The 288,358-nt window shown below is 43.1% G+C and overlaps 4 protein-coding genes and 1 long non-coding RNA gene across 6 annotated transcripts in view; 3 read left to right on the forward strand and 2 right to left on the reverse strand.

Moving 5' to 3' along the window:
- Window positions 1–8,194: 8,194 nt before the first annotated feature.
- On the reverse strand, window positions 8,195–132,131 carry LOC117525767 (potassium channel subfamily K member 2-like). 2 transcript variants are annotated; one of them, XM_034187709.1, is made up of 9 exons: window positions 132,023–132,131; window positions 54,430–54,536; window positions 54,133–54,245; window positions 52,846–52,936; window positions 46,427–46,544; window positions 41,432–41,592; window positions 20,078–20,264; window positions 19,847–19,986; window positions 8,195–8,831 (listed from the first exon to the last, which is right to left on the reverse strand). In XM_034187709.1, coding segments are annotated over exons 1-9 (1,263 nt in total). In that variant the 5' UTR covers window positions 132,024–132,131; the 3' UTR covers window positions 8,195–8,486. The 2 variants fall into 2 exon arrangements, with proteins under 2 accessions (XP_034043600.1, XP_034043608.1); XM_034187717.1 differs by lacking the exons at window positions 54,133–54,245; window positions 54,430–54,536 and having other exon boundaries at window positions 132,023–132,128.
- On the forward strand, window positions 68,673–92,187 carry LOC117525782. Its single transcript, XR_004565142.1, has 3 exons — window positions 68,673–68,684; window positions 86,229–86,231; window positions 92,054–92,187. It is a non-coding gene; the product is annotated as an uncharacterized LOC117525782 (long non-coding RNA).
- A 45,472-nt stretch (window positions 132,132–177,603) lies between the features above and the next one.
- Window positions 177,604–209,562, forward strand: cgref1 (cell growth regulator with EF-hand domain 1). The gene is made up of 7 exons (XM_034187731.1): window positions 177,604–177,853; window positions 187,238–187,343; window positions 191,206–191,280; window positions 200,907–200,980; window positions 201,502–201,626; window positions 201,749–201,850; window positions 209,042–209,562. The coding sequence occupies exons 1-7, from the start codon at window positions 177,844–177,846 to the stop codon at window positions 209,327–209,329; spliced, it is 780 nt and encodes a 259-aa protein (XP_034043622.1). The 5' UTR covers window positions 177,604–177,843; the 3' UTR covers window positions 209,330–209,562.
- A 50,917-nt stretch (window positions 209,563–260,479) lies between these two features.
- efcab2 (EF-hand calcium binding domain 2) lies at window positions 260,480–272,364 on the forward strand. The gene is made up of 7 exons (XM_034187746.1): window positions 260,480–260,555; window positions 265,941–266,025; window positions 266,474–266,546; window positions 267,263–267,339; window positions 271,751–271,793; window positions 271,984–272,050; window positions 272,187–272,364. The coding sequence occupies exons 1-7, from the start codon at window positions 260,534–260,536 to the stop codon at window positions 272,303–272,305; spliced, it is 486 nt and encodes a 161-aa protein (XP_034043637.1). The 5' UTR covers window positions 260,480–260,533; the 3' UTR covers window positions 272,306–272,364.
- A 2,867-nt stretch (window positions 272,365–275,231) lies between these two features.
- The window catches only part of LOC117525801 (ADP-dependent glucokinase-like), a 61,092-nt gene continuing 47,965 nt past the window's right edge, over window positions 275,232–288,358 (reverse strand). Inside the window, exon 7 of the mRNA XM_034187736.1 lies at window positions 275,232–278,433. Coding sequence (XP_034043627.1) covers window positions 277,861–278,433 — 573 coding nt within the window. The 3' untranslated portion in view covers window positions 275,232–277,860. The remainder of the gene's footprint in view (window positions 278,434–288,358) is intronic.

Consider the following 288,358-nt stretch of genomic DNA (forward strand, 5'->3'; position numbering starts at 1 on the left):
AACGAATTAATTATAACGATCAACGAACGAGGTCGGACACATAAGAAATTATTAATAGTGACTCACCAGTATTTCACAGATCGGGCCTCTGCATCCTGGCGCTGCACCTTTTCCCACTCACATCTCGCTGCAGCAGGTGTTTGTTTCCGTGTGACAAACACAGTTATGAGTAGTTGTTGGTGCTCTTTTCTCTTCTGGGCAACAAGATTCTTATAAACAGATTCACAGAACACTGTAAAAAAAAAAAAAAGGCATGCAAAATTGGACTAAATACTCCGCGAGACTCCGAGGCCACGACAGGTGAACGGTGTTATAGCGAGGGACCACTGTATTCTCTTTTCACATGTCAATAATTCTTGACATGTGGATATTTGCTCACTCAATTAATAAGACACGCCTAATCTGTCAGATTTCTTTATTTTTTAAATGTATTTCTGTATTTATTTTATTGTGACAACCGAATGGAGATGACAAAACCTGGTTGCAGCACAGGCAAAATAAGGGAATGATGAAACTACAGTTGTTATTATCAATTTCATAGTCTAAAACGATCACACCACATGAAGTTAAGCTCAGCGCTGCTCTGGCTCCAGGCTTGAAGTCTGGAGAAAAAGGCGAGCAGCGCTTTCTTTGCAGTCAGCGCTGTGGCCACGGATCGTGCTCCATAACAATCCCGCAAAGGCGGGATTTGTATTGATTACTATGTAGTATAATCAGGAAAGTGTTATTTATGTAACATATGCATTGATTTGTATGATGGCACTGTTTATCATGTTGATCATCTTCATTTTTATGTGGATTCCAGCGCTGGTTCATTTTGGTGTATAATTTACGCCACCTCTCGACCTGGTGTATATTTTCAGCGCAGCGTACGCCAACAACCACATTGATAAATGCCAAGTAGCGCAGCCGTTTTGGCGTACACCCCATATACACTCAAATATCGCCGTACGCAACGTTGATACATGAGGCCCAGTATCACTGCTCACTGCCAGATTGTTGATTTTGTGTCACTTTCCAGCCCTGTTCCTCGCTCTGTTTTTGCCTGTATGTATTTTGACTCCGCCTTGTTTTTTGACCTTGATTTTGCCTTGCCTCTGATAGCCCTTACACCGTGATTTTTGACCTGTGCCTGTTTACTGCACTACATCTCAGCCTCTCGCCTTTTTGCCTCACTGCTGGACCACCCGTGTACAGAACCCCTGCCTGTTATTAAACCATTTGAACTTTATCAGTCTTGTGAGCTTGCATTTGTTTCCATTCTGTTTGTGCCTCGCCTGATATTTCCCAGTGTTTTCCGCTATCTTGGATTATTCTCTTTCAAGAGCGCAGCCAGCTGATTTCACCGTCCATCTCTACTCTCATTGGCTGACTTCCCAGCATCCCTCTTGCAAGTTGGGGGAAGCCGTCACTATGGTTGCTATCACAGACTGCACGGATCGCTACTGAATATAGTTAAAGGCCATCTGCTTGTTTGACTTTTTCCCTTCAGGTGAAGCATTTATTATTTTTTCCAGACAATGTAAATTTTTATCGTATTGGCAATGTTATATTATGAATCCCCTATTTAAAAGTTAATAAATAAAATTATAGCATCATCAAAGATAATTCTTTATCAGTTAACCCTCTGGGGCCGACGCCGTCGTATACAATGTGTTGTGTGGGCCGCCAGAAGAGGAGGTACTGCTGGCCCACCACCAGAGGGCGCCCTGCCTGAAGTGCGGGCTTCAGGCACGAGAGGGCGCTGCCGCCACGGACACAGCTGGGGGTGACAGCTGTCACTCATTATCTCTTGACAGCTGTCACCCATCTACACTTCATCATCCCACTCCATAAAGACCGGACGTCATCTCCACCTCGTTGCCGAGATATCGTCTACCTTAGGAGGTACTTTGTTCTCAGCCATTATTTTGTCTACCACAGACAGTGTTTGCTTGTGATATTTTTGCAGTCGGTTTTGTGAGTGCTTGCAGCTGGAGGCTGGGTTTGGACTGACATCTTCACTCCAAACTTTTGATAAGTACACATACTACTGCACGTGCCAGCTTTTCTGTATGAGAGGTGGAGGTGGAATTTCCACCATTGTTTGTACTGGGTGTTCACACACCCACATCTGATTGTCTCTGCTCCTCGCCAGCAGTACCGGATCCGACACGCGGAGACGGTGGCCACCTGGGGTGTTCGGGATTTGGCGGCTCCAGTATTCTCCAGGTTCGGTGGCGGAGGAAATCGTGTGGTTCCGGTTCTTCTCAGGACAGACGTCCTCTATCCTCGAGCCTGCCCACACGTCACCCTTGTTAATTGGTTATTGTACACATTCTGTAATCTGCTGTGTTTGGTTGTGCTTTTCACAACAGTAAAGTGTTCATATTTGACTCTTTCATTGTCCGTTCATTTACGCCCCCTATTGTGGGTCCGTGTCACTACACTTTCACAACACAATGGCTAAGACCAAGCTTTACTAAATTATAAATAACTTTTGAATGATATGAGATAGAAACTTACCTTTTTTTTTGCTGAAAGGTTAACTCCATGGACTTTCGAGCCAGCCATCAGCCATCCTTGTACTCCTCATAGAAGCTGTGTGATGATGTGCACAATGTGAGTGTCCAATCGGAATTGGTTCACCATCACATGGTTTTCCAAAATCCAATCGTAGGGCAGATTTACCTCACATGAAAAGCTAAAGATAGTTTTCAGGAGTGATATGTTACTAGTTGGCCCGTTTGAATAGCCCCCTGGGTGCTCCAAAGAGTACATACTATTAGTACATACTCAGTGTGCCCTGTGCCATTACGCACAGCGATCAATGAAAGCAGGAGCAGACGGAGAGCCTCTGATGACAGTCTCACATGCTCAAACAGAGTGTGTAACTATCAGGATTGCTCCACTAGTTTGCATGTGAATGTTACTGGATAACTCTGTTGCTTTCTCTGCGTAAAGCACTGTTTACCATATCAATGGACAACAAAATGCACAGACCATTTTGTATATATTGTTCAAAATGTGCATTTGTGTTTATTGTTTGAACCTTTTTGTTGTACAGTCTTTCACACAAGAGCTCAAATTACCTTTATAAAATGTCACAACAGTTGTTTATTATAGTTTGCTGTGTGTTTTGAATAAATGTTTGTGGAAAATTATTTTTGCTTTATTTTTTCCTTGCCTATTTTTGATTGTTAACCTTTATTACACTTATAAAACACAACAAAAACATATATATTCTGAAAGCACAGGTTGTCCTAAAAAAAAAGAGACATAAAACTTGATTGTGGGATGCAGTGAGAGCTGTTAACAGCAATAATAAAACATTTATGCCAGGCGAGTGAACTGTCCAAAAAATGCCCTCAGACCCCAGAGGGTTAAAGCTTAAAAAAAAAAAAGAAAAAAAAAAGGCAGCATTACAAGACTATCCTTTGGCACAAATGTGTCAGGAAGGTTTAATTCTTGGCAAAGAAGTAACCTGAAAGTCAAGTTTAATATATTTGTATCTTATAAGACTATATACTCTGTGTGTGTAGTCTGTATTTTTACTGAAGCTAATGAGAATTATTTTTTTTCTTTGGTGAATGGGGCAGTGCAGTCTTGTTTGAACCCCTGTGTGATATTGTGGTATCTGTCCACTTCCAGGGGCAGACTGCCATTGCAAAACATAAACAAAGCATCACTTCACATGGAAAAATGGTATACCCATTTTTCCATGTGAAGTGATGCTTTTTGTGAAGTGATGCTTTTTTTCCATGTGAAGTGATGCTTTTTTTTTTCGTTTTGTTTTTGGCTGCAATCACGATGCAGTTACGAAAAGTGCAGGTTTCGTTTCCCAGTGGAGAAGGGATGACAAGGCAAATAGACTGTCAGTAAGTTTTAGCCTACACACCTTGATAGAGTAGCTGCGTTCTCTCGCCTGCACAACCGCCTTGACATGTTTGAACGCCGATGTCACCACTGAATGGTCCCCCAAAAAATCGTCCCGCCCTGCCTTCACTGCGCATGCGTCATTTCTGAGTGTCAGCCGCGGTTCACGGATTATCACCACGTTTCTGCTTAAAAGTGACTTGACGATTTAAGAGGTTTTACTTTGTCATCTGATGGTTAATAGTCACATTATTCCCTTTGATCGCTTTGGGTGTGGAGAGTCAGACTCAGAGAGTCAGTCTCAGATGCATGCGCAGTGAGGGCAGGGCAGATGAATTTTTAGAGGGGACAGTTTGGTCCACGACACCGGGTCATAAACAAACCGCAACACATGTCCACTTTCCACTATAATGTCACTTTTTTCTTTGCATTTTCACTTTGTTTGCTGTGTAATTTCCCAAAACTCAGAGAAAGTGCCATGTTTCTGATGGGGACATATGAGGGCTGTCCCTGGATGTAGGGTTAATATATCATATTTTAACCCTTTAGTGCCCACCCTCAAATGAGACTGCACTGCCCAGTTTCCCCACAACTACAGTGCGGGTCAAAGTGAAACTCTTTTGTCTAACTTCCAGTGCAGCCCTGAATGCAGCACTGCTCTTCACCAACTCACACTTTCAGCTGCAAATAAAAGCTAAAGTACACACATTAAATTAAAAAACCTGCACAGTCACAAAGCTCCATATGATGGATTTCTTCTCCAAAAGGCATTTCAAGCATCAGGAAGTTATTTTAAAGCACAATGAACTGGAACCAGTGTCACCCAGCAACATCAGGTAAAAGTGCTTTTCAACCATTTTTCTTTATAATGGTCGAGAAAATGGCTAGTATTAATGTAACATGTATCATAAACTCTGAACATGTCAATATTTTGAGCTCAAATATTAAACTGACCAGTGTAAGCCTTCAAATAGCCTACAGTATATGTTGCTAGTCATGCTAACTTCCAACTTCCTGAATTCGAATCACAATAAAAGCTTTGTTCCGTTATCCTTCAAATTCTACTAATTTTAATGTTGGCAGCGTTGTTTTTCTGGAATCTGTAAAACAGAGTTTAACACATGAAGAAATGCTGTACTATGTGTAATTTTATTTATTAATTTATTTGTGCATGATAAACGAGTAATATTAATCGAACATTTTGCTTTAGAAGCTGGAGCTTCGTTGCAGTAATCCTGCACTGTGTGTGATGATGCATTTATTATAATACTGGATCGCTCATTGGCCCACACACACTCCGTACAAACCACTGAAGCAAACCGGCGGCCATCTTACCACTCGCAAGTTATGCAGCCCGCACATAGCTTATTAGAACATCCACAATTTGGAGTAATAACTGAGCTGATTCTCTTTTTCTTATTTTGGTCTCCAGATAATGTAACCTTCATCTTAATCTATGTCTGCCATGATTAGCTGTTTCATTTATTTCCTCTTTCTTTTAGTACTTTGACACATTCTCCCCTTCTACTCTCAATTATGCAGATCTCACTGGGACAAATACTCCATTCTAAAAATTAGGATTCTTTGATCAAAGTTTATACACATTTTGTGTAATCATCAGCAAGCTTATATACGAGTGTGTGTGTGTGTGTATATATATATATATATATATATATATATACACACAACCCCTGGCAAAAATTATGGAATCACCGGCCTCGGAGGATGTTCATTCAGTTGTTTAATTTTGTAGAAAAAAAGCAGATCAGACATGACACAAAACTAAAGTCATTTCAAATGGCAACTTTCTGTCTTTAAGAAACACTGTAAGAAATCAGGAACAAAAATTGTGGCAGTCAGTAACGGTTACTTTTTTAGACCAAGCAGAGGGAAAAAAATATGGAATCACTCAATTCTGAGGAAAAAATTATGGAATCATGAAAAACAAAAGAACGCTCCAACACATCACTAGTATTTTGTTGCACCACCTCTGGCTTTTATAACAGCTTGCAGTCTCTGAGGCATGGACGTAATGAGTGACAAACAGTACTCTTCATCAATCTGGCTCCAACCTTCTCTGATTGCTGTTGCCAGATCAGCTCTGCAGGTTGGAGCCTTGTCATGGACCATTTTTTTCAACTTCCACCAAAGATTTTCAATTGGATTAAGATCCAGACTATTTGCAGGTCATGACATTGACCCTATGTGTCTTTTTGCAAGGAATGTTTTCACAGTTTTTGCTCTATGGCAAGATGCATTATCATCTTGAAAAATGATTTCATCATCCCCAAACATCCTTTCAATTGATGGGATAAGAAAACTGTCCAAAATATCAACGTAAACTTGTGCATTTATTGATGATGTAATGACAGCCATCTCCCCAGTGCCTTTACCTGACATGCAGCCCCATATTATCAATGACTGTGGAAATTTACATGTTCTCTTCAGGCAGTCATCTTTATAAATCTCATTGGAACGGCACCAAACAAAAGTTCCAGCATCATCACCTTGCCCAGTGCAGATTCGAGATTCATCACTGAATATGACTTTCATCCAGTCATCCACAGTCCACGATTGCTTTTCCTTAGCCCATTGTAACCTTGTTTTTTTCTGTTTAGGTGTTAATGATGGCTTTCATTTAGCTTTTCTGTATGTAAATTTCCTTTAGGCGGTTTCTTACAGTTCGGTCACAGACGTTCGTTCCTCATTTGTTTTGTTGTGCATTTTCAATTTTTGAGACATATTGCTTTAAGTTTTCTGTCTTGACGCTTTGATGTCTTCCTTGGTCTACCAGTATGTTTGCCTTTAACAACCTTCCCATGTTGTTTGTATTTGGTCCAGAGTTTAGACACAGCTGACTGTGAACAACCAACATCTTTTGCAACATTGCGTGATTTACCCTCTTTTAAGAGTTTGATAATCCTCTCCTTTGTTTCAATTGACATCTCTCATGTTGGAGCCATGATTCATGTGAGTCCACTTGGTGCAACAGCTCTCTAAGGTGTGATCACTCCTTTTTAGATGCAGACTAACGAGCAGATCTGATTTGATGCAGGTGTTAGTTTTGGGGATGAAAATTTACAGGGTGATTCCATAATTTATTCCTCAGAATTCAGTGAGTCCATATTTTTTTCCCTCTGCTTGGTCTAAAAAAGTAACCGTTACTGACTGCTACAATTATTTTTCCTGATTTCTTATAGTGTTTGTTAAAGCCAGGAAGTTGCCATTTGAAATGACTTTAGTTTTGTGTCATGTCTGTGATCTGCTTTTTTCTACAAAATTAAACAACTGAATAAACATCCTCCGAGGCCGGTGATTCCATAATTATTGCCAGGGGTTGTATATAGTTGCACTGAAAGAATAAAACACCACTTAATTAGCTACAGGAGAGGTGGTTAGTTCATGCAACCCAAAACTCAACATGTGGCTACACACAAGCCATGCCACCTATTAATATCATTATTATCTATGCCTATGCTGGAATAAGGGATAGAACTCTTCAAATTATTGTTCATTACTTTCCATTTCAATCATACTCACAGTTGAAATGTTCATCCACAGCCTTTGAACTGGCAATTTGCGCATTTTATAGCTGCACATGAAGGCATTTTTTTTAAACAAAATCACAAAGAATAAAGTTGCATGCACCTGATTAAAGATAGAAAAGAGCTTTCAGGAGCGGCACATGCGAGTGGTAATATGGCGGCCGATTTGCTTCAAAAATATTGGCCAATGAGCTATCCAGTATTATATAGAGATCAGTGGTCTGAAGGTGATGGAGCATTTGAGATAGAGGTTCAAGTATTGTGAATCTGATTTATTATAGCAGTGCAGGCTTAAATATACTGTTGGTGTAGTAGGAATACATCTGCTTAAGTTTTATTTATTTACTTTTAAAAACAGGGATGTTCAAAACAAAAACAAATTTTGCCAAACGTCAAAAAATATTTGGCCTGTGCTGAATAGAAACTTTTAAATGTTTTAGCAGATCGGGATAGTGGGGTGAATCCAGGGAATTGTTCTGATGGAGTTAATTTTCACAACACATCACATGAACTGAAGCTGGAAAAGAACCATAACTGTCAGCGTCAGTTTGCAAACAAGGTTTATCTGTAAGCTGTTGGTATGAAACCTGTTTGGAGTGCTTCACAGAGAAGCTTTTTCAGATACATTCATCAAATACTACATGTTGGGAATTTAAATTTTACTCTTCAGTAGGCAACATGTTTTTTTTTCTGATCATTGGAATCAGAAAGGTAAGAAAATGTTGGCTGTCAAACAACCAGTTCAAAAAAAAAAAAAAAAAAAAAAAAAAAAAAAAAAAAAAAAGCAAGGCACAACAGTGCTCACCCAAACAAAACTAGGTTCTTGAGCTTCAGTTTACATTTCGGCATTAGCATGAGACAGCGAGACGCGTGTCTCTGATTGTCAAACATCCACCGGCATGTTCCTGAGCAAATCTCTGACCTCTCTGTGTGGAGACGTATACTGTATATCTAAAAAACAAAACTTGATTTGTTCAGAAAAACTATCACAAACCTCAGTCGTTTCCATTGTGGCATCATTGGATTTCTCTTGGCAAAAGGAAACACTTTAAAAAAACTCTCGAAACAGATTTGGCTGCTGTTTCTCTACTTGATGGGCTCTATGGTTGACATGTCTCTTGTCTCTGGGTCTGGACTGTTCAGGAATAAACCACCGTTCCTAGTCAGAGGTGTGGTCAAGGCCTGCAGCTCGGCGTCCTTCTCATTCTTCTCCCTGTCCTGCTCGTTGTTGAAATTGACAGACACAGTCCTCTTGGGCAGAGTGAGTTCAGGGGGAGGACTGAACCCCAGCTCAGAGGACAGTTTGCGTTTGATAGACGCAGCACGCTGGAATTTATCATAGATCTCCACGCTAACACGTCGGCGTGTTTCTTTGAACTCTGCAGACACATTGGCCGTCCATTCTGCAGCATGTGCACGGATCTCGCCCACCTGTGAGGACACAGATGCGGCAGTGAAGGAGACGACACAGAAGAGAACACATGCCGAAGTGTCCCGGTGATCACAGGTTTGTCCCTGAAATAGTCACTGGCTGCTGTTACCAAAATAAATGTATTCTAATGGGAAAAACATCATTAAAAGAAATAATGAAATGACATATGGAAAAGCAAACAGTTTCCAGTGCTTCTGCATCTGGAAACTATAAACATTAATTGGATTTATTTACTTTGTTGCTGGGTTTTTTTTAATTCTCTCTCTTCCCCTCTGAAGTGTTGGACCTGTGAATTCTTAAACCACCAAACTGACTTCTCTCATATGATTTGGAATTTTCTATATCTGGCTTGCAAATCTTTTTTACATGCTCCCTAAAATGTAGTTCACTTTATAGTACTCCTTTGATTTTTGTGGGAAATTTGCAAAATCATCTGACATTACAACAGACATTATGAAATCAATGCCTAACTCAGGAACTGGTCAAAATTACCACGCTGTGTGGGAGAAACCACACCTTGGAAACAAAATATCACTCTTCTAAAATTAAAAGAAAGCTTGACCTGCAACTGGTTTCCAATTCTATGAAATTTTACCTTGGTAAAAATTTTAAATGTCAAAGTCCTGTTAGAAGTGGCTTTTCATAAGCTAAATTAGATGTAATCAAATGTCAGGAGTATGTATTTAGTTCATGCACTTGAATCAAAGTTTTTGTGGTGTTGTCCTGTTTTGTTTTTTCAGTTTCTGAATTCTTTTTCAGATAATTTTCACAGAAAATTGGTTATCTCTGCTATGCACAATTTGCCATTGCTTTTTGGCACTTGCTTTCTTACTGATAACTGGAAGACAGACAAACAGGCATAAAACTGGAACCTCCTCCAATTTTGGTGGTGTAGTTTCCATTGATTGAGACACTTTTGGTTGAGATATAATGCAACATGTCCACCAAATGGGCTACAAATCCATAATCCCAATCAGATCTGGATCAAACTTTGTCAGGTGATAGAGTGCCAGTCTGAACCTCAATTTCAAATACGAGAGTAATTGGGACATGTTTAAGATATAATGTAAAATATGTGTTAAATGGTATTTTCAGTGGTAAATTTAAATGGCTACAAAATCTCCAATCTGGATCAGATCGGGATCAAACTTTGCCAGTTGGTAAAGGATACCATCCCACATAAGGCTTCAAATATAAAAGAAATTTGATCTTTTTTGACAGTTATGAACTTTTGAAAATTCGTTCAATGTTAAGGGCCCCTTCACACACTTGGCTGTCCATCCCGCATGTCCCCCACCCCCACGCCACATGTGTAGGGGGGGGTGACACGCGCACACTTGCGAGACACATGCACCACGTGTGTTGCTTTTTGCAACGCCACACTTGTGGGGCACTTAGACAACTTTCACATCCAGCTCCAGAGTGATCGTCTGCTGCCTGTTTTCGTGCTGACAGCGTGAATGGCCACACATTTTCTAAGTGTCAAGTGAGCCGTGTTGGATGTTTGTGTGTGTCAGCTGGAATCTGGCAGACACCTGCCGCGAGAGGGATCGAATGGGCTGTCACAGGGCACACTGTCTTTCAGCCCCTGGTGAGTGCAAATAGTTGTAGCGACAGCTGTATAAGGCGTTGGAGGCAGCTCTGATTTTACACGAATTGCATATGTTTCCTGCTTCAGCCACATTTGTACTATGTGTGAAGGGGCCCTAAAAATAGGGATGTTTCCTGACTTTGACATTGAATCAGTTCTTGCCTATCAGGATATGAATCTTCAGTAAAAGTTTTATAAGGATATATGAAAAATTGTGGGCTTCAGGCTGTTCACAAACAAACAGGGCTGAAAACAAAACCTCCACACAGTGCACAACAACATTACACCTGTCTGTTGCCATTTTTCGATTTTTGGCCTACCTCTGCTCAGCTTTGATGGACTCTGATAACTCAAAAAATATATATATTTTTTAATGAATATAGCCAAAACAGGCACTTCTTCCTTCTCTTTTAACATACGGGGGCTGTCAATAAAGTAACGGTCCTTTTTATTTTTTTCAAAAACTATATGGATTTCATTCATATGTTTTTACGTCAGACACGCTTGAACCCTCGTGCGCATGCGTGAGTTTTTCCACGCCTGTCGGTGACGTCATTCGCCTGTGAGCACTTCTTGTGGGAGGAGTCGTCCAGCCCCTCGTCGGAATTCCTTTGTCTGAGAAGTTGCTGAGAGACTGGCGCGTTGTTTGATCAAAATTTTTTCTAAACCTGTGAGACACATCGAAGTGGACACGGTTCGAAAAATTAACCTGGTTTTCAGTGAAAATTTTAACGGCTGATGAGAGATTTTGAGGTGATTCTGTCGCTTTAAGGACTTTTCACGGTGCGAGACGTCGCTCAGCGCTCTCAGCCGCCGTCGTCAGCCTGTTCAAGCTGAAAACCTCCACATTTCAGGCTCTATTGATCCAGGACGTCGTGAGAGAACAGAGAAGTTTCAGAAGAAGTCGGTTTCAGCATTTTATCCGGATATTCCACTGTTAAAGGAGATTTTTTTTAATGAAAGACGTGCGGACGGGCCCGCGCGTCGGGACGCAGCCGACGCGACGCTCCGCCACAGGAAAAACACCTCTGTTGAAAGCCTTAAGGACAAGTTGGAACATGTCCTGCTGTTAAACAATTTCTCATATACTCACTCCACTGAAAGCCATCAAAAGCCGCCTGGATTTTACAAATGGTTATCAACACGGAGGTGTTTTTCCTGTGCCGCCGCACCGCGTCGGCTGCGTCCCGACGCGCGGACCCGTCCGCACGTCTTTCATTAAAAAAATCTCCTTTAACAGTGGAATATCCGGATAAAATGCTGAAATCGATTTCTTCTGAAACTTCTCTGTTCTCTCACCACGTCCTGGATCAATAGAGCCTGAAATGTGGAGGTTTTCAGCTTGAACAGGCTGACGACGGCGGCTGAGAGCGCTGAGCGACGTCTCGCACCGTGGGAAGTCCTTAAAGCGACAGAATCACCTCAAAATCTCTCATCAGCCGTTAAAATTTTCACTGAAAACCAGCTTAATTTTTCGAACCGTGTCCACTTCGATGTGTCTCACAGGTTTAGAAAAAATTTTGATCAAACAACGCGCCAGTCTCTCAGCAACTTCTCAGACAAAGGAATTCCGACGAGGGGCTGGACGACTCCTCCCACAAGGAGTGCTCACAGGCGAATGACGTCACCGACAGGCGTGGAAAAACTCACACATGCGCACGAGGGTTCAAGCATGTCTGACATAAAAACATATGATTGAAATCCATATAGTTTTTGAAAAAAATAAAAAGGACCGTTGCTTTATTGACAGACCTCGTATGTCTTGTTTTGTAGTTACATGGAGCCTGAAATGAGTTTGTCATTTTCTTTCACTTCCAAAGCCTCGTTCTTGTGGTCACTAAGGTCAAAGCTATTTCTTAACAAAGGCTAGGCAATTTTACCACATGACAGATATTATGGCTTCCAGCATAGTGTGAGCAGATTTTATGGTTTTATTGTTAACATATAAAAATATTAAATAAAATATTAAATGTGATCATATCTCACAGACTTTCTGAAGTTTATTTATTTTGCCTTCCCGTGCTCTGCACTCTCAGGCTGTACGTTTACTTTGTGTCTCATAAGTGTGGAAAAATTCAGCAGGCTACAGGGTTTTGTTTATCATGCTCCTTTGTTTGTGGATTATATGCTGCAGAGTCTTTTAAATCTTTAAAATGCATTACCCACATCTGTATATATAAACCTGTTCAGGTTTCTGTGGCCATAGTTATCTCAGCTATTACACACTCCAGGCAGCTCAAATTTTGCATGCAGGCTGCTTATTTGCTCCCATCAACAGTCCACATACTTGCATTGCAAAATATCAAACACTTCAAGCCTCACAGAATTTCACCATTTTGAACCTTTCTGAGCAACAAACTCCTCAAATTTGTTGACAGATAGAACAAATGATACAGGGTCATTCACCAAAGTTATAGCAAATAATTTCATGTACTTTTGACAAAATTAGCCTTTTTTTGTATCAGATTTAATCCCAAATTGTTGAGAATGATTATCCATGATGGTAAAACCCCTCGTTGTTATGATGCGAAAGCGAGGCTGGGGTCATGTGGATTTGTTTACAGTCTGTTGCCAAAGGGAATTCCACCAGAAACCAAAGGGTTAAAGTCAGGATCACTATGTCTGATAGATTATACTAAGGTAAGTTCTTTGATTCTCTGTCCACACCAGAAATTTTCCTGTTGCATGCCACTGATTTGACTTGACTTTATTTCTTTTGGAAAATGCAGAGGGTGTTGGGCTATTTGCCCTGAACATGCTGATTGGTCAAGCCGGAACACTCTGTGATTGGTTGAGCCTGATAATGTCACCGTCTGTGGGACCCACGTGACCCACTTTAACAGGGACCCACTTTAGCGAGCAGGACATCTGCAAACACGCAATGATGTTGCGTTACGTGTCAGTGATACTTTTGCATCATTTAAAGAGTGAAATGAAGGCAGATGCAGTTATTCCTCTTCATTGCAGCATGATTCAAACTGAGACGTCTGGACATGTACCTCCACAGGAACATTTAAGTTTATTGAGGAAAAAAAAGAACCTTATTATTTTCGTACTAGCTAAAAAAATACTCTTCATGACAGAACAGTCAATACCTTAGCTTTTTGAAGTCCATGTAAATACTAAAATAAACAAGATAATTTGCATTAAAACCACTGTTAACATGAATACACTTCAGTCATTTCCATTCTAGAATGAAATGGATGCAGATGCAGCTAGTACCAGTCCTGACTGCAATGTGCGAGCCGAGCAGTCTGAACCTACTATACGTCCACAGGAACTGGTAGATTTATTGGAAAATAAAAACATTTTGGTTCTTGCTGGAAAATAGCTCTCTATTATGTATGTGTGATTAACCTGGTTAAATAAAGGTTCAAATAAAAATAATAAAAACAAAAATTAAATATTATAGTTATTTGGTATTTTAAAGGAACTGTCCATTGATAGATTATTTTTTGAATAATATATTTTTTTATTTTAAAAATTATAAATCACTGACATTATTTCTTGTTTCATATCAGTGGTCCTCTAGTGGTCTGTAAATGAGTCAATGCTGAATCGGCTGTCTGGAAACGTATTGCTAGGAGTGGATAACATAAAAGATATCTCACACATAGCATTTGCATGTTGTAATGAGATGTCGTTGTGTCAGCCAGTATTTTAGTTCACAAGGATGGTTACATCTACTTGCTTGTGGAAAGGAGTTGCGGAACACTGGAATGATGTGTCCAGTTTGCAGTGAACATCTTGAGGGTTACACTGGTTACACTTCAGCTGTGCTGGAATTACAAGAACACCAAAGGCAAAGAAATGGTTTTGTGGCAGTTGCTATATTAACATTTGAATGACGTGATGAGGATTTTCTTATAAAAGAAGACCTGAAAGTTCACCTACAATTTGACAGAAGGTACATCTGAGATGTAAGCCTAGATTTGGTGTTTTGGTGAAAGAAAACGCTTCTCTATACCACTTCATCATGAAGCTGTATAACTGGGGATACAAAATGCAAACATGCACTATGCACAATTTCTCCAATCACAGTCAGAGAAGCCTTTAACTTCTTCTGGGTTGTCTGGGTGTCTTGGTTGCTTTCCTCACTCTTCTCCTTCTTGCACCGTCACTCGGTTTTTGAGAACTGTCTACTCCACACAGATTTACCATAGAGTGCCATACTGTTTGTACAACCCCTGGCAATAATTATGGAATCACCGGCCTCGGAGGATGTTCATTCAGTTGTTTAATTTTGTCGAAAAAAAGCAGATCACAGACGTGACACAAAATTAAAGTCATTTCAAATGGCAACTTTCTGGCTTTAAGAAACACTATAAGAAATCAGGAAAAAAAAATTGTGGCAGTCAGTAACGGTTACTTTTTTAGACCAAGTAGAGGGTAAAAAAATATGGACTCACTCAATTCTGAGGAATAAATTATGTAATCTGCATCTAAAAAGGAGTGATCACACCTTGGAGAGCTGTTGCACCAAGTGGACTGACATGAATCATGGCTCCAACACGAGAGATGTCAATTGAAACAAAGGAGAGGATTATCAAAATCTTAAAAGAGGGTAAATCATCACACAGTGGTGCAAAAGATGTTGGTTGTTCACAGTCAGCTGTGTCTAAACTCTGGACCAAATACAAACAACATGGGAAGGTTGTTAAAGGCAAACATACTGGTAGACCAAGGAAGACATCAAAGCGTCAAAACAGAAAACTTAAAGCAATATGTCTCAAAAATCGAAAATGCACAACAAAACAAATGAGGAACGAATGGGAGGAAACTGGAGTCAACGTCTGTGACCGAACTGTAAGAAACCGCCTAAAGGAAATGGGGTTTACATACAGAAAAGCTAAATGAAAGCCATCATTAACACCTAAACAGAAAAAAACAAGGTTACAATGGGCTAAGGAAAAGCAATCGTGGACTGTGCACTGTTTCTTTCTCTTTTTGCTCTGTATGCACCACTCTGCATTTAATCATTAGTGATCGATCTCTGCTCCCCTCCACAGCATGTCTTTTTCCTGGTTCTCTCCCTCAGCCCCAACCAGTCCCAGCAGAAGACTGCCCCTCCCTGAGCCTGGTTCTGCTGGAGGTTTCTTCCTGTTAAAAGGGAGTTTTTCCTTCCCATTGTTGCCAAGTGCTTGCTCACAGGGGGTCGTTTTGACCGTTGGGGTTTTTCCGTAATTATTGTATGGCCTTGCCTTACAATATAAAGCACCTTGAGGCAACTGTTTGTTGTGATTTGGCGCTATATAAAAAACAAATTGATTGATTGATTGACTGTGGATGACTGGATGAAAGTCATATTCAGTGATGAATCTCGAATCTGCATTGGGCAAGGTGATGATGGTGGAACTTTTGTTTGGTGCCGTTCCAGTGAGATTTATAAAGATGACTGCCTGAAGAGAACATGTAAATTTCCACAGTCATTGATGATATGGGGCTGCATGCCAGGTAAAGGCACTGGGGAGATGGCTGTCATTACATCAATAAATGCACAAGTTTACGTTGATATTTTGGACACTTTTCTTATCCCATCAATTGAAAGGATGTTTGGGGATGATGAAATCATTTCTCAAAATGATAATGCATCTTGCCATAGAGCAAAAACTGTGAAAACATTCCTTGCAAAAAGACACATAGGGTCAATGTCATGGCCTGCAAATAGTCCGGATCTTAATCCAATTGAAAATCTTTGGTGGAAGTTGAAGAAAATGGTCCATGACAAGGCTCCAACCTGCAAAGCTGATCTGGCAACAGCAATCAGAGAAAGTTGGAGCCAGATTGATGAAGAGTACTGTTTGTCACTCATTACGTCCATGCCTCAGAGACTGCAAGCTGTTATAAAAGCCAGAGGTGGTGCAACAAAATACTAGTGATGTGTTGGAATGTTCTTTTGTTTTTCATGATTCCATAATTTTTTCCTCAGAATTGAGTGATTCCATATTTTTTTCCCTCTGCTTGGTCTAAAAAAGTAACCGTTACTGACTGCCACGATTTTTTTTCCTGATTTCTTATAGTGTTTCTTAAAGCCAGAAAGTTGCCATTTGAAATGACTTTAGTTTTGTCATGTCTGTGATCTGCTTTTTTTCTACAAAATTAAACAACTGAATGAACATCCTCCGAGGCCGGTGATTCCATAATTTTTGCCAAGGGTTGTATTTCTTCATAATTCATGTAAATAAAGTCTAAGACATATTCAGTGACTTGGAACTGTTCAAGTGTCCATTCTCTGAATTGTCTGAAGAAAACTGGCAATAAAACTGATTTGCAGGTATTATACCAAAGCATTCCATTACCTATGCATTTATTTTTTTTAGTTAAATTAACTTATTGTGTTTTACAATGCACCATGTGAAGCATGATAATCTGCTCTGTATTTTTTTTTATAAACCTGTTTGTCATTCCTGCACCAGTCTGTATTTCCACTCATTTGTTTACTGCTGATAATTTTGCATGAAGCTTGTACTGCGAGTCTTTAATGAAAAAAAAAAAAAAACAACAAACCTTTCTTCAGTCATTTCTATGATAAGGAATTAAATTAGTTTTGCTGTAAACAGCAAATATAACTTAGCGCTAAACATTATTCCCGGGACAACACACTATAAGTCTACTATCCATTAATGACGTCATCGTGCTCAAGCAATCACAGCATGAAATTCTGGTCACGTGGTGTAACCCACGTGGCCTCTGGCACATGACTGGAATTTCACGCTGTGATTGGTTGAGCGCGATGATGTCATCATGTGACCCACTTTCATTGCGCTCAACCAATCACAGCGTGTTCAGGACAAATAGCCAAAGTAAAGCCCCGTTTACACATAGACGGTTTTGTCGGTGGGTAGTAGGTAGACCGAAGTTCCGGTTGTTTTCGCAGTGGAAAGGGGCGGAGCATTTCGCCGCCGTTTTGACCACCGTACTAGCTGCAAATACGCGGATAAAACGCTGCTAAATCCGCCGAATAAAGTGGCGTTTTGATGCCGTAGCATCCGGCACACGTCAGGCAACGGGGGTTAATACCCAGTTCTATCCTTTACAAACACAGGTTAAGACGCGCGTGAGAACGGCGGTGTTCTGCTGCCGCCAATAATGCCCTGTGTACCGCTGGTTTTATCCAGGCAAATCCTGCGTTACTTCAGGAACTTTTGCATATAGGCACCGCCCCCAGAGTATAATAGGCTGAAGCAGCAGGAATACATGCCTCTGTCACTGCAGGGGGAGGGAGATCATCCTCAGCCTTTTCTTCTCCTTCCTTTTCCCCCTCCTCAAAGTGTTGCTCTGTCTCCACCACAGGCCTCCCCTCTGCTTCTGAACCAGACCTCTTGGTAAGTCCTTGGCGCTGCCAATTTTCTTTTAGGAGGCATACTGGAGCTTCTCTGCAAAAATATCTGGAGCTGGCCGCAAGTGAGAGGCCTGCATGCAGCGCGCTAGCCTTTTTATACTGACCGGCACCTATCGGCCGTTTGGAACGCCGTTAACCGGAAGGTGGCATTTAGAACGGCGTACTGTCCGCTAGCACCGCCGTTTTGTCTGCCTCTGTCGCCGGTTAAAACGCCCTTGAGGACGCCGATGTGGGCTCTATCACTGTTTTACACGCCGTTGATTAAGGATACAACGCCGGCCGCCAATTACGACGGTGTAAACTGCGGCACTACAGGAAGGGGCAGGATGAAACGGAGATTAAAAAGTATCGAAGGGGCAGGATGAAACGGAGATTAAAAAGTATCAAACGCCGTTGTTCGTGTTGTCTCCGTCATCACGCGAATTCTCCGGGAGCGCTCCCGGAATTATTCGACATGTTGAATAATTTTTTCGACGATTCCCGTTAAAGCCGGAACTAAGCCACGCCCCCTAGTGCCGGTGTTAACAATGGCGTTTGATCCTTAAGATGGCCAAAAACTCTTCCTTGACGCTTCCGGGAGCTCTGACCGTCTATGTGTAAACGGGGCTTAAGTCCTCTTCCTGCCTCAGACGAATATAATCTGCCTTTGTAAAATGCTTAGACCAGTGTCATGGTGCTTCACTTCAGCAATAAACAAACAAAAATAAACAAAAGTTATTGAAAACATAGGCCAATGACACGGTATATTCACTGCTACAGTCACTCACTGTTTTAAAATTATGCCACATTTTAAATTGCAAACAATATTCTCCCAAACCTATACACTATACTGTCCACTCACATAACCGCACTAGATGCCCCCATTTATTTTTTTATGATTCATCCCATTTTAATTTTATAGGCTAATGATTGATGCAAACAAAAGACAATAAGATCAGTGATTGAGTAGTTGTGACTTTGATGCAGTGACTGATGTCCTATTATTAGGTAGGACTTATGATTTCCTTTAAAGAGTGTTCCAATATTAAAACGTGTCCAATTTTACATGTTGCACCCCAAAATAATCAAAATTATTTTTCTACCAATTCTAAAAGCTCCCTCCTTTTTCTATGTATTGTATAAGCCATGCAATATATGTTACATGTGCTTGAAAAAAAAAAAAAATTGACTTTAATTTCTGACCAAAGTGACATGGAAATGTACATTAATAGGAAAATCAAAGGAAAGTTTGCAGAGTGTTAAAAAGGAGGAAAATGTTATCAGTTCAAGAAAGGGGAAAAACTGGCAAAACAAAGGGAAAGAATGAAAAACTCATTCAAAAAAACTGGTGAAGATAAGAGAAAGGGCATTCAAGCTGAGGAAAGAAAAAGGGCATCCAAGAAGTGCCAGACAGAGCTGCTGACACCCTTTGTGTGATTGAAAATGTAACAAAAAATATTGTGTGTATGAAGAGGCTTTAATGTGGTAATATTAGTTGTCTCTCTTTTTAATAGGTATGTTCAGTAGCAGCATTTACCATCACATAGTGATGGATAGTCAACACGCTAGTTTAATTATAAATATCCACAATGTATTTTGTTATTTTATTGCATTTTAATTTTCTTGGCCATGTATTATGGGTGGATTCCTTACTAATGGTCATGATTTTTTAATTTTATTATTCATAATATTTTATGTATCTTTATGATTATGCTTTAATGCGTTATTTCTTGTCTTGTGTTTTGTATTTTTTGTTGTCATGCACTAGGTAGCAGTTGTTTAGAAAGCACTATACAAATAAAAATATCCTGATGTGGACATGATTAATAATTGCCTAAAATATCTTTATCAACTCTCTCTCTCTGCTGCTGATTGTGACACGGTGTCGATCTCTTGCTGTTCAGATGTAGTTCTGTGTCTCTGGAGAGACTCACGGTAATGGGTGACTGTGGACGGCAGACAGCTGATTGGATTATGAAACAGTCATATCATTGAAATGAAATTAAGTAGAGGGCAAAAGTTGATGCAGAGACGTAGCACTGCAACCAAGTGTACTGAGAAAAACTATTTTAAAAGGAGAATTAAAAACAACAGCCTCCTACCTCCTCTTTTGTCCTCTTGGAAATTACTCTCAGCCAGTCTCCTATCATGCTGAGGATGGCAGCAAAGTAGGCCAGGCCAACCAGAATCCAGAACCATACAACTGGTTTATAGTAGTCCAAATAGTCTATTTCTGAACCACCTAGACACACAGACAGGTTTTGGGAGATTTTAACAGGATCCAAATCCACCCAGCACCTGATTAGTCAACCAGTGACTCGCTGTGTTTGTACCTGCTACAAAGTCGCCAAATCCAATGGTCGTCAGTGTGATGACCACAAAGTAGAGAGACTCCAGGGCAGACCATCCCTCAATATGTTTGAAGATGGCAGCTGGGAGCGCCACAAACAGTAGACAACCAAACAACACAAAGAGCAGCGTGGAGATGACACGAATCTTAGTCTGACTGATGTCCCACTGCTGCAGGTGACAGAGAGCCAGAGGACAATAAGCACAAAATGACCTTTACACTATCTACAACCCCAAAGCTGAAAAAGTTGGGACGGTATGGGAAATGCACTTAAAAACAAACAAACAAAAAATAAAACCAAACCAACAGTGATTCTTACATTTATTTTGATTTCTATTTTATTGCAGACAGTACGAACCCAAGATATGTCTTATTTTTCAATCATTCCTGGTTGGGACAGGGGTAATTTAGTGTTCGTAATAAGATTAAAAACAAAAACATAATTAAACAAGCTTATTTCAAACATGACTAATTGTGATTTGGTACAAAAGCAATATCTATGAAAGGCTGAGTCTTTTAATGTCTAAAAATGGGAAGAGGATCTCCAGTTTGTCAACAAATGTGAGAAAATGATTGTGATGTTTTAAAAACAATGTTCCTCAAAGAAAGATTGGAAGGGATTTTATCCCTCTACAGTACAACATATAATTAAAGGATTCTGTAGTAATTTCAGTACGTAAGGGGCAAGGGTGCAAGTCTAAGCTGAACAACTGTGATTACCGAGCCCTCAGATGGCACTGCATCAAGAACTGCCATTCATCAGTAGTTAAGCAATAGAAGCTAAGATGCCTCACTCTTTCACTGTTTTGTTTGCTGCTGTCCTGCTTCTGCTGTTTTCCACCTACCGAGATGTGCCTGCTCTACTGGTATATGATCCCCAAGCTCTCTTCAAAATTAAAGCTTCATCTGAGACTTTATTGCTGTTTGATCGCTCACTGTTTCATCGGCAGACATTTCCTCCTGTGCTGGTGGATATTCATGATCACCTGCGCTGAATGATCTGTCTTTCTCCGAAGGGGGCCCCGTCAGGGGCAACACTCTGCCGGCACAGAACATCAACACCGGCTATCTTTATCAGGCGTGGCACAAACTGTATGGACACAACTGCAAACTCACATGACTGAGAGTAAAAAAAAAAAAAAGGGGGTTTAATTGGTTTAACAGGCAGGTGGTCAGTACACATGTGGTCCAGCAAGGTGGCAGAGGTAGCAGACAGACGAGAGACTGAGGCGTAGTCAAAAAACAGGCACAGGTCAAAATGCAGTGTTAGGGTTATCAGAGGCAAGACTAACTCGAGGTCAAAAACATGCAAGGTCAAAATACAGATAAGCTGGACAAAACTACGCATGGGACAGAGGCTGGAAAGTGACACAAAGTCGACAATCTGGCAATGAGCTGTGAGACTGTGAGGGTTAAATAACTGTTGGTATGATTAGTGAAACAAGATGCAGGTGTCAGTGAAAGTTCTGGAAGGTGGCGTGGCTAGTGAACAAACATAAGCAAGGGGCAAGATAGTGAAGGCAGGAAAACAGAGTGGAGTGATGAAAGAGACAAAGACGTGAACAGGTGCAAGAGCGGAGGTGGATGAAAACACAGAGCAAAAAGAGTAATAGTGAGAGACAAAGACACAAGGGCTGGTGCATGGGCAGTCAAATAAAAAGGGCAACAACTGAGAACAAAGATAAATTAGAAACCAAGGACAGAATGCAGAACAACTATGGCCGGCAACAAACTAAGCATGAACATATGAACTGAAAACACAAATGAGAAGAGCAAACTAAATTACTGATAAATAGAGAATAAACAAACCCGGTGACTACAGAATAATGCAATTAACAAAAGATAACTGATAAACAGAAAATGCAATAAACAACAAATGGAACATAATCAGATAAGAAATGCTTGAAGATAAATGATAACCAAAACTGTGACTAAATTATAATACCAACAATGTGATAAAAGAATTAACCTGAAAGTAAATCCACATAAGAGAAAGCAAACAATAAATAACACAGCAAACAATATACGTGGCAGGCACATGCTACGCCAAAACTAAATGAAACAAGACAAAACATAACTAAAGCATGACCATGGCAACCCGATATAAATAAAACACAGAAGATTCAGAACATGAACCCATCATGGGCAGGAACATGACAATCTTGTCTTCTTTCCCAAAGAAAGCAGATTAGAAGACGGGGAAAACGTGCCGGTGTGCTTGTCAGACTTGAGGCTTACCTTTTAGCCTCTTTGACTGATCTACACCTTGGATTTAATCTTTCTGCCCAGTATTTAAACTGGCAGTGGAGCCATTCCATTTTCCCAGAGCAGTCGCCCCTGCTCGTACCGGTGGCTGGACCTTCCACTCCCGTTGTGCTGTCAGCCTCAGGCTGTTGTCCAGGCTGCAGCGTTCACCATGGTAACCTCCGCCAGCTGACATGCGCTGCATCATCAGCTGATTCAGAGCAAAACTTGAGCATGGCCCTGCTAAACAGTCAGTGGCGAATAAAATTTTCCTTTGAAATGACTTCTTTACCTCCCACAAACTGGATACTATGTGTGACGGAAATGCGGATCCATGCTGGTGACTATATGCCATTTTCTGAACTCCTTCCTCCCGATTGTTCGTTCTTTTTCTCACCCCGCTCCACAGGCGGTGGTGGCGGTGTAGCCCGTGTTTAAATCTGAACTTCAGTGCCTTTTGTCCCAGCCTGTGACAAGCTACTGCAACTTTGAGCTGCAGCTTTCTGAACTGAACCTGTCATTTCCTGTCCTTTGCGTCATTGTATATCGTCCACCAAAATACAACAAGGACTTTTTAAATGACTTTGCAGACTTTCTGAGACTGTGGTGAAATATGACCATATTTTAATTTCTGGTGATTTTAATATACAACCCCTGGCAAAAATTATGGAATCACCGGCCTCAGAGGATGTTCATTCAGTTGTTTAATTTTGTAGTAAAAAAGCAGATCACAGACATGACACAAAACTAAAGTCATTTCAAATGGCAACTTTCTGGCTTTAAGAAACACTATAAGAAATCAAGAAAAAAATATTATGGCAGTCAGTAACAGTTACTTTTTTAGACCAAGCAGAGGAAAAAAAAATGGAATCACTCAATTCTGAGGAAAAAATTATGGAATCACCCTGTAAATTTTCATCCCCAAAACTAACACCTGCATCAAATCAGATCTGCTCGTTGACATTGACCCTGTGCCATGACATTGACCCTACGTGTCTTCTTGCAAGGAATGTTTTCGCAGTTTTTGCTCTATGGCAAGATGCATTATCATCTTGAAAAATGATTTCATCATCCCCAAACATCCTTTCAATTGTCCAAAATATCAACGTAAACTTGTGCATTTATTGATGATGTAATGACAGCCATCTCCCCAGTGCCTTTACCTGACATGCAGCCCCATATCATCAATGACTGTGGAAATTTACATGTTCTCTTCAGGCAGTCATCTTTATAAATCTCATTGGAACGGCACCAACAAAAGTTCCAGCATCATCACCTTGCCCAATGCAGATTCGAGATTCATCACTGAATATGACTTTCATCCAGTCATCCACAGTCCACGATTGCTTTTCCTTAGCCCATTGTAACCTTGTTTTTTTTCTGTTTAGGTGTTAATGATGCCTTTCGTTTAGCTTTTCTGTATGTAAATCCCATTTCCATTAGGCAGATTCTTACAGTTCGGTCACAGACGTTGACTCCAGTTTCCTCCCATTCGTTCATTTGTTTTGTTGTGCATTTCTCGATTTTTGAGACATATTGCTTTAAGTTTTCTGTCTTGACGCTTTGATGTCTTCCTTGGTCTACCAGTATGTTTGCCTTTAACAACCTTCTCATGTTGTTTGTACTTTCAGCTTTCAGGCTCCTCTCCTGTGGAACCAGCTCCCAATTCAGATCAGGGAGACAGACACCCTCTCTACTTTTAAGATTAGGCTTAAAACTTTCCTTTTTGCTAAAGCTTATAGTTAGGGCTGGATCAGGTGACCCTGAACCATCCCTTAGTTATGCTGCTATAGACGTAGACTGCTGGGGGGTTCCCATGATGCAGTTTCTTTCTCTTTTTGCTCTGTATGCACCACTCTGCATTTAATCATTAGTGATCGATCTCTGCTCCCCTCCACAGCATGTCTGGTTCTGCTGGAGGTTTCTTCCTGTTAAAAGGGAGTTTTTCCTTCCCACTGTAGCCAAGTGCTTGCTCACAGGGGGTCGTTTTGACCGTTGGGGTTTTACATAATTATTGTATGGCCTTACCTTACAGTATAAAGCGCCTTGGGGCAACTGTTTGTTGTGATTTGGCGCTATATAAAAAAATTGATTGATTGATTGATTTGGTCCAGAGTTTAGACACAGCTGACTGTGAACAACCAACATCTTTTGCAGCATTGCATGATGATTTACTCTCTTTTAAGAGTTTGATAATCCTCTCCTTTGTTTCAACTGACATATCTCGTGTTGGAGCCATGATTCATGTCAGTCCACTTGGTGCAACAGCTCTCCAAGGTGTGTTCACTCCTTTTTAGATGCAGACTAACGAGCAGATCTGATTTGATGCAGGTGTTAGTTTTGGGGATGAAAATTTACAGGGTGATTCCATAATTTTTTCCTCAGAATTGAGTGATTCCATATTTTTTTCCTCTGCTTGGTCTAAAAAAGTAACCATTACTGACTGCCACAATCTTTTTCTTGATTTCTTGTAGTGTTTCTTAAAGCCAGAAAGTTGCCATTTGAAATGACTTTAGTTTTGTGTCATGTCTGTGATCTGCTTTTTTTCTACAAAATTAAACAACTGAACGAACATTCTCCGAGGCCGGTGATTCCATAATTTTTGCCAGGGGTTGTACATGTTTGTTGTGAATCCTGACCTCTGGTCAAGGATTTGTTAAACCTCTTTGATGCCATTGATTTTACTCATGGCTCGACTCATAAAAAGGGGCATATTTTAGATCTTGTGTTGTCTTATGGTTTGTCTGTCTCTATTAATGAAATCTGTGCACATATATGTACATCTGATCATCTACCTTTGTTGTTCACTTTGACACTTCCGTGTTTGGCGGATGAACCACTTGTCCCTGAGTGCCACCGGTGCACTGTTAACCCTTTGACTGTCACACAGTTTTTCACTATTTTTAATTATTCTTTTTTTGTGTACAGTTGATGGAAAATGTGCTCTCAGTGCTGATGACATTCTATCTGTTTTAACACCACATGCACAGAGATCTTGGACTCTGTCACTCCTCTTAGGCCTGAATCAACGTGGACCCTCAGAAGCGGATGTAGATGCGCTGAGAGAAAATGGAAAAAAGATAATCTTGTTGCATTTCAACAAATTCCTCATGGCTGTCTGTCTGATTACTAAAGCTGCCAAAACAGCCTATTTCTTCACTTTAGTCACCAATAATAGCCATAAGCCTCAGGTCTTGTTCAATGTTTTGAACTCTCTTATAAATCCTAGTGATGTCTTCCCTCTTGTGCCAATGCCGGCTCTTTGTAGTAATTTTTTACAAAATTTTTTATGACAAAAGTATGTGCCTTTAGACCAGCTCACTCTGGTGTTAGGCCTATCACGGACCCTGATCTTTCTCTGTGCTCTGCTACCCTCGGCCAGTTCAAGCTTTTGTCCTTCTCCCAACTTTCTAGTTAACAATCTGCGTCCTACAAATTGTTCTTTAGACATCATTCCTCCTCGCCTCCCCAGAGAATTTTTTCATTCAGTGGGAGCTAGTATTGTGTTGCTGATCAACACCAGCCTTAGCTCAGGCTGTGTGCCTTTAGCCTTTAACCCTCTAGAGTCAGTCGACGCGGATACACCTTGAAGTCACATGACCGAATTAAGCCGTCCTCCCACCGAATTCCCCACATTTTCAGTTCCAGTATGAATGTTTGTTGAAAGTGCAGACTTCAACATATCGATCAGTTTAAAAATTTTGTTGACTTGAATAATGATTAATAATTTTTGGAAAGCTTTTAACTGATTTGTTATGGCAATGTGTGTGGAGCAGTTTTCTGTGCTGCGCTCCTCCAATACACACGTGAACGAGACTTCTCTCCCTCTGTTCTCTGCCTGCAGAAATTACAAGGGGAAAGAAAACATGACTGTCCCTTTATTATTTCGTGTTAAACGCATGTTATAAACCAAAATTGATCATAAACCCACATATTTGGTTGTGGAGGCGCCGCATTCAGTGCGCACATGTGTACATCTTTCCTCATTCTTCTTCTGCTGCCAGGGGGAACAGTATTCTCCTTTATCATTGGTGGAAAAACATGATGTAAACCAATCAAATCCACAGATTCCACATGGATTGATCAGTGACACCACATGGGGTTATTGTTGAGGAAAAAACAAGCCACCAGAGACAAACGCTGCCTCTAAGTGGGCAGCAACAGGAATGACAAAGTATTAGATCATTCTAAAGAGAATGCATGTTCAATACAAGTCAGAGAATTCTTGTTTTGGACAGGAATCTTTTCTGTGTGGCACAAATATAATTTTTGTGGCATGTTATTGCATGTAATAGTTGCACAAAAATATATGAAGCATTTCCTGCATTTTAATGTAAATATTTGTATATAACTTTGTTTTGCTACATGTTTACTTTTTTGAAATTTACAATTTATATTTGCATTCTAAGTTATAAAAATGGTTTGTTAAACATGTAATGGTTTGTTAAACAGTTAAAAAAAAAACTTATTTCCTGTTCGAATTTTATGTTTTTGTGTGACTTTAGGTTCACTGTATTAAAGGCCTGCGCGATGTGAGTGCATTGATTCATTCAGTGTGCATTGATTCAATTGATGGGTTGAATCATGATGTATCACTCACTGCCTGCTTGCATCAATTTTTTTCTGAGGCACATTGAATGCACTACAGGTGGAAGCCAGAGAGCACATTTCTATCACAACAAGCATGATGACATCAATAGCCTTTTTGCGTAACGATTCCCTTATCGATTCTTCTGTTTGGGACACCAGAGCGGCCGTTGTTTTTGATTGCATGCTGCACTAGGTCTGCTTGATGCAGCACTTCGATCCGCTGTTCGCTGGTTCTCTGCTTTGCTGGTTTTCAGAAGTGGCATGTCCGCAATTTCTTCATCAAAGCCATTTAAAGATGTCAATCGTGAGTCACCTTTGTGTGGATTAAAGTCACGAACTGGCAGTGGTGGGCACAGTTCTGCTAATCCGCTAATTAGCAGAGTTAACTCTTTGTTAGCGGATTATCTTTTTAGCTAACTTCAAAAACCATTAGCAGACCAGTTAGCTTCCGCTAAATTTAGTTTTGCTAACTTTTAGTCAACTAACATTATTTGCTGGCATAGTTATTAAAGGCGAATGGTCAAAAATGCTTGTAAACCCTAAACGCATACATGTTAGTTCCTGTCTGTTATGTGTTTTGCAGTAGTCAGGCAGCTATGAGGAGCTGAGCTCAACCCTACCCCAGCAGAAGGAACCTGGCTGCCATGCTGCTACAAAAAAGTCATTTACATTCAACATACAGTGCCCCAGACGTGTGGCAGAAGGCATCAAAAGCAAATGAGTTTTGATATTAACGTCAACTCTGTCATTTTTACAAAGTGAAAATATCACACATATCTTTTAGTTTTAAAGTAATGCGCTATTTCTGGAGGTTTGAGCATTAATACTCACAGATGCCAAATAGAATGATGGGAAAATGTGCCTCCTCATCACTGGTTGGTTGGTTTATTTATTTGTAAAAAAACAGCACACAAGTTACTGTAACATGTGTGTTGGTTTTTTGCAAATAAATCTGTATTTGTAAATATGTCATTTTTTATTTGTAAAAAAAAGGCATTTGCAAAACAGAAAATTCTGTTCAAGTGTGATTCAGCACAATGAATAGCAACCGTGTGATAGTTGGAAGCTATTCACACTGCCATCCAGTAGAAGGCAGTGGTCTGTGCATTTTGGGTCAAAATGGTGGTTATATTTACTTATGATTGGGCATAATTGACCGCTGTTATTTTAACTGTGCTTTAGAAATAAAGTTTGAGTCGAGTAGCTGATATAGCAACATGGGTAAGGGATTACTTTGGAAAATTTTTGTCAGTTGTTACAATAAGGAGTAACATCCATAAATGTTATTTAAAACTTTATTGGGCAAAAAAGAAGTCATACGTTATGGCCCCTTCACACATAACACGAAGTTGGGCAAAAGAAGCTGAAACTGGCCGTAAAAGTTTGAAAAAAAATGAATTGGCGAACTGCAAAAAATTCCAGCCACTGTCAGGAGGGACACACGGTCGGAGAGGTGTGAGTGATCTCATGGCGACTGTTTCATGAATGCTCGTGTACACAAACAGTGCAAGCATGTGAGAGGTGTGATACCACATCGTGCTCACACAGCAGCGGAAGCAATCACACGTTGGACGTATGTACATAAATCAATGAAAATGTGTAAGTACAAAATAATGAGAGAGTGCAGAACATTATAAGCGCAATGAATCATCATTGCAATCATGTTACTGGTAATGATTGTGTTCTCACTGTAAAAACACACACACAGACAAAGGGTTTTAAAAAAAGCTATGTTTACTGTTACTGTGTTGACACTATGGCACTGGTATTAATAAAGTCCTTCTTTTTAGTCTTATGATGTGTAATTGATGCCTGATGACTTGACAATCTGTGTTGGAAATGACTGAACAAATGGATTTAATTTTGCCCGGTAAAATATTTAATTCCTGTTATAAAGAGCAGACAATACAAGAATGATCCTCCGGCTGTTCCTTTTTGTACATGAACTATGGCCATGGACGTAAAGTGGAAGTAATTTACTGACATGAATGAACATACCAGCCGGCTCCGCATGTCCAGCTGTCCAGTGTGCACTGAGGCACTGGTGACCGTGCTGCAAAGGTGATAGGTGTTTTTATTTAACAATGTGTGGAGGGCCCACCAATGCACACATGATATTCTGCATGGCATGATATGTGTTCACCTGCTGTGGTCAGGTGCAGGTTTAACAGCATGCCCTTCGCCGTGTGTGCTGAGACATGGTCGGGAAGATCCAGTTTGTTTTTATTTTTCCCCATGTCGTCATCGTTTGCAGACATGCATGCAGTACCGTTGCCTTGCACATGGGTGATTTGAGCACATGTGACTTTGTTCCCCAGCTTTGCATTACGCTGACGCGGCGGCTGTGATGTGGAGTGCCGTAAGCTGCAGGAACGCAGCAATGGCCGTGGATGGTGGTCAGCTCCCTCCCTGCTTGATTTTGAATGACATCCAACCCATGATGTGATTACATGTCAACCATGGTCCCCTGACAATCACATAACTTTAGTGGGTTTGTGTGCATGTGATCATGTCAATCAATATGGACATCACCTGATTGACAAGCGACATGCCCACCTTTCCATTGCAAGCAACACACACTCCAGGCTGTGGGACAATTGAGCTGGCCACACTAATTTTTCTGGAGGCAGTCAGGCTGTCACATGACAGATGGAGTGTGGGCGTTGCGATCATGTATCATGTGACGTGCCTGTCCGGTCAGATGGTGCGCTGGTGCTGTGACACACAGCTGGGCTGGGTATTTATTTTTATCTCTGTTGTGGTGGTGTGGGATTGGGACATGCCATGGTGTTCCACAGCTGTCAGCTGCTCCATCATGGACATGACAACCATCCAGCTGTGCGTGCTACATTAACAGCGATCACACTGCACTGCACCCACCGTTCGAGCCTTCGCAACCTCAGCTGCACTTCGACTATAGGCTCTTGGTGTGGGGAGAATAACACACTCGCATGCCATTTGTGTTGGGGGACACACACCGCACACTCACTTGCATTTGTGTTGCTGGGGGGGGGGGGGGGGGGGGGGGGGTTGCAGGGGACACACATCGCACACTCGCTTGTATTTGTGTTGCTGGGGGGGGGGTTTGCAAGGGACACACATTGCACACTCGCGTGCCATTTGTGTTGCTGGGGGGGGGGGGGGGGGATTTAACAGCTCACTCACACGCCATTTGTATTTGCACAGCTCTCTAGTTTTGTGCTGGCTGTGCAAATGGCCCCGCCTTTTCTAAGTCCCCCGGGAGTGGTGTTGGATGTTCGTGGGTGGCTCTGATTTTTCATGAGTGCCATTCGAATCCTCCTACATGTGCCATTCAACCTCAATCCTGTTATGTGCAAAGGGGCCCTTGTCCAGAAGTGGCATCAACTTTTCTAGGCTCAAAGGCACCTGGATTGGACCATCACACAGGGGAAATTGTATTGTAGCTGGATGAATCAGTATTCCATCGACTACAAGTTCAAAAGTCAAGGTATATCATGGTGTGGGGTTGTGTCAGTGCCCTTGGTAAAGATAATTTCCACGTGATGACAGCATTAATGCAGAAAAATACATTGAGATTTTAGAAATTCATATGCTGCCTTCTTGATGACCTCTTTTTCAAGAACAACCATGCACTTTTCAAGAAGGCAATGCACATCCACATTCTGCACACATTATAAAGGTCTGTGGACTTAGAGGGTAAGGATACTGTACTGGCCTGCCGGTACAGTCCTGACCTGTCACCAATAGCGAATGCGTGGAGAAGTTTGAAGTGGAAAAATGCATCAAAGATGACCCTGTACTGCTGCACATCTTAAGAAGTGTTTGCAGGAGGAATTGTACAAAATAACACCTGAAATGCTTCATCACTTGGTATCATCAATGCCAAAATGTCTTAAGTTTTGTAAGAAGGAATGGCAACATTACAATGTGATAAATGCTTTAGCATCCCATTTTTTTTCTGGAATGTGTTGCAAGCCTGAATTGCAGGAATGGATATATATTAACAAATGAAATGAAGCTGACCACATAAACCATGACATATCTTGGGTTCGTTCTGTCTGTAATGAAATAAAAGTCACACATAAGAATCACTGTATTGTATTAATTAATTTAAAAAAATAATTTCTAATTTGCATTTTCCATACATCCCATACATTTCTAAATTTGGGTTGTATCTTTCCACCATGTGAAAACTTCCTATTATTTTCATGACTGATGAATCAGTCGATATATTCTTGATTTCTGAAACTGTTTTGTTTTGTCCACAGCCCAAACACATTCAATTTATTACCAGAAGTAACTGAAACTAATAAAGTAAAACTACAATAGTAAAAATATTCACATTTAAGAACCTGAAATAAAAGAATTTGAATATTAAAAATAAAAGCAATGCCACTCATAAGTTAAGTTGGTGTATGGTTTTATAGTAGAGGTGGTAATAAAGTTTAGAAATTATTTATATCGCAAACAACTGCCACTTTTAACATGGTGTACACGATCTATTTGTATATCAAAAGATTGCCCCTTCACAATTTGTATATGTTGTATTGACTCACATTTTCAAAATGATGCTTCTTCTAATCTCCCCAATACATCACCAAGAAATGGTTTCATTCAGATGAAGTTCTTAGTTATTGTGCAGAAATTAAAAGTTTACAGACAGATACCCAGACGGGCAGCAGGACAGACTGTGTGAAAACATAATGCCCCTGACCTTTGGTGAGTAGGGGCATGAAGAAAGTCTCAAAATTAATTGAATACCAAACTAGTTAGCAATTAATTTAATATTCAATTAAATAATCATTAAATTGTTGTAGCTCCATTTTGTTGTGAAAGTGTAGGAACACGGACCCACAACAGGGGGCGCAAATGAACGGACAATGGAGGAAGTCAAATAACAACACTTTACTGTTGTGAATAAGCACAACAAACACAACAGATTACAGCAATAGACAAAGAAGTCAATTCACAAAATGTGTCACGTGGGCAGGCTCGAAGATAAGAGACGTCTGTCCAAAGCAGAACCGGAACCACACGATTTCCTCCGCCACCGAACCCCGGGAATACTGGAGCCGCCAAGTCCCGAACTCCCAGGTGGCCACTGCCTCCGCGTGTCGGATCTGGTACTGCTGGCGAGGAACAAAAACAGTTAAATGTGGGTGCGTTTGCACCCAGCAACCCGTATGGCGGGAAAACCACCTCCACCTCTCGTCGGAAGAATGTCTGCTATTTAACGCACAAAAGTACAAAGTGTTAATGTCAAAAAAGACAACACAGTCGGCTGAGTACGGTACCTGCTAGGTAGAGCGATATCTCGGCAAAGAGGTGGAGATGTCGTCTTGCTGATATACCACTGCTGATCAGATGATTGGTGACAGCTGTCGTAGGTGATAAGTGACAGCTGTCCCCCCGGCTGCTCCTGTGAGGCGGCAACGCCCTCTGGTGCCTGGAGCCCGCACTCCAGACAGGGCGCCCTCTGGTGGTGGTGGGCCAGCAGTACCTCCTCTTCAGCGGCCCACACAACAGGACCCCCCCCTCAACGGGTGCCTCCTGGCGCCCGACCAGGCTTGTCCGGGTGGCGGCGGTAGAAATCGGCCAGGAGGGCCGGGTCCAGGATGAAGCTCCTCTTCACCCAGGAGCGTTCTTCGGGTCCGTACCCCTCCCAGTCCACCAAATACTGGAAGCCCCGGCCCATCCTACGGACATCCAAGAGCCAGCGCACAGTCCAAGCCGGCTCGCCATCGATGATCCGGGCAGGAGGCGGCGCCGGACCCGGAGCACAGAGGGGTGAGGTGTGATGGGGCTTTATCCGGGACACATGGAAAACAGGATGGATCCGCAGTGAGGCCGGAAGCTGAAGCCTCACTGCGGCTGGACTGATGACCTTAAGGATTCTGAAGGGACCGATGTAACGGTCCTGTAGTTTGGGGGAGTCCACTTTCAGGGGAATGTCCTTTGTGGACAACCACACCTCCTGCCCTGGCCGATACGCAGAGGTCCGCTGTCTCCTGGGCAGTCGGGAGCTTCGGGAGGGCCACGAAGTGGGCCGCCTTGGAGAATCGGTCCATTATCGTGAGGATGGTGGTGTTGCCCTGGGACGGCGGGAAGCCCATGACAAAATCCAGGCCGATGTGGGACCAGGGGCGATGAGGCACAGGCAGCAGCTGGAGCAGTCCCGATGCCCTGCGGTGGTCAGCCTTGCCCCTGGCGCAGGTGGTGCAGGCCTGGATATAATCCCGGACGTCGGCCTCCAGGGACGCCCACCAGAAGCGCTGCCGGACAACTGCCACGGTCCTACGCACCCCTGGATGACAGGAGAACTTGGAGCCGTGACAGAAGTCCAGGACTGCAGCCCTGGCCTCTGGTGGGACGTAAAGTTTGTTCTTCGGCCCAGTTCCGGGATCCGGGCTCCGTGCCGAAGAACAGTGACCAGCGGGCTTGCCTGGGGTTCAGCCGCTTGGCGGTCCTGATATACTCCAGGTTCCAGTGGTCAGTGAAAACCGTGAATGGCACGGACGTTCCCTCCAACAGATGTCTCCACTCTTCAAGAGCCTCTTTCACCGCAAGGAGTTCTCGATTGCCGACGTCATAGTTCCGTTCGGCCGGGGTCAACCTGCGGGAAAAATAGGCACACGGGTGAAGGACCTTATCGGCCTTTCCGCTCTGGGATAGCACGGCTCCTATCCCTGAGTCCGAGGCGTCCACTTCAACCACAAAGTGGCGACTAGGATCGGGCTGCACCAGAACAGGTGCAGATGAGAAGCGCCGTTTCAACTCCTTGAACGTGGCATCGCACCGATCCGACCAGGTGAAGGGGACTTTTGGAGAGGTCAGGGCTGTCAGGGGGCTAACTACCTGACTGTAGCCCTTAATGAACCTCCTGTAGAAATTTGCAAAGCCGAGGAACTGTTGCAGCTTCCTACGGCTGGTGGGTTGGGGCCAGTCTCTCACCGCCGCAACCTTGGCCGGATCAGGAGCGACGGAGTTGGGGGAGATGATAAACCCCAGGAAGGACAAAGAGGTGCGGTGAAACTCACACTTCTCGCCCTTCACAAACAGCCGGTTCTCCAATAACCGCTGCAGGACCTGACATACATGCCGGACATGAGTCTCAGGATCTGGAGAAAAGATGAGTATATCGTCTAGATATACGAAGACGAATCGGTGCAGGAAATCCCGCAAGACATCATTAACTAATGCTTGGAAAGTCGCGGGGGCGTTTGTGAGGCCGAACGGCATGATCAGGTACTCAAAGTGACCTAAGGGGGTGTTAAATGCCGTCTTCCACTCGTCTCCCTTTCGGATCCGAACCAGGTGATACGCATTTCTAAGATCTAGCTTAGTGAATATCTGGGCTCCATGCAGGGGCGTGAACACTGAATCCAACAAGGGCAACGGGTATTGATTACGAACCGTGATTTCGTTCAGCCCCCTATAATCAATGCATGGACGAAGTCCGCCGTCTTTTTTACCCACAAAAAAGAAACCTGCACCCATCGGGGAGGTGGAATTCCGGATCAACCCAGCGGCTAAAGAGTCCCGGATGTAGGTCTCCATTGATTCGCGCTCAGGTCGTGAGAGGTTGTACAGCCTGCTGGACGGGAACTCAACGCCTGGAACCAAATCAATGGCACAATCGTACGGACGGTGGGGGGGAAGGGTGAGCGCCAGATCCTTACTGAACACATCCACAAGGTCATGGTACTCCACCGGCACCGTCCCAAGATTGGGCGGGACTCTGACCTCCTCCTTAGCCTGGGAACCGGGAGGAACCGAGGAACCTAAACATACCTGATGGCAGGTCTCGCTCCACTGAACCACTACCCCGGACGGCCAATCGATCCGGGGATTGTGTTTTAACATCCAAGGGAACCCGAGAATCACACGGGAGGTGGCAGGAGTCACAAAAAACTCGATCTCCTCCCGGTGGTTCCCTGACACCACCAGAGTTACTGGTGGTGTCTTATGTGTGATTAGAGGGAGTAGGGAGCCATCTAGTGCCCGCACCTGCACAGGCGAGGTAAGCGCCACCAGAGGGAGCCCTGCCTCCCTGGCCCATCTGCTGTCTAACAGATTCCCTTCAGAGCCCGTGTCCACCAGTGCTGGGGCCTTCAGGGTTAAATCCTCATAAAGGATTGTAACTGGGAGTCGTGTGGCAATATGGGTATGTCCCACGTGAATGTTTTGGCCCACCCCTAGCCCAGTTTCTAGGGACGGGCGTTGGTGTTTAACCACTCGGGGCAGTTCCTCACTTGATGCTCTATTGAGCCACAAACAAAGCACGCTCCACGGACCAGCCTCCTCTGTCTATCTGGTGGCCTAAATGTGGCCCTGCTCGTGTCCATAGCTTCATCAGCAGGGGGAGCTGTAACCACACGGAGCGTAGAGGCCGTGGAGCGTGGGGAGGGCGGAACTCGGTCGGAACCGGAAGGGAGAGGGACGGCGCGTGCCCGGCCACACCCTTCGTCTCGTTCCCGACGGCGTTCTTCTAACCGATTGTCTAATCGTATAACAAGATCAATAAGCCCGTCTAAATCCCGCGGTTCGTCCTTGGCCACCAGGTGCTCCTTCAGGACGAACGACAGTCCGTTTACGAAGGCGGCACGGAGGGCAGTGCTATTCCAGCCGGACCTCGCAGCCGCGATGCGGAAGTCGACTGCATAAGCAGCTGCGCTCCGGCGCCCCTGTCTCATTGACAGCAGCACGGCTGAAGCGGTCTCTCCTCTATTTGGGTGATCGAACACTGTTCTGAACTCCCTCACAAACCCATCATATGTCAGAAGGAGCCGTGAATTTTGCTCCCAGAGCGCTGTAGCCCAAGCGCGTGCCTCACCGCGAAGCAGATTAATCACATAAGCTATCTTACTAGCATCAGTCGCGTACATGACGGGACGTTGTGCGAAGATGAGCGAACACTGCATAAGAAAGTCCGCGCACGTCTCCACACAACCCCCGTACGGCTCTGGAGGGCTTATGTATGCTTCAGGGGAAGGTGGGAGGGGTCGTTGAACGACCTGTGGAACGTCACTGTTGCGCACAGGATCGACAGGAGGGGGAGCCGCAGCAGCGCCCTGAGGGCGCGCTTCCACCTGCGCGGCGAGAGCCTCCACCCTGCGGTTAAGGAGGACGTTCTGCTCGGTCATTAGATCCAACCAAGCCGTAAAAGCGGTGAGGATTCGCTGCAACTCACCGATCATTCCTCCTGCAGACGCCTGTGCGCCCTGCTCTTCCATTGGCCGTTCAACAGCCGGTTGACGCCCCTCGGGGTCCATGACGTTGGCCGAGATATCCTGTTGTGAAAGTGTAGGAACACGGACCCACAACAGGGGGCGCAAATGAACGGACAATGGAGGAAGTCAAATAACAACACTTTACTGTTGTGAATAAGCACAACAAACACAACAGATTACAACAATACACAAAGAAGTCAATTCACAAAATGTGTCACGTGGGCAGGCTCGAAGATAAGAGACGTCTGTCCAAAGCAGAACCGGAACCACACGATTTCCTCCGCCACCGAACCCCGGGAATACTGGAGCCGCCAAGTCCCGAACTCCCAGGTGGCCACTGCCTCCGCGTGTCGGATCTGGTACTGCTGGCGAGGAACAAAAACAGTTAAATGTGGGTGCGTTTGCACCCAGCAACCCGTATGGCGGGAAAACCACCTCCACCTCTCGTCGGAAGAATGTCTGCTATTTAACACACAAAAGTACAAAGTGTTAATGTCAAAAAAGACAACACAGTCGGCTGAGTACGGTACCTCCTAGGTAGAGCGATATCTCGGCAAAGAGGTGGAGATGTCGTCTTGCTGATATACCACTGCTGATCAGATGATTGGTGACAGCTGTCATAGGTGATAAGTGACAGCTGTCCCCCCGGCTGCTCCTGTGAGGCGGCAGCGCCCTCTGGTGCCTGGAGCCCGCACTCCAGACAGGGTGCCCTCTGGTGGTGGTGGGCCAGCAGTACCTCCTCTTCAGCGGCCCACACAACACATTTTGCAGGAAAAGCGTGTCATTGAGCTGTGTGTAATGAAAGGGAGCATCCAGTATGAAGAGGGCAAAACAAAAAAGATTTGGCATCTTCATACGATTCTTGAAAGGGGCTTTTTTTCCAGAGATCAATCAATTTCAATCAATTTTATTTATATAGCGCCAAATCACAACAAACAGTTGCCCCAAGGCGCTTTATATTGTAAGGCAAGGCCATACAATAATTACGTAAAAACCCCAACGGTCAAAACGACCCCCTGTGAGCAAGCACTTGGCGACAGTGGGAAGGAAAAACTCCCTTTTAACAGGAAGAAACCTCCAGCAGAACCAGGCTCAGGGAGGGGCAGTCTTCTGCTGGGACTGGTTGGGGCTGAGGGAGAGAACCAGGAAAAAGACATGCTGTGGAGGGGAGCAGAGATCAGTCACTAATGATTAAATGCAGAGTGGTGCATACAGAGCAAAAAGAGAAAGAAACACTCAGTGCATCATGGGAACCCCCCAGCAGTCTAAGTCTATAGCAGCATAACTAAGGGATGGTTCAGGGTCACCTGATCCAGCCCTAACTATAAGCTTTAGCAAAAAGGAAAGTTTTAAGCCTAATCTTAAAAGTAGAGAGGGTGTCTGTCTCCCTGATCCGAATTGGGAGCTGGTTCCACAGGAGAGGAGCCTGAAAGCTGAAGGCTCTGCCTCCCATTCTACTCTTACAAACCCTAGGAACTACAAGTAAGCCTGCAGTATGAGAGCGAAGCGTTCTATTGGGGTGATATGGTACTATGAGGTCCCTAAGATAAGATGGGACCTGATTATTCAAAACCTTATAAGTAAGAAGAAGAATTTTAAATTCTATTCTAGAATTAACAGGAAGCCAATGAAGAGAGGCCAATATGGGTGAGATATGCTCTCTCCTTCTAGTCCCCGTTAGTACTCTAGCTGCAGCATTTTGAATTAACTGAAGGCTTTTCAGGGAACTTTTAGGACAACCTGATAATAATGAATTACAATAGTCCAGCCTAGAGGAAATAAATGCATGAATTAGTTTTTCAGCATCACTCTGAGACAAGACCTTTCTAATTTTAGAGATATTGCATAAATGCAAAAAAGCAGTCCTACATATTTGTTTAATATGCGCTTTGAATGACATATCCTGATCAAAAATGACTCCAAGATTTCTCACAGTATTACTAGAGGTCAGGGTAATGCCATCCAGAGTAAGGATCTGGTGAGACACCATGTTTCTAAGATTTGTGGGGCCAAGTACAATAACTTCAGTTTTATCTGAGTTTAAAAGCAGGAAATTAGAGGTCATCCATGTCTTTATGTCTGTAAGACAATCCTGCAGTTTAGCTAATTGGTGTGTGTCCTCTGGCTTCATGGATAGATAAAGCTGGGTATCATCTGCGTAACAATGAAAATTTAAGCAATGCCATCTAATAATACTGCCTAAGGGAAGCATGTATAAAGTGAATAAAATTGGTCCTAGCACAGAATCTTGTGGAACTCCATAATTAACCTTAGTCTGTGAAGAAGATTCCCCATTTACATGAACAAATTGTAATCTATTAGATAAATATGATTCAAACCACCGCAGCGCAGTGCCTTTAATACCTATGGCATGCTCTAATCTCTGTAATAAAATTTTATGGTCAACAGTATCAAAAGCAGCACTGAGGTCTAACAGAACAAGCACAGAGATGAGTCCACTGTCTGAGGCCATAAGAAGATCATTTGTAACCTTCACTAATGCTGTTTCTGTACTATGATGAATTCTAAAACCTGACTGAAACTCTTCAAATAGACCATTCCTCTGCAGATGATCAGTTAGCTGTTTTACAACTACCCTTTCAAGAATTTTTGAGAGAAAAGGAAGGTTGGAGATTGGCCTATAATTAGCTAAGATATCTGGGTCAAGTGATGGCTTTTTAAGTAATGGTTTAATTACTGCCACCTTAAAAGCCTGTGGTACATAGCCAACTAATAAAGATAGATTGATCATATTTAAGATCGAAGCATTAAATAATGGTAGGGCTTCCTTGAGCAGCCTGGTAGGAATGGGGTCTAATAGACATGTTGATGGTTTGGATGAAGTAACTAATGAAAATAACTCAGACAAAACAATCTGAGAGAAAGAGTCTAACCAAATACCGGCATCACTGAAAGCAGCCAAAGATAACGATACGTCTTTGGGATGGTTATGAGTAATTTTTTTTTCTCTAATAGTTAAAATTTTATTAGCAAAGAAAGTCATGAAGTCATTACTAGTTAAAGTTAAAGGAATACTCGGCTCAATAGAGCTCTGACTCTTTGTCAGCCTGGCTACAGTGCTGAAAAGAAACCTGGGGTTGTTCTTATTTTCTTCAATTAGTGATGAGTAGTAAAATGTCCTAGCTTTACGGAGGGCTTTTTTATAGAGCAACAGACTCTTTTTCCAGGATAAGTGAAGGTCTTCTAAATTAGTGAGACGCCATTTCCTCTCCAACTTACGGGTTATCTGCTTTAAGCTGTGAGTTTGTGAGTTATACCACGGAGTCAGGCACTTCTGATTTAAAGCTCTCTTTTTCAGAGGAGCTACAGCATCCAAAGTTGTCTTCAATGAGGATGTAAAACTATTGACGAGATACTCTATCTCACTTACAGAGTTTAGGTAGCTACTCTGCACTGTGTTGGTATATGGCATTAGAGAACATAAAGAAGGAATCATATCCTTAAACCTAGTTACAGCGCTTTCTGAAAGACTTCTAGTGTAATGAAACTTATTTCCCATTGCTGGGTAGTCCATCAGAGTAAATGTAAATGTTATTAAGAAATGATCAGACAGAAGGGAGTTTTCAGGGAATACTGTTAAGTCTTCAATTTCCATACCATAAGTCAGAACAAGATCTAAGATAAGATTAAAGTGGTGGGTGGACTCATTTACATTTTGAGCAAAGCCAATTGAGTCTAATAATAGATTAAATGCAGTGTTGAGGCTGTCATTCTCAGCATCTGTGTGGATGTTAAAATCGACCACTATAATTATCTTATCTGAACTAAGCACTAAGTCAGACAAAAGGTCTGAAAATTCACAGAGAAACTCACAGTTTCGACAACGACCAGGTGGACGATAGATAATAACAAATAAAACTGGTTTTTGGGACTTCCAATTTGGATGGACAAGACTAAGAGTCAAGCTTTCAAATGAATTAAAGCTCTGTCTGGGTTTTTGATTAATTAATAAGCTGGAATGGAAGATTGCTGCTAATCCTCCGCCTCGGCCCGTGCTACGAGCATTCTGGCAGTTAGTGTGACTCGGGGGAGTTGACTCATTTAAACTAACATATTCATCCTGCTGTAACCAGGTTTCTGTAAGGCAGAATAAATCAATATGTTGATCAATTATTATATCATTTACTAACAGGGACTTAGAAGAGAGAGACCTAATGTTTAATAGACCACATTTAACTGTTTTAGTCTGTGGTGCAGTTGAAGGTGCTATATTATTTTTTCTTTTTGAATTTTTATGCTTAAATAGATTTTTGCTGGTTATTGGTGGTCTGGGAGCAGGCACCGTCTCTACAGGGATGGGGTAATGAGGGGATGGCAGGGGGAGAGAAGCTGCAGAGAGGTGTGTAAGACTACAACTCTGCTTCCTGGTCCCAACCCTGGATAGTCACGGTTTGGAGGATTTAAGAAAATTGGCCAGATTTCTAGAAATGAGAGCTGCTCCATCCAAAGTGGGATGGATGCCGTCTCTCCTAACAAGACCAGGTTTTCCCCAGAAGCTTTGCCAATTATCTATGAAGCCCAACTCATTTTTTGGACACCACTCAGACAGCCAGCAATTCAGGGAGAACATGCGGCTAAACATGTCACTCCTGGTCCGATTGGGGAGGGGCCCAGAGAAAACTACAGAGTCTGACATTGTTTTTGCAAAGTTACACACTGATTCAATGTTAATTTTAGTGACCTCCGATTGGCATAACCGGGTGTCATTACTGCCGACGTGAATTACAATCTTACCAAATTTACGCTTAGCCTTAGCCAGCAGTTTCAAATTTCCTTCAATGTCGCCTGCTCTGGCCCCCGGAAGACAATTGACTATGGTTGCTGGTGTCGCTAACTTCACATTTCTCAAAACAGAGTCGCCAATAACCAGAGTTTGATCCTCGGCGGGTGTGTCGCCGAGTGGGGAAAAATGGTTAGAAATGTGAACGGGTTGGCGGTGTACAGGGGGCTTCTGTTTAGAATTACGCTTCCTCCTCACAGTCACCCAGTCGGCCTGCTTTCCCGGCTGCTCGGGATCTGCCAGAGGGAAACTAGGAGAGGACAGGAGATGATGAAGATAAAAGATACTGATTCATCAATACTGTTTGTCATGGCAAGAGTATGTGTGCTCGTAATGAATTCTGGTCTTACATCCCAACTGTAAGCAATGTGGTGATTGATAAAATGTTGCAAAAGTGCTGTGACCTTGAAAGAACTCAGAACCAAATGTGAGTGAATGTGAGCTACAGAGAGTTGTAGATGGTAGATTGTGTGTTTTACCCCAAACTCACCACAAACATCTTCTCCACTCTGGCAATGCCTTTACCGAAAATGGTCCCAAGCTGATCCCCAACACCGGCCAAAAGAAAACCAAAGAGAGGTATTCCAAGCAGTGCATAAATGATGCAGAAGATTCTTCCACCTTCTGTGTGAGGAGAGCTGTTCCCAAAACCTAGGCCGAAGACAGACAAATGGGTAGAAGTAAGACTCCATCAGTCATGATCACCGTTATTAATTTAAACAATGAAATTCCAATGAAATGTAAGAAAAATGCTGGATGGGGAAAGACCAAAAATGAGCTAAGATAGAGGTGCGGTATTTATGATCCAAATAAATGCTTACAGTGATTTAAAAAAAAAAAAAACAGTGAGAAACAAAGTCGAGTGAAAGAATGTGATGAAAGAATGAAAGACATCCAATGTGAGACACTGAGGAGCACGTGAAGTACATGTGCATGTGTGCAAAGTAAATCTATCACTGTGGGTGTGGAACTGTGAGCTAGTTTGATTATATCCAGGAAACAGATGTAGGATCAATGATGAAAGAAATTTACCACAGCAGTAAGTCAGATTACATAACTGAGCAAGAGGGTGTGTGTGTGTGTGTGTGTGTATATATATATATATATATATATATATATATATATATATATACACACACACACACACACACAAACTAGTACCTCTTATATTATAATGGGGGTGGGGGCTTGAACATCCAGACAAACAACAAAAATGTTATGATTAGCAGGGTCAAGATGAACCCAAAATGCAGGCAGCAATGAGGCAAGAGTTAAGTGCAAAAACTCAGGTGATTGAGTAATCCCAACAATGGCAAACAATCCCAACCAGAGACAAAATGAGGTGTGGGGAAAAGGGTCCAAAATTACACACAAACAGTCCAAACAGAGTCACTAGGAACGAATCAAAAACATTAGGAATAACATGGAAACAAATTAGGAAAAAAGGCAATCTCTGAATACACACAAACAGCAGAAACCAACGTGAAACAACTGGCAACTGAACAGGGGACAGGTGAAGTCTTAAATACCAAAAACAAACTAATAAACAGGTGTGTTTATTAACAACAGACATGTGGTAAACTAAAGGAACACAAGGTGACTAAAAGCTAAACCATAGAGATATATATGAGTACAAGAAAGTGCAGTCACACTGAGAGGTGTGCCGGCAAGCTGGTGTGGTCGCCATTGTGACACCGGGCAACTTAGTGGCCAGCGTGCACCGGCGCTCATAGAAACAGCTTGAAAATGCAGAGAGCTGCACGTAGGGAGACATTTCCTTCCATAAGTAAGTAGTTTTGGTTATTTTTGTTACTGTTTCTGACTTTTGGTCAATAAACTGGTGTATCTTGCAGTGTCATACCTGTCCAATATCATGTGTATATAGTATATTTTAATCCATTTACATTTTTTCCACAAATCTGATTGGTTAATCGTGTGAGATTTCAGACTTTATAATATCAGGATAATGGTGGCAAAATAGTCGACTGTTTCACATTTGGATGTATTACTCTGTGCCCTGACCGGTGTTCTGACGAGATGTCATTCCTGTCAAATGTCATTCCAGTTCTCCATGCGCAGTTATGCAGAGGACAAGGATAACATTCGAACGCATATATAGTTGGGACACGGAACTGTCGATTTATGCAACGAGACGCACAATTCGACAGAACACCAGCTGCGCGCTGCTAGCTGTTAGTGCTGTTAGCTGTTACCGCATTTGGCTGAGAGCGAAAGAAAGTCGTGTGCTGATGCCGCCCCCAAAATGAGTGAATTTAAGCTACCATACAATGGTATTGATGTAGATTCTGATACAGAATTACCATTTCACATTTGATGGATTTTCACATTTGATGGATCACTCCGTGCCCTGACTGCTGTTGGAGCGAAGCTGCATCTGCTCGATGGTAAGCCTCGCTGACTGAATTACCTACAGAAAAATAAACCGTGCAAACGATGGAATTGAAGTAGAATGGGAATAACCCCCTTGTCTCTGGTGATTTACGGACGTTCATGCTGGTTATATGGTTGCAAATAGAGCTTTTAAAAACGGCTATAACCAGCACGAACATCCGCAAATCATCAGACACAACAGGGTTATTCCCTAATTGCCTGCCAGTGCCTGGAATAAAACTGACTCATGATCATCCACAAAATAATTGATTATTGGTTTTTTACTGTAACCTTTGAAGGGCCTGTACCCAATCTGCAGATTTAGAAACCACCTGGAATGTCATTTTACTCAAAGCTGAATTGATTTCGTACAATACAAAAATGGATTTACCATGTGGAATTAATTTATGCGGCCTGTGTGCCCAGTCTAGATTGTGTGATATTGTGCCTTATGTCTGCAGAATTTCAAAGCTGCAACATATTGGATCTGTGTGAACTTTCAACACTAAAATAAAAAAATGACACAATGCTACAATACCCTCGGCTATATGAGCATTGTCTTCTTTATAATTTGCAGTTGTTTAATTAATTAGATCCTATTGTCTTACGTACATGTTCAGTAAAGCCCCTCTATCAATCATAACAGCATCTGCAGGAGTGTGTGCGTCTGCGTGTACATGATGTTAATTCCTTCCCTTGTACAGTGGTGTCTTAACCGTGGCACAGAGGCTGAGGAACACAAACTTTATTTCTCTTTTTAACAGAGCAGAGCTTTCTAACATTCCGTGCTGCACCATGTGTCCAGACGAGATGATCAACTGGTCCAGAGGATCACCACAGCGCAGTTCTCTCTACCCCAGACTTTAACACCTCCCCCTGTTGAGTTTATCTACCTCTCTTTACTGCGCAACTGTGCATGCACATTTCCCTGTTGCGATGATCTCCCCATCATCTAACGACAATATTTGGCTTTAAAAACAGCATGTGTACATGCAAGTCTTTACTTTTTTAAACTGAAAAGACAGATTACTGTATTTTTATGTAAAGACAAAAATGATGTGTTTTCTACTTTTTGTCGGTGGGTGAGCTTATCTCGACGGGACATGGTCACCTGTCGAGATGAACTCCACCACCAAAGAAAACCCATGTACTGTAATAAGTGTCTTTTCAATTTTAAAAAGTAAAGACTTGCATGTACACATTGTCTTTAAAGCAGAATATTGTCGTTAGAGCTCAGCTAGATGGGGGAGCTCAACTTGGCACATGTAACTGTCTATTTGCGCTACGGGGATATCAATTCGACAGGGAAGCTCATCTCCACAGAACACCACCTCACACACTTCTTCCTCTACTCCTATCAGTCCGTGGCTCATAACCTGACTCAGTGCACTACCGCCACCAACTGTTTTGTGGGGAGCATTGCAAGCAGCTGCAGACAAAACTGAAATAACAAATAAAACCACACAGACCTCCCCCAGTGCCCCACACGATAGATGGGGCATTAGGGGATCCCATAATCCCGTCTTCTTAAACAGAGGAACAGGTGACAAAAAAAAGCTGACAAAAAGCTGGTGACACTCTGCTTTTGACAAAAGCAGAAGTTAGCTTTGAGTTAGTGGATGCTAGCATGCGCACTAACATTTGCCAAATGTCTTGTAAATCATTTCAGAGGTGTTAGTTCTAAAAACAGAGTTTTCACTTTTAGAAGTATTTATTTCTTGCTAGCTTTTACATAATATGTGAGAAACGTATATAAACACATAAAGCGGTTTTGGAGAGACCAGCCACTGACGTCACGGTGCAGCTCTACTCTGAATGGCTGTCACCCCGCCACTCAAAAAAAAAAGAAAAAGAAAAAAGGAACATATTGAAACGGAATGTGACTTTTTAAACTCTGAAAATACCTTGTGCTGAGAACAGACAGAGGAACGGCTGGAAGCAAAGCCTTTGCAATACCCGATGGCCATATTTGATGGCCTTCGGTAATAAAATAATTATTTCGTAGATGATGACACATTTGCTCTCAGAATTTGGCTGATGAAAACATTCTCTCATCGCTCCCACAATCAGAAACCATTTACAGCTACAGGTGTAAATCCGTGTTGTGTGGTGGAGAATGCACTTGGAATCGTCTCAAAGGTAATTATTTATAATATATATATTGTAATGGATTGATGAGCTCTGCTGCACTGAATACAGTGCAGCTGAACTTCTCACCGCAGTTGATTCTTTGCAATTGGAACAGATTGAATGTGTGTAAACTTTCACTACTATTTCAGAATGTGTGGGTGTCAGGGTAAGTTTAATACTTTCCTTACATAATTTAATGTAAATTAATTTTATTGGCTCAATATCCAGGTCAGAATGGTATTTTAACACATATTTTGTAAGCTTTTATCCATGTGTGTTTACTAGTGTATCCGCATTGAAAATGCACATGAAACATTTTACATCTGGGCACTTTGTCAGTATTTTGCCGTGTGACAATGGCAAATCGCTCTCCATGAAGGCACATTTGCGTGACATAGGCAACATTGCAACTGCACTCTCTAGTACTCATATACATCTCTGAGCTAAACAGATATTTGAAGGTGAGTAGAAAATAAAACATAACAAAACACAACAGAGAAACTCACAAAACTAACATACAACTCCAAGTACAAAATGCAAAAACAATGGAACTCAAGTGTATCAAGTGCAACAGTGGAAAAACTGCCATTAAGACTAAAAATAAACAAGGAGGCAATTAAAACACAAACAACAACTAAACAATAATCAAAAACTAAATCAAAGAACACACACAGAAAATAAACATGGAACTTCAAAGTGACCAAAGTGCAACATGAAAAACCTAAGAACACATAATGAAGCCTAATGAGCAAAAAAAAAAACAATAACAAAAAACAAAAAAAACAAAAAAGAAAGATCAACCCGAGACAGGGGAAACATAATGACAACACAGACAGAGGACTAATCACAAAGACACAGTAGAGACAGAACCAGGACATAGACAGAGGACAAACCACAGGAGGGACCCACACGGATGACTGACAAGGGAAGACACACACTGAACAGAAAAGTCACAAATTCCTACCAATGGTTGTAATGACAGTGCCAGCAAAGAAAAAGGCGGAGCTCAAGTCCCACAGGCTGCTGTGGTTGGTCAATGTTCCTGCAGGGTTCACTCCTGAACGGATAGCAGAGACGACTTGCTGGGGGTGGGTGGATTTAAATAAAATGGCAATAAAGTAAGTATAGTGCAATATACAGAAAACATTGTGCAATTTAGACACATCTCAGAAACATGCCATTTAAATGACTGCATAGGGAAATTTAGAGTAACTTAATTATTTTTCAAATTCTGAGTGGTTCTGTTGTAGTGTTGTAGTCAAGTTCTCTCCATCTGAGGTAGTCCCAGGTCAGAGTTCAGAGTTCTCATGATTTGAGTTAAAGTTAAAACATAAGACAAGAACAGACAAGGAACTAGAGCACCACACTCGTAGAGCGCAAACCTCCGCCAACACTAGTTTCTAATTCCTAATACCTTGGGAAAAAAAAAAAAATTCAACTTCAAAGTCCTGTTTGAAGTGGCTTTTCATAAGCTGAATTAGATGTGATCAAATGTCAGGAGTATGCATTTAGTTAATGCACTTGAATCAAAGTTTTTTGTGGTGTTGTCAGGTTTTGGTTTCTGAATTCTTTTTCAGATAATTTTCACAGAACATTGGTTATTTCTGCTATGCACAATTTGTCATTGCTTTGTGGCACTTGGCTTCTGAGTGATAACTGGAAGGCAGACAAGCATAAAACTGGAACCTCCTTCCAATTTTGGTGGTGTAGGTAAATCCATAACAGAAAAATGAGAGTGTTTGAGGCACTTTTGTTTGAGATATAATGCAAAATGTACACCAAATGGGCTTTTCAATGTTAAATTCAAATGTTCACAAAATCCACAAACCTGATCAGATCCGGCTCAAACCTTGTCAGGTGATAGTGAGTGCCAGTCTGTACCTCACATACAAATAGAGTGATTGGGACATGATTAAGATATAATGTAAAATATACATTCAATGGGGTTTTCAATGTTAAATTCAAATGGCCACAAAATCTGTAATCTCAATCAGATCCAGATCAAACTCAGTCGATAAAGGATATCATCCTACATAATGCTCTCAAATATGAAAGAAATTTGATCTTTTTTGATTGTTTTTGAAAATTTGTTTAGTGTTAAAGATAGGTATTTTCCAAGATTTTTTCCTGACTTTGACCTATGAAGTCACAACTTTTGAAAGTTGAATCAGTTCTTGCCTATCAGGATATGAATCTTCAGTTAAAATGTCATAACAATATATGAAAAATTGTGGGTTCCAGGCTTGTTCACAGACAGACAAACAGCGGCGAAAACAATCTCCTCCAATGAAAATTGATTCTCCAGCCTGAATTATTGTTTATTGGAAAGAGCAACTTCTCAGAACTCCTATAAAAATACAGAGAGGTGCACAAAAAGTAGCTGCCTTCAGCAAGTGACAGTGACAGCTACTAGAGAGTGCTCTGAGGGCACATACCTCCACCAGCACTTCACACATATCTCTGTAACTATGAGACATAAATGGTAGCAGTCAGATTACACAGAAACTACAAAACCCATTTTCTTTCTACTTGGTGAAGGGGTGGGATATGTGCCAAGAAAGAAGCCATTAATTTCTGGAGTAGATGTGATCCAGGAATCCCCCACCTCCCCCAGGTTTTTTTTTAACATTACAAGACAGTTTTTTGTGTATTTCTCCAGAAATACAAGGAAAAATAGTTTCATAGGTTTTGCATAATCCTCTTAACAGGCAGTGCTGAAACATTGTCTCTTGGGCAGAGGTATCAAGAAAGAATGCTGAATAGTAACTAAAATCAGATCACACACACAAAATTGGTCAAATGTGCAAGATTCTCCTTGTCCACTTTTAGTTGTCTTTTTCTTCACCGTCAAAAACCCCATTCATACTATGTTATTGCTATGGTGACTGTTAAAAACAAAGCGGATGACTATTGTAGTAATAATAATAATAATAATAATAATAAACTTTATTATGTGGCTACGATGCTACGGGCACTCTGACTGGCTGATTTTTGGTGTGATATTTTCCCATATCAGACTGGTTACCATGACAATCGGTCCAGAACACATATCACATTTGTTACAAACCAGAAAGCTAAAAACACGATTAGAAAAACAAAGTCGGACATGAACGTACTCCATAAATATCTAAACAACATAGGAAAAAACAACAGATTGAAAGTTTACCAGCTAACGACCGGACCATCTGTTAGCAAGTTCTTCATGGAGGTGAAGCGAACAGGTCTGACTACAGCCCCTTTCACACTGGGGCCACCGTAGAGCCGCGTATTGCGGTGGACCGACTACACCAACCTATGCAGCAGTTTAAGTAGCTCTACGCCGCATTGTTTTTCTCTCCTACGCAGCAGTATGCTGAGGGGTACGCAAGGCAGACTCAAAAAATTAAACATGTTAAATTTTTACGAAAATGTTAAAAAAAATTTTAAAAATTAAACATTTAATTTTTTCAGCGTAGAGCACAGGACGCAGAAAGTATAGTTTTTAACCAGGTCTACGCGACACTCTGCTACTGTATGTAACTCTAAACAGCACTGTGCTACTGTACACCAAGTCTCCGTTCCCTGTGCATCCCGGGATGCACAGGGTGTACAGTCTGGGACATGCCAGCAGGATTAGATGTGCCTGACAACGGCGAATTTCCCTCCAATGCAATCAGACTGTCCCAAATGCTGTTTTGACACTGTGAGAATATTTAGAACACAGTCAGATTGCAGTTAGAGTCCACCTCGACTGCCTTACGATATTTTTCCACCGAGACTGTGCCTCGACTGTTTTGAACATCAGCAAAACATTCGGGCTGGTCACAGGAATTTGCCAGACTTTTTCAGTGCATGTTGATTACTGTCGGAAATTTTCAGTCGCACCTCGGCTTTGCCCAAATGGTGGATGAATTTTCATTCTGACGGCATTTGGGCTCATTCAGCCTCTAGTGTAACAGGGGAATAACAAAAAGACAGGAGGCAGAGCTGGTTGTTGCAGAGCTGAAGATGTTGCGATTCTCTTTGGGAGTGACGAGAATGGACAGGATTAGGAATGAATATGGAATTATGTTTGGAGACAAAGTCAGAGACACGAGACGGAGCTGATTTGGGCATGTTCAGAAGAGGAACTCAAGTTATATAGGGAGAAGAATGCTGAGGATGGTGCCACCAGGCAGGAGGAGAAGAGGGAAACCAAAGAAGAGGTTTATGTGCTGAGGGAGGACATGCAGGTAGTTAGTGTGACAGAGGAAGATACAGAGGACAGGGTGAGATGGAAACAGTTGATCTGCTGTGGCGACCCCTAACGGGAGCAGCCAAAAGAAGAAGTAGAAGAAGACCTGAGTATAGTCAGGGTGCCGTTGTCTAGCCTGTAGAGGTCTGTGCATCCTTCCAGGGATATGCCTCCCCAGACCATCCCTGACCCACCATCATACCACTCATCCTGAATGTGTCAGAGCTGTGATTTCATTATGCATTAATGTGATGTCTGGTTTTTCTCTGCTTAGTCTTTGTTTTACTGCTTTCTCTTTTCTGTCACTTGGGTGCTTGGTGGTGGGCGGTTGTCCTTCTGTTTTCCATGCCCTGTTGTGGATCTTTCCTGCACACCTGTTTCCTATTACCTGCTCGTCACACCTTGTACTTAAGCCTCTCTTTTCTCTTACTTCCCTGCCCATTCATTGTGCTTTACGCCTTCCTTTCATATCCCCTTTTTCTTGTATTTCTCTCGACCTGTTTTCCTCGCTCCAGTTTTTTTGCCTGCCTGCCTCTTTTTCGGACAAAGCCTTAGCTTTATGTCTTTGATACTGCTGCTGTTTTTGGTCTGCCTCCTTGTGTACCGAACCCAGTTTTGTGAACCAGTAAAACCCTTTAACTGATTCTCGTCTGAGTCTGAGTTAAGTATTTGTGTCCAGCCATTTTGTACCAAAGGATCTGATAGAATGATGTTGCAGGCAGCATAATGTCGTCCACAGCGACTCCAGACCCTTTCACATCTGTCACATGTGCTCAGGTGGATCCTGCTCTCATCAGTGAAAAGCACAGGGTGCCAATGGCGGACCTGCCAATTCTTGTGCTCTATGGCAGATGCCAATCAAGCTCCATGGTGCTGACCAGTGAGCACAGGGTCCACTACAGGATGTCGGACCCTAAGGCCACCTTCATGAAGTCTGGTTCTGATTGTTTGGTCAGAGACATTCACACCAGTGGCCTCTTGGAGGTCATTTTGTAGGACTCTGGCAGTGCTCACCCTTTTCCTCTTTGCACAAAAGAGCAGATACTGGTCCTGCTGGGTTAAGGACCTTCCATGGCTTTGTCCAGCTCTCCTAGAATAACTGCTTGTCTCCTGGAATTTCCTCCATGCTCTTGAGACTGTGGTGGGAGACACAGCAAACCTTCTGCCAATGGTACATATTAATGTACCATCCTGGAGGAGTTGGACTACCTATGCAACCTGTGTAGGGTCCAGGTACCGTACCATGCTACCAGTAGTGAAAATGACCCTAGCCAAAAGCAAAACTAGTGAAAAATCAGTCAGAAAAGATAAGGAGGGAAAAATGTCAGTGGCCTCCACTTGCAAAACCATCCCTTTTTGGGGTGTCATCTCAACAGGTATAGAGGAGGATTTTATTTCACCAACACATCAAATCTAGGTGTTATGTGTCGGACGCGGTCGGAGCACCGACCCAGCGTTTGACAGGACCCAGCATAAAATAAGCAGAGCACAGTTCAAAAGATAACAGAATTTAATAATCATAGTGAGTTTAGTGATAAACAACCAAAAATGTCCACGGTCTGGTGAAAACACGGCGCGCTCTCAGCAGCGCAAACGGTCCGGAGCCACAGCAGTTCGGACCCAGGGACTCCGCCGACACCCCCAGGTGGCCGCGACAAACCAAGTCTGTGAAGAAAGAAAACATGAGGTGAGTCCAACACTCTCCACCCAGAGAGACACAGCTCAAAGGTGCACACAATCAGCAAACACTTCCTGGCTTAAATATATATCAGCTTCTCACCCTGCAGGCACGGAACAACTCAGTTCAAATCTCCACTGCAGCAGAAGCTGATTAGACAATTAGCATAACGTGACAGCTCAATAACACAAGGTGTGAGGGACACCAAATCCACTGTCATTACTTCATAAAAGTCACCAAAACCAAATTACCTCAGGAAGTGTGCTGAAGAGCGTGAGACCTCACCCAATCCTCCTTCACAGACTGTGGCGTCAAACCTGGAGCGGTCTCTGCGTCCGTAATGGTGAGATTGTTCTCCCGACGCCGATCTCACACGTCTGCTCACAAGGTCGAGTCTCTGGCAATCACACACTGTGCATTCAAGGTTTAAGTGCAGCAATCTCTGATCAAGACAGAATACACCACAGCTGTGAGCTGTGATGACCTGCACGTGAAAAGAAGCCTCAGGTGTTCAGGGTGAGGTCCTAATACTCAGCCACTCAGTCCTGAATGCATACCACCTGGTGGGAGAAACAGAAAACAAAAACCAAGCCAGCCAAACACCCCAGCACATAACACTAGGCTTGCATCTCAGATGTACCTTCTGGCAAATTGTAGCTGAACTTTCAGGTCTTCTTTTTAATAAAACCCTCCTCTATACGGCTTCATCATGAAGCTGTATAACTGGGGATACAAAATGCAAAACATGCACTATGCACAGTTTCTCCAGTCACAGCCACAGAAGTCTATAACTTCTTCTGGGTTGTCTGGGTGTCTTGGTGTCTCTCCTCACTCTTCTCCTTCTTGCACAGTCACTTAGTTTTTGAGAACTGTCTACTCCATGCAGATTTACCATAGAGTGTCATACTGTTTGCATTTCTTCATAACTGATGTAAATAATATTTCAGCGACCATGGCCAAGGCCAAAATAATAATGGGTTACATGCAGTGTTAGCAAGATATGTGTTGCCCAGAGCTGTGAAAAATGCTGAATTAATAAATTTAATGCAGGTGAGTGCAGGAGCCTCAGATGGTCTTGCTGGTTTGGAAATGGCAGCAGAAATACAGAAAGTGATTTTGGTCTAAAAGAGACTATAAAATGACTTCCTTTGAATCTAGGTAGTTGGAGCTGTCTGTGGTACTGAAACCTTCTCTGTGTGTGAGTCACAACACGGTACATTTTCCATTTCTCGCTGCTCCACCCACACCTGCGTGAGCTCACCAGATAATTATCCCCCTCATTAGCTAAATCTGGTGTGTTTGCTCCATCAAGAACTGAGACACAAAGTCTGGACTGACTGTTGATACTGTGGGTGGAGCTGGGACACATAGAAAGTGACCACTGTCCTCTGGAGCATGACTGAAGTTCTTTTCCTTCAGCACTGAGTCACACAAAGAGTAAAATGCAGGCCTGTGATCTATTTCATAACAAACAGAAAAAGCTCAGTCCCACCTTAACCAACTCCTCCAGCTGACTTTGGTTGACACAGGAATGTCTGGACAAGAACTCCAGCTTCTGGGACAGAATAGTCATACGCTGAGTACTAGGAAAGAGAGCAAGGAGAAAGCAAGAAAGAAAAGCAGAGATGTAGGTACTGTAAGCACAAAGTGTTTCTCTAGTTTGACATATACATCTTCTTTTATGCATATTCCAAACCTCAGTTTTGCTCTGACATTAAAATAAAATCTGTATTCATAGACTCATTTGATACTGTGTGAGTAGTAAATATGTAAAATCCAGTTAGTCAGAGAGATGAAGAAAGCAGACAGGAGTACAAGCAGATGCAGTGTAAGGTGAAAAGAGAAGTGGCAAAGGCTAAGCAAAAGGCATATAGAGAGTTGTACATGAGGTTTAAACACTAAAGAAGGAGAAACAGACTTGTACTGATTGGCCAAACAGAGGGACCGAGCTGGAAAGGATGTGCAGCAGGTTAGGGTGATAAAGGATGCAGATGATAATATGCTGACATGCAAGGAGAGTGTGTTGAGAAGGTGGAGGGAATATTTTGAGGAGCTGATGAATGAAGAAAATGAGATAGAAAAGGCTGGATGATGTGGAGAAAGTAAATCAGGAAGTACAAGGGATGCCAAACTGAGCAAAACTGAAGATGCCATATGAATGGTAAACCAGAAGATCAAATTTAACATCACACTCCTTGGATAAAGAAAAGTTTGAGACATTATTTTGCAATATATACACATACCATAGCAATTTACTTGTATAGTGCTTTTCAATTACAAACATTGACTTGATGAAGTCCATTCCAATTCACTGAATTTAAGAAAACATACCCACATGGCTATTTCGTATTTGCTTGGAAAATATACAGTGCATCCAGAAAGTATTAAGAAAAGATAGTTTTTATTGTTTTTTAAACACTTGTTTGGTTTTTATTTCATTTTTCCTTTAACCTTTTTAACCATCCACACCCGCCAAGTATCCTCTCCATGTCTAGTGTTCAACTAAAGAGTTTATGCCACACACGTCACATCAAGTGTTCACTCCAACTCTTCGTACCACAACAGCTGTCTACATCACATCTGGTCTCCACGTACAGTCATGTTTTCTCAAAAACAAACAAAAGGTTTCTTCATGTGAGCATTCTTGCATTTGGGTTCAGTTTTACTGCTTAACCTTGACAGTATTGTCATGATCTAAGTGGCTTGTTGGGTTTATTATTATGATATTGCACTAAAATCAAAACTGCTTTGGACAAACAGAGAGAATCAACCAGCTTACCTCTCGTAAGGCTGTTCCAGAGACATGAAGACGGCTGCTCCTGCCACCAGGTACAGAACGACCAAAAGAAAGATGGCTGTCACTGTCTTCCATTTCATCACCGTGGAGACCACCTACAACACTTCAAGTAATCAATCAACCAGCAACCACACAGGTATCAGTGAACACAGGAAACATACACAAATTAAATTTGGTAATGATCACAATTATATTGAAAGGGCATCTCAGAAAAATGCAGGAAGATTTCTTTGTGCTGTGGAACAACAGCATATTCTGGATTGTTGTTTTCTTTCTCACCTCACTTGCCTCTTGGGGCTTCAGTGTAATTGGCTTTGTGGAGAAGGAGAGACGGGGCTTGGAGTTATGAGTGGCCGATTTAGGGTCCAATAAGTCTGGAGCTGCCACTGTCAGGGAGAATGAGAAATGACTTCTGGTGTGTAACACAGTATGTTTGCTGTCAGAGGACACATGAAGAGGTGCATGAAGACTGATAATTGCAGTAATATGTTTGTTCCTGTTCGAACATTTCTCACATATTTTTCCTGGCTTCCATCTTTCCTTGTAGCTATTCTGGAAAGAAAATGCACACTAGATGGTCACTCAATAAATTGTGTACCTCAGCCAAGACACAACCTTTAACCACATTAAACCCAACCTATATTTCAACCTGGAAACAGAATATTGCCACTAGATTTATGACTTTCACTGGATTCACACATCACAATACTGATCTCTATATACAGTAGTGTTCTGAATAATAGTAGTGCTATGTGACTAAAAAGATTAATCCAGGTTTTGAATATATTTCTTATTGTTACATGGGAAACAAGGTACCAGTAGATTCAGTAGATTCTCACAAATCAAGCTTGGCTGATGTAATCACACGTGATTCAAATCCATATGGTTTTTTAAAAAAATAATAAGGTTGGATACTTTTCTCACAGACCTCGTATATATATATATATATATATATATATATATATATATATATATATATATATATATATATATATATGTATATCTGTGTGTTCGAGGAGGCTTGGCACAGAAGGTAGATGGAAGCAAATGCGGACTCACAGATACGAAGATTGGATTATCTGGGATACTTGCAAGAGGTTCGGTATACAGGATTACAGTCAGCATGGTGGAGGCATCAGGCAGGTAACAAACTGAGGCGAGGTCCAAAACCCGAGCAGAGTTCAAACACATGGCATACAGGAGTATAAAAGGCAGAGGCTGAGTCAAAAAACGAGCAAAGTTCAGGGATACAGCAAGGTGGAGATCAGAAAACACAAGCAAAGTCAAAATGCTACTAAGCAAATAGGACCAAGGCGTATGGCTGGAATGTGAAATAAATTTGACAAACTGGCAATAAGGGACAGTGAGGGCTTAAATAATGGGCAGGGTAATCAGGGCGTGTATGTGGAACAGGTGTAGTAGTGTCTTGAGGGCGTATTAAAAGCGGTCTTCCATTCATCGCCTTGCTTTATACGAACCAAATTATATGCATTGCGGAGGTCAAGTTTTGTGAATATTTAAGCTCCTTCTAAGAGCTCAAAAGCAGACGCAATGAGTGGCAGCGGATATCGGTTCTTTACTGTAATGTCATTGAGCCCCCGGTAATCAATACATGGGCCGGAGGGATTTGTCCTTCTTTTCTACAAAAAAGAACCCCGCTCCTGCAGGTGATGATGACGGTCTAATCAAACCAGCAGCAAGAGATTCTTGAACGTACGCATTCATGGTGTTGCATTCAGGGGCCGACAGAGAAAAGAGCTACCCTTGGGGTGGGCTAGCCCCGGGGAGGAGTTCTATAGCACAATCGTATAAAAGTCAGAAGAGACGCACAGGTTGCAGATCGGCGACCCCACTCCGCTGTAGCCCACGCCAAAGTACAACCGGTCAGGTGAGTGATCACGTAAGCTATCTTCGCCCTGTCAGATGGGAACTTACATGACATGAGCTCATAGTTTAATTCACACTGAGTAATGAAAGGTGTGATGTCAGGGACTCGCATGAAAAGCGTTCAGGCAGCGACAGCAGATTGCAGCATTCAGGTTCAGGTACCGAAGCCGGTGAAGCCATTGACGGTCCTGAAGGTGGCACACTGGTGCTGCCAGTGGCTGGAACAGTAGAATCCTGATGATTTAACACAGACAGTAATTGTCCAATCAGGGTGCTCACCAATTCCATGAATGAGTTCTGACATTTAGCGAGGTCGCTAAACCGGGAAGAGAGTTCTGTGAGATGATCCTGTTGCTGTGCGAGCTGCTTACTGTGGTAATGTACCGCCAGCTGAAACAGGTTAGAGCCGGCTGTGTCCATCATTGGACAGTTTGTACTATCAGGCTGGATGGTCTGGAATTGCAGGAAACAAATGCACGGCTCAGACAAACAGCTCTGTTTTTTAGTTTTTACTATTGAGGATAGCGGTGGTCGGTACACGAGTAAGCAGTCCAGAAAAAACAGTACAAACAACATCAGGCAAACAGGTGTGGTCGAAGCAACAGGCTGGAGGTCAGATAAACACAAAGAGGCAGGCAGGACTGTGGAACGCAGCAACAGAGCTGGAATGTGGGCACAAGGCACGACAAACTGGTGGGGAACAAACACACCCAATGAGCTTAAATAACCGCAGGTGGTAATCAGCAAATCAGGAACAGGTGTGCATGGAAAGCACCAGAACTAGGGCATGGCCAAAGAGAGAGAGAGAGAAACACCCATCACCAAGATCCAAGGGGGAGAGACAAGAGAAAGAAAGACAGGCAGACCCAAGCAGAAAAACCCCAGCAAGAGAAGAAACCAACCGAACCCACTGAAATGCAAACAGAACAAAAGAACAAAATAAAACAGAACACCAAGCAAAACTCAAACCTTGACGTGTGTTAATTGTTTGTAATTGTGCTTTTGCACAAGCCCTCAATGTTAATTTCCTCATATAAATCTTCTCTCCATGCCTCCAGCTTTTTTATAGATGACTCAGAAGACTCATCTACCAGCAGGTTATATAAATTAGATATTAAACCCCTCCCTAAACAGTCCTTAATCATTACTCTTTCTACTGTAGACACATGGGGGAGCAGCAACGACTGATTTTGTTGTGTTCTAATGAAATGTCTCAATTGTAAATTCTTGTAGAAATGGCTTTGTGGTATACTATATTTATCAACAGTTTCTTCAAATGACATCAAATGTTTACTGTCAGAATGATACAAGTCTCCAATTTTCTGCAGTCTCTTTGCAACCCACATTTTAAACCCTTTGTCAAGTTTCCCGGGGAGAAAAAGGTCATTTCCACATATCGGGCTAAAGACAGAGAGAGTTGTATTGTCCTTCAGGTATATTTTAGCTTGATGCCACACATTTATCATATTTCTAACAATAGGATTTTTGTATTTTTTTAAAGTTTTTTAATTGTAGCCAAGTACAGATAACTGGGAAGAGGTATATTTAATAGATTATCTTCCATTTCCCTCCATAAGGGGGTGGTGTTCTTTGTGAAATAGAACATCAGAGTACTTAATTGTGCTGCCAAATAATACCAATATAAGTTGGGGCATTTAAGACCCCCTCTATCATATGGCAAATACAGCAGAGATAGTCACAGCCTGGGGCGTCTGTTCCATAAAAATCTACTAAAAAGCTTCTTTAGATGATTGAATAGATTGCTTGGAGGTGGCAATGGAATATTTTGAAATAAATACAATAGTTTAGGGAGAATATTCATTTTCAAAGTATTAATTTAGCCTTTTAGTGACATTGATATAGATGCTCGATGATTTTACATATCTGAGATGTTGTCTACCACTGGAATATAGTTGGTTTCAACAATATTTTCTTGACCTGGTACAATTTTAATTCCCAAATAAGTAAAGAAATCAACAACTTTAAACTGTGCAGCTTCCTCAGGTGGGTTTTTCCTTTCATTCTGGCTTAAAAACATCATTGCGGTTTTCGAATTATTTACCTTATAACCTGGGATATTTCCAAAGGCCTTTATTTGATCCAACAGACCTGGGACAGATGTTTTAATATCTAAGAAAGATAATGACATCATCCGCATACATAGCCAAATGGAATTCTTGCTGTGCTATGGTTATTCCTAAAATATTTTTATGATTCTTTATTGCAAGTGCGTTCACCACCTGCAGAGGGGGCCATGGGGGTCGGGTGCAGAGAGGATTGAGTGGCGGTCAAGGGCGGGTGGCCCGGCAGCCCGGTCCATGCTCACAGCCCCTGGCTGTTGGGACGTGGAATGTCACCTCGCTGGGGTGGAAGGAGCCTGAGCTTGTGCGGGAGGTTGAGAGATACCGACTAGAGATAGTCAGGCTCACCTCCACTCACAGCTTGTGCTCTGGTACCCAACTCCTGGAGAGGGGCTGGACGCTTCATTTTTCTGGCGTTGCCCATGGGGAGAGGTGGAGAGCTGGGGTCGCATTGCTTATTGCTCCCCAGCTCAGTCGCCATGTGTTGGAGTTTACTCCAGTGAACAAGAGGGTCGCATCCCTACGCCTTTGGGTCGGGGACAGGTCTCTCACCGTTGTCTCGGCCTACGGGCCGAGTGGCAGTGCAGAGTACCCAACCTTCTTGGAGTCCATGGGAGGAGTACTAGATAGCGCTCTGACTGGGGACTCCATTGTTCTCCTGGGGGATTTCAACGCCCACATGGGCGGGGACAGTGAGACCTGGAGGGGGATGATCGGGAAGCACGGCCTCCCCGATCTGAGCCAGAGTAGTGTTCAGTTGTTGGACTTCTGTGCTAGTCACAGTTTGTCCATCACAAACACCATGTTCGAGCACAAGGGTGTCCATAAGTGCACGTGGCACCAGGACACCCTGAGCCGGAGGTCGATGATCGACTTTGTAATCGTATCATCTGACCTTCGGCCATGTTTTGAAGGCAGGACTGCATTGTCGTTATATTAGGATGCAGTACTTAGTCTGACCACTAGGTGGCGTGGCCGTTTTAAGAGCAGAGAACAGTGCACGGAGTTATTCAGTGTTACCTGTGCATCAGAGGTGGTTGCATGTCCCCTCAGCAATAGGTTGTTTGTTATTGTGTGCGTCCTTGAGATAGGTGGGTGTCTTTATGGGTGTCATTGTTGGGTTCAGTGTGCTATGCGAATGATTTAGGTCATTCTGGGGTGTGTAATCTGTGTTTTTACTTATGTTAGCTTTAGCACTAATGCTAAGCTATTCTCCGTTTTCTCCGTGTGCCTTTTGATATTATTTTGACATAGTTTTGGGGGTTTCTGACGTGTAAGTTGATTTATGTATAGAAGTAGTAATTATGTACGTTTATGATTGTTTTGGGATGTATATGAGTGTTGTTTGTTTTATTATTAACTAACAGCCCATTAGTAGTGGAGGCTTTGAGGCCTACCCCCTTTTCAAATGGCCGTAAAGTGCCTGAACTTTATTATTATTGGGTTAGAGTTTTATTATTATATTCTTGCATTACCATTAGAATGTTTTGTGATGTTATTATATCATTTATGTACAGACTGTAATATTCTGTTTATTTCTTTGTTTACAGAACCACACACATACACATGCATATATCCTGTAACAAACTACAATAAATACAGTCAAGATTCATCCAGCTTCATCCTTGCATTCTGACTGATGCACACTCCGCGATCACACCTCTACTGAACCAGACACAGTAGTAAACCTCCATAACAAATTGTGGTCCTTCGAGCCGGATAGGTGATTACGGAGTGAAGATGGAGTACGATCCTCAGAGAGGTGGTGCCCGTCCACGGAGGCCAGTGCGGCCGCCAGGATGGATGAGAGATTATGAGGGATACACAGCGCCACCTTCAGCACAAGAGCAGCACAGAGTCAGAGAGGGATTTGCCGACCAGACGCCACTCCCTCCACACATGGGCCATTTCCAGGACACAAGTCTCACATTTCCTGGTCATAGGGGAGCACCGGTTCCACATGAGTTCATGAGCATCGTGAAGCAGCTACAGGAGGACAACAGACGTCTTCAGCTTGTTGTCACAGATATGAGGAGACAGATGGACCGTGGTGCTTCCTCCACAAGCCGGCTACAGGCACAAGCACCTAGCTTTGATGACACAGCCAATGACACGTGGCTCTCCACGCAATAAGCCATCCAGACTTCTCTCCACCAGGGGCAGAATTACTACCTGCAGCACAATGAGGCACTGAGGAGCCAGAGGATTGGCCACTGCCTTCACCTCCAGTCTCTTTTCTGAGTGACTTTCCTGATCCTCCACATGTTCAGTTTGCTCCACCCCCCCTCGGCCACCAGCCATTGCTCAAGAGCTCAGCGAGCGTCCACAGGAGTTACAGGTTCAACGTACCGCAGCTGTAGCTACCAGCCTCTCCCCTGCAGCCCACACTGTAGCCACTAGTGTGGACAATAACATCCCGTCTCCACATCTAGTGTCCACTCCCACTCTGCCCACCACCAGAGAGAAGACCTACAGAGGTCCCACACCCTCAATCCCAGAGTTCACACAAGCTGATCCCAGACAGTTTGCTCGATTGAGGCTTGCTTTAGACAACATTCTCCCATCTGACGCAACACAGAGATTTAAGTACCAGGTGTTGTGTGACCACCTCAGATTTGAAGAAGCTCTCCTGATTGCTGATTCGTACAGTAACTCTGCCAGCCCATACACAGACACCATGGCCTCTCTCATCAAGCACTTTGGCCAGCCACACCACCTGTCATTACAGAGAATAGCCGAGCTGATGGATGATCCCAATGTTCGCTCCAATGACACAGCAGGTTTCCGGAAGTTTGCACTGCGAGTCCGGGCATTAGTAGGCATGCTGGAGCAGTTTGGTCAAGATGGTCGTGTAGAGCTGCAGTGTGGATCACATGTGGCCAGACTCACTAGGAAGCTACCTCAAGAGCTACGTGCCGCCTTCCGTCGCTACCTCTATCCCCAGCATAGTGGTGTGCCCTCACTGAGACACTTTGCAGAGTGGCTGGAGTATGAGCTGGTCATTCAAGAAGGTGGAGATAGATTGGATAGAGCCGAGGAGCGCATGAGAGACAGAAGTAACTCTAAGAGAGATAAGAGAGCTACCAAGAGGTCAACTACAGTACTGCTTGGTGTCACAACAGACAACACTCCCCAAGAGACACTGGTCCCTCCCACTCCAGAGGGTCAAGACAAGCCCAGAGCATACTGCCCTTACTGCACTAACACCCTGCATTTCCTAGATCAGTGTGTCAACTTCAAGCAGCTGTCTAAGGAGCAGAAGACCAGCTGGATTAAGTCGAACAACCGCTGCTGGCGTTGTGGGCGGGGCCAACTTAAAGTGCAATGCAAGACATGCAGAGGTAAGCATCTTGAAGCCCTGCATGAAGTCAATATGAGAGCTGCCGCAGCCCCACCAGTTAACCAGAGGACTGCTGAGCTTGAACCCAAGGTGTCCACAGATGTTCTGTATCTAGATGGGAGAACAGGGTGCAACCAGGTCCTCCTTAAGATTAGCAAAGTCCTGCTGCGGAATGGTGAGCACACTCTCGAGACATTCGCTATACTTGACGACAGATCTGAGAGGACTATCCTGCTCCAAGAGGCCACCCAGAGACTACAGTTAAAGGGGACCCCTGATAGTCTCTCACTGCGCACTGTGAGACAAGGAGTGAGAACATTACATGGCGCATCAGTTAAAGTTAAGGTATCGCCAGCTAATCAGCCAAGTAAGACATTCACCATTGAACGTGCCTTCACTGCAGATGACCTAGGCTTAGCTGAGCACTCTTACCCTGTGGCAGCACTTCAGCAGAAGTATAGACATTTGCGAAAGCTACCGCTACAGTCATTCACTAATGCCCAACTACTGCTGTTAATTGGCTCTGACTGTCCACACTTAATCACACCCATCCAACCCGTGCATGCAGTTAAAACCAGGCTGGGTTGGGCACTACAAGGACCTGTCACTTCTATTCGGCAGCATAGCCAGCCTCAGCAATGCCTGTTTCTCTCCACTGCCTCCCCCCAGACAGAGCTCTTCAATCATGTGGAGAAGTTATGGCAACTTGACGTTCTGCCTTACAGAAACGAGAAGGTGGTCACGTGGTCCCTGAAAGAGAAGCACGCTATGAGTCTTTTGGAAGCCAAGACCACCCAAGTGCAAGTAAACGGTGTGAACAGATATGCCACTCCCCTTCTGCGAGTCAACAATATGCCTACACTGTCCGTGACACCAGAAGCAGTCCTCCCCAGTCTGCGCAGTACTGAGAGACGCCTCATTAAAGATCCAGAGAGAGCAGCAGCTTACAGGGCAGAGATTACTAAATTGGTGGCAGCAGGCTATGTTACAGAAGTCGGTGATGATCAGGTGAGGGCCTCTACTGAATCCTGGTTCATCCCTCACCATATGGTCACACACAATGGAAAGAACGGCATTGTGTTTAACTGCTCCTTCACTTACAAAAACCAGAATCTGAACAAGCTGCTGCTGCCCGGCCCCAATCTAGGCGCCTCCCTCCTTGGTGTCCTGCTTCGTTTTAGAGAGCATGCCATTGCCGTCACCAACGACATCAAGGGGATGTTCCACCAAGTGAGTCTGCTGCCCAAAGATCGGCCCCTGTTGCGCTTCCTCTGGCGCGACCTCCAGAGAGACACTCCCCCCAAAGTATATGAGTGGCAAGTGCTTCCATTTTGGACTACATGTTCACCATGCTGCGCCATCTACGCCCTCCAGACACATGTCCATGACCATTGTCAAGTGGGGAATGACCTGTGCTCCCCCACTGAGCAGCATTTCTATGTGGATAATTGGTTGCAGAGCTTCTCCTCCACAGACGTGGCCAAAGACACTATGGACAAGCTAAGTGAGCTGTTGAAAGATGGAGGATTTGAGCTGCGACAGTGGGCCAGCAGCAAACCAGACCTTGTCAGCCATTTCCCTAAGGAGCTGCGATCAGAGAGCAGCGAGCAATGGCTCAACCACACTGACATGGACCCTCAAGAGCTCACTTTGGGTCTCTGCTGGTTGTGCCACTCCGACACCCTGCGCTATAAGTCCAAGCACTTTGAGAGCAGCCCTCCCACCATGAGGAACATTTACAGAGTACTGGCCAGGCAATACGACCCCCTAGGGTTCCTCATCCCATTCACCACAAGAGCCAAAGTACTCGTCCAGCAGCTGTGGGACAAGAAACGTGAGTGGGACGACCCCTTGCTGCCAGGTGACCTTCTCAATTCTTGGCAACAGTGGGAAGCAGAGCTGCAAGGAATGGACAAGATCAGTCTGTCACGTTGCTATGTCAGCCCAGCCCTGGACAGTTCTGAATCCGAGAGAGGTGCACATATTTTGTGACGCCTCTCAATCAGCATATGGCAGCGTAGGATACTTATGCACAGAAAATTCTGAAGGGCATGTGGAAGTAGCATTCTTAATAGCACATTCTAGAGTGGCTCCCAAACGTCAACTATCCATGCCCCGACTAGAGCTATGTGGAGCTTTAACTGGAGCACAACTTGCCAGCGTGCTTACCAGAGAGCTCACACTCCTGCTGCACAGAGTTGTGCTGTGGATTGACTCCACGACAGTCCTGACTTGGATCCAGTCAGATTCCTGCCAGTTCAGAGTGTTCGTGGGCACTCGGCTTGCAGAGATCCAAGAGCTTACAGACAGTCATGCCTGGAGATACGTGTCTTCAACTGAGAACCCCGCAGATGACCTCACCAGAGGCAAGAACTTACAAGAGCTCACCAGTCAGTCCCGGTGGGCCTGTGGACCACCATTTCTACATGTGCCGCCACAACAATGGCCAGAACACCCAGTTCTCCTGTGTGAAGACTTCAGAGAAGAACATCGAAAGTCTACAACCTGCCTGGCCATATCCCTGAGCATTGACCCCGTGCCGGATGTCAGTCAGTTTGATAGCTTTGGTGACCTTCTGCAAGAGACAGCCAGGTGCCTTCACGGGGTGGCCGGTGCTTCTGGAGACAGCCCCTCATCAGACGATTATAAAGAGGCAGAACTTTGCATCCTCAGAGCTACCTAGAGAGATAGTTTCCCCGAAGAAATCGAGTGCCTCTCAGCAAGCAGTCGCCTTTACACACTGGCCCCTGAGTTCGACCAATCTATACAACTCCTGAGAGTAGGTGGCAGACTCAGACGCTGCCAGGGCCTGGAAGCTGATGTCAAGTACCCTGTAGTTCTGGAGCCCAAACATCCTGTTACCCGGCTACTTATCAAGCATACAGACTGCGAACTGAAACATCCAGGGGCAGAAAGAGTATTTGCAGAGCTGAGAAGGAGATTTTGGATTCTACGAGGCCGTGAAGCCATTAGGAGAGAACAACGCTCTTGTCCAGAGTGCCAGAGGTGGAGAGCCCAGCCAGTCAACCCGAAGATGGCTGACCTCCCTCTCTCCCGCCTCCGATTACAACAACCACCATTTTACTCCACTGGCATTGATTGTTTCGGCCTCATGCAGGTGAAAGTTGGACGGAGACATGAGAAGCGCTGGGGCCTGCTCTTCAAATGCTTAACAACTCGAGCTGTCCATATCGAGGTGATGTCCAGCATCAACTCTGACTCCTTTCTGATGGCCTTGAGAAGATTTGTGTTGCGCCGTGGAAAACCTGCAGACATACTTTGCGACCAGGGCACCAACTTTCGGGGCGGTGATCGAGAACTACAGGAGGCTTTCAATGCCCTGCATCCTTCTTTACAGGCCCAGCTAGCAGAATACCAGATTAAATTTCGGTACAATCCACCGAGTGCTCCCCACTTTGGCGGGTCCTGGGAGTGGGAGATCCGTTCTGTAAAGGTTGCTTTAACATCCAGCCTGGGCTCCCAAGTTGTTAGCTCTGAAGTTCTCCAAACTGTGCTGATTGAGGTTGAAGGAGTCCTCAACTCGAAACCTTTGGGATATGTATCTTCCGACCTGGCAGACCCAGACCCTGTCACCCCAAATTTGCTGCTGATGGGGCGGCTAGACCCTTCTCTTCCGCAAGTGATGTACCACGATTCGGAGTTGATCGGATGTCAACATTAGAGGACCTGCCAAGTTCTAGCAGACCGTTTTTGGACAGTTTGTGCGCCACTACCTGCCCACTCTACAGACTAGGTCCAAGTGGCAGAAGGACACATCATCTCTTCAAGTTGGTACGGTGGTAATGATAGTGGACCCTCAACTCCCCAGAGCATTGTGGCCTGTGGGACAGATCAGCAAAGTTTTTTCCAGGTGCTGATGGATTAATCCGCTCAGCCGAGATCAAAGTGAGAGACCGGACTTATGTAAGACCAGTGAGTTGCCTCATTCGACTCCCTGCGGTGCCAGAGCAAGATGGACAGTGACTCTTCATGCTTCAAACTTACTGGCACAAGTTTGGGGGCGGCTGTGATGAAGGCAGGACTGCATTGTAGTTATATTAGGATGCAGTACTTAGTCTGACCACTAGGTGGTGCAGCCGTTTTAAGAGCAGAGAACTGTGCACGGAGTTATTCAGTGTTACCTGTGCATCAGAGGTGGTTGCATGTCCCCTCAGCAATAGGTTGTGTGTTATTGTGTGCATCCTTGAGATAGGTGGGTGTCTTTATGGGTGTCATTGTTGGGTTCAGTGTGCTATGTGAATGGTTTAGGTCATTCTGGGGAGTGTAATCTGTGTTTTTACCTATGTTAGCTTTAGCGCTAATGCTAAGCTATTCTCCGTTTTCTCCGTGTGCCTTTTGATATTATTTAGACATAGTTTTGGGGGTTTCTGACGTGTAAGTTGATTTATGTATAGAAGTAGTAATTATGTACGTTTATGAGTGTTTTGGGATGTATATGAGTGTTGTTTGTTTTATTATTAACTAATAGCCCATTAGTAGTGGAGGCTTTGAGGCCTACCCCCTTTTCAAATGGCCGTAAAGTGCCTGAACTTTATTATTATTATTGGTTTAGAGTTTTATTATTATATTCTTGCATTACCAATAGAATGTTTTGTGATGTTATTACATCATTTATGCACAGATTGTAATATTCTGTTTATTTCTTTGTTTACAGAACCACACATACACATGCATATATCCTGTAACAAACTACAATAAATACAGTCAAGATTCATCCAGCTTCATCCTTGCATTCTGACCGATGCACACTCTGCGATCACACCTCTACTGAACCAGACACAGTAGTCAACCTCCATAACAGGCCACGTGTCTCGGACATTCGAGTGAAGAGAGGGGTAGAGCTGTCGACCGATCACCACCTGGTGGTGAGTTGGATCCACTGGGAGGGGAGGAAGCCGGTCAGACCTGGCAGGCCCAAATGTATCGTAAGGGTCTGCTTGGAACGACTGGCGGAACCCTCTGTCAGCGAGGTCTTCAACTCCCACCTCCAGGAGAGCTTCTCCTAGATCCCGGGGGAGGTTGGAGACATGGAGTCCGAGTGGACCATGTTCTCCACCTCCATTGTTGATGCGGCCGCTCGTAGCTGTGGTCACAAGGTCCCTGGTGCCTGTCGCGGCGGCAATCCCCGAACCCGGTGGTGGACGCCGGAAGTAAGGGATGCCGTCAAGCTGAAGAAGGAGTCCTACTTATCTTTGTTGGTAGGTGGGAACCCGGAGGCAGCTGACAGGTACCGGCAGGCCAAGCGTGCCGTAGCCCGTGTGGTCGCAGAGGCAAAAACTCGGGTCTGGGAGGAGTTCGGGGAGGCCATGGAGGAGGACTAACGGTCGGCCTCGAAGAGATTCTGGCAAACCGTCCGGCGCCTCAGGAGGTGGAAGCAGTTCTCCACCAGCACTGTTTACGGTGCGGGTGGGGAGCTGTTGACCCTGACTGGGGATGTTGTCGGGCGGTGGAAGGAATACTTCGAGGATCTCCTCAATCCCATCGTCACGTCTTCTGAAGAGGAAGCAGAGACTGGGGACTCAGAGGCGGACTCATCCATTACCCAGGCTGAAGTCACCGAGGTGGTTAGAAAGCTCCTCGGTGGCAAGGCTCCTGGGATGGATGAAATCCATCCTGAGTACCTTAAGTCTCTGGATGTTGTGGGACTGTCTTGGCTGACACGCCTCTGCAACACTGCGTGGCGATCGGGGACAGTGCCTCTGGATTGGCAGACCGGGGTGGTGGTCCCTCTCTTTAAGAAGGGGGACAGGAGGGTGTGTTCCAACTATAGGGGGATCAGACTCCTCAGCCTCCCCGGTAAGGTCTATTCCAGAGTACTGGAGAGGAGAATTCGACCGATGGTCGAACCTCGGATTCAGGAGGAGCAGTGTGGTTTTCGTCCTGGTCGCGGCACACTGGACCAGCTCTACACGCTCCATCAGGTGCTCGAGGGTTCATGGGAGTTCGCCCAACCAATCCACATGTGTTTTGTGGATCTGGAGAAGGCGTTTGACCGTGTCCCTCAGGACACCCTGTGGGGGGTGCTCCAGGAGTATGGGGTACAGGGTCCTTTGCTAAGGGCTATCCGGTCCCTGTACGACCAAAGCAGGAGCTTGGTTCGCATTGCCGGTAGTAAGTCAAACCTGTTTCCAGTGCACGTTGGCCTCCGCCAGGGCTGCCCTTTGTCACCGGTTCTGTTCATTATTTTTATGGACAGAATTTCTAGGCACAGCCAGGGTGTAGAGGGGGTCTGGTTTGGGAACCACAGAATCTCGTCTCTGGTGTTTACGGACGATGTGGTTCAGTTGGCTTCGTCAAATCAGGACCTTCAGCGTGCACTGGGGTGGTTTGCAGCCAAGTGTGAAGCGTCCGGGATGAGAATCAGCACCTCCAAATCCGAGGCCATGGTTCTCGACCAGAAAAAGGTGCTTTGCCCTCTTCAGGTCGTGGAGTGTCCTTGCCTCAAGTGGAGGAGTTTAAGTATCTCGGGGTCTTGTTCATGAGTGAGGGATGGATGGAGCGTGAGATCAATAGACGGATCGGTGCAGCATCTGCAGTGATGCGGTCGCTGTATTGGAGCGTCGTGGTGAAGAGAGAGCTGAGTAGGGGGGCAAAGCTCTCGATTTACCGATCGATCTACGTTCCGATCCTCACCTATGGTCATGAGATTTGGCTCATGACCGAAAGAACGAGATCGTGAGTACAAGCGGCCGAGATGAGTTTCCTCCGCATGGTGGCTGGGCGCTCCCTTAGAGATAGGGTGAGGAGCTCGGAGTCGAGCCGCTGCTCCTCCACATTGAAAGGAGTCAGTTGAGGTGGCTCGGGCATCTTTTCCGGATGCCCCCTGGACGCCTCGCTGGAGAGGTGTTCCGGGCACGTCCCATTGGGCGGAGGCCCCGGGGAAGACCCAGGACACGCTGGAGGGACTACATCTCTCGGCTGGCTTGGGAACGCCTTGGGGTTCCCCCGGAGGAGCCGGGGGAGGTGTGTGTGGATCGGGAGGTCTGGGCGGCTTTGCTTGAGCTGCTGCCCCCGCGACCCGACTCTGGATAAAGCGGAAGAAAATGGATGGATGGTTCTGTATAGAGCAGTCTTATCCATTTACAAAAATGTTCCTCTAAGCCAAAGCATGTAAGGATTTCAAATAAGTAGCGCCATTCCACTCTATCGAAAGCTTTTTCGGCACCCGATGACATAACAGCTGTATCAGGAGCTCCCTTTTGATTGTGGAGTATATTTAAAAGGCTTCTAATATTGTGGAAACCTTGCCTTCCCCTAATGAAGCCATTCTGTTCCCTTCCAATTATGTGGTATAATTCCTTCAATCCTTCTTGCTAAAATCTTGCATAACACCTTTACATCTGCATTTAGCAGACTAATTGGTCTCAGGTTTTCACATTCATTATTTGGTTTACCCGCCTTAGGAAGCAGGTTGATCAATGCTCCTCTCAAAGAGAGCGGCAACATGCAACAGTCAAAGGATTCCCTAAACATTTCCAAAAGTGGTGTCAGCAAGCTACCTTTAAAGTTTTTATAAATTTCTATTGGTAAACCGTCTGGCCCGGGTATTTTTCCTGCTTTTAGACTATCAATAACTGCAGCTATTTCCTCTAAGGTTATGACTTTGTCTAGATCAGTTTTAAACTGTTCTGAGACTACTGGTATATGAACTCCATCTAAAAAAGCACCTAATTCTGCTGCATCACTGTTTATCTCTGAACTGTAAAGCTTTTCGTAGAAATCTCTAAATGTTTCATTTTGTTTCAGTTGGGTCTATAATGGTCTCTCCTTGATTATTCTTTAGTGAAGTAATAAGCCTCTCGCTCTGTAACTGCTTAATGTGCCACGCCAGCACCTTCCCTGGTATTTCTCCCTGTTCATAAAAGGTTTGTTTAAGTCATAAAAGACTAGCCATTGCTCTTGATGCTGACAATTCGTTATATTGTGCTCTCAGCAGAAATAATTGGTTATGGTCTTCAGGTGAACCTGAATGGTAGTATTATTTTTCTACTCTTTTTATTTTTGTTTCCAATGCTTTGACCTTTTGAAATGTCAGCTTTGCTTTAGAGCTAGTAATGTTGATTATTTGTCCTCTTATAAAGGCTTTAAAGGCTTCCCACCTACTAGCTGAAATTTCAGTTGTATTTGTCTCAAAAAAGAATTTTATCTGGTCATCCAGGAAAGTGACAAAGCCCGGATCCTTGAGTCACTTCTGTTTAAAGCGCCATCTTGGCGGGTCTCTCACTAGTTTACAGTCCTGATATAATAAATGATTTGGAGCATGATCTGAAATTAAGATGGCGTTATAAGAACAGTCTTTTCAATTTTGTATTTTAAATTTTCTGATATCAGAAAGAAATCGATTCGTGGGTAGGAATTATGTGTACTGGAGTAGCAGGAAATTTTAATATCATTAGGATTATCTTCTCTCCATATATCAATCAGATTCATTTCTTTCATGAAATGATGACTTATTCTCCTACTTCGAGAGTGAGACTGGTCAGATCCTGTGTCTTGCCAGATCTAATGTACAATTAAAGTCACCTGCTATCACACAACTACCAGGAAGAGTAGACAAGGTAAGGAATAAATTTTGAAAGAAATTGGGTTCATCTTGATTTGGGGCATAAATATTTGCTAGAATTAACAAGCTAACTAAGCTACTAACTAAGCTAACTAGCTACCTAAGGGGAGGTGATGGTCTAGTGTTTAAGGTGTTGGGCTTGAGTCCAGAAGATCACGGGTTCAAATCCCCGCCTGACTGGAAAATCACTAAGGGTCCTTGGGCAAGGCCTTTAATCCCCTAGTTGCTTCCGGTGTGTAGTGAGTGCCTTGTATGGCAGCACCCTGACATCGGGGTGAATGTGAGGCATAATTGTAAAGTGCTTTAAGCGTCTGATGCAGATGGAAAAGCGCTATATAAATGCAGTCCATTTACCATTTACCATTTAACTGCTCGTTAAGGAGATTTCCCTGAATTATAAGATACCGATCAAATTTATCTTTAATTACCTTATTTATCTGTAAAGGAATAGATTCATAAACCAATATTGCGACACCTCTTGCTTGAGAGCTAAAAGGAGCTGAAAAAACTTTGCCTTTCCATCGCCTCCTGATTTTCAACTCATCTTTGAGCATCAAATGTGTTTCCTGAAGGAGTACTATGCCAGATTGCATTAATTTAATTCTGTTCATGACTTGTTTGACCTTCTTTAGCTTTTGTAGTCCTCTGCAGTTCCAAGAAGTAATCTTAATCTTTAATTCACTGGACATTTTAAATTATTACAAATCAGTTTCCTCAACATTACAGAACATTTATCTTCTGACAATACCCAACTCAAACTGGAACAAATATGGATGTTACAACTCACATCCATTACACAAACAGATAACACATCCCAATCAGGTTTATTCGCCTGAATTTCCTCCCCCTTAAATTTTAAGTCTTCCAGAAGGCTGATGGAGATATATATATACGAGGGCTGTCAATAAAGTTACGGTCCTTTTTATTTTTTTCAAAAACTATATGGATTTCATTCATATGTTTTTACGTCAGACATGCTTGAACCCTCGTGCGCATGCGTGAGTTTTTCCACGCCTGTCGGTGACGTCATTCGCCTGTGAGCACTCCTTGTGGGAGGAGTCGTCCAGCCCCTCGTCGGAATTCCTTTGTCTGAGAAGTTGCTGAGAGACTGGCGCGTTGTTTGATCAAAATTTTTTCTAAACCTGTGAGACACATCGAAGTGGATACGGTTCGAAAAATTAAGCTGGTTTTCAGTGAAAATTTTAACGGCTGATGAGAGATTTTGAGGTGATTCTGTCGCTTTAAGGACTTTTCACGGTGCGAGACGTCGCTCAGCGCTCTCAGGCAGCGTCATCAGCCTGTTCAAGCTGAAAACCTCCACATTTCAGGCTCTATTGATCCAGGACGTCGTGAGAGAACAGAGAAGTTTCAGAAGAAGTCGGTTTCAGCATTTTATCCGGATATTCCACTGTTAAAGGAGATTTTTTTAATGAAAGACGTGCGGACGGGTCCGCGCGTCGGGACGCAGCCGCCGCGACGCTCCGCCACAGGAAAAACACCTCTGTTGAAAGCCTTAAGGACAAGTTGGAACATGTCCTGCCTGTTAAACAATTTCTCATATACTCACTCCACTGAAAGCCATCAAAAGCCACCTGGATTTTACAAATGGTTATCAACACGGAGGTGTTTTTCCTGTGCCGCCACACCGCGTCGGCTGCGTCCCGATGCGCGGATCCGTCCGCACGTCTTTCATTAAAAAAATCTCCTTTAACAGTGGAATATCCGGATAAAATGCTGAAACCGACTTCTTCTGAAACTTCTCTGTTCTCTCACGACGTCCTGGATCAATAGAGCCTGAAATGTGGAGGTTTTCAGCTTGAACAGGCTGATGACGCCGCCTGAGAGCGCAGCGCGACGTCTCGCACCGTGAAAAGTCCTTAAAGCGACAGAATCACCTCAAAATCTCTCATCAGCTGTTAAAATTTTCACTGAAAATCAGCTTAATTTTTCGAACCGTGTCCACTTCGATGTGTCTCACAGGTTTAGAAAAAATTTTGATCAAACAACGCGCCAGTCTCTCAGCAACTTCTCAGACAAAGGAATTCCGACGAGGGGCTGGACGACTCCTCCCACAAGGAGTGCTCACAGGCGAATGACGTCACCGACAGGCATGGAAAAACTCACGCATGCGCACGAGGGTTCAAGCATGTCTGACGTAAAAACATATGAATGAAATCCATATAGTTTTTGAAAAAAATAAAAAGGACCGTTACTTTATTGACAGCCCTCGTATATATATATATATATATATATATATATATATATATATATATATAGCTACATTTTACCTCTCCACTACTGTAATTAGATAGCTATCCCTTACTTGAACAAACTTTTTTTAAAGAAGAAAACTGTATCAAGTCACAATCCAGATCTCAAAAATATTGTTTATGTTGTTTCTTTGTCCCCCAAAACAAAAACAATAACAAAGTGTATAGTACTAAATCATCCATGTTAAATTATTCCAAATACACTAAAAGTAGTACCCAAATTGACATTTCTCTCATGAAATGGAAACTGAACTAAAATCAAACTAAGATTAAATTCCCATATTCCTTTCTTAATATATCCAGTTTTCCCATGTAGATTAATTCTTCCTCAGTAGTAGTTAAAGAGGGAACTCTGTATTTATGGGTCCAATAATAATTATAATGATAAATAAATAAATAAAAGTTCCATATTAAATTAAATTAGCACTGAGGGGGCTCACCACATACAACAATTAGCGTGACCTGCTTTTTAGCAAAAACTATTTACAATTAACTTCAGATTGTTTTACCAGCTTTAGCATTTGTTTCGTAATATATCAGTCCGATCCGGTCTGCCATTTAACTTGCTTAATGAACTCTTCAGCATCACCGGGATTGTAAAAGATGTGTTATCATTCTTTGTAGGTCACCAGGAGTCGAGCAGGAGGAATCATTCCGTACCGAAGCCCCAGAGATCGGAGCTGTCTCTTTGCCTCATCAAATTCTTTCTGCTTCTTGTGCATGCTCATCGCCATATCGTGGTAAAACCTTACTGGCTGGTTCTTAAAAAGGGCTTGCCTCTTAGCCTTGGCTGCTTTCATCACAGTTTGTCTCTGTAGTTCAGAAACTTCATAATAATTGTCCTCGGAGCAGCACTAGTCTGCATTCGTGGGCCGAGTCTGTGCGCCCTCTCCACCGTGATTGCCGTGCGTAATGGTGCCAGCTCAAGCGCCTCCAATAACCAGCTCTCCAGAAAGGCGCACACGTCTTCACCCTCTGCCCCCTCAGGTAGATTAATGATCCTCACATTGGAGCGCCTAGATTGCGTCTCCAAGTTCAGAACCTTTTCCTCCAAATTTTTATTTTTATTTTTTCCAGATTGCACTTGAGCTTGCAGTGTGGTGATGTTATCTTCATTTGTTGAAATTCTGGTTTCCGCCTGTGTCACGCACACTGCACAGTCAGCAACGTCTTTCCGCACATCATCAGTTGCCGATAGTATCAAATTTGGTGGAAAATTCGGCTTTCATGTTATTAATAGCTGCCAGTATGGTTTGAGATGTGGCAGCCGGTTCCTCATTAGCTGTCGGGTTGTCCCTCTCTGATGTTGCATCTTCAGGAGTTATGTTAGCATTCGCCGCTTCTGCCATAGCTATGGTGCTAACCACAGTCTTGGAACAAGCGCCAGGTGACACAAAGTTCGACAGCTTGGATTGTAGCGTTTTGTTACGGCTTTGGCTGGCTTTTCTTTGTGACAAAGGCATTACCCTTGGCTCTTCTGGTGGTTGTAGGCATGCAGCACTCCCACAAAAAGGGCTTTTAGACAGGATTTAATTACGCAGTAGCAGAGCAAGTTAACACGCATCCGTTCAGCAAGCCGCCATAACCAGAAGTCCAATCCATCCCGGGGCTTTTGCACAATTCCAGATGGCATCTGAGAACGTCGCCTACATGACATTTTCTCCTTTATTAGCCTAAAATCATGATACGAGGTCTGTTAGAAAAGTATCGGACCTTTTTATTTTTTGCAAAAACTATATGGATTTGAATCATGTGCGCTTGCATCAGCCAAGGTTGAACCTTCGTGCGCATGCGTGAGTTTTTTCACGCCTGTCGGTTATGTCATTCGCCTGTGGGCAGGCTTTGAGTGAGCACTGGTCCACCCCTCTCATCGGATTTTCATTGTCAAGAAAATGTCTGAACAGCTGGAGCAGCGCTGCATCAAATTTTTCAAGAAACTGTGTGAGACAGCCAGGTGGAAACCATTCAGAAAATTCAGATGGCTTTCGGTGAAAATCCTATGGGCATCACACAGATTAAGGAGCATTACAACCGGATTAAAGACGGCTCACAGCAGCTGAGGGTGCGCCGCGCTTCGAGCGGCCATCGACAGGCTGAAATGACCAGATCATTTCCAAAGTGTACGCTGTGTTGATCCGGGACGTCGTGTGACTACCAGGGAAATGGCAGAAACGGTGGACATCAGCCATTTTTCGTCAGATTCCACTGTTACATGAGATTTTGTAATGAAAGAGGTGCAGAGGCATTTGCGCGTCGGGATGAAGCCGCAATGGCAGAGAACAAAAGCAAGTCTGTGTTAGAAGTCTCACGGGACATGTTGTGACATGCCCAGCTCTCCACAATTTCTCGGATACTCACTCGACTAAAAAGCCACCGAAAGCCGTCTGAATCTTCTGAATGGTGGAAGACCTAATGCCATTGCGGCTTCGTCCCGATGCGCGAATGCCTCCGCACGTCTTTCATTACAAAATCTCCTGTAACAGTGGAATCTGACAAAAAATGGCTGATGTCCACCTTTTCTGCCATTTCTCTGGTAGTCACACGATGTCCCGGATCAACACAGCCTTCACTTTGGAAATGATCTGGTCATTTCAGCCTGTCGATGGCCGCTCGAAACGCGGCGCACCCTCAGCCGCTGTGGGCCGTCTTTAATCCGGTTGTAATGCTCCTTAATCTGTGTGATGCCCATAGGATTTTCACCGAAAGCCATCTGAATTTTCCGAATGGTTTCCACATGGCTGTCTCTCAGTTTCTTGAAAAATTTGATGCAGCGCTGCTCCAGCCGTTCAGATATTTTCCTGACAATGAAAATCAGACAAGAGGGGTGGACCAATGCTCACTCAAAGCCTGCCCACAGGCGAATGACACAACCGACAGGCGTGAAAAAACTCACGCATGCACACAAAGGTTCAAGCTTGGCTGATGCAAGCGCACATGATTCAAATCCATATTGTTTTTGCAAAAAATAAAAAGGTCTGATACTTTTCTAACAGACCTCGTAGAATTAAAAATTATGCGTAAACACATTTATTTTAAGTGACAAATGAAGCTGTAGAGGAGCTACGCGTGTGCTTGGCCACCACGGATTGGGATATGTTTGAGGCTTCAACAGACAGTCTAGATGACTACACGGACACTGTGACGTCATATATTCATTTCTGTGAAGACAGCATCATCCCACAGCGTACCAGGGTGAGATATAACAATGACAAGCCCTGGTTCACACCTAAACTCCAGCAGCTCCGTCAGCAGAAATAGGTGGCTTTCAGAGAAGGAGACAGAGACAGCTATAGAGGTGCAAAGTACAGATTTAGCAAGGAGGTGGCAAAGGCTAAATCCATGTACAGTTCACGTCTGCAGCAAAGGTTCTCTGCCAACGACTCGGCCTCTGTGTGGAGGGGGTTGAAAGAGATTACCAACTACAAGCCCAAAGCACCTCGTTCTGTTGACGACCTGAAGCTGGCCAACGACCTGAACGTCTTCTATTCACGTTTTGAATACATGGACTCACACCTCCCCACCCCCCACACAACTGGATATTCAAACACTCTGGACCTCCCCCCTCTCACTGCTGCCCTCCCCACTCCCCCTGTTGCCCTCTCGGTCCAGGAGAAGGACGTGAGGAGACATTTCAAAAGGCTGAATCCACGTAAGGCCCCGGGCCCAGACTGTGTCTCTCCTGCCACTCTGAGACACTGCGCTGATGAGCTGGCCCCAGTCTTCACGGGGATCTTCAATACCTCCCTGGAGTCATGCCATGTCCCAGTCTGTTTCAAGTCCTCAATCATAGTTCCAGTCCCCAAGAAACCACGCATCACTTGACTTAATGACTACAGGCCTGTGGCTCTCACGTCTGTAGTCATGAAGACCTTCGAACGCCTGGTTTTATCCCACCTGAAGTCCATCACCGACCCCATCCTGGACCCCCTGCAGTTTGCCTACAGAGCCAACAGGTCTGTAGATGACACCATAAACCTGGCCCTGCACTCCATCCTGCAGCACCTGGACTCCCCAGGAACCTATGCTAGGATCCTGTTTGTGGACTTCAGCTCTGCATTCAACACCATCCTTCCAGCTTTGCTCCAGGACAAGCTTTCTCTGCTCCACGTGCCCAACTCCACCTGCAGGTGGATCACAGACTTCCTGACGGACCAGAGTCAGCGTGTGAGGCTGGGAAAAAATGTCTCGAACACTCAGGTTCTCAGCACAGGATCTCCACAAGGCTGTGTCCTTTCCCCTCTGCTCTTATCCCTGTACACTAACTGCTGCACCTCCAGCCACGACTCTGTAAAGCTCATCAAGTTTGCGGACGACACCACCCTCATCGGACTCATTTCGGATGGGGATGAGTCTGCCTACAGGAGGGAGGTGGACCGGCTGGTGACCTGGTGCAGCAGCAACAACTTGGAGCTCAACGCCCAGAAAACAATGGAGATGATCGTGGACTTCAGGAAAGCCACAGCCTCCCACCCTCCCTCGCCCTCACCAACAGCCCCATCACCACTGTGGACTGTCACCGCTTCCTTGGCACCACCATCACCCAGGACCTCAAGTGGGAGTCAACCATCAGCTCCCTCATCAAGAAGGCCCAGCAGAGGATGTACTTCCTGCGGCACCTGAAGAAGGCCAAGCTGCCTGTCCAGCTGATGGTGCAGTTCTACACGGCCATCATCGAGTCCATCCTCTGCTCCTCCATCACGGTGTGGTACGCCGGGGCCACAGCCAGGGACAGACACAGACTGCAGCGCATTGTGGCCTCTGCTGAGAAGGTGATCGGCTGTAGCCTTCCATCTCTCCACGACCTGCACGTCTCCAGGACTCTGGGCCGAGCAGGTCGGATCACAGCTGACCCATCTCACCCTGCACACGGTCTGTTCAAACCACTCCCCTCGGGCAGGAGGCTACGGTCCATCCGGACCAGAACCTCCCGCCATAAGAACAGTTTCTTCCCCTCTGCAGTTAGACTCATGAACACCTCATAACTCAGTCACCTTAAGCTTAACTCTGTCACTTTATCATTTTATCACGGGTCACTTTAGACAGTGTCCTTTGGTTTTTAATTGCACTCCTCCCACTGCACTGTTTTTTCTGTTTCTCTGTTTTTCTGTTGCACACAGCCTTTCATATTTCATTTTTTTTAATCTTATATTTTATCATATTTTGACACATGTTATATTTTATCTTAGCATTTTATCTCTTCTTAATGTTGCACCATTGTACCGAAGCAAATTCCTAGTCTGTGAATCCTGTTCACTGGCAATGGCAATAAACTTCTTCTGATTCTGATTCTGAAATAATCAATTACCATGTCTATTGATATGAAACATATCATGGCACTAATTATTAGGTACATTTTTCAATCAGAAATGCTTTTATGATGTATCACACAGTGTAAATTGGTAGGTGTACCAATATAATAATAATAATAATAATAATAAAAATAAAAAATAAAATAAATAAAAAAAACAATAATAAAATAAGGAGTTATTGAAAAAAATTGACACTTATTTGGTAAGTTTTTCTTTTAATTAATACACACAAGATAAATCCATATTGTCATGATCTGGACTTTTTGCGTTGTGTTTCTGTTTTGCCATGTTTAGTTTAGGTTCTAGTTTTGTTTTGTATTACACTCAACAAAAATATAAACGCAACACTTTTGGTTTTGCTCCTATTTTGTATGAGATGAACTCAAAGATCTAAAACTTTTTCCACATACACAATATCACCATTTCCCTCAAATATTGTTCACAAACCAGTCTAAATCTGTGATAGTGAGCACTTCTCCTTTGCTGAGATAATCCATCCCACCTCACAGGTGTGCCATATCAAGATGCTGATTAGACACCATGATTAGTGCACAGGTGTGCCTTAGACTGCCCACAATAAAAGGCCACTCTGAAAGGTGCAGTTTTATCACACAGCACAATGCCACAGATGTCGCAAGATTTGAGGGAGCGTTCAATTGGCATGCTGACAGCAGGAATGTCAACCAGAGCTGTTGCTCGTGTATTGAATGTTCATTTCTCTACCATAAGCCGTCTCCAAAGGCGTTTCAGAGAATTTGGCAGTACATCCAATCAGCCTCACAACCACAGACCACGTGTAACCACACCAGCCCAGGACCTCCACATCCAGCATGTTCACCCCAAGATCGTGTGAGACCAGCCACTCGGACAGCTGCTGAAACAATCGGTTTGCATAACCAAAGAATTTCTGCACAAACTGTCAGGGAAGCTCATCTGCATGCTCGTCGTCCTCATCGGGGTCTCGACCTGACTCCAGTTCGTCATCGTAACCGACTTGAGTGGGCAAATGCTCACATTCGCTGGCGTTTGGCACGTTGGAGAGGTGTTCTCTTCATGGATGAATCCCGGTTCACACTGTTCAGGGCATATGGCAGACAGCATGTGTGGCATCGTGTGGGTGAGCGGTTTTCTGATGTCAATGTTGTGGATCGAGTGGCCCATGGTGGCGGTGGGGTTATGGTATGGGCAGGCGTCTGTTATGGACGAAGAACACAGGTGCATTTTATTGATGGCATTTTGAATGCACAGAGATACCGTGACGAGATCCTGAGGCCCATTGTTGTGCCATACAACCAAGAACATCACCTCATGTTGCAGCAGGATAATGCACGGCCCCATGTTGCAAGGATCTGTACACAACTCTTGGAATTTGAAAACGTCCCAGTTCTTGCATGGCCGGCATACTCACCGGACATGTCACCCATTGAGCATGTTTGGGATGCTCTGGACCGGCGTATACGACAGCGTGTACCAGTTCCTGCCAATATCCAGCAACTTTGCACAGCCATTGAAGAGGAGTGGACCAACATTCCACAGGCCACAATTGACAACCTGATCAACTCTATGCGAAGGAGATGTGTTGCACTGCATGAGGCAAATGGTGGTCACACCAGATACTGACTGGTATCCTCCCCAATAAAACAAAACTGCACCTTTCAGAGTGGCTTTTTATTGTGAACAGTCTAAGGCACACCTGTGCACTAATCATGGTGTCTAATCAGCATCTTGATATGGCACACCTGTGAGGTGGGATGGATTATCTCAGCAAAGGAGAAGTGCTCACTATCGCAGATTTAGACTGGTTTGTGAACAATATTTGAGGGAAATGGTGATATTGTGTATGTGGAAAAAGTTTTAGATCTTTGAGTTAATCTCATACAAAATGGGAGCAAAACCAAAAGTGTTGCGTTTATATTTTTGTTGAGTGTAGTTTGGGTTTCTGTTTTAAGTGTGATTTATCTTGCTGGGGTTTTCCTGCTTGGGCTTTGTCTGTCCCTATCTCTCTTGTCCATCTTTCTTGGTGCTTGGTGGTGGGCGTCACGCTCTGTTTGGTCCACACCGTCTCTGGATCTTTCCATACACTTGTTTCTAATCTGCAGCTCATCACCTGGGTGTATTTAAGCTCCACTGGTTGCACTAGTTCAGTGTTGTATAAAGTATCGGAAAATCACACTTAAGTAAAAGTACAGATACCCATTAAAAAGACTTTGGTAGAAGTTCAAGTAACCGACTGAAATGCTACTCAAGTAAAAGTCTTAAAGTATCTAGTATTTATTGTACTTAAGTACGAGGTCTATTAGAAAAGTATCCGACCTTATTATTTTTTCAAAAACCATATGGATTTGAATCACGTGTGATTACATCAGACATGCTTGAACCCTCGTGGGCATGCGAGAGTTTTTTCACGCCTGTCGGTTACGTCATTCGCCTGTGGGCAGGCTTTGAGTGAGGAGTCGTCCACCCGCTCGTCGGTTTTTTTCATTGTTTAGGAATGGCTCAGAGACTGTTGCTTTGTTTGATAAAAATGTTTTCAAAACTGTAAGGCACAACTGAGTGGACACCATTCAATAAATTCAGCTGGTTTTCGGTAAAAATTTTAACGGCTGATGAGAGATTTTGGTCTGGTAGTGTCGCTTTAAGGACGGTCCACGGCGCCTGACGGCGATCTGCGCTTCGAGGCGGCAGCGTCTCGCCGTTTCAAGTTGAAAACTTCCACATTTCAGGCTCTGTTGACGCAGTAAGTCGTCAGAGAACAGAGAACTTTCAGAAGAAGTCAGCATGAGGAGTTTATTCGGACATTCCATTGTTAACGGTCATTTTGTAATGAAAGAACGTGCGGGCAGAGTCGCATGTCGGGCTGGACCCGACCGCGGGGGGTCGCGGCAGGAAAAACATCTCAGTTGGAAATCTTAATGGGCAAGTTGGAACATGCCCAAGCTGTTAAACAATTTCTCAGTTACTCACTTGTTGAAAGCCATTAAAAGCCACCTGAATTCTACAAATGGTTTTCAACACGGAGGTGTTTTTCCTGTCGCGGCGCACACAGATTTGCCGAGTCGTCACGGAAACGACTCGGCGAATTTGCGCGTACGTCTTTCATTAAAAAAATGTCCTTAAACAGTGGAATGTCCGCATAAATTCCTCATGCCGGCCTCTTCTGAATCTTCTCTGTTCTCTCACGATGTCCTGGGTGAATTAAGCCTTAAATTAGGATGTTTTAAGCTCGAAACAGGCCGACGACAGCGCCTGGAAGCGCTGCAGGACGTCCCGTTCCGTGGGAAGTCCTTACACCGACAGAAACACCCCATAATCTCTCATCAGCCGTTAAACTTTTCACAGAAAACCATCTTAATTTCTCGAATAGTGTCCACTCGGATATTCCTCACAGGTCCAGAAAAAATTTTGATAAAGCAACGCGCGCCGTCTCGAGCAGCGTGTGAAACAAAGGAATTCAGCCGAGAGGGCGGGACCACATCTCACTCAAGGCCTGCCCACAGGGAAATGACGTCACCGACACGCGTGAAAAAACTCACGCATGCGCACGAGGGTTCAAGCATGATTGGTGTAATCGCATGTCATTCAAATCCATATAGTTAAAAAAAAAATAAAAGGGTCGGTTTATTATCTAAGAGACCGCGTATGACAAGTAATGTACAACTACATGTACTCAAGTATTGAAAGTAAAAGTACATGTAAATGTTAATAATCAAAAACAGACTGATTTATATATATATATATATATATATATATATATATAAAAGTTTATCTAGGCTTGTAAATGACTGGTAGTATTAGTCAAAATACTGAAAATTGTGCACATCACACAAAAACACTTCAGAAACAAGGTTTCAAAACCTAAATGAGAGTAGGCTACTCACTAGGTCTTCACAGGAAACAGTTATTTATTTCTATATGTATTTATTTATTTTCATTGTTACATGGTTTTATCTTTGCTGTTGTGTTTTGTTTCATTAGGTTCTTTTTGTCTCTTTCTCTAAAATTGTATTGTAACATTATTAGTCTATTATTATTGACTATTATTGTCTATTATGTAGACTATTATTGTTGTTGCTATAATATATGAATAAAAATAAATTAAAAAAATTACAATTTGACTCTTACGACAACGAACACAAATCAACACAGACGTGCTAATGCGAACAGCTTAATGCTAACTTTAACATTGAAAACACCATAGACATGCTAACGTGTTAGCATCTGTCCCATTTTTAAGTTATAAAATACATCTATCAGCTGTTCCAGAAGACCATAACAGGTCGGTTTAACATAAAAATATTACTCACAGACATATGCTCCTCAGGGTTTTAGCGGGAAAAAATTAGGATAAAGCGAAATAAAATCCACAAATCGTAGATTGAAGCACTGCTTTGACCTGCGAATCACTGCTTTGATTGGTTCAAGGTTCAAAGCAAAGCCGCGCTGCAGAAAAGTTGATTACAGACCCGCTGCAGGGAATGTAATCAATGCAAAGAAAATATCATTTTCCTGACAAACACCCCCCAAGTGCGCAACTGCAAAAAAGCCTACCGGACATGCCTCATGACAAATCGGCCTGACTTCGTTGCAGTCACTAGTAATCAGTGGTGTCTCTGGGTGAAAACATGACTTTTTTCGTGTGTGTGTGTGTGTGTGTGTGTGTGTGTGTGTGTGTGTGTGTTTTGTAACAAGTAACAGCATGGCGCATAGAAAATGTATCGGAGTAGAAGTATGCAATTAAGGTCGGAAATGTAGTGAAGCAAAAGTGAAAGTAAGCTGAATTAAAAAAGCTCAAGTAAAGTACAAAGTCTCCCAAAATGTACTTAAGTACAGTAGTGAAGTATTTTTACTTCGTTACTATACAACACTGCACTAGTTTCCCGCCAGATTGTTGTGCCTTGTGCCTTCGCTTCCAGCTCTGTGTTGTATGTTTCCAAGTCCTGCTGTCACATTGTGTTTTGACCACCTGGCTGTTTGTACCGACCACACCTTACGCCTGATGTTTTGGATCTGTTTGCTCATCCTTGACTGCCTTGCTGTGTACCGGACCCCACCGAATCCTTCAGTAAACATTTTTTACTAACCAGAGCTACTGTGTTGAGTCCTGCAATTGTATCCAGACGTTTCTGTCTGTCAATCCTGATAGAACAATCTGGCCAACCATGGACACAGTGGACTCAAGTGCATTCCAGCTGGCGGTACGCCACTATAGCTGTCAGCTAGCACAACAAGAGGACCGTCTTACTGCACTGAGCTCCAGTATCAGCGACCTCACTATGAACTGCATTTTGAGTTAATGTCAACGTTTCTGTCTGACCGGACGAAGATAGCATTCATAATAGCTCACCTAGTGGGCATAGCGTGGGCATCGGCAGAGTGGAACAGGCAGTCTCCATCATGCAGCTCATTCCAGGCCTTCAAGTATTCCAGCACACGTCACCAGGGCACAAGGCAGCTTGTTCCCTGATGCAGCTAAAGCAAGGCAGCAGATGAGTCGCCGACTATGCCATCGACCTCCCCACCCTGGCTTGAAAGAGCGAGTGGAACCTGGCCGCATTCCAGGATGTGTTCTTTTGGGGCCTGTCTGACCAAATCCAGAACCAGCTCATCGCCATTGATCTCCCTGAAGATCTGGATGAGCTCATTGCTTTCTCCATCCTCAACGACCGCCGTTTCTCGGATCCACCTCCACGGGACGCTCGCCTTCCGGTTCAGCGTTCTGCTATGCCTCCTGCTTGACTCACCATTCCATTTCATCTCATCTCATCTCCAGCTCTCCTCGCAATTCCTCAGAGGAACCCATGCAGCTGGGTCACACTCGGCTGTCTACAGCGGAATGGCAGCACTGTAAAGACCAGGGTCTGTGTTTTTACTGTAGGCAGGCAGGGCATGTGGTCACAGATTACCAGTCCAGGGGTGCCCCCGTGCATTCTAAATCAGTACTACGGGTGAGTCAAAGCTCCATTTCTTCTGAAACTCCTCGGAACATAATCTCTGCTAAATTCATCTCTGATGCCCTCTGGTGGTGCATGCTGTGGATGGTCAAATCTCAGTCAAATCACCCACCATGCACAGTCAGTTCTGCTAATAATTTCAGAGAATCATTCTGAGACAATACGTTTTCATGTATTTGATAAGATGACTCATTCGGCAATCTTGGGGCACCCCTGGTTAAAGAAACACAGCCCACAGTTTGACTGGTCTAAGGGACAAATTAGTTCTTAATAAGTAATCCTGATCTCACCGGAGTTCCATGTGCTATCACGACTTTGCAGAGGTTTTCAGAAAGACCAAAGCTAAATCACTACCTCCACATCGAGCTTACAATTGCACCATTGAGCTACTTCCCGGTACTAGTCCTCTTCTGGGAAAGCTGATCTCCCTGTCTGCTCCTGAATGCATCTTAATGAATGATTACATGCAAGAATCATTAGAGGCAGGCTTGATTCAGCCCTCATCTTGCTGCTTATCTGTCAAAGAAATTATCTAATGCAGAACATAATTATACACATCAAAATTATACATCAAACCTGATACATATTTCATAATCTATCAATCAATCAATCAATTTTTTTTATATAGCGCCAAATCACAACAAACAGTTGCCCCAAGGCGCTTTATATTGTAAGGCAAGGCCATACAATAATTATGTAAAACCCCAACGGTCAAAACGACCCCCTGTGAGCAAGCACTTGGCTACAGTGGGAAGGAAAAACTCCCTTTTAACAGGAAGAAACCTCCAGCAGAACCAGGCTCAGGGAGGGGCAGTCTTCTGCTGGGACTGGTTGTGTTTCATCTACATGTCACATTACAAATATTTCATATAAGATCAGTGTGTAACAAATAATAAAATGTAGTACAAATGCATTGTATTTTTGTTGTTTGTTTTGTTATTTTATGGAGGTGGATTCATGCATTTTTTTGTAGGGACTTGTGCATCATGAACTCAGTTGCACATGTCATGGTATTTTACCATTTGCTGCACCAATGAGTTTTGGTCTGGCAACTTCTCTGACCAGACAATCGAGCAGTTCCTAATGAGAATGCTAAAAGCTAGTGGAGTGATAACCCATAGTAACAGACATTGACTAAATGGGTGCATGCAATGCCTCACTGTGTTCCTGTGTGGGATGCTTTGGAGAAGTTCACTGGTGTGCACACTTCTACTTCTGAACAACACAAAGACCTTCGTCCAGCCGCTCAGGTTGCAGACATGAAAGATTATGATGTCTTTTGCCAGTGGCTTGAAGCACATCCACCATTTGCAAGCTATCAGGCTGATTACTTAGTGTCTATTTCCACTGGTATTGTAGCTGACAAATCCATCAACTGTGACAGTGCCTTTCAGATTGATCAAACAGCAGCATCTAAAATAGCAGGGAAGCAGTTCACAAAGATCACTCTGCATTGCAGTGGTAAAGTGAAAACTATGGGAGACAGGATCGGTATTAACTTCGACTTCAGCTTGGGACTCCGACGAGGGCAGTCGCATCTCCTCCACTCTCCTTTAACACTGTTCTCTGCTTTAACCTTCAAGTCCCTACTTTACCAGACTGTGAATTCCTCAAATTCTATTGGATACTGGATCTATTGGACTACTATTGGATTAACCATGGAATTGATAAGCTGGTCTCTGAACGCTATTGACACCATTTATTTACAAGAAGGTCAGGACCGGGGGATCCTACCTGCCCAGATGGAACGCATCCTGCAGGCTATGTTCTCGACTCCTGGAGTTCCTGGCGTGTGGCATGCTTTGCGCCTTTCTCCTTTGAGGACGTCGAAGATTTATTCATTTTTGGTCTTATGGTAGCAAGGCTGGTACTTTTTGGCTTATGTGCTGCCCTGATCTACCGGAAAATTGGCAAGACAGCGGCATCAAGAACCATGGCCCCTTGCTTGTCCGTCATGATTAACAAGGTTGGCAAGGCAGTGCATTCTCAGACTGCGATGACTCGAACTCAGACGCAGATTGGATGACATCTTGGAGCAGATGCGTGCCTTGCAGTTGAAGTTGAAGATTTCAGAGGCCGGTGAATATTCTTAATTTAGAATTGGGAATATTCTTAATTCATAATTGCGATCTGGTTGTTCAAGTGGAACTGTTAAAAGTATTTTTCACTGCTCAAACCATAACACTACAGGCTTATCAAGCCTGAAGGTCAAATTGCCCGACTGTTTTTCCTCCAGAGGAATTTCTTCAGCCTGGGGATCATTTGGCTGCTTCTTATCTCAACTCACAAGACAATAAACTGCTTTTCACAGGACTGAAGCACGCTCCATTCTCCATCCTGGCTGAGTCTGGCAAACCTGTTGTTGTGGTCGGCACTGATACTGACTTGTCTGTTGGTTTATCTGCTGCCAGTGATGCCGGTAATGCGTTACTCTAATCCAACCACTTTTTTAGTAACGAGTAATCTAACGCGGTAATCTTTCCAAATCAGTAATCAGATTAAAGTTACTTCTCCAAGTCATTGTGCATTACTGTTATTTTTGCATTGTGGGTCGATAGCAGCATTAAACTTGGTCCGTGGGCAGGAGGTCGGGGTTCGACTGAACTGCCCACTTTAAGCAAGCTGTGAGCTTTTCATCCGCGATTTTCTACAGCAGCTCGTCCTCACCTCTTAAAGCGCGTTGACAACAGCACACTTGCACTGAGCTTTACAAAGAAATTTTTATGCTTTTTTCTCCTTTATTTAGAATTGTGAGCTGAGCCGCTCCATATCTGCTCATTAAAAACAGCTGATCTCCACGACGCGTCAACAACTAACACTATTTTCCACTCAAATGCACCTAAACTCTTTCTGAGGACCACATGATGTGAAAACGCAATAAAACTTCCTTACCTGTAAATCTGGTCATGTTTTCTGCATAAATAAATGTTATCCATTCTTTGTGCTCAAACGCCAAAGCAGGGGCGAATCCAGATGTAATGGGGGTGTGGGGCAAGGATGTGCCCCCCCCCACAACACCCCTAGATTAAAGGTCCAGTTTTGAAGCCTTTTTTTTTACTACAACTACTAATACTACTTATAATAATTATAATTTCGACAAGTAAAATGTTTAGAGAAAATTTAAATGTTAGAAAAATGTTAGAAAGAATTTAATAGTTACATTTATAAACAATGTAGGTTAGAAATTGCAAGTTTTACTGTCACAGTGCTGTCAACAGTTAAATCCGGATCCATCCGGATGCCCCCTGAAATATTTATCTCATCACATAAATCTGAAAATGCTAGATTTTTGTCTTACTGGGGAAAACTAGAATGATGTCATTGTCCTGCCTCTGTAACCTCAGTGGCTCATAATGACGGACATCATGTTGTTAACAGCAGGGGCGTGCTGGGAACATTTTTCAGCCTGGGAGTTTCATATCCAACTGGCCCACAAACCGCCAGCGCACAGGGATAAAAAGAGTTCTGCTGTGGCATTTAAATCCGGCATTTATGTGCTGACTGACTGTGAAAATTGGGTGGCTTATAATAGAAAGTAAAAGTTAGTTAAAACAAGAACGGTATTGTTAACTCACCAGTGCACCACTGTGCGATTTTTGGCCCTTTTTCAGCCGATTTTTCACTCATGCGAGAATTTTTTGGATCGCGCTGAGTTTCAGCTTCGTGCATCCTGCGTCTCACGACCACCTCCCGATGGGGAATCATATGGTCGGATGAAAATCAAACCTGTTTGATATTTTGGTCGGCCGTCGTGGCTCTTGAGGGTTCTGCGCTGTTGAAGCAGCGCAACAAGCATCTACGCGCTGATTACGTTGCGCACTGTGCATGTGCAAACACAGAAGAGAGCAAACAGTGATCTCATGTAAAGTCTTGTGTTTTTTTATTGCATTCCCTCGCAATAACTTAATATCATATTAAAGTTCATGCCTATCAGCGTGCACAGTGAGTGGAAGCAGGTGAGGGGAGACTGAACGTATATGCGCGCACACACACACACACACACACACACACACACACACACACACACACACACACACACACACACACAGCAGACAACAACAGGATTTACGACAGATGAGCACAGCTGTAAGACTCCGTATGAAATATAGTTTATTTATACAACAGTGTAAGTAGCAACACCTGTTATGAATGTTTATGTTTTCTTTTTTGTCCTCTCGTGAATCATGTTGCTGTCTGCTGTGTGTGTGCACACGTGCATATACGTTCAGTCTCCCCACCTGATTTCACTCACTGTGCGCGCTGATAGGCATGAAATAATTTTTATTTTTTAAAGAAAAAAAAAAGCTTCCGACGTGTGGTTTTTGAACGTACAATGTGACCAGTCAGATCGCATCAGAGCATCGGGCCGTACAGTGTGAGACCATGAATCGTGCGCTCTGAACTTTTAACCCCTGCGGTTTTGTCGCACAGTTTGAGCTGGAGCCAAGTACAATGATTGAAAATATCGTACAGTGTCTGCCCAGCTTAAGTCAGTGAAGTATGTAAGTAGCTGGAAGAGGTGGTACTGGACTACAAATGTTGATACGGCTGACATCCGGGCATCAACAGGCATGTAGCCTGTTATGCCCGGCCCTATTTACCATTTCCCTCTTCGCTCTGTCTTCTTGAAAAAATATCTGAGCTTTGCACACTTGGCAGCTTTTCTTAATCTATCGTGTTCAGCTCCACCTGGCTTTTTTCTGTCCATCTTTTCACTCACGGGCCACTTTGCTAGTAGCGCAAGTCCCATCTGAGCGCACAGGGCTTGATTGGACTGAACTGTAATGAACGCATAGGGGTGTTAAACGTGTAATGGTATGTCCCTACCTGGAAAAGATAACAGCGTTGCAAAAGAAGCAGTTTTAAGTTATTTTCTTGTGAATTTTCGTGATTGTAAAACATTTATAACACTTAATGTCTTCTCTTTAAGATAAAGTAGCCCAAGTGTCTTGCTGTGTAGCCTAAGTGGTCATATATGTATGCATATATTAACACCCCCTCACAACGGCCCCAGGTTAGACCAGCCCACCGTGAAAACTCCCGACTCTCCCGATTACCCAGCACGCGGTAGGTTAACAGTGTAATTTAGCAATTTTTTTTTTCTTCTTCTTGGTGGTGAGACAAAGTGCCGGCGTCCTCCATCTCAGGCTGAGAAACACACCCAGAGCAGACAGACACTGAGAGACTTCTTTAAAAAAAACCCTTAAAGGAGACCTGCATTTGAAAAAAATGCAGTCAGATTTTTTGAACAAAAAATGACTTACATTTACACATGAGATCCTTCTGAATGTAGTAAAGTAAATCTGCAAGCCCAGATCTGTCATTCAACAGAGAAATCTTCATTTGAAAATGACAAATTTACAGCTAACATTTAACCCTCCGCAAATTGTCCCTCTCATCATGGACGCTGCCGAGACGTCACGGACAAGACCCTCTCCCAGCATGCACTGCGCCGATTGTAATTTGTGGATTTACGTTAGTTTGCATCTGCACCTTTTTCTTGTCTTATATGGAAGGATCTACTTTTTTAAAAACTTCATACTGTCTTGCGGCACGTTTGGTGAGTACACATTTCTTTTATTTGTGCTTGAAAATTATTTTGGGGGACTTTTTCATACGCCTGTTTGATTGAGTGGTGTCGCAATGAAAATCTACTGTCTTTCGCCTCCGGTACCATCGCGGGATATGGAGGCGAGACCTGCAAAGAATCCCAGTCATTAAAAATATATAAACCTCTCTCAGCGTCCATGGAGCTCTGGGGCTCCGATTGCCGAGACGTGCGGTGCTGTGGATTTTGCCGCAAGAAGTCTGTCCTTGCAGCAACAGGTGTACCGGCCGCTTCGCATTAAAACAGCGAGCGTAATCTCAGGACTTGTGCCAAGTGTGCTGCAGCTCTATTCAGTAGACAGAGAGGTGATGCCGGTGTTGTGCGCTGAATCTAGCACAACACCGGCTGCAAAGCAGACACGGGCGGTGTGAGTGACCCGCGTCAGCGGTTAACGAGCTTGTTAATGAGCCCGCAGACTTAATAAGCGCAGCGGAGGCAGAGAGCGGGAGAGGAAGAACAGCGCCTGCTGTCGATGTCGTTGCTGATCTGAGCACGCAGATCTGTATCTCACATTCATTGCAGCTTACTTTTGGATGCTGAAACCAGGACGTGTATAAGTAACATTACTAACAGATAAAATCAATTTCAATGCGGGATCGGACTGAAGGCTGGAGCGCGTCGTCTTGTCCCTGACGTCATGGAAATGATACGGCTGTACAAACTGTTTTCACAGAGGGCTAAATTTTAGCTGCAAATTTGTCATTTTTAAACGAAGATTTCTCCGCTGAATTACAAATTTGGGCTTACAGAAGTGTCTTATAAATACATATCAGCTATTTCTTTCTGAAATCTGACCACATTTATTTCAATGCAGGTCTACTTTAACAAGTAACTTCCATCATAAGGAATTAACACATTCCAGACGTCATCTTCCAAAACAAAGGTGTCATGTGGAGAACAATTTTCAGTTGTGATGATGAATCCTGGCAACAGGTCTGATTAAAAAAGGCTTTATTTAATCTGTGTGCCACCTTGTAAAGTTTTAGCTTCTGTTGCTACATTGATTAGCTCCACGTGTTCATCTCCATTTTTTGAAGAAGCGTTACAGTGCTACATACAGACCTGGCATATGTGCTACAGCATTTTCAAGCAGTTTCACGGGATCTGTGAGAACAGAGATATTTCTTGAATGGAACAATTTTTGAAAATGACGAAAAAGATTGCATAGGGGAAGTTCAGTTTCATTGTGGACAAGGCCTTAACAACAAGAGATGAAATTACATTAAAATAATAAACAAGGAAATATTTTCTTGGGGGTGCTATGGGTATGAGGGGGAGCTATAATGCTCCCTAGTGCCCCCTAGCGTCACCCCTGCCTCACCATCTCATTTAGGTCCTTCACGCTTTATTTACAGTAAACGTTTCTGGCCAGCATTAGCATGGCTAAAAACCATCATCTTTAGTGTAGGGCAGTGTTTATGACCCTCTGCACTGCTTTCCTGTTTTTGGCTGTGGAGCCTGCGTACCACACACCCATACAGTATGTCAGTACACTCCCCACGAGGAGTGATAGAAAGCCAGCAGCAGCTTCGTCTCCAGGTGGTCTTCCTGATGACACGCAGGAAGTGCAGCATCTGCTGAGTCTTCTTAACCAGAGCCCTGATGTTGGAGGTCCAGGTGTGGTCTGCAGAGATGTGGGTGACCAGAAAGATGGTGGTGACAGTTTCCACCTGTTCAGTTTCCACCTGTTCAGGTGGAGGTGGTGGTCCTGTCTGTTCTTCTTGAAGTCCATGATGAATTATTTTGTCTTATGAACGTTCAGGGTCAGGTTGTTCTCCGAGCACCAGAGCGACAGTTTCTCCATCTCGGCCCTGTATGCTGTCTTGTCCCCATTGCAGAGTCCAACCACTGTGGTATCATCCAGCCCAGTCTCACATTTTTTTTCGTGCTCCCGTGACGAAATTAGTAAAATTTTCGTAACGGGTGTTTTTTAAACTCACTATTCCTAACCCTACTCCTACCCCCAACCCTAACCTTAACCATAACCTAATCTTACTCTTTCCCCCCGCCCTACCCATAGCCACCCCCGACCCCCCTGCTTCACTTTTAATTTTGTGCAGCCATCACGGAATGAATTAGAATGAATTCGTGCTGCCGTGATGAAAATGAGGCATTTTTCGTCACAATATCACGAACGTGGTGATATATATATATATATATATATATATATATATATATATATATATATATATATATATATATATATATATATATATATATATATCACGTATATTTCGTGCTGCTGAATCCTGAATCACGACTTGCCATGAGACCAGGTTGTATCATCCGCATATTTTATGATGTGGGTGGTTGGATGGGTTGAAGAGTAGTCGTAGGTGTACAGGGCGTACAGTAGAGAGCTCAGAATGCAGCCTTAAAACCCCAAAACCCTGAACTCCCATGGTGCATTGCAGCAAAATGTCCATTGTTCACTGTTGTTAGCTAATATCGCTAATTTCTCAAAAATATTAGTCCTATCAACTTTCTGTTTCTTTCATCCTTGACCCAAAATATATAAGCACACCAAACGTCCGTCTTGTATAAAGTACCTCAAAGTGATGCTTGAGTGAAAATACATGTATCTTACCATAAAATTACTCTGGTAAAAGTTAAAATCTTTAAAAATATTACTATCAAAAGCACAGCCCTTCGTTGGTTCAAGTCTTACTTGGATAACAGGACTTTTTCTGTACATCTGGGGCCTTACTCGTCTGGTTCAGCTCCTCTGACCTGTGGAGTTCACCAGGGTTCAGTCCTGGGCCCGATTTTGTTTTCTTTATACATTTTGCCTCTCGGTAATATTTTAAAAAAATATAATATTACCTTCCACTGTTTTGCAGATGACCTGCAGATTTATCTTCCCCTCAAATCAGGCAGAACCATGACTTTGCTGGCTTGTCTGCAGGATGTGAAGAATTGGCTGGCTCACATTTTTTTAAATTGAATGAAGACAAAGCCGAACTTGTTGTATTTGGCCATCCCAATTCCCCATCATCCACTGACTGTGTTCTTGGCCCCTTGGCATCTTTCTCCTAGTCTGTGGTTAAAAAAAAGAAGCTTGGAGTTCTAATAGACAGCTCATTTAAGTTGGACAAACAGATCAATTCTGTGGTTAAAGCTAGCTTTTTTCAACTGTGAGCCCTAAGCAAGGTGAAACCTTATCTCCCCTGCAAGGATTCTGAGCATGTTGTCTATACTTTTATTACGTCTCAACTTGATTACTGCAACTCTCTGTACTGTGGAATAGACCAATCCTCCCTTAGCCGCTTACAGCTTGTGCAGAATTCTGCTGCGCGCTTCCTTACGGGTACCATGCGCAGTGAACACAACACGTCTGTTCTGTCATCTCTGTACTGGCTTCCAGTCAGCTATCGCATTGATTTTAAAATCCTGTCCATTGTATTTAAATGCTTGAATCAAACCATTCAAGCTCCACCTTATCTATCTGAGCTGTCCTCTTATGCTCCCTCAAGGATGATAAGGTCCACCAAACAGCTCCTTCTCAACATGCCAAGAACATGTTTGAAAACCAGAGGAGACAGGGCCTTCTCTGTAGCTGCTCCTAAACTGTGGAGCAGCCTTCCTTTTAATATTAGATCTGCGTCTTCCTTAAATGATTTTAAGTCATTATTGAAGACCCATCTTTTTGCACAGGCCTTCAACACTTAACCAGAGTTGCACTTTTGTTTTAAACTTTTATTGTAGTTATTAGTGTTTGGATCTTGTGTTTTCTATTTTTGTATTTTTATACCCTTTTACTTTCTATCTGTGAAGCACTCTGGACAGCTTTGGTTGCTGTAAATGTGCTATATAAATAAATTTGACTTTGACTTCAGTAAAAGTCTTAAAGTATCTGATATTTACTGTACTTAAGTATTAAAAGTAAATTTCTCATCTAAAATGTACTTTAAGCATTGAGTAAAAGTAAAACCCAAAACGAGTGGAGAGTGAAATGGTGACACGAAAAGAAAGCCAGGGTGGTGTCTGGACAATCCAGAAGGGGGCCTCAGCCCCTATAAAAGGCTGGATCCGCCTCTGGTGGAGCAGTTTGTGTTGGTGACGGGATGAGTGAGCAGCAGGTGGGTGTATAGCAGTAAATAATGTTGCCATTCTTTTTCTGAAGACGCAGTCTTTTACCTGGAAGACCCATACACACTTTTCTGTTAAACAGTTGTGAAACAGAACCATCATTTACGAGGTCTGTTAGAAAAGTATCCAACCTTATTATTTTTTTCAAAAACCATATGGATTTGAATCATGTGTGATTGCGTCAGACAAGCTTGAACCTTCATGCGCATGCATGAGTTTTTTCACGCCTGTCGGTTGCATCATTCGCCTGTGGGCAGGCTTTGAGTGAGGAGTGGTCCACCCCCCTCGTGTTTTTTTTCATTGTTTAGGAATGGCTCAGAGACTGCCGCTTTGCTTGATCAAAATTTTTTCAGAAACTGTGAGGCACATCCAAGTGGACACCATTCGAGAAATTCAGATGGTTTTTGGTGAAAATTTTATGGGCTTCAAAGAGATTATGGAGTGTTACTGTTACTACTGTTAAGGATGGCCCCCAGGGGCTGATGGTGCCCCGCGCTCCGAAGCCGCCATCGACAGGCTGAACGACCATTTCTTTCTAAATGGATGGCTGTATGGATCCGTGACCATCGTGTGCAATTTCTCTGGTTATCACAAGAGCAGGACATCAACCATTTTCCGGCAGATTTCACTTTTAATAAGAGATTTTGTCATGGAAAGCCGAGCGGAGGCTTCGCGCGTCACGATGGATTCGCTGCTGGAGCGAGACAAAACCACCTCTGTTTTGGTCTCACAGGATGGCTTTGAGATGGCGTTCAGTCGGTGGTTTTTCAGTCGAGTGATTATCTGAGAAATTGTGGATGTGCCTGGACATGCCAGAACATGTCCTGTGAGGCTTCATCACAGTGTTGCTTAGCGCCATGCGGCAGAATTCCTTGCGTGGAATTCCTCCGCACGTCTGTCTCAATGTGCCGAAAAAGTGCTGATGTCCACGTCTTATCACAATTCCTGTGCTAGCCAGATGACATCCCGGATAAAACACAGCATCCAGTTTGGAAATGAACGGCACATTCCACTGTTACAGGAGTTTTTGTCATGGAAAGAGGAACAGAGGCTTAGCGCGTTGTAGAGGACTATCTCTTCCCGGTACAGCCTACTGCTGCTTTCATTTCTGCAAAGAGGCATTGCAAATCAAATTTCTTCTACTTTTATACTGTAGTAACGCGCAACGAAGATGGTTAAGGGAAATGGATCGGAGCATAAGTATATACATTTTATTGAGGAAATGTAGTGGAGTAAAAGTGAAAGTCGCCAGAAATGTAAATAATGAAGCAAAGTACAGATACGTCAAAATTCTACTTAAGTATAGTAAGGAAGCATTTCTATTTCATTGGATTACAACACCGCCAAACGGCAAATGTCAGCTCTCCCCACTTTGTCCATGATCAAAGCTATACACACACAAACACACACACAGAGGCCACTTGGCTACTATATGAGCAGTGCAGTGATGCTCACTCATGGTACACTGTGACCCAAACAGGAAGTGCCAAATTTTGAATCCACAGTGAAACAGGAAATGTCAAATGTCGTACACTTCCTGGATCGACACTTCCTGGGGTTGAAATTTAAAAATGCTCCAATCAAATTGAAAACTACACCACATTATTTGTCTGACCATAAAGATTCCAAAAAGGTATAGTTTGGACTATCTATGACTGAATGTTATGGAGTTTTGGGGTAAAAACAGCAATATGATTGATAAATGGAATAATTTTGACAGTGTTGAATGCTTGGTCTCGAAAGCAAAGGTGAAACAAGGTCAAGGTCATGCAACTTTAACTTTTGACCCCTGTACAAACTGAAACTGACCTTTGTCACCATTCTTGCTACTTTTACCTCATAACTCTGTCAAGGATTTTATATAGTTCATGCTCTTATTATCATTTATTTTCTTTAGTTTATGCTTATATTATTATTATTATTTATTTTCTTATAGTTTATGCTTATTATTTTTCCTCTTTGTGAGAAGAGGAGATTTTAGAAAGAAAGACTTGTTGACTGCATTCTTCATGAGTGAGCAAACTACACTCAACAAAAATATAAACGCAACACTTTTGGTTTTGCTCCCATTTTGTATGAGATGAACTCAAAGATCTAAAACTTTTTCCACATACACAATATCACCATTTCCCTCAAATATTGTTCACAAACCAGTCTAAATCTGTGATAGTGAACACTTCTCCTTTGCTGAGATAATCCATCCCACCTCACAGGTGTGCCATACCAAGATGCTGATTAGACACCATGATTGGTGCACAGGTGTGCCTTAGACTGCCCACAATAAAAGGCCACTCTGAAAGGTGCAGTTTTATCACACAGCACAATGCCACAGATGTCGCAAGATTTGAGAGAGTGTGCAATTGGCATGCTGACAGCAGGAATGTCAACCAGAGCTGTTGCTCGTGTATTGAATGTTCATGTCTCTACCATAAGCCATCTCCAAAGGAGTTTCAGAGAATTTGGCAGTACATCCAACCAGCCTCACAACCGCAGACTACGTGTAACCACACCAGCCCAGGACCTCCACATCCAGCATGTTCACCTCCAAGATCGTCTGAGACCAGCCACTCGGACAGCTGCTGGAACAATCGGTATGCATAACCAAAGAATTTCTGCACAAACTGTCAGAAACCATCTCAGGGAAGCTCATCTGCATGCTCGTCATCCTCATCAGGGTCTCGACCTGACTCCAGTTCGTCGTCATAACCGACTTGAGTGGGCAAATGCTCACATTCGCTGGCGTTTGGCACGTTGGAGAGGTATTCTCTTCACAGATGATGCGAAGGAGATGTGTTGCACTGCATGACACAAATGGTGGTCACACCAGATACTGACTGGTTCCCCCCCAATAAAACAAAACTGCACCTTTCAGACTGGCCTTTTATTGTGGGCAGTCTAAGGCACACCTGTGCACTAATCATGGTGTCTAATCAGCATCTTGGTATGGCACACCTGTGAGGTGGGATGGATTATCTCAACAAAGGAGAAGTGCTCACTATCACAGATTTAGACTGGTTTGTGAACAATATTTGAGGGAAATGGTGATATTGTGTATGTGGAAAAAGTTTTAGATCTTTGAGTTCATCTCATACAAAATGGGAGCAAAACCAAAAGTGTTGCGTTAATATTTTTGTTGAGTATATTTTTCATTTTATCCTGCTGTGGGAGCCGCAAGGTTCATGTCACAGGAATGGAAGGTTCCAGCAGTCACCTTGTCCCAATATCTCCCTCTTGCAGACGTGACTCATGTGTAACCTCTCCCGACTGTCCTTGTTTGTTTTTTCTCATGTTGAACTAAATAAAAGGCTGGGCCAGAGGAGGAGATTTTAGGAGAGCTTTGTAGCTGAGCACTTACAAGCTGCTTCATTGTTCGCCTCCTCTGCGCAGAGCAAAAAATATATATTTGTCTCTCTCTGACTGGTTTCTTTTCAGTGTTTGTGCCTCTCATTTCTTTAAAAACAGGGTGCAAACCCAACAACTCCATAACATTCAGTCACAGATTGTCCAACCTATACCTTTTTGGAATCTTTATGATCAAATAATGTGATGTAGTTTTCAATATGATTGGAGCATCTTTTAATTTTGACCCCTGTGTAATTCTTGAATTGACCCCTACCTGGCTGCCTATTGAAAATTCAAGTGGCCAATCAGTTTTTTTTTTTAAGAGTTCATGTCTATATTCTCTTATCTGCTGCACTATATATGAGATGTAAGATGCTGCTCCTCAGTGTTTCTCAACTGCCCTCAAAAGTATTGGAGCACTTGGTATTTCACACATTTTAATTTGTTTATTCTATTTCAAATACATTTTTTTTTTCTAAAATTATCTTCCTTAACTCAAACTGAAAGCAAATCTCTACAACTTGATATAAATGAATTAAAAATATAAAATCCAGTTTCCTGATGAAGTGGTGTAAAGGAGGGATTTCTTAAAAAGAAACCCTGAAAGTTCAGCTACAATTTGACAGAAAGTACATTTGAGATGAAAGCCAAGATGTTGTGTGGGCCGCCAGAAGAGGATGTACTGCTGGCCCACCACCAAAGGGCGCCCTGCCTGAAGTGCGGGCTTCAGGCACGAGAGGGCGCTGCCGCCACGGACACAGCCGGGAGTGACAGCTGTCACTCATTAATTCCTGACAGCTGTCACACATTCTTCATCATCGCACTCCATAAAGACCAGACATCATCTCCACCTCATCGCCGAGATATCATACTTCATTGGAGGTAATACTCTCAGCCTTTTTGTGAGATTTATAAATCTGTTATTGTGAGTGTTTGCAGGAGAACCGGTCGTTTTTGCGGAGGCTGTGCAAGACGGCGCTCCTTTTCATCTGAGACCGCTGCAACGTGTTGAGTGAGAGGTGGAGGTGGCATTCCCACCGTTGTTGTTACTGGGTGTACACACACCCACACTTGACTGTCTTTGTTCTTCGCCAGCAGTACCAGATCCGACAGTCGGGGACGGTGATCACCTGGGAATTCGGGACTTGGCGGCTCCAGTATTCACCAGGTTCTGTGGGGGCGGAAATGGTGTGGTTCCGGCTCTTCTCAGGACAGACGTCTTCTATCCTCGAGCCTGCCCACACGTCACCTTTGTAATTTGACTGTAATTATATTCTGAGATTGTCTGTATGTTCGTTGTGCAGGTTTCACAACATTAAATTGTTACCTTTTGGCTCATCTATTGACCGTTCATTTGCGCCCCCTGTTGTGGGTCCGTGTCACTACACTTTCACAACAGGATATCTCGGCCAGCGTCATGGACTCCGAGGGGCATCACCCGGCTGTTGAACGACCAATGGGAGAGCAGGGAGCGCAGGCGTCTGCAGGAGCCCTGATTGGTGAGCTACAGCACATTCTCACCGCCTTTACGGCTCGGTTGGATCAAATGACCGAGCAAAACATCCTCCTGAACCACAGGGTGGAGGCTCTCTCCGCACAGATGGCGGCGAGCGCTCAGGGCGCTGCTGCAGCTCGTCCTCCTGCCGACCCTGTGCAGAATATGAACGTTCCAGTGGTGGTTCAACAACCCCTCCCACCATCCCCTGAAGCATACATAAGCCCTCCTGAGCCGTATGGAGGTTGTGTGGAGACGTGCGCGGACTTTCTTATGCAGTGTTCGCTCGTCTTCGCACAACGTCCCGTCATGTACGCGTCAGATGCTAGTAAAATAGCTTATGTGATTGCTCTGCTTCGGGGTAAAGCACGCGCCTGGGCTACGGCGCTCTGGGAACAGAACTCACGGTTGTTATCAGCATACACTGGGTTTGTGGGGGAGTTCAGAACAGTGTTTGATCACCCTAACAGAGGAGAGACCGCTTCAACCGTGCTGCTGTCAATGAGACAGGGATGCGAGAGCGCAGCCACTTATGCAGTCAACTTCCGCATCGCGGCTGCAAGGTCCGGCTGGAATAACGTTGAGCTCCGCGCCGCCTTCATAAACGGACTGTCGTTGGTTCTGAAGGAGCAGCTGGTAGCTAAGGAGGAACCGCGGGATTTAGATGGGCTTATCGATCGCGTTATACGGTTAGACAATCGGTTGGAGGAACGCCGTCGGGAACGAGGCGAAGGACGTGACCGGATACGCGCCGCCCCTCTCCCTTCCGGGTTCGAAAAGGCGCCGCCCTCCCCACGCTCCACAGCCACAGCGCTCCGTGGGGTAACAGCTCCCCCTGCTGACGTTGTTAGGGAAACCACAGGGCCAAAATGAGGAGGCTGATCCGCGGGGAGTGTTTTCTCTGCAGCTCAAAGGAGCACATACAGAAAAACTGCCCCAAACGGCCAAAACGACAACACTCGCCCTTAGAGACTGGGCTAAGGGGGGGTCAAAACATTCAATTGAGACACACACAGATTGCCTCACGACTCCCAGTCACAATCCTGAGCGGGGATTTAACCCTTCAAGCCCCAGCACTGGTGGACACGGGGTCAGAAGGGAATCTGCTAGACAACAGATGTGCAAGGGAGGTAGGGCTCCCTCTAGTGGCGCTTCCTTCGCCATTACAGGTTCGGGCACTAGATGGCACCCTCCTCCCTTTACTCACACACAAGACACAACCAGTAACTCTGGTGGTGTCTGGAAACCATCGGGAGGAGATTGAGTTTTTTGTAACTCCTTCTACCTCCCGCGTGATTTTGGGCTTCCCATGGATGTTGAAGCACAATCCCCGGATTGACTGGCCGTCTGGGGTGGTGGTTCAGTGGAGCGAAACCTGCCATCGGGTGTGTTTAGGATCCTCGGTTCCTCCCGGGTTTACAGGCTAAGGAGGAGGTCAAAGTCCCTCCCAATCTGACGGCAGTGCCGGTTGAGTACCACGATCTTGCTGACGTCTTCAGCAAAGATCTGGCACTCACCCTTCCCCCGCACCGTCCGTACGATTGTGCCATTGATTTGGTTCCAGGCGCTGAGTTCCCGTCCAGCAGGCTGTACAACCTCTCACGACCTGAGCGCGAATCAATGGAGACCTACATCCGGGACTCATTAGCTGCCGGGCTGATCCGGAACTCCACCTCCCCAATGGGGGCAGGTTTCTTTTTTGTGGGCAAGAAAGATGGCGGACTCCGTCCATGCATTGATTACAGGGGGCTGAATGAGATTACGGTTCGCAATCGATACCCGTTGCCATTGTTGGATTCCGTGTTCACCCCCCTGCATGGAGCCAAAATCTTTACTAAGCTGGATCTTAGAAATGCGTATCACCTGGTTCGGATCCGGAAGGGAGACGAATGGAAGATGGCATTTAACACCCCGTTAGGTCACTTTGAGTACCTGGTCATGCCGTTCGGCCTCACCAACGCCCCCGCGACGTTCCAAGCCTTGGTTAACGACGTCTTGCGGGACTTCCTGCACCGATTCGTCTTCGTATATCTGGACGATATTCTCATCTTTTCTCCGGATCCTGAGACCCATGTCCAGCATGTACGTCAGGTCCTGCAGCGGTTATTAGAGAACCGACTGTTTGTGAAGGGCGAGAAGTGCGGGTTTCACCGCACGTCTTTGTCCTTCCTGGGGTTTATCATCTCCTCTAACTCCGTCGCCCCTGATCCGGCCAAGGTTGCGGCGGTGAGAGATTGGCCCCAACCAACAAGCCGTAGGAAGCTGCAACAGTTCCTCGGCTTCGCTAATTTCTATAGGAGGTTCATTAAGGGCTACAGTCAGGTAGTTAGCCCCCTGACAGCCCTGACCTCTCCAAAACTCCCCTTCACCTGGTCGGATCGGTGCGAAGCCGCGTTCAAGGAGTTGAAACGACAGTTCTCTACTGCGCCAGTTTTGGTGCAGCCCGACCCTAGCCGCCAGTTCGTGGTTGAAGTGGATGCCTCTGACTCAGGGATAGGAGCCGTGCTGTCCCAGAGCGGAGAGACTGATAATGTTCTTCACCCGTGTGCCTACTTTTCACGCAGGTTGACCCCGGCTGAACGGAACTATGACGTCGGCAATCGAGAACTCCTTGCGGTGAAAGAGGCTCTTGAGGAGTGGAGACACCTGTTGGAGGGAGCATCTGTGCCGTTCACGGTTTTCACTGACCATCGGAACCTGGAGTATATCAGGACCGCCAAGCGGCTGAACCCCAGGCAAGCCCGCTGGTCACTGTTCTTCGGGCGTTTTGACTTCCGGATCACCTATTGCCCCGGGACCAAGAACCAGAGGTCGGATGCCTTGTCCCGGGTACACGAAGGAGGTCAAAACTGCACTGTCGGATCCACCGGAGCCCATCCTGCCGGAGTCCACTATCGTGGCCACCCTCACCTGGGACGTGGAGAAGATCGTCCGGGAGGCCCTGGCACGGAGCCCGGACCCAGGTACAGGTCCGAAGAACCGTTTATACGTCCCACCAGAGGCCAGAGCTGCAGTCTTGGACTTCTGTCATGGTTCCAAGCTCTCCTGTCATCCAGGGGTGCGAAGGACCGTGGCAGTTGTCCGCCAGCGCTTCTGGTGGGCGTCTATGGAGGCCGACGTCCGGGAGTATATCCAGGCCTGCACCACCTGTGCCAGGGGCAAGGCTGACCACAGGAAGGCCCAAGGACTACTCCAACCGCTTCCTGTGCCTCATAGCCCCTGGTCCCACATCGGCCTGGATTTCGTCACGGGCCTCCCGCCGTCCCAGGGCAACACCACCATCTTCACGATAGTGGACCGATTCTCCAAGGCGGCCCACTTCGTGGCCCTCCCGAAGCTCCCAACAGCCCAGGAGACAGCAGACCTCCTGGTCCACCATGTTGTCCGTCTGCATGGGATACCCACCGACATCGTCTCAGATCGTGGTCCCCAGTTCTCCTCACACGTCTGGAGGAGCTTCTGCAGGGAACTGGGGGCCACCGGGAGCCTCTCGTCCGGGTACCATCCACAGACGAACGGACAGGCAGAGCGGGCCAACCAGGAACTGGAACGGACCCTCCGCTGCGTCACATCCGCGCACCCGACGGCCTGGAGTAACCATCTGGCCTGGATCGAGTATGCGCATAACAGCCAGGTGTCTTCCGCCACCGGCCTCTCCCCATTTGAGGTGTGTTTGGGGTATCAGCCCCCGTTGTTCCCCGTGGTGGAGGGAGAGGTCGGTGTGCCCTCGGTCCAGGCCCACCTGCGGAAGTGCCGTTGGGTGTGGCGCTCCGCCCATTCTGCCTTGTTGAAGGCGCGGACGAGGGCGAAGACCCATGCAGACCGCCGGCGATCCCCGGCCCCTGCTTACCAGCCCGGGCAGGAGGTGTGGCTGTCCACGAAGGACATCCCCCTCCAAGTGGACTCCCCCAAGTTGAAGGACCGGTACATTGGACCTTTCAAGATCCTCAAAATCCTCAGTCCTGCCGCAGTGAAGCTCCGACTCCCAGCTTCACTGCGGATCCACCCGGTTTTTCATGTGTCCAGACTCAAGCCTCACCACACCTCACCCCTCTGTGCTCCCGGTCCGGCGCCGCCTCCTGCCCGGATCATTGACGGGGAGCCGGCTTGGACAGTGCGCCGGCTCCTGGACGTCCGTCGAATGGGCCGGGGGTTCCAGTATTCGGTGGACTGGGAAGGGTATGGACCCGAAGAACGCTCCTGGGTGAAGAGGGGCTTCATCCTGGACCCGGCCCTCCTGGCCGATTTCTACCGCAGACACCCGGACAAGCCTGGTCGGGCGCCAGGAGGCGCCCGTTGATGGGGGGGTCCTGTTGTGTGGGCCGCCAGAAGAGGATGTACTGCTGGCCCACCACCAAAGGGCGCCCTGCCTGAAGTGCGGGCTTCAGGCACGAGAGGGCGCTGCCGCCACGGACACAGCCGGGAGTGACAGCTGTCACTCATTAATTCCTGACAGCTGTCACACATTCTTCATCATCGCACTCCATAAAGACCAGACGTCATCTCCACCTCATCGCCGAGATATCATACTTCATTGGAGGTAATACTCTCAGCCTTTTTGTGAGATTTATAAATCTGTTATTGTGAGTGTTTGCAGGAGAACCGGTCGTTTTTGCGGAGGCTGTGCAAGACGGCGCTCCTTTTCATCTGAGACCGCTGCAACGTGTTGAGAGAGAGGTGGAGGTGGCATTCCCACCGCTGTTGTTACTGGGTGTACACACACCCACACTTGACTGTCTTTGTTCTTCGCCAACAGTACCAGATCCGACAGTCGGGGACGGTGATCACCTGGGAATTCGGGACTTGGCGGCTCCAGTATTCACCAGGTTCTGTGGGGGCGGAAATCGTGTGGTTCCGGCTCTTCTCAGGACAGACGTCTTCTATCCTCGAGCCTGCCCACACGTCACCTTTGTAATTTGACTGTAATTATATTCTGAGATTGTCTGTATGTTCGTTGTGCACGTTTCACAACATTAAATTGTTACCTTTTGGCTCATCTATTGACCGTTCATTTGCGCCCCCTGTTGTGGGTCTGTGTCACTACACTTTCATAACACAAGATTTGATGTTTTGGTCAAAGAAACTTCTATATTTCTTCATAATTGATGTAAATAAAGTCCAAGACATATTCAGTGACTTGGAAATGTTCATGTTTCCATCCCCTGACTTGTCTGAAGAAAACTGGCAAAAAAAACCCTGATTATTATTTACTGGTTTTATCAGGCTTTAGAGATTTGCTTTCAGTTTAAGTTTGAGGAAGATAATTTTAGACATTTTTATTCTTTATATTTTTTGTATGTCTTGTCTTTGAAATGGCATAAACAAATTAAAATGTGTGAAATACCAAGTGCTCCAATACTTTTGGAGGGCACAGTATCCTAACCTTATGATGAGTGCAAAAATGAGCGTGGTATGGTTAATGTGTTTAAGAATATTCAATTTTCACTGTTGCTGCACTTTGTATAAAACCATTTTCATATCGTACTCATATGACAATATTGAGATACAATAATTTGGCCATATTGTACAGCCCTACTGTCAACTAGCTGAAAAATTTGAATATTAATTTACATCTACATTAACAAAAAATTGCTCAAAGTGGCAGGGGGTTAAGAGGGTTGTAATTGTGGGGTCAGGTGAAAGTAAGGCAAAAAAAAAAAAAAGAAAAATGCTTAAAAAGACAGGGGTCTGGGTGGGGGGGGAACACACACACACACACACACACAGCTTCTGGGGGAGCGGAGTCCCCCCCCCCCCCCCCCCAGAAGCTGAAAGGTTTTAGCCATGCTAATGCTCCCCTGAAGCATTTACTCAAAAGAAAAGTCTGAAGGACCTAAATGACATGGTGAGATGCTGAAGAGCTTTGCTCGTTCATGTCCGCAACGTATACATATTAATATAGATTTTAAAATATAAACCTGAGGAAAAAATGTGAAAAAGATGTGAAAAAGGAAATGCCATGTTGACAAAGGTAAATAAATAAGCAGTTGGACCTGGACTTTTTGTTCAATGCCCAAACCATCTTCCATTTTTTATGAATATTGGTCTGTCAGTTTGTGAGTAATCTTCCAATAAATCACACACACACACACACACACACACACACACACGGCATCGCTACTTCTGCCAAGGAGGGCATGGTTTCATCTGTGTGTGTGTGTGTGTGTGTGTGTGTGTGTGTGTGTGTGTGTGTGTGTGTGTGTGTGTGTGTGTGTGTGTGTGTGTGTGTGTGTGTCTGTGTCTGTGGTGGGTGGGGTGCTTTCTGGTGGCCAGTGGTGGGCACCAGAAAGCATTAACTTCAACAACAGATAATCAGATAACTGAAAAGTTATCTTTGATAAAAATAAAATGATAAACCACCTAAAAATGTATCGGAAGTTACAGATAAGCGACAAGTTCCAGTATTGTCTCTGGTACATTTGCAACTACTCATAAATTGAATTTGAGTTTTAACACCATGATCGCTTCTGGAAGCATCAAAAGCTACAATAGACCCAAGCAATGAGCCCACAGTTGTGTCTTTGAACATCTTGCCCCCCGCTGGAAGCTCTTGTTTATTACACAGCTTCCAGCACAGAGACAAGCTGAGAGCAGCCACAAAACACAGCTCTCTACCAATCATAACACTCGGTCAGGCGGAGGTTTTGATTTATAAATAACATTAATACCAATAGAATAACTCCATTAATGTCAATTCTGTCATTTGTACAAAGTTAAAATATAACGTATATCTTTTAATGTTGAATAATGCACTAATTCTGAGGTTTTGTAACAAACACAGACAGATCACAAAGGATTCTGGGTATTTCTGGTGATTCTGGTGCTCTGCTAAACACTGATTGGTTCAGTCATTCATTATGTAAACCAACACGTTAATGTGACGTGTGTCATGTGTTGGTCTTTACAGATAAATGTGCTTTTGTAAAATATTCCATTTTTTTATTTGTAAAAACAGGCATTTTTATGGAGCCCTGGAAGTGTCATCGAAAAATGTTTTGCATGTGGAAAGAATTTTATGATGTTTTATCTTATCATCTTTATGACCTATTTCTCACACAATATTGTCATGTGCTCTCATGAATTTGATGATGTTTTATGATGTTGTGCAAACGTTTTATTATATTGTGCAATGTGCACACGTTTTATTATATTGTAAAACGTGCACTCAATATTGTCTTGACACACAAATGTTGGCTATTCGCCCTATTGACATTTCAAATCCCACAAAACCTTGGAGAGGTTGCCGCGCTGCGAGATCTCAGTAACATTGAGAACTGCATTGAGACGCTCTGATCACGCTGCACTTTAACTGCACACAGACAACACCATTAACATCGCAACATAAAACTATTTTTATATTGTGCCTAAAACTCTTGTGAATATATTCTCTGGGTTTATAGACGTTGTTATTGTGTTTATTTTATGTAAACATGCGAGAATCACAGACTGTCTCTCCGTTATTTTCAATGGGAGCTGCTGTGAGCTACACTCACTTCCTGTTCATGTCGTTCTGGAGGAAAGTGAAGTTTGCTCTTTAACGTCTTATTGTTCTTTACAACACTGTTTGTCCTCTTTGTTCAAGACTAATATATATAATATGTCTGAAATTCGTTTTGCGTTTATTAAATTCCACGCAGATTAAACATAACAGACACAGATTATTTGTTATAATTGTTTTAGCAAGTTTTCAGGCTATCATGCAGCAGTCTCTTATTAACGTGATGAAAAGCATTAAAAAATACATTTTTGTAGTATAATATTAATTTACAAATGTCATCGTGTTGATTCTCTATATGTTGTTGACTGCAGCGACTCTCTGGCACGCAAGGGATTATGGGATACGTCAGTAGGGCGAATGAACACTACTGGCCAGTAGATGGCAGTAGAGACCTTGAAAACTTGCCAAAACAAAATTCCAGATAATCCGTGTCTGCTACATTTAAGATGCGTGGAATTTAACAAACAAAGACACAATAACGTCTGTAAGCCCAGAGAATATATTCATGAGAGTTTTAGGCACTAGAGTTTAATGCTGTTGTCCGTAGAGCCTTATCAGAGTGTTTCAAATGCATTTCTCATGTCGTGAATGTACTGAGATTACCCTATCATACCCACAATGCACTGCTGGGCACAGCATATATCCACACTAAAACCTTAAAAAGTAGCGCATTACTTTAAAACTAAAACATATATCTGATATTTTCACTTTATAAAACTTCAGACATGACATTAATTTAAATAACTTGTCCGACATTAGTTTGATTAAAAGTTGAACCATAAGTTAAAAATGTATGCCGCTGGATGACTTGGGTGATATTGCCCGAGTGTTAGTATGGGGTTAAGAGAAATTAGGTTTTTTTCCAGTTCTTCTTTGATTGCAGAGGATAGAGTGGTTTCTTCTTAAAGCAGGTCTTTTCTGTTTTTCAGAGGGTAGAACTACACATCAGCTACAAAACATTTAACAGGTAGGTGCTCAACTGATTTTAAGTTTTATAAATATTTGTAGCTGTTCAGCTTTATTTACCATGTTATCGATCTAAAAATTACCGGACAAAAAATTTATCGCAAGATAATTAATCCGATAATGGTTTTTAAAGTTATCTAAAAAGATAATCCGATAATAAAAACATTATCTTCGATAATTATCGGTTATTGGATTATCAGAACTGTGCCCACCACTGCTGGTGGGCTTGATACCATGAACATGCCCAGAATGATCCACTGCTGTGACTTTGGCCTCGGGGGCACAGTGGTACACAAACATGTGAATGCACATGTACATACATGCACATAACTCAAATTCTCACAAAACCCTTCCGTTGCAGGGCAAACTGCATTCTCATATGACTGTCACCATAATCACCTCCTCCAGTAAGCAGATTTGATGTTTATGTTGTTGTTTCTGTTTGCATTTTGTTGCTATGGTGGGTATCTTCTGTGTGTGTGTGTGTGTGTGTGTGTCTGTCTTAGTTATTCCCTCAGATTGGGGGGAATGAGGAAGCAGCAATACTTTTACAAATCTAAAAAGTGTATTCTTATTTCTTAATGGTCTGAGGCAACTGTGACGCAAATGGAAGTGATGCATACTGAAAAGGGTGACTAAATAAAGAGAAATGATTTGATTCGCCCACAAAGCACTGTGACATTAGTGTGTGTCAGCCTGATGGAAGGTAATTGTTTGTTTTGTTTTTTTTCTGCCAAGCACATTTAATTCCAGGTATTACTTTTTTTTTTTTTTTTTAAACCTTTGTCTGTGAGGTTCAGTTTTCAGCTATGTCTTTTGCTGGTAATATAAAACAATTTCTTCTTCTTTTCACTTGGAAAAATGTGGTATTTTGGGCTTTGGCTGTCCAGTCCCCCCCCCCCCCCCCCCGGAACACACACACACACACTTTTAGTTCTTCCCGTCTGTGCTGCAACACACCTGTGTGTTACGTTTACAGGTACAGGGTGAACCCTGAAGGGGGAGACCGGGACACAAGACACACTTAGACATATGCAGAAACTTACACACACAAAGTGACGCAAACCTCAAAAGATTCCTGGGAGTGAGTGGAACCACAAAATAATCAAGTATGAAAAGACAGAAAACTGGCATGGAACTCAAAGATGTAAATGAGTGCAAACAGGGAAAAACATGACTGACAGACATGGACACAGGACTGAAACACAATGACAATATAAGGGACACAGACAAAGAACAGACCACAAACACGGACAGGGGACAGATCACAACACTGTGTGTGTGTGTGTGTGTGTGTGTGTGTGTGTGTGTGTGTGTGTGTGTGTGCGCATGCGCGCGTGCTGTTTTGTAAATGGACAAGTAAAGTAATTGAGACAAAGTTAAGGTGAAGACTTTCAGTTTGAATTTGAGGGTGTTTACATCTGAGTGTTAAGCACAAGATTTACACCCTCAAGTATGAGCTCAAAAGTAGACAGTTGGCTGTTCTGTGCATGGTGACGTGTTATGTCTTCTTTTTTTTTTGTCTTTATTTTACAGATTATATTACAGATTATTAGTGTGAGGATTATTTAAAGTATGATAATTCTCTTTGGAATCTGGTCCATAGACTTAAGTAAGTCATTTGTATGTATTCGCCTGAAATGGTTTACCTTTCTGGGGTTAGGGTTAGGGTTAGGCACATGGAAATTAAAGCAGAAGGTGGAGGGGAGGTGATGAGTGGTTAAGCATTGGGGTTGAGACCAGAGGATCCTCGGTTAAAATCACAGCCTGACCAGAAAATCACTAAATGCCCTTGGGCAAGGTCCTTAATCCCCTAGTTGCTCTCGGTGTGTAGTGAGCACTTTGTACGGCAGCAGCCTCACATCAGGGTGAATGTGATTATTTGTAAAGCACTTTGAGCGTCTGATGTAGATGGAAAAGCGCTATATAAATGCAGTCCATTTACCCATGCAGTTACCATGGCCAGATACCCAAGGGATGTCTGTACAAAATTTCAGAACAATTTATTCAATAGTTTTGAGAAAGTGAGCAGAAGATTATTTTCTTTCTTTCTTTCTAACCCGTCTGAGGGGGAACAGGGGCCTTTATAATGATTCAAAGCCATTGAGACTCTTTGTTTAGGTTGACATTGATTTAAGAAATCTATATACAGAATTATAAAAAATGTTACTTAGTTTTCAGCAATAAACTGAAAATTGCAAAATATTGCTGTGGTCATATGGGGGAGGGGGGCTTAGAAAGAGCAATAACATTTGTCTGACCTGTAGGCAGCTGGCAAAAGAATTGAGAATGTCCTGATCTGATCAGATTCATTCAGTATCGTCCAACTGTAGCAGCTGCACTTGTGTTATGACTCCGCCCATTCTCTCCCCTTGCAACGCAAACTCATGATCCTCGACATGGGAGTCGGACTCTCTAACCAGAAGGCTAAAACCCAGGGCTCTGGCTTTGTGACCAGAGAATCCTTTTGAACTGTTGGGAGTGAGATTTACTAACTACATCTGCACAGCGACACCTGCTGGCCTCCGTTACACAACCAACGAGTTTTTGATTGATTGTTATTTGTTAAATTAGACTTGATTAAATTCATGTCATCAAATAAGCACGTGCATGTTGCTTCTGCATGCTTCTAAAGAGAAACAGAGACAACACTGGAGTGTCAGCGCACAGAACAAACTCATGCCTGCTGCTACACTACAGAGCCACTGTACATGTTTTTAAACCAATTTAATAATCTTAAATATGCAACAAGTCTCCTTCTGTCAGTCTCCTTCTGTTTGATGAGCGCAGAGTGGTAAAACAGGCAGCGCTCAGAGCTGGTACGAAGAGTTTCAAAAACATCTTTCACATCACTTCAATACACGCCAGCTCTGTTTCTTATTAGTGTGGTGCGATATGTAATTCCGTAGGATTTTTGTGCCAAAATTGATTTTTTTGTTGATTTGACTTGGTTAGTGGTCCAGTTAACTGAAAATAATGGGGTACAATTTTTCTGACCCCTGTAACCCCCCTCTATGGGGGTCATTCTGCCCGGGTGGCCCTCAAACAGTATAAAGCGTATCTTCCTCAATTCTAGACCAATTTTCACAATCTTACAGTCATTTTTTTAATTTGTAAGGGTGCTAAATACATAAATAATACACCCTGCATGCAATAAATCAAGCTTTGTTGCTTTTCTGTATTTTGGGGGGCTGGGTCTCCTAAGGGCCCCAAAATTAATCTATGGGGTTATGAGGGTACTCAATAATGATACACCCTGGATAACATGAAAAATATTGATTTCATTTTTGGTTATCTCCCTTCGCAAGATATCAGCTGTCACTCTCAGTTTTGCAACTGTGTCAAGTGAATCTAGGTGGACATCAATAGCTTTGCTAACACCCTTCAGGGTAACAAGTTTGTCAGGCTCATTCTTACGCAGTGATTTGACAAACTGGAAATTTGGCAGACGCTCAGTGATTAACCTTTTCAGGTGTTTTCTGTAGTTTTCATCACCCTTGACCTCTATCTGATATCTTTTCAAGAGCGAGATGTAGGCCTCATTCACCTCAGCCATATTTATTGTGTCACAATCATCCACAACTGTATTTTGAATGAACATGAGTAACTCTTCATCACAAAGAGATTGGATCAGAGGCACATTGCTGTGGCCCTCAGAAAGACAGGTTCTCTGTGCTGACCGTAAGCAGTTTCTGTGATAGAACTTTTCTTGAGCAGCTGCATCACCAGCATCAAACAGATCAGAAACACAAGTTCGGACATGATCATCACATGTGTTCAACTTTATCTGAAGCAATGTTTCACCCATTCTATCAGTAAAAACCTGATGCAAAGACTCTTTGGCCTCAGATGCACAGAAAGAACATGAAGAGAACAGACACACCTCTGCTTTAGATAGACTTTTTGACCTTTTTGGACGGTTTGGAGCATTTGAACATGAGGGGCGACCTAGAGCAGGAAAGAAACCTATGGGGGAGTTAGATCTATCACGCTTTTTAGCACCCTCCCTGAGTCTTTTAATTACACATTTATTCACAAGGGGTTTACGGCATTCACTGTGATATAACAAGTCTTTTCTTTTTGACTGTTCCAAACTTGATAAGCTCTCTGTGAGGTTTTGAATGCTGGTATCCCCAAGGCTTAGTCTTTCTTTACAACAGTCCAGGAGTTCTTCAACCATCTGTGGATTACAAACAAGTCTTTTGGATGATGTTTCACCCTCATTGCAGATGATACAAGCACTCATTTTGCAGACACAGCTTCAAGGATACTCACTTCACCGTTATGCATAATCTACAACACACACAAATATAAATATATTTTAATACAGTTACCTATAGATGTTATTTTGATAATGTGTGGTGTCTTATTCTAACTTATTCTATCTTATTCTATGTTATCTTGTGTAAACTAATTGTTAATCAGAAAACATTTACCTTATTTACTTATATAACATGTGTTATTGTTACAGTATATAAAAATAAATATTACTTAACTGGTCATGAAACCAAATGTTAACACTGAAATTATTATTCCCTTAAAAACCACAGCATCTCCAAAGATTCCTGTCTGTCCAAAACTGACTGTGGTCACTGAAAAATTTATGAGTAACATGTAGTTGATAAAACTGGTAAATTGTAACAAATCCTTATTCCATTAATAATATAAAGACTTAAATATCAGTCTGTGCTGAGTCTGCAATTTATAAAAAAGTTTTATATGAAGTTAGCAACAATGAAAACCCATAAAAGACTCTAAAGTTTAATAGAAGTGACTAAGAACAGGGGAAGATAGTAATTTAGAGGTTTTTTTGCATCCTCGGCAAACACGTCCCTCCAAAAGGGGGTTATGGGGGTCAGAAAAATTGTACCCTGCTATTTTCAGTCAACTGGACCCCTACCCAAGTCAAATCAGCAAAAAAATCAATTTTGGCACAAAAATCCTACGGGAGCCCTTTTTATGACATATCGCACCACACTATATGTGATATGACCTTCGTCCCAGCCAGGTAGCAATATCTACAAAAAATAAACATGTTTTTCCATGTCATAGTCTTAACTCCTGTTACAGGTGCATAGCCATAGAGGCAAATCAAAGCCCCCGGCTTCAGTGGAGTAAAGGTCCACTTTTGAAGACATTTTTTTTTTTTTACATATTACTACAATAACAATAAAAGGCATGAGATGGCTGACGTGTACCCTGCACACTCTATACACCATGATATAAATGTACAAGTAAATACATGTACATACATCTGTAATGCTCTATAAGAAAGCCCTCCGTGAAGCTAGGACATCTTTCTACTCATCACTAATTGAAGAAAATAAGAACAACCCCAGGTTTCTTTTCAGCACTGTAGCCAGGCTGACAAAGAGTCAGAGCTCTATTGAGCTGAGTATTCCATTAACTTTAACTAGTGATGACTTCATGACTTTCTTTGCTAACAAAATTTTGACTATTAGAGAAAAAATTACTCATAACCATCCCAAAGATGTATCGTTATCTTTGGCTGCTTTCAGTGATGCCGGTATTTGGTTAGACTCTTTCTCTCCGATTGTTCTGTCTGAGTTATTTTCATTAGTTACTTCATCCAAACCATCAACATGCTTATTAGACCCCATTCCTGCCAGGCTGCTCAAGGAAGTCCTACCATTATTTAATGCTTCAATCTTAAATATGATCAATCTATCTTTGTTAGTTGGTTATGTACCACAGGCCTTTAAGGTGGCAGTAATTAAACCATTACTTAAAAAGCCATCACTTGACCCAGCTATCTTAGCTAATTATAGGCCAATCTCCAACCTTCCTTTTCTCTCAAAGATTCTTGAGAGGGTAGTTGTAAAACAGCTAACTGATCACCTGCAGAGGAATGGTCTATTTGAAGAGTTTCAGTCAGGTTTTAGAATTCATCATAGTACAGAAACAGCATTAGTGAAGGTTACAAATGATGTTCTTATGGCTTCGGACAGTGGACTTATCTCTGTGCTTGTTCTGTTGGACCTCAGTGCTGCTTTTGATACTGTTGACCATAAAATTTTATTACAGAGATTAGAGCATGTCATAGGTATTAAAGGCACTGCGCTGCGGTGGTTTGAATCATATTTGTCTAATAGATTACAGTTTGTTCATGTAAATGGGGAATCTTCTTCACAGACTAAAGTTAATTATGGAGTTCCACAAGGTTCTGTGCTAGGACCAATTTTATTCACTTTATACATGCTTCCCTTGGGCAGTATTATTAGACGGTATTGCTTAAATTTTCATTGTTACGCAGATGATACCCAGCTTTATCTATCCATGAAGCCAGAGGATACACACCAATTAGCTAAACTGCAGGATTGTCTTACAGACATAAAGACATGGATGACCTCTAATTTCCTGCTTTTAAACTCAGATAAAACTGAAGTTATTGTACTTGGCCCCACAAATCTTAGAAGCATGGTGTCTAACCAGATCGTTACTCTGGATGGCATTTCCCTGATCTCTAGTAATACTGTGAGAAATCTTGGAGTTATTTTTGATCAGGATATGTCATTCAAAGCGCATATTAAACAAATATGTAGGACTGCCTTTTTGCATTTACGCAATATCTCTAAAATCAGAAAGGTCTTGTCTCAGAGTGATGCTGAAAAACTAATTCATGCATTTATTTCCTCTAGGCTGGACTATTGTAATTCATTATTATCAGGTTGTCCTAAAAGTTCCCTAAAAAGCCTTCAGTTGGTTCAGAATGCTGCAGCTAGAGTACTGACGGGGACTAGCAGGAGAGAGCATATCTCACCCGTGTTGGCCTCTCTTCATTGGCTTCCTGTTAATTCTAGAATAGAATTTAAAATTCTTCTTCTTACTTATAAGGTTTTGAATAATCAGGTCCCATCCTATCTTAGGGACCTCGTAGTACCATATTACCCCAATAGAGCGCTTCGCTCTCAGACTGCGGGCTTACTTGTAGTTCCTAGGGTTTGTAAGAGTAGAATGGGAGGCAGAGCCTTCAGCTTTCAGGCTCCTCTCCTGTGGAACCAGCTCCCAATTCAGATCAGGGAGACAGATACCCTCTCTACTTTTAAGATTAGGCTTAAAACTTTCCTTTTCGCTAAGGCTTATAGTTAGGGCTGGATCGGGTGACCCTGGACCATCCCTTGGTTATGTTGCTTTAGACGTAGACTGTGGGGGGGTTCCCATGATGCACTGTTTCTTTCTTTTTTGCTCCGTATGCATCACTCTGCATTTAATCATTAGTGATCGATCTCTGCCCCCCTTCTCGGCATGTCTTTTTCCTGGTTCTTTTCCTCAGCCCCAATCAGTCTCAGCAGAAGACTGCCCCTCCCTGAGCCTGGTTCTGCTGGAGGTTTCTTCCTGTTAAAAGGGAGTTTTTCCTTCCCACTGTGGCCAAGTACTTGCTCATAGGGGGTCGTTTTGACCGTTGGGGTTTTTCATGGTTTTTGTATGGCCTTGCCTTGCAATATGGAGCGCCTTGGGGCAACTGTTTGTTGTGATTTGGCGCTATATAAGAAAAAAGTTGATTGATTGATTGATTGATAATGGCATTTTTTGTTTATTTTTTGACTATGCATGACTTCTTTACATGACGTCTGTGTGACTTCAGTATGAAATCATTCATACCACTCAATCACAAATATTTTGCTGATGAATATATGCTACCATCTAGATTTAGAGGGTGAGAACAACCCCAAGAACACCATCCCAACCATGAAGCATGGGGGTGGAAACATCACTTTTGGACAGTGGTGGGTACAGATAACCAAAAAATTAACTTTGATAACAGATAATCAGATAACTTAAAAGTTATCTTTGATAAAGATAAACTGATAAACCACCCAAAAATGTATTGGAAGTTACAGATAACCGATAAATTAAAGTATTGTCTCTGCTACAGTTGCAACTACTAACAAGCTGATTTTGAGTTTTAACACCATGATCGCTTTTGGAAGCATTAAAAGGGACAACAGACCCAAACAATGAGTCAGCACTTCTGTCTTTGAGCGTCCTGCCCCCTGCTGGAAGCTCCTGTTTACTACATGGCTTCCGGCACAGCCGCAAGCTGAGGAGAGCTATGAAGCTCACCTCTCTGCTCAATCACAATGATGCCGTCAGGCGGAGGAGGTCTTGGAAAATAAAGCAATGCTGAGTTATGGTTTGGTGTATAAATAAAATGAATACTGATAGAATAACTGTCAATTCTGTCATTTGTACAAAGTTAAAATATAACATATATCTTTTAATGTTGAATAATGCACTAATTCTGAAGTTTTGTAACAAACACAGACAGATCAAATCAAATCAATTTTATTTATATAGCGCCAAATCACAACAAACAGTCGCCCTAAGGCGGCTTTATATTGTAAGGCAAAAGCCATACAATAAGTACAGAAAAACCCCAACGGTCAAAACGGCCCCCTATGAGCAAGCACTTGGCGACAGTGGGAAGGAAAACAACCTTTTAACAGGAAGAAACCTCCAGCAGAACCAGGCTCAGGGAGGGGCAGTCTTCTGCTGGGACTTGTTGGGGCTGAGGGAAGAGAATCAGGAAAAACACATGCTGTGGAAGAGAGCAGAGATCAATCACCAATGATTAAAAGCAGAGTGGTGCATACAGAGCAAAAAGAGGTGAATAAAAAGAAACACTGGGTGCATCATGGGAAACCCCCCCCCAGCAGTCTAAGTCTATAGCAGCATAACTAAGGGATGGTTCAGGGTCACCTGATCCAGCCCTAACTATAAGCTTTTTCAAAAAGGAAAGTTTTAAGCTTAATCTTAAAAGTAGAGAGGGTGTCTGTCTCCCTAATCCGAATTGGGAGCTGGTTCCACAGGAGACAAGCCTGAAAGCTGAAGGCTCTGCCTCCCATTCTACTCTTATAAACCCTAGGAACTACAAGTAAGCCTGCAGTCTGAGAGCGAAACGCTCTATTGGGGTGATATGGTACTATGAGGTCCCTAAGATAAGATGGGACCTGATTATTCAAAACCTTATAAGTAAGAAGAATAATTTTAAATTCTATTCTGGAATTAACAGGGAGCCAATGAAGAGAAGCCAATATGGGTGAAATATGCTCTCTCCTTCTAGTCCCTGTCAGTACTCTAGCTGCAGCATTTTGAATTAACTGAAGGCTTTTCAGGGAACTTTTAGGACAACCTGATAATAATGAATTACAATAGTCCAGCCTAGACTAAATAAATGCATGAATTAGCTTTTTAGCATCACTCTGAGACAAGACCTTTCTAATTTTAGAGATATTGCGCAAATGCAAAAAAGCAGTCCTACGTATTTACTTAATATGCGCATTGAAGGACATATCCTGATCAAAAATGACTCCAAGATTTCTCACAGTATTACTAGAGGTCACGGTAATGCCATCCAGAGTAAGGATCTGGTTAGACACCATGTTTCTAAGATTTGTGGGGCCAAGTACAATAACTTCAGTTTTATCTGAATTTAAAAGCAGGAAATTAGAGGTCATCCATGTCTTTATGTCTGAAAGACATTCCTGCAGTTTAACTAATTGGTGTGTGTCCTCTGGCTTCATGGATAGATAAAGCTGGGTATCATCTGCGTAACAATGAAAATTTAAGCAATGCTTTATAATAATACTGCCTAAGGGAAGCATGTATAAAGTGGATAAAATTGTTCCTAGCACAGAACCTTGTGGAACTCCATAATTAACCTTAGTCCGTGAAGAAGACTCCCCATTTACATGAACAAATTGTAATCTATTAGATAAATATGATTCAAACCACTGCAGCGCAGTGCCTTTAATACCTATGGCATGCTCTAATCTCTGTAATAAAATTTTATGGTCAACAGTATCAAAAGCTGCACTGAGGTCTAACAGGACGAGCACAGAGATGAGTCCACTGTCTGAGGCCATAAGAAGATCATTTGTAACCTTCACTAATGCTGTTTCTATACTATGATGAATTCTGAAACCTGACTGAAACTCTTCAAATAGACCATTCCTCTGCAGCTGATCAGTTAGCTGTTTTACAACTACCCTTTCAAGAATTTTTGAGAGAAAAGGAAGGTTGGAGATTGGCCTATAATTAGCTAAGATAGCTAGGTCAAGTGATGGCTTTTTAAGTAATGGTTTAATTACTACCACCTTAAAAGCCTGTGGTACATAGCCAACTAATAAAGATAGATTGATCATATTTAAGATCAAAGCATTAATTAACGGTAGGGCTTCCTTGAGCAGCCTGGTAGGAATGGGGTCTAATAGACATGCTGATGGTTTGGAGGAAGTGACTAATGAAAGTAACTCAGACAGAACAATCGAAGAGAAAGAGTCTAACCAAATACCAGCATTACTGAAAACAGTCAAACATAAATATATGTCTTTGGGATGGTTATGAATAATTTTTTCTCTATTAGTTAAAATTTTATTTGCAAAGAAAGTCATGAAGTCATTACTAGTTAAAGTTAAAGGAATACTCGGCTCAATAGAGCTCTGACTCTTTGTCAGCCTGGCTACAGTGCTGAAAAGAAACCTGGGGTTGTTCTTATTTTCTTCAATTAGTGATGAATAGTAAGATGTCCTAGCTTTACGGAGGTTTTTTTTTAATAGAGCAACAGACTCTTTTTCCAGGCTAAATGAAGATCTTCTAAATTAGTGAGACGCCATTTCCTCTCCAGCTTACGGGTTATCTGCTTTAAACTGCGAGTTTGTGGGTTATACCACGGAGTCAGGCACTTCTGATTTAAGGCTCTCTTTTTCAGAGGAGCTACAGCATCCAAAGTTGTGCTCAATGAGGTTGTAAAGTTATTGACAAGATAATCTATCTCACTCACAGAGTTTAGGTAGCTACTCTGCACTGTGTTGGTATATGGCATTGAAGAACATAACAAAGAAGGAATCATATCCTTAAACCTAGTTACAGCACTTTCAGAAAGACTTCTACTGTAATGAAACTTATTCCCCACTGCTGGGTAGTCCATTAAAGTAAATGTAAATGTTATTAAGAAATGATCAGACAAAAAGGGGTTTTCAGGGAATACTGTTAAGTCTTCAATTTCTATGCCATATGTCAGAACAAGATCTAAAGTGTGGCTAAGGTGGTGGGTGGGCTCATTTACATTTTGAGTGAAGCCAACTGAGTCTAATAATAGATTAAATGCAGTGTTGAGGCTGTCATTCTCAGCATCTATGTGGATGTTAAAATCAACCACTATAATTATCTTATCTGAGCTAAGCACTAAGTCAGACAAAAGGTCTGAAAAATCACAAAGAAACTCACAGTAACGACCAGGTGGACGATAGATAAATAAAACTGGTTTTTGAGACTTCCAATTTGGATGGACAAGACTAAGAGTCAAGCTTTCAAATGAATTAAAGCTCTGTCTGGCTCTTTGATTAATTAATAAGCTGGAGTGGAAGATTGCTGCTACTCCTCCTCCTCGACCCGTGCTTCGAGCATTTTGACAGTTAGTGTGACTCGGGGTGTTGACTCATTTAAACTAACATATTCATCCAACCAGGTTTCTGTAAGGCAGAATAAATCAATATGTTGATCAATTATTATATCATTTACTAACAGGGACTTAGAAGAGAGAGACCTAATATTTAATAAACCACATTTAACTGTTTTAGTCTGTGGTGCAGTTGAAGGTGCTATATTATTTTTTCTTTTTGAATTTTTATGCTTAAATAGATTTTTACTGGTTATTGGTGGTCTGGGAGCAGGCACCGTCTCTACAGGGATGGGGCATTGGGGGGATGGCAGGGGGAGAGAAGCTGCAGAGAGGTGTTTAAGACTACAACTCTGCTTCCTGGTCCCAGCCCTGGATAGTCACGGTTTGGAGGGTTTAATAAAATTGGCCAGATTTCTCAAGATGAGAACTGCTCCATCCAAAGTGGGATGGATGCCGTCTCTCCTAACAAGACCAGGTTTTCCCCAGAAGCTTTGCCAATTATCTGTGAAGCCCACCTCATTTTTTGGACACCACTCAGACAGCCAGCAATTCAAGGAGAACATGCGGCTAAACATGTCACTCCCGGTCCGATGGTGGAGGGGCCCAGAGAAAACTACAGAGTCCGACATTGTTTTTGCAAAGTTACACACCGATTCAATATTAATTTTAGTGACCTCCGATTGGTGTAACCGGGTGTCATTATGCCGACATGAATTACAATCTTACCAAATTTACACTTAGCCTTAGCCAGCAGTTTCAAATTTCCTTCAGTGTCGCCTGCTCTGGCCCCCAGAAGACATTTGACTATGGTTGCTGGTGTCGCTAACTTCACATTTCTCAAAACAGAGTCGCCAATAACCAGAGTTTGATCCTCAGCGGGTGTGTCGCCGAGTGGGGAAAAATGGTTAGATATGTGAACGGGTTGGTGGTGTACAGAGGGCTTCTGTTTAGAACTATGCTTCTTCCTCACAGTCACCCAGCCGGCCTGCTTTCCTGGTTGCTCGGGATCTGCTGGGGGACAGCTAACGGCGGCTAAGCTACCTTGGTCCGCACCAACTACAGGGGCCTGGCTAGCTGTAGGATTTTCCAAGGTGTGGAGCCGAGTCTCCAATTCGCCCAGCCTGGCCTCCAAAGCTACAAACAAGCTACATTTATTACAAGTACCGTTACTGGGTGATTCTTTAACTACGGGCACTACTGGCCTTGTAAATATAATTTCCACCACACCATTGCCTTACAATATAAAGCGCCTTGGGGCAACTGTTTGTTGTGATTTGGCACTATATACATGTGCTCTGATGTCACTGCTTATCTCCATAGAAACTACCCAAACAATCTTTCATACAAACTGTTTAAAGGGACATTAGTGTTGTGGTGGAAATTACGGCAATAGTATGGGACAACTACATTTTGTTTAAAAAAACCACAACAGTTGTATGACATTGAATACCCCAATTATGTTTTGATTATTTTACTGATATTTTATTCAGAGATATTTTAAAACAGTATAAAAAACGTTTCTTTACCATTCATTTTTATCATTGAAGATCAAAAGTCTGGGTGTGGGACAAGCACAAAACAGCAATATTTGAATATAATGATGCTGAAAAAAGGTGAAAAAGTCATCATAGACTGCTAGAACAAATTTCTTAACACACTTTCATTGTAAAGATAACTATAAAAGTGTGAAATTTCCCCTTTTTTCTGTTTTTCATACAATATGATCAAAGGACATAATAAGTGCCCGTAGTCTAAGAATCACCCTACTGCTAAAGGAGGCCGAGGAATAACTAAACATTTCACACCCAGTGTAGAAAAGTGGTGGAGAGACAGGAGAAGCCGCCATGCTAAACCGGCTAAGAGCTAGTAGCTGCGCTAAGCTAGCGGATTCCTAAAAACACACAAAGTGAATAATGTGTGAATAATTTAGAGGTGATTCAGCAGAGAGAGTGCTTTAATTAAGGCACGTGAAGATTACACTGTGAAATAAATCGTTATCTAGATCAATCTAACTACGCAGATTAAACAGCTAACAGATACAGCAAAACACCGCTGTGCTCCGGAACAGGAAGTGATACAATACTGCAGTGAGAGCCAACCACCAGTAGAGTGCAGTAGTCTGCAAAGCAGTCAATCTGGGTAAAATGTGCCTCGGCTAACACTGATTGGTTTGACTCATACATTATGTAAACCAACATGTTAATGTGAGGTGTGTCATGTGTTGTTTACAGATAAATGTGCTTTTGTAAAACATTCCATTTTTTTATTTGTAAAAAAAGAAGGCATTTTCAAAAAAAAAAAAAAAAAGCCAAGTTGTAATTAGATAACTGTCTGATATAACCTGTGTCAAAAATAAATAATAGAACACTGTCATGATCTACTGGTGCCAGACGTTCAGTACTTAAGCTGGGTTTACTCTGTGCGAGTTTTGGCCCTTTTTCAGATGATTTTTCATTCGTGCGAGAATTTTTTGGATCGCACGGAGTTTCAGGTTAATCGTGCGTCCTGCATCGTGTAGTATACATGGAGTAACAAGCTGCGTTTAACATCTCACAACCACCTCCTGATCACTGATTGTATGGTCAGATGAAAATCAAACCTGTTTGATATTATTCTGGTCGGCCGTCGTGAGGGTATCCTGCTGCTGAAGAGCTACAAGCATCCAACCGCTCGCACTGTGCCTGTGCAAACACCGCAGACCTGTCTTGTATTGTTTTTTTGTTGTTGTGTTTTGTTTTTAAACTTTGATGTCTCCCATCAAGAGTTTTTGTAAATTAAGTTTGAAAAAAAGCTTCTGTTTACGTTTTGCTTCTGGAAATACGAGTCCGACATGTGGTTTTTGGTTTTACGTGTGTGAGAACATAAATCGTGTGCGAGTTTTGGCCCTTTTTCAGATGATTTTTCATTCGTGCGAGAATTTTTTGGATCGCACGGAGTTTCAGGTTAATCGTGCGTCCTGCATCGTGTAGTATACATGGAGTAACAAGCTGCGTTTAACATCTCACAACCACCTCCTGATCACTGATTGTATGGTCAGATGAAAATCAAACCTGTTTGATATTATTCTGGTCGGCCGTCGTGAGGGTATCCTGCTGCTGAAGAGCTACAAGCATCCAACCGCTCGCACTGTGCCTGTGCAAACACAGCAGACCTGTCTTGTATTGTTTTTTTGTTGTTGTGTTTTGTTTTTAAACTTTGATGTCTCCCATCAAGAGTTTTTGTAAATTAAGTTTGAAAAAAAGCTTCTGTTTACGTTTTGCTTCTGGAAATACGAGTCCGACATGTGGTTTTTGGTTTTACGTGTGTGAGAACATAAATCGTGTGCTCTGAACTTTTACACCATGCGGTTCTGTAGTACAGTTTGAACTGAAACCGAGTACAGTGATTAAAAATATCATACAGTGTCTGCACAGCTTCAGGACAAATACTGCCATGAACACTACTGGCCAGTAGATGGTACTAGAGACCGTGAAAACTTGCCAAAACAAAGCGTTTAATGCTCTTGTCCGTGGAGCCTGAACAGAGTGTCTGAAATGCATTTGTCCTGTCGTGAACATACTGAGATTACCCTATCCTACCCATAATGCACTGCTGGGCACAGCATGTGCTCACTAAAACCTTAAAAATTAGTGCATTACTTTAAAACTAAAACATATATCTGATATTTTCACTTTATAAAACTTCAGACGTGACAGTAATTTTAAATAACTTATCCTAAATTAGTGACATGACAGTAATTTTAAATAACTTGTCCGAAATTAGTTTGGTTAAAATTTGAACCATAAGTTAAAAATGTATGGCTCTGGATGACTTGGGTGATATTGCCAGCGTATCAATATGGTGTTAAAAGAAATGAATTTTTTTTTTTTTTTTTTTTGTGACCAGTTCTCCTTTGCCTGCAGAGGATAGAGCAGTTTCTCCTAGAAGCAGCTCTCTTCTGTTTGCAGAGGGTAGAACTATACATCTGCTATGAAACTTTTAACAGGTAGGTGCTCAACTAATTTTAAATTTTAAAAATGTTTGTAGCTGTTTACTACGTCAACGGTCTAAAAATTATCATTAAATCAGTCAGGAAAGTATTAAACTTACTCTGACACCCACACATTCCGAAATATTAGTGTTGAAAGCCACACAGATCTGTGCTGTTAAGCTGCACTGCTGGGGTGAACAGAGCTGCTGCTGCTGGTGTTTTCAGCATAGCACAGCTCCTAAAACCATTACGAAACATTTATATATATATATATATATTATATTTTTACACAATTATCCTTTATTGACCAAGTTTCATTCATGAAGTTGGTGTGTGTGCACATCTCTGTGTGTGAGTGGTGTGTGTAAGTGTCTTCCATGTCCTGGGACGACACAGCCACGGGCAAGAAACATGCACCTGCTTATCAACCAAATGTCACGGACAAAGTGACAAGAATAACCAAAACCACTTACTTATCGAAGGAAATATTGTCTCCCTTGTTCCTCCATTTGTGGCTTTGCCAACATGCGCAGCTATCCGGCATATTCCACCTGTTTCTTGATGATACTAATAGAACTTCAGTGAGCGAGCTCAGCAAATTGCACTCGTTCCCATCAGAGGAGACCCCAACCAGTGACATCAACCGGAAGTGCCCTCCACTGACTTCAGCCAATGGAGATTTACATGTCAATTTAGCAGCAAATTTCATTCAAATAATATTATCTACACTGCACTCAAACATTCTGCAAGTGTATGGATAACACTTAGTATTTTTTACCAAGGAATGCATGAACAAATTCTGAAAAAGCGTTTCTGTTCCCCTTTAAAAGTCTCAACAGAGTCTGACTGCCTCACTAACGCAGGGAGAGCATTCCACAGGACCGGGGCATGATAAGCGAAGGCTTTATTTACCGCCGACTTGTTATTCACCTTAGGAGCACAAAGTAAGCCTGTATCCTGTGAATGCAAAGCCTGGGCCGGTACGGAGGGTTTAAGTAAATCAGCCAAATAGGACGGTGCCAGTCCGTGAACAATTTTATAGGCCAGTAGTAGGACCTTAAAATCTAATCTTGCAAAGACAGGAAGCCAGTGAAGAGATGCCAAAATGGGAGTAATGTGATCAAATTTTCTGCTTCGTGTCAAAAGTCTGGCAGCAGCATATTGAGCCAATTGAAGACCCCTGATTCTGGACTGTGGCAACCCAGAAAAAAGACATTGCAATAATCCAATCTAGAAGAGACAAATGCATGAATCGGGGTCTCAGTATCAGCCATAGACAGGATGGGACGAATCTTCAGGGACGTAGCACCAAATTCTGGGCCCTAGGTACTAGCCATATTGAAGTCCCCCCCCCCCCACACACACTGTTATGTTCTTTTTTTATTAACGCAAACACCAAATTTCGAATGCATAGTCAAACCAGGTCTAAATCATGTAGAGTCAGAACCCTTTTTAAAGTTGGGGGAGCAATATTGAGTTAGGGGGTCTGGGGGACCAAATTGCACCATTTTTCTAGGAAATGATGCAATTTGGTCCTCCAGACCCCTAACTCAACATAGCTAGTTTTCAAGCTCACCTCTCTTTTCAAAGAATTTGGTTAGCAGCTGTTTTCCCTCATTTAGTTTTCTTTCCCTGTCCTTTTTTCTCTTCTTTTTTGAAATCCAGACTTTGATTTTTTTTTTTTATAGCTAAGATATGTCTTATTTCAGCCTAAACACTAGGGCTGCAACTCATGATTATTTTAGTAATAGATTAATCGGTCGATTATTTTTTCGATTTATTGTTTATTTTTTTTACTTACATGTGAGTTTTGCCATTCTTTCTTTAAGTGAGTTATTATTAAAAGGACTTTATCACGCAACATCAATGTTTGAGCTTGTACCAAAGTTATGATGTTATATTCTCATCAAAAACATACCTGGAGTAGTGTTTTGCACATACATACATCACTGACACACCACAAAGAGCTTTCTATCAGGTTTCACCCGATTATGAGCATTTTTAGATGCCTACAGCAACTATCTCAATAATTGACAAAATATTACAGCAAGAGTCCACAAAAGTATTTTAAAGGCCTGACTAAAGTGTAATATGTTATCTTTAATGAGATATTTTCATGAAAAAAGACACAAAAGTGCAGTTAACTGCATTTTATTTTTTTCTTGTGTAAAAACACAGCTTAGATGTGGTTTGACAGAAACAAATTGTCATTAAAACTTAAATAAAACAGGGATGAAGTGGAGGTTTAAGAGTCACTAGGTGTACAGGGGAAGAAGTTATTTCTACATTTATTTATTTATGTTCATTGTTAGTTGGTTTTATCTTTTCTGTTGTGTTTTGTTTTATCAGGTTTTTGTCTCTTTTGTCTCTTTCTCTAAAATTGTAGCATTATTAGTTATTATTACTATTATTGTTGCTGTTGCTATTATTAATATATAAATAAAAATAAATTAAAAATATTACAATTTGGAATACATTTGACTCTTTTACAGCATCAAACGCTGAGCCATGAATTATTATACAGAAGAAAAATGCACACAAACGTGCTGAGATGAACAGCTTAATGCTAACGTTAACATTGAAAACGCCATAGACATGCTAACACGTTAGCATCAGTCCCGTTTTTAAGTTATAAAATACATCTATCAACTGTTTCAGAAGACCATAACACGTTGGTTTAACATGAAAAAGGTAAATATTACTCACAGACATATGCTCTTTAGGGTTTTAGTGGGGAAAAATTAAGATAAAGGTCTCATCTCATCTCACCTTCAACCGCTTTTCCGGGTTAGGGTCGTGGGGGCAACAGCTCCAGCAGGGGACCCCAGACTTCCCTTTTCATTGCCACATTGACCACCTCTGACTGGGGGATCCCAAGGCATTCCCATGCCAGTATGGAGATATAATCTCTCCACCTAGTCCTGGGTCTTTCCCGGGGTCTCCTCCCAGATGCACGTGCCTGGAACACCTCCCTTGGGAGGCACTCAGGAGGCATCCTTACCAGATGCCCGAACCACGTCAGCTGGCTCCTTTCAACGTGAAGGAGCAGCAACTCTACTCCGAGCTCCCCACGGATGACCGAACCTCTCACTCTATCTCTAAGGGAGACACCAGCCACCCTCCTGAGGAAGCCCATTTTGGCCGCTTGTACCCACGATCTCATTCTTTCAGTCATGACCCAACACTCATGACCATAGGTGAGAGTAGGAACGAAGATTGACCAGTAGATTGAGCGCTTCGCCTTTTGGGTCAGCTCCCTTTTCGTCACAAGAGTACGGCAGAGCGAATGCAATACCGCCCCTACTGTGCCAATTCTCCGGCCAATTTCATGCTCCATTGTCCCCTCACTCGTGAACAAGACCCCAAGGTACTTGAACTCCTTCACTTGAGGCAAGGCCGTATTCCCTACCCAGAGCAGGCAATCCATCAGTTTCCTGCTGAGAACCATGGCCTCAGATTTAGAGGTGCTGATCCTCATCCCAGCTGCTTCACACTGAGCTGCGAACTGATCCAGTGAGTGTTGGAGGTCACCGGCCGATGAAGCCAACAGCACCACATCATCTGCAAAAAGCAGTGATGAGACTCTGAGCCCACCAAACTGGAAACCCTCCTCCCTCCAACTACGCCTCGATATCCTGCCCATGAATATCACAAACAGGATTGATGACAAGGCGCAACCCTGGCAGAAGCCAACCTCCACCGGAAACAAGTCCGACTTACTGCCGAGCACCCAATCACAGCTCTCGCTTTTTGAGTACAGAGATTGGATGGCTCTGAGAAGGGACCCCCTCATTCCATACTCCCACAGCACCTCCCACAGTATCTCCCGGGGTACCCGATCATACGCCTTCTCCAAGTCCACAAAACACATGTAGACTGGGTGGGCATACTCCCAGGCACCCTCCAGTATCCTTGTGAGAGTAAAGAGGTGGTTGGTTGTTCCGCGACCAGGACGGAAACTGCATTGTTCCTCTTCAATCAGAGGTTCGACTATCGACCGAACCCTCCTTTCCAGCACCCTGGAGTAGACTTTACCAGGGAGGCTGAGTAGTGTGATGCCCCTGTTGTTGACACATACTCTCTTGTCCCCCTTTTTAAATATGGGGACCACCACCCCAGTTTGCTACTCCTTAGGCACTGTCCCAGACCGCAATGCAATGTTGAAGAGAAGTCTCATCCAAGACAATCCCTCAACACTCACAGCCTTCAGCATTTCTGGACAGATCTCATCAACCCCCGGGGCCTTGCCACTGCAGAGTTGTTTGACTACCTCAGTGACTTCCACCAGGGAAACTGATGAAAATCCTCCATCACCTTCCAGCTCTGCCCCTACTATAGAGGGCACTCTGGTCTGATGCAGGAGTTCCTCAAAGTGTTCCTTCCAGCGCCGGATTACATCCTCATTTGAGGTCAACAGAGTTCCATCCTTACTGTAGACAGCTTGGATGGTTCCCTGTTTTCCCCTCCTGAGGTGCCTCACAGTTCGATGGAAGCACCTTGGTGCCGACCGAAAGTTGCTCCGAACTCCTGGTGTCATTGCCCACATGTGCGTTGAAGTCTCCCCGCAGAACAAAGGAGTCCCCCACCAGAGCCCCATACAGGACTCCATTCAGGGACTCCAAGAAGGCCGAATACTCCACAATGCTGTTCGGTGCATACGCACAAACAACAGTCAGTCAGAGTCCCAAAAGGACAGCACACCCGACACCAGCGGTTCCCCCTGCGGGTGGTGAGCCCACAGGGTGGAGATGGAAAGTCCACATTGCTTTTTCGGGCTGTGCCCGACCGCTAATGTTCGTCAACATTCACTTGTGCCAAATTCCAGCTGACGCACAGCAATAAAAAACAGTGCAGTGCTTCGATCTTCTGCTTTGTTGGTTCAAATTTCGTTGTACCTTGTGTATAATGACAATAAAAAGCATTCTATTCTGTTCTATTCTATTCAAGATTCAAAGCAAAGGCGCGCTGCAGAAACTTTTGATTATATGGAAGAAACAAAACATTTGCAGTCAAACAAAGTTATTTAACAACTAATCGATGACTAAATTAGTTGACAACTATTTTAATAATCGATTTTAATCGATTTACTCGATTAGTTGTTTCAGCTCCACTAAACACCTCCTCTTTCTGTCAGATCCCATTTGGGATGTTTGTGTGTGTGTGTGTGTGTGTGTGTGTGTGTGTGTGTGTGTGTGTGTGTGTGTGTGTGTGTGTGTGTGTGTGTGTGTGTGTGTGTGTGTGTGTGTGTGTGTGTGTGTGCCGCCTGTGCACCTGGGCTAAACCATTGTACAACTGTGCAGGAGTGGGAAGGGCCCTCAGAAATCTTTCAGTATTATTGTTAGAGCAGAATTATGTTTCACAACATTTATACATTCATTCTAATTATATTCTGTTTGGAGCTAAAACTGACTCTGACCCAGATCTTGGCTCCTTATCGTAGGGCTGTGGTAAGGAACTTTGGTGTGCTGTTTGACGACTGCTTAAAATTTGAGAAACAAATTGACAGTGTGGTAAGAGCCAGTTTTTCCAGCTGAGACTGTTGGCAAAAGTCAAACCCTTTCTAAGCCAAAAGGACCTTGAAAAGGCTATGCATGCTTTTATCAGCTCCCGGATTGACTATTGCAATGCACTTTATGTTGGTATCACTCTAGGCTCCCTAAACCGACTCCAACTGGTCCAGAATGCTGCTGCTCGCCTGTTGACCAACACCAGGAAGCACAGCCACATCACTCCTGTACTTTACTCCCTGCACTGGCTTCCATGTTCTTCCTTGTTTTTAAAGCTGTAAATGGCATTGCACCTTCTTATTTATGTGACCTGTTAAAAACACACAACCCTGTCAGAGCACTTCAGTCTGCTGACCAAAACTTTCTGGAGGTTCCCAGGTCCAGGTTCAAACAATGGGGTGACCGTTCTTTTGCAGTAGCAGGTCCTAAGTTGTGGAATGCATTACCTCCTGAACTGAGGTCCATTAATAGCTTGCCTTTGTTTAAAGCTAAGTTAAAAACGTACTTGTTCAGGGCAGCTTTTTGCACATAATTGCTTTGACACTTTTTTGTCTATTTTTATTCTATTTGGATGCTCTTATTATGTTTTTATGTGTGTTTTTCGTACTGTTTTTTTTATTTTATCTTTAGCTGGTGCTATTGGAAAGCACTTTGGTTCAGTGAAAACTGTTGTAAAGTGCTGTAGAAATAAACTTGATTGATTGATTCTTTTACAACATAAATTGTATGGGTACATAGTAACATTTACCCCCCCCCCCCACCAAGTCCTATGCCCCTGCAAATCTTTGCTATATTTCGCAGATGGAAGAAAGCAGTCCTCGTAATATCTCTAATGTGGAGGTCAAAGGACAACGTAGGATCAAAAAGTACCCCAAGGTTCCTCACTTTGTCAGTGTGATGTACGACACATGAGCCTAGGCTAAGCGTTAACTGGTCAAACTGACACTCTGTGTGTCTTGGTGGACCAAGAACCATCATTTCAATCTTATCAGTATTTAAAAGAAGGAAGTTGCTAGACATCCAGCTTCTTACTGATGCAAGGCAATCTTCTAAGGATTTTATGTGGATGATATTACCAGACGTTATCGGCATGTACAATTGAGTATCATCAGCATTGCACTCGGGCCATTGAAGTTAAAGTTAAAAATCACCCCTTCTTTATTGTGATGGCACACAGAACCAAAATGATGAAACGGATGTCACAGACTCAAGTGAGATGAAAGACAACATTTCAAAAGCAGCATGCTCTGAAAAAAGAGAATAGTTGAACTAGACGCACTCGGAGAGGGCAAACCTCCGCCAAGGCCATAGGGTCAATGATGCCAAAGCGATCCCCCCAATGGCAAAGTGACCTATCTGATGTCATTAACTAAATATCATAACATAATGCACGTTTTCATATACAATTAATGTAATAAATAAACCTAAATGATGGAAGACAAAATTTCAATTTATTCTTGTATATACTTACCAGAGAGCATAACAGTTACAATAATCAGTGAATTGAATAATACAGGTTTATATGAAATACAACCAGACATATTCTGTGTCCATACACACAGTAAGTGTTATGACAAATGCTGAGTACAGTAAATACATAAAATACATGAAAAATAAAAAAATCCTGGATCCAGATTCTCTTCCGGATCATCACCAAAATTGAATCACCTCTAAGTTAGACCAAAATACACCTCTGGTAAAAATTTCACTGAAATTCCTTGAGAACTTTTTGAGTAATCCTGCTAACAAACCAACCAACCAACCAACAAATGGACGCGACCGAAACATAACCTCCTTGGCGGAGGTAATAAGAAAGGAAAAAGTAAGGTGGGAAATAATTTTCCACACACATTTATTCAAAACACACAGCAAACTATAATAAACTAGTAACACATCACTCCTACAAACAATCTTTGGTGTGTCACGTGAGGTGAATCTGCCCTACGATTGGATTTTGAAAAACCATGTGACGGTGAACCAATTCCGATTGGACACTCACATTGCTCACGTCATCACACAACTTCTATGAGGAGTACAAAAATGGAGGACGGTGGCTTGAAAGTCCGCGGAGTTAACTTTTCAGCAAAAAAAGTGCGTTTCTATCTCATATCATTAATAAAAAGTTATTTATAATTTAGTAATGCTTAGTCTCAGCCGTCATATACTACGGCGTCAGCCCCTTAGATCTTCAGCAAATGTATTTATAAAGAGAAACTGCATGAACTACACAAGTTTTTTTTTTATTATTTTCTAATAAGTTTATTCAATGAGAAGAAATAAATGCTAAATAATTGTTGTGTTGTAACTTAATTTTTGTTCAGCCTTTCTGACCTGTCTTCATGAAGTTAGATGCAAAAATGTTGAAATTGGCTCTATCCTGCAATGATAAAGAATCCTTTAAAAAAATTACTGGATCCGGATTGTGTTCCGGATCATTACCAAAATTTAATGACTTCTAAGTTAGGCCAAGATACACCCCTGGTAAAAATTTCATTGAAATCCATTGAGGATTTTTTGAGTAATCCTGCTAAAAACCAACCAACAAACAAACGGACGTGACTGAAAACATAACCTCCTTGGCGGATTGTTTCAATTGGTAACATCTACCGTATTTTCTGCACCATAAGGCGCACCAGATTATAAGGCGCGCCCTCAATTAGCGGGTACTTAACCCTTACAAAAGGCGCACGCTAAAACATATAGGCTACAAAAAAAAAAAAAGGTCACGGAAGCAAAACGGTGAGTTTATTTGACCTTTTTAACAACTTTGAACTACTGGTATTTAACAATATGGTACTCACATTATTTTTTATTATGGTTCTGTCACAAATCCATCGAAGTCTTCATCTTCTGTGTCTGAATTGAACAGCTGGTCTTCTAGCTGTGGCCACCTCACTTTGTTTCTGCGGAAACTCCGTTTGGTCTTTTTAACTTGGCGCAGTTCATTTTCTTGTTTCCTCTCGCAGCTGCTCTATTCCCATGAACAACCGCGTAACTGATAGCATGTCTCTTCGCTGGCGCCATTTTCGGGGGTCCTTAGACAAACAAATGTTTTGCAGGATACTTGTAGTATACGGTAACTACCGGAGGAGTGGCGGAGGTAAGTGTATGTACCACGGACTCACGGACTCTTCTCTGATTGGTTTATCGCTGGCAGCATACGTACTCTACGCTACCAGCGTACGTACTTTACGTATTACGTAATGTTCTCCGATTGGTTTATCGCTGCCAGGGTATGTACTCTACGCTGCTAGCGTACATACTTTACGTATTACGTCCTTGTGTCAGCGCGAAATGGTCCGATATTCCAACGGTCAAAGACGTCGGTCGTTTTTACAGATTTTGGAATTCAGTGCGCACATAAGGCGCACCGGATTATAGGGCGCACGGCCGATTTTTGTGAAAATTTAAGGCTTTTAGGTGCGATTTAAGTTGGTTCTTTTTTCAGTGTGGAAGCAATGATGTTAAGAGGAAGCTGACAAATTGGTACTTGGATCAAAATGACATTTTCTGTTATTGTCAAACCATTACATTGAATCCAGGGACTTATCTACAAACCTGGACTGTCACAGGCGAAGCAATCATAAATGTCAAATCTCACACCTGGCCATCGCCCGGGTACCCTGCTGGTTTCTCATAAACCTGATCTTGCATAACAATGAGTGATACAGAGCAAATGGGCAGCAGAGTGAGTTGCATCTTAAATACCAGGTGATTCAGATAACCTTTGAATGAGAAAAGAGGATGTGTGCATGAAAGAGAAAATAAGGAAACTGAGATTTGAAAGAATATCTCAAATCGGCCTGTTTTGAGCATTTAGATACAAGAACATTACAACAAAGTTTTATGTCTGATGTTGAGTTTGGATTTGGCTTGTGCACAGATAAACTGGTGGAGGCGTAGCAGTGCGGAATCCATGAAACACACACACACACGCGTTGGGAATGCATGGGGAAAATCGGCAGAGAGAAGAGAACACGTTGGAGAGAGGCAGCAGAGTCTTTTGGAATGGACAGAAGCACCAGAGAAGAGATGAGAAGATGCTATTGCAAAGTGAAATTTTTAGACATCACACTTCAGACAGCGACATGACAGACACTCAAAGCACAATCAGCACCCCCACACCCCCAGTAACTATGAGTGGAGACAATGACATTACCAAAAAAACAAAAACAAATCGCTTTTTCTACAAACAGTCCAATCATCACACAATGAAGACACAAAATTGCCAGAATTAAAAACGTCAAAACTTAAGATAATGTAACAGGTTATCTGAATCATCTACATTTTGGATTATAATACATTTGCTTAGAATCTCTCATTGGTGCACTTTGAAAACTCTGCAGTCTGGCCCAAACAGGCGACAACAAAGTCTAATATTTGGATGAAATATGATTCACGGGAAACTGAACAAACCTACTTTTTTATTGCAAAACAAAAGAGTAACTCAGTCACATAAACTTTGAAATAGTTTTTGTGGGCTGACCAAACGCTGCCATTATTTTAATGAATGAAGTGATGTAAAAAACGATGGATGGATGTGCACTCACTCCTTGCTGTTATCCAATGCCCTCCGCTCTCCTCTTCCCAGCCGACTTCCTCACTGCGCTGAGAGGAATCTTTCCTCCTTTTCTCTCACTATGATGTGGAAGTGTGCGCGCGAACAGACGCTCCGTGGTTCCTTCTCCTCCTCTCTTTTTGTCCGGCTCTGCTGCTGGGCGGGCAGCCTGCTGGTTCTCGCCTCGTCGGTGCTCAGCTAAAAGTCAAACGGCTTCACTTGGCTTTTCCCTCTCGGTCTCTTGTGTATTAGTGCATCCACCCGTTCGGTGTGCGCGCTTATGAGCGCACCGGGATGGTGCTCCTCCCCACTCCTCTGGACCAGGTGCCCTCAATCATATCGGCTCCAGGGGCGGAGCTAGACTTTAGTCCTTGGGGTGACCAAGGCTATTTCAGGGGGTCCAGAAATTACAATTTGTTTTTCAGACAACCAATAAGCGAAGTGCGCAACGCATCTGCGCATACGTGGGTCAAACGGGGGCAAAAATCCCAACTACCAAACTCACACCCCTCCCATTGAATTTCGTATACAGTAGCATTAGCGGACTGTAAAAGTTAAGGCTTACAGGGATTGTTTCAAAGGCTTTAAGCCTTAAGCGACGCATACAATAATGACAGGTGTGCATTGTGCTGTTTTCAAATGCTCGAATGGAATTTATAGGTTTGAAAATTGGCTGAAAACACACGACTGCAAGGCTCCGCCGAGTCCACACAAAGACGGAAAGAAGAAGAAATGTGGTTGTAAACCTCCGTTCATTCTACACAATTTCCCCACAGAAAAGAAAGATCCAGACGGACGTTAAAGACGGAGTAAAATTGTAAGTTTCTTGCACACATTTATTTTGTCAATATCCTGAAACTGTGCTGAATTATAATGTGGTTTGATGACGCCGTTTTCGTGCATCGGCTTATGACTGTAAACTCGCGCCATGAATGACACAGTGCATAATATTGTAATATTGACATGTTCTATGAACAAACTGCATGCATGCACATATCACTGTATGTCTGTAAACTTATCAAAACAAATGTGACACCAAAGAAGTTAAATGTGAGACCCACCTTCCTTGTAGTCATTACAAAGCCGGTGGAGTAGCGATTTCTCATCCCTGCTTAGCAAATATTCTGCAATATCTGTTGTGTGGGCCGCCAGAAGAGGATGTACTGCTGGCCCACCACCAAAGGGCGCTGTTAAAGATTTTGTATATATGTTATCACTGTTAAACGTTTGTACATTTGCCTTCTTTCTCATGAGAACGGTGTTGTGCTGTTTTGCACTTCACCCTGAGAACGTACGTGTTATTCAACCTTGTTTAGCTTTGTCTTCTTTCTCATGAGAACGGTGTTGTGCTGTTTTGCACTTCACCCTGAGAACGTACGTGTTATTCTACCTTGTTTAGCTTTGTCTTCTTTCTCATGAGAACGGAGATGTGCTGTTTTGCACCTGTCTTAATGCAATCCTGAGAATTCAATTTTTGTTTTGACGTTTGTGATGTGGTGTTTAGTGTGAAGGAGTGTGGAAGACAGGACACTTCAGGCAGATGCAGAACAGCTGATACCTGCAACAGACGAACGAGATGTGCTGACCTGAAGTGTTCTTCCTTACAGCTGCACTTATTGACGTATGCGTTTATGTTATGGGAAGAAACTTGTCTTGCGTCATTACCCCCACCCTTAGGACAAGTTTCTTGTTTATGTGATGAGGGCGTCTCTTAATAAAAAGAGCGGAAAAGCAGGCCAGACTTTAGTGTAGCCTTGGTGTACAGCCTGGCCGCACTCCGCGCGTAATATTTGACTTTCTGTCTCACTGGTGTTTCTTGACTCTGTTTGTCTTGTTAAAGGTTTTAAGAATGTTTGGAGGAGAAAATACCCAACATTGACTGGGGGCTCGTCCGGGATCTCAACAACACCGGAGGTGTCCGGCGGAGGTCGTCAAGTCCAGACGTAAATCCTTGGCCAAGGTCTGATCGATCGATTGATCGTGTCTGCAATTGTCGACCACCGCTGGCATCGTCTGGTTGACGAGATTTTCCCGAAGAAGACAGACAGGAAGTCGAGTCAGTGAGTAAAATTTCTTTGTAAACAGTACTGAGTGAGTGGTGATCAGATCACATAAAACAGTTAAATTCCGCAAGCGATGATACAGAATCGCCTGTTAATGCAAAGCAGTTAAACTCTGTAAGGAGGGTGCGGACTCCTCTGTTTATATACGCGTACCGGTAGGGGATAAAAGTGATCACATAAAACAGTTAAACTCCATAAGCGATGATACAGAATCGTCTGTTAATGAAACACAGTTAAACTCTGTAAGGAGGGCGGACTCCTCTACGGTTGCGAGGGACGCGAGTAGTTAAATTCCGGAAGGAGGATACGGACTCCTCTGTTTTAATACGTACAGGAAATCCCGGGTAGAAATATGTGCACTGTAAAAAGGCAGTTAAATTTGGCAGGGACGGCGGAGTCCCCTAAGGCAGGACATTAGTTAAATTTCACGGGAGGGCGAGCTCCCCTGGCATAAGAATACGCGTACGATTATTAGGAGTGTTTCTATGTGTAAATAGTGTTTTGCGCAAGTGTAAATAACTGTGTGAAAGTGTAATACTTTGGACAACGTTAGTGACAACCGTGCGTGTGGAAGCAGCAGGCAAGTGATTCCGCTTCCTACGGGGAGGTGAAAGGAATCAACCACACGACGGTAAATTAATTGTCACGTCCAAAGAAAGTGTGAAACTTCAGATTTAGAACACCCTAGGTGTGCCCCCGTCTGAAGTCCAAATTATAACAAGGGATAAAAAAAATATAATAAAAATGGGGGGTAAGACGTCTAAAAATAAGGAAAATTTATCAACTGACGACTGGAAAGTTATGGAGGCAAAAAATCCAAAAGCAACAAAGAAATTGGAGACCTGGATAAATAAACATGACTTTGACGGACGACTGAACCTGATCAGCATACAAAAGCTGAAGAAGGAGTTAGAACGGGAACATAAAGGTGATGAGAAAAAGATGCAGAAAGTAGGGGCAGATTTAGTGGTATTTTGGGAGGAAGAAGCAGAGAACAGACAGAAAGGAGCAGAGAAGCGACGATTAGAGAAAGCAAGGAAAAAGAAAGCTGTAGGTAAGGCAGAAGAAGATGTGATAATTCAGCACAGAGAGCCAGAACAGCCTCAACAATCACCGCCGGCTGGATCGTCGGTGACAAAGAGACCTTTATCTCCTCTACCAGAGGATGACGATGTACCGCCACCACAGTATGATTTGGCAGTAAAACCTAAGGTAAAAAGAGAAAAACCAGAAAAACCACAAACACGCAGTCAAGCGAAAGTGCCTACAGCCCCTCCCATGGTGGAACATAGTGATCAGGGAGGTGCCTATCCTATGATAGAAGTACCAAATCCTCGTGCAGGAACAGCAGGACAGCTACCAACCATGCTCGTTTATCGGACATGGAATGCTGATGATATCAAAGCAGCAGTCGACATGATACCATCGCCACATGTCGATATTGAGGGATTTATGCAGGATATAGAAAACATTAGAACATCTTACCACCTTAATGGACCTGAAGTCCAACAGGTGTGGATGAAAGCATGTGGCCCTAAATGGAGTCAGGTACGCGGAGACTGGAATCCTGCAGATCAACAAGGCGTACCACTGACACATGATGATCTAGTCTTGAAAACAAGAGTGGAAGCTATGATTACACGTGCAAAAGGAGTGTTAGGACCAAAGATAAATTATACTGAAATTACCAGGACAACTCAGAAAGAAGGAGAGCCATGGACAGAGTTTAGGTGCAGATTTGAGAATGTGTTTAGGGTCCATAGTGGCATATTGCCAGAAACACCTGTGTATGAACAACAATTGAAAAACGCTCTGATCCAACATTCCAATAAGGATATAAAAGCTTGGATACAGAAACATTGGATTGGATTGCCTACAGGCACATTGGAAGACACACATACACACTGCTGTCATGCAGAAGAAGTCTTAAAACAGAAAAAGACAAGAAACAGCGACAAAGGAGTGTATGTAGCACATGGAGATGATGAAATATATTACCAGCAGGGCAACTTAAGACAGCAGAAGCAGTGCAAACGCCCCAAAAAGCCATGGCAAAATAGACAAGGTGGACAGCCACAACGTCAAGGACCATGGCAACCACAACAGCAGGGAGGGCCACCACGTGGTCCCCTGATTTGTTGGAACTGTGGAAGAGAGGGACATATGTATAGAAATTGTCCAAATCCACCTACTGAGGGAGCAGCAGGGAGAATTCCACAACGGAATAATCCTCCGCAGCCACAGTATCCACAATGACTAGAATCCATAATCCGTGATTCCATATCAGATAGGCAGTCTGAATCTGTATGTATGGATCTGTGTGCCTTGCTGGGAAATCCGGTACCAAAACCAGAAGTGACTTTGTTGGTAAATGGACGACCAGTGACATTCCTTTGTGATACAGGAGCATGTAGAACCACATGTAATGACAACATACCTGTCCATCAATTAAGCAACGAACTCTTTAGGGTTCGCTCTGCAAATGGACAAACATCAGACGTCCCTATCACCAAACCCATAACGTTGACAGATCCATTTGGCCTGACGTGTACTATGTCAGTGTTGAGCATGCCACAATGTCCAGTTAACCTCCTAGGACGAGACGGATTGACTGCATTGGGCTTGTCCATAATTGTGGAACAAGGGAAATTAGTTGTTGAACGCACAGGAGGCGTTAACATGGTAAGAGAAGAAAGCGCTGACCCCACATTCCACTATTACTATACATTTGACATCTCAGAAGAAGATGCTGCAGGATGGGGTAAAGATGTCGTCTTGCAAGCGACAGCCCTACTAAAAAATCCTGAACAACAGATGTCACCACCTGACCTGCATGTCACAATGTGGCATAAAGATCCTCCAGGTCCGGATGGTGACTATGAAACTAAATTGAAAAATGTTTCACCTGTGAAACTGACAATGACCGATTTGATTCATGATGGCAACTCAATAGCCGTCATAACAGTAACAGGCGCCACTGAAGATGTATCAAAATTGAAATTCACAGGTATGCCATTACATATGTCACTTTGTAAGCCATATTTGACAGAATGGCAAGAATTGGGACTGACAGTCATAACAGCTTTGTCAGCCTCTGATTGGAGTAGAGTTGGCCCACGAACGGAGTTCAGTCCATCAACCAAGTTGTATAAAGTGCCAGTTAATGTCTCATTGGTGCTGACAGCTGGAACACACATTGATGCGTCCACTTCACAATCCTGAGTGTTTCAGTTGAGTCCTGAAGAGGATGCTCTTCTCTCTTCAGTACCGTCAGGATTGTGGACAACAGGTCCTTCAGACGTAGGACTGATTAAAAATGCACAACCTGTAGTTATAAGGCCAAAAACAGAATACAGACCATGTGTAAGACAGTATCCATTGAAACCTGATGCAATTGACGGAATCAGGCCAGTAATAGAGGATTTATTAACAGCAGGAGTAATAGTGCCATGTCCAGATTCACCATGTAACACACCCATATTTCCTGTGAAAAAGGCTCCGCCCTCAGTGGGGTGGAGAATGATTCAAGATCTGCAGGCAGTAAATGCTGCTGTGATTAAAAGAGCACCATGTGTCCCAGATCCACATACCTTGTTAAATTCGCTGAGACCAAATTCTAATAGTTTCTCAGTAATTGACATAAGTAATGCATTTTTCTCTGTGCCAGTGCATCCAGATAGTCAATTCTGGTTTGCTTTTACCTTTAAAGGACAACGATATACATTCACCAGATTACCGCAGGGTTACGCAGAGAGCCCAACTATTTATTCTCAAGTCATGTCAGCATGTTTAGCCAATTTCGTTCCACCGGCAGATAGCCAACTGTTAGTGTATGTTGATGACATTTTGATTGCCTCTGACACACGAGAAAACTGCATAACTGACACAGTAGCATTATTATGTTTCTTATTTGACAATGGCCACAGAGTGAGTAGAAACAAAGTTCAGTTGTGTAGGGATAAAGTAAAATATTTAGGACATGAGTTATCAGCCACAGGGCGCACGATCCTGTCTGACAGGAAGGAAGCAATTTTGCACGCTCCAAAACCACAAACCAAAAAGCAGATGATGTCATTTCTTGGATTGACAAATTACTGCAGGGCATGGATTCCTTGCTATGCAGAGTTGACTAGTCCACTTTCTGATTTGATGTACAAAGATGATATTTCAATGTCAACCGTGTTGGAATGGAACAAAGATGCTGAGGAAGCCTTTGTAAAAGTAAAACAAACATTAGTGTCATCCACAGTTTTGGCACTACCAGATTATAGTAAACCATTCATTCAAACAGTTGATTGTAAGAATAAGTTCATGACTAGTGTTTTGGTTCAAGTGTATGGCTCAAAATTGAGGCCAGTTGCCTACTACTCATCTAAATTGGATGCAGTAGCAAGTGCTTTACCACCATGCGTACAGGCTGTTGTTGCGGCCTCTATGGCTGTTCAAAGTAGCAGTAATGTTGTTCTATTCCATCAGTTGACATTGAAAGTTCCACATGCAGTCTCTGCACTTTTGTTGCAGACAAACATGAGCCTTTTGTCCCCAGCAAGACATCTTTCGTGCATGTCCTTGCTATTATCACAGCCACACCTTACGATAGAGCGATGTACAACATTGAATCCCTCCACATTGATACCTTTACCTGAGGATGGTGAGCCGCACAATTGTCTTGATGTAGCAACAGTTTGTACAAAAGCACGCCCAGACCTCCGGGACACATCCATCCCAAACAGTACAATCGTGTATGTGGATGGTTCTTCCACCAAAAATGCTTATGGACAAACGCAATCTGGATATGCTGTCGTCACAAATTCAGAAGTATTAGATTCTGCTTCATTGCCATCGTCATTTTCAGCACAAGCAGCTGAATTAGTTGCTTTAACTATAGCTTGCTATCTGTTTAAAGGTACGGCTGTAACGATTTATACAGACAGCCAGTACGCTTTTAGCACAGTGCATGTGTTTGCAAAACTGTGGGAGGAGCGTGGAATGGTGACATCGTCTGGAAAGCCAGTGACTCATGCCACTCTCCTAACTGCCCTACTGCAAGCTGTGAAGTTGCCTCAACAAATTGCTATATGCAAATGTGCGGCTCACACCAATGGCTCTGACAGTGTTTCAAAAGGAAATGATTTTGCTGACAGAGCAGCAAAAGAGGCAGCAGCAGCTTCTTCTATTTGTGTTGTACAGGAAACTACTCCAGATTTGCATTTAGGTCATACACTGCTTGCTGACATGCAACAGCAGGCAACTGACAGAGAGAAACAAATGTGGATAGCTAAAGGCGCTACGTATGCAAATGACTTGTACGTATGACCACAAAAGAAACCCATATTGCCAAAGAATATGTTTAAATGGGCAGCTATTATGAGCCATGGCGTGACGCATGTCTCATCAGGGGGTATGATATCGCAATTGCAATCTATTTTTTGTCTTTATGGGTTCGAAGCATATGCAAAACAGCATTGTAGAGCATGCATGATATGTGCAAAACACAACTCACAAGGCAATTTGAGACCCCAAAGAGGTAAATTTCCAACACCACAATATCCCTTTCAAGTGATTCATATGGATTATATACAGCTGAGTAAATATGAAGGGAAGGAATTTTGTTTAGTCATAATTGATGCCTTCTCAAAATGGGTAGAATTGTTCCCTACAAAACATGCAGATTCACTTACAGTGGCTAAAGCATTATGCAAAGACATCATCCCACGATTTGGAATACCAGAAACAGTCTATTCAGATAACGGAGCGCATTTTGTTAATGCAATAGTGCAATACGTGGGAGAAGCACTACAGGTTAATCTAAAAAATCATTGTTCTTATCATCCACAAAGTGCCGGATTAGTGGAAAGGATGAATGGAACAGTAAAAAACAGACTTAGAAAGACAATGGAGGAAACAGGCAGACCATGGACGCATTGTGTAGATTTGGTAAAAATGTATATAAACATAACTAGTACCATGGGGTTGACACCGTATGAAACATTGTTTGGCAGAAAATATCGACTGCCATATTATGGACAAATTTGGAATGTACCTGAGGAAGCCAATTTGGCGGATTACATGAGAAAAATGTTAGAAGGACAACGAGGGAGAGTTCCAAACACTGATGATCCCATTTCTCCACAGGAGGACCCTAAAGTGGTACCTGGAGACTGGGTGTTGATAAGAAGCATCAAGAGAAAACACTGGCATTCACCTAAATGGGAAGGGCCCTATCAAGTACTACTCACAACACCCACAGCTTTGAAAATTGGGGAAAGAAGTACATGGATTCATTTAACTCACTGTAAGAAAGTCATTTCTGCAGACACAGACAAACAGTAAGAACAGTAGGACAAGACTAGTAATAGTGTGTGAGCTTGGTGTTAAGATCCAGGTTAGACACGAAAGCTAGCAGAAGACATTAAGAAGCCACTGTTCTGAACATAGGTGTGCTGTAGTGTGCAGAAATGGCGAAAGAAAAAAATAAAAAGAACGGGGGTTTCTGGACCCCACGGACAGTCCTTGTTATGCTACTTTTCTTTTTTGAATTGGGAGTATTATTAAAAGCCATGAGCACGGGACATGATAATAAGGATCACATCCGCAGATTGCAGAGACCAAAAAGAAGTAACAAAGACCCCAGTCCGATAATCAATGCCACAGTACATAGCTGTGATGGGAATAATGCATACCGATTTGGTGTACAGGCCTGCATTCCTAGAAATACTTCTGTGATCATCTCTGTACCATATAGTGCTCTTACCCATGGAATGCCGGATGGTGACAGAGGGACTAATTACGGAAATAGTTTCTCATGGTATATGACCAACGATCAACAAGATAGGAGATGGGAAACGTTGGTAGCCGATGAATGGAGTAGATGGACACCAAGATGGGCACAAACCGAGTGGGCTAAGTACCAGAGTCAAAGTCTCAAAATGTATCAAACAGATGATAAGCTGTCTATAGTGGTGAATACCACAGAAAAAGGAACCATATTCCCACCTGATATAGAGGGAGACTGTTGGTTGTTCCTCCTTTGGGTATACAAACAAGGAAAAGACCCGTATTTCCATTTCTTCCTCTGTGAGACAGATAGAGTACAGCAACCAATATTGACCGAATTAAGTACGTCAAAGGGGGTGTCCATACAAGCAAAGGGGGTGTCTGTACAAGGCACAAAAGACATGAAGGCAGATGACTGGTTCCTAGTAACTACAGGAATTAGTGGACAAAATAACAATTGGCTTTTAATGGCAGAACAAGCAGGACTAGCAGCAAAGAAGGACTGTGTTGTGTGTATGGGACCCAGACCTGTATTACAGGTAATACCGGCAGCATTACCCAAAGACTGTCTACTGACTGCTATGACACAGACATACATTGCGGTAAACAACAAATGTTTTAAGTGGGACAAGATCTATCCAGTGACCAAATTAACTAAGATCAAACCTTTATTCTCAAGCAAAGTTGGGCATGCTAACCATACATGTGTACACTTGACAGGGACAAGTAAGACTTTGGGTAGCTTAAACCACACCGCCTGGTGTAAGAATGTGGTCCATAGTACTCCCACATTCAAACCTGTCGGGAGGAGTGACGTATGGTGGTGGTGTGGGGATAACAGAATCTTTGACAGGCTGCCACGAAATGTGTCAGGTTATTGTGCATTAATATCATTATTGTTACCAGTTGAAGCCATACCCATGACCCCTGAAGACGTTACGACATATGCAGCCTCTCTTATTCCTGAAGATTGGCAGAAAGGCGTAGCCAGACATAGAGTGAAAAGAGATTGGAAAGGAGTGGGAAATCCAACATATATTGACGCAATAGGAGTCCCCAGGGGAGTGCCTGACGAGTATAAACTGGTTAATCAAATAGCAGCTGGATTCGAATCTTCCATCTGTTGGTGGTGCTCAATTAATAAAAACGTGGACAGAATAAACTACATCCACTACAATGTACAGAAATTAGGAAATTGGACTGAGGAAGGATTTAAGGCTGTCCATTCACAGTTAGAAGCCACGTCCCTTATGGCCTTCCAGAATCGCATTGCTCTGGATATGTTGTTGGCAGAGAAAGGAGGTGTTTGTGCCATGTTCGGAGAACAATGCTGCACATTCATTCCCAACAACACAGCTGCAGACGGCAGTCTCACTCAAGCCATTGACGGGCTGAGGACGTTGAACAGGAAGATGAAAGAGCACAGTGGAGTAAACACCGAAGGCTGGGATTGGTGGCTGGAAGGGATGGGAAAATGGAGGTCTTTGATTTCTTCACTATTAGTGTCTATAGCAGTATTTGCTGCAATTCTAACATTGTGTGGATGTTGTTGTATTCCATGTCTCCGAGGCCTTGTAAATAGAATGATAACCACAGCAATAAGTCCAGGACCAGGAGGGGGTCCAGCATCATATCCACTTCTGGGGACAGATGACGACAAGGAGGACGATGGCTCTCCTGACCTGTACCCAGACCAATGGAAGTATGATGACCCAGACACCGATGATGGTGACAATGATGACATCACCTCTGGGGTGTAAGCCTAGAGAAAACATACCATGATGAACCTCTTAGTGAAAATCTCAAAAAGAAGTGCTAAGCTGAGTGATGCCTACTGTATGTTTTAACAGGCGATAAACAGGAGGGGAATGTTAAAGATTTTGTATATATGTTATCACTGTTAAACGTTTGTACATTTGCCTTCTTTCTCATGAGAACGGTGTTGTGCTGTTTTGCACTTCACCCTGAGAACGTACGTGTTATTCAACCTTGTTTAGCTTTGTCTTCTTTCTCATGAGAACGGTGTTGTGCTGTTTTGCACTTCACCCTGAGAACGTACGTGTTATTCTACCTTGTTTAGCTTTGTCTTCTTTCTCATGAGAACGGAGATGTGCTGTTTTGCACCTGTCTTAATGCAATCCTGAGAATTCAATTTTTGTTTTGACGTTTGTGATGTGGTGTTTAGTGTGAAGGAGTGTGGAAGACAGGACACTTCAGGCAGATGCAGAACAGCTGATACCTGCAACAGACGAACGAGATGTGCTGACCTGAAGTGTTCTTCCTTACAGCTGCACTTATTGACGTATGCGTTTATGTTATGGGAAGAAACTTGTCTTGCGTCATTACCCCCACCCTTAGGACAAGTTTCTTGTTTATGTGATGAGGGCGTCTCTTAATAAAAAGAGCGGAAAAGCAGGCCAGACTTTAGTGTAGCCTTGGTGTACAGCCTGGCCGCACTCCGCGCGTAATATTTGACTTTCTGTCTCACTGGTGTTTCTTGACTCTGTTTGTCTTGTTAAAGGTTTTAAGAATGTTTGGAGGAGAAAATACCCAACAGGCGCCCTGCCTGAAGTGCGGGCTTCAGGCACGAGAGGGCGCTGCCGCCACGGACACAGCCGGGAGTGACAGCTGTCACTCATTAATTCCTGACAGCTGTCACACATTCTTCATCATCGCACTCCATAAAAACCAGACGTCATCTCCACCTCATCGCCGAGTTATCATACTTCATTGGAGGTAATACTCTCAGCCTTTTTGTGAGATTTATAAATCTGTTATTGTGAGTGTTTGCAGGAGAACCGGTCGTTTTTGCGGAGGCTGTGCAAGACGGCGCTCCTTTTCATCTGAGACCGCTGCAACATATTGAGTGAGAGGTGGAGGTGGCATTCCCACCGCTGTTGTTACTGGGTGTACACACACCCACACTTGACTGTCTTTGTTCTTCGCCAGCAGTAGCAGATCCGACAGTCGGGGACGGTGATCACCTGGGAATTCGGGACTTGGCGGCTCCAGTATTCACCAGGTTCTGTGGGGGCGGAAATCGTGTGGTTCCGGCTCTTCTCAGGACAGACGTCTTCTATCCTCGAGCCTGCCCACACGTCACCTTTGTAATTTGACTGTAATTATATTCTGAGATTGTCTGTATGTTCGTTGTGCACGTTTCACAACATTAAATTGTTACCTTTTGGCTCATCTATTGACCGTTCATTTGCGCCCCCGTTGTGGGTCCGTGTCACTACACTTTCACAACAATATCTGTTATGTGTCGGACGCAGCTCGGAGAACCAACCAGCGTTTGAAGGACCCAGTATGAAATAAGCAGAGCACGGTACAAAGGCTAACTGAATTTAATACATAACAGTGATACAAAACATAACAAAAGAAAGTGCGGTCTGGCGTGGTGCGCTCCCAGCAGCGCTAACGGTCCGGAGCCAGAAGCTGTTCAGACCCAAGGACCCCGCCGACACCCCCCAGGTGGCCGCAACAAACCGAGTCTGTGAAAGAAGGAACCATTATGTGAGTCCACACTCTACACACAGAGAGAACACTTAAAGGTGTACAAACAGCAAACACTTCCTGGCTTGATTACTAATCAGCTTCCCAACCTGCAGGCATGGAACATCCAGTTCACAAAATTCCACTGCAGTGGAAGCCGATACATGACTAACATACAGCTCAATATAAAAAGGTGTGAGGGACACCACATTTACTGACTGTATAAATGTTAGTCACAAAATCTAACGTACCTCAGGAAGTGGGCTGACGAGCGTGAGACCTCACCCCCTCCTCTTTCACAGACCGTGCATCAAACCCTGGACGTTCTCTGCATCCACTGATGATGAGATGGCTCCCGAGACGACGATCTCACCCGTCTGGTCACAAGGTCGAGTCTCTGGCAAATACACACTGTATACTCCAGTCTTAAATGCCACCATGTTCCAATCCATATAGATGCACCTCAGCTGTGAGTCCTGACGAGCCGCAGGTGATCAGGGTGAGGTCCTGATAACCTCAGCAACACAGCCACTCAGTCCCAAATGCAAGCCACCTGGAAGGAAAAACAAAAGACAGAAACAAAAAGGCAGCCAGGCCCCCCAGCCATACAACAAATATCCACAGTTTCAGACTCTGGACTTCGTCTAACCATCCGTCAGTTGCCTTCAAGGGGTCAGAAATTTGTCTCCAACTATGAACAAGGACCGGTCGTCATTTTCGACAGCAGCGCTCTCTTCCTCCGTCAGCACCAACGGTAGTTTCTGTACCGATGCAGCATACGTAAGGGCAGCCAGCTCTTCTTTCCATTTCTGTCTACTGCTGTATGTAGTCCTGGTTGGAACAGGCAATCCACGGAGTTTACAAAAACGCTTTAAATCGTCAACTTTCTGTTGGGAAAGTGTAGTGACACGGACCCACAACAGGGGGCGTAAATGAACGGACAATGAAAGAGTCGAATATGAACACTTTAAAGTTGTGAATGAGCACAACCACAATACAGAGGAATACAGAATTTTGCAAACAGTCAATCCACAACGGTGACGTCTGTCCTGAGAAGAACCGGAACCACACGATTTCCTCCGCCACCGAACCTGGAGAATACTGGAGCCGCCAAGTCCCGAGTCCCCAGGTGGCCACCGTCTCCGAATGTCGGATCTGGTACTGCTGGCGAGGAGCAGAAACAATAAGAAGTGGGTGTGTGTACACCCAGTAACAACAATGGTGGAGATTCCACCTCCACCTCTCTCACACACTCATGCAGCTCCTGTCTCAACACTTATTTGGCTGGGGTGTGAAGCGAAGCCGTCGCTGATTACACCAACCTCACTGATAAGGCACTCCACAGGAAAGCAGCTGCAAAGTGAATTCAGACTAAGACACAATTAGCTTCTGGCTGAGGATATTACCTTCACAGGTAGATGATATCTCGGAAACGAGGTGGAGATGACGTCCGGGTTTTATGTAGTAGTATGATGAAGTGTAGATGGGTGACAGCTGTCATGAGATAATGAGTGACAGCTGTCACCCCCGGCTGTGTCCGTGGCGGCAGCGCCCTCTCGTGCCTGAAGCCTGCACTTCAGGCAGGGTGCCCTCTGGTGGTGGGCCAGCAGTACCTCCTCTTCTGGCAGCCCACACAACACTTTCCAGCGGTTGAAATGATCCAAATCACAGCACTCCTCACTGCTTTCCGCTGTCATAGCTTGTGGATTGTTAGTCGAAAAATTTAGCCTACCCATAATGCACCGTGTGGCCCGAGATGTGTACTTTGCTTATTGCAGTCAGAGTCTCCAAATACTTAAGTATATTGAAGTAGCTAAATATTAAAGCACATAAATGAGATTTTTGTCATTTGCAGTTTATTAACAAAGTACAAAATGTAAAACACAACAATCAATTTTTCACCAACACCACCATGACACCATTTTCACACGAAAGAAAATACACACACACACACACACACACACACACACACACACACACACACACACACACACACACACACACACACACACACACACACACACACACAGCTACTCACTCACAGTTACACACAGAGTTGCTCACACACACAGGCTGGTGGGCTGGGTTGTGCCTGACACTGACTCTCCTGACTAGTCCTGACTACTGTCAAGTAGCTGAAAAATTTGAATATTAATTTACATCTAAATTTTAAAAAATGCTTAAAGCGGGAGGGTGTTAAGAGGGCTGTAATTATGGTGTGTCTGGGGGAGAAGCAAATGTTTTTTTTAGCCATGATAATGCTCCTGAGAAGCATTTACTGAAAATTAAGTCTGAAGGATCTACATGAGATATTGAGAACTTTCCAGGCATGTGAGAAGAAAAGTACTTAAAATGGGGGGGGGAAGAGGGCCATAGTTGGGGGAGTCTGGGGGCGAAAGCCCTCTGAAGCTAAAGGTTTTTAGTAGCGCTGGGCAACGATTAAAAATTTTAATCGCATGATTTCCATTATTAATTGCATTGTTATACGCAAAATCCAAAAATGAATTCTAAAGTAGTGCATAGCACAATTTTATTTTAAATGTTCTGCCATATAAACTAAAGTGTCATAATGTTTGTTCTGCAAAAATTTAACAGCATTTTGTTTATGCAGTTGCAGTTAACAGGGTTCTCAGCAGGATTCTTTTCTCAGCATAATGGGATGAAAAAATCACCTTAAAAAGCCAGGGTTTGGGGATGCTTAGGACCCCCCCGAGGCTTTTGCATTACGGGCTTATAAAGGGCCTTCTTTGTTAGTCTAAATATATATACCAAAATTTGAAGTCCATACGGAAGAAGACAACATGTGAGGAAAGTGTTTTCAAAAACGCCACCAATTTGAGGTTGAAGCTGCAGAGGAGACCGTCATCTGGTCGAATGTGCTGACAGTCCAGCTCACCTGTCATCTCTGCAAACTCACACCTGCTGCTACGCTTATAAATAAAACAAAGGCTCCCACAGCATCTGCTAGCTGATTAATCATCGATCGTCTGTCGTCCATCACCATTTCATGAACAAGGTCAATGTTTTTCTGGGTTGTGGCTGTTGCAGGCTGCCCAAAACTTGGGTCATCTTCAAGGCTCTCTCTGCCCCTCTTAAATTCAGCTGCCCATTTCTGAACTGTAGATATGGAGGGAGCTTCATCTCCTAATGTAGCAACCATATCCACATGAATGTCCTTGGGCTTTAACCCTTTCTTATGCAGGTACTTAATCACACCGTGATGCCAGATTTTGTCCATTTTTGCCGTTTTCCTCTACCACGAACTTTCAAACTTGGCTATGAACCACAAACTACCTCACAACCTGGAAGAAAATAACACAGTTCGTCATCAGAAGAGTTGAACTTAATGGATGCCAAGTTTTATTGAAATGACATTTCTCCTTCTTGGTGAGCCTTAGAACTTTTCAGCCTACCCTCGTATAACTCCCATCTCTGGATGGAGCTGCACCTTAAACAGAGAGAAAAAACAGAATCAGGCATCAGAAAGACAAGAAATGCAGTATAATTTGCCAGCATTAATCATCAAGAAAAACAGAAGAAATACTAAGGTGATCGCCACCACTCACCCTAAGCTTCACTAAAAGACCCAGAATTTAGGTAAAGTTGAGGCTGCGGCACGCTCCGATTCCTATTAAAATGAATTAAAAGAGTAAAAAGCGTAAAACAAAACTACCGGTATGCTCTCCATACGAAAGAGAAAATAAGTGCGTCTTAAGTCTGGACTTGAAAGTCTCCAGAGAATCTGACTGTTTTATTGATGCAGGGAGATCATTCCACAGAACAGGGGCATGATAAGAGAAAACTGTTGTGAAAGTGTAGTAACATGGACCCACAACAGGGGGCGTAAATGAATGGACAATGAATGAGCCAAAATACAACACTTTACTGTTGTGAATGTGCACAACGAAATACAGACGATTACGGAATTTATATGTAGTCAATCCACAGAGGTGATGTGTGGGCAGGCTCGAGGATAGAAGACGTCTGCCCAGACAGGAACCGGATCCCACACGATTTCCACTGCCACCGAACCCGGAAGATACTGGAGCCGCCAAGTCCCGAGTCCCCAGGTGGCCACCGTCTCCGGCTGTGGTACTGCTGGCAGGAAGCAGAAACAGTTAGGTGTGGGTGTGTGCACACCCAGTAACTGTTAGCAATCCAGGTGGGAATTACACCTCCACCGCCGCAATTACGAACACACAGTCTTTTACAGAACCTGAAACAGTCACTTGTCTCACTGATCGTGAAGGGTGATCTGTCACCCTGCCGTCACCGACCAGCTCGGCCTCCAGCTGACACAAGTAACCAGGTACTCCTGTAAACAGACAGACAAATACGTTGGAGTGCTATACAGCACAGATATGGCTGAGGATTATTACCTCCAATGGTAGGTGATATCTCGGCAGCGGGGTGGAGATGTCGTCCGGCCTTTATGGAGTGGTTGATGAGATGGTGATAGGTGACAGCTGTCACCCCCGGCTGTTCCTGTGAGGCGGCAGCGCCCTGTCGTGCCTGAAGCCCGCACTTCAGGCAGGGCTCCCTCTGGTGGTGGGCCAGCAGTACCTCCTCTTCAGCGGCCCACACAACAGGACCCCCCCCTCAACGGGCGCCTCCCGGTGCCCGACCAGGCTTGTCGGGGTGTCGGGTGTAGAAGTCGGCCAGGAGGGCCAGGTCCAGGATGAAGCTCCTCTTCACCCAGGAGCGTTCTTTGGGTCCATACCCCTCCCAGTCCACCAGATACTGGAACCCCCGACCCTTTCGACGGACGTCCAGGAGCCGGCGTACTGTCCACGCGGGCTCCCCGTCTATGATCCGGGCAGGAGGCGGCGCCGGTCCGGGAGCACAGAGGGGTGAGGTGAGCGGTTTAACCCTGGAGACATGAAAAACAGGGTGGATCCGCAGTGAAGCCGGGAGCTGGAGCTTCACTGCGGCAGGGCTGAGGATCTTGAGGATTTTAAACGGTCCAATGTACCTGTCCTTCAACTTAGGGGAGTCCACTTGGAGGGGGATGTCCTTAGTTGAAAGCCACACCTCCTGCCCGGGCTGGTATGCAGGGGCCAGGGAACGCCGGCGGTCTGCATGGGCCTTAGCCCTCGTCCGGGCCTTCAACAAGGCAGAACGGGCGGTACGCCACACCCGACGGCATCTTCGCAGGTGGGCCTGGACCGAGGGCACACCGACCTCACCCTCCACCACAGGAAACAATGGGGGCTGGTACCCCAAACACACGTCAAACGGGGAGAACTGAGTACCACGATCCGAGACAATGTCAGTTGATATCCCATCCAGACGCACGACGTGGTGGACCAGGAGGTCTGCTGTCTCCTGGGCGGTTGGGAGCTTCGGGAGGGCCACGAAGTGGGCTGCCATGGAGAAACCGACATTTCAACTCCCTAAACGCGGCTTCGCACCGATCCGACCAGGTGACGGGGACTTTTGGGGAGGTCAGGGCTGTCAGGGGGCTAACTACCTGACTGTAGCCCTTAATGAACCTCCTGTAGAAATTTGCAAAGCCGAGGAACTGTTGCAGTTTCCTACGGCTTGTCGGTTGGGGCCAATCTCTCACCGTCGCAACCTTGGCCGGATCAGGGGGGACGGAGTTGGAGGAGATTATGAACCCCTGGAAGGATAAAGAAGTGCGGTGGAATTCGCACTTCTCGCCCTTCACAAACAGCCGGTTCTCCAACAACCGCTGTAGGACCTGACGTACATGCTGGACATGAGTCTCAGGGTCCGGGGAAAAGAGTATATCGTCCAGATATACGAAGACAAATCAGTGCAGGACGTCCCGCAAGACGTCATTTACCAAAGCTTGGAATGTCGCGGGGGCGTTAGTGAGGCCGAACGGCATGACCAGGTACTCAAAGTGACCTAACGGGGTGTTAAATGCCGTCTTCCACTCGTCTCCTTTCCGGATCCGAACCAGGTGATACGCATTCCTAAGGTCTAGTTTGGTGAAAATTTGGGCTCCATGCAGGGGCGTGAACACTGAATCCAACAGAGGTAACGGGTATCGGTTGCGAACCGTGATCTCGTTCAGCCCTCTGTAGTCAATCGGGGAGGTGGAGTTCCGGATCAGCCCGGCAGCTAATGAGTCCCGGATGTAGGTCTCCATTGATTCGTGCTCAGGACGTGAGCGGTTGTACAGCCTGCTGGATGGGTACTCGACGCCCGGGATCAAATCAATGGCACAATCGTTCGGACGGTGCGGGGGAAGGGCGAGTGCCAGATCTTTGCTGAAGACATCAGCAAGGTCATGGTACTCAACCGGCACCGCCGTCAGATTGGGGAGGACTTTAACCTCCTCATTAGCAATTAAACCGGGGGGAACCGAGGATCCTAAACACTCCCGGTGGCAGGTTTCGCTCCACTGAGCCACAACCCCAGATGGCCAATCAATCCGGGGATTGTGTTTTACCATCCACGGGAAGCCCAAAATCACGCGGGAGGTAGAAGGAGTAACAAAAAACTCAATCTCCTCCCGATGATTCCCAGACACCACCAGAACTACTGGTTGTGTCTTGTGTGTGATTAAAGGGAGAAGGGTGCCATCTAGTGCCCGAACCTTCAAAGGTGAAGGAAGCGCCACCAGAGGGAGCCCTACCTCCCTTGCCCATCTGCTATCCAACAGATTCCCTTCTGACCCCGTGTCCACCAGTGCTGGGGCTTGAAGGGTTAAATCCCCGCTCAGGATCGTAACTGGGAGACGTGTGGAAATATGTGTATGTCTCACATGAATGTCTTGGCCCACCCTTAACCCAGTTTCTAAGGGCGGGCGTTCGTGTTTAACCGCTTGGGGCAGTCTCTCTGCTGATGCTCACTTGAGCCGCAGAAAAAGCACTCCCCACGGGCCAGTCTCCTCTGTCTGTTAGATGATCTTAATTTGGCCCTGCTCATGTCCATAGCATCGTCAGCAGGGGGAGCTGTTGCCACACGGAGCGCCGGGGCTGTGGAGCGTGGGGAGAGCGGAACCTTTTCGGACCCAGAATGGAGAGGGACGGCGCGTGCCCGGCCACGTCCTTCGTCTCGCTCCAGACGGCGTTCTTCTAATCGATTGTCTAAACGTATGACTAGATCGATAAGTCCGTCCAAATCCCGCGGTTCCTCCTTGGCCACCAGGTGCTCCTTCAGGACCGACGACAGTCCGTTTACGAAGGCAGCGCGGAGCGCAGCCGTATTCCAGCCAGACCTCGCAGCCGCGATGCGGAAGTCGACTGCATATTCAGCTGCGCTCCGACGCCCCTGTCTCATAGACAGCAGCACGGTTGACGTGGTCTCGCCTCTGTTAGGGTGATCAAAAACTGTTCTGAACTCCCTCACAAACCCAGTATAAGTGGTAAGGAGCCGTGAATTCTGCTCCCAAAGCGCTGTAGCCCAAGCGCGCGCCTCACCTCGAAGCAAATTAATTACATAAGCCACCCTACTGGCGTCTGACGCGTACATCACGGGACGCTGTGCAAAGACGAGCGAACACTGCAATAAAAAGTCAGCGCACATCTCCACAAAACCTCCGTACGGCTCTGGGGGACTTATGTATGCTTCAGGGGATAATGGGGGGGGGGGGTTGTTGAATGACCATTGGAACGTCTATATTTGGCACCGGGTCAGCAGGAGGAGAAGCTGCAGCAGCGCCTTGAGCGCGCGCTTCCACCTGCGCAGTGAGAACCTCCATCCTGCGGTTGAGGATGACGTTCTGCTCGGTCATTAGATCCAACCGAGCAGTAAAGGCGGTGAGGATTTGCTGCAACTCACCAATCACGCCTCCTGCTGACACCTGTGCACCCTGCTCTTCCATTGGTTGTCCAACAGATGGTTGATGCCCCTCGGGATCCATGACGTTGGCCGAGATGTCCTGTTGTGAAAGTGTTGTAACATGGACCCACAACAGGGGGCGTAAATGAATGGACAATGAATGAGCCAGGAATGAGATGGCTCGGGCATCTTTTCCGGAAGCCCCCATGACGCCTCGCTGGAGAGGTGTTCCGGGCACGTCCCACTGGGAGGAGGCCCCGGGGAAGACCCAGGACACGCTGGAGGGACTACATCTCTTGGCTGGCTTTGGAACGCCTTGGGGTTCCCCCGGAGGAGCTGGAGGAGGTGTGTGTGGATCAGGAGGTCTGGGCGGGTTTGCTTGAGCTGCTACCCCCGCGACCCGACTCCGGATAAAGCGGAAGAAAATGGATGGATGGATGGATGGATGGATGAATGAGCCAAAATACAACACTTTACTGTTGTGAATGTGCACAACGAAATACAGACGATTACGGAATTTATATGTAGTCAATCCACAGAGGTGATGTGGGGGCAGGCTCGAGGATAGAAGACGTCTGTCCAGACAGGAACCGGATCCCACACGATGTCCACTGCCACTGAACCCGGAAGATACTGGAGCCGCCAAATCCCGAGTCCCCAGGTGGCCACCGTCTCCAGCTGTTGGATCTGGTACTGCTGGCAGGAAGCAGAAACAGTTAGGTGTGGGTGTGTGCACACCCAGTAACAGTCAGCAATCCAGGTGGGAATTACACCTCCACCTCCGCAATTACGAACACACAGTCTTTTACAGAACCTGAAACAGTCACTTGTCTCACTGATCGTGAAGGGTGATCCGTCACCCTGCCGTCACCGACCAGCTCGGCCTCCAGCTGACACAAGTAACCAGGTACTCCTGTAAACAGACAGACAAATACGTTGGAGTGCGATACGGCACAGATATGGCTGAGGATTATTACCTCCAATGGTAGGTGATATCTCGGCAGCGGGGTGGAGATGTCGTCCGGCCTTTATGGAGTGGTTGATGAGATGGTGATAGGTGACAGCTGTCAGGAGTTGATGAATGACAGCTGTCACCCCCGGCTGTTCCCGTGAGGCGGCAGCGCCCTCTCGTGCCTGAAGCCCGCACTGCTGGCCCTCTGGTGGTGGGCCAGCAGTACCTCCTCTTCAGCGGCCCACACAACAAAAACTCTATGACCCGCAGACTTTTTATTCACCCAAGGCACACAAAATAGTCCTGCAGGAGAACTTTAGCAGCTTCGGTTCTGTCGACTACGCCGTCTGGAACCACTTTAAAATTAAAATACATTCATTTTATGTTTGTAAAATTGCAATGTAAAAACACTGAAATACACCACTACCTCAATTTTGATTCCTTGATATTTACATTTACTGTTACCTACCTTTTGTGTGTAATTTTGTTATAAATTTGAGTGCAAAACAAAGTCTGCATGAAGGACTTCAAATGTGTTTGTCTTTTAACCAAGTATTTCCACTAAGTTTGGGGAGTCCATCTCTTATACTTCTGCTGGACAATGTTTAGCCCATTAACTATTATGTTTATAAGACATCAGCATTACAAAAACAAATGTTGAAATGTTGGGCAATTGTTTTGATTAAAATGATTGGCATTTGGCTTATGTCTAAAACAGGTTAACCCGGGCAGCTCCAGGTACCCCAGCTAGTTCATTAATAATTGGTGTAAATAAAGTGTTATGTGTGAACTCAAATGGAATGCTGAACCCAAAATGCGGGAGGCAGAAATGGAGCAGAGGAATGAAAATGAATTGGATTTATTTACACCAAATTAAATAGCAAATGTGCAAACAGAATATGGAGGAATTGTAAGGAGGCCTGTTGAGCAGAGACCCAGGCCACACTGCGGTGGAAAAAGGGAACTGCAGCCTGCCAGAACCAGAACCAGAGTTGACGAGAAATGATCCAGGGAGTGAGAGCTAGGTGCGGAAACCTGGGCCAAGGTGTTGAATGAGGAGTAGCTGAATCCCAGGGCCAGGTAGTAATCCACGAAGCTGAGGAAGAAGGAGGATCCTGAGGAGGAGGAAAAGACACAGCGCAGTGGCAGTATGTTCAAGTTCAAAACGTCCAAAAATAGTGGCGTAGGAATACCAGAGTTAAACGGCAGCAAAAAGGCTGCGTAGGAACACAGATAACCAACTCTATTATGGAAACAGAGAGGCCAGGTGTCCGTTCCATAAAACAGGATTACCAAATTAACCAGGCTTATTGCGTTAGTCTACCTTATTTTTCAGTGGATCCACTGGAAAGTAAGACAGATGAACAAAATAAGCCTGACTTATTTTCTAATCCTGTTTTATGGAACGGACCCCAGGTTACCAGGCAGGAATCACTGAGTTTCTGGTGATGATGGAGTGTTGAACCAGGTTTTAAATACTGCAGCAATGATGAGTGGCAGGTTTGATGATCAGCACTGACCTTCGTGTCAAGCCACCTGGAAGAGAGAAGAAGAAAAAGCAGAGCCAGACAGGGACCAAGGCGGCACACACAACATAAAGTCCAAGACATATTCAGTGACTTGGAAATGTTCATGTATCCATCCCCTGACTTGTCTAAAGAAAACTGGCAATAAAAATTATTATTTACAGGTATTATACCAAAGGGTTCCATTACTTATGCAACCCATCATCTTGGCTTTTATTGGTAGTGGTGTTCAAATCCATTGCAAGCAGAAGATCATTCACCACTTTAGTGAGAGCTGTCTCTGTAGAATGATATTTTCTAAAAGCAGACTGCAGTGTCTCAAAAAGATTATTCTCAGTAAGGTAGTCCACAAGCTGCCGTGAACCCACCTTTTCCAAAATTTTAGAGCAAAATGATAGATAAGTATGAATAAGTATTGCCACTGTGTCGAACAAGAACTTTGAGTTATGCTTGTTTTTGTTGAGCTAATCAGAGTAATAGGTCTGCTTTGTAGCCAGTAGTGCATGCTTATAGTCATATTATAGCATTATGTGAGGTCTAATACTTCTAATTTTGAACTATGCTATTTTTGTTCTAGACCTCTAGCCTTATGCTTGAGGCCATGCAAGTAATCATTGAACCAAGCTGACTGTGTTTTGGGGGGGGTGGTTTTAATATAGGTGGAGCAATCATGTCAAGTGTAGTTCTGAATGCTGAGTTTAAACTATCCACAAGACTGGATACTTAATGGGCATTTTCCAAATGTGAAGATAAAACATCAGGTAGTCTAGCTTCAAGCTTAGTTGTAGTTGAGGAATTGATGCATCACCGTAGTGATAAATAAGGTTGTTGTTCCACTAAACATGGCATCGAAACTGTAAACTTAATAAGCGCGATCAGAGACCACTGATGCAAGAGGCATGATGTCAATATTCCTGACAGCAATACCAAGTGCGAGAACCAAATCCAGGGTATTTCTACTAATGTGTGTCGATTCCTGAATGCTTTGCTGATTGTTGTGAATACTTGGCAAACAAAGGCTATTCAGATTCTGATATTTGACACTCTTGATCCCACAATGAGTATCGGAATACCTGTCAAATATCCAACCTGAAATTAACGTCCCCACAGTGCTGGTGTGGTAGTTGGGGTGAAGCGAGGTAGGGAGTGGTGACAGTATGAAAGCCAATGAATTACATTAATAACACATTATTTAATGATTGTTTCACACAGTGGTTATGTTCAACAGCACAAGACATCTCGAAGTCGAGTCTTTTATTGATAAGTAAAGACAATTAGTTTAGTTATTTGAAGAAACACGATATAGAAGAAGATATATTTAGTTTTAAAAATCCAGTAACGACTGGAAGGACTTTTTTATAAGCTCTTAATTTTGCTCTCTGAGTGACACCAGAACGATGCATTTCACTTGAAAATACACATACCCCTGAGTGTTTCTCAATTGGCTATACAGTGCCCTCCAAAAGTATTGAAACGTGGCATTTCACACAGGTTAATTTGTTTATACCATTTAAAATGCAAAAAAATAAAAAAAATTCTGATGATTAATGATTTTCCCTGTCGTCACCTGTTTTTTTTTTTTTTGTTTGTTTTTTTGCCTCCTCCTTATTTTGACATTTTTGTGTTTTTGCCACTGCCCACTCTGTTTGAACTGTTTATTTTGTGTCTTCACCAGTAAGTCACCTGGGTTGCTACACGCTCCTCATTTCTTTACTGTCTGCAATATTGGGTTCAGCTTACAATCAAAACCTAAAATTATTTCACAAAAACAACGGTTCTCGAACTTACCTTGTACGAGGAACCAGTAGACTGTCCTCCTCTTCTGTTTTCTTCAGTTTTCTGGTCAGGCTGCAAAATGCTAAACATGGAGTATTTCCCTTTTGGGCCACTGTATCAACATGATGGTGTAACATGGCAGCCTCCATGAGGGGGTCCGCTCCCATGTAGATATGAAGGTGTTATTATTAGCTTATGAAAATGCACACTTCACTCTTGCAGGTAATTTATACACGAATGACCAGATGGTTATGAATGCTGTATTCAGTTTATACTAATAAAACCACTTAAAATCCTACACATTGTAGATTTATGTGTGAACAGCAGGGGGGTTACCACGGGTGACTGGTTCTGACAATTTAGTGCCAGACGTCTGTGGAGCAAAGTACCGGACAAAAGTCTCCAATTAAATGCCCGTTAATGTGCACTAATTACTGCTTCTTCTTGTTCTTCACTTTTAATGATCTCAAATCAAGACAAATTCACTTGTGGAATGTGACACCAGCTATACCAAATAAGTACTGAAAGTGGGGATAGTTTTTACAGGTTATAGAACCCAAAAGATAAATGCTAAAAGGTCCACTGCATATGTGGTGTCATGAGGTCATGTCATGTGTAGATGCATACTTTACATAAATCCTGTCAGTTTCTGAGCTACAGTAATTGCAATAATAACAAACTACAGTCAAGGGTCAACTCAAGCTGGCATGAAGCAGATGTGTCCCCAAACAGGGGGTCAAATTAATTTGACCGACCTGATGTGGTGTGAATTTGGAGATGGAACTTCCTGGTAGATTAGAGTTCACAAATGGATTGGAAATTGCAATTATTTCCCATAACCGAGGAATTCCCAGTAAACGCGGGTCATAAGCTTGCATTGATTTTGTACACAGTCTCTCACTACTACCAATTGGATGGTTTAGTAAGTCCCTCAGATTGGCCCCGCGGGCTCAGAATACGCCCCAGCAGACTGCCAAGAAGATTATCAAACTTGACTATCTAGAGGAAGTAAAAGTTGTAACAATTTTTCTGTAGGTGAACCCAGGGGCGGTCCTGGAGGCGGGCCGACCAGGCAGCCGGCATCGCGGGGAGGCACGACCGTGCGGAAAAAAAAAAAAAAAAAACTGTCCCAAAAAAAAAATGGGGGGGGGGTTTCGCCCGGGGAGTAAATCACTCTAGGACCACCACTGGGTGAACCTACGGAAGGACCATTAACAGTGAAGCTGAAGAAAGAACCACTTTAGCATTTCCTAACATTACTTATGGATTTGTTGTTGGTACATTTTATAATGAAAATGCAATAGAAAAACTCAGTTAAAATAGGCTCCATGGTTCTAAGCTCAGCCTTTCTTCATGCTGCCCATGCACTGTAAAAATATTGACTGACATGGTTTAATAATAAGCTATCGTGTCAACAAATAAACAACAAACAGGCTCATATTGTTCCAGGTCTGTTAAATGGTGAATATGGTGGCCTCAAATATCTTCATGATGTGACTGTTGCTGTTGTTGAGGGAGGCCCCGTCAGTGTTCAGGGAACATGTCCGCATGAGCAGCGATGTCTGTTAATGTTGCCATTATTACAGGAAGCATCTGTTGATATTATATTGGGGTGCATGGCTAAAAATAGTCCACAGAGTTTTCACAGTAGGGGCCACAAAAAAGCAGCACTTAATCCTTGTTACATAACTGAATGGAGCAAAGCTGTTGGGAGCAAACCTGCAACCGTGCTGCTGTGTGTGCATGTGAATGCACTTAGACTATGCTAAAGGCAAACACAACCATGCTGTTGCATGACATGGTTCTGGGAATTTACAACAGCTGTTCGAAAAAAAAAATGCATTAATTGTCATAAAAATTAATTTAAATATAAATATAAAACTCAAACTCTCTGTTAATACCCAGAATTTACACATTTCTACTTTCAAGTTTAAGATGATAAAAAGATATGAAAAACCAGACAAATTTGTATTTTATTTTGGAAGTGGTTGCTTCGGTGTAATAAAATATAATGTTTCTATATCAAATAACTACTGTCTTCCATGATGGAGGACGAGAGTGAGGAGTGATCTCAGCTGTCATAAAGGAAGACAAAATAAGTTTTGTATTCGCCCTATTGAGATATCCCCAATCACAACAAACTTGCCTCAAGGCACTTCACACAAGTAAAGTCTAACCTTACCAACTCAATATGCAATATGCAGTTTCTCCAGCAAAAGCCAGAAACCTTCTTCATGGTTGTCACGGCCATACTGGTGGCTTCCCTCACTAGTCTTCATCTGGCACAATCATTCAGTTTTTGAGATTTAGATTAATATCAGATGGTTCACTGGTTCCCCACTGATGGCCTATAAAAAGGTGTTTTATTACTAAGGTGTCACACAAGAAACATCTCCTGATGGCTAACATCAAACAGCTTCACAGCCTTATTGTTGCAAAACATACTGATGCCATTGGTTACAGAAGGATTTCTAAACTTCTGAATGCTCCAGTGAGCACTGTTGGGGCCATAACATGAAAGTGCAAGGAATGTGATTTCACCATAAACCGGCCACGACCAGGTGCTCCTCACATGATTTCTGACAGTGGAGTGAAAAAAATTATAAGACGAGTTGTCCAAGACCCAAGGACCACTTCAGAAAGACCTGGAATTAGCAGGTACAATTGTTTCAAAGAAAACAATATGTAATTCGCTGTTTCGCAGTTGTGAATCTCGCACCGTCTCGCGGTCTGTGACTTACGCAAGAGGTAGGCTTCAGCAGTGTTCCGGTTTAGGGCACAATGTAAACACACCTCGTGAAGTATAGACAACAAGACAACATCGGGGCACAGCAGAAGTTCATCACAGGTGCTACACCTCTTCTAGATAACCCTCTCAACTTGGGAGAACATGTCATCATTAGAATCGCTTGTGAACACTCTGAATCGACGCCATCCACATCCTTGCTAGGCATTATTTACATGGCTTTGGAATGCCGGAACTCTGCTGGGGCTGCAGTGCATTCTGGGAAGCTCAGGGGGCCAGAAGGGGGACTATGGGGAACGTTAAAGCAGTGAATGCACTTAACTGCCATGGCCTGTATGCACACTCACTGCGCAAGACTCCACTGCTGAAGAAAAAGCTTGTTGAAGCTCGTTTAAAGTTTGCTGCATAATGTTTAAACAAACCTGTGAAATACTGGGAGAATATAGTCTGGTCAGATGAGACCAAAATTAAACTCTTTGTATGCCATAATCAGTGATGCCGGTAACGCCTTACTTAGTAACGCGTTACTCTAATCTGGCCACTTTTTTAGGTAACGAGTAATCTAACGCGTTAATCTTTCCAAATCAGTAATCAGATTAAAGTTACTTCTCAAAGTCACTGTGCGTTACTATTATTTTTGCATTGTGGGTCGATAGCAGCATTAAACTTGGTCCATGGGCAGGGGGTCGGGGTTTGACTGAACTGCCCACTTTAAGCGAGCTGTGAGCTTTTCATCTGCGGTTTTCTGCAGCAGCTACGATCGTCCTCACCTCTTAAAGCGCGGTGACAACAGCACACCTGCACTGAGCTTTACAAAGACATTTTTATGCTTTTTTTCCTGCTTTATTTAGAATTCTGAGCTGAGCTGCTCTGTATCTGCTGCCAAAAATAGCTGATCCTCCGCGACGCGTCAACAACTAACACTATTTTCCACTCAAATGCACCTAAACTCTCTTTCTGAGGACCACATGATGTGAAAATGCAATAAAACTTTCTTACCTGTAAATCTGGTCATGTTTTCTGCATAAATAAATGTTATCCATTCTTTGTGCTCAGACGCCAAAGCAGGTGCGAATCCAGATGGAATGGGGGCGTGAGGCAGGGATGTCCCCCACCCCACCCCACAACACCCCTAGTTTAAAGGTCCAGTTTTGAAGCCGTTATTTTACTACAACTACTAATACTACTTAAAATAATAATTTCGACAAGTAAAATGTTTAGAGAGACTTTAAATGTTAGAAAGAATTCAATAGTTACATTTATAAACAATGTAGGTTAAAAATTGCAAGTTTTACTGTTACAGTGCTGTCAACAGTTAAATATGAGGTCAAGAAAGAGGTCTTTATTTTACTTTTTATGAAACAATTATTTATTTTCATTGAAGTCAAGAAAGGGTGACTATAAAGTGAGTTTTGGCAAAACAGGTATCATTGTCATGTTGAGGTGGCAGAGGGTTGTTGTCGGCAGCTGGGGAAAGTAACTAAAAAAGCAACTAGTAATCTAACTTAGGTACTTTTCCAATTGAGTAATCAGTAAACTAACTAAGTTACTTTTTCAAGGAGTAATCAGTAATTGGATTACTTTTTCAAAGTAACTGTGGCAACACTGGCCATAATACACACGTTTTAGAGGTCCAATGGCCCCAAAAACACCAACATACCAGCAGTGACGTTTGGAGGTGGGAACATCATGGCTGTTTTTCAGCATATGTACAGAATGCACCGAGACATTCTTGATAAATAGCTGCTCCCATCTACCAGGATGGAGCACACTTTATATAAAAATGCATAATAGATTAGCAAGGTGGCGCCATGTTCAACCACTTATGACACACAGGCTTGATTGTCTTAAAGAATATCTGCAGCAGGTTCACCTAGTAACATAGCTCATACCTGCTCATTTTTTATCTAAACTAAAGATGGCCTGATGCCACTTTTTTATGTCTGATACTGGAACTTGAGTATCTGCCCATTCCAATCTGATGCAGTCTTCCCTGTCTTGAAAGAACTAACTGATTCCAAATGAATTTATCTGGATGTACTTTGTTAACCTTGGTAGGTATCTAACAAAACATCATCTCAACATTATACATAGCCAACAACATAACTCATATGTACAATAGAAGACTGGTTGGATTGGATTTTGTTTTGGATAGGCACAACACTAATCAAAACTATTGGATACCTTTTAGAAGAAGAAATGTTTATTGTCATTACATTTCTGCAATGAAATTCTGGTGGCACTTTCCAAACAGCTAAGTCAACAGCACGGCTGGCGCCAAGCAGCTGACTTAGAACTGGTGCAGACCAGGGGAATCCGACTGTTTAATTAAAACAAAGCATCACACAAAACAGCACATGAACAGCTTTAAAAAAACAGCGAACAGCTTGACAGGATGGTGAGACCTTCTTAAAATAAAAAAGTGAGGCAGGATAGTTTTAGATGTGTAAACAGACTGTATTATTTATTGCCCATGTTGATGTCCGTTACAGGGACTGGGACGGGGTGGGGTGATGGAGGCTACAGATCTGAGGAAAAAGCTGTTCCTTAGCCTATTTGTCTGTGTCCTTATAGTGCGGTACCTCTTCCCCGACAGCAGAAGAGCAAACAGGGAATGTCCCGGCCGGGTGTGTGTTGTCCTTGCAGATGGCCCGGGCCTTCCTCTGCAAGTGCTCAATGTACAGAGAGTCTAAGTCCGGGGGCTTTTACCTGGAAGACTAAGCACCTTCATCAATAGATGATTCCTATGAAGAAGTTTAATTTTTTTTTTTAAACGTATGTATAAAAATAAGTCAACATCAATATGTTGCTGATCATTCATAGAAAATCAGTTCATGTGGTTGTGTATGAGGGGGATTTTGATACAATAATGGCACAGGTGCTGAATATATTGTAACCAGCTGAGGATGAAAAACCTTATTGATTTAAAACAGCAGCCCTGCTGTTTTAAGTCTTGTCCGCCCACTGTACAGTCTACAGAATATGCACAGTCAGGACACCAGGAGACTTCCATTAACAGAAACTGCATGTTCTGTGTAGTGTGATCTGTAGGAGAGACCTAACTGCCCAATTTTCTGCCTCACATCAATTTTGTGGGTGTTTTTCAAATGAAACTCATTACCATTATATATACACACGTATGCTCACAGATCCAAGGCAGCAACTCACGTTAACAATAACAGACTAATTAGAGTGTAATATCCATTCCTGTCAGTAAGTGTCATTATGCTTGTGTAGCTGTGAAACACTGTGTCCTGGGTACAGGATGTTACATCCAGAACTGTAGGTGGTGCTCCAGTCTGCAACACAATTACGCTTTGTGGTTTGGTGCTGGGATTGGAACTCTGGCCACAGTAAAATACCTCGCAATGCACTGGAAAAGACTGTTTCTGCACTCACTGGGAATAACACTACTGCTGCCTTCCATCAAAAGATGTCACATGCCATGATTGGCATAGGGAAAAAAGTAGTCTGGGAAGCATATAAATCTGAGCATTCATGTTAAACTTGCTCTTGCAGATTAGCCTGGCCTCTTCACCATCCCTATCCCAAAGAAAAACACCACTAAAGTCCTGAACAACCTCAGGCCCATGGCACTCTGCTCCCTCGTGATAAAAGCCCTGAAGAATCATTAAAACATTTCATGTTATGGGGCACTTTAAAAGCCTATTTAAGAAGACAAATAATCCCCTCTACAAAAGGACTTAAAAAAAATTATTCTCAGCAGAAATGGATGACTTGGAAAAAGAAATTCATAGGCTCGAAAAAGACTTTCAACAATATAGGGATGAGAAGATATGTAGCTTACTGGTTAGTAAAAAACTTAAGTATAATGCACATACAGGGCTGAGAAAAATATTTTGAGAGTAAAGCAAAGGTATTATGAGCTGGGGAGAAGGCTCATAATGTCTTATCCTGGCAGTTAAAGAAAGAAAAGAGCTCAAGAACAATTAATGAAATTAAAAAGGAACGTGGATGTATTGCACGGAACCCAAAAGAAATTAATGAAACATTCAAATACTTTTATGCTAATTTATATGAATCCAAATCACTAGAAGATCAGACCACAATAGATACATTTCTATCTGATACTGAGATGCCCAAACTGAGTCTGGAGGACCAGAGCGATCTAGATCTCCCATTTAATGCAAAAGAAATCAAAAAGGCTTTAGCTTTGCTACAATCTAATAAATCACTGGGGGAGGATGGGTTCCACCCCTGAATTTTACAAGGAATTTAAGGATCTGCTTCTGCCTCTCTTTATGGAAGCAATTAATTTAGCCTCTAAAACAAAAAGCCTCCCTGACTCATTTTCAGTGGTTATAATTACAGTGATCCATAAAAAAAAAAACCAAAGACCTCCTAAAATGTTCCTCTTTTTGAGCAATCTCACTTTTGAACACAGACTATAAATTGATTTCCAAAGCATTAGCAAACAGGTTGAGTAAATACTTACCTAAATTGATAAACTCTGATCAGGTTGATTTTATTCAGAGGAGACCGTGGGCTAATAACTTGTGTAAGTTATTAAATATTCATGTGGCGACCTCCAGTCCTGAACCCATAGCCATTACTTTAGATGCTGAAAAGGCATTATAGGCTTGAATGGCCATATTTATTCAAGGTGTTGTCTAAATTTGGATTTGATCATTATTTATTATTAATTAGGTTAAAGCGCTTTATAAGAAACCACAAGCCAAAATTATCACCAATGGACAAATGTCCACTGCTTAACCCCTAAGCAGGTCCAGCAGACAAGGCTGCCCTCTGTCCCCTGGGCTCTTGGTTCTGGCCATCGAGCCTCTGGCTGAGATGGTTAGACAGGATTCAAATATAAAGTGTTATGTTTCAGACGCGGTCGGAGCACCGACCCAGCGTTTGAAAGGACCCAGCATAAAATAAGCAGAGCACGGTTCAAAGGATAACAGAATTTAATAAACATAACAGTGAGTGATGCTAAACAACTAAAAAGTCCGCGGTCTGGTGAGGTGGAAACACGGCGCGCTCTCAACAGCGCAAACGGTCCGGAGCCACAGAAGTTCGGACCCAGGGACCCCGCCGACACCCCCCAGGTGGCCGCGACAAACCGAGTCTGTGAAGAAAGAAAACATGGAGGTGAGTCCAACTCCACACAGAGAGACACAACTCAAAGGTGCACGCAATCAGCAAACACTTCCTGGCTTAAATCTATACATCAGCTTCTCACCCTGCAGGCACGGAACAACTCAGTTCAAATCTCCACTGCAGCAGAAGCTGATTAGACAATTAGCATAATGTGACAGCTCACTAACACAAGGTGTGAGGGACACCAAATCCACTGTCATTACTTCATAAAAGTCACCAAAACCAAATTACCTCAGGAAGTGTGCTGAAGAGCGTGAGACCCCACCCAATCCTCCTTCACAGACTGTGGCGTCAAACCTGGAGCGGTTTCTGCGTCCGTAATGGTGAGATTGTTCTCCTGACGTCGATCTCACACGTCTGCTCACAAGGTCGAGTCTCTGGCAATCACACACTGTGCAGTCAAGGTTTAAATGCAACAATCTCTGATCAAGACAGAACACACCACAGCTGTGAGTCCTGATGACCTGCATGTGAAAACAAGCCTCAGGTGTTCAGGGTGAGGTCCTAATGCTCAGCCACTCAGTCCTGAATGCATACCACCTAGTGGGAGAAACAGAAAACAAAAAACAAGCCAGCCAAACACCCCAGCCCACAACAATAAAGGGTGTAACAGTGGGTCAGACGACACACAAAATCAGTCATCTGGCAGACGACATAAATCTTCTTGAATCCCTTGTTAAATTACAGTCCGTGCTACATGCTATGGATCTGTCTTGGGATATAAGGTAAACTATGATAAAAGTGAAATTCTTCTGCTTTCAAACTTTCATGATGAGGACAATCAGCAAAAGAGCCCATTTAAATGGTCACCAACTGGGAGAAGATATCTTGGAATTATGGTGGATAATAATTTTAAGAACCTATACAAACTTAATTATGCAACGCTAGTTAACCAAATTATAGAGGATTTACAGAAATTGGCAAAATTACCTATTACTTTGATTGTCCATATAAACTGTATTAAAATGAATATATTACCAAGGTTACAGTACCTTTTTCAGTCTTTGCCAGTTCCAGTGCCACTCAGTTTTTTTTTGTTTGTTTTTTTTTTAAACCTTAATAAACACATTAGACAATTTATATGGAATGGGAAAATCCAAGGGTCTCAACAGAAAAATTTACATGGGATTATAAACTGGGGGGTTTTAGACTGCCTAATCTTGAAAAGCATTACTTGGCTGCCCAAATGCGCCTTGCCTCTTTTCTTTTTGAAAAAGAAAATGTTCCACTTTGGGTTTTAATTGGAATGTATCCACTTCAAGAAAATGTCCCTGCAGACATCGTGTACAAATGGATGCCTATGACCATTTCCAGGAAAACTGACAACCCTGTTCTTATACATATGATAAAAATTTGGTATGAGGTTCGCAAAAGTGTTGGACTAAAAACAATTTTTCACCAAAAACACCTTTGAAAAACAACAAACTCAAACCCATGTGACTGGATAATACGACTTTGGACCTGTGGCAACAGAAAGGGATTTGTCATCTGGAGGACTGCTACGAGAACGGATCATTGATGTCTTTTGAAGACCTGAGGAGGAAGTATGATCTGTCCAGCAGAAACATTTTTTGTTATTTACAGTTAAGATCCTTTCTTTGATTTGCTCTGGGACCCAACCTGCGCTCAGTGATCGAGAGGGAAACATACCTCGCCTTATTTCAAAACTATATTCTCTCTTGATGGCTGATGCTCCAAAGCCTGGATTACATAAATCAAGAGAGAGGTGGGAGTCGGACTTAGGTGTGACAATTAGTACAGAACTATGATCCGAACTATGTCAAAATAGTCAAACTGCTACTATTAACTCTAGATACAGACTGACCCATTATAATTTTTGTACACCAAACATATATTACACCTCAGAAATTACACAAATATGAACCTGAGACATCTAGTCTGTTCTTGAGATGCGGTGTGGAAGAAGGCTCATTCCTGCACTGCACATGGTTATGCACAAAACTTATTAAATTTTGGTGTGCTTTCATTTCACATTAGATCCTCAAATCTGTCTTACAGCCATTGATGCACAATTAAGAAGGAACCAAAAGAAATTTCTTACATTGGCCTTGTGCATTGCCAGGAAGTACATATAGGCTCCTCATGGAAGTCTGACTCCCACCTCTCTATATCACAATGGGTTTTGGAAATAAACAGTTGTATTCCATTAGAGAAGATCACATACACACTCAGAAATGATTATAAGACCTTTGAAGAGATTTGGCAGCCCTATCTGGATTATATAGACACCCTGCCAGCTTCTATAGTGGACAGCACCTAGACGGGTTATTACAATGAGCCTTTGGTCATTAATATTATATATGTATGTGTATGTATATATGTATATACGAGGTCTATTAGAAAAGTATCCGACCTTATTATTTTTTTCAAAAACCATATGGATTTGAATCACGTGTGATTACATCAGACATGCTTGAACCCTCGTGGGCATGCGAGAGTTTTTTCACCCCTGTCGGTTACGTCATTCTCCTGTGGGCAGTCTTTGAGTGAGGAGTCGTCCACCCGCTCGTCGATTTTTTTCATTGTTTAGGAATGGCTCAGAGACTGTTGCTTTGTTTGATAAAATTTTTTTCAAAACTGTAAAGCACAACTGAGTGGACACCATTCAATAAATTCAGCTGGTTTTCGGTAAAAATTTTAACGGCTGATGAGAGATTTTGGTCTGGTAGTGTCGCTTTAAGGACGGTCCACGGCGCCTGACGGCGATCTGCGCTTCGAGGCGGCAGCGTCTCGCCGTTTCAAGTTGAAAACTTCCACATTTCAGGCTCTGTTGACGCAGTAAGTCGTCAGAGAACAGAGAACTTTCAGAAGAAGTCGGCATGAGGAGTTTATTCGGACATTCCATTGTTAACGGTCATTTTGTAATGAAAGAACGTGCGGGCAGAGTCGCATGTTGGGCTGGACCCGACCGCGGGGGGTCGCGGCAGGAAAAACATCTCCGTTGGAAATCTTAACGGGCAAGTTGGAACATGCCCAAGCTGTTAAACAATTTCTCAGTTACTCACTTGTTGAAAGCCATTAAAAGCCGCCTGAATTCTACAAATGGTTTTCAACAAAGAGGTGTTTTTCCTGTCACGGCGCACACAGATTTGCCGAGTCGTCACGGAAACGACTCGGCGAATTTGCGCGTACGTCTTTCATTAAAAAAATGTCCTTAAACAGTGGAATGTCCGCATAAATTCCTCATGCCGGCCTCTTCTGAATCTTCTCTGTTCTCTCACGATGTCCTGGGTGAATTAAGCCTTAAATTAGGATGTTTTCAGCTCGAAACAGGCCGACGACAGCGCCTGGAAGCGCTGCACGACGTCCCGCTCCGTGGGAAGTCCTTACACCGACAGAAACACCCCATAATCTCTCATCAGCCGTTAAACTTTTCACAGAAAACCAGCTTAATTTCTCGAATAGTGTCCACTCGGATATTCCTCACAGGTCCAGAAAAAATTTTGATAAAGCAACGCGCGCCGTCTCGAGCAGCGTGTGAAACAAAGGAATTCAGCCGAGAGGGCGGGACCACATCTCACTCAAGGCCTGCCCACAGGGAAATGACGTCACCGACACGCGTGAAAAAACTCACGCATGCGCACGAGGGTTCAAGCATGATTGGTGTAATCGCATGTCATTCAAATCCATATAGTTAAAAAAATAAATAAAAGGGTCGGTTTATTATCTAAGAGACCTCGTATATATATATATATATATATATATATATATATATATATATATATATATATATATATATATTTATATATATATATATATATATATTTATATATATATATATATATATATATATATGTGACGGGTCATGGCACCACTGTAGTGGCTGCACTCTGTGTTGTGTTGTTATGACTCCGCCCATTTGCTCCTCTCGGGATGCGAGCTCACGATCTCCGGCATGGGAGTCGGACTCTCTATCCAGAAGGATAAAACCTAGGGCTCTGGCCTTGTGACCAGAGAATCCTTTTGAGCTGTTGGGAGTGAGGTTTACTACATATGCACAGCGACACCTGCTGGCCTCCGTTACACACACACACACACACACACACACACACACACACACACACACACACACACACACACACACACACACACACACACACACACACACACACACACACACACACACACACACAAATATACATATATGATATATATGATTTTCTTTTGCCTTGCCTCTTCTTTTATGTTGTTTTTAGTTTGTCTATGAGTGAGTTTGGGAAGGGCCTAGGACTATGTTTTCCTTTTTTTATCTCCTTTTTCATTTTTGCAAGTTCATATTCTGAAAACAAAAATAAAATATTAAAATAAAGAATAATTAAAACACACTGTTATCAGGATTTGGACCCTCTTTAATTTGCGTATCATAGACAGAGGCCTTGTCACCAATCATGTTTGTGATATTCATGGACAGGATATCGAGGCATAGTCGGGGAGAGGGTCTTCAGTTTGGTGGGCTCAGGGTCTTATTTTTGCTTTTTGCAGATGATGTGGTCCTGTTGGCTTCATCAGCCTGTGACCTCCAACACTCACTGGATTGGTTCGCAGCCGAGTGTGAAGCGGCTGGGGTGAGGATCAGCACCTCTAAATCTGAGGTCATGGTTCTCAGCAGGAAACCCAATACGGTCTTGCCCTAAGTGAAGGAGTTCCAGTACCTCGGGGTCTTGTTCATGAGTGAGGGGACAATGGAGCGTGAGATTGGCCGGACAGTTGGCGCAGCAGGGGCGGTATTGCATTCACTCTAACGTACTGTTGTGACAAAAAGGGAGCTGAGCCAAAAGGCGAAGCTCTCGATCTACTGGTCAATCCTCATTCCTACTCTCACCTATGGTCATGAGGGTTGGGTCATGACCGAAAGAACTAGATCGCGGGTACACGTGGCCAAAATGGGCTTCCTTAGGAGGGTGGCTGATGTCTCCCTTAGAGATAGGGTGAGAAGTTTGGTCATCCGTGGGGAGCTCAGAGTAGGGCCGCTGCTCCTTCGCATTGAAAGGAGCCATCTGAGGTGGTTCAGGCATCTGGTAAGGATGCCTCCTGGACGCCTCCCCAGTCAGAGGTGGTCAATGTGGCCCGTGAAAGGGAAGTCTGGGATCCCCTGCTACAGCTGTTGCCCCCACGACCCGATCCTGGATAAGCGGTTGAAGATGAGTGATGAGTGTAGACAGAGGTGTATATAAAGCAAAATGCTTCATAATAGACACTGAACATAAACACTTGGAACAGCCAGACTCCTATTTGCAGAGTTCTCCTTTGCATTCATCATCACACAACCTCACATCCTGGCTGATAAACTCATCACCTGTTTTTAAACTGGGTGATCAGCTGCTCCTGTGGATCCTAGACTTTCTCTCCAACAGTACCTTCCAAGAAAGCTCAGTTCCTTTGGGGTCAGCAAAAACATCCTCCTCATGGTCTACTATTCCTTCACTGAGAGCATCATCACCTTCTCCATCACTTGCTGGTTTCTTTCCATTAATTTGACACTGAAACAGGAAATGCCAAATGTTGAGTCAACATTGAATCAGTAAATGCTCCCCAGAAGCATTTACTGAAAGAAAAAAAGTCTGAAGGACCTAAATGAGATGGTAAGGACTTTCCAGGCATGAGAGATGCAAATAAAGAGAAATGCTTAAAATGGTGGCGGTGGGGGATGTTAAGAGTGCCATAGTTGAGAGGTCTGGGAGGAATCGTGGGGGGCTTGTGGCCCTGTGATAGACTGGCCTCCTGCCCAGGGTGTACCCCACCTCTCGCCCTGTGGTTGCTGGAATACGCTCCAGCCCCCTGGCCCTTAATTGGAGTAAGTGGATATAGAGAATGAATGAGTGAATAAATAAAAAATTTAAATTTTCTACACAAGAGGAAGACTAGTAGTGATAGAAGTAAAGAAATTAAGTTTCATCTGAGATCATTGTTACATTGTTTGGTGCATGTGCACTGAGTACTCAAATCACTCATGTGGAACACCATGAGGACCAAAGCATTTTAATGCAGACATGCATGCTTCACATAATTACATGAACGTGGCTAAATCTGTAGATAACACTGAGTCAAATTTCTGTAACTTGCCCAAAGAAGGGTAGACAAAATCCCTTAAACATGTCCCAGATGTGACAATCAGAACATCCATCCATCCATCTTCTACCGCTTAGTCCAATTAAGGGTCGCGGGGGGCTGGAGCCTATCCCAGCAGTCACAGAGCGCGAGGCGGGGTACACCCAGGACAGGACGCTAGTCTGTCGCAGGGCCACAAATACACAAACACACCCACACACACACCTACGGACAATTTTAAAGATTCCAATCCACCTAACCCGCATGTCTTTGGATGTGGGAGGAAACCGGAGCACCCAGAGGAAACCCACGCAAACACAGGGAACATGCAAACTCCACACAGAAAGGCCACGGGAATTGAACCCACAACCTTCTCGCTGTGAGGCAACAGTGCTAACCACTAAGCCACCGTGCTGCCCCACAATCAGAACAATAAGACAATATTTAGTTTTAATTTAATGAAGTTAGTCCCATTGAGGTCAAGATCTCTTTTGCAAGGGAGACTTGGACAGTTATAAAGTTTCCAATTCACCTAACCTTCATGTCTTTAAAAGTGGGGGGAAACCGGAGCACCCAGAGGAAACCCACACAAACACGGAGAGAACATGGAAACGCCACAGAGAAAGGCCACATTTCATTTATACACACTGATATTTGAGAAGTGAAATGAAGTTTCTAGGGGGGTTGTGTGACCGCGGGGAACATGCATTTTTTTCCCGTACTAGGAAAAAAAATGTAATTGCACATCCACTACAGTAGGTGTCAGTGGCCCTCTAGCATAATGGAACGCAGCTCTTTGTTGGGTTTTTTTGTCGCACTATGGTGGGAGACGAGGAAAGACCGCTGTGTCTTAAAATGTTGGCTGCGGACAGTATGAAGCCAAATAAATTAAGGTGTCACTTAAACACATTACACCCCAATCACGCAGATAAGTTTTTTTTTTCAGCGAAAACATGCAGAATATTGCCAGCAATCATCCCGCTTTGTCAATGCTCCTTCAGTAAACCATCGAGCAGTGTTAGCATCATAGCCCCATCGCACCACAACAGAGGAACTGAGCAGCAGTAGACATGGTCTCTGTCATGCTGGATGACGCAAGTGTTGCAAAAATAAAAGCAATTAAAAAAATAAAAATCACAAAAATAATCATAAAAAATCAGCACAAATTGTTTTATTCATTTTTGTTTTGTCTATTAAATTTAAGGATTTATTTTTTTATTTCAAGCAAAGTGATGCATTTTTTTTGTGTTACAGACTAAAAAACAATATTAATAAAGTTATTCTTTGCTGTAAGTTGATCTAAAGTTCTTTGTTTTTTGTTTTCTTTAATGTTAATAAAGATACAATGTTATGCAGAGGTGTACTTATAACAATTTTATGGACAAATGATCCTATTTATAGTCACAGCGAAGAGTGGGGCGGGAGAGCGTGAAATATTTTCTTCTTCCTAGGGAGGAAGAAGAATGTTCATGAATCAGTGACAAAGTTGAAGTTGCACCGGGGCTGGCTCTTTCAACAAGTCAACGACCTTAAACACTGCTCAAAATCTACTAAGGCATTCATGCAGAGGAACAAGTACAACATTCTTGAATGGCCAACTCAGTCCCCAGACCTGAATATTATTGAAAATCTGTGGTGTGATTTTAAGTGGGCTGTCCATGCTCGGAAACCAACAAACCTGAGATGTTTTGTAAAGAAGAATGGTCCAAAATACCTTCAACCAGAATCCAGACCCTCATTGGAAGCTATAGGAAGCGTTTAGAGGCTGTTATTTCTGCAAAAGGGGGATCTACTAAATATTGATGTATTTTTTCTGTTGAGGTGCCCAAATTTATGCACCTGCCTAATTTTGTTTAAAGAATTATTGTACACTTTCTGTAAACCCTATAAACTTCATTTCACTTCTCAAATATCACTGTGTTTGTCTGCTATATGATATATTTAACTGAAATTGCTGATCCAAACAACCAATGATTTATAAAGGAAAAACATGGAAATCATCAGGGGTGCCAAGACTTTTACATACAACTGTAAGGGCCGTTTCACACATAGTGTGAAGTTTGGACAAAGTGCACACTTAATGCGCATGACGCAGGAATAGTGTGCAAACCATGTAATGTCGTACTTGTCGCCAATGCGTCATACACCTGTTGCTACTATTTTCACACAACTGTTGCCAAGTGTTGCCATGGGACAATAAATTAGCCTTTAACTATCACTTTTGTGGTTCTCTGCATTAGGGACCTCTGTCTAAACTGTTGGAATATTGTTCGACCATAGTAGTATTCATTTCATCAGCAGAAAGAAAAACAACAACAAAAAAAAATTAAAAAAATGCTTGTCAAAGTCAGTTTTCATGGAATTCAAAAAAGACCACAACTAAATAATACTAATAAAAAAAAACCTCATCCCTTTCAACAAAAACTAAATCAAAATTCGAAGCAGTTTACATCACAGAATTAAAACATGAGTTACAGACAAAGAATTATGACTGCTGAGAGATGGGGTGTTTGCTGTCCTGTAGCCCCACCCTGCACAAACAGATAATTTGACTGAAGTCTTCAACTCACAATAACGACAGACTTTTTCTGTGTGCACTAAAAACAAACCAGAGTGCAAAATATGTAAAAATAAATAAATAAATATAAATATAATAATAATTATAATAATAATAATAATAATAACTGGGAAAAGACCATGAACCTCAAGTAGCATTTGCAGCGTTATCACATTGAAACCTATAGAAAGGTGGTTAACAGAACTGTGTGGACCACAGAAGCAAAAAAAAAAAAAAAAGAAAAAAAAGAAAAGAAGCACCGAGCGGCTGGTTTCAGCTCTGCTAATCAGAATCCAAATGACATCATTTAATGTACCAAATCTGATTCTGATTGGTACATTAAATAAAATTGATTGAGAATTGATTGAGGTCATCACAGACCTGAATAATGAAATGCTGTGATGATTCTTTTAAAGCGCCAGTCGACCGCAATCAGGTGAGACTGAGATCACACCTGATCAAAAGGGCCCGCTATCATTTGTGAAATGCGTCCACCACCAGGACCTCCACACCCTGTAGCTGACTGCATCTTGGAGAGTGATGCAGACTCCCTTCTGTATGCAGGGATTCCGCTCAGAATTTCAAACACTTCACCATCAATGCCGGTTGTGGCCCAAATTCTAATTACTTTGATGAAACTAAGACAAAACTTTGTCATGGCTGATTTGGCACACCGATTTAAAACATCACAAGGTCAGGTCAGCTGCACAGTAGGACTGTGGGTAGACATTATGTGTGAACACATGAAGGATATCACTGTGTGGTTGCCAAGGTTGGCTAGGATTACTTTGAAATGTAATCCAAAAGTAATCAGATTACAAGTAATCCAAATGTATGTACATACATACATGTAATCCACATGTATTCTTTCAAAGTAATCTTACCGAACCTTGGTGGTTGCCTTGTGAAACAATCAAAGGAACATTTCCAAAAGCTTTTAAAGAGCACATTGCTAATAAAACCTATGCAATCGACTACACAGAGACACTTTTCAAAAAGCAAAAAGCCTGGATTCAAGAAGTGAGTCATATAGTCAATATTATGCTGCAAATTCACAAGTAAGTATTAGTGGCTCTTTCCCCCTCTGGAATAATCATGTTTCTTTCTGACGTTTATGATGGAAAATGTGACAAGTACATAACGCAGATGTTTTTTTTTTTGTTGTTGTTGTTTTGGGAACATATATTGCAAATATATTGGAAACACTGGTTTCCTTGTAACAACAACAACAACAAAATAAACAACTGAAAGTGTCTTATTTCCATTGTTCTTTATTTTCCTTCACACAGTGCTCTTTTGTTGTCTGTAACACACAGTACTGTATTTTTAAGAGATTCAGGTATATGGGGCAGAGCAAAACCTTATTTGCAACAAATTCATCTACTATTGTTAGAAGCAGGTGAGAAAAGTAGAAATTCTGGAGGTGTTTCATGTGCCTGTAAAGACTTTGTCAAATCAAATGTCCAACTGTAGGTGTCCAGATAACCAGCTGCAGGCACATCACTGTCAATTAGACCTAGAGGGAAGTCAAAATATGGCTTAGAATTTATTTTAATGAATGCTCACATGTATTTTGTCACATTAATTCATGCATTATTATTTAGAAAATGTACCCACCTGGTGATCTGCCTTGACCTACGCTGCATGAACACCTGCTGTTTGTATTTCACCTGATGCTGAAACTAAAACCCAGACTCAGTGATGTGAGATTTTAAGGCTCCTGCAGGGCTCTACATCTGCCTTAAGGTAAAAAAAAAAGTTATGTCCCAAGATCTCTTTTAGCAGAACGGGAATGACCTTACTACTGCGCAGGTCCTGATATGCCTCAGAGCTTTTCAGATTGTTCATTCCCTCCCGTCCAAAGTGAGAGCTAGGGCTAAAAATGCTACCGTATGTTATCTTAGGCCACTTCTTCATGTCATTTTCACACCTCTCTATATTTGTAGACAGAGGGGTTGTTAATGTTGAGTCATTTGAGCTGTGACAGCTGTTGTTTACAACCCCAATTCCAATGAAGTTGGGACGTTGTGTAAAATATAAATAAAAACAGAATACAATGATTTGCAAATCCTCTTGAACCTATATTTAACTGAATACACCACAAAGACAAGATATTTAATGTTCATACTGATAAACTTTATTGTTTTTGTGCAAATATTTGCTCATTTTCAAACAGATGCCTCCAACATGTTTCAAAAAAAGCTGGGACAGTGGTATGTTTACCACTGTGTTACATCACCTTTCCTTTTAACAACACTCAATAAGCGTTTGGGAACTGAGGACACTAATTGTTGAAGCTTTGCAGGTGGAATTCTTTCCCATTCTTGCTTGATGTAAGACTTCAGTTGTTCAACAGTCTGGGGTCTCCGTTGTCGTATTTTGCGCTTCATAATGCGCCACACATTTTCAATGGGTGACAGGTCTGGACTGCAGGCAGGCCAGTCTAGTAGCTGCACTCTTTTACTACAAAGCCACGCTGTTATAACACGTGCAGAATGTGGCTTGGCATTGTCTTGCTGAAATAAGCAGGGACATCCCTGAAAAAGACGTTGCTTGGATGGCAGCATGTGTTGCTCCAAAACCTGGATGTACCTTTCAGCATTGATGGTGCCATCACAAATGTGTAAGTTGCCCATGCCATGGACACTAACACACCCCCATACCATCACAGATGCTGGCTTTTGAACTTTGCACTGGTAACAATCTGGATGGTCTTTTTCTTCTTTTGTCTGGAGGACACGATGTCCACAATTTCCAAAAACAATTTGAAATGTGGACTCATCAGACCACAGCACACTTTTCCACTTTGCGTCTGTCCATTTCAAATGAGCTCAGAGAAGACGGCGGCATTTCTGGATGTTGATGTATGGCTTTCGCTTTGCATGGTAGAGATTTAACTTGCACTTGTAGATGCAGTGACAAATGTGTTAACTGACAATAGTTTTCTGAAGTGTTCCTGAGGCCACTAAGATCCTTTACACAATGATGTTGGTTTTAATGCAGTGCCGCCTGAGGGATCAAAGGTCACGGGCATTCAATGTTGGTTTTTGGCCTTGTCACTTACGTGTAGAAAGTTCTCCAGATTCTCTGAATCTTCTGATTATATTATGGACTGTAGATGATGGAATCCCTAAATTCCTTGCAATTGAACATTGAGAAACATGGTTCTTAAACTGTTGTATTTTTTTCACGCAGTTGTTCACAAAGTGGTGATCCTTGCCCCATCTTTGCTTGTGAATGGCTGAGCCTTTTGGGGATGCTCCTTTTATGCCCAGTCATGACACTCACCTGTTTCCAATTAACCTGTTCACCTTTGAAATGTTCCAAACAGGTGTTCTTTGAGCATTCATCAACTTTCCCTGTCTTTTGTTACCCCTGTCAAAGCTTTTTTGAAATGTGTTGCAGACATCCATTTTAAAATGAGCAAATATTTACACAAAAACAAAAAAGTCTATCAGTTTCAATTAATTAATTTCAATTGTCTTTGTGGTGTATTCAGTTGAATATAGGTTGAAGAGGATTTGCAAATCACTGTATTCTGTTTTTATTTACATTTCACACAATGTCCCACTTTCATTGGAATTGGGTTGTAATAAACCAAGCCCAGTCTCACGGTTTTTTTTCGTCCTCCCGTCACAAAATGAGTCAAATACATTTATTTACATTTATATAAGCTTTGAGGGATTAGGTCAAAACTACTTCATGGATTCTCAAATGGAAACTAATCTAAATTAATCCTAATCTTTCAAAAAAAAAAAAAAAAAAAAAACAGGCTCAAACTAATAATGAAATACTGTAATATGAGAAAAACTTTTCATCAGAAAACTTAAACTGCATCTCCATTTGGGTGCCAAAATTACCAGTGAGGAAACAAAGTTGGTGAGAACATGTTCTAGTATGCAAAAGACCAATAAACAGAAGCTGTTGTATTGTGCACAAAGCCACCTTTTATCAGTGGCGGCGCCAAGGGGGGGAGCCCACCCAATACTGAGCCACGCCCCCCCAGCCCCCCCAATAATTCTACCAATAATGTGAATAGTGACTGACATATTTGTGGATCTCAACTGCAGTTTTGCACTGAGAATGTCTCAATATTGCGTAACTGAGCAAAGTGATGAATGTGTGTGTTCGGTGACCCACCAATGCTGAATCACCCTTCACAAACAGAATTTTCAGTTTTGCAAATAAACATTTATTTGAAAAAACTCACACACGTTACAAATCAGAAATCTGTTTGTGAATCACAAAGCACGTGTAAAAATCAAAGGATATTTGTAAATCACCCTCTGTGCATTTGCAAAAATTTAGGTTTCCTAAACATTTATTACGGCCACTCTTAAAACTTCACTTATTTTTATTTGTACCTATGTGCAAGTTTACTGAACTTCCAATCATTCTAAGTGATGTGTGTGTGTGCATTGATACCACATTTTAGAGGAGCACAGGTGACTAAAACATATACCTTGGTATTTATAAAGTAAATTACTATAAATTGTTCATTTTGACATTTTGTGAAGCCCTTCCAAATTTTACCCCAGCTCCCCCTCAGCCCCCCCAACAAAAATTTCCTGGCGCCGCCACTGCCTTTCATCCAAAAGCAAGAGTCTGCACGACCACAGAATTCAAACAGTTTGTATGTACAGTTTGCAATACGCTTCCGTATGTATGTATCCGTGGTAAAAATAAATAAATAAATAAATAAAAAAAATGTATCCATGGTTACAGCTTCCGCGGTGCAGTACGTCGTCGATGAGGACGTGGCGAGGAGGAAAACGCGGAGACAGAAACATGACGCGGCAGCGGATCCGCTGCTCCACGTGGACTGTCATGACAAAAACACTCCGGTCTCGTGGCAGACAGAGCGCGCGCACGTGGCCGCCGTTGCGCAGTGCAGTCTGTGGCGCGAGCAGGGCGGATGTTCTGCGCTTTTACGGACACAAACCGAACCGAAGCTCTATTTTGTCCGCGTGTCAGATATGCAGACAGGTAGGCAGCACAATTCTCCGTCACACCGTCGAATGTTTCTGCGTGGCTCCAGTTACAGCCAACATACGTTTGTTTTTTTTCTACCCAGAGACAGAATGTTTATTGCTTTTGTGCTTGTTGATTTGTAACGGTCTGTGAGGTTTTAAGTGAACCCGTGTGCAATAAACATTAAAAATAAAAACAAGACGGGAGCCTTTAAAATTCAGTTTCAGGTTATTTAAAAGCAATCTACATTGCAAAAATGTAATTATAAGGATTGTTTCTTGTTTATTTTTATTTAGAATTTTGCTGTATTTTAAATATACATAAAATCTTAAAATTACAAAAATACACATCAATATCTTTGTCTAATGTAAAATAACATGAAAAAACTAAACTAATCAGAAACGGTCTGAGAAATTATATCAATTTGGCTAATTTAATTTTTGTGGGAGGTGCTGCGGGAGTTTGGAGTGGGGAGTGGGGGATTCCCATCTCAAAGCCACCCAATCTCTGTACTCATGAGCAAGAGCTGTGTTCGGGTTCTCAGCAGTAAGGCGGACTTGTTTCGGGTTGGGGTTGGCCTCCTGTGTGTGATGTTTATGGACAGAATATCGAAGTATAGGAGGGTTTCCAGTTTGGTTGGCTCAGGGTCTCATCACTGCTTTTTGCAGATGATGTGGTCCTGTTGACTTCATCAGCCTGTGACCTCCAACACTCAGTGGATCAGTTCACAGCCAGGTGTGAATCGGCTGGGATGAGGATCAGCACCTCTAAATCTGAGGCCATGGTTCTCAGCAGGAAGCCGATGGATTGGCAAAAGAAATTCAATTACTGTGAGGGGACAGTGGAGTGTGAGATTGGCCGTCGAATCGGTGCAGCAGGGACAGTATTGCATTCTCTCTGCCGTACTGTTGTGACAAAAAGGGAGCTGAGCCAAAAGGCGAAGCTCTCGATCTACTGGTCAGTCTTCATTCCTACTCTCACCTATGGTCATGAGGGTTGGGTCATGACCAAAAGAACTAAATTACAAGTACAAACAGCCAAAATGGGCTTCCTCAGGAGGGTAGCTGGGGTCCCCTAGATAGGGTGAGAAGCTCAGTCATCTGTGAGGACCTCTGAGTAGAGCTGCTGCTCCTTCGCATTGAGGGGAGCCAGCTGAGGTGGTTCGGGCATCTGGTAAGGATGCCTCCTGGGCGCATGCCTAGGGAGGTGTTCCAGGCACATCCAGGACTAGGAAGACCCAGGACTAGGTGAAGAGATTATATTACACAATTACACAATTAACAGTGAAAAAGAAGTAATAGTTCTGTCATTTTACCTACAGTTTGATTAATTGACAGATCTTTGTCTTTCGGCTGCTCCTGTTAGAGGTCGCCACAGCAGATCAATCGTCCTCTGTAACTTCCTTTTTCACACCAACCACCTGCATGTCCTCCCTCACCACATCCATAAATCTCCTCTTTGATCTTCCTCTTCTCCTCCTCCTGAATGTTTTCATAACAAAAACATTGAATAAAAGCACTTTTATCAGTGTATGCTATCTATAAACACTGTTAAACTGTTAAAATACAGTTTGTTTCATAGACAGCAGACATCATTCCTGTAATTTGACAGATGGTGACTTTTACACTGTAAAAATGTCAATAGTGAAGTGCTGTAAAATTGTGACATAACTGTAAACATAAAAAAACAGTATTTATTTTACTATATACTATCTGTTAATTTTACAATAAGAAATAGTAAATCTGTAATACAAAAAAAAAACAATTCAGTACAGTTAAACATACAATATGATGTTTTTAAAAATGTAGGTTGACTTTAGTTTATACAGAAAAGGACTGTTACATTTTACATAAAAAATGTGTTAATATGAGGGGTTTTGAAAAATTTTAATAAAGACTTTAAACAAAAACCCTACAATTAATTATTCTGTATGTAGGGCCTAAATGCAGAATAATTAATTTGCCAGAACACCAAAGTTTGAATATACGATATTGAAGATACAAGAATTGTTGTGTGGGCCGCCACAAGAGGAGGTACTGCTGGCCCACCACCAGAGGGCGCCCTGCCTGAAGTGCGGGCTTCAGGCATGAGAGGGCGCTGCCGCCACGGACACTACATTATCTCACTCCATAAAGACCGGACGTCATCTCCACCTCGTTGCCGAGATATCATCTACCTGTGAAGGTAATATTCTCCCCTGTATCTAAAACTGTCATAGTCTGAACTCTTTTTGCAGCCGCTTTCCTGTGGTGTGCCTTATCTGCTGGATTGGCGTTTGGTGTGAACAGCGACGGCTTCGCTTCACACCCAAACCAGATAAGTGGTGTAACAGGAGCTGCACGAGTGTGTGATTAGAGGTGGAGGTGACTTTCCACCTTCTGACTGTTTTTGTTACTGGGTGTGTACACACCCACATCTCACTGTTTGTGCTCCTCACCAGCAGTACCAGATCCGACAGTCGGGGACGGTGATCACCTGGGAATTCGGGACTTGGCGGCTCCAGTATTCACCAGGTTCTGTGGCGGTGGAAATCGTGTGCTCCCGGCTCTTCTCAGGACAGACGTCTTCTATCCTCGAGCCTGCCCACACGTCACCTTGGTGTATTGACTGCTATCAGATTCTGTGATTGTCTGTATAATCGTTGTGCACATTCACAACATTAAATTGTTACCTTTTGGCTCATCTATTGACCGTTCATTTGCACCCCCTGTTGTGGGTCCATGTCACTACACTTTCCCCAACAGGATATCTCGGCCAACGTCATGGATCCCGAGGGGCGTCAACCATCTGTTGGACAGCCAATGGAAGAGCAGGGTGCACAGGCGTCGGCTGGAGGCGTGATTGGTGAGTTGCAGCACATCCTCACCGCCTTTACCGCTCGGATGGACCTGATGACCGAGCAAAACATCATCCTTAATCGCAGGATGGAGGCTCTCACCGCGGAGATGGAAGCGCGCGCTCAGGGCGCTGCTGCAGCTCCTCCTCCTGCCGACCCGGTGCCGAATACAGACATTCCACTGGTCATTCAACGACCCCCCCCCCCCCACCATCCCCTGAAGCATACATAAGCCCCCCAGAGCCGTACGGAGGTTGTGTGGAGAGGTGCGCTGACTTTCTTATGCAGTGTTCGCTCGTCTTTGCACAGCCTCCCGTGATGTACGCGTCTGATGCCAGCAAGGTGGCTTACGTGATTCATTTGCTTCGAGGCTACAGCGCTTTGGGAACAAAGTTCACGGCTCCTTGCCTCTTATACTGGGTTTGTGAGGGAGCTCAGAACTGTTTTTGATCACCCTAACAGAGGCGAAACCGCATCTACCGTGCTGCTGTCAATGAGACAGGGGCGCCGGAGCGCAGCCGAATATGCAGTCGACTTCCGCATCACGGCTGCGAGATCCAGCTGGAATATGACTGCGTTCCGCGCCGCCTTCATAAACGGACTGTCGTCGGTCCTGAAGGAGCACCTGGTGGCTAAGGAGGAACCGCGGGATTTGGCTGAGCTTATCGATTTGGTTATACGATTGGACAATCGGTTAGAAGAACGCCGACGGGAGCGAGGCGAAGGGCGTGGTCAGGCACAAGCCGTCCCTCTTCCTCCCGGGTCCGAAAGGGAGCCGTCTTCCCCACGCTCCACAGCCACAGCACTCCGTGTGGCTACAGCTACCCTGCTGACGATGCTAGGGACACGAGCAGGGCCACATTCAGACAGAGGAGGCTGGTCCGCGGGGAGTGCTTTATCTGCGGCTCGAGTGAGCATCAGCAGAGAGACTGCCTCAAACGGTCAAAACACAAACGCCCGCCCTTAGAGACTGGGCTGAGGGGGGGTCAAAACATTCACGTGGGTCATACACATCTTTCAACACGACTCCCAGTTACAATCCTGAGCACAGGGATTTAACCCTTCAAGCCCCAGCACTGGTGGACACAGGGTCAGAAGGGAATCTGCTGGATAGCAGATGGGCAAGGGAGGTAGGGCTCCCTCTGGTGGTGCTTTCTTCGCCAGTGAGGGTGCGAGCACTAGATGGCACTCTTCTCCCATTTATCACACACAAGACACTACCTGTAACCCTGGTAGTGTCTGGGAATCACTGGGAGGAGATTGAGTTTTTTGTAACGCCTTCTACCTCCCGCGTGATTTTGGGCTTCCCATGGATGATTAAACACAATCCCCGGATTGATTGGCCGTCTGGGGTTGTGGCTCAGTGGAGCGAAACCTGCCACCGGAATTGTTTAGGATCCTCGGTTCCTCCCGGTGTAAATGCTAATGAGGAGGTTAAAGTCCCTCCCAATCTGACGGTGGTGCCGGTGGAGTACCACGATCTTGCTGATGTCTTCAGCAAGGATCTGGCGCTCACCCTTCCCCCACACCATCCGTACGATTGTGCCATTGATTTGGTCCCGGGCGTTGAGTTCCTGTCCAGCAGGCTGTACAATCTCTCACGTCCTGAGCGCGAATCAATGGAGACCTACATCCGGGACTCATTAGCTGCCGGGTTGATCCGGAATTCCACCTCCCCGATGGGTGCAGATTTCTTTTTTGTGGGCAAGAAAGATGGTGGACTCCGTCCATGCATTGATTACAGGGGGCTGAACGACATAACGGTTCGTAATCGATACCCTTTACCCCTGTTGGATTCAGTGTTCACGCCCCTGCATGGAGCCCAAATTTTCACCAAACTGGACCTTAGGAATGCGTACCACCTGGTTCGGATCCGGAAGGGAGACGAATGGAAGACGGCATTCAACACCCCATTAGGTCATTTTGAGTACCTGGTCATGCCGTTCGGCCTCACTAACGCCCCCGCGACGTTCCAAGCATTGGTAAATGATGTCTTGCGGGACTTCCTGCACCGATTCGTCTTCGTATATCTGGATGACATACTCATCTTTTCCCCGGACCTTGAGACTCATGTCCAGCATGTACGTCAGGTCCTGCAGCGGTTGTTGGAGAACCGGCTGTTTGTGAAGGGCGAGAAGTGTGAGTTTCACCGCACCTCTGGGTTCATCATCTCCTCCAACTCCGTCACCCCTGATCCGGCTAAGGTTGCGGCGGTGAGAGATTGGCCCCAACCAACAAGCCATAGGAAGCTGCAACAGTTCCTCGGCTTTGCAAATTTCTATAGGAGGTTCATTAAGGGCTACAGTCAGGTAGTTAGCCCCATGACAGCCCTGACCTCTCCAAAAGTCCCCTTCACCTGGTCGGATCGGTGCGAAGCCGCGTTCAAGGAGTTGCAACGCCGGTTCTCGTCTGCACCAGTTCTGGTGCAGCCCGACCTTAGCTGCCAGTTTGTGGTTGAAGTGGACGCCTCTGACTCAGGGATAGGAGCCGTGCTATCCCAGAGCGGAGAGACCGAGAAGGTTCTTCACCCGTGTGCCTACTTTTCTCGCAGGTTGACCCCAGCTGAACGGACCTATGATGTCGGCAGTCGAGAACTCCTTGTGGTGAATGAGGCTCTTGAGGAGTGGAGACACCTGTTGGAGGGAGCGTCTGTGCCTTTCACAGTTTTCACTGACCATCGGAACCTGGAGTATATCAGGACCACCAAGCGGCTGAACCCCAGGCAAGCCCGCTGGTCACTGTTCTTCGGGCGTTTTGACTTCCGAATCATCTACCGCCCCGGGACCAAGAACCAGAGATCGGATGCATTGTTCCGGGTGCATGAAGACGAAGTCAAGACTGAGCTGTCGGATCCACCGGAGCCCATCATTCCGGAGTCCACTATCGTGGCTACCCTCACCTGGGACGTGGAGAAGACCGTCCGGGAGGCCCTGGCACGGAGCCCGGACCCCGGAACAGGGCCGAAGAACAGACTCTATGTCCCACCAGAGGCAAGAGCTGCTGTCTTGGATTTCTGTCACGGTTCTAAGCTCTCCTGTCATCCGGGGGTGCGAAGGACCGTGGCAGTGGTCCGGCAGCGCTTCTAGTGAGCGTCCCTGGAGGCCGACGTCCGGGGATATATCCAGGCCTGCACCACCTGTGCCAGGGGCAAGGCAGACCATCAGAAGGCACAGGGACTTCTTCAGCCACTTCCTGTGCCTCATCTCCCCTGGTCCCACATCGGTCTGGATTTTGTCACAGACCTCCCGCCGTCCCAGGGCATGACGACCATCTTCACGATAGTGGACCGGTTCTCCAAGGCGGCCCACTTCGTGGCCCTCCCGAAGCTCCCCACGGCCCAGGAGACTGCAGACCTCCGTCGTCCGTTTGTATGGGATACCTACCGACATCGTCTCTGATTGTGGTCCCCAGTTCTCCTCACACGTCTGGAGGAGCTTCTGCCGGGAACTGGGGGCCACTGTGAGCCTCTCGTCGGGGTATCATCCGCAGACCAATGGACAGGCAGAACGGGCCAATCAGGAATTGGAGCAAGCCCTGCGCTGTGTGACGTCCGCACACCCGACGGCCTGGAGTGAACATCTGGCCTGGATCGAGTATGCGCATAACAGCCAGGTGTCCTCTGCCACCGGCCTCTCCCCATTTGAGGTGTGTTTGGGGTATCAGCCCCCATTGTTTCCCGTGGTGGAGGGAGAGGTCGGTGTGCCCTCGGTCCAGGCCCACCTGCAGGAAGTGCCATCGGGTGTGGCGCTCTGCCTGTTCTGCCTTGTTGAAGGCCCGGACGAGGGCGAAGACCCATGCAGACCGCCGGCGATCCCCGGCCCCTGCTTACCAGCCCGGGCAGAAGGTGTGGCTATCCACGAAGGACATCCCCCTCCAGGTGGACTCCCCGAAACTCAAGGACAGGTATATTGGGCCATACAAGATCCTCAAAATCCTCAGTGCTGCCGCAGTGAAGCTCCAACTCCCGGCTTCACTGCGGATCCACCCAGTCTTTCATGTGTCAAGGATCAAACCTCACCACACCTCACCCCTCTGTGCTCCCGGGCCGGCGCCGCCTCCTGCCCGGATCATCGACGGGGAGCCGGCTTGGACGGTGCGCCGGCTCCTGGACGTCCGTCGGATGCGCTGGGGGTTCCAGTATTTGGTGGACTGGGAGGGGTATGGACCCGAAGAACGCTCCTGGGTGAAGAGGAGCTTCATCCTGGATCCGGCCCTCCTGGCCGATTTCTACCGCCGTCACCCGGACAAGCCTGGTCGGGCGCCAGGAGGTGCCCGTTGAGGGGGGGGGGGTCCTGTTGTGTGGGCCGCCAGAAGAGGAGGTACTGCTGGCCCACCAACAGAGGGCGCCCTGCCTGAAGTGCGGGCTTCAGGCACGAGAGGGCGCTGCCGCCACGGACACAGCCAGGGGTGACAGCTGTCACTCATTATCTCTTGACAGCTGTCACCCATCTACACTACATCATCTCACTCCATAAAGACCGGACGTCATCTCCACCTCGTTGCCGAGATATCATCTACCTGTGAAGGTAATATTCTCTGCTGTGTCTAAAACTGTCATAGTCTGAACTCTTTTTGCAGCCGCTTTCCTGTGGTATGCCTTATCTGCTGGATTGGCGTTTGGTGTGAACAGCGACGGCTTCGCTTCACACCCAAACCAGATAAGTGGTGTAACAGGAGCTGCACGAGTGTGTGATTAGAGGTGGAGGTGACTTTCCACCTTCTGACTTTTTTTGTTACTGGGTGTGCACACACCCACATCTCACTGTTTGTGCTCCTCGCCAGCAGTACCAGATCCGACAGTCGGGGACGGTTATCACCTGGGAATTCAGGACTTGGCGGCTCCAGTATTCACCAGGTTCTGTGGCGGTGGAAATTGTGTGGTCCCGGCTCTTCTCAGGACAGACGTCTTCTATCCTCGAGCCTGCCCACACGTCACCTTGGTGTACTGACTGCTATCAGATTCTGTGATTGTCTGTATAATCGTTGTGCACATTCACAACATTAAATTGTTGCCTTTTGGCTCATCTATTGACCGTTCATTTGTGCCCCCTGTTGTGGGTCCGTGTCACTACACTTTCCCCAACAAGAATGTCCAAACACAATGATCTCCATTTTACCATCATTCAGGTAAAGAAAATTTTGAGACAGCCACTGCTTTACATCATGAATACAATTAAATAATGAAGACAAAGATTTTGATTTGATTTCATTAGTTCTCACAAGCAGATAGATTTGCAGATCATCTGCAGAACAATGAAAGGACAGGTTGTGCTTAGCTATAACTGACCCCAACAGCAAGATGTACAGTGACAATAGAATAGGGACAAGAATAGACCCCTGTGGCACTCCATATGATTTAAACCACTTAAGTACAGTGCCATGAATGCCAACAAGATATTCTAACCATGAAACAAGTACTGTGTGATCCACAGTGTCAAAGGCTTCTGTAAGATCCAACAGAACCAGTAGAGCAGGATTCCCTGCATCCACAGACAGATGTCATTATGTACTTTTAAAAGTGCTGACTCAGTGCTGTGTCGTGATCTAAATCCAGATTGGAATTTTTCAAGAATGTGTCCTCTAAAAATGACTGTAGATGTATAAAAGCAACATTTTCTAAAACCTTAGAGAGATGCGAGACAGGGCTAAAAAAAAAATTTGCTCCATGCGAGACACAACTGTGGATGTTTTTTTGTTTGGTTGTTTTTTTTTGTTTGCTTTCTTTTGTAAATGCTGCAATGGATTTAAAGAATTTTCAGCACACTTAAATCCTGCGATGGATAAAGCAGCAGGCTCTGGAAGATGGATATATTTCAGGGTTGGAGATGTTTTTGATGCATCATGCACACTTCTGCACATTTTTGCTGACCATTTGGAGTGGTGTAAAAGGAAGACACTGAGCTAAAAGTAGATGTAACTGTTTTGATTGATTTGCCCAAATTGAGGGGCCATGTGAGCCATTTGTAGTTTGGGGAGGCTATTTTTGTTTTTAAAGCAAGTTTATGGGGAAGGGTCACATCATCAATAATGAAATCAAATACTTATTGAATAAGTTGAGAGTACTAAGTGTTAGATGGCAGGGGTGGTGACCATGTGGTTAGTGCGCTTGGTTTCAGTGTGGAAGGTTCCCGGTTCAAACCCCACTTCTGTCACATTTCTCTAATTAATGTGGAGTTGCGTCAGGAAGGGCATCCGGCGTAAAACTTGTGCCAGTTCAACATGCAGATCCACCTCGGATTTGCTGTGGCGACCCCGAGTGCAAACAAGGGAACAGCCGAAGGGAACTTTTACTAAGTATTAGATGGATTGGATGAACAGAACAGACCGATGCATTGTGGAGAAGTGACTTCGATCAGGACAGATCAAGCCTGCAAAGATGAAGTGAGAAAGTGAAAATGCACAATTGTGTTCACTGTTCAGCAGTTGCACAAGTTTGTGGTCACAGATTTTTCTTCAGTAGATGTACAGTAGATGTCCTTTTGCGGGCGGAGTTTAAATGCAGCTGAATGAAGGACAGTGGCCTGTGTAGATGTGATGAGTGCTAATAACAAATTTGATTGTAGGTGTGTCAATGGAGTTACATCTGACCAGACTGGGCCAGTGTTTCCTGTGCCTGTTCCTGCTTTTACACCTGTGCCTGGCTGCACCAGGGCTGCCTGGGACAGAAAGGTAATAGCTCTAAGCCAACTCAAAGTTTGTATACAGCGGGTAAAACAAATATTGAACACATCAACACTTTTCTCAGTAAATACATTTCTAAAGGCGGTATTGACATGAAATTTTCACCTCATCAGTAACAACCCAAGAAAACCATACAAGCAAAGAAACCAAAACAAATAAGTACAGAAATTATGTCTAATAATGTGAAATGACACAGGGAAAAAGTACTGAACACCTGAGGAAAGGGAGGTGCAAAAAGACATGGAAAGCCAAGACACCAGCTGAAATCTACAGTATCAATAATTAGAAAGCAGTCTTGCCCTTTAATAGTTCAAATTTATATCAGCTGGTTCAGTCCCAACTGATGGCCCCTATAAAAAGGTGTTTCATTACCAAGGTGTCACACAAGAAGCATCTTATGATGGGTAAAAGCAAAGAGCTCTCTCAAGATCTTCAAAATCTTATTTTTGCAAAACATACCGATGGCATTGGTTACAGAAGGAGTTCTAAACTTCTGAATGTTCCAGTGAGCACTGTTGGGGTCATAATCCTGAAGTGAAAGAACACCATTTCACCATAAACTAGCCATGACCAGGTGTTCCTCCCAAGATTTCTGACAGAGGAGTGAAAAGAATTATCAGAAAAGCTGTCCAAGAGCCAAGGACCACTTGTGGAGAGCTTCAGAAAGACCAGGAATTAGCAGGTACCATTGTCTCAAAGAAAACAAATAATGCACTCGACTGCCATTGTCTTTGTGCAAGCTCACATGCAAGACTCCATTGCTGAAGAAAAAGCATTGTTGAAGTTCATTTAAAGTTTGCTGCACAACATTTAGACAAGCCTGTGAAATACTGGGAAAATATAGTCTGGTCGGATGAGACCAAAATTAAACTTTTCTATGCCATAATACACACCAATGGCACTGCACATCACCCCCAAAACACCATACCAACAGTGAAGTTTGGAATTGGGAACATCATAGTGTGGGGCTGTTTTTCAGCATCCGGTAGACTTCATATAATTGAAGGAAAGATGAATGGAAAAATATACCGAGACATTCTTGACAAAGATCTGGTGCCATCTACCAAGATGATAACAATGAAATAATTGTGGACATTTCAGCAAGACAATGATTCCATACACATAACCAAGGAAACTCTCATTTGGTTTCAGAGAATGAAAATAAAGCTCCAGACTGGCCAAGCCAATCACATGACTTTAATGCAATAGAAAATCTAGGGAAAGAATTAAAGGTCAGAGTTCATAGAAGGAGTCCACATAATCTTCAAGATTTGAAGACTGTTTGTCTGGAAAAATGGGCAAAAATCATACCTGAGCAATGTATGTGACTAGTTTCTCCATACAGGAGGCATCTTGAAGCTGTCATTACCAACAAAGGCTTTTGTACAAAGTATTAAATAAATTTCAGTAAGTGTGTTCAATACGTTTTCCCTGTGTCATTCCATTTTACTACATATAACTTAATTTCCATATTTATTTGTCTTGGTTTCTTTGCATGTATGGATTACTTGGGTTGTTACTGACATTTGGTGAAAATTTAATGTCAATAGCACCTTTAGAAATATATTTACTGGGAAAAAAGTGGTGTTCAAAACATATTTTATCTGCTCTATGCACATTTCTTATGCACATACTCAAGATTAACTAGTGCCAAAAACTCAGTTTTCTGTTTGCTATTGATTTTATGGTTGAGCAGTTTTTTTATTTAGCACCTGTATTATTTATCAGGGCTTTGAACCAGTTTTTTTTTTTTTTTCTCCAGCTGGTTCATTCTGAACAGAAAATGTATTTTAATGGCAGTTTTGGGTTCCACCCCCAAAATTGATATTCCCAAACTGGTTAAAACAAATAACATAATTTCCGATTCTGAACCGGATAATAACGTTCCATGTCAGCTGTGGGACCCTGGATACACTGTATATGCCAGACCTGTATGTGACGCTGTAACGCTCCCATGAAAAACAGAGAAGACAGTAGAGTGTACTGTCGCAGGCAGCAGAACCTAGAACTTTTCAAAATGGCAACACTGATTAAAATAAAGCCTTTTAAGAGAATAATGTTCTTCATTGATTACCTGAAACAGACTCATTGTGTATTTAAAGTGAAGCAGTGTGTTTCTTATATTTTTTTAAAAGACACAGCACTGTGTTGCTCTTAGCCTTGCAGAGAAGCCTGTGGTACCAAAACAAAGGACCAAGCACTATAGGTGCCTTGACACTTGCACAAATTTGAATCCCGCACTGGCATGCAATCTGGCATACCAGTGAGTCAACTTGTTGTAAACTGCGTGTGAACTGTGCATGGCTGCAAGTCAGTGCATAAAGAAAATTTTGAAATTTTCAAAACTTTTGGCATGCATTAATTTTGTGAACTAGTCGTGGACATTGCCCAATCTATTTGAAAACACTGTGTCACTGCATGTCAATGCGTCTCATTGCCGCAGCACATCTGAACAATTATAGAAAAGATGTTACATCTATAATAACATAATTTTACAGATACATTATCAAACTCATAAGAAGGAATGAAAATGCAACTGTTTTACCAATCCATTACAATATATATTACAAATAATTACCTTTCAGATGATTCCAAATGTGTTCTCCGCTAGACGACACACATGAGAGAAGCTGCAGCTGCAGATAATTTCTCTGTGATTCTGGGACCGATGAGAGATAGTTTCATCAGCCGCGTTCTGAAAGCAAATGCATCATCGGCTATGAAATTATTATTTTATATAACATGGCGTCAAACGGGACAAAGCGCGGCATCCAGCGGGACAAAGCGGGTCGTATTAGGATGATGAATTGTGCAGCAGTGCAAGGATCAAATTCATGCAAGTGTCAAGGTGGCTTAATCCACTGCTGCCCATTGATTGGCTCAGCAGCAAAGGCTACAGTCCTCACACGACCATAACTATAACCCATAACCATAACAAGGCTGCGCTACGTATAAATGTTATTAAGTTGCTACGTATGAATAGCTACTTCCTAAAACCATTCACACACTAAATATATAGAAAGTCTTAATCTGACCTGTTAACGTTGTTTCAGTTGGATTCATCATCATAGCCTGATGATAAGACGTTCTCGTTTTGGAAGACAAATCTAGAAAATACTTTAATTCCTTATCTTTGGAAGTTACTGAAGAAATGCAGCGTTTTTAAAGAAGTCGTTCAGTGTGTCTGCTCTGGGTGCATTTCTGAGCCTGAACCAGAGAACTCCAGCCCATTTTCCCATCAACAACAAGAAAAATAAGTTGACATATATATTCTCACCAACGTTCAGCCATCTGACATATCTTCAGTGTTCTGCTCGCAATGAAAATAAATCCAATTTGATTGACCAAGACAAAAAAAAAGCATAATAATGACCCAAATAAATGCAGTGTTTTTAAAGAAGTCCCTCAATGTTTGTCTGCTCCGGGTGCGTTTCTCAGCGCGAAACATGGGACACAGGCACTTTGTGCATTACTGCCACCAACATTTTGGGTATGGAGCATTAATGGAGTCTGACGTCCTCACTGGGTCATTGTAAATGGAAATCTTTTCAAGAATGAAAAGACCTGTACTAGCGGATTACTATTATTGTAAATAAACTGTTCTATTCTGGACATTTCTGGTTTAGTTTTCGTTCCTAGCAAAATACCAAAAGTTTTCGGTTTTCATTTTTCTTCCACCAATCAGTTCAAAGCCTTGTTATTTACACATTAAATGGACTGAGCCACAAAAGCAGTAACATGTGGGATCATTTGACTCTTAAGTTTGTTTTATGTTAAACTGCCAGATCTGATCTGTAGTCTTGTAATGATGAAGCCAAAGTAAAATATCCAATATTCATTTTTTTCCAAGGGAGGTATCATTAGACACACATTCCTCTTCAGTAGTGTTGGCCAATCCCTTTGGTTCTAGAGAGGAAGACCACAGGTGAGCAAAACTTGCATCTCATGCTTTTACACACTCATCTTCATCCATCCATCCCTCTGTCTGTCCATGCATGTCAGTCCTGTTATGAGTCGCAGGAGTGAGAGCCTATCCCAGCATGTTTTAGACAAGACGTGGGTTATATCTTTGACAGTTTTACAGACAGACACATTATAGGATTTTACAAAAATTCCCTCCAATTAGCAGGGCAAGCTTATCATTAATGACATCACCAAGTCAATGAGTCAGTCCGTGGGTGAGTGGGTCTATCAAATTTCTGTAAGTAACCCCATAAAGGTACTACAAATTCAGCTCTGCCCCTCTAAAGCTCAGTTTCGTGCAACACATAGGGGGGCAACTTTATTCTTGAACGGAAATTCAAAAAATATTGTTGTTCAGAAAATGTATATCCCCACATCAAAAAGCTGTTCAAGCTGCTGAGCTGAGGCGTCCTGCTGCAGCAGCTGCTGTTCAACGCAGCGCGGCTCCTAAAACCATTACAATACATTTATATATATATATATATATATTATATTTTTACACAGTTATCCTTTATTGACCGAGTTTTATTCATGAAGTTAGTGGTGTGGGTACACATCTCTATGTGTGGGTGTGACTGTGAGCAGCACAGCGCGGGTTATTATAATCTCATTATTTTAAGGTGCAAATTAAAAAAAATCCCGTCTTGTCGAACAATTTTAATCACTAACGACAAGTATTTTAACTAGACATTGGTCTAGTAGTGGAAAATATGGTCCTTGTGTCATCGGGTGACACAGGTACGGCAGGAAACATACAGCTGTTTATCATCCAAATATCACAGACAAAGTGACAAGAAGAACCAAAACCACTTACTTATGGAAGGAAATATTGTCTCCCTTGTTCCTCCGTTTGTGGCTTTGCCAACATGCGCAGCTTTCCGGCATATTGCACCTGTTTCTTGAACTTCTATGCACGCAAATCACTAACTTGTCTGGAATTAAAATGGCGATCACGCAAGATTTATGCGCCCTGTGCCTTCTTTCCAGCTCTTGAGTTTGTGTTTTCTAGTCCTGCCTGCTTTTGTGTGTTCTCGACCTCCTGCCAGCCTGCTTCGACCACGATTAAGCATGATGATCATTGTACTGCTGCTGTGTGTTTTGGACTGCCTTCCCGTGTACCGACCACTGCTTCTCACATTAAAACCCGTCTGCAACCAGAGCTGTCTGTGTGAGCCCTGCATTTATGTCCAGCCATTCCATCTGGCCAACGATGGACACAGCGGACTCAGATCCATTTCAGTTGGCGGTACGCCACCATAGTCAGCAGCTTGCCCACCAGGAAGACCAGCTTTCTACGCTCAGTGCCGGGTTCAGCGAGCTTACTAAACGCCAGGACGCATTTATGTCCTCAGTTAGCGCCCAGATGAACCAAATATTGTCCCGGCTGGATCCTCAGGCTGTGTTGGGCACGGCCACCGGGAGTTCTAACACCCCGCCGGCACCGCCAGCCGCCGTGTCGGCTCCTGTATCCTCCCCTGTGGTGTGTAACCAGCTGTCGCGCCCAGAACACTTTTCAGGCGAATCAGGAGACATAAGACCTTCTATTACCCAGTGTGAGCTACATTTTGAATTAATGTCAGCCATGTTCCCGACTGATAGAACAAAGATCACGTACATCATAACTCACCTGTCTGGATGAGCCGCTGCCTGGGCCACAGCCGAGTGGGAGCGCCAGTCACCATCATGTTCTTCTCTCTCGGCGTTCACCACGGCCCTCAAGCAGGTATTCCAGCACACGGCTCCGGGACGAGAGGCGGCGCGCTCCTTGATGAAGCTGATGCAGGGCAGCCGCCGGGTTACTGACTATGCCATAGACTTTCGTATCCTGGTGGCAAAAAGTGAGTGGAATCCGGCCGCGCTGCTCGACGTGTTTTTCCAGGGCCTATCGGCGGAGATCCAAGATCAATTGATCGCCGTCGACTTGCCAGAAGATCTGGACGGATTGATCGCCCTGGCCATCCGCATCGACCGAAGGCTGCAGGACAGACCTCGCCGCGGAAGTCATCCAGATCACCGGACCAGCACTCCTCCCAGTCGCACCGCCTCCTTCACTCACTCCTGACCCGACCCTCCACCACACAACACTGACGAGCCAATGCAGTTGGGGCGCATGCGCCTGACTCCAGCAGAGCGACAGTGCCGCCGTGTGGACAACCTCTGCTATTACTGCGGACAGTCAGGACACTTTTTTACAGATTATCAAGCCAGAGGTGCCACCATGCGGTCAAGAACAGAGTTGCGGGTGAGTCTAAATTCCATTTCTTCTGTTTCAGCACAGAACATAATTCCGGCCAAAATAATTACTGAACACACTGCCGTTGATGTTTCAGCTTTTGTTGATTCAGGTTCAGATGCAAATCTAATTTTATTTTCTCTCGCCAGGGACCTAAACCTTAAGACGCATAAGATTTCTCATCCGCTGGTGGTATGTGCCTTGGACAGCCATGTTCTGGGCCAAATAACTCACCGCACGCAATCTGTTAAATTGCAAATCTCTCACACACACTGAATCAATCAGTTTTCATATTATGGAAAATATGACTCACCCACTCATCCTGGGGCACCCCTGGCTACTAAGGCACGGGCCTAATTTTGATTGGGTTAAAGGGGAAATAATTTCATGGAGTCCAGCTTGCAATAACCATTGTTTGCAAAGCACCGAAGGCACCCCGCAGGGTTCTAATCTGGATCTCATCGGGGTACCTGAGTGTTATCATGATCTTGCCGCAGTATTTAGCAAGGCTAGGGCCAAATCATTGCCGCCACACCGAGAATATGACTGTGCTATAGAGCTTCTCCCCGGTGCGAGTCCGCCACGGGGAAAACTCTTCTCTTTGTCAGCACCAGAGCATCATGCCATGAATACGTACATCCAGGAGTCCTTGGCGGCCGGTCTGATTCGACCCTCATCTTCACCCGCGGAAGCAGGATTCTTTTTTGTGGAAAAGAAAGATAAAACTCTTCGTCCTTGCATTGATTATCGCGGTCTGAATAACATTACTGTCAAAAACCGCTATCCATTGCCCCTGATCTCCTCTGCTTTTGAATTATTAGAAGGTGCAGCCATCTTTACCAAACTCGATCTCTGGAATGCATATCATCTAGTCCGGATGAGGGAGGGGGACGAATGGAAGACGGCTTTTAATACGCCGTCCGGGCACTACGAATACTTAATAATGCCGTTCGGACTGACAAATGCACCCGCCGTATTCCAAAATCTTGTTAATGATGTGTTGCGGGGATTTCTTAACAGGTATGTGTTTGTGTACCTTGATGACATTCTTATTTTTTCTCCAGATTTGGCTACCCACACCCAATATGTTTGCTCCGTCTTGCACACTGCTCCAGAATAATCTCTATGTGAAAGCCGAGAAATGTGAATTCCATAAACCCACAGTATCCTTTTTGGGATTCATAATTTAAAAAGGGGAGATCAGGATGGACCCAGAGAAGATCTCTGCGGTACGTGACTGGGCTGTCCCCACATCCCGTAAAGAGTTACAACGATTTTTGGGGTTTGCAAATTTTTATCGTAAGTTCGTTCGGAACTTCAGTACAATCTCAGCTCCTTTGCATAATGCCACCTCGTCTCACAGGCCGTTCGCGTGGACACCGGAGTGTGACGAGGCATTCAATCATCTAAAGAATCGTTTTACCACGGCCCCCGTGCTGCTCCTTCCTGACCCCGCTCGACAGTTTGTGGTAGAGGTCGATGCCTCTAATGTAGGAGGAGGGGCGGTCCTGTCCCAGAGAGGCACCTCTGATAATAGGCTTCATCTGTGTGCCTTCCTATCAAAGAAGCTGTCCGCAGCTGAACGCAATTACGGCATCAGCGACCGCGAACTGTTGGCGGTAAAAGTGGCCCTGGAGGAGTGGCAGCACTGGTTGGAGGGGGCACAGCTACCTTTCATTGTCTATACTGACCACAAGAATCTAGAATACCTAAAAACTGCTAGACGACTCAATTCGTGCCAAGCTCGTTGGGCCATATTTTTTAGCCATTTTAATTTCATCATGTCCGATAGGCCAGGCACAAAGAACGGTAAGCCGGATGCACTTTCCCGTCAGGAAGACTCTGTAGAAGAGATCATGGAGACGGATACCATTCTTCCCAAAACATGTTTTGTGGCGGCGCTCACCTGGGATATTGAATCCAAAATACGATCCGCATTAGGCGATGCACCGGTTCCCGCGGGTTGTCCACAAGACAAGCTCTTCATTCCGGTTTCCCTTAGGGGGGAGACTATTAGGTGGTGCCATGACAATCGTATTTATTGTCATCCTGGTCTTAAGAAGACTTTATACATAGTACAACAAAGATTCTGGTGGCCTGGGCTTGTGAGGGATATCACTGATTATGTCTCGGCCTGCCAAGTATGTGCCATGCACAAATCATCTAACCATCCGCCGGCTGGGGCCTTATTTCCATTGTTGATTCCAACTCGGCCCTGGACTCACATCACTTTAGACTTTGTGACCGGTTTTCCATCTTCTGAAGGGTACACTGTTGTGCTGACTGTGGTTGATCGTCTTTCCAAGATGGTTCATTTCATACTGTTGAAAAAATTACCATCTGCCAAGGAAACAGCTGAAGTTATGCTTAACCACGTTTTCAAGTTACACGGTTTGCCACAAGATATAGTGTCTGACCGGGGTCCACAGTTTGTATCTCATTTTTGGAGGGAGTTCTGCCGTCTCCTCGGGGTGACGAGTAGTCTGACTTCGGGCTATCATCCACAGGCCAATGGGCAATCGGAACGGCTTAACCAGGACCTAGAAAAGGGACTCCGCATTCTCACGTCTCGCCATCTCACATCATGGTCTAAACAGCTTCCGTGGATCGAACTGGCACATAATAGTTTGCCTTCAAGTTCCACTGGTTACGCCCCGTTCCATGTCATTTTTGGTCACCCACCCATGCTGTTTCCCTCTGTTACCCACGATTCCATGGTTCCCTCCGCCCTTAGTTTGATTCCCCAGTTGCCAGCGGACCTGGGACCGGGCTCATGCCACTTTGTTGCATTCCTCGATGGCATACAAGTCCACAGCTGATCGTTGTCAGTCAGCAGCTCCGTCCTACTCTCCGGGCCAGAGGGTTTGGCTATTGACGCGCCACCTTACTCTTAGGGGCATGCCGAAAAAGTTGGGCCCCAGGTTCGTTGGTCCCTTCCCTGTGTCCAAGGTCATTAATCCGGTTTCTGTTCGTCTCCGCCTCCCGCGGTCCATGCGTGTTCACCCCATGTTTCACGTCAGTCAGGTTAAGCCTGTTTGGTCCAGTGCGTTGTGCCCTCCTGCCGTCCTCCCGCCGCCCGCACAGTTTGTGGATGGTGGTCCCGTTTTTTTGGTGCGCCGGCTTTTGGCTTCTCGCCGTCGCGGTTTTCAGTATTTGGTCGATTGGGAGGGGTATGGCCCCGAGGAGCGGTCGTGGGTTCCCTCCCGTTTTGTTTTGGACTCTGGTCTGGTCCGCGACTTCCATGCTGCTCATCCCTCTTCCCCTGGGCCACCGGGGGTCGGCCATGGCGGGGGGGGGTACTGTCAGGGTCTGACGGGGGGTTTGGTTTTCTGTTTTGTTTCTGCTTAGCTTTGCCTTCTTCGTCTTTGTTCATGTATGCTTTTCCTTGTGTTCCTTTTCTTGTTGGGAGGCGTGTCTGCTGCTTTCTTGCACTCTGTCTCTGGCCACGCCCTGTTTCCGGCCCTCTCCATGCACACCTGTCCTGGATTTCCTGATTAGCTCCCAGGAGTATATATGCTCACTGCTTGTGTCTGTTCCTCGCCAGATTGATACGCCCTGTGCCTTCTTTCCAGCTCTTGAGTTCGTGTTTTCTAGTCCTGCCTGCTTTTGTGTGTTCTCGACCTCTTGCCTGCCTGCTTCGACCACGATTAAGCCTGATGATCATTGTACTGCTGCTGTGTGTTTTGGACTGCCTTCCCGTGTACCGACCACTGCTTCTCACATTAAAACCCATCTGCAACCAGAGCTGTCTGTGTGAGCCCTGCATTTGTGTCCAGCCATTCCAGCCTGTCACATATCCACCAATTTACTGAAGGTACTTAAAGAATTAAGAAAATATATGGTTCAAAAATATGTTTTGACGTGCCAAATGGATCAAAGCTAAGGTACCTCGTATATGAATGAAAAGGTGAGAATTACAAACTAATATGTACAGTTGTATGCAAAAGTTTGGGCACCCCTGATAATTTTCATGATTTCCCTTTATAAATCATTGGTTGTCTGGATCAGAAATTTCAGTTAAATATATCATATAGCAGAGAAACATAGTGATATTTGAGAAATGAAATGAAGTTTATAGGATTTACAGAAAGTGTGCAATAATTCTTTAAACAAAATTAGGCAGGTGCATAAATGTGGGCACCCCAACAGAAAAAATACATCAATATTTAGTAGATCCTCCTTTTGCAGAAATAACAGCCTCTAACCACTTCCTATAGCTTCCAATGAGAGTCTGGATTCTGGTTGAAGAGATTTTGGACCATTCTTCTTTAGAAAACATCTCAGGTTTGTTAGTTTTCAATAATATTCAGGTCTGGGGACTGAGATGGCCATTCTAGAACGTTGTACTTGTTCCTCTGCATGAATGCCTTAGTAGATTTTGAGCAGTGTTTTTGGTTGTTGTTTTGTTGAAAGATCCAGCCCCAACGCAGCTTCAACTTTGTCACTGATTCATGAACATTGTTCTCAAGAATCTGATGATATTGACTGGAATCCATGTGACCCTCAACTTTAACAAGATTCCTAGTACCTGCACTGGTCACACAGCCCCACAGCATGAAGGAACCACCTCCAAATTTTACTGTAGGTAGCAAGTGTTTTTCTTGGAACGCTGTGTTCTTTTTCAGCCATGCATACCGCCCGTTGTTATGTCCAAATAACTAAATTTTAGTTTCATCAGTCCACAGCACCTTATTCCAAAATGAAGCTGGCTTGTCCAAATGTGTTTTAGCATACCACAAGCGACTCTGTTTGTGGTGTGTAAGCAGAAAAGGCTTCCTCTGCATTACAGCATCTGTTTGTGCAAAGTGCGCTGTATAGTTGAAGTATACACAGAGACACTGTCTGCAGCAAGATCATGTTGGAGGTCCTCGGAGCAGGTCTTTGGGTTGACTATAACTGTTCTCACCATCCTTCGCTTCAGCTTATCTAAGGTTTTTCTTAGCCTGACACTTCGGACCTTATCTAGTACTGTGCCTATGGTCTTCTATTTCCTCACTATGTTCCTCACAGTGGAAACTGAGCTGAAATCTCTGAGATAGCTTTTTATATCCTTCCCCTAAACCATTATGTTGAACATTCTTTGTTTTCAGGTCATTTGAGAGTTGTTTAGAGTCTCCCATGTTGCCACTAATTAGAAGAGATGCAAAGTGGGAAAACATTTGCAAATGGCCACCGTAAATGCTCTTTTTCATGATTGAATTCACCTGTGTAAGGAGGTCAAGGGTCAATGAGCTTACCAAACCAATTTTGTGTTCCAATAATTAGTGCTAAATGTATTCAAATCAATAAAATGACAAAGGTGTCCAAATTTATGCACCTGCCCAATTTTGTTTTCATAATTATTGCACACTTTCTGTAAATCCTAGAAATGTCATTTCACTTCTCAAATATTACTGTGTTTGTCTGCTATATGATATGTTTAACTATGTAAGGCAACCCAAATTAAAGGAGAAATGCTGCTTTTAACAACCTGGATCTCATTTCTGGCATAAGACACGGTAGTTTACTCACCAATATAACTTGGTGTCATTATTAGTCCACGGTTCAAACAACATGTTCAGTTCAAATCTGAGGCAAACATTTTTCTTCTTCTACTAAGGTGGATTAGAACTTTTTGTGGTACACAGCACCAGCTACTGGACAGGAGGAACCTCGCAGTCAGTGTGACTCACTGATTTCAAAATGCAGCTCTTTTCAGTTAGACATGCGGTGCTGTGACATGACAATCATCTGTGTCCAATCAGATTTCAGGGGAGTCCATTGCAACCCTGCCCTCTGCTCTAGCTTCACCCATGCCAGGAAGTGTTCAACATTTAACATTCCCTGTTTCACTGTGGACTCAAAATTTGGCACTTCCTGTTCCATTGTGGACTTGCCACTGAGTTCCTGTGAGATTCCATGGGATCTTGTCTGTCAATCCAGGAAGTGTTTGACATTTGACATTTCCTGTTTCACTGTGGACTCTAAATTTAGCACTTCCTGTATCAGAGAGCTAGCTTTGCACTACTGCGTGGCACTTCGCTCTTATAAAACAATATAACTTGTCTGTGTTGATTATTAGTATCATATTGTTTTGTGTACATGATGTGCAATGCACCTAAAAGGACATTTTCATCCTTTGCATTTTCATTATTTTTCAGTAGCAACTGCCTAAAAGCAAATATCTAGTATGCAGAAAATTTGGCATTTTGCGTTTATGTGCATTGTAAGACCTTGTTCAGTCTGGGGTCTCACCCATTCCTTGGGGTCCTTGAAGAAAGATCCTAGTATAGGGTCCTGGGATCTTGTCCTGTCTTTGGCGACTTGTATCAAAGAGAAGTCAAGTGATCATTTCAAACTGGTAAAACGTAGATCAGTCTTGTCAAACAGAATACTGCAAAAATTGTGGACAATAATTAACCCCACTCCAGCAATACTCTGGCTTTTTTTAAGTTTTACCATTGAGGGTTGTTTTATTTTAATATTGGCACATTATAATCTATAATTATTTTTCCAACATGGTCTGCTTCACTTTACCCCACCAAAAATGTAATATGAGATATCTTTAGATTACCTGCTGTTAATAATTTTTCATCAAATACGTGGTATAAATTTGCTCCCTTTCCCCACCCCACCCCTGCAGATGCAAGAAAAGACCTTGCAGTACTTCACAATAGTTTGGATAATGTTCTCAATCTATTTGCATCATCAATCTGATGATCTGTGGAAAACATTACAAACAAACAATACACTTGATGTACCACAGGAAAACACATTTTAATCAACTCCACATCATAAATGTTCAATGTCCCCCCAGTGCTGAGACATTGATCAGGGACACATTTCCTACAAAGCTATACCAGTTTTAGTTTTACCACCACCACCCCCTCCCCCCCATTGTTGCATGAAAATGACAAATTAGGCATATATTCATTACATATAGCCTATCTGGATTTCTTGAATAGAACAGGATTAATACATTATCAATCAGAACAACCTGTCATTCTGGATGAGATTCTTTAGGAGTCTTATGCATCACAGACACAGTGTTCAGTAAATGGGTTGTTTATGAAATAGTCATGTAGTTGATATTCCCACACAGGTTAGAATTTAGTGTGTTGCGGAGCCATTGTCACAATGTGGCCTTTGTTGCTCTGTTGTATCCAGTACCACTTAACAGATAAGATCACATCCACAGTAGCACTTGCCACGTCTCACATCCGGGATCTCACACTGCAACTTTGCAATAAGTTTACTTGCACTTACTGTCTCACCTCGCCTGTGTTAATTTGTACAAAGATGTGTACTAAGGGTTGTTTTACAGAATATTATTTGTAGAATATAAAGTTTTAAGAATTGTGATGTTTTTGTCGCAGGTTACTTCAGAGCTACATTCAGTCAAGTCTGAAGGATGACAAAGGAGGAACAGAGATCAACACGTGGGAACAAGGTTGAAAGCTGCACATAACTATGTACGCCTGTGCGAGTATAATGTCCTCACACAGGGCTGTGTCAACATTTACATACTTAAGAGTTAGAATGGTCATGTTGCCACATCCCCTGCAGGGAGGTTATGTTTCCTCCTGTGTCTGTTTTGTTAGCTGTTACTCAAAAACAAATGAATTGTTCTCACAAAATCTGATGAAAATGTTTGTTCTAGTCTGGATTAGACAGTCATGTTTAAAAGCAGATGGGTTACTTTATTTTTTGAGACTGCTCCGGATAATGAGGCAGACCCAGGAAATGTTTTTGCTGCTGCTGTTGTTGTTGTTATTATTATTGTTGTTATGTAAACTGAGCTACATTGCTGAAAAGTTTGGATGTGGCCTGGAATAGAAAATTGCAGATGTTTGTGTGTATAAGTTAGAGTGCAGTGCTGGAATGTCCCTGATGTTTAAGTTGAACCAAGAGTGTTTATTTGTTTATTAATTGTATTAAATATGATGATATTCTTCTCCTACTTTGTGTCAGAGGTATTCTTCCTGTTTCGTCTTTATGACTTTGACCGCAGTGGCTTCTTGGATGGTTTAGAGATGATGAAGCTACTGTCAGACTACAACTCCCACACTGCATCTGAAGCACAGGCCAATGAGCTGGTGAGGGTACACAGCAAACATGTTTGTGCTCACACATATGCATTCTGTTTCATTATAATTGGTGAGACTGTTGGCGTCACCATTTTAATATGAATAAAATTGTTTGTGTTTTCTGAGATCAGGTGGTATCCCTGGTTGATTTCTTATTGCAAACTCAGGATGTGAACCAGGACGGCCTGTTGGCGCCTTCTGAGTTGCTGTCTCCTGGATTACCTGACACACAGGTATTCCACATGTATTTACTCTGTACCACTCACATCGTACCATGATCATTTGTTTTTCTTTTAATGGGGCATATTATTTGACATTTTTAATTCACATACTCAAAAACTAATCCACTGATCTTGAAACCTGTCAGTCACAGATACCCTGTGGTAGACCATCAATAAGTAAACTGCAGCAGTGAATAACAAGCTGAATCTCTTATGACCCTTTAAGACAAAAACCCTGCATTTATTTGTCGTACACATACTGTAAACAGTTGTGTTTGTTGTGTGTCACAGGTGATTGTCTACATCCCAGTTAAGTTGCAACAGGTGGAGGGTTATCAAAGAGTTGTGAAAATGTTCACAAAATTGCAATGAACTGCAAACTACAACCCCTGGCAAAAATTATGGAATCACCGGCCTCGGAGGATGTTCATTCAGTTGTTTAATTTTGTAGGAAAAAAGCAGATCACAGACATGACACAAAACTAAAGTAATTTCAAATGGCAACTTTCTGGCTTTAAGAAACACTATAAGAAATCAGGAAAAATAATTGTGGCAGTCAGTAACGGTTACTTTTTTAGACCAAGCAGAGGGAAAAAATTTTGAATCACTCAGTTCTGAAGAAAAAATTATGGAATCATGAAAAACAAAAGAACGCTCCAACACATCACTAGTATTTTGTTGCACCACCTCTTTTATAACAGCTTGCAGTCTCTGAGGCATGGACTTAATGAGTGACAAACAGTACTCTTCATCAATCTGGCTCTAACTTTCTCTGATTGCTGTTGCCAGATCAGCTTTGCAGGTTGGAGCCTTGTCATGGACCATTTTCTTCATCTTCCACCAAAGATTTTCAATTGGATTAAGATCCGGACTATTTGCAGGCCATGACATTGACCCTATGTGTCTTTTTGCAAGGAATGTTTTCACAGTTTTTGCTCTATGGCAAGATGCATTATCATCTTGAAAAATGATTTCATCATCCCCAAACATCCTTTCAATTGATGGGATAAGAAAAGTGTCCAAAATATCAACGTAAACTTGTGCATTTATTGATGATGTAATGACAGCCATCTCCCCAGTGCCTTTACCTGACATGCAGCCCCATATCATCAATGACTGTGGAAATTTACATGTTCTCTTCAGGCAGTCATCTTTATAAATCTCATTGGAACGGCACCAAACAAAAGTTCCAGCATCATCACCTTGCCCAATGCAGATTCGAGATTCATCACTGAATATGACTTTCATCCAGTCATCCACAGTCCACGATTGCTTTTCCTTAGCCCATTGTAACCTTGTTTTTTTCTGTTTAGGTGTTAATGATGGCTTTCATTTAGCTTTTCTGTATGTAAATCCCATTTCCTTTAGGCGGTTTCTTACAGTTCGGTCACAGACGTTGACTCCAGTTTCCTCCCATTCGTTCCTCATTTGTTTTGTTGTGCATTTTCGATTTTTGAGACATATTGCTTTAAGTTTTCTGTCTTGACGCTTTGATGTCTTCCTTGGTCTACCAGTATGTTTGCCTTTAACAACCTTCCCATGTTGTTTGTATTTGGTCCAGAGTTTAGACACAGCTGACTGTGAACAACCAACATCTTTTGCAACATTGCGTGATGATTTACCCTCTTTTAAGAGTTTGATAATACTCTCCTTTGTTTCAATTGACATCTCTCGTGTTGGAGCCATGATTCATGTCAGTCCACTTGGTGCAACAGCTCTCCAAGGTGTGATCACTCCTTTTTAGATGCAGACTAACGAGCAGATCTGATTTTATGCAGGTGTTAGTTTTGGGGATGAAAACTTACAGGGTGATTCCATAATTTATTCCTCAGAATTGAGTGAGTCCATATTTTTTTCCCTCTGCTTGGTCTAAAAAAGTAACCGTTACTGACTGCCACAATTATTTTTCCTGATGTCTTATAGTGTTTCTTAAAGCCAGAAAGTTGCCATTTGAAATGACTTTAGTTTTGTGTCATGTCTGTGATCTGTTTTTTACTATAAAATTAAACAACTGAATGAACATCCTCCGAGGCCGGTGATTCCATAATTTTTGCCAGGGGTTGTAGATGTAACTGAGCTTCTTTCTGGATTTATCCATCCATTTATAATGCAAATTAAATACTCAAGATTGTATCAGTGTCACAAATGATTTATATGTACAGTGAGTAAAACCTGTTTACTGGAAGGTTTGTAAAATATTAACTGTTAACTTGCAAATATGCAACTTTCAGATGGTTTATGTTCACATATGAAAATAAGAATGATCAAATTCAAATGGCTGAACAGTTTGACAGATGTAAAACAATAGCTGCTGTAAGGTCACACCAGAGTTTCATTTCCTCTCCAGGAAACAAGCTTGAAATGAGATGATGATGTGCACATTATTGTGCATTTAGGTAGTGAAATTGAAAAACAGATCACTGTAAATTCCGAGGAAGATGCCAGTTGGCATGTGGGAAGTAACAGACTGCTCAGATGAGTATTCTGATGCTCTTGTTTCAGCCATGAAGTCTGAAGACATTGTACTCTCTTGGACTGTAATAGGTTCTCAAAATGAAGATTGCTGAGTATTGTTACAGCTTATCAAGCATCAACAGTGCACTTAGTGATCTGTTTTTGCCAGTGACAAAGCCAAAGTCACTCCCAAAGTCAAATTTGCTCAAATAATACCTCCTAGGAGTACTACTATGTATAATAAAAGGAGAACTACAAGTTTAGTCTACTAAGTTTTACTAAGTTTAGTCACCTTTTTTTATTGCTGTTTCATCTGTTATTTTTATTTTTTTTGTTGCATTCTTCTTTACGGCGCTCCCCCTACAGCCATACGGAGCTCCCCCTACAGCCAGCAGTACATACGAGGTCTGTGAGAAAAGTAACAGACCTTATTATTTTTTTCAAAAACTATATGGATTTGAATCACGTGTGATTACATCAGACATGCTTGAACCCGTCATTCGCCTGTGGGCAGTGTTTGAGTGAGGAGTGGCCCACCCTCTCGTCGATTTTTTCATTGTTTAGGAATGGCTCAGAGACTGCTGCTTTGTTTGATCAAAATTTTTTCAAAACCTGTAAGGCACAACTGAGTGGACACCATTTGATAAATTCAGCTGGTTTTCGGTGAAAATGTGATGAGAGATTTTGGAGTTTTACTGTCGCTGTAAGGACAGCCCACGGCGCCTGACGGCGATCTGCGCTCCGAGGCGGCGGCGTCTCGCTGTTTCAAGCTGAAAACGTCCTAATTTCAGGCTCTGTGGACCCAAGATGTCGTGAGATAACAGAGAACTTTCAGAAGAATTCGGGATCAGGAGTTTATCCAGACATTCCACTGTTAAAGGAGATTTTGTAATGAAAGAACGTGCGGGTAGATTCGCATGTCGGGCCGGACCCGACCGCGGGGGGTCGCCACAGGAAAAACACCTCCGTTGGAAACCTTCACGGACAAGTTGGAACATGCCCAAGCTGTTAAACAATTTCTCAGATACTCACTTGTTGAAAGCCATCAAAAGCCGCCTGAATTTTACAAATGGTTTTCAACACGGAGGTGTTTTTCATGTCGCGGCGCAGACGGATTTGCCACGTCGTCACGGATCCGACTCGGCAAATTCGTCCGCACGTTCTTTCATTACAAAATCTCCTTTAACAGTGGAATGTCCGGGTAAACTCCTGATGCCGGCTTCTTCTGAAACTTCTTTGTTCTCTGACGACGTCCTGGGTGAACAGAGCTTTAAATTAGGATGTTTTCAGCTCGAAACAGCCAGACGGCGCCACCTCCGACCGCACTGCGCCGATCCGCTTTGTGGGCTGTGCTTAAAGCGAAAGAAACTCCACAATCTCTCATCAGCCGTTAAACTTTACACCGAAAACCAGCTGAATTTCTCAAATAGTGTCCACACGGATATCCCTCACTGGTCCTGAAAAAATTTGCTAAAGCAACGCGCGCCGTCTCCCTGCAGCTTCTCAGACAAAGACATTCCGATGGGAGGGGGAGTCCACACCTCACTCAAAGCCTGCCCACAGGTGAATGACGTCACCGACAGGCATGACAAAACTCACGCATGCGCACGAGGGTTCAAGCTTGTCTGACGTAAAAAACATATGAATCAAATCCATTTATTTTTTGAAAAAAATAAAAAGGACCGCTTTTTTTTATCACAGACCTCGTATGTCACAAAACTCTCATAAAAAACTCACTGCTGACCCTCCCCTTAAAGTGTAGGTGACACCAAAAAAATATGCACAAATAATCACAAGAAATGATGAAATGTTGATATTTTAAAAAAATCCTGAACAATAAAGTTGATGACAAGTGTGCAGGTAAAGCATAAACAACAGCTGTCTGAAGCCTGCGTGCTGTTTCAGCCCTCAGCTGCGGTCAAATTGTTGCTACATCATCAGGAGAACGGACCTGCTGATTCAAGCCCAAATAAAGTGCAAACACAGCGGAGGTCGAGCTGCTTTCAGATGATTTTTTTTGTCTTGTGTGTAGCTTTTTTTTAAGTCCAGTCTGAAGGTTATTCTGAAGAAGCTGTGGGGGGCACGGCCTTATACTTTCGAGCCTTATTTAGACGACAATGAAACCTTGGAGGAAAACCTTCAGTCTGACAACAGTGATGATACTGGCACAGTTCAGAACACAGAATGGTGATTATAAAAAAATTACTGAATAATGCAGGTGATTTGGGCATGCAGGTGGAGATGATAAACTTTTTTTTCCTAGCTCTCGGTCATGATCAACTGAAAAAAAAAATTTTTAAAGTTTGTTTTACTATTCGTGACATCAGAAAAAAGTGATGAAGTCTGAAAAATTACAGCACCTGCAAGCAGAGGTGGGCACAGTTCCGCTAATCCGCTAACCGCTAATTAGAGAAGTTGACTTTTTTGTTAGCGGATTAGCTTTTCAGATAATTTTGAAAACCATCAGTGCATCACTTAGCTTCCGCTAAATTTAGCTCCTTTAACTTTCAGTCCACTAACTTTTTTTTTTTTTTTGGTGGCATAGTGGATAAAACTTAAAAGTCAAAATCATACATTTTAGTATTTATCTGTTGCATGTTTTGCACAGCCCAGTCTCACGTTTTTTTTTTTCGTGTTCCTGTGACGAAATGAGTAAATTTTCATGACTTTTTTTAAAACTCACTATTCCTAAACCTACTCCTACCCCCGACCCTAACCTTAACCATAACCTAATCTTACTCTTTCCCCCCACCCTAACCATAACCACCCGACCCCCCCCCCCCCCCCCCCCCCGCTTCACTTTTAATTTCGTGCCGCCATCATGGAATGAATTAGGATAAATTCGTGCTGCCATGACGAAAATGAGGCACTTTTTGTCACAATATTACTAACCAATAGATTAATGTATATTTCGTGCTGCTGAATATATAGAAATATTCAGAAATGAGAAAGAATATAGGGCAGCACGGTGGCTTAGTGGTTAGCACTGTTGCCTCACAGCGAGAAGGTCATGGGTTCAATTCCCATGGCCTTTCTGTGTGGAGTTTGCATGTTCTCCCTGTGTTTGCGTGGGTTTCCTCCGGGTGCTCCGGGTTTCCTCCCACATCCAAAGACATGCAGGTTAGGTGGATTGGAATCTTTAAAATTGTCCGTAGGTGTGTGTGTGGGTGTGTCTGTGTTTGTTTGTCTATTTGTGGCCCTGCGACAGACTGGCGTCCTGTCCTGGGTGTACCCCGCCTCGCGCTCTATGACTGCTGGGCTCCAGCATAGGCTCCAGCCCCTCGCGACCCTTAATTGGACTAAGCGGTAGAAGATGAATGAATGAATGAGAAAGAATATATAGAACTTGTCTCAATGACGCACCGATAGCAAGTGACACAATCACAGAGTTAATAGAGTTTATATAGGCTACGCTACGTCACAAACATTGAGTCAACGATCAGCTCCGCCAAGCTATGGTACTGCTCCCTGGAGTGTGCTACCAATGCATCCATCTTCTGATGGTAAACACTGGACTGCATCCTAGAGTAAGTCAGTGGCCCTTCACCAACCGTCAAGCTCCACCAGTATAATGTCGCCATTGAAGACAGAAAATTTGAACCATATGGAGTGAGCCTTCTCTGGCATTTTAGTGAGATTTTTGAGAATCTGCTATGCCAGGCAACTTCATCCACATCATGAGTGGGCCCTTACACCTGTCAGAGTTTGGCACCATTTTGTGTCCATTTTGTGACCTAAAACTTGACACACTTCAGGGAATGTCCCCAAACAGCTCTCACATGGCTGTGTTTGGTGCCAAGTCCTCCAAACTGAGCACACCACTTAGCAAAAGTCAGGAAACTCTTTCTCCCTTCAAGCAGTTGAAGCAATTCTGCTGCTTAAAAACGCAACATTCCATTAATTCATCAAAAACATTCATGTATACTACTACAATCGTCATGAAAAGACAACACCAATTTTTTCAGGCATTTAGAAAAGGTAAACAGCACACTGTAAGCAGTGATGCAGCTGAAACTGGCCTCACCTTGTGGACTTTGTCCCTGCGGTTTGAGGTCTTTGGGTTCCTCGGCTTGCTGTTGTCTCTCTCCAGTGGCTCTGTCAGCAGACACCTCCTGAATTTATCATGAACCAAAGTATCCGTATCAGAGGGGCTGTCAGTCTTGGATTTGGAGGGCTTCAGGTCCTACTGAGCCTGCTTCCCATAGAGCCGCTCCTCTGACATGTTTTGGATGGAATATGCAATTTAAATTTAACCTTTATTTAACCAGGTTAGCCCCATTGAGATTAAGATTTCTTTTACAAGGTAGACCTGGACAATTATAAAGTTTCCAGTTCACTTAACCTGCATGTCTTTAGATGTGGGAGGAAGCTGACGCAAACACAGGGAGAACATGCAAACTCCACACAGAAAGGGCCACAGGTCTTTCTGTGAGGCAACAGTGCTAACCACTAAACATCCGTGCTGCCAAATGCTTAATGTTTTGCCCCTCAAACTAATAGCGGAATTGGGACTTCACGCTTATTCACACGATAGTTCCACACTGCTGACCATGCGTATTCAGTTTGTAACATTGTCTACTGGCTAAAAGAATAATACTTTTAAAATCATTGTGTTAGAATAAGTAGTTTGATTTTTAAATCCAAGAAACCTTTAGGCTTATCATTAGCATTATACTTGATCTTACTCAGCCCATATACCTTCAAAATTGTTTGACTGCAGTCACATTATGTCCTCTTTGTACCACACAGGGCTCCAGCAGCAACAGTGCTCCTCATCAAGACCAAAAGGTGGCAGTGGAGGAGAAGCAATCAAACCCCGAGACAGACGAGCAGGGAGGAGTAGGGAAAGAGGAGCGTGAACAACAACAGACCCAGCATCAAGAGGAAGAACATCTTGAGCAACAAGCAAAGGCAGAAGAAGATGAAGCTGTAGAGCAGATAGATGAACAGTATGGACAGAAACATATAGACCCTCCAGTGGAAATAGAAAAGCTGGACCAGGAAGCTCCTGTTCATCAGGGACAACCAGAGATATGAGCAGGCAAACACAGGTCTAGTCACACAAACATTACATCCTTCCACAGTAAGTGTCCACTTGGTTCCAGGCTACAGAAGAACAATGACGGTTAACAAAGACCACTCTCACCTCTACAGATTAACACTGTAATTTCCCTCCGGATCTGAAGTTCATTGGGTTGACAACTTGACAACAGCTGGTAGTAGATGACTGACAAAATAAATAAATGCAAAACTGTTTGAAATGGGACAAATAATCTAAAAGTAAAGATGAAGTAATTTTCTTTTCAAACAAAGCCATCAACAGTAGATCATATTGTGATTTATTACTTGGTTCTGAGCTAAATGAGCATCAATTTTTAATTCATTTTTAATTCCTTGAGATATCCTTATTGTTGAATATTTAATTTGGTTTCGTTGTAGGGTTTTCCCCTTTTTTATTTTGCATGCAGTATAGTTTTTATTTATTTATTTATTTATTGGTTAAGTTTACAGTAATCTGAAGGCTGACTTTGTATGGTCTTCTTATTTATTCAGCTATCATTACATTTTGATAAAGATTTTAAGTGAAAAGCCATAACTTGACAGATAAATTAATTAATGTTTTTATTCTTTTTATTTCTTAATATTTTTTAAGATTCTAGTGGATTTCTATGAAAGAGCCCCTCACGTTTGCTTGAAAACCTATTTTGGTCGAAGGCCATTGAGTACAATGAGTAGATTATAAATAATATTTTTAAAAAATCCTAAATTTGTTTTATTTTTATCCCCCCTCCCCAGGTTCTGATGGGCACACGTTAAGAAATGCAGACACACAGTATTTTATGTTTTGACCATCTTGAGCACAACCTTTACTGTTAGTGGTTTCATTTTCCCACATTGTGTCATAGTATTGGGCTTGCAAATGGAATGATACCATGCACACACTAGCTTGTGAAGTTAAGGACACAGATCACAAAGTCTCAAATACAATGTTCGCTTTAGCAAAAAGTAGCATTTTGCAGTGCTCCCTGTAGGTGGAGTCCTAACCTTCCCATTGAAATTATGCAATTTTTCTGAAGTCCTTTCATTGCAGATTGTTATCAGTCAAAATGAGGCGTTGAGATATTTGAATTTCAAATGCTTATTATTATTATTATTTTTTTTAGGAAGTCAAATTTGGGTCCTCAAGTAATTGACTGGACTACAGGTCTGGGGGATGGGGTGGCTTGGTGTAAAGTCATTTATCATCAACTGCCTGGATCCTAAGGAAAAAAGGATCAAAAGTCTCTTAACCAGTTACAGCTTCCTGTCAACAGTCTGAGAGACAAGAAGTCACTGATTTCTGTCCATAATTAAATTCATTTTATTAATTTGTGTGTACATTTTTTATGCTTTTTATTTATTTTTTTTATTTTTTTGCATTTGTAACCAAATGGACATTTATGTAATGGGATAAAATAAAGAAAACATTTCTTGACTCTGTTTCACTGTATTTCTGTTCTTTGATGTGGCTGAAGCTGATGGTGAAGGAAAGGAAGCATAATTATGTTCATAGGACACATTTCTCTTCATTTCTCTTCCTTTTACTTTTGATCCTAAGCACATGATGCAACAAGATGGGGCAGAAGCATTTATTTTAAAATTGTCATAAAGACTTTGAAAATGTTTCAAAATATAAAGATTATAGAAATATCTCCTTGCATTTAACATTGCTTTGTTGTATATCATGGTGTATTTGGTAAAATGCAGTCTGAGACAATACAACAGAAACCTGTTGGACAAAGTTTATTATAGAATTTTTATGATGATTTTATAATGTGTTAGATACATGGCCCTTAATTAACAAGCACAATTTATCACTTGAAAAATATATATAATTTCACATTACCAGGAATATTTTGACTTTGAACTAAAAATATCCCTGGTAGCTTAGTGGCAGAACATTGTACGACAGCTTTTAGAAATGACCTGAAGTGACGGCTCAGAGTCATGTGAGTTTTCGAAAGACGTTTGTACACGTTTGTAAACCCTGAAGGTTTGAGTCATAGCGAAAGGTTTAAAACAAATACAAAACAATAAAACTAAATTGTATAATATGTATATGTCACGGACAGGGGCGTTGGACTAGGAGGGTAAAGGGTACTATGTATGCAGGGCCCGGGGGGGGGGCGCACAAAAAAACTGGCATTAAATACATTTTTGTGTTGCATGTTCGTAATGTCCATAAAATTCTTGTTGTAAAAGAATATAATTAGAATGAATGCATAAATGTTGCGAAACATAATTCTGCCCTAACAATAATATTAAAAGATCTCTGAGGGCCCTTCCCACCCCTGCACAGTTGTACAATGGTTTAGCCCAGGGGCACAGGCATGCAGCCTGTGCCTTGGAACAGAAACGGCGTTGTTCCAAATTAGAGGTGTTCCGCCTTGTGTGGCGGGATGCTATTTTAGATTATAAGCATGCACTACTGGCCACGAAGCGGACCTATTATGCTGATTTGATCAGTAAAAACAAACATAACTCAAAGTTTTTGTTTGACACGGTCACATTTCTTATTCACGGGCAGCCACCTGTTAGTCGTTCTCCCTTTTCTGCACAGGATTTCTTGGATTATTTTGAGAAGAAAATAGAAGATATTAGGCTGAGCATATCTCAGCATGCCTCGGCCCAGCCATTAAAACCTGCTATGGAGGTGGGCGCTACCATTGAGGTGTTACCTAGATTGACAGAACTTAATAGTATTTCATTGGGCGTGCCCAATGAAATACTGTGGCCCACTCTTGGGCCGACTGTGCTGGAAATTATTAATCTGTCATTAACCTGTGGATCTGTTCTGAAATGTTTTAAATCAGCAGTGATTAAACCATTACTTAAGAAATCTTGACCCTAGTGTATTGAAAAATTACAGGCCGATATCAAATCTATCATTCTGTTCCAAAATTTTACAAAAGGTGGTTTCACGGCAGCTTATAGACCACCTCACTGAGAATGATCTTTTTGAGCTGCTGCAGTCTGCTTTTAGGAAATATCACTCAACAGAGACAGCGCTCACTAAAGTAGTGAATGATCTTCTGCAAATAATGGACTCAGACACCACTATGGTTTTGGTGTTGTTAGATCTCAGTGCTGCCTTTGATACCGTGGATCATCATATTTTGCTCAATAGGTTGGAGAATTTTTTGGGGATTACTGGAAGTGCCCTTGCCTGGTTGACGTCATATCTGTCTAGTCGTTCTCAATGTGTCTTGTATAAGGTATTACCTCTGACCTTGCTGACATGAGATTTGGGGTTCCACAGGGATCTGTTTTAGGCCCCTTGCTTTTCTCTCTGCATGTGGCACCCCTTGGGTGTATACTGTGGAGTTGTGGGATTGCCTTTCATTGTTATGCTGATGATACTCAGTTGTACATGCCGATAACTGCGGGAAATCTCACTCCCATAAAATCCCTGGAGGACTGTCTTCTATCAGTGAGAAGTTGGATGTCTAGTAACTTCCTACTTTTAAACTTTGATAAGACTGAAATGATGGTTCTTGGTCCAGCGAGACATCGGCATCAGTTTGACCAGCTGGCGCGCAGCCTGGGTTTGTGTGTCATACATCATACGGACAAAATGAGGAGCCTTGGGGTAATTTTTGATCCCACGTTGTCTTTTGACCTCCACATCAGGGATGTTACTAAGACTGCTTTTTTTCCATCTGAGAAATATAACAAGGATCCGCCCCATCCTGTCCATGGCTGATGCTGAGACCCATGATTCATGCTTTTGTTTCTTCTAGACTAGATTATTGTAATGTTCTATTTTCAGGGTTACCACAGTCCAGCATTAGGGGTCTTCAGCTGGTTCAGAACACAGCCGCCAGACTTCTGACACGTAGAAGAAGGTCTGAACATATCACACCCATTTTAGCATCTTTGCACTGGCTCCCTGTCTCTGGTAGAGCAGATTTTAAGGTTTTGTTGTTGACTTATAAGGTTGTTCATGGACTGGCGCCATCTTATCTGGCTGATCTGGTGGAACTCTACGTGCCTGCCTGGGCTTTGCGGTTGCAGGATGCGGGACTTCTCTGTGTTCCAAGGGTGAAGAAGAAGTCAGCAGGTCAAAGAGCCTTTTCGTATCGTGCACCCACCCTGTGGAACAGTCTTCCTGCGACCATGAGGCAGTCTGAGTCCGTGGACATTTTTAAGTCAAGATTCAAAACCTATTTTTTATTCTCTTTCTTATGGATAGTTTTTATTTTTATTTGTTTTATTCTTTTACTTCTGTTTTTATTTATGTATTTGAATTTTTTTATTCATTTTTAATTATTTATTGAATTTTATGTTGACTTGTTTTATGTAAGGCACCTTGAGACTAAAATTTAGTAAGGTATATCTTATATATTATATTCCAATTCTAAGGTGGAACTATGCCAGTATACTAAGGTATATCTAAAAAGGAAGAGTAAAATAGAAGAGTAGAAAAGAGTAGAGTAGAGCCACTTAGGTGCCTGGTTTTGAGAACCAGGGATGGTAGGTTGAAAAGCTTTTTTATACCATGTACGAGTACACATGTACAGTATGTACATGTGTACATTTGATTTGATTGATATTGATTATCCAATGTGAAGTCTGCAGAGAATAAAATACTGCCATTGGTATGTGGACATCACTTCACTGTACATACACAGACACACACTAGCTTTAGTTAAGTGAGGCATTAATGTGCATAACTACATACCTGATCTAAATTATTTGAAAATAATGTACAATGTTGGGTGTCACTGTGACTTTGACCTTCTCCAACCTCAAATCCAAGTTGTATGAGGTATGAAATGTTTAGTTTAGCGCTGAGGCTGGTGACAGTTTGGCCTCTATCTGGAGTGATTAGAATTAAAAATTGGATTGGACGAAGCGCTCATTAATCTGTATTTGTCTGCCTGAAATGGTGCAGACCTGATGACCTAGTCTACCTAATGGAGAGAAGTACTTGTATCCATGGTTGTGATGGTCCTGAGAAGCAGTCCTTCAGTGCGTGTCTTGGTGGTTTTCCTCACTCTTCTCCTTCTTGCACAGTCACTCACTTTTTGAGAACTGTCTACTCCACACAGATTTACCATAGAGTGCCATACTGTTTGTATTTCTTCATAACGGATGTAAATACGGTTCAAGACATATTCAGTGACTTGGAAATGTTCATGTATCCATCTCCTGACTTGTCTGAGGAAAACTGGCAATAAAGCTGATTATTTACAGGTATTATACCAAAGGGGCCCATAACTTATGCAACCCATCATCTTGGCTTTTATATTTTTACTTAATTTATATTAACTTGTAGAGATTTACTTTCAGTTTGAGTTAAGGAAGATCATTTTTGAAATTTTTATATTGAGAAGCCTGATTTATTTTTGCATCTGAAATGCCATAAACAAAATGCATGAAATACCAAGGGTCTGAATACTTTTGCAAGCCACTGTATGTTGCTTCTTAAATAAACAAGAAGAAGACATACAAACCAGACATCTTGATGCCTTCAGCCTTCTTGAGCTTAGTCATTGTTGTCAGCATTAAGTTGTGCTACATCTTCATCTGCATTGTCATCATCAGCCTCTTCATCTTCAGCCACATGATCATCATCAGACTCTTCACCTTCAACAAATATTTGTCCATTCCTTCCCATAGGCAACTTAAATAATTTGAATATTGTCTCCATCATAACTGTATATAACACGGGCAACTGCGCCTCTCCGTGATGCGCAGTAACGTGTCATTGCACGTGTCAGGCTAGGATCTGAAGGGATCTCACGCTGCAGTAAATTATCAATTTCTAACTCTGTAGGAGATATGACATGGAACTGTTGTGCCAGGCTGTGACAGCATTAATAAACATGAATCTCACCTCCAACAGTGGTCCAGGAGTGTTTTACAGCACGGATGTGGAGCCGGAACGCTGCCTGTGGTTAAAATCCTCTCACCTGACTTCTGTATGCTAGAATGAACCACGCAAAAATAAATCCCAGGTGATAATCCAACCATCATGGTGTCCAGAATTGTGTTGTGCTCCTGAAGTGAACAAAAAAGAAAAAACAAATTAAACTTCTGTCTGACGTATGGGACTACTTTGCCCACTGCCAGCAAACTTTTAGCAAAGCTGTCCAATAACACGTGTGTGAATGCGCGCTTAGTGGCTCATGCAGTGTTATGCATACACACACACACACAGACACACGCCCGAGGGATCATTTTAGCCCCATGTGTGTGCATGGGGTGTACGTGCACCACGCACACACACGCGCTGCGCACTCTTGCGCATGTCCACATGGGGAACACAGTGCTGCCTCTCACTCCAGTCCCGTGTTTGCCATCCAGACCTTTGGACATTAGCAGTCTGTGCCTTTTATGGCCGTCTGACAGCAGGCTGTGCCACCTGCCTGTTACCTACATGCGCTTTGGATGCCATCGTGCAGGTGTGGACGAGGTAATCCAGATGCATTCTGACACTGCTGAGCATGCCTCTTATCCTCCCAACTGCGTCAGATTCTGGCAATATTTGCCGTGGCGGGTTGGTTCCTGCACATTCTTGCTGTGTGTGACAGGGGCTTTTCTAATAATAGGCTGAAGCTCATTGAGCTGTGTGTCATAAATATTGTCATTGCTGTATTTGCATTGTAAATATTGTCATGTGCACACGCCCACACATGCGTGCGCATGCACAAAACAAATCCACTGCGCTGTCTGGAGGCTGTTGGCAGGAAGTTGGAATGAAAAGCTGGAATAATTTCTGATGTGATCTTTTTTCGCTGCACTGAGGATGTACGCAGTCTTTTTTGGTAGTACACACATGGACAAGCGCCAACCCAGTTGCGTGTCTGTGTGCGCACGCGCGTGGGTGGTAAGATGGCCACCCGTTTGCAGGCAACATAACTTTGGAGTGGTAAGATGGCTGCCCGTTTGCTTCAGCAGTTTGTTCTGAGTGCGTGGGCCACCACGCTCAACGCCCCGCCCACACGCCCCACCACCACCTACACCCTCTACCCCCGCCTCCCCTGCGCATGACGTATGAGCACGTTGCCATAGTAAATAAAACAGCAGTTAGTGCTCAGAAGCGCTTGTGTACAAATGTAAACAGACAACTAATTGCAGTAAGGAACAGAAACATATAACAGAGGCCAGAAATCACAATTTGAGGATTCAGCACTGATCTTATTAGCAGTCTAAGAAGAAGAAGCAGTTGTTAAAATGGCAGCATTGAGGCAGGAGGGTAGTTATAGTCTATCAGGTGCCAAAATCAGCAAAAACACCACTAGCCAAAGTTTGTACTACGTTAAACTGACTGACAGCGCAATCCGGATGCTGGAAATATATCAGAACCAGAAGGTAAGAACTGCTGGAGCCTTAACTTTCGATTTTATTTCCAACTTCCAACAACTCTGAAGAAAATGTTTGTTTTGCTGTTAAAACGAAAAGATTTTACTTGTCAGTTACGAGTAAACAGGTTTTTAATAAGGTTTAAAAGGTAAATGTTTTTTTTAATGAATGAATAAAAATGCCCAAAGCTGTAAAAGTCTGTGATTTTGGATTACATTCATTAAATTGATTTTTAAAAGATACTTTTTGTGTAATTTCACTGCTAAAATTGAGTAAAGAAGCTGTCATCTGGAGGAGATGCATCCTGGACCTGGATTTGATTTTTTTTTTAATTGATTTAATTTGAACCATAATTCTACATAACATACATAAATCTATAATTGCTGATGATGAGACTGTGGTGTCTGGAAAAGACCACTAGGGGGCAAGCGTTCCCTAGTCAATAAAAGGGATAGTCTATCTGCATCCGGTGCAGATGGTGTGAGAGCCATGGATGGACCTGGACACAACAGAGACAATCTTATTTTCACTGTGAACCAGTTGGTTTCACAGTTTTGACTGTGGGATAGTGCTAATGAATATTTTGATTAATTTTTAAGTATCATAGACAGGGCTTTGGGTCACACTACGCACGAGTTATTTATATGGATCCCAAAATACTCTTAAAAAAATTATTTTTCTTAATTTTGTGGTTTATGGTACAACCCTAAATCAGAAAAAGTTGGGAAATATGGAAAATGTGGAAAAACAAACAAACAACATTGTGATTCTTACATGGACTTTAATTTTTTTTTTTTTTTTTTTGCGGCCATTATGAACCAAAGATATTTCATGTTTTGTGTGGTCAGTTTCATTTGTTAATATACAGTGCCCTCCAAAAATATGGGAACACTTGGTATTGCACACATTTTAATTTGTTTATGCCATTTCAAACACAAAAATACAGAAAGATAAAAATTTCTAAAATGATCTTCCTTAAAATCAAACTGTAAGCAAATCAGTACAACTTGATATAAATTAATGAAAATATAAAAGCCAAGATGAGTGGTTGCATAAGTAATCAGCCCCTTTGGTATGATACCTGTAAATAATCAGTATTACTGCCAGTTTTCTTCAGACAAGTCAGGGGATGGATACATGAACATTTACAAGACACTGAATATGTCTTGGACTTTATTTACATCAATTATGAAGAAATACAAACAGTATGACACTCTATGGTAAATCTGTGTGGAGTAGACAGTTCTCAAAAAGTGAGTGACTGTGCAAGAAGAGTGAGGAAAACCACCAAGACATCCAGAGGCTTCTGTGGCTATGATTGGAGAAATTGTGCATAGTGTATGTTTTGCTTTTTGTATCACCAGTTATACAGCTTCATGATGAAGTGGTATACAGGAGGATTTTCTTCAAAGGAAGACCTGAACGTTCAGCTACAATTTGCCAGGAGGTACATCTGAGATGCAAGCCTAGATTTGATGTTTTGGTGAAAGAAAATCCTCCTCTATACCACCTTGAAACAGTACTACAGTGAGGAAAATCTGACCATATTTTAGGTTGACGTTTAATAATTTGCTGTGATTGTAATTCTGTTACCATAACATTACCCAACATACAAGGCAGGAGCTCTCCAGGAGTTGGGTTGCAGACCTTTGGCTGTAGACTTAAATATCACCACAGTTGTCACGTTAAAGCCTGCTGGGACGAGCATTAATAGCACCATTTGACAGTTCAGGAGGAAAGTTTACCAACCATGGTTCATTTGCTACTGAGAAATCTACTAAATAAGGCTTAATATTTTCACTCTATGTATTAACTGCTCAAGCTAAATATGAGCACTGTTTTACTGTAATGTTTGACTTCATAATAAGCTTGTTCTTCCTCTCTGTCTTCTTAGACTTCACTATCAAATCAACCAACAATTTGCTTCAAGGAGAACCAGGTGGTAAGTTGTTTGTGCATTCTCCCCGTAATTCCTCTGAAATTGAACACTGTAATTAGCTCTGACTTGTGGTGGAGCACACTCGTGACAGTTTCTCTACATATTTGATTATTAAGCATCCATTGAGCATGTGCACACATCCACTTTTAATTAACAAGTGTTAAAACTTCAAGATATTGCAGAGGATATGGCTTCTATGAATGGTTATTTTCTATACATTCAGATTCTTCAGTACTGCATGTGTTTTGTTTTGTTTTTTTAGTGCCAATTATGTGTACAGTCTTGGTTCAACCTGTGCATCAGTAAGGTAGTTGTCATGCAGGGAAAGGATGAGTGATAATCACTTCTTTTTTGTTTTCTGAATCTAATGGCCGGTTCACACGACAGGATTTTAAAGTTATCTTTAGGTATCCAAAACCTGAGAGACCACACACATGGAGATTAAAAAAAAAAAAAAAATCATAGCTCTAACAGTTTTGGTTGTACAGTGTGTGATGTTCAGCCACACGGTAAGGACAACACATCACACACGATCAGATTTCACACACGAACATTCCCAGGTCAGACAGGAAATCTGGCTAAATCTGTTGAGATTAAATGTGACTTCAGAGTAAACAAACGGAGATACTTTGTGGACTATTTACAACAGAGGAAAAAAAACGATACAAAAAGAAAAAGAAAAGGTGTTCTTTAAAAGGAGTGGAGACAGCGCGACCACCGGACTACTGGTAAGTCAGAACAGCTTTTTTTATTTTATTTTCCACTCCCGTCACCTCGCTTTCTGATTGGCTGCACGTCACATTCAGCAGACTGTGTGTTCGTTTGTGGTCGGAGGACACAACACATGCTGGGATATCGGGCCAAGACAATCCAACATGTTGAATATCCCCGATTTGCGATTGGAGCGTCCCTGAAGTCCTTCCGAGCAGGTCAGAGCGCTCTTAACACATCGCACACAACAGGAATATCTGATAAGATTATCTTTAGCGTCATCACGATTGTCGGGGCGTCCTTAAGATTGTTGGAAGGGGAAGATCGGGTCCAATATCGGCCTAATTATCCTGCTATGTGAACCAGGCTTAAGACACACTATCAACAAATGTACTGAACAGTCCCTTTTCCTGCTCAATCTCAGCTGTAGACAGGATGAAAGAGAGTTTCTGTCCACTTTGTGTTAAAGGACATGTTACCTGTTGATTAATGACTTTCTATATTGAATCGTCTTTGAGGTTTTTGGGTCGTTTTTATGAACCTGGTTTCTGACAGAGATACTGGGGAGCTACATATTGCTCAAGTACAAGCTGTCCGTGACATTATAGTCATGATTTGCCTTTGAGAAAGGCTCCTTCCATAACTGTCTGCAGGTCATCAACTTTGACCTGGGAGGTTCTGTGTAGCTTCAGTGATTGGTCCAAGGTAGAGATTATTTAGGTCACATTCAGTGCATAAGGGGAAAAAACAAAACAACACCTGAGGATTGCACTCATCTGTTTCAGTAAGTTGCTGACGTGTTAAATTTGTGAACAGTTTTTCAGCTCTTAAATTAGACTACATCACGTCTGACTACATCTTTGAGAAATACAGGTCAGTGATGATGATTATTTCCATACTGCCTTTTTTCCCGACACATCAGTGTCTTTATGCTTTTTTCTTAGGCTCTTGTCATACGTATTTCACTCTCCTAAATGTTTCTCATTTTTTCTCTTGTATAGTAAATGAAGATTCCAGCACCAACCACAGATGCCCCTGATGCCACAAGAACGATCAGGTTCAACTTGTCCAGTGATCACATATATATATATATATATATATATATATATATATATATATATATATATATATATATATATACACGCACATATGTGAGTGCGTGTGTATATATCAATCAATCAATCAACTTTTTTCTTGTATAGCGCCAAATCACAACAAACAGTTGCCCCAAGGCGCTCCACATTGAAATAATGTGAAAAATAATTATGAAAACACAGTCTACGTCTAAAGCAACATAACCAAGGGATGGTCCAGGGTCACCCGATCCAGCCCTAACTATAAGCCTTAGCGAAAAGGAAAGTTTTAAGCCTAATCTTAAAAGTAGAGAGGGTATCTGTCTCCCTGATCTGAATTGGGAGCTGGTTCCACAGGAGAGGAGCCTGAAAGCTGAAGGCTCTGCCTCCCATTCTACTCTTACAAACCCTAGGAACTACAAGTAAGCCCGCAGTCTGAGAGCGAAGCGCTCTAATGGGGTAATATGGTACTACGAGGTCCCTAAGATAAGATGGGACCTGATTATTCAAAACCTTATAAGTAAGAAGAAGAATTTTAAATTCTATTCTAGCATTAACAGGAAGCCAATGAAGGGAGGCCAACACGGGTGAGATATGCTCTCTCCTGCTAGTCCCCGTCAGTACTCTAGCTGCAGCATTCTGAACCAACTGAAGGCTTTTTAGGGAACTTTTAGGACAACCTGATAATAATGAATTACAATAGTCCAGCCTAGAGGAAATAAATGCATGAATTAGTTTTTCAGCATCACTCTGAGACAAGACCTTTCTGATTTTAGAGATATTGCGTAAATGCAAAAAGGCAGTCCTACATATTTGTTTAATATGCGCTTTGAATGACATATCCTGATCAAAAATAACTCCAAGATTTCTCACAGTATTACTAGAGATCAGGGAAATGCCATCCAGAGTAACGATCTGGTTAGACACCATGCTTCTAAGATTTGTGGGGCCAAGTACAATAACTTCAGTTTTATCTGAGTTTAAAAGCAGGAAATTAGAGGTCATCCATGTCTTTATGTCTGTAAGACAATCCTGCAGTTTAGCTAATTGGTGCGTATCCTCTGGCTTCATGGATAGATAAAGCTGGGTATCATCTGCGTAACAATGAAAATTTAAGCAATACCGTCTAATAATACTGCCCAAGGGAAGCATGTATAAAGTGAATAAAATTGGTCCTAGCACAGAACCTTGTGGAACTCCATAATTAACTTTAGTCTGTGAAGAAGATTCCCCATTTACATGAACAAACTGTAATCTATTAGACAAATATGATTCAAACCACCGCAGCGCAATGCCTTTAATACCTATGACATGCTCTAATCTCTGTAATAAAATTTTATGGTCAACAGTATCAAAAGCAGCACTGAGGTCCAACAGAACAAGCACAGAGATAAGTCCACTGTCCGAAGCCATAAGAAGATCATTTGTAACCTTCACTAATGCTGTTTCTGTACTATGATGAATTCTAAAACCTGACTGAAACTCTTCAAATAGACCATTCCTCTGCAGGTGATCAGTTAGCTGTTTTACAACTACCCTCTCAAGAATCTTTGAGAGAAAAGGAAGGTTGGAGATTGGCCTATAATTAGCTAAGATAGCTGGGTCAAGTGATGGCTTTTTAAGTAATGGTTTAATTACTGCCACCTTAAAGGCCTGTGGTACATAACCAACTAACAAAGATAGATTGATCATATTTAAGATTGAAGCATTAAATAATGGTAGGACTTCCTTGAGCAGCCTGGCAGGAATGGGGTCTAATAAGCATGTTGATGGTTTGGATGAAGTAACTAATGAAAATAACTCAGACAGAACAATCGGAGAGAAAGAGTCTAACCAAATACCGGCATCACTGAAAGCAGCCAAAGATAACGATACATCTTTGGGATGGTTATGAGTAATTTTTTCTCTAATAGTCAAAATTTTGTTAGCAAAGAAAGTCATGAAGTCATTACTAGTTAAAGTTAATGGAATACTCAGCTCAATAGAGCTCTGACTCTTTGTCAGCCTGGCTACAGTGCTGAAAAGAAACCTGGGGTTGTTCTTATTTTCTTCAATTAGTGATGAGTAGAAAGATGTCCTAGCTTCACGAAGGGCTTTCTTATAGAGCAACAAACTCTTTTTCCAGGCTAAGTGAAGATCTTCTAAATTAGTGAGACGCCATTTCCTCTCCAACTTACGGGTTATCTGCTTTAAGCTACGAGTTTGTGAGTTATACCACGGAGTCAGACACTTCTGATTTAAAGCTCTCTTTTTCAGAGGAGCTACAGCATCCAAAGTTGTCTTCATTGAGGATGTAAAACTATTGACAAGATACTCTAACTCCCTTACAGAGTTTAGGTAGCTACTCTGCTCTGTGTTGGTATATGACATTAGAGAACATAAAGAAGGAATCATATCCTTAAACCTAGTTACAGCGCTTTCTGAAAGACTTCTAGTGTAATGAAACTTATTCCCCACTGCAGGGTAGTCCATCAGGGTAAATGTAAATGTTATTAAAAAATGATCAGACAAAAGGGAGTTTTCAGGGAATACTGTTAAGTCTTCTATTTCCATACCATAAGTCAGAACAAGATCTAAAATATGATTAAAGTGGTGGGTGGACTCATTTACTTTTTGAGCAAAGCCGATAGAGTCTAATAATAGATTAAATGCAGTGTTGAGGCTGTCATTCTCATCATCTGTGTGGATGTTAAAATCGCCCACTATAATTATCTTATCTGAGCTAAGCACTAAGTCAGACAAAAGGTCTGAAAATTCACAGAGAAACTCACAGTAACGACCAGGTGGACGATAGATAATAACAAATAAAACTGGTTTTTGGGACTTCCAATTTGGATGGACAAGACTAAGAGACAAGCTTTCAAATTAATTAAAGCTCTGTCTAGGTTTTTGATTAATTAATAAGCTGAAATGGAAGATTGCTGCTAATCCTCCGCCCCGGCCCGTGCTACGAGCATTCTGACAGTTAGTGTGACTCGGGGGTGTTGACTCATTTAAACTAACATATTCATCCTGCTGTAACCAAGTTTCTGTTAGGCAGAATAAATCAATACGTTGATCAATTATTATATCATTTACCAACAGGGACTTAGAAGAAAGAGACCTAATGTTTAATAGACCACATTTAACTGTTTTAGTCTGTGGTGCAATTGAAGGTGCTATATTATTTTTTCTTTTTGAATTTTTATGCTTAAATAGATTTTTGCTAGTTATTGGTGGTCTGGGAGCAGGCACCGTCTCTACGGGGATGGGGTAATAGGGGGATGGCAGGGGGAGAGAAGCTGCAGAGAGGTGTATAAGACCACAGCTCTGCCTCCTGGTCCCAACGCTAGACAGTCACAGTTTGGAGGATCCCAAAAAATTGGCCAGATTTCTAGAAATGAGAGCTGCTCCCTCTAAAGTGGGATGGATGCCGTCTCTCCTGACAAGACCAGGTTTTCCCCAGAAGCTTTGCCAATTATCAATGAAGCCCACCTCATTTTTTGGACACCACTCAGACAGCCAGCAATTCAAGGAGAACATGCGGCTAAACATGTCACTCCCGGTCTGATTGGGGAGGGGCCCAGAGAAAACAACAGAGTCCGACATTGTTTTTGCAAAGTTACACACCGATTCAATGTTAATTTTAGTGACCTCCGATTGGCGTAACCGAGTGTCATTACTGCCGACGTGAATTACAATCTTACCAAATTTACGCTTAGCCTTAGCCAGCAATTTCAAATGTCCTTCGTTCGATGTCGCCTGCTCTGGCCCCCGGAAGACAATTGACAATGGTTACTGGTGTCGCTAACTTCACATTTCTCAAAACAGAGTCGCCAATAACCAGAGTTTGATCCTCGGCGAGTGTATCGTCGAGTGGGGAAAAACGGTTAGAGATGTGAACGGGTTGACGGTGTACACGGGGCTTCTGTTTAGGGCTACGCTTCCTCCTCACAGTCACCCAGTCAGCCTGCCTTCCCGACTGCACGGGGTCTGCCAGGGGGGAACTAACGGCGGCTAAGCTACCTTGGTCCGCACCGACTACAGGGGCCTGGCTAGCTGTAGAATTTTCCACGGTGCGGAGCCGAGCCTCCAATTCGCCCAGCCTGGCCTCCAAAGCTACGAATAAGCTGCACTTATTACAAGTACCGTTACTGCTAAAAGAGGCCGAGGAATAACTAAACATTTCACACCCAGAGCAGAAAAGTACGGGAGAGACAGGAGAAGCCGCCATGCTAAAACGGCTAAGAGCTAGTAGCTACGCTAAGCTAGCGGATTCCCAAACAGGGAATCTGACACTAGACAGGCTGTGGAGCAGCACAGGCAACGCACGACAACAGTGCTAAAATAAAATAAAAATCCACTAGACAGGCTGTGGAGCAGCACAGGTAACGCACAACAACAGTGCTAAAAAATAAAATAAAATAAAAATAAAAATCCACTGGACAGGCTGTGGAGCAGCACAGGCAATGCACGACAACAGTGCTAAAACAAAATAAAAATCCACTAGACAGGCTGTGGAGCAGCACAGGTAACGCACGACAACAGTGCTAAAAAATAAAATAAAAATAAAAATCCACTGGACAGGCTGTGGAGCAGCACAGGCAACGCACGACAACAGTGCTAAAACAAAATAAAAATCCACTGGACAGGCTGTGGAGCAGCACAGGTAACGCACGACAACAGTGCTAAATCAAAATCCACTGGACAGGCTGTGGAGCAGCACAGGTAACGCACGACAACAGTGCTAAAACAAAATAAAAATCCACTAGACAGGCTGTGGAGCAGCACAGGTAACGCACAACAACAGTGCTAAAAAATAAAATAAAATAAAAATAAAAATCCACTGGACAGGCTGTGGAGCAGCACAGGCAACGCACGACAACAGTGCTAAAACAAAATAAAAATCCACTAGACAGGCTGTGGAGCAGCACAGGTAACGCACGACAACAGCGCTAAATAAAAATCCACTGGACAGGCTGTGGAGCAGCACAGGTAACGCACGACAACAGCGCCAAAAAAAAAAAATAAAATCAAAATCAAAATCCACTGGACAGGCTGTGGAGCAGCACAGGTAACGCACGACAACAGTGGTAAAAAATAAAATAAAAATCCACTGGACAGGCTGTGGAGCAGCACAGGTAACGCACGACAACAGTGCTAAAAAATAAAATAAAAATCCACTGGACAGGCTGTGGAGCAGCACAGGCAACGCACGACAACAGTGCTAAAACAAAATAAAAATCCACTGGACAGGCTGTGGAGCAGCACAGGTAACGCACGACAACAGTGCTAAATCAAAATCCACTGGACAGGCTGTGGAGTAGCACAGGTAACGCACGACAACAGTGCTAAAACAAAATAAAAATCCACTAGACAGGCTGTGGAGCAGCACAGGTAACGCACAACAACAGTGCTAAAAAATAAAATAAAATAAAAATAAAAATCCACTGGACAGGCTGTGGAGCAGCACAGGCAACGCACGACAACAGTGCTAAAACAAAATAAAAATCCACTAGACAGGCTGTGGAGCAGCACAGGTAACGCACGACAACAGCGCTAAATAAAAATCCACTGGACAGGCTGTGGAGCAGCACAGGTAACGCACGACAACAGCGCCAAAAAAAAAAATAAAATAAAAATCAAAATCCACTGGACAGGCTGTGGAGCAGCACAGGTAACGCACGACAACAGTGGTAAAAAATAAAATAAAAATCCACTGGACAGGCTGTGGAGCAGCACAGGTAACGCACGACAACAGTGCTAAAAAATAAAATAAAAATCCACTGGACAGGCTGTGGAGCAGCACAGGTAACGCACGACAACAGTGCTAAAAAAAAAAAAAAAAAAAAAAAAATCCACTGGACAGGCTGCGGAGCAGCACAGGTAACACACGACAACAGTGGTAAAAAATAAAATAAAAATCCACTAGACAGGCTGTGGAGCAGCACAGGTAACACATGACAACAGTGCTAAAAAAAATAAAATAAAAATAAAAATCCACTGGACAGGCTGTGGAGCAGCACAGGTAACGCACGACAACAGTGCCAAAAAATAAAATAAAAATCCACTGGACAGGCTGTGGAGCAGCACAGGTAACGCACGACAACAGTGCCAAAAAACAAAACAAAAATCCACTGAACAGGCTGTGGAGCAGCGCAGGTAACACACGACAACAGTGCCAAAAAATAAAATAAAAATCCACTGGACAGGCTGTGGAGCAGCACAGGTAACACACGACAACAGTGCTAAAAAATAAAATAAAAATCCACTGGACAGGCTGTGGAACAGCACAGGTAACGCACGACAACAGTGCTAAAAAATAAAATAAAAATCCACTGAACAGGCTGTGGAGCAGCACAGGTAACGCACGACAACAGTGCTAAAAATAAAATAAAAATCCACTGGACAGGCTGTGGAGCAGCACAGGCAACGCACGACAACAGCGCTAAAATAAAATAAAATCCACTGAACAGGCTGTGGAGCAGCACAGGTAACACACGACAACAGTGCTAAAAAATAAAATAAAAATCCACTGAACAGGCTGTGGAGCAGCACAGGTAACGCACGACAACAGTGCTAAAAAATAAAATAAAAATCCACTGAACAGGCTGTGGAGCAGCACAGGTAACGCACGACAACAGTGCTAAAAATAAAATAAAAATCCACTGAACAGGCTGTGGAGCAGCACAGGTAACGCACGACAACAGTGCTAAAAAATAAAATAAAAATCCACTGGACAGGCTGTGGAGCAGCACAGGTAACACACGACAACAGTGCTAAAATAAAATAAAAATCCACTAGGCAAGCTGTGGAGCAGCACGACAACAGTGCTAAAAAATAAAACAAAAATAAAAACGAAAGCGTTAGCAAGCTAGTTAGCCTGCCAACGCTGATGAAGGCCAGCTGATAAAAGAGCTCCGTCGCGATGCTTCGACCGTTAGAGGTCTTCCTTAGGCGTTGGAGCACGGTGAAAAAGTAAAAAAAAGTAAAAAAAGTCTTGAAAAAGACTGTTAATGCAAAGAACTCAAACAGCTCAGTTCAAACAGCTAACAGATACAGCAGAACACCGCTGTGCTCCGGAACAGGAAGTCATGGACAGATGTCTATGAAATTTCACCAAGCCGGCTCCCATACATATACATACATATTCTATTTCTACCTCATTTCTTATGTCTTGTACTGTTACAAGTATTATTATTATTGCTTATCCTTGCACACGCTGTTCGATGAACAGTTTCCTCTACTTTCACCCACCTTGTGTGTTTTCTTAAGAGCTGACGTAACGTGAATTTCTCCTCTGTGAGATCAATAAAGTTTATCTATAAAAAACTTCATGTAAAATTCAGCTGTGTTTTGTCTCCGGTGATGTTGGGTCAAGGATTTATAACTATAGTGCTGCCCATCACCACTGCTGTTGCAAATAATACTGGTCTAACTAGCAGATTATTTGTTGTGCAGCTGAAAACTCTAATCTCAAAAGTTTATGTTGATTTAGTTTTATTTTTGCCTTATTTTCTGTGATCTTGTTCATAATGTTTGGCGTCCCAAAACAGTCTTCAGGTGGAGACTGTGCCGTGACTGTTAGCTGTAATTAAAGCTGTACGTTAACTACCTGTGGAGGAGAAGACTGTGTTTTGACAGGAGAGCAGTGGGGTGTCTCCAGCTGGGACCTGATGTCTGAAAATTTAAAGTGAATGGTTTGTATCATTCTGGAGGAACAGCATTTTGTTAAACATTATAGATCCAGTTCAGTAGAGACACTGAGGGCAGAACGGTGTGTTTTTTTTTTTTGTTTGTTTGTTTGTTTGTTTGTTTTTTACTTTAAAGTGGGTTTATGACTGTACAACGCTTCCAGAACCTCAGCCAGACTCCCTCTGAGACGATGCTGTGTTCTGTCTACTGCTGTTGGAACTTTGATCTTTAGGTCAGCAAGTGGAACCCAGCTGCTGACTGCTTCAGTCTGAAGCCTGAGCTTTTTACACACGTCCAGAGAGACTGGCCTGGCTACAAGAGTGAGGAAAAGCAGCTCATTGGCAGACTCTTGAGTAGGTGGGTATCACCCCCTCCCCTGCAAAAAAAACCCCACACAAATGCTCTCTGATTCTTAGTTAGTTTTGTGGAAATTCTTTGCTTTTAGCTTTACAGAAGAACATTTAGGTGTTTTGAATCAGTTTTTGTGACAGGTTTTGGCACATAGCACAGGGGAGACTAAGGGATTGATGTGTTTTGACGGTGCTGGCGTTGGCACAGAAAGGCCACCGAGTTCATGTAGAAGTCTGCTGCGATCACATTGAAAGGGGAGCTTCTAAATGACTCTGTCTCAGCACTGATGAATCTGTTACTGGACACATCAAAGCATCGGAAGATGTTTGCCTCGGCGGCATTAACACAGCTGGTTCAGAGTAGCAGGGCTGAACTCTTCAGGTTGCGCCTTGCAACCTCGCTCGTACCTTTTCTCTGTTTGAGAGATCCTGACCACGCGCTTCATGAGCATTTTGGGGAAAACGTGCCAGCAGCATTTGCTAAACACACAACCCCTCTCTGTTAACAATCCCTGCTAAGTGTAAAACACTTACAGCTGTACTCAGAAAACAGAGTACCAAGTGTGATACAACTGAGCTACACACTGTAAACTAGATTTGATTTCTCAGGAAACCCTCTGTTGTATTTCAGAGATTTGAGATTAAAGGGGGGTAAAATGGTCCTGAGCTCATAGTTGAGTGTTGTGTGAACCAGATTGGGGGGGGGGTTGTGCTTGTGGCTTGTTCTGTGGTGTTTTTTGAGGAAGGAGATGAAGGAAGCAGATTGGCAGAAGAAGGTTTGGTCCAACACAAGTGAAATCTGCTGCTATTGTTCTGTTGTATTGTTCCCTGACTGGACTGTGTTCAGTCTTTGTGGCTGCCTTTTGCAGATCGTTTCTCCAAAGCCATAAAACAGAACATGAAGAAAATATCTGCTTTTTTTTCTCCAGCGTGTTTTTGTATTCGGATATTTTCTTCTGGAAGCCACGTCAAAATGAATAATTCCTCCTGATCCACTTGCTTTGTGACGCGTATATACGAGGTCTGTCCATAAAGTATCGTACCTTTTTATTTTTTTCAAAAACTATATGGATTTCATTCATATGTTTTTACGTCAGACATGCTTGAACCCTCGTGCGCATGCGTGAGTTTTTCCACGCCTGTCGGTGACGTCATTCGCCTGTGAGCACGCCAAGTGGAAGGAGTGGTCCCGCCCCCTCGTCGGATTTTCATTGTCTGGAAATGGCGGAATGAAAAGGACTTTTTTTCCATCAGAATTTTTTCAGAAGCTGTTAGAGACTGGCACCTAGAAACCATTCGAAAAATTTATCTGGCTTTCAGTGAAAATTTTACGGGCTTCACAGAGAATAAGGACTTTAACTACAGCTTTAAGGACCCCTTTAAGGACGGTTGGTGCGCCGCGCTGCGAGTGTTAGAGGACAAGTTGGGACATGTCTATCTCGGCTTTCAGTGCTTACCAGTCGAGTGAGTATAAAAGAACTTGTGGAGAGCTGGACATGTTCCAACTTGTCCTCTAACACTCCGAAACGGAGGTCTTCCTTTGTCTCGCTTCATCAGCGAATCGGTCGTGACGCGCAAAGCCTCCGCGTGGCTTTCCATGACAAAATCTCTTGTTAAAAGTGAAATCTGCCAGAAAATGGCTGATGTCCAGGTCTTGTGATAACCAGAGAAAGAGCACACGACGGTCTTGTATCCACAGAGCCATCAGCTTAGAAATGATCCAGTGGTTTGTGCCGCATCGTCGCAGCTCGCAGCGCGGCGCACCGACCGTCCTTAAAGGGGTCCTTAAAGCTGTAGTTAAAGTCCTTATTCTCTGTGAAGCCCGTAAAATTTTCACTGAAAGCCAGATACATTTTTCGAATGGTTTCTAGGTGCCAGTCTCTAACAGCTTCTGAAAAAATTCTGATGGAAAAAAAGTCCTTTTCATTCCGCCATTTCCAGACAATGAAAATCCAACGAGGGGGCGGGACCACTCCTTCCACAAGGCGTGCTCACAGGCGAATGACGTCACCGACAGGCGTGGAAAAACTCACACATGCGCACGAGGGTTCAAGCATGTCTGACGTAAAAACATATGAATGAAATCCATATAGTTTTTAAAAAAAATAAAAAGGACCGTTAATTTATGGACAGACCACGTATTTTCTCATTTTCTTTTTCTTGACACCTCATTTTAAAATGACTGTCCCACTGAAGGTGTCCTTCATTTTTTTGTTGTTTTTTTATTTTTCCAGGAAACGCCCATCACACTTAGACCTGTTCAGTGATCTGAACCTGAAAAAACAGAGGACATCAGTCCAGCCTGTGCCTCCACAGATGCCCTCTCACGGAGTTGGGACTTCTGGAAACCCCCACAGCTTGGCCCTGTCATCTACATACCTCCACAAAGGTCTGTTTCTGGTTTGACCAAAGCCTTCACAGAGTGTATTTTAAATAAAACAAAAAAGTCAGGCCTGGGATCTTGCACTGATGCACAGGACACTGCATTACTACACTATGGATGTTCAGTTGGCAATAACCCAGGCAGACAGGTGGTCCACCCCCCACCCCCTGCAAGTAGTAATCTGTCTGATGCATCCACGCGATATATAAATCAAATCAAATCAATGTCATTTATATAGCGCCAAATCACAACAAACAGTTGCCCCAAGGCGCTTCATATTGCAAGGCAAAGCCATACAATAATTACAGAAGAACCCCAACTGTCAAAACGACCCCCTGTGAGCAAGCACTTGGCAACAGTGGGAAGGAAAAACTCCCTTTTAACAGGAAGAAACCTCCAGCAGAACCAGGCTCAGGGAGGGGCAGTCTTCTGCTGGGACTGGTTGGGGCTGAGGGGAGAGAATCAGGAAAAAGACATGCTGTGGAAGACAGCAGAGATCAATCACTAATGATTAAATGCAGAGTGGTGCATACAGAGCAAAAAGAGAAAGCAACACTCAGTGCATCATGGGAACCCCCCAGCAGTCTAAGTCTATAGCAGCATAACTAAGGGATGGTTCAGGGTCACCTGATCCAGCCCTAACTATAAGCTTTAGCAAAAAAGAAAGTTTTAAGCCTAATCTTAAAAGTAGAGAGGGTGTCTGTCTCCCTGATCCGAATTGGGAGCTGGTTCCAGAGGAGAGGAGCCTGAAAGCTGAAGGCTCTGCCTCCCATTCTACTCTTACAAACCCTAGGAACTACAAGTAAGCCTGCAGTCTGAGAGCGAAGCGCTCTATTGGGGTGATATGGTACTATGAGGTCCCTAAGATAAGATGGGACCTGATTATTCAAAACCTTATAAGTAAGAAGAAGAATTTTAAATTCTATTCTAGAATTAACAGGAAGCCAATGAAGAGAGGCCAATATGGGTGAGATATGCTCTCTCCTTCTAGTCCCTGTCAGTACTCTAGCTGCAGCATTTTGAATTAACTGAAGGCTTTTCAGGGAACTTTTAGGACAACCTGATAATAATGAATTACAATAGTCCAGCCTAGAGGAAATAAATGCATGAATTAGTTTTTCAGCATCACTCTGAGACAAGACCTTTCTAATTTTAGAGATATTGCACAAATGCAAAAAAGCAGTCCTACATATTTGTTTAATATGCGCATTGAATGACATATCCTGATCAAAAATGACTCCAAGATTTCTCACAGTATTACTAGAGGTCAGGGTAATGCCATCCAGAGTAAGGATCTGGCTAGACACCATGTTTCTAAGATTTGTGGGGCCAAGTACAATAACTTCAGTTTTATCTGAGTTTAAAATCAGGAAATTAGAGGTCAGCCATGTCTTTATGTCTGTAAGACAATCCTGCAGTTTAGCTAATTGGTGTGTGTCCTCTGGCTTCATGGATAGATAAAGCTGAGTATCATCTGCGTAACAATGAAAATTTAAGCAATGCTGTCTAATAATACTGCCTAAGGGAAGCATGTATAAAGTGAATAAAATTGGTCCTAGCACAGAACCTTGTGGAACTCCATAATTAACCTTAGTCTGTGAAGAAGATTCCCCATTTACATGAACAAATTGTAATCTATTAAATATGATTCAAACCACCGCAGCGCAGTGCCTTTAATACCTATGTCATGCTCTAATCTCTGTAATAAAATTTTATGGTCAACAGTATCAAAAGCAGCACTGAGGTCTAACAGAACAAGCACAGAGATGAGTCCACTGTCTGAGGCCATAAGATCATTTGTAACCTTCACTAATGCTGTTTCTGTACTATGATGAATTCTAAACCCTGAGTGAAACTCTTCAAATAGACCATTCCTCTGCAGATGATCAGTTAGCTGTTTTACAACTACCCTTTCAAGACTTTTTGAGAGAAAAGGAAGGTTGGAGATTGGCCTATAATTAGCTAAGATAGCTGGGTCAAGTGATGGCTTTTTAAGTAATGGTTTAATTACTGCCACCTTAAAAGCCTGTGGTACATAGCCAACTAATAAAGACAGATTGATCATATTTAAGATCGAAGCATTAATTAATGGTAGGGCTTCCTTGAGCAGCCTGGTAGGAATGGGGTCTAATAGACATGTTGATGGTTTGGAGGAAGTAACTAATGAAAATAACTCAGACAGAACAATCGGAGAGAAAGAGTCTAACCAAATACCGGCATCACTGAAAGCAGCCAAAGAGAACAATATGTCTTTGGGATGGTTATGAGTAATTTTTTTCTCTAATAGTTAAAATTTTATTAGCAAAGAAAGTCATGAAGTCATTACTAGTTAAAGTTAAAGGAATACTCGGCTCAATAGAGCTCTGACTCTTTGTCAGCCTGGCTACAGTGCTGAAAAGAAACCTGGGGTTGTTCTTATTTTCTTCAATTAGTGATGAGTAGTAAGATGTCCTAGCTTTACGGAGGGCTTTTGTATAGAGCAACAGACTCTTTTTCCAGGCTAAGTGAAGATCTTCTAAATTAGTGAGACGCCATTTCCTCTCCAACTTACGGGTTATCTGCTTTAAGCTGCGAGTTTGTGAGTTATACCACGGAGTCAGGCACTTCTGATTTAAGGCTCTCTTTTTCAGAGGAGCTACAGCATCCAAAGTTGTCCTCAATGAGGATATAAAACTATTGACGAGATAATCTATCTCACTCACAGAGTTTAGGTAGCTACTCTGCCCTGTGTTGGTATATGGCATTGGAAAACATAAAGAAGGAATCATATCCTTAAACCTAATTGCAGCGCTTTCTGAAAGACTTCTACTGTAATGAAACTTATTCCCCACTACTGGGTAGTCCATCAGAGTAAATGTAAATGTTATTAAGAAATGATCAGACAGAAGGGGGTTTTCAGGGAATACTGTTAAGTCTTCAATTTCAATACCATAAGTCAGAACAAGATCTAAGGTATGATTAAAGTGGTGGGTGGACTCATTTACATTTTGAGCAAAGCCAATCGAGTCTAACAATAGATTAAATGCAGTGTTGAGGCTGTCATTCTCAGCATCTGTGTGGATGTTAAAATCGCCCACTATAGTTATCTTATCTGAGCTAAGCACTAAGTCAGACAAAAGGTCCAAAAATTCACAGAGAAACTCACAGTAACGACCAGGAGGACGATAGATAACAACAAATAAAACTGGTTTTTGGGACTTCCAGTTTGGATGGACAAGACTAAGAGACAAGCTTTCAAATGAATTAAAGCTCTGTCTGGGTTTTTGATTAATTAATAAGCTGGAATGGAAGATTGCTGCTAATCCTCCGCCTCGGCCCATGCTATGAGCATTCTGGCAGTTAGTGTGACTCGGGGGTGTTGACTCATTTAAACTAACATATTCATCCTGCTGTAACCAGGTTTCTGTAAGGCAGAATAAATCAATATGTTGATCCATTATTATATCATTTACTAACAGGGACTTAGAAGACAGAGATCTAATGTTTAATAGACCACATTTAACTGTTTTAGTCTGTGGTGCAGTTGAAGGTGCTATATTATTTTTTCTTTTTGAATTTCTATGCTTAAATAGATTTTTACTGGTTGTTGGTGGTCTGGGAGCAGGCACCGTCTCTACGGGGATGGGGTAATGAGGGGATGGCAAGGGGAGAGAAGCTGCAGAGAGGTGTGTAAGACTACAACTCTGCTTCCTGGTCCCAACCCTGGATAGTCACGGTTTGGAGGATTTAAGAAAATTGGCCAGATTTCTAGAAATGAGAGCTGCTCCATCCAAAGTGGGATGGATGCCGTCTCTCCTAACAAGACCAGGTTTTCCCCAGAAGCTTTGCCAATTATCTATGAAGCCCACCTCATTTTTTGGACACCACTCAGACAGCCAGCAATTCAAGGAGAACATGCGGCTAAACATGTCACTCCCAGTCCGATTGGGGAGGGGCCCAGAGAAAACTACAGAGTCCGACATTGTTTTTGCAAAGTTACACACCGATTCAATATTAATTTTAGTGACCTCCGATTGGCGTAACCGGGTGTCATTACTGCCGACGTGAATTACAATCTTACCAAATTTACGCTTAGCCTTAGCCAGCAGTTTCAAATTTCCTTCAGTGTCGCCTGCTCTGGCCCCTGGAAGACAATTGACTATGGTTGCTGGTGTCGCTAACTTCACATTTCTCAAAACAGAGTCGGCAATAACCAGAGTTTGATCCTCGGTGGGGGTGTCGCCGAGTGGGGAAAAACGGTTAGAGATGTGAACGGGTTGGCGGTGTACACGGGGCTTCTGTTTAGGACTACACTTCCTCCTCACAGTCACCCAGTTGGCCTGCTTTCCCGGCTGCTCGGGATCTGCCGGGAGGGAACTAACGGTGGCTAAGCTACCTTATATATATATATATATATATATATATATATATATATATATATATATATATATATATCAAATGATGTGAACTTTCAGTGTCAGTTTGCCACAAAGCATGAAAGATGTCAGCTGAAACTTGATACATTTTCTTGTATGAAGGTCCTTCAGTCACAGGTGAGGTCAACAGACAAAAGCTACACTGTTCTCAGTTTTTTCAGTCACATTTGCAGAAGCCTGTAACATCTTCATAGTTGTCCTTGGTGGCTTCCCTCACTTGTCTCCTTCTTGCATGGTCACATAGTTTTCGAGAACTGCCTGCTCCAGACAGATTTACCATACAGCACCATGCTGTTTGTATTTCTTTGGGATTGAGATAAATTATGTCCAAAACATATTTAGTGATTTAGAAATGTTCATGTATACATCCTGTTGTGAAAGTGTAGGAACACGGACCCACAACAGGGGGCGCAATGAACGGACAATGGAGAGAGTAAATAACAAGATTTACTACTGAAACAAGCACGAGTAATACAACAAACACAATTTGGGGTCGAATCCGCTGGTGTCGTGTGGGCAGGTTCGAAGGTAGGAGACGTCTGTCTCAGTCGAACCGGAACCACCCAGATCTCCTCTGCCACCGAACCCTGGAAATACTGGAACCGCCAAGTCCCGAATTCCCAGGTGGCCACTGCCTCCGCTCGTCGGATCCGGTACTGCTGGCAGGAGAGAGCAACAACACACAGGAGTGGATGAACGCACCCAGTAACAGAGAGGGGAGAAGCCGCCTCCACCTCTTGGCAAAGTATAGCAGGAAGGTGAGTACTTATCCAAAGAATGAGGTTTTCAGTAGTCACCAGTCCTGAAAAAGGTTTTAACAGTCTTAGCTGATGATGCAATGTATAACTGCAGAGAATACTACCTTGGTCTTAGGCGATATCTCGGCACTGAGGTGGAGACGCCGTCCTCCTGATATACCTCGGTGCTGAGTAGAACAGCTGTGTCTGGTGATGGGTGACAGCTGTCACCCAGGCTACTCCCATGATGCGGCAGCGCCCTCTGGTGCCTGGAGCCCGCACTCCAGGCAGGGCGCCCTCTGGTGGTGGTGGGCCAGCAGTACCTCCTCTTCAGCGGCCCACACAACAGGACCCCCCCCTCAACGGGCGCCTCCCGGCGCACGACCGGGCTTGTCCGGATGGCGTCGGTAGAAGTCGGCCAGGAGGGCCGGGTCCAGGATGAAGCCCTTCTTCACCCAGGAGCGCTCCTCGGGGCCGTACCCCTCCCAGTCCACCAGATACTGAAAACCCCGGCCCATCCGACGGACGTCAAGGAGCCGGCGGACAGTCCAAGCCGGTGCTCCGTCGATGATCCGGGCAGGAGGCGGCGCCGGACCCGGGGTGCAGAGGGGTGAGGTGTGAAGAGGCTTGATCCGGGAAACATGGAAGACTGGATGGATCCGCAGTGAGGCCGGAAGCTGGAGCCTCACTGCGGCGGGGTTGATGACCTTGAGGATCTTATAAGGTCCGATGTACCGTTCTTGCAGTTTTGGAGAATCAACCTGTAGGGGAATGTCCTTCGTGGACAACCAGACCTCCTGCCCAGGATGATACTTGGGGGCCGGGGCTCGCCGCCGGTCTGCATGTTTCTTCGCCCTCGTCCGGGCCTGCAACAAGGCAGAGCGGGCGGCCCGCCACACCCGACGGCACTTCCGTAGGTGGGCCTGGACCGAGGGCACACCGACCTCTCCCTCAACCACCGGAAACAAGGGGGGCTGATACCCCAAGCACACCTCAAACGGGGAGAGGCCGGTGGCTGATGACACTTGGCTGTTGTGGGCGTACTCGATCCAGGCCAGGTGGGTACTCCAGGCCGTCGGGTGCGCGGCTGTCACACAGCGAAGTGTCTGCTCCAGTTCTTGATTCGCCCGCTCTGCCTGCCCGTTGGTCTGGGGGTGGTACCCAGACGAGAGGCTGACCGTAGCTGCCCTGAGGTCTTCCTATGGTCGGCCTTGCCCCTGGCGCAGGTGGTACAGGCCTGGACGTAGTCCCGGACGTCGGTCTCCAGGGATGCCCACCAGAAGCGTTGCCGGACGACTGCCACGGTCCTTCGCACCCCTGGGTGACAGGAGAGCTTAGAACCGTGACAGAAGTCCAGGACTGCAGCTCTAGCCTCTGGTGGGACGTATAGTCTGTTTTTTGGTCCGTTTCCGGGGTCCGGGACACGGGTCAGGGCCTCCCGGACGGTCTTCTCCACGTCCCAGGTGAGGGCGGCCACGATAGCGGACTCCGGGATGATGGGATCCGGGGATCCGACGGTTCCGTTTTGACCTCATCTTCGTGCACCCGGGACAATGCATCCGATCTCTGATTCTTGGTCCCGGGACGGTAGGTAATCGGAAAGTCAAAACGGCCAAAGAACAGTGACCAGCGGGCTTGCCTGGGGTTCAGACGCTTGGCGGTTCTGATGTACTCCAGGTTCCGATGGTCAGTGAAAACCGTGAATGGCACGGCTGTTCCCTCCAACAGATGTCTCCCACTCTTCGAGGGCCTCTTTCACAGCAAGGAGTTCCCGATTGCCGACGTCATAATTCCGTTCAGCGGGGGTCAACCTGCGAGAAAAATAGGCACACGGGTGAAGGACCTTATCGGTCTTCCCGCTCTGGGAGAGCACCGCTCATATCCCTGAGTCCGAGGCATCCACTTCAACCACTAACTGGCGGCTAGGATCGGGCTGCACCAGAACTGGTGCAGACGAGAAGCGCCGTTTCAACTCCTTGAACGCGGCCTCGCACCGGTCCGACCAGGTGAAGGGAACTTTTGGAGAGGTCAGGGCTGTCAGGGGGCTAACTACCTGACTGTAGCCCTTAATGAACCTCCTATAAAAATTAGCAAAACCGAGGAACTGTTGCAGCTTCCTACGGCTTGTAGGTTGGGGCCAATCTCTCACCGCCGCAACCTTGGCCGGGTCCGGGGCGACGGAGTTAGAGGAGATGATAAACCCCAGGAAGGACAAAGAAGTGCGGTGGAACTCACACTTCTCGCCCTTCACAAACAGGCGGTTCTCCAACACCCGCTGCAGGACCTGACGGACATGCCGGACATGAGTCTCAGGATCCGGGAAAAGATGAGTATATGTCCAGATACACGAAGACGAACCGGTGCAGGAAGTCCCGCAGGACATCGTTTACCAACGCTTGGAAGGTCGCGGGAGCGGTTAGTGAGACACGAACGGCATGACCAGGTACTCAAAATGGCCCAACGGGGTGTAAATGCCGTCTTCCATTGTCTCCCTTCCGGATCCGAACCAAATGATAGGCATTCCTAAGATCAAGTTTGGTGAAGATATTGGCTCCATGCAAAGGGGTGAACACCGAATCCAACAGGGGCAACGGGTATCGATTGCGAACCGTGATTTCGTTCAACCCCCTATAGTCAATGCATGGACCGAAGCCCGCCATCCTTTTTACCCACAAAAAAGAAACCAGCACCCATCGGAGAGGTGGAATTCCGGATCAACCCGGCAGCTAATGAGTCCCGGATGTAGGTCTCCATTGATTCCCGCTCCGGCCGTGAGAGGTTGTACAGCCTACTGGACGGAAACTCACTGCCTGGAACCAAATCAATGGCACAATCGTACGGGCGGTGAGGAGGAAGCGTGAGAGCCAGATCCTTGCTGAACACATCCGCGAGGTCATGGTACTCCCGCTGGCACCGCCTTCAGATTGGGCAGGACTCGGACCTCCTCCTTAGCTTGGGAGCCGGGAGGAACCGAGGAACTAGACACTCCCGATGGCAGGTTTCGCCTCCACTGAACCATACCCCGGACGGCCAATCAATCGGGGATTGTGCTTTAGCATCCATGGAAACCCTAAAACCACACGGGAGGTGGCCTGAGTCACGAAGAACTCGATCACCTCCCGGTGGTTACCTGACACCACCAGAGTTACTGGAGGTGTCTTATGTGTGATTGGTGGGAGTAGGGCTCCATCTAGTCGCCCGAACCTGCACAGGCGAGGTACGAGCCACCAGAGGGAGCCCTATCTCCCTGGCCCCATCTATGTCAAGCAGATTCCCTCAGAGCCAGTGTCCACCAGTGCTGGGCCTTCAGGGTTGAATCCTATAAAGGATCGTGACTGGGAGTCGTGTAGCAATGTGGGTGTGTCCCACGTGAATGTTTTGGCCCACCCCTGGCCCAGTCTCTAGGGGCGGGCGTTGGAGTTAACCGCTCGGGGCAGTCGTTTGCCATATGCTCACTCGAAGCACAAACATAACAAGCTCGTGGGCCGCCTCCTTTGTGCCTCCAGTGCCCTAATGTTGCCCTGCTCGTGTCCATAGCTTCGTCAGCAGGGGGAGCCATAGGGCATGGAGCGCAGGAACAGAGGAGCGTGGGGAGGCGGAGCTCGATCGGACCCGGAAGGGAGAGGGACGACGCTTGCCTGGCCACGCCCTTCGCCTAGTTCCGACGGCGTTCTTCTAACCGGTTGTCGAGTCGTATGACTAGATCGATGAGCCCATCTAAATCCCGCGGTTCGTCCTTAGCCACCAGGTGCTCTTTTAGGACCAGAGACAGTCCGTTTACAAAGGCAGCGCGGAGGGCAGTGCTATTCCAGCCGGATCTCGCCGCCGCGATGCGGAAGGCGACTGCATAGGCAGCTGCGCTCCGACGTCCCTGTCGTATGGACAGTAGTGCGGTTGAAGCGGACTCTCCTCTGTTGGGATGATCGAACACCGTTCTGAGCTCCCGTACAAACCCATCGTATGTATGAAGGAGCCGTGAGTTCTGCTCCCAGAGCGCTGTAGCCCAAGCGCGTGCCTCCCCGCGAAGCAGATTTATCACATAAGCTACTTTGCTAGCATCAGTCGCGTACATCACGGGACGCTGAGCGAAGACGAGCGAACACTGCATAAGAAAGTCCGCGCACGTCTCCACACAGCCTCCGTACGGTTCTGGAGGGCTTATGTATGCTTCTGGGGACGGAGGGAGGGACCGTTGAACGACCAGTGGAACGTTACTTTCGCACGCAGGGTCCTCGGGAGGGAGAGCCGCAGCGGCGCCCGAAGGGCGCGCCTCCACTTGTGCGGCGAGAGCCTCCACCCTGCGGTTTAGGAGAACGTGCTGCTCGGTCATTAAGTCGATCCGAGAGGTGAAAGCGGTGAGGATCCGCTGCAACTCACCGATTACCCCTTCCGAAGCCTCCGCCGCGCCTTGGTCTTCCATTGGCCGTTCAACAGCCGGTTGACGCCCCTCGGGATCCATGACGCTGGCCGAGATATCCTGTTGTGAAAGTGTAGGAACACGGACCCACAACAGGGGGCGCAATGAACGGACAATGGAGAGAGTAAATAACAAGATTTACTACTGAAACAAGCACGAGTAATACAACAAACACAATTTGGGGTCGAATCCGCTGGTGTCGTGTGGGCAGGCTCGAAGGTAGGAGACGTCTGTCTCAGTCGAACCGGAACCACCCAGATCTCCTCTGCCACCGAACCCTGGAAATACTGGAACCGCCAAGTCCCGAATTCCCAGGTGGCCACTGCCTCCGCTCGTCGGATCCGGTACTGCTGGCAGGAGAGAGCAACAACACACAGGAGTGGATGAACGCACCCAGTAACAGAGAGGGGAGAAGCCGCCTCCACCTCTTGGCAAAGTATAGCAGGAAGGTGAGTACTTATCCAAAGAATGAGGTTTTCAGTAGTCACCAGTCCTGAAAAAGGTTTTAACAGTCTTAGCTGATGATGCAATGTATAACTGCAGAGAATACTACCTTGGTCTTAGGCGATATCTCGGCACTGAGGTGGAGACGCCGTCCTCCTGATATACCTCGGTGCTGAGTAGAACAGCTGTGTCTGGTGATGGGTGACAGCTGTCACCCAGGCTACTCCCATGATACGGCAGCGCCCTCTGGTGCCTGGAGCCCGCACTCCAGGCAGGGCGCCCTCTGGTGGTGGTGGGCCAGCAGTACCTCCTCTTCAGCGGCCCACACAACACATCCTCTGACTTGGACTTGACTATGTGCTCTCCAATAGCAGACAGACAACAGATTACATTTTTGTCTCTAACACTTTTTTTCTGTTGTTTCCATAGCGAATGCAGGATGATGTACTGGGAAAGTACCGAACCTATCAGAAAGTAAGCTTTTTTCTGTTTTATTGCAGTATTGTTGACACCACACATAATTACACAGTTTGATGTCTGACTGTTTTTTTTTTGTTTGTTTGTTTGTTTTGTTTTGTTTTAATGAAGTGGTTTCCTGGATATCAGCAAGACAAGAAGAAATGCATGTATCTTCACCATAAACTGGTGCATATGAAAGAGAAGATTGCAGACTGTGATCAAGCACAGGAGACCAGGGTGTGATCAGACTGGACTGAAAGACTGCACAGCAGGGCCTGGAATATTTATTTATTTGTTTATTTGTTTATTTATTTTGACACATAAAGTTTGTAAGAACAGAATAGTTGTATATTTTTAGTGTATAAAAGTAAATTATTGGTGTCCCATTTATTAAAGATTATATTTATACATAATGTGTGGTATTAAATGGAATTGCAGTCAAAATATGAAACTCAAATTTGCTAATTAGCATTATAGATGTGCTCAATTGAAGATTTCTGAAAATAATTGGGTTTATTTTCCCAGCTGAAACTGAAAGGTTTGGACTATCGTACTTACTCTACTAAAGGCCTCCTCCCTAGTAACACCCCCCCACCCCCACCCTACCCCCAATTTTTTTCGGCACATTGCAAGTCCTGAAATTGTGCATTCCTGAGAGAACAGAGTAAAATGAAAATTAAATAGTCCTAGTCCTCCTCATTGCCACATCAAAGCATAAGCGATCCATGAAGTTCACAATTTGTGGCTAGTGTCCAGGACTGTTATTGTCCTCCTCTGCCAAAGTCTTGGTGTCCTCCTCTACTGAAGACACCTTGCTATCCCTCAGTTGTTTCAGGTGCTGAGCAACATGAGTGCATCGTCAGCTTGATATTTATTCCACAAATGTCAAACACCAGTCATTTGAGGTTCTGAAGTTCTGGTTTCCATGTTGCATATGAAGCCACAGTGCCTCATATTTCAGGCTCTTCCCTGTGATGTGGGTACTTGTCGTTCTTTCCTGAAACCATTTTATCAGCTCTTCTTCAATGTCCTGATAATGCACTTTTCTCCCCCCACTAGGCAGCCATTTTGCTGTTTTGGCCAGGGTTGCAAGCTTATCTTTGTTTCTCGATCTTTCTTGATCCGACGCTCTTGCTTGCCTCTACTGGTGGTTGGCTCTCACTGCGGTATTGTATCACTTCCTGTTCCGGAGCACAGCCGTGTTTTTCTGTATCTGTTAGCTGTTTAATCTGCGCAGTTAGATTGATCTAGTTATCTAGATAACGATTTGTTTCACAGTGTAATCTTCACGTGCCTTAACTAAAGCACTCCCTCTGCTGAATCACCTCTAAATTATTTACACATTATTCACTTTGCGTGTTTTTAGGAATCCGCTAGCTTAGCGCAGCTACTAGCTCTTAGCCAGTTTAGCATGGCGGCTTCTCCTGTCTCTCCCGCACTTTTCTGCTCTGGGTGTGAAATGTTTAGTTATTCCTCGGCCTCCTTTAGCAGTAATGGTACTTGTAATAAGTGTAGCTTATTCGTAGCTTTGGAGGCCAGGCTGGGCGAATTGGAGACTCGGCTCCGCACCATGGAAAATTCTACAGCTAGCCAGGCCCCTGTAGTCGGTGCGGACCAAGGTAGTTTAGCCGCCGTTAGTTCCCCTCTGGCAGATCCCAAGCAGCCAGGAAAGCAGGCCGACTGGGTGACTGTGAGGAGGAAGCGTAGTTCTAAACAGAAGCCCCGTGTACACCGCCAACCCGTTCACATCTCTAACCGTTTTTCCCCACTCGACGACACACCCGCCGAGGATCAAACTCTGGTTATTGGCGACTCTGTTTTGAGAAATGTGAAGTTAGCGACACCAGCAACCATAGTCAATTGTCTTCCGGGGCCAGAGCAGGCGACATTGAAGGAAATTTGAAACTGCTGGCTAAGGCTAAGCGTAAATTTGGTAAGATTGTAATTCACGTCGGCAGTAATGACACCTGGTTACGCCAATCGGAGGTCACTAAAATCAACATTGAATCGGTGTGTAACTTTGCAAAAACAATGTCGGACTCTGTAGTTTTCTCTGGGCCCCTCTCCAATCGGACCAGGAGTGACATGTTTAGCTGCATGTTCTCCTTGAATTGCTGGCTGTCTGAGTGGTGTCCAAAAAAAAAGAGGTGGGCTTCATAGATAATTGGCAAAGCTTCTGGGGAAAACCTGGTCTTGTTAGGAGAGACGGCATCCATCCCACTTTGGATGGAGCAGCTCTCATTTCTAGAAATCTGGCCAATTTTCTTAAATCCTCCAAACCGTGACTATCCAGGGTTGGGACCAGGAAGCAGAGTTGTAGTCTTACACACCTCTCTGAAGCTTCTCTCCCCCTGCCATCCCCTCATTACCCCATCCCCGTAGAGACGGTGCCTGCTCCCAGACCACCAATAACCAGTAAAAATCTATTTAAGCATAAAAATTCAAAAAGAAAAAATAATATAGCACCTTCAACTGCACCACAGACTAAAACAGTTAAATGTGGTCTATTAAACATTAGGTCTCTCTCTTCTAAGTCCCTGTTGGTAAATGATATAATAATTGATCAACATATTGATTTATTCTGCCTTACAGAAACCTGGTTACAGCAGGATGAATATGTTAGTTTAAATGAGTCAACACCCCCGAGTCACACTAACTGTCAGAATGCTCGTAGCATGGGCCGAGGCGGAGGATTAGCAGCAATCTTCCATTCCAGCTTATTAATTAATCAAAAACCCAGACAGAGCTTTAATTAATTTGAAAGCTTGACTCTTAGTCTTGTCCATCCAAATTGGAAGTCCCAAAAACCAGTTTTATTTGTTATTATCTATCGTCCACCTGGTCGTTACTGTGAGTTTCTCTGTGAATTTTCAGACCTTTTGTCTGACTTAGTGCTTAGCTCAGATAAGATAATTATAGTGGGCGATTTTAACATCCACACAGATGCTGAGAATGACAGCCTCAACACTGCATTTAATCTATTGGCTTTGCTCAAAATGTAAATGAGTCCACCCACCACTTTAATCATATCTTAGAACTTGTTCTGACTTATGGTATGGAAATAGAAGACTTAACAGTATTCCCTGAAAACTCCCTTCTGTCTGATCATTTCTTAATAACATTTACATTTACTCTGATGGACTACCCAGCAGTGGGGAATAAGTTTCATTACACTAGAAGTCTTTCAGAAAGTGCTGTAACTAGGTTTAAGGATATGATTCCTTCTTTATGTTCTCTAATGCCATATACCAACACAGTGTAGAGTAGCTACCTAAACTCTGTAAGTGAGATAGAGTATCTCGTCAATAGTTTTACATCCTCATTGAAGACAACTTTGGATGCTGTAGCTCCTCTGAAAAAGAGAGCTTTAAATCAGAAGTGCCTGACTCCGTGGTATAACTCACAAACTCGTAGCTTAAAGCAGATAACCCGTAAGTTGGAGAGGAAATGGCGTCTCACTAATTTAGAAGATCTTCACTTAGCCTGGAAAAAGAGTCTGTTGCTCTATAAAAAAGCCCTCTGTAAAGCTAGGACATCTTTCTACTCATCACTAATTGAAGAAAATAAGAACAACCCCAGGTTTCTTTTCAGCACTGTAGCCAGGCTGACAAAGAGTCAGAGCTCTATTGAGCTGAGTATTCCATTAACTTTAACTAGTAATGACTTCATGACTTTCTTTGCTAACAAAATTTTAACTATTAGAGAAAAAATTACTCATAACCATCCCAAAGACGTATCGTTATCTTTGGCTGCTTTCAGTGATGCCGGTATTTGGTTAGACTCTTTCTCTCAGATTGTTCTGTCTGAGTTATTTTCATTAGTTACTTCATCCAAACCATCAATATGTCTATTAGACCCCATTCCTACCAGGCTGCTCAAGAAAGCCCTACCATTATTTAATGCTTCGATCTTAAATATGATCAATCTAGCTTTGGTAGTTGGCTATGTACCACAGGCTTTTAAGGTGGCAGTAATTAAACCATTACTTAAAAAGCCATCACTTGACCCAGCTATCTTAGCTAATTATAGGCCAATCTCCAACCTTCCTTTTCTCTCAAAAATTCTTGAAAGGGTAGTTGTAAAACAGCTAACTGATCATCTGCAGAGGAATGGTCTATTTGAAGCGTTTCAGTCAGGTTTTAGAATTCATCATAGTACAGAAACAGCATTAGTGAAGGTTACAAATGATCTTCTTATGGCCTCGGACAGTGGACTCATCTCTGTGCTTGTTCTGTTAGACCTCAGTGCTGCTTTTGATACTGTTGACCATAAAATTTTATTACAGAGATTAGAGCATGCCATAGGTATTAAAGGCACTGCGCTGCGGTGGTTTGAATCATATTTGTCTAATAGATTACAATTTGTTCATGTAAATGGGGAATCTTCTTCACAGACTAAAGTTAATTATGGAGTTCCACAAGGTTCTGTGCTAGGACCAATTTTATTCACTTTATACATGCTTCCCTTAGGCAGTATATTAGACGGTATTGCTTAAATTTTCATTGTTACGCAGATGATACCCAGCTTTATCTATCCATGAAGCCAGAGGACACACACCAATTAGCTAAACTGCAGGATTGTCTTACAGACATAAAGACATGGATGACCTCTAATTTCCTGCTTTTAAACTCAGATAAAACTGAAGTTATTGTACTTGGCCCCACAAATCTTAGAAACATGGTGTCTAACCAGATCCTTACTCTGGATGGCATTACCCTGACCTCCAGTAATACTGTGAGAAATCTTGGAGTCATTTTTGATCAGGATATGTCATTCAAAGCGCATATTAAACAAATATGTAGGACTGCTTTTTTGCATTTGTGCAATATCTCTAAAATTAGAAAGGTCTTGTCTCAGAGTGATGCTGAAAAACTAATTCATGCATTTATTTCCTCTAGGCTGGACTATTGTAATTCATTATTATCAGGTTGTCCTAAAAGTTCCCTAAAAAGCCTTCAGTTAATTCAAAATGCTGCAGCTAGAGTACTAACGGGGACTAGAAGGAGAGAGCATATCTCACCCATATTGGCCTCTCTTCATTGGCTTCCTGTTAATTCTAGAATAGAATTTAAAATTCTTCTTCTTACTTATAAGGTTTTGAATAATCAGGTCCCATCTTATCTTAGGGACCTCATAGTACCATATCACCCCAATAGAGCGCTTCGCTCTCAGACTGCAGGCTTACTTGTAGTTCCTAGGGTTTGTAAGAGTAGAATGGGAGGCAGAGCCTTCAGCTTTCAGGCTCCTCTCCTGTGGAACCAGCTCCCAATTCAGATCAGGGAGACAGACACCCTCTCTACTTTTAAGATTAGGCTTAAAACTTTCCTTTTTGCTAAAGCTTATAGTTAGGGCTGGATCGGGTGACCCTGAACCATCCCTTAGTTATGCTGCTATAGACGTAGACTGCTGGGGGGTTCCCATGATGCACTGTTTCTTTCTCTTTTTGCTCTGTATGCACCACTCTGCATTTAATCATTAGTGATTGATCTCTGCTCCCCTCCACAGCATGTCTTTTTCCTGGTTCTCTCCCTCAGCCCCAACCAGTCCCAGCAGAAGACTGCCCCTCCCTGAGCCTGGTTCTGCTGGAGGTTTCTTCCTGTTAAAAGGGAGTTTTTCCTTCCCACTGTAGCCAAGTGCTTGCTCACAGGGGGTCGTTTTGACCGTTGGGGTTTTACATAATTATTGTATGGCCTTGCCTTACAATATGAAGCGCCTTGGGGCAACTGTTTGTTGTGATTTGGCGCTATATAAAAAAAAATTGATTGATTGATTGATTGATTTCTACACCACTCCCAGACGTGTTTGTTATCAACAAGGAAAATCCAAGCAGCATGGTGCTTCCCGTCTCTTCTGCTTCTTTCACTACCTTTAACTTGAATGCTGCCAAGTAGCAATGTTTGCGCAGTCATTTTATGTAATTGTGTAGCAGCTACTGCATGCAGAAAAACATTTGTTTAGAGTCTGTGCTGCTTCTCTTGCACACAGTATGCATGTCTGTACATAAAGTAAGGCCATACTGTGTACAACATGCATGCAAACACACACACAAACAATAGTCAATAAACACCCCCCTTTTTGAAATTTACATGCCCCCGGGGCATTTAATACAATAAATATGGTATTTGAATTTGAAATGCACAAAAGATGTTAAGTTACAGGAAAGATACACCTCTGGGGTAATACTAAGCAACGACACACCACCAGCAAAACTGCCTACCAATATTTTTTATTTATTTTTATTTCTTTATTACAACCCCCAATATTGGGGAAAATAACATCCATCCAAACAAGAGTAAAACACAACAATAAAAATGTATAATAAAACTATCAAACAATTAAAATGATAGAGGAAGTAAGCTGACAAGACTGAACTTAGCAGACCATGGTTTTATAAAATTATCGTGGAAAAAAAGGTATCTTAAAGAATCAGTGGTGCCATTACATTGAAATTCAATGGATAATTTCCTAAAATTAAAAAACAATCTATTTAGAATATAATATGAGCGAAGTGACGCGCAGCGGCGCAAAACTTACTCATGGTACACTGTGGCCCAAACAGGAAGTGCCAAATTCTTAATCCACAGTAAAACAGGAAATGTCAAATGTCAAACACTTCCTGGATCGACACTTCTTGGAATGACAGACGAGATCCCATGGAATTTTTCAATTTCAATTTATTTTCATTTATATAGCGCCAAATCACAACAGAGTTGCCTCAAGGCGTTTCACACAATAAGGTCTAACCTTACCAACCCCCAGAGCAGCAGTGGTAAGGAAAAACTCCCTCTGTGGAAGAAACCTCAAGCAGACCAGACTCAAAGGGGTGACCCTCTGTTTGGGCCATGCTACAGACACAAATTACAGAACAATTCACAAAATGAATATACAGGAAATGCTGTTGGTGCACAGGACTGGAGGGTCTCCAGAACAAATACCACACCCATCTCTGGATGGAGCTGTACCTTAAACAGAGAGAAAAAACAATCAGAAAGACAACAAATACAGTATAATTTGTCAGCATTAAACAACAAGAAAAACAGGAAATACTAAGGTGATCACCGGCCACGAGCCCTAAGCTTGATGCAGGAAGATCATTCCACAGAACAGGGGCACAATAAGAGAAAGCTCTGTGACCCGCAGACTTTTTATTCAGGGAGGGAGGGAGGTGCCAGTCCGTGAACAATTTTATAGACTAGTAGCAGAACCTTAAAATCTGATCTCACTGGGACAGGAAGCAGTCCTTGTAATATTTCTAATGTGGAAGTCAAAGCACAGTGTGGGATCAAAAATTACCCCAAGGTTCCTCACTTTGTATCGGTGCCATTATTAATTCTGCTTATCAATCCGATTCCTTATCGATTCCCTTATCGATATGTCTTGTGAATTTTCTGTGTACTAAAAGTAGGCTTTACAGGTTTTCCATGTCAACAACATTTTATTGAGTATTAAAGTAAATAAACATGAAATTGGTCACTGTATCCTTGATCTATGGACATAAATAAAAATAAAATCTGTAGTTTTTGTCAAAAGCATTTCCTTTCACACATTTTGGCATGAATGTCACTCTGCACCTCTGAGCTGAGCCCAGCCAGCTGCTGCACATCAGCGCAGGACATCTCATTTTGAGAGGAAAAAAATGTTTTGATCGATTGCAGTTTGTATTACAGTGGTCCCTCGTTTATTGCGGGAGTTACGTTCTAAAAATAGCCCACGATAGGTGAAATCCGCGAAGTAGTCAGCGTTATTTTTTACAATTATTATAGATGTTTTAAGGCTGTAAATCCCCTCACTACACACATTTTCTCACTTTTCTCTCCTGTGTAAACACTCTCAAAGTTCAAACCTTAGTAGAAAAATAAGTCCAGTATTATAGAATGAAACATTTGTTTGAGAAATAAAAAATAAAAATAGAACGTTTTCCTATAAATAATTATGATGGCTTTTAGAACTAACAAATTTAATTTTAACGATCAACCTACGAGGTTGGACACATAAGAAATTATTAATAGTGACTCACCAGTATTTCACAGTTCCTCTGATCGCGTCTCTTCGTTCTGGCGCCACTCCGCAGCGTGTTTTTCCACTGAGAGACACCTCACTGCAGGTCTCTTTTTCCGAGTGAAGAACACAGTTATGGGTAGTTGGCGCTCTTTTTTTCTTCTGGGCGAGAAGATTCTTATAAACAGACACACGCAGAACACAATGCGCGTGCTCTTTCTTCGCTCACTGCCTCCGGTGTTACTGCTGCGGGATGGATGCGGGACCCGCAAAGAATCCAAGTCATTAAAAAGATACAAACTTCTCTCAGTGGACACAGAGCTCTGCGGCTTACCGACACCATGCAGCGCAGCTGAATTCTATCCTTGCGGGCTGCTAGAGCGCTCTGCATCAAAACAGCGAGCGTAGTCTCTGGACCTGTTGCCAGATTTTGGCTGCAACTCCGCACAGCAGACAGTGGGGCGGTGTGAGTGGCCCGCTGCAGCGCTTACCAAGCCCGCCGACTCGGTAGCATGGTAGCGCATCGGAGGCAGTGAGAGCAATCGCATTGATGCCGACCGGCCTGCCTGATGAGGACGCAAAACACAATGCGCTGTTAAAAAAAAAAAATGAAGAAGCATGCAAAATTGCACTAAAAAAATCTGCGAAACTGCGAGGCCGCGAAAGGTGAACCGCGATATAGCGAGGGACCACTGTACAACGTTTGGAAAGAGGTGTCAATTGATTTAAACAGAGTTTCGCTTCAAATTATTCATTCCGACGGAACTCTATCGTTCTAAACTTGAACTCGGCAGAGAGCCGCACAGCATTTGGGGCTGTGTGACAGAACGGAGGACGATTCTCAGTTCTTCTCTCAACAAGACAGGAGTCCCAGTTAGTGACTTTAATCCGCACAAAAGTCACTCACGATTGACATATTCAGGGATGGAGGTGGTGAAAAATAAAAAAAGCTGTAACCCAAAATTACCCCCCAACACCACCTTCACAAAAATGTTTGAATTCTAGAAGCTCTGAAATGCAATCTGGGACTATTCCAGACAATAAACTGCAGCGAGTGCAGCATCCATTTTGGTGAGAAAAAAAAACAACTTTCCTTATTCAAATTCATTCCAGTAGTATTCTGCTCTTACTAGGGATGCACCCGTTTTCTAGCTTGGAAGATACTTCTGGAGGAAATCACTGAAGAAATTAACAAACTGAAAATATCGTTTGACCCAAAGAAATTGTCATTAAACTTAAATAAAACAGGGATGAAGTGTAAGTGCAAGAGTCACTAGGTGTTCACAGGAAACAGTTATTTCTATATTTATTTATTTATGTTCATTGTTAGTTGGTTTTATATTTTCTGTTGTGTTTTTAATCAGGTTCTTTTTGTCTTTTTCTCTAAAATTGTAGCATTATTAGTATTATTGTAGCGGGATGAAGGTCCCGGGTCGCTAGCTTGGACTAACGGGGGAATTCCCCTTTGGCTGACTGGTAGAGGAATGGTCTTTAGTGTGAGCCATCCGGGTTCAATCCCACCGCCGTCCCGGCCACAAAGGTCCTGCGGTCACAATCATTACTATGATTGTTGTGTTGCTATTATTATGATTAATATATAAACAAAAATAAATTTAAAAACTATTACAATTTGTAATACATTTGACTCTTTTATGACAACAAACGCTGAGCCATTAATTATTATACAGAAAACAAATACAAACGTGCTGAGATGCGAACAGCTTAATGCTAATTTTAACATTGAAAATGCCATAGACATGCTAACACGTTAGCATCGGTCTTGTTTTTAAGTTATAAAATACATCTATCAACTGTTTCAGAAAACTATAACAGGTCAGTTTAACATAAAAAAGGTAAATATAACTACAAGACATATGCTCTTTGGGGTTTTAGTGGGGAAAAATTAAGATAAAGCGAAATTAAACAAAGAAACAATGAAGCAGTGGCTCGGATCAATGCTTCATTGCTTCAAGCTTCTAAGAAGAGCCGCGCTGCAGAAACGGTTGATTACAGACCCTGCAGGGGTTCTGTAATCAACATAGAGACAATCAACATAGAGAACACCCCAAAGCGAAAACCTCCATTTTTGCTTAGACGCTTTCCCGATCTTGGCTTGGTGTCAGGGGTGGGATACGGGATGGGGTGGATTGGGGGTTGGGAGAGTCTGGGGGGTCCTGCAGGCTGCTTGGAGAGTCTCGGGTGTTTGGGGGGGCCTCGTGTGCTTCCTGGCCCGACGGGGTACGTCTCGCCTCTTTTCTGGGGGCCGGGCCCCACCCTCATGTGCCGGTGGTCCCTGCCTGCGCTTCTGGGTTCAGTTGCGATGGCTCCTTTGCCCCCCCGTCCCCGCCACTGCTCGCTCCTCCCTCTTGGGCCGTGGGCGGGGGTGGTGCGGTTCTGGGCCCCCCCTCTGGTGGGCCCTGCCGCGCCCCTACATGCTTCCCTCAGGTATGGGGTTACTTCCTGTGTCTCCATTGGGGGTGCGGTGTCGGGGGGTGCGTTCTGGCGCCGTGGGGCCGCTCCCTTGTTGGTCCATCGTCTGCCCTGGAGACTCTGGTGGTTGCACTTCCTGGCCCCCTGTGCCCTTCCGCTTCCCTTTTTGCCTGGTCCTGCTGGGGACCTGCATCCTGGGCCCTTTTCCGTCATCACTTGCGGTCGCCGGATGGCTTCCGACGCGCCGAGTGGTCCATGTCTTATGGTAGGGTTTCTGTACTTTTATCTTGGCCCAACACACCACGTCACAGTAGTGATCGGATATATAGCTGTGATCTAGGTCTCTGTGTGTGGCTGGTTACATGTTTGTGGCCGACACCACAATTCGGTTTTGGGTGCTCTCAAGGGGATCAAGGCCTGGTGTCCTAGATTTAGGGTATGAATGCACACTAACTAGACAACAGACTGTCGCGGTCACTGTTTGTTCATGTATGGTGGTTTGTTCCAGCATTTTTATGTTGGGGCCCCATCTCCTCTGTGTCTCATTTCACAGTTATTGCTTTCACCACTTGTCTTTCATTTTTGTCTGTCTTCATGTTGTTTTGGTGGTCGGTCCCTCCTGATAGAAGTTGTCAGTCGGCTTTGAGTAGAATGTTTGTAGGGTGATCAGGAAGGGCGGATGGGGGTCACACACGCACACCACATTCACTCACACACTACATACCTTCTGTCCTGCAGAATAAATTGCATATAGTGTATTAATGTTCATAAATTGGTTCTGCCAGTGTGGCATTTACCATTACTATATATGCAGACAGGGGAAGAAGAAAAAAAAAAAAAGCATAGAGACATGATCATTTTCCCGACAAACACCCCCAAAAACAACGGCCGCTCTGAAGGACTGATAAGTGAATCATAAAGCAAAAAGGCTATTGATGTCGGTGGATCGAATCATTTCTTAACGATACTCGAAAAGAAGCGGTTCTTGATACCCAACCCCAGTGATGTATTATGACACATAAGCCTAGGCTAAGCATTAACTGGTCAAATTGATGCCGATGTCTCACTGGACCAAGAACCATCATTTCAGTCTAATCAGAGTTTAAAAGTAGGACGTTTCTAGACATCCAACTTCTCACTGATGCAAGGCAATCTTCTAAGGATTTTATGTGAATGAGATTACCAGCAGTTATTGGCATATATAACTGAGTATCATCAGCACAGCAGTGAAAGGTAATCCCAAAACACCACAATATGTGCCCAAGGGGTGCTATATAAAAGGAGAAAAGCAGGGGGGCTAAGACGGACCCCTGTGGAACCTCAAATGTCATGTCACTAAAGTTAGAGGTAGTGTTACTGTACAAAACACAGTGAGAATGACTGGTCAAGTATGACATCAACCATGCAAGGACACTCCCAGTAATCCCAAAATGATTTTCCAGCCTATCAAGTGGAATATGATGATCCACAGTATCAAATGCAGCACTGAGATGTAACAGCACAAGAAAAATAGTGGCGTCTGAATACCACTGCAAGCAGAAGATCAATTCACCACTAGTGAGATCCGTCTCTGTGGAATGATATTTTCTAAAGCAGACTGCAGTGGCTCATAGAGATTATTCTCACTAAAGATAGTCCACGAGCTGCCATGACACCACTTTTTCCAGAATTTTAGAGCAAAATGATAGATTTGATATCGGCCGATAGTTTTTTAATACACTAGGGTCAAGAATAGGTTTCTTAAATAATGGTTTAATCACTGCAGATTTGAAACTTGAGGAACAGATCCAGAAGTTTAAGAAAGATGAATAATTTCCAGCACTGTCAAGCCCAAGAACGGGCCACAGTGCCTTAAACAGTTTTGTCTTTTGGAGCGCTGGCCCCAGGAATACATTTAATGTCAGCCGGCGTCTGTAACCTGACTTGCGGGTGATAGAATCCCAATCAGTAAGTCCGGCGTTTCGGCCTGGAGACATGAGTGGAAGTCACTCGTGGGCTCAGAGAATTCACATCAAGCAAACCCAAGGGGAGAACCGATTCACAGTTCACAGTGGCGAGTGTGATCAGGGGTACCACAACCAGTCACCAAGCACTATGGGGCTTCCTCCGCTTAGCCACAGTTGGAAAGCCGTCCTCCACAGCCGGCGTAACACTAATCTCACCTGGGGTGCCCATAATATCTAACTCCACTGAGCTAAGACACCTGTTCTAACTTACAGACACGGCTCTCTAAGAGAGCCCCCTATCTTCCAACATCACGCAGGCTTTACGGAGGTGGTAAAGTAGTGTACTTTGTGCACTAGGAATTCATGAGTATAGCCAAGCAAGCACGAGCTAACCAATAATGACAAGCTAACCACTCCTAAGGCTCACACAGGATTCATACAGATGTAATAAATGAATTAACCGTGAATTGTTAATGGTTAGCGAATGCTAACCCATTAACAATTCCCAACAGGACTGTAGTTAATAAGATTCGGAGTAGATACACTTAACCAGAAGCGTGCTAAACAGAATAAAAGAAACCATATACACTCGTGTAAAGTTCGGGAAGAGCGTCACATAGCAAACCATCCACTGGAGCCACTGGTCGGTGGCTGGGAAGTCCAAAATGTTCATGAATCTCACGGGAACTCATTGGCAAGCTCCACACTCAAAACAGGAAGTGCCAAATTTCAGTCACAGTGAAAAGGGAAATGTCAATGTTGAACTCTTCCTGGCATGGATGGAGCTAGCCCTTACCCAAAAATAGTACTGATAAGTATATAAAAAGTAAACTAGAAGTATATCTTGAAACATACTTGCATATACTACTTTTTGGTAAGGGAGAGCGGGAGGGCCAGATTTCATTGAACTCCCCTGAACCTGATTGGACACAGATGATTGACATGTCGCATCTGGTTGAAAGAGATGCATTTGAATTAGTGATTAGATTGACTGCTAGGTTCCTCTGTCCAGCAGTTGGTGCTGTGTATCACAAAAAAGTTCTAATCTCATGTTCTAATGTGAATATACGAGGTCTGTTAGAAAAGTATCCGACTTATTATTTTTTTTCAAAAACCAAGGATTTGAATCAGTGTGATTACATCAGACATGCTTGAACCCTCGTGGGCATGCAAGAGTTTTTTCACGCCTGTCGGTTACGTCATTCGCCTGTGGGCAGTCTTTGAGTGAGGAGTCGCCCACCCTCTCGTCGTTTTTTTCATTGTTTAGGAATGGCTCAGAGACTGCTGCTTTGTTTTGAAAAAATTTTTCAAAAGCTGTAAGGCACAACTGAGTGGCCACCATATCGATAAATCAGCTGGTTTTTGTTGAAAATTTTAACGGCTGATGAGGCGATTTGGTCTTGGTAGTGTCGCTTTAAGGATGGCCCACGGCGCCTGACAGGCGATCTGCGCTTCGACGGCGGCAGCGTCTCGCCGTTTCAAGTTGAACAACTTCCACATTTCAGGCTCTGTTTGACCCAGTAAGTCGTCAGAGAACAGAGAACTTTCAGAAGAAGTCAGCATGAGGAGGCGCCTATGTCGGGCCGGACACGACCGCGGGGGGTCGTGACAGGAACAACACCTCCGGTGGAAACCTGAACGGGCAAGTTGGAACATGCGCCAAGCTGTTAAACAATTTCTCAGTTACTCACTTGTTTGAAGCCATCAAAAGCCGCCGAATTTTACAAATTGGTTTCAACACGGAGGTGTTTTTCCTGTCGCGGTGCACACAGATTCGCTGAGTCGTCACGGAAAAGACCGGCGAATTGCGCGCACGTCTTTCATTACAAAATGACCTTACAACAGTGGAATGTCCGCATATAAAGTCCTCATGCTGGCCTCTTCTGAATCTTTTCTGTTCTCCTCATGACGTCCTGGGTGAATTAAGCCTTAAATTAGGATGTTTTCCGGCGAAACAGGCCGACGACGGCGCCTGGAAGCGCTGCGCGACGTCCCGCTCCGTGGGAAGTCCTTACAGTGACAGAAACACCCCATAATCTCTCATCAGCCGTTAAACTTTTCACCGAAAACCAGCTAAATTTCTCAAATAGTGTCCACTCGGATATTCCTCACAGGTCCAGATAAAATTTTGATAAAGCAACGCGCGCCGTCTCGAGCAGCATGTGAAACAAAGGAATTCAGCCGAGAGGGCTGAACCACATCTCACTCAAGGCCTGCCCACAGGGAAATGACGTCACCGACACGCGTGAAAAAACTCACGCATGCGCACGAGGGTTCAAGCATGATTGGTGTAATAGCACGTCATTCAAATCCATATAGTTAAAAAAAATAAAAGTGTCGGTTTCTTATCTAATACATCTCGTATTACCCTATAACATGGACTAAGCATGACACATGATGCAAACTGTTTTTAAAACACTATTAACTCAACCAATAATTTGCATACTTTCTTTACCAAAATTGGAGCAACTTTAACTTTTGACCCCTGTACAAATTGAAACTGACCTTTGTCACTATTCTTGCTGCTTTTACCTCATAACTCCATAACGTTCAGTCATAGATAGTCCAAACTATACCTTTTTGATCTTTATGATCAGGCAAATAATGTGGTGTAGGTTTCTACAACCCCATTCCAATGAAGTTGGAACATTGTGTAAAATGTAAATAACAACAGAATACAAATTTGCAAATCCTCTTCAACCTATATTCAATTGAATACACCACAAAGACAAGATATTTAAGCTTCAAAGTGATAAACTTTATTGTTTTTGTGAAAATATATTTGCTCATTTTGAAATGGATGCCTGCAACATGTTTCAAAAAAGTTGGGACAGGGCAGCAAAAGACTGGGAAAGTTGATGAATGCTCAAAGAACACCCTAATTGGAACCAGGTGAGTGTCATGTTTGGCTATAAAGGAGCATCCCCAAAGACTCAGCTGTTCACAAGCAAAGATGGGGCGAGGATCACCACTTTGTGAACAACTGCGTGAAAAATGCGGTGAACAATGTTTCTCAACATTCAATTGCAAGGAATTTAGGGATTCCATCATCTACAGTCCATAATATAATAAGCAAGATTCAGAGAATCTGGAGAACTTTCTACACGTAAGTGGAAAGGCCATTTTGACTAGGAGTCAAAATGACTCACTGATTCAAATGCAGCTCTTTGCAACCAGAGTGCGGTGCCTGTGACATGTCAATCATCTGGTGTGCAATCTGATGTCAGGGGAGCCAGTGCAACCTGGCCTCTGCTCAAGCTCCATCCATGCCAGGAAGTATTCAACATTTGGCATTTCCTGCTTCACTATGGACTCAAAATTTGGCACTTCCTGTTTGGGACTACCTGTACCATGAGCTTGTATAAACTACTTTTGTTGAGGGAAAGAAAATGTTTCTCAGTTTCGATAAGGGCTTTGTGGGTTTTTAATATACTGTTTGATCATACTTTCACCTTAAAAACAACAAGTTGAAATGAAACATGAAAAATGAAACATGACTTGTACAGTGATGTGACCACAGAGATATATGGGTTATATGGTTGGGGCAGACTTTACACCGAGCACCCTCTGGTGGCCATTTTTGGCTGATGCAAACATTGCCAAGCTCAATACAAGAAATACATGAATGTGATCATTTTTCAAAGGGTTCCAACTCGCCAATAAAGTCAATTTAATGTACAATGGTTCATTTCACCTCAGCTTGGTGTATAAATCTTGCTTCTACCAGCCAGCTATCAGTTTGGCTGATTGAAGCAAGTTACAGACTAACAAAACCAGCTGATTTCAAAAGACAATCAATGCAGCCCGAGCTTGTTTTCATTGGGAAGCCAGTCGCGGAGGTACGAATTCTCACCTTCCGACTTCCCTACTTGGCCGGAAGTGACATTATCTGCCCCAACACATAGAAAAGGCTTATGAAATTTGGGAGTATAAACTGCTGCTCCTGTCTTTCCTGTAACTGGATCTTTAGATCCTCTGTAATATTTGAATCATATCTGTATATTTTGTATTACAAGTGAAGCGATATACAACGGCACAAAGCTCTCTCATAGTACCCTGTGTCCCAAATAGGAAGCGCCAAATTTGTACTTCACCGTGGTTCTGTTGTGCTGTGAGAGCAGTGACTGAAAGCTGATGAATTACATCAGTACACCTTATTTAATGATTGTTTCACAGCGGTTACATTCAACACGCAGAAGACATCTAGGAGTTGGAGTATTTTATTGATACGTAAGTATAGTTTAGTTATTTGAAGAAACACAATCTAGAAGAATATGTTTAGTTGAATAAGTCCAGTAAGGACTGGAAGGACTTTTTAAGAACCTCTTAATTTTGCTCTCTGAATGACACCAGGATGATGCATTTCACTTAAAAATACACATGCCCCTGAGTGTTTCTCAATTGCCCTCAAAAATATTAGAACACTTGGTATTTCACACATTTTAATTTGTTTATGCCATTTCAAATACAAACAAATTCCAAAAATTATCTACCTTATACTCAAACTGAAAGCAATCTCTACAACTTGATATAATTATTTAAAATATAAAATACAGCTTCCTGATGAAGTGGTGTAGAGGAGGATTTTCTTAAAAGAAGACTCGAAAGTTCAGCTACAATTTGCCTGAAAGGACATCTGAGATGTAAGCCTAGATTGATGTTTTGAGGTGAAAGAAAATTTTGTATTTCTTCATAATTGATGTAAATAAAGTCCAAGACATATTCCAGTGACTTGGAAGTATTCATGTATTCCATCCCCTGACTTGTCGGAAGAAAGTGGCAAATAACTGATTATTATTTACAGGTACAGTATTATACCGAAAGCGTAGCATTACTTATGCAACCCATCATCTTGGCTTTTATATTTTCAATTCATTTTTATAAAAGTTTAGAGACTTGTTTTCCAGTTTGAGCTTAAGGATGCTAATTTTAGAAATTTTTATTTTTATATTTTTTATATTTTCTTGTATTTAAAATGGCATAAACAAATTAAAATGTGTGAAATACCAAGTGTTCCAATACTTTTGGAGGGCACTGTACCCTAACCTTATGATGAGTGCAAAATGAGTGTGGTATTATTACTGTTTTGTTTAAGAATGCTTAATTTTCACTGATACTAATAATAGTGTGAATATGATAACAACAACCTAAACAATTATAAATACATTAAGACAGTAAATAAACATTAAAAATTATATAATTAACAGGAAAAAAAGGTTGAGTTTCTCTTCTACAAACTGTTGAGGTCTAAGGTTCTAAAAACATTCTGGACTTCACACGCCTTTCCAACTCATTGCTTAATTTATTACTACCCATTTATATAACACTACTACAAACTAGAGCCTGTGGATCTCCACAGGCAACACACTAGTTTTATTATGGTCCGTCAAGGATGTAATAAAATCCTCTGCATTTATTTATTTGTCTGTCTGCCTGTTAGGCAAGATTACATCAAAATATTGCACGGATTTGGTGATATTTTTCAACACAGATATAGGCCATGGAAGGACTCCATTAAATTTTGGAGGTGATCTGGATTCGTATGCAGATTCTGGATCACATTTCACTTTATGTAGGCTTTGAAGGATTACTGTCTGTTAGCAGCATTACGTCAAAACTACTACACGGATTTTGATGAAATTTTCAACACAGATATTAGGCCATGGAAGACTCAATTAACTCAATTTTGGAGGTGATATGGATCCAGATCCAGATTGTGGATCAAGTTTTACTTTATATAGGCTTTGAAGGACTACATTTGAACAAAAACTACTTCATGGATTCTCACCAAACTTGCACTACAGATAGATATTAGGGCAAGAAAGACTCCACTGAATTTTGGAGATGATCTGGATCTGGATTGGCGGACGTCAGAAATCTCTTGTTGCTCTTGTTTATTTTTTCTTCTTCATTATGCATTGAAGGCAATGACAGGGAAAATCAAACATTTATCACAGAACTGGAAGAAAGTGTGTATCTGTTGTAAAACCAAACATGAAAGATGTACCTTTTACAAAATTCATGTTATTGGAAAAATGTGTTTTTTGTAAATAATTGAGCATGGAAGATGTGTCTCTTATAAATATCTCTACAGGAAAGAGGATACACTTTTTGTAAATAATGTAGCAGGATGAAAGTCCTGGGTCCCATTTGAAAAGACGTTCCCGCTAGCGTGATAATAGAGAGTTAGCTTCTGGCTGACCTGGTAGAGGAACGGTTTTTTTGGTGCGAGCCGCGTGGTTCGATCCCCCACCGTCGTCCCGGTCTCGAAAGTCCTGTTGCTTCAATAATTTAGTAGGAAAGATGTTCCTTTGTAAACGTCTCTTCATGCCTTTAATAAATAACAGAACAGGAATGATGTTCTTTGATCCTGAACAGCAAAGAAGGTGTGCTGTTGTAAAATACCACAACATACACACATAGCAGATATAATTTATGAAGAGCCTGGAGTTGTCGGAGTAGGGACTTTTATGTTAAGTTGCTAGTGCGCATGTTAACTTTGTAAAACTGGGCATTTTAGTTGATGTTTTTTCCAGGAGTTATAATGTAACTGTATTTTGACCACTTTCAGAATGGTGGACGTGGCTTCAGGGCGTCTGTTTCGAATCTGCTGGATGTTAGCGGATAACAGACTGATGCAGACTGTCAGGTCTGCAGTAACCTCACATACTTTTATTTTGAAATACAGGCTCTTATATGGAAGTGCGTATTGAATCCACTGAAAAAATTCCTAAGGACGAAAGTTAGCTCTTTCTGGATTTCAGCTGACACCCCGAATACCAAACACACACAGAGGCGCTTGTTTTGCAGCTGTCAGTGCGACTCCGTGATCTCAGATCAGTGTGTGAGCGAAGATTGTCTGCAAGAGAAACGAGTTTGGCTGGTTGCTAAGCAACATAACCTAAAGAACCGAAAACATGGCGAACAAGCAAAGCACAGGTTGGTGCGATATATAAACTTTATTATCAGACAACAGCGCGGGAGGGACTATTTGAGGTGCTACAGTATTTAGGTTATTTGAAAGCTTACTTTTGCTGTTGTGGTACATCACAACGCTGATAAAATTTTCTGAAGGAGAAAGTGAGCAATATGAAACAGACATATTTTTATCCTAACTTTTTGCAACTACCAGAATGTAGTTTAAATTAAACAAGATTGTAGTGTGGATTTAATTTAAGGGGTTCAACGAACATATTGCATTAACTATTTAGGATTTACAGCCATTCTTATACGGCTATACTAAAATACGAAATGGAGCAAAATGGGGCGAAATGGAGCCTAATAATCACGAAATGGGGGTAAAAAGTAACTAAATGGAGCAGACTCACCCAGACTGACTCCAAATGTGATTAAATATGATTCAATTAATTACTTTTATTTAATTATTTTTAAGCGAAATGGAACTGATGATAACGAAACGGGGGTTAAACGTAGCGAAATGGAGCAGACTGACCCATTGAAAGAAGTTTCATCTTTTGAACGCCAGATGGCGCAGCTGCACCTACTACATGTACTGAGCGCATCTCACAAAAACATAATTCATTTTATTGTGTAAAAAATATTGTATACATAAATGTATATGATGACACGTCATAACATTATTAAAAGTTACAATAAAACAGTTATTAACAATTCTAAAACCTGGTGGCATTTACACTATAATACAAATCATAGTTTGCTTTGAAAGCATTGATACTGGGTGAGAGAACCACTTCAGGTGGTAAACTGTTCCAAAGCGTAATAGGTCGATTGCTAAAGAAATTTTTTCTCACATTCAACCTCGATCTATTTACTTCCAGGCTCAGTTCATGGCCTGTAAGGCCAGCATACCTTCTCATTTCGAAGAACACATTAAAGTTAACATTTTCAAAGCCGTGCAAAATTTTATACATTTCGATCAAGTCCCCTCAAGTTCTTCTATGTTCAAGTGCAGTAAGACCAAATTCCAAGAGCCTCTCCTCATAAGGCAGATTTTTTAATTCTGGTACCTACTTAGTGGCCCTTCTTTGTACTTTTTCCCAAGTATTTTTGTCTTTCTGGAGATATGGCGACCACGCCTGCACATTCGAGATGAGGACGAATGAACGTTTTATACAAAAGAAGAAAGGAGTCTGTATCAATGAACGAAAGGCTCTTTTTATTATCCCAAAAACAAAAGCTAAACAATGACATAAAAGTAATTATTTGGAGTCAGTCTGGTTCAGTCTGCTCCATTTCATTATATTTTACCCCAATTTCGTGATTATCAGTACCCATTTCGCCTCATTTTGCTCCATTTTGTATTTTAGCATGGCCCTTTTTATACACATTCTTTCCATTTCACAGCCCACATGCAACTGGACAAACTAAATTTAAAGAATATTTTCTATACACATCGTCACTTTTATAGCCAGTTGTCTTAAGACAAGACAAGGGATGGATATATGAACCTGTCCAAGTTAATGTTTCTTGTACTGTGTGTGAAGGAGACTGGTGAGGGGAAGCCACCAAGACACCCATGACTAGGCATTCTAGGCTTCTGTGGCTGTAATTGAGAAATTGTGTACAATGCAACTTTTGGCTCTTGCATCACCATGTACATAGCTTCATGGTGGACGGGAATATGTAGAAGGAAGATGTGACATTTCAGCCACACTTTGCCAGAAGGCACATGGGAGACTCAAGCCTATATTAGAGAAGCTTGAATCTTCGACTGGACTGGGGTTGCTTGACGCGAGGACGTTTCGCTTCAAATCGCAGAAGCTTCCTCAGCTAAAATTCTTGCTCTGGTGGTCTGACTTCTGTCTTGACTCTTGTAGAGAAGAATAATGATTATTCTTCTGGATTTTGTTCTGGGGAAACTAGACACTAAAAGAAAAAATGTAATGTACTATTGTCATGTAGGAACAAGCTGATATGGGTTTATTAATATTTACATTTGTGAAGATTTCCTGTTAATCTAATTCATATGAATTGGGACAGGCCTACTGTTATAAGGTCACACTAAAATAGTAAATAAAAACTACAATAACAATCATAATATTGAAAACAGTCTTCAAGACATTTCAAGTATCAATCTATTGCCACCCCTATGTGAGTAATGGTCTCACCCTGGTCACCCCAATGAAAAATTTCTGGTTCCACCACTGACAAATGGGATTTGTTCTTAGCGATTTGTTTTCAGCAGCTCTACTATTGCTAACCAGTGAGGGGACACTAATGGGCTGCGTGCGCAGTAAATGCCCGGCTGCCCACTGTAGTCCATAGAAAAACACATTCACACCTGCACACACACCTACGGACAATTTAAAATTTCCAGTTCACCTAACCTGCATGTCTTTGGAAGTGTGAGGAAGGCAGTGCACCCACAGGGAATCTTTTTCTATCATCATTATTAACATAATTAAGGCTTTGCCTTGGACCGAACATCAATGTAGGCTGATGTAAATTTTGAAGACTGCAACAAAATATTTACTGGAATGGGCGGGGACACCGGCAATCACAACAAAAGTAAAAAAAATTTGATTCAGAGAAATAAATTGGCAGGAAACATGGCCTAGAAAAAAATCTTTTTAATTCTGTATGTTGTTTTCACACTTACACGAATATTGTGTCTCAGATTTAAAGAATATCGCTGATTCTCAAACAATTTTGATGTTGTCACAGACAGCAGCCAACAGAAATCTGAGTGGCGCTCTAAGTGGCCAGTTTCGGCACTGTGCACTACTTACTTTGAAATCCAAGACACATTTTTGGCCTGTTGACTCGGTTGCACATCTGGGCACTCTGTCTGTGAGGTCTTGGCAACATGCATAGCAACGCTCTCTGGTGGTGACAATAATCGTGCTGGTGGATTGTTTCAGCAGTGGACAGTTTTATTAGAGGCAAGTTTTTTACATTTTAGCCACTGTTTTTGGTTTTTAAAATGCCTGGGCAGTGTGAGGCAGTGAGTTGTACCAATAAAGTGAGAAAGAAAATTAAAATCCATTACAATATTAAAAACAAAACACAGAATGCAAAATTTGGACAGCATGGCCCTCCTCAGCACAGGCCAGTATTTCATAAAGCATAGTGATGACACATCAAGAGGATTATGCATCACATCGATCACTATCATGAGTACTTTGGAGGGGAATAATCAGCAGCATGGCCAGTACTGGGACAGACCAGCAAGTCACAATGTATACATTACTTTCAAAAATACCTGGTGTGTCTATGAGGGAGGAATAAATAACAGGATATTGAACATCTGGCCATTGTGTAGGATCATTTCTCCATAGTCCAGCTTCGAGTTGGTACGGTCAAGGTGGCAGTCCTGCTGCTGCTAATTTGGTTTTATATCACTCCTGGGCGATATTATCCAAACCCTCTGAAAGGCCCCAACAACAGAAATACGAGGTCTATTAGAAAAGTATCCGACCTTATTATTTTTTCAAAAACCATATGGATTTGAATCACGTGTGATTACATCAGACATGCTTGAACCCTCGTGGGCATGCGAGAGTTTTTTCACGCCTGTCGGTTACGTCATTCGCCTGTGGGCAGTCTTTGAGTGAGTCGTCGTCCACCCGCTCGTCGATTTTTTTCATTGTTTAGGAATGGCTCAGAGACTGTTGCTTTGTTTGATAAAAATTTTTTCAAAACTGTAAGGCACAACTGAGTGGACACCATTCAATAAATTCAGCTGGTTTTCGGTAAAAAGTTTAATGGCTGATGAGAGATTTTGGTCTGGTAGTGTCGCTTTAAGGACGGTCCACGGCGCCTGATGGCGATCTGCGCTTCGAGGTGGCAGCGTCTCGCCGTTTCAAGTTGAAAACTTCCACATTTCAGGCTCTGTTGACGCAGTAAGTCGTCAGAGAACAGAGAACTTTCAGAAGAAGTCGGCATGAGGAGTTTATTCGGACATTCCATTGTTAACGGTCATTTTGTAATGAAAGAACGTGCGGGCAGAGTCGCATGTCGGGCTGGACCCGACCGCGGGGGGTCGCGGCAGGAAAAACACCTCCGTTGGAAATCTTAACGGGCAAGTTGGAACATGCCCAAGCTGTTAAACAATTTCTCAGTTACTCACTTGTTGAAAGCCATTAAAAGCCGCCTGAATTCTACAAATGGTTTTCAACACGGAGGTGTTTTTCCTGTCGCGGCGCACACAGATTTGCCGAGTCGTCACGGAAACGACTCGGCGAATTTGCGCGTACGTCTTTCATTAAAAAAAATGTCCTTAAACAGTGGAATGTCCGCATAAATTCCTCATGCCGGCCTCTTCTGAATCTTCTCTGTTCTCTCACGATGTCCTGGGTGAATTAAGCCTTAAATTAGGATGTTTTCAGCTCGAAACAGGCCGACGACAGCGCCTGGAAGCGCTGCAGGACGTCCCGCTCCGTGGGAAGTCCTTACACCGACAGAAACACCCCATAATCTCTCATCAGCCGTTAAACTTTTCACAGAAAACCAGCTTAATTTCTCGAATAGTGTCCACTCGGATATTCCTCACAGGTCCAGAAAAAATTTTGATAAAGCAACGCGCGCCGTCTCGAGCAGCGTGTGAAACAAAGGAATTCAGCCGAGAGGGCGGGACAACATCTCACTCAAGGCCTGCCCACAGGGAAATGACGTCACCGACACGCGTGAAAAAACTCACGCATGCGCACGAGGGTTCAAGCATGATTGGTGTAATCACGTCATTCAAATCCATATAGTTAAAAAAAAAATAAAAGGGTCGGTTTATTATCTAAGAGACCTCGTATAACTAAATTCAAACAAATAATTACTTAAATCTTTAATTCAAGAGCAAATACCACTCCCAAATACACAATGTGTCTCTGGTAAAACACGTAGACAGCCGCGTATTGTCACTGATCTGATGCAGAAGCAAACCAGAGGTCACAATGTTGTGACAGAATCAATTCTTCCCCCACGCTATTTTAAATCACATCATGTGACCATTCAAAATGGTTGCGGCTCTTCAGTTCTAGGGGTCCTCATGGAGGATAGGAGGATTCTAGGAGGATTTATTTATTTTTTGTCATTATAATCATGATCTTGCAGTCGGTCTGCTCTATGTCAGCCTGATCCCGTCAGATCTCAGAAGCTAAGCAGAGCAGGATCTGGTTAGTACTTGGATGGGAGACCTCTTTGGAACACCAGTGGCTGTGTGCCTTTCTCCAGGTAAAACTGGAGTTGCGTCAGGAAGGGCATCCGGTGTAAAACTTGAGCCAATTACCAATGCGGATCTGGTTGTATCCGCTGTGGCGACCCCAAACAAAACCGGGAGCAGCCAAATGAACAACAGTAATCATGATCTTGCCCTTGGTTCCTCTTTTTCTCCCTCCTGGTGTCTGACAGAAGCTGTTGTGTCCGAGATCCACAAGAAGATCAGAGCAGCTTTCAGCCTGTTTGACTTTAAACTGAACAACACAGTGGATGTCCGGTGAGTGTGACGGTATGCTGTGAAGCTGCTGTGACAGTTCTGCTACAAGGACAGAATGTGGCAATCTAGATTGTTATAATCAAACTATTTTTTCTCTCCCTTGCTGTACCTTTGGCCGGTGAGCTGTCAGTTTTCTTATGCCAGTAGAGATCCACATGAGGAAAAACGAGACACTGATCAGTAAATTCCTAATTGCCTTTACAGCCACCTGATGTACTTCTGTTCACATTAAAAATAGGAGTTACATTTTCCAAAATGTTCAGTTTTTGACAAACAGATAAAAGATTTTTCTCCTATCAAAAATGAACCTGACTTTTTAGGCACGAGTCCTAATGATTTAGAGCAACAAACACTAGTATGTTTCCCAGAGAGCATGGTGATTATTTCTGATATAAAGTTGTTGTTTATTGCTGTTCTTTTCATTTTCTGTACTGTCATTGGGTTTTAGGGAGATTGGCACCATCATTTATTCCCTGGGTTGCTTCCCATCTAAAGCAGAACTACAGGACTTCATTGCTGAGGTCAGAACGGTGTTGTATTATTTTGTTTGAGTGTAAAAAGCAAACAGAACTCAGGATTACATCAGGTGTACAGAAGGACTTCCGCTGAGGTAGTGATGCTGTCAGAATAAAATCACCTCCCATCAATTTTTAAATATTGCATTAAGGCTTCTTTTTTGTAAAAATATGTCTGAAAGAGGTAAGGTTAGAATTAAGGCCAGCAATCAGGATCAAAGTTAGGGATCAAAGAAGGATCAAGATTATAAATTAAGATCAAAGGTGAGTTGCTAGGATCAAAGCTCAGTGATCAGTTTCAAATGCCAGTAGTCAAGATCAAAATGGATCAAAGTTGAGTGATCTTGAATAAAGATCAGGATCATAGATCAACATTCAGAAACAAAGGTAAGCGATAAGGATGAAGGAAAACAATTAGGATCAATGGTGAGTGTTCAGAATCCTGTTTGCCTTCCCATAGGGGTACTTTCATCTAAGTTAAGGTCATCAACTGGATCTGGTGGAAATAAAATTTTTCAGACAAGGGTGGGCCACTAGAGTGGAAAAAAGATTGGAATTTAGTTTGTGTCTTAATTTACACTAAAGGGGACCGTGGGGCCTTGGCAGAGGCATCCACTCCCTGAGTGTCCTTCAAGTTACTTGTGAAATTATGATCTTTTTGAATGTATATGAGGATTAAAAGTTTTTTTTTTTTTTTTTAACTATTTGTTGTGTTTAACCAGATTGAAGAGGATCACACCACATATATTCATTTAGACAAATTCCTCCCAATAATGACCAAAGTGCTGCTGGAGCACAGGTGAGATTTTTTTTCTCTTATTTTTTTGGTTAGAGTTATGGAACCATTACATATTCCAAAATGATGTTCTTTGAGCAGTGGTGGGCACAGATTCGTCAATCCGCTAACCGATAATTATCAAAGCTAATGTTTTCATTATCGGATTAGCTTTTCAGATAACTTTGAAAACCATCAGGGGACTAATTTATCTTCCGATAAATGTTGGACCGATAAATTTTAGACTGCTACCCTATTTTTGCAGGCGTGGTGAACAAAGCTTAATAGTTACAAACATTTATGAAGTCCAAAATCAAAGACTTGAGTACTTACCTGTTAAATGTTTTATAGTAGATGCACAGCTTTATCCTCTGCAAAGAGAGGAGAGCTGGTTCTTGAAGAAACCCCTCTATCCTCTGCAGACAGACGAACTAGTCACAGAAAAGAAAAGCTCATTTCTTTTGACCCCATACTAATACGCTGGCAATATCACCCAAGTCATCCAGAGGCATACAGTTTTAACTTATGGCTAAAATTTTAACCAAACTAATTTCAGACAAGTTATTTAAATTAACATCACGTCTGAAGTTTTATAAAGTGAAAATTTCAGATTTATGTTTTAAAATAATGCACTAATTTTGAAGGTTTCAGTGTGGACATTGTGTCTCCATAAAGTGCATTATGGGTAATCTCAGTACATTCACAACAGAAGAAATGCATTTGCGACACTCTGATCAGGCTCCACACGGACAACAGCATTAAACCCTTTGTATATTGTGCCTAAAACGCTCGTGAATATATTCTTTGGGTTTATAGATGTTGTTATTGTGTTTGTTTTATGTAAAAATGCCAGAAGCAGCTCAAGTTGCTTCTCCATTATTTTCAATTGGAATCATTGTGAGCTGCAACACTTCATGTTCTTTAACGTCTTGCTTTGGTCAAACACTGACTGTCCTCTTTGTTCCAGAGTAATACATATAAGATGTCTGAAATTTGGTTTGCGTTTATTAACTTCCACGCATCTTAAATGTAGCAGACACGGACAGATTATTTATTTGGAATAATAAATGAGCTGTATGAAAACTGCAGGTTTTCAGGGTTTCTACTGCCATCTACAACCCCTGGCAAAAATTATGGAATCACCAGCCTCGGAGGATGTTCATTCAGTTGTTTAATTTTGTAGAAAAAAAGCAGATCACAGACATGACACAAAACTAAAGTAATTTCAAATGGCAACTTTCTGGCTTTAAGAAACAGTATAAGAAATCAGGAAAAAAAAATTGTGGCAGTCAGTAACGGTTACTTTTTTAGACCAAGCAGAGGGAAAAAAATATGGAATCACTCAATTCTGAGGAATAAATTATGGAATCACCTTGTAAATTTTCATCCCCAAAACTAACACCTGCATCAAATCAGATCTGCTCGTTAGTCTGCATCTAAAAAAGAGTGATCACACCTTGGAGAGCTGTTGCACCAAGTGGACTGACATGAATCATGGCTCCAACACGAGAGATGTCAAATGAAACAAAGGAGAGGATTATCAAACTCTTAAAAGAGGGTAAATCATCATGCAATGTTGCAAAAGATGTTGGTTGTTCACAGTCAGCTGTGTCTAAACTCTGGACCAAATACAAACAACATGGGAAGGTTGTTAAAGGCAAACATACTGGAAGACCAAGGAAGACATCAAAGCATCAAGACAGAAAACTTAAAGCAATATGTCTCAAAAATCAAAAATGCACAACAAATGAGGAACAAATGGGAGGAAACTGGCGTCAACGTCTGTGATCGAACTGTAAGAAACCGCCTAAAGGAAATGGGATTTACATACAGAAAAGCTAAACGAAAGCCATCATTAACACCTAAACAGAAAAACAACAAGGTTACAATGGGCTAAGGAAAAGCAATCGTGGACTGTGGATGACTGGATGAAAGTCATATTCAGTGATGCATCTCGAATCTGCATTGGGCAAGGTGATGATGCTGGAACTTTTGTTTGGTGCTGTTCCAAAGAGATTTATAAAGATGACTGCCTGAAGAGAACATGTACATTTCCACAGTCATTGATGATATGGGGCTGCATGTCAGGTAAAGGCACTGGGGAGATGGCTGTCATTACATCATCAATAAATGCACAAGTTTACGTTGATATTTTGGACACTTTTCTTATCCCATCAATTGAAAGGATGTTTGGGGATGATGAAATCATTTTTCAAGATGATAATGCATCTTGCCATAGAGCAAAAACTGTGAAAACATTCCTTGCAAAAAGACACATAGGGTCAATGTCATGGCCTGCAAATAGTCCGGATCTTAATCCAATTGAAAATCTTTAATGGAAGTTTAAGAAAATGGTCCATGACAAGGCTCCAACCTGCAAAGCTGATCTGGCAACAGCAATCAGAGAAAGTTGGAGCCAGATTGATGAAGAGTACTGTTTGTCACTCATTAAGTCCATGCCTCAGACTGCAAGCTGTTATAAAAGCCAGAGGTGGTGCAACAAAATACTAGTGATGTGTTGGAGCGTTCTTTTGTTTTTCATGATTCCATAACTTTTTCCTCAGAATTGAGTGATTCCATATTTTTTTCCCTCTGCTTGGTCTAAAAAGTAACCGTTACTGACTGCCACAATTTTTTTTTCCTGATTTCTTATAGTGTTTCTTAAAGCCAGAAATTTGCCATTTGAAATGACTTTAGTTTTGTGTCATGTCTGTGATCTGCTTTTTTTCTACAAAATTAAACAACTGAATGAACATCCTCAGAGGCCGGTGATTCCATAATTTTTGCCAGGGGTTGTACTAGCCAGTAGTGTTCATGGCAGTATTCACCCTAATTAGTAAGCGTCTGCGTACCAGTAGATGGCCGTGTTCTGTTTATTTTGACCCCGGTTATATCAGACGGTTGTCAAACCAACTTTTGGCTTTGCAAATGGCCTTTTTTTTTACAAATAAAAAAATGACACATTTTACAAAAGCACATTTATATGTAAACACCAACACACACACACCTCACATTAACGTGTCGTTTTTTACATAGAATGAATGAGTCAACCAATCAGTGTTACTGGAGGTTCATTTACCCATAATCCCTTTGGCGTCTGTCTGTGTTTGTTACAAAACTTCAGAATTAGTGCATTATTTAAAATGAAAAGATATACGTTATATTTTAACTTTGTACAAATGACAGAATTCACATTAATGGAGTTATTCTATCTGTATTAATTCTAATTTACACTTCAAAACCATAAGTCAGCACTGCTTTATTTTCCAAGACCTCCACCTCACGGTGACACTGCTATTGAGTAGGAGCTTCGCAGCTCTTCTCAACTGCTTCACTGCTACAAGATATGGTAAAGGCCATACGCCCAACCGTTGGGCAGATATATAATGTCTTACCTTATTCGCCCAACCGTTGGGCAGATATTTAATGTCTTACCTTATTCGGCCAACCGTTGGGCAGATAAGTCATACATAGAACATTACACGCCCAACCGGTGCACAGATAATTACATGCCCAACCGGTGCGCAAATAAATATGTCTTACTTTATTCCCCCAACCATTGGGCAGATAAATCATACATTGAACATTACATGCACAACGTTAGGCAGATAAATATAATGTCTTATTCGCCCAACCGTGATCATGTATTTGACACGTTTTGTGCATCTAAACTACATTTTTTACACCACTTTTTAAGGCTCTATTTCGGAGTATGTTTGACACATTTAATGGCGCCATCTTTAATTACTGCGAAAACACAGCAATGGATGAAAACAGACAAACTTCATAAGCATTTTGAACGGAAGCCTGTTAACAACAACGAAACAGTTTTTGAACAAAATGCTGCTTGTTGGCTGTAAGATGGTGTTAGTTTGACACTGTTCCCTGGGTGTGATGAGCCAAACAGAACCACTTTAGATCACAGCTCCTCCGTGGGCTGCGAACCCTCCCGCATTGAAACCGGAAGTGAGCTTACAAGCGCATTCATTGGTTGGTTGTGGTTGGGCGTATATGCTCGCGTATTTACTTTATTGACCCAACGGTTGGGCGTATAGCCACTCCGACAAGATATATAGTAAATAGGAGCTTCCAGCAGTGGGCAGGGTGCACAAAGACAGAAGTGCTGACTCATTGTTTGGGTCTGTGGTCGTCTGTGACACGACCAGAAGTGATTTGGCATTAGTTGCAAGTGTACCGGAGACAATACTGAAAGTAATCGATTAGCTGTAGCTTCTGATCATTTTTTGGGTTGTTTATCGGTTTAGCTTCATAAAAGATTCAGTTAGCTGATTATCTGTTATCGAAGCTAACTTTTTTGTTAGCTGTGCCCACCACTGTCTGTGAGCAGCACTGATGTTGAATTGTTAAGCATTTTAAAGATGTACTACTGTAATATGAGTGACAGCAACAAGTACCGGCATCATGTGTCTTTAAGGTTCAGTCCCATTTCTCAGGATCTTCTGTTTCAAGCCTTTGAGGTGAGACCAGCTGCACTTTCCTCTGTGTTTGAAAGCACCCAGTCTCATGGATTTATCTGATAACTTTAGACACCGCTGGTATAATGTTCAACAGTTAACTATACCGTATGAGAAGGTACTAGTTGAGAGTGATGACACCAGTGTTATTACTGATCTGTGGAAACCCTGAAAGCGTTCATGGTGTTGGCAGGTTCTCGACAAAGAAAAGAAAGGATACTTGGAGCCCGAGGAGCTGACAAAGTACCTGACAGAGGAAGGTCAAGGCAAAACAACCAATTGCTACTCTGTGACTTTGAAAAGCACGGGGCGTTAAATGGGAAACCAGCATGTTTATTATTATTACTGTAGAAACTTTGAATAACATATTTTCTATCGTGGCTGTTTTTTCACCAGGTGAGCCCTTCTCTCAGAATGAGATGGATGAGATGCTGACAGCAGCTGTTGACCATGAGAAGAACATCGTTTCTTACAAAGGCTTTGTCAACGAGCTGATTGTAGAGTCTGACAAATAGACCAAGTCACTGCATGTCCCACAAACATTCATTATATATAAAGGATGCGCCTCTGCATATTTACATGTCTAAGCTGTATGTCCAAGTCTGCTCTGGAAAAGGATTACGTGTCTGACAAGTAAAGTATTAAGTATTGAAGGTTTTCTTAAATGTGACTTAAAATATGTTAAGATGGAATGCACTGGATGAGATTATATAAAATTATAATCAAATCTCTTTTGTGTTTCTGCATGGGGTTTGTACAGCAGAAATGTAGATGAATGGGTGAGCGGGTTAGTGGTTCTCAACCTTTTTTCCTGAGACCACCCAAGCCCCACCACATCTATGAGAGATTACATGAGCAAAAGTTTTTTTTGTTGTTGTTGTTGAATAAATGTCTTGGTTCAGCAAGTTATCCACCGTGTAGGCAATCTATCTACATTATGTTCCATTTTAACTTACGAGATGATAGCATTCATTTAGTTTGTTACTTTCACATTCCGTTCACCATATAATGCAGCCGGAAAATGTTCACAGCGCTTCACTTTTTCCACATTTTATGTTAGTCTACTCCAAAATAGATAAAATTACAAAATTTTTCCACAAAATTCTACACACAATATCCCATAATGACAATGTGAAAAAAAGTTGTTTTTTTTTTTAGATTTTTGCATTTATTAAGAATAAAACTAAGAAATCACATGTACATAAGTATTCACAGCCTTTGCAGTGAAGCACAAAATTGAGCTCAGGTGCATCCTTTTTGCACTGATCATCCTTGAGATGTTTCTACAGCTTAAATGAGTCCGCCTGAGGTAAATTCAGTTGATTGGACATGATTTGGAAAGGCACACACCTGTCTACATATAAGGTTCGGCAGTTAACAGTGCATGTCAGAGCACAAACCAAGCGTGATGTCAAAGGAACTGTCTGTAGACCTCAGAGACAGGATTGTCTCAAGGCACAAATCATGGGAAGGGTACAGAAACATTTTAGCTGCTTTGAAGGTCCCAATGAGCACAGTGGGCTCCATCATCCATAAATGGAAGAAGTTTGGATCCACCAGGAGTCTTCCTAGAGCTGGCTGGCTATCTAAACTGACCCATCGGGGAGACGGACCTTAGTCAGGGAGGTGACCAAGAACCCAATGGTCACCCTGTCAGTGCTCCAGCATTCTTCTGTGGAGAGAGAGGAGAACCTTCCAGAAGGGCAACCATCTCAGCAGCAATCCACCAATCAGGCCTGTACGGTAGAGTGGACAGACAGAAGCCACTCCTTAAGAAAAGGCACATGGCAGCCTGCCTGAAGTTTTCCCAAAGGAGCCTGAAGGACTCTCAGACCATGAGAAACAAAATTCTTTCTGATGAGACAAAGATTGAACTCTTTGGCACGAATGTCAGACATGTTTGGAGGAAACCAGGTACCATCCCTACAGTGAAGCATGGTGGTGGCATCATGCTGTGGGGATGTTTTTCAGCAACAAGAACTGGGAGACTAGTCAGGATTGAGGGAAAGACGAATGCAGCAAATGTACATAGACATCCTGGATGAAAACCTGCGCCTTAGCGCTCATGACCACAGACTGGGGCGGCTGTTCATCGTTTAACAGGACAATGACCTTAAGCACACAGCCATGATATCAAAGGAGTGGCTTCAGGACAACTCTGTGAATGTCTTTGAGTGGCCCAGCCAGAGCCCAGACCTGAATCTGACTGAACATCTCTGGAGAGATCTGAAAATGGCTGTGCACCGATGCTGCCCATCCAACCTGATGGAGCTTGAGAGGTGATGCAAAGAGTGAATAGGCAAAAGTGACCAACGATCGGTGCACCAATACACATCATATTCAAGAAGACTTGAGGCTGTAATTGCTGCCAAAGGTGCATCAACAAAGTATTGAGCAAAGGGTGTGAGTATTTAGGTGCATGCGATTTCTTAAGTTTTTATTTTTAATAAATTTGCAAAAAATTCAAGAAACTTTTGTCATTATGGGGTGTTGTAAGCAGAATTTTGAGGGGAGAAAATGAATTTACTCCATTTTGAAATAAGGGGGCAACATAAAATGTGGGAGAAAGTGAAGCGCTGTATTTACTGATCAGACACCGCTGATCTGATTTTATAAATAAATGCAGTTGGCCAGTGCATTTAGTAACATTAAGGTAGCAAAGTCTCAGAAGAAAACTGCATTTGCTGGACTGAATTCTTTCACTACAGCCTTAAATTGTACAGAATCTTATTTTAAAAGCATTTTCTTATTAATAGAAGCTACCTTAATGTGAAGGTTGTAATCTCACAATATGGTGAAAATAAATCATACCAAAGTGTTTATTTCTTTTAGATCAGCATAATAGCATTTGTGTACTAAAGACAGAAATGATTGCAAATATAAAGGTATGTTTACAGGAAATTTTGTGACAAAACTAGACAGAATCTTTATTAAATTCTAATGGAATTATTAAAGAATGCCATTTTTCTTAAGCCTTAACATATGTAGCAACTAATAAGTGACAACTCGGGATCAGGACCCTCAGGTATGCATTTTTCATTAAAAATCTGGACTGAGTCATATTATTGTTCCTGCATCAATTCCCAGAAAAATTCCAACGTGACAAAGAAAAGGTTTAGCCACAGTGTCTCCTACAACAATTGCAGATAACAAAATAAAAAGCTATCATTTCGTCGAGGGATTACTTCCCTATTCCAGTTGCTTAAAATGTTACACCTTGCATTCATGGTCAGAACAAATGATCCAGTATTAGTCAGAGCAGCAAAATATGTCTCAAATTTACAAGTATATAATAGAATGGAAATTAGCAGTTTTATCCATGAATGAAGGTAGAAATGAAAATTATTTCAGTTCACAAATGTAAAAACATGAGCTATTATCCTTAGTTTCCACAATTAAGAAGAAAATAAGTCAGACAGATAAAACAATAAAAGAGACTGCTTTAAAGCTAAAACATTCCCCTTTAATAAACTCAACACAAAACTTTAAAACAATAATGCTCATTTTCGTCCACCACAATTACAAAAAAACAAACAAAAAACAGAGGCTCAAACAAATGTCTTGAAACAAATGACTTAAAGGAATTACTTCAACTTTCTGTAATTTGGTCTTAACTAAAATTTGTTTCATTGTAATAAAACACATTGGTGTACAACAAAAAGAAGCTTCACTCTTCAACATGCACATTTTGAGAAGCCATGAAGAAATGGAACATTTATTTTAAAAGGAATGTGATGAAGTATAGATAATTTGTCAACTTGTGTCTGTGGTGCAAAATATCAGTTTTACAGAGAGGTAGCCAGTGGAAACAATATTACATTATACAAATGAGCATACATTGGAATACAAACTGGCAATCCAGAAAACAAGACAAAAGGCAGTACTTTCCCTTCAATATACTCTACTCTTTACATTTTTTTGTATTAGATTTCTGACAGCCAACGTAGTGGTTTTGATGGAGCATGTACAGATGTGTGTGTGTGTATGGGTGGGTGGGTACTGCTAACAGTATGTAATACTTTAATATGAAGTAACTTATGAAAGGAAAGCTTACTTTTATCCTGTTTTAAGAGTAGTGAACAGTAACACTAGAGAACATCTAAACAGATCCTTGTCATTTGATTGGTGGATTGTGTGTCACACGGCATTGATTATTTGTCCCACTGTATGCATTTTGGTTCCATATGTTTGGCTTCACTGATCGACTCCACTATCCTTACATAAAAACCCACCCACGACGCAAGGAAGTCATGTATAGCACGTGGACTTTGCCTAGAGTATGCAAGTGTATTTAGATGTTATATGAAACAAAATGAATGCTTTCCACCTGTGCAATGAAAATATTTTCATGACTTGAAAAATGGAATGTTCTATTGCAGTCATTATCTGCAAAATTTTCTGTTTTGCAGATTGAAAGCTGAAAATACCACCACGAGTTAAAAGAATCAGTGTGAAACTGCTCACCTACCCTTCAGTTAAATTTGGTTTGGTTTGGTTTGTAGAGTTCCCATAATTCTATGATGTTGCGTATCAAAACCTGCCTGGTACAAGCAAACTTTAGACCAGAAAATGCTTGTTTTAAAAACTTTTCAAGTTTACGTGTTTCCTGCTCCTGTCAATTTAAAAGAAACAGACATGGGTTTTTAGAACATCACCTCAGTGTCTGTGCTGTTTTTGGCCACAAACCTTAATATCGGTTTTTAATGACACATGGTGAACAGCACTAGTTTGTTGAAAAAGTTACTTGTTGTGAATCCCTTTTCTCCACTGTTGTCAGTAATATGAAAACTTTCAAAATTAAAATCACCCACACCATGTGAGGCTGTGACAGCCAGCTGCCGACAACTTTGATGTGAGGGAGTCTGCACTGGTTATTTGGTCCTCACGTTACATACTCAGGCAAAAGATGACAGAAAATAGGAAGAATAGAAAAGTTACAGGAGAGAAAGGTGAGAAAATCTAACATCATACATACTGTAGCTACCAACAGTGGTCTCCTGACATTTTGCATTATTGCACAACAATTGATAAAACACACCAAAACCAGGACGCTACATTTTCACATATACTGGGAATTATCCATGACCTCATTAGCATTCTATCTCAAGTGTCCTTAGTTGTCTGAATAAGACAGCAGAGGGAAACAGCAGAGACAGAGCTTGCTGTGACTGTCAGGTTCTTTAGTTAATTCATAAATTGCTTTGAAGCAGGGAACACTAAAGTCACAACACCTGATAAACATGATGCCAAGAAAGAAGCAAGTATTCAGCAAGTACCGCAGCTATCTTTATGAAGCTACCACATGTCAACTCAATGAACAGGAGCTGTTCCACTTTGTTAGTTAACCTACAAAAGTGACTTAGACCCTGAAAATTTATGGATTGCTCATCGTCGAAACACAGTGTTCTCCACCGTGGGCCCACTAAAACACCTGAGTATCAAATCTCTCTCTCACACACACACACACCCTGGCTCAAAGCCAGTTGTCCTCAGGCCATGGGGGGGTGGGGGGTGGGGGGGGGTGTAATTAAAACTCAGAGCGAGATGAAGGGTTACAGTGACTGTGTAGAGACTGAGCCAAAAACATGGCAACATTTTGCAATTACCAATTTGGTGTGCTTTTAAAATGTATGAAAATAACACTTCTCAAAAATAGTGCATTACTCTGGCAAAGAAAATTTCAATTTGTAACCGTGTAGTTACTGTGAATATTAGTGGGATACTGTCATCAAACTAAAAGCCATCTCATATTTACTCAGGTTGGCTGAATACAGCTGTCAGTTTTGAGTATATGCACGCACAAATTATTAATTAAAAAAAAAAAAAAAAAGGCGGGCCTAGACATTACCAAAAACCACAGTACCCCATCATCTGACTCCTATATGTGATGCACACTTTATGTTGCACCTGTGCGTTAGCTGTAGGGATGGCAGCTTGAGCCGTACACCAACCACTATCCTGCATTTCTTGCACAAGGCATTTCATGTCACACCAACAAGTCCATTTTCCATGATACACCATCTGCCAAAAATCTGGTCAGCGCTACAAGTAGACCATTTTATTTCCCTGACTAGATCTGCAGGACTAGTCCTGCAGCTGAAATGTTGTCCCCGCCACCTGCTGTTTGGTAAACCTCTGTGCACACAAGCACCGGTGCCACACAGACTTGGTAGTCCTCTTCATCCCAGCAGCTGACGGGGCGGGTCTCCTGCAGGCGGATGCGTTGACTGCCCTCTTGCCGGCTAATGGAAAAGGAGTCATCCATGATAAGCCTGGCTTTGCTGAGATCAATGTCATTGGAGCCGCAGACATGGCGGTTAGCAGTGAGCGATGCCTTTGCTGTAGCAGACATGGTGTTCTTCCACTGAGAGCCGTGTGTTACGATCATGGCCTGAAAGGCCAGCGTGTGGACGTGGAGCCGGGTCAGTGGCTTTCCCTCAACATTTGCAGCGTTTGGGTCACTTTCTGCACTGGCCACATTAGTACCCTTGTATCGCTGATTGACAAGGTGATAGAGCTCCCTCATCTGATCCAGAACTGTAGCTACACGGGGGTTTGGGTCTGACAAAACTGTGATGTTGGAGCCTTTGAGTAGACTGAGCAAGTTTGGAAGCTCCTGCTCATTCATCCCTAAAGAGTCCGCCTAGAAAATAAGAACACAGGTAAGTCAGAAAAGCAAAAACACTGCTTAAATCAGTGGTGTCCAAAGTATTCCAGAAAGGGCCAAGAGAGTGCAGGTTTTCTTTGCAGCCACTGACTCAAGCAGGTGATTTCACTGATTAACATCACTTTGAGCAGATGGGATGAGTTCATCTGTAAAATCACCTGCTTGAGTCAGTGGCTGCAAAGAAAACCTGCACCCTCTTGGCCCTTTCTGGAATACTTTGGACACCACTGATTTAAATGCACAAACATCAATCAATCAATCAATTTTTTTATATAGCGCCAAATCACAACAAACAGTTGCCCCCAGGCGCTTTATATTGTAAGGCAAGGCCATACAGTAATTATGTAAAACCCCAACGGTCAAAACGACCCCCTGTGAGCAAGCACTTGGCTACAGTGGGAAGGAAAAACTCCCTTTTAACAGGAAGAAACCTCCAGCAGAACAAGGCTCAGGGAGGGGCAGTCTTCTGCTAGGACTGGTTGGGGCTGAGGGAGAGAACCAGGAAAAAGACATGCTGTGGAGGGGAGCAGAGATCGATCACTAATGATTAAATGCAGAGTGGTGCATACAGAGCAAAAAGAGAAAGAAACAGTGCATCATGGGAACCCCCCAGCAGTCTACGTCTATAGCAGCATAACTAAGGGATGGTTCAGGGTCACCTGATCCAGCCCTAACTATAAGCTTTAGCAAAAAGGAAAGTTTTAAGCCTAATCTTAAAAGTAGAGAGGGTGTCTGTCTCCCTGATCTGAATTGGGAGCTGGTTCCACAGGAGAGGAGCCAGAAAGCTGAAGGCTCTGCCTCCCATTCTACTCTTACAAACCCTAGGAACTACAAGTAAGCCTGCAGTCTGAGAGCGAAGCGCTCTATTGGGGTGATATGGTACTACGAGGTCCCTAAGATAAGATGGGACCTGATTATTCAAAACCTTATAAGTAAGAAGAAGAATTTTAAATTCTATTCTAGAATTAACAGGAAGCCAATGAAGAGAGGCCAATATGGGTGAGATATGCTCTCTCCTTCTAGTCCCCGTTAGTACTCTAGCTGCAGCATTTTGAATTAACTGAAGGCTTTTTAGGGAACTTTTAGGACAACCTGATAATAATGAATTACAATAGTGCAGCCTAGAGGAAATAAATGCATGAATTAGTTTTTCAGCATCACTCTGAGACAAGACCTTTCTGATTTTAGAGATATTGCGTAAATGCAAAAAAGCAGTCCTACATATTTGTTTAATATGCGCTTTGAATGACATATCCTGATCGAAAATGACTCCAAGATTTCTCACAGTATTACTAGAGGTCAGGGTAATGCCATCCAGAGTAAGGATCTGGTTAGACACCATGTTTCTAAGATTTGTGGGGCCAAGTACAATAACTTCAGTTTTATCTGAGTTCAAAAGCAGGAAATTAGAGGTCATCCATGTCTTTATGTCTGTAAGACAATCCTGCAGTTTAGCTAATTGGTGTGTGTCCTCTGGCTTCATGGATAGATAAAGCTGGGTATCATCTGCGTAACAATGAAAATTTAAGCAATACCATCTAATAATACTGCCTAAGGGAAGCATGTATAAAGTGAATAAAATTGGTCCTAGCACAGAACCTTGTGGAACTCCATAATTAACTTTAGTCTGTGAAGAAGATTCCCCATTTACATGAACAAATTGTAATCTATTAGACAAATATGATTCAAACCACCGCAGCGCAGTGCCTTTAATACCTATGGCATGCTCTAATCTCTGTAATAAAATTTTATGGTCAACAGTATCAAAAGCAGCACTGAGGTCTAACAGAACAAGCACAGAGATGAGTCCACTGTCCGAGGCCATAAGAAGATCATTTGTAACCTTCACTAATGCTGTTTCTGTACTATGATGAATTCTAAAACCTGACTGAAACTCTTCAAATAGACCATTCCTCTGCAAATGATCAGTTAGCTGTTTTACAACTACCCTTTCAAGAATTTTTGAGAGAAAAGGAAGGTTGGAGATTGGCCTATAATTAGCTAAGATAGCTGGGTCAAGTGATGGCTTTTTAAGTAATGGTTTAATTACTGCCACCTTAAAAGCATGTGGTACATAGCCAACTAACAAAGATAGATTGATCATATTTAAGATCGAAGCATTAAATAATGGTAGGGCTTCCTTGAGCAGCCTGGTAGGAATGGGGTCTAATAAACATGTTGATGGTTTGGATGAAGTAACTAATGAAAACAACTCAGACAGAACAATCGGAGAGAAAGAGTCCAACCAAACACCGGCATCACTGAAAGCAGCCAAAGACAACGATACGTCTTTGGGATGGTTATGAGTAATTTTTTCTCTAATAGTTAAAATTTTGTTAGCAAAGAAAGTCATGAAGTCATTACTAGTTAAAGTTAATGGAATACTCAGCTCAATAGAGCTCTGACTCTTTGTCAGCCTGGCTACAGTGCTGAAAAGAAACCTGGGGTTGTTCTTATTTTCTTCAATTAGTGATGAGTAGAAAGATGTCCTAGCTTTACGGAGGGCTTTTTTTATAGAGCAACAGACTCTTTTTCCAGGCTAAGTGAAGATCTTCTAAATTAGTGAGACGCCATTTCCTCTCCAACTTACGGGTTATCTGCTTTAAGCTACGAGTTTGTGAGTTATACCACGGAGTCAGGCACTTCTGATTTAAAGCTCTCTTTTTCAGAGGAGCTACAGCATCCAAAGTTGTCTTCAATGAGGATGTAAAACTATTGACGAGATACTCTATCTCACTTACAGAGTTTAGGTAGCTACTCTGCACTGTGTTGGTATATGGCATTAGAGAACATAAAGAAGGAATCATATCCTTAAACCTAGTTACAGCGCTTTCTGAAAGACTTCTAGTGTAATGAAACTTATTCCCCACTGCTGGGTAGTCCATCAGAGTAAATGTAAATGTTATTAAGAAATGATCAGACAGAAGGGAGTTTTCAGGGAATACTGTTAAGTCTTCTATTTCCATACCATAAGTCAGAACAAGATCTAAGATATGATTAAAGTGGTGGGTGGAGTCATTTACTTTTTGAGCAAAGCCAATAGAGTCTAATAATAGATTAAATGCAGTGTTGAGGCTGTCATTCTCAGCATCTGTGTGGATGTTAAAATCGCCCACTATAATTATCTTATCTGAGCTAAGCACTAAGTCAGACAAAAGGTCTGAAAATTCACAGAGAAACTCACAGTAACGACCAGGTGGACGATAGACAATAACAAATAAAACTGGTTTTTGGGACTTCCAATTTGGATGGACAAGACTAAGAGTCAAGCTTTCAAATGAATTAAAGCTCTGTCTGGGTTTTTGATTAATTAATAAGCTGGAATGGAAGATTGCTGCTAATCCTCCGCCCCGGCCCGTACTACGAGCATTCTGACAGTTAGTGTGACTCGGGGGTGTTGACTCATTTAAACTAACATATTCATCCTGCTGTAACCAGGTTTCTGTAAGGCAGAATAAATCAATATGTTGATCAATTATTATATCATTTACCAACAGGGACTTAGAAGAGAGAGACCTAATGTTTAATAGACCACATTTAACTGTTTTAGTCTGTGGTGCAGTTGAAGGTGCTATATTATTTTTTCTTTTTGAATTTTTATGTTTAAATAGATTTTTGCTGGTTATTGGTGGTCTGGGAGCAGACACCGTCTCTACGGGGATGGGGCAATGAGGGGATGGCAGGGGGAGAGAAGCTGCAGAGAGGTGTGTAAGACTACAACTCTGCTTCCTGGTCCCAACCCTGGATAGTCACGGTTTGGAGGATTTAAGAAAATTGGCCAGATTTCTAGAAATGAGAGCTGCTCCATCCAAAGTGGGATGGATGCCATCTCTCCTAACAAGACCAGGTTTTCCCCAGAAGCTTTGCCAATTATCTATGAAGCCCACCTCATTTTTTGGACACCACTCAGACAGCCAGCAATTCAAGGAGAACATGCGGCTAAACATGTCACTCCCGGTCCGATTGGGGAGGGGCCCAGAGAAAACTACAGAGTCCGACATTGTTTTTGCAAAGTTACACACCAATTTAATGTTAATTTTAGTGACCTCCGATTGGCGTAACCGGGTGTCATTACTGCCGACGTGAATTACAATCTTACCAAATTTACGCTTAGCCTTAGCCAGCAGTTTCAAATTTCCTTCAATGTCGCCTGCTCTGGCCCCCGGAAGACAACTGACTATGGTTGCTGGTGTCGCTAACTTCACATTTCTCAAAACAGAGTCGCCAATAACCAGAGTTTGATCCTCGGCGGGTGTGTCGTCGAGTGGGGAAAAACGGTTAGAAATGTGAATGGGTTGGCGGTGTACACGGGGCTTCTGTTTAGAACTACGCTTCCTCCTCACAGTCACCCAGTCGGCCTGCTTTCCCGGCTGCTCGGGATCTGCCAGGGGGTAACTAACGGCGGCTAAGCTACCTTGGTACGCACCGACTACAGGGGCCTGGCTAGCTGTAGAATTTTCCACGGTGCGGAGCCGAGTCTCCAATTTGCCCAGCCTGGCCTCCAAAGCTACGAATAAGCTACACTTATTACAAGTACCGTTACTGCTAAAGGAGGCCGAGGAATAACTAAACATTTCACACCCAGAGCAGAAAAGTGCGGGTGAGACAGGAGAAGCCGCCATGCTAAACCGGCTAAGAGCTAGTAGCTACGCTAAGCTAGCGGATTCCTAAAAACACGCAAAGTGAATAATGTGTAATAATTTAGAGGTGATTCAGCAGAAGGAGTGCTTTAGTTAAGGCACGTAAAGATTACACTGGGAAACAAATCGTAATCTGGATAACTAGATCAATCTAACTGCGCAGATTAAACAGCTAACATACAGAAAAACACCGCTGTGCTCCGGAACAGGAAGTGATACAATACCGCAGTGAGAGCCAACCACCAGTAGAGGCAAGCAGTCCAGAGGCCAAGTACTCTGAAGGTCAATTCACAAGTTGTTGAGAGCTGATTCCAAATGATCTTTTCTTTTGCTTTTGGCATATAGTTTTTGTGTGTTTTTTTTCCCAAATTTGAATGAATGTGTTGCATTATATTTTTCTGCCAACCTCTGAATATTTACAGCAAAAGTATGTTATGCCACAAGGCAAATCTAGAGAAAAGAGAAATTAAAGTACTCTTGTGAAAAATTTTATTGTAATTTGGATGAATTTTGTGGCCTGTTTACTTATTCCTCAGTTTAAAGGTTGCATTTATCAAGAGGTACTCATAATTAAAGGAAAATGAAAATGATGTAAGCCAGTGCAATAAGTGAAAGGTCTACATGCGTCTCGGGCAGAATGAAGGCAGTCTGATGATGATGCTGGTGGTGATGATGATGATGGTAGTGGTAGAAACAGATGTTGCTGATGAACTGGCAGTAACACAATCTCTGTCCTTCAGTTCTGTTCTCTCTTCGCTAAAAAAGACTGTCTAATCCATCAGCAGCCGTCTCACTTACAACTCACGGACATTCACTCTGGACACAGTGGCAGTTGGAAATCACGTCAGATGACTTCATGGTAGATGACTTTAATATCCACCACCATAGCCAGTAAAGCTATATGCTAGAATCACTCAATAGCCAATGAAGCCGCGGGCCACTAAACCAATATGGCGCGCTACAGCAGAATAGATGTGTTCCATGGAAGCCCTGTCGGTCGGAGTGTAATTTAATCCAGCCCTTAGGACAAGCATCTCTCAACACGAATGGAAAAAAAAATGTTTGAAATAGACTTAAGGGAGCGGATGAATTGTATAACCCTTCTCTAACCCCCATCTCGTGCCCAGCTTCCATTTCTCCTCCTCTCATTTACCATGACTGTCAATGCAAATTGCCTATAAAAGCCAAAGAAAATCAAGTTACTTTTTAACAGAAAAATGAGCAAACACCTGAGTGCTGAAAAGCGTTTGAAAAATACTTTTGGCTATTTGTTTAATGGACAGAACAGCTATTTACTGCTGCAAAACCAAGGGAGGTCTACTGTTTTGACCGTTTTCAGTCCAGCTCCTGGGGACCCGCAGCTCTGCATTTATCATTTCTCCCTGCATGCTTCAGTGAGCTCACCAGATAATTATCATGCCCTTCATGAAGTAAACCAGGTGGGTTCATGCAATCAAGAGCCAGGAGATGCTTACTTCAGATCAGCTGTTCGAGCTCTGGCAGAGATGGAAAATATGCAGTGCTGTGGGTCCAGAGGAGCGGGGTCGAGAACTACTTTTTCAAGTATAACAGCCAGGAATGAGAACGAAACACATGAAATGAATGAAAGCCAGTCTTGGCTGGCTGTCAGGTTAACCGCTCCATAAAAGATGGCAATTTGGAAAACAAGTCTCAGTGGGTAGCTCTCAGTGCTCAGCTCTCGACTCTTATTGCTGTGTTTGAGAGAAGAAAAAAATAACCACGGGAGTATGACTATGGCCACATTAAACCAAATTTTACAGATACAGACAGAAACTCTATATGTTTATTGGAACTCCTGCTGTTTAGCAGGTGTCAGTGCTGATTAATTTACTGGTAGCACCAGTTTGCACAAAATTATACTAAAACTGTACGTGCTGATAGGACGGGGCATGTTTGCTTCATTGGAAAATCCCAATGTTTGCAGTAAATCATCACAATGGATGATGAAATCTCAGGGAACTGTGTGTACTTTGTACATGCTTTATTTCATTAGCACATTTATTTCGTTATTATTACTAATTTTCTGTAACGGACCAAGAAACAGCACAACTCAGTGTTGTTTATTTTTAAGAAAACAACTGTCACCTGGCGGTGTTAAAAGCAGCCGAATCCCCTTCTTCCTCTTCCACCATTTGGAAGAATTAGGAAAAGTCATTTTATTTTTCAGAGGCCTCCTCACATGTCTGCGTAACTCTAGGAAAGGGAACTCTTCTTGATGTATTGATATATATTTTTTCGTAAAACTGGATGCACTTGTGTGCCATCACAGCCGCCCTGCAGCTCTGAGCCCAGCTACATGGTGTTTCTGTCCAGGACATTCTTCTGAGCGATAGTGGACAGCTTGCAATTTTCCAGTGCATCTCCACATATCTCCATGCAAGAGAGCTCTTCTTGGCTGGTGAGCTGACCAGCAGCACACATTGCCGGCGCGTACTCATAGGCCCATGCATGGAGTCTCTCAGAGTTTTAACATACAAATGTCATGGTGCGCACCCATGTGCAGTTGTGTGCTAGTTTCTTTCTCCTCACCTGATTTTATTCCACTTTCTCTGTTTATTCATCTCTGAACCTGTTATATGCCGTTTTGCATTCCTTTGTTATTTTCTGGACTCCACCAACCTCTCACCCGTGCACATGATTTTCCTGTGCTCTGTCTCTCTCTTTCTGTGTGCATGTGCTCCTTATGCCTCTGTGTTTCTGTTGCTAATTAGCTGACATCCATAAAAACACCCGTCTTCTCATGCTCATTGCCAGATTGTCTTAGGTTCCATCTAAGCTCTCGCGTTTGCTGTCATCCAGTGTGCTGTTTCTCGTGTCTGATCTCTACACTTCCCAGTTCCCCCTTTTGGATTCTTTTTGGCATCAGGTTTGCCTCACTGAGTGCCGAACTGTTGTGTCCTCTGGTTAACCTCTATGCTCATTCCCTCTGAAAGACTGCTGCCTCATATCTCATTCTGCAGTGTGTTTTGGATCTTGCTGTGTACTTTGGTTAGGAGGCTGCCTGCCATTAAAGGACACTGCTGAAGAGAGGAATGAATTACTATGTACCAAACCACTCCTGCTCTTGACCTCTGTATTCAATAAACTGTTGACTTTTACTCACCTGTCTGTTTCACTGTTCAAAGAGCCACTCCACTGGTTGTTACAACAAACAAAAACTCACCGCCATCCTTAATTTGTGCACTTTGTAGCTAAAGAACTTTAAAGTACATAGTCATCATTACTATATTAGTTCTCTGGGGAAATCCCCATCATGAACAAATAAATATATATTTCCGTTATAACAGGGAAAATGGATTCAGCATGTCCTGTGTGTGTTTGTGTGTGTGTGTGTAGGAGGCTGGGGGCTGGCATCGCAATGTCGGTCAATCATCAGCATCCAACAGCCCAACCCTACTTGCTTCAACAGCTGAAGAAAGAATACACCGTGCAATAAGCTGCATGACACCACACACAATGCCACCCGTTCAAGAACATAACTGAGCTACCAAGGGTTCCCTAATTTCTTCTGTCAGCATATCGCTGACAAATGTGTTTTGCAAGAGTGGCAACGACTACATCTACTGAAAATGATTCTTCCAGTTCCCTTGTGCACAGTCTGAAGTCGGAGGACAAATTCAAGTAAATTCCACTCCATCACCTTCCTTTGATAAATCTTAATTTCCCAGGAGCTTCAACTTAAGATGACCTCTGTTTGGTTGCTCCGACGCCAAGAAGTTGATGACTTAACATGTAGTGTCCATTGAACAGTTGGATAACATAATGTATAGAGGAGGGCAGGCCTTTTTTTTTTTTTTTTTTTTTTTTTTTGAAGGATACACCGTGGAAGTGAGCTATAGCTATTAAACTGTCGTTTATTAAACTGCTCTGAATTCCATGTCCATTTTAGGAAATTTTACCACAAGCCAGAAGAGCAGTGTGAAAAGTTTGACTGAAAGAAAAGCATGAAGCCATCTACTTGGATCACAGTAATACCACTCTCAATGCTTTGCAGTGAAGTTATAAAAACATGGCTGATGAATAGTATGTGTGAGTGTCTACTACTCTGTGGGGGAGTTTAATTCATGTCCACTTAGGCTGCATGGTTACTTTTTTGTCATTGTCCAGCTTTAACATGCTTATCATTTATCTTAATGCTATATATAATACAAATGAAAATATTATTGACTCACAGATGTAGTAGTACTCTCGACCCGGTCTGAACTCAAAGCCCAAGGAGAAGGGAGTGAAGAGTTGGAATTTCTCTGAAAACTTGAGTGGACCATTTGGTGAGTGCGGCCTGTTGCACTCCCATCGTTTGAAGCCTTTGGCAGTGTGATCACACGTGGTGTAGCCATCATAATTGACCATGTAGAGGACATAGCGTTCCGTCCGTTCCTCTGGAACTGTGTCTTCATAGTGAGGACAGTAGACATCCAGGTAGTCATTTATGCACATCGATGTGGTAGTCCCCACTGTGGAACCTAGTTGTAAAGGAGAGAGAACGATAAGAACATTTTAGTGTGTATATATGAAGGTGGTTAGTACATTTGCTTTCAAAAAAGAAGGTTCCCAGTTCAAGACCATCCGTGCCCATTTTCCATGCAATGTGGAGTTGTGTCAGGAAGGACAATTAGGGTAAAACTTGAGACATTTCAACATGTAGATCCATATTGGATCTGCTGAAGCAACACAAGCAAAAAGGGAGAAGCCAAAAGAAATTACTTTCACTTTGATCATTTTCATTCAGCCCCAGACAGCCTTGACTCCAAAAGTATTGTGGCCACAGTGATAAACTGTGTTGAATAGCTTCCTACATTTTAGGTTACTGAAGACCATTACAATCAATTAATGATTGATTTTCACTTGACAGTTGTGTGATACATTAAGGTCAAAAACTAAAATCTGCTGGCTCTTGATCCCACCTCATCATATGAACTGCATATTAAAAATTCTCCAAAATTCCTTCTTTTCTGTTTGTGGTTAAATCAAAGACATTGATTCATGTTTTTGTTTCCATACAGATCTGATTTCCGCAATATTTTATTCTCTATCCTGTCATACAGTAATACTAGAAGTCTTCAAATGGTTCAAAATGCTGCTGTAGTTCTACAGTAAGACCAACAAGATGATCACATTGTGTCAACACTTGCCTCAAATTATTTGCTTCCTGTATATTTGAGGTTAGGTTTTGTAACTTGAAATATAACCAACATAAAATATGAGCCCTCACAAATTTCAAAGCTTCATGCACCCTCCCA

Source organism: Thalassophryne amazonica, chromosome 2 (assembly GCF_902500255.1).
Source record: "Thalassophryne amazonica chromosome 2, fThaAma1.1, whole genome shotgun sequence".
NCBI classification, from domain to species: domain Eukaryota; kingdom Metazoa; phylum Chordata; class Actinopteri; order Batrachoidiformes; family Batrachoididae; genus Thalassophryne; species Thalassophryne amazonica.

Bases quoted from the DNA above. Each gene is read 5' to 3' on its own strand.
- LOC117525767 (XM_034187709.1), bottom strand. The intron at 41,593-46,426 runs GTAGGAATTTGT...TCTTCGGCCTAG, and splicing joins CACTGTCATTACAACCATTG to GTTTTGGGAACAGCTCTCCT. The intron at 8,832-19,846 runs GTAGGAGGCTGT...GTGTCCTCACAG, and splicing joins CCAAGAGGACAAAAGAGGAG to GTGGGCGAGATCCGTGCACA.
- cgref1 (XM_034187731.1), top strand. The intron at 187,344-191,205 runs GTAATAGCTCTA...TTTTTTTCCAAG, and splicing joins GGGCTGCCTGGGACAGAAAG to GGAGGTATCATTAGACACAC. The intron at 201,627-201,748 runs GTGAGGGTACAC...TTCTGAGATCAG, and splicing joins AAGCACAGGCCAATGAGCTG to GTGGTATCCCTGGTTGATTT.
- efcab2 (XM_034187746.1), top strand. From the start codon at position 260,534: ATGGCGAACAAGCAAAGCACAG. The intron at 260,556-265,940 runs GTTGGTGCGATA...GGTGTCTGACAG, and splicing joins GGCGAACAAGCAAAGCACAG to AAGCTGTTGTGTCCGAGATC. The intron at 267,340-271,750 runs GTGAGATTTTTT...TGTGTCTTTAAG, and splicing joins AAAGTGCTGCTGGAGCACAG to GTTCAGTCCCATTTCTCAGG.